Source organism: Eulemur rufifrons, unplaced genomic scaffold (genome assembly GCF_041146395.1).
Source record: "Eulemur rufifrons isolate Redbay unplaced genomic scaffold, OSU_ERuf_1 scaffold_84, whole genome shotgun sequence".
NCBI classification, from domain to species: Eukaryota; Metazoa; Chordata; class Mammalia; order Primates; family Lemuridae; genus Eulemur; species Eulemur rufifrons.
In genome coordinates this window covers 499,560-772,668 of record NW_027182866.1, presented here as the reverse complement: position 1 = coordinate 772,668, position 273,109 = coordinate 499,560, and the positions used below count along the sequence as shown (strand labels likewise).

Sequence of the window (273,109 nt, the reverse complement as noted above, 5' to 3'; positions counted from 1 at the left end):
CTCACTGCAGCCTCAGACTCCTAGGCTCAAGTGATCCTCCTGCCTCAGCCTCCCGAGTAGCTGGGACTACAGGTGCACTCACCACACCTGGCTAATGTTTTAAGGTTTTGTAGAAATGGGGTCTCACTCTTGCTCAGGCTGGTCTCAAACTCCTCGGCTCAAGCGATCCTCCCGCCTCGGCCTCACAAAATGCTGGGATTATGAGTGTGAGCCACTGCCCGGCCAATTTTCTTATATTTATTCTGCTTCAGGTTTGTTGAGTTTCTTGGATCTGTGGGTTTACAGTTTTCATCAAGTTTGAAAGATTTCCAGCCACTTTGGCAGTGGGTTTTTATCCTCCACTGAGGTTCGGCAAAAGTATCAAAAGCCTTATCTCAAGAGAACACCCCAAGTAGATAGACTCTCACCTTCTGGGTCTGGTATTTGGCCCCTGCATCGAGCCTGGTGGCTGGACACGGGCTGGTCCCTGCAGCTCCTTTGGTGTACACACCCAGCTTGTATTTGACTAGGTGGCAAAAAACAACATTTCAACAAATTTGAAGATCTAATTGGCTTTTATTAGCAATTCATAAATCAGGCAGCATCTCATGTAAAGACTTAGAAAAGGGCCGGGCGCGGTGGCTCATGCCTGTAATCCTAGCACTCTGGGAGGCCAAGGCGGGTGGATCGCTTGAGCTCAGGAGTTCGAGACCAGCCTAAGCAAGAGCGAGACCCTGTCTCTACTAAAAATAGAAAGAAAATTAGCTGGACAACTAAAAAATATATAGAAAAAATTAGCCGGGCATGGTGGCGCATGCCTGTAGTCCCAGCTACTCGGGAGGCTGAGGCAGGAGGATCGCTTGAGCCCAGGAGTTTGAGGTTGCTGTGAGCTAGGCTGACCCCACGGCACTCTAGCCCGGGCAACAGAGTGAGACTCTGTCTAAAAAAAAAAAAAAGGACTTAGAAAAGGCAGAACAGTCCGTTTTTGTAAGGCAGCCTGAGCAGGAGCAAGGAAACTGCATAATAGGAAAAGTGGATTGGTTCACATCAGGCCAGTCCAGGTCACCCTGCTTGTGAGGGTGAGAGCAGAGGGACTTCGTTACCGTGCCGACGCTCTGACTATCGTCTGTCCTTCCTGATTTCTCGGAAGGTCAGAAAAACAACTTGGTTCTGGTTTGGTGACATGGAAGCTTAGCGTGAGTGACTCCATTTTGGTGTGGTCTTTTGGGGCCCAGTGTAGGATCTCATCCCCAAACAATGGCCTCCTGTAAATTTTATGTAACACCAGGCTACGCTGCGCCTTACCCCCAGGTACCAGCCTGGCAGCCGAGAGAGGGCAGGGCTGGGGCAGGTCCTGAGGGGACCCTGCTGCTGCAGCGTGTCCCCCGCGAGGGGAGAGCTGAGCCACCTTTGCGGGCTCTGAGGCTTCAGGACAGTACAGGCAGCCATGACATCCAGGGCCACCCACCCAGGTAAGCCCATCCCAGGCGTCAGGAGCCAGTTTATCTCAGCAGGCCCCTGACCCTGGCAGAGCAGATGCCCTTGACTGAGGCTCGGTCATCTTTGACGCTCAACCTCTCTCACTATTCAGTCCTCGGTTTGGTTTCCAGCTTTTCCTTTTCTCCCACTGCAGAAGACAAGGGCCTCTTTATAAACCACCAAGCGGCTCTGGCTTTCACGCTTAGTTTCCACTGTCTGACTGTCTCGAACTTTGCAGGATCCCTCCGTGGGGTGTTATGCAACGGACTGGCAGCCAGGCCAGCACGCTGCTCTCGAGAGCACCTCCCGCACCCTCCCAGATGCACGTCTTTCCCCAGAGCCCGATGGCTGTACCGGCCGCTGTCCTCCCAATTTGTTGCTGGTGAGCGTTTTGCCAGTGGGCTCCCTACCGCCTGGCGCAGGGCATCCGCACGGTGCCCGGATGAGCTCCTCATTGCCAGCTGGCGGGAGCGATCCCCTTCCAAATCCCGTCGTACCATCTGCTTCCCCAGACCGGCCCTGGTCCCAGCTGCGTCAGTCTGTGTCCTGCAGTCAGCAGACCATGAGATGGAGGCAGGGATGCGAAACTTCCTGGGGCTCGTGCCCGTGAAGATCAGGACGGGGCCAGAAGGCCTTCAGGCCACAGGACCCCCGACATCTGCGAAGGGAAAGGGGGAGGAAGAATGGGGCAGGGGGAACCGAGCGGCCATGCGAACCTCCGGCATTTCGGCCAACCCAAGGAAGGGGAGCAGAAGGGCTCTGGAGCAGACAGCGTCCCTCGGAGCAGTCCTGTCATGGCGGATACGGCTGCGCTAGTGCCCTGCCAAGCCCGGTCCCTGGCCAGGGCCACCCGGACAGAGAGCCGACTCAGCTCAAGCGCTGGCCAGACCCTCCTCTCGGCCAGACGCAAATCCTTTCTTGAGGGGACCGCAGCGGAGCTGCGACGACAGTTCTCAGAAGAGTAACTCAGCCTCCTTCAAAGGTGTCCAGTGAGGATTTCAGTTTTTGGATGAACTCATGAATATTAACTTATTTGGGGTTTTTTTTGTTTGTTTTGTTTTTGTTTTTTTTGAGACAGAGTCTCGCTCTGTTGCCTGGGCTAGAGTGCCGTGGCATCAGTCTAGCTCACAGCAACCTCAAACTCCCGGGCTCAAGCGATCCTCCTGCCTCAGCCTCCCGAGTAGCTGAGATTACAGGCATGCGCCACCATGCCCGGCTAATTTTTTCTATATATATTTTAGTTGTCCAGCTAATTTCTTTCTATTTTTTTTAGTAGAGACGGGGTCTCGCTCTTGCTCAGGCTGGTCTCAAACTCCTGAGCTCAAATGATCCGCCAGCCTCGGCCTCCCAGAGTGCTAGGATTACAGGCGTGAGCCACCGCGCCCGGCCAACACTAACTTATTTGATGTGCTTCAATCCATTGCAGTTTACTCTTCTTTTGGATACTGAAATTGTCTTTATTTTGGCCAGTGAGAGCCCCTTCAAACTGGCTAATGAATCCTCTGACACAATTCCAGGATCTTTGACGATTTCCTGGCTTTTATTTTGCTGCATTTTGAGTATCTGACCCTTCCAAATCTCTTGTTGACATTTGATCCCCAATGTTGGGGTGGGGCCTACTGGAGGTGTTTAGGGCATGGGGAGGATCCCTCAGATCCCTGGGGAATGGCTTGTATCATCCTCACTCTATTAGTTCTCTAGAGGGCTGGTCGTTAGAGCCTGGTATCTCCCAGTTCTATCTCCCTTCCTCTCCCTCCATGTGATCTCTTCACACCTGCGCACGCAGCTCCCTTCACGGCCACCCTGAGTGGGAGCAGCCTGAGGCCCCCCCCCAGAGGCAGACGCAGGCGCTGTGCTTCCTATGCAGCCTGCAGAACCCTGAGCCAAATAAGCCTCTTTTCTTTCTTTCTTTTTTTTTTTTTTGAGACAGAGTCTCGCTTTGTTGCCCTGGCTAGAGTGAGTGCCGTGGCGTCAGCCTCGCTCACAGCAGCCTCAAACTCCTGGGCTCAAGCGATCCTCCTGCCTCAGCCTCCGGAGTAGCTGGGACCACAGGTGAGCACCACCACACCCAGCTAAGTTTGTTTTCAATTTGTTGTTGCTGTTGAGATGGGCTCTTGTTATGTTGCTCAAGCTGGTCTCAAACTCCTGGCCTCAAGTGATCCTCCCACGTCAGCCTCCCAAAGTGCTGGCATTACAGGCATGAGTCACTGTGCCTGGCTCCACTGGAACCTTTTTGAAGTGTGCAGTTCTATGGCATTAAGTGCATTTGCATTGTGCAGTCATCACCGCCATCCATCCCCAGAACTTTTTCCTCATTCCAAACTGAAACTCAGTGCCCACTATCTAACAATTCCCTATTCCTGCCTCCCCTCGGCCCCTGGCAACCACCATTCCACTTTCTGTCTATAAATTTGACGAGTCTGTGTAACTCCTATAGATGAAATCAAACAATATTTGCTCTTTTGTGTCTGGCTTATTTCACTGAGCATAGTGTCTTCAAGGTTCATTCACGTTGTAGCAGGTGTCAGAATTTTATTCCTTTTTAATACTGAATATTTCATTGTACATATTGTGAAAAGAAAAACTTTAGACAAATTAAATTTAGCTGAGCTTAGTTGAGCAAGGAACGGTTTGAGAATCTTGAGAATCAGGCAGCCCTGGGAGCCGGGACAGGTCACAGAGCCTGCCAGATGCCACTTGGTCAGAAAGCATTCATTTACAGAGAAAGGAGGGTGAGGCACAGGAAACAGAAGGGAGGGACAGAAGCAGCTGGGGCGGTGACAGCCTGGCATTTGCTTCATGTGAACACGATCAACAGGTGGCTGCCTTTGATTGACTGGTGCAAGACTAGTTACAATCGGCTTCCACAGCCCCGCTGGTTACAGCTTACTATGTAAGGAGAAACATTTAGGCCAAACTTAAAATATGTAAGGAGGAAGCTTTAGGCTAAACTTAATTTAACAGTATATATCACATTTTGTTTATCCGTTTATCTGTCACTGGACATTTCGGTTGTTTCTACCTTTCGGCTATCATGAATAATACTGCCATGAACATTAATGTACAAATATTTGTTCAGGTATTTAACTTTAATTAATTTAAGTAGCCACATGTGTCCAGTGGTAATTAACAGTTCTGGACCTTTTTCAGTGTACATAACTAAGAAATACATTTTAAAAGAAAAATTATTGTCATTCATACTTACTTCCCATTCAAACCCCCGATTACAAGGTTTTTACTTTTTTTTTAACATTTGTATCTCTTCTCTCAAGCTGAAAATATTAGTTCCTAATGTTACTGTCCTATCTATTTGTTTTATCCCACTTCATATAAGACTTTTAGAATAGCACATATCGATATTACTTTGATTACTGCAAACAACTTAAGATTTCTTCACAGTTCTTTTAGTCCTTAGGATACAGTCTACTAGGTATGGACAAATTGTTGGGTTTTAAAGTGACTTGAGGCCAGGCACGGTGGCTCACACCTGTAATCCCAGCAGTTTGGGAGGCCAAGGCAGGAGGATGGCTTGAGACCAGGAGTTCAAGACCAGCCTGGGCAACATAGCAATATCTCATCTCTACAAAAAATTTAAAAATCAGCTGGGGCTGGTGGCACTTGTCTGTAGTCCCGGACACTCAGGAGGCTGAAGTAGGAGGATCACTTGAGCCCAGGAATTTGACATTACAGTGAGCTATGATGACGCCACTGCACTCCAGCCTGGGTGACAGAGCAAGAGCCTGTCTCAGTAAACAAACAACATAATTTTTAAAAAGCCACTTGAAATTCTTTTCTGTATGGCTAAGCCTTGATATGCTGTTAGGTTCGTTTGTTTCATTCTTTTTCCAATTTTCAGATTTTTTTCTATTTTATTTTTGGTTTCATAATTAACAGTTTCATAGCCAAATATAAGCACATTTAGAGAAATCTAGTTTCTATTCCTGTTCCCTCCTGCCCCCGGGTGGTAACCATTTTTATTTTTTAATGTAAGAAAGTATGCATGTATATTCTTACTGTCTCTGCCCCTTCTTATTCAAAATACTACATAGTCTGTTGTGCATCCCGCTTTTTTTACTTCGCGATGTGTTCTGGAGGTCGCTCCGCAGAACACGGAAAGTCCTTCTCCCCCCACCCAGAGTCGGGCCGCAGCTTCCTTGGCCGGTCCCCACGGCCACAGGGGGCTCTTTTCAGTCCCTCGCTGTCCTTCCCTCTGGTCGAAAGAAAATCAGTAGCATGGGCAGGTCCAGAGAAGCAAGGCCGAGGAGAAAGCGACCCCTGGCTTGCGTGGAGCGGAGGGAGGGAACAGGGCGGGCTGCTGCAGCGACCGGCGCCACCGAGGGGACGCGCAGGGGCGGGTGGCGTCGCCGGCCTCCGCACAGATGTTCCCGCAGGTGCGATTTGGGGTTTTTTGTTTTTGAGAAGTTGAATAGTTCACTGTCGGATATGCGGGGGAAAAAGGTTTTTTTGAGACAGGGTCTTGCTCGGGCCTCCCGCCCCCGCCCGGCCCGCGTCTCCCCGCGCACACGGCCGGGCGCCGGAACCCAGGTCCTGGTCCAACCTTCCATTTCCGAAAAAGAAGTGGGAAACTCCGACTTTTACGTGGACGCTCCTAGTTTTTTAAGTTGGCGATTAACTCAAACTCAAACCCGCCTGGTTCGCACCACCGTGCACCTGCGGCGCCGCACGGTTGTCCCCCACCTGGCCGGCACCCGGGGCCGCGACCCCTCGCCCCCGCCCGGAGGGCCGCGCTCTCACACTGCGCCTGCGCGGGAGGGCCGCGCTCTCACACTGCGCCTGCGCGGGAAGTGGTGCCACGGACCGAACCATCGCGAGCGCGCGCAGGGGCGGAGCTCCCGCAGCGTCGCGGCCTCGCGTTGCCATGGAGCCGCCCGCACAGCCACGCGGTTGCTGCCGAGGGCCTGCGCGGGGCCCGGCGCGGCGGGTCTTGTGGGGGGTTCTTCGACAGCCCGGGCAGAGCCGGCCCAGGGAGGCGCCCGTGCCCGGAGTCCCGCGAGGCGGCTCCGGTGACGCGGTCCTCGCGGCTCTTCTCCGGGACCGGCCGCGGGGACGCGTCTGCGAAGGCGGAGAGCGCGCCCGGCGGTGAGGCCGCACCGTTGTCCGCGCGGACGACCCGAGAGCCGGACCCGCAACTGACTCCCGCTGGCACAGCACGCACAACCTGGAGTTTGGTGGTGTTGCTTTGCTTTCCGTAAACGAATGCCCCCTTTACCTGCAGAGATCGGTTTACTGAGCAAAACGTGTCTTGAACGTCTACTGCGAGCCGGGGACGGAGCCAGGTACGAGCCAGGTAACGAGCGAGCCCGCCCTGCCCGCACACATCTCCGCAGGCGCAGTGCGCAAACCCACGTGCCTGTAAGGACTGGTTGCAAAGCAAACGTCAGGGGCCACTTCCCGAGTCACGAAGGAGAACCTCAGCGCCCCCAGGACTCACCCCCTTCGCACTCGAGGACCCCTCCTTCTTGACCACGGGCTGAAGTTTTCTTTGGTTTTACTACCTATGAGTGAATCCCTAAACAATATAATTAAGTTTCACCTATCTTTAAACTGTAGATAAATGGAATGATACTGTATATATTGTTTTTTAAGTGTTTTGAAACAATCTCAAACTTACATAAAAGTTGCAAGTTCAGCACACAAAAAGCTTGCCCAGGTGCGTTTGAGAGTGAGCTGTCTACACGACACTCTGTCACCCGCAGATTTGTACAGTGTATTTTCTGCAAAGAACGACCCGCCGTCAGCCACACTGTGACCACTGAAGTCAGGAGAGCAACAGGGATGCGTCACTGATCCACAGCCCTGTCAGGTGTGTTTGGGAGTTGATCCCGTAAGGTCCCCAAAGTGAAAGGATCCAGTCTGGAATCACGCTTTGCACTGAGTTGTCATCGTGGCTCTTTTGTCTCCTTCAGTCCAAGACACTCCTCATCCTCACCTTGGCTTCCAGGGCCCTGAGCCTTTGAAGGTTATAGGCCAGTGACTTTGTAGAAAGTCCCCGCATTTGGTTTTGTCTGACGTTTCCTCCTGATTAGGTTCCCATCATGCATCTGGGGCAGGAAAGTCGCAGAGGTGACGCTGTGGTCTGCTCATTCCATCCTGCCCGGTGCCCGCAGTGGTCAGTTTGTCACAACACTGATGTGTCCACTTTGATCACTGGCTTAGCGTGGTGTCCGCTAGCATCTGGGAGGGCCTGTGAAGCTACGTCAATATGGTGTCCCTCCCAGGCTTGGGCTAGGCGGCTCTCAGAGTGGACGCCTACCTCCCCCTGCCTGGGCTTGGCCCCCACATGGGGCTGCCCTCTTCCCTCTCCGGCTCTGACATCTAGCTCTGGCCCCAGCACCCCCCCAGACATCCTCCTCGCCCTGCTGAGCTCTGACACCCCACTGGGGGCCCCTGCACAGCTGCTTCACCCGTCCCCGCCTGGGGGCCTGCTTTGGAAGCGAAGGAGGGGGGAGGAGGAAGAGCGAGTGCCTTCGTGTCTGGTTCTCTGCACAGTTGGTTGAGAGACTCAGCCACGCTACACATGTGGCCGTAGTTCACCCGTCTCCCTTGCCACATAGCGATCCGTCGCGTGACTCATGCAGGTCTGTGGCCCACAGCCACTGCGGCTGTTCCCCAGGTACGGCTGTATGAACACTGCCGGTCCCTACAGGCCTGTCAGGACTCCCCCAAAATTCATACATTGAAGTTCCAACTCTCAGTATCTGAGACTATGACCTGATCTGGAAATAAGGTCGTTCTGATGAGGTCTTCCTGGAACAGGAAGGGCCCCTGTGCCACAGGACGGGTATCTTCATATAAGGGGAAATTTGGACGCAGGCCTACACACGGAAAGGTCATACAAAGATTGGAGTTTTGCTCCCACAGCCAGAGAACCACCAAGAGCTGGGAGAGAGGCCGGAGCGGATTTTCCTAGCGCCTTTGCAGGCAGCGTGGTCCTGCCAGCACCGTAATTTTAGACTGGCCTCCAGAACTGTGAGGTTTCTGTCGTTTGAGCCACCCCAGTTGTGGTGCTTTTTATAGCAGCCCCAGGAAACCAGTACAGGTGTCAGCTTCTGTAGGGACAGCTCCTAGGAGAGCAATGGCTGAGTCAGAGGGCGCGGTGGGCAGAATAATGACCCCCAGGACATCTGTGTGCTAAGTCCCTGAACCTGTGACGATGTCGGGCTATGTGGCACGTCCCTTACTGTGAGGTGCCTGCTAAAGTTGCCCACTTCACTGTTCCTCTGTCATTGTTATGGATTCGCAGATGTGCCTCCTGCGGCCTTGATGGTGAATTGTTTGTGTTATATGTTGTGGTTGTCTTTTTCTACTTTGTAGCTTTTCTTTAACTCTCCTTAGAACATTACCCGAACAAAAGTTTTTGGCTTTAATGGAGGTGACTCTACCAACTTTATCTCTTGTGGCTGTTTTTAGTGTCTTGTTTAAGAAACCCTGAGGTCATGAAGCTCCATCGCCACCCCTGGAGTAGGGTTCTGCTTTTCACATGTGACTTTTGGGTGGACGCCCAGGTTCTCGGCGTGCTGAGGAGATGCCGGTCCTTGCCCACGGCTGGTGGTCTGCTTTTATACTTGGGGCCCCTTTCCCACCCCTGTGATCTGCTCCATTGATCTCACTGTCCCTGCCATGATGCCGTACTGTTTAATTTTGTAGCGTTAGATTAAATCTTGATATCTAGTGGCATACCCCTTCCCCTCTAAGACTATTCTTGTCTTTTTATTCTTCCATATAAATGTTAAAATTCACCAGACAACTTTCTCGTTCTCTTTCTCTTGTGTGTACACAGACACACTCTCTCTCTCTCATTGGGATTTTGGTAGGGGTTTTAGTTTAATGACTCTATAGAGATTTGGAAAAAGTGGTATTTTAAAAATAATTCTTATTTCAAACTATTAGGGGGTACAAGTGTTTTTGTTACGTGGATGAATGGTATAATGCTGACATCCAGGCAAACTGGCATCTTGACAACATTGAGTCTCTAGTACAGGAACATGCGTCTATTTCTTTATTTTGACTTTCTTCTTTTAAAAAAAACTTTAATTATGGAAAATTTCAGGTTCACAAAAGCAGGGAGGACGACAAGAGGAGCCACAGGAGCCATCGCCTGCCCACAGTTGTCACAGTGGTGGGTTCGTCGTTCGTCTTGCCCACCTGCCCACTTGTGGTTTGGGCTGATGCATTTTAAAGAAAATCCCAGCCGTAACATCATTTCACCTGTATAAACTTTATACTTCTAATGGATAAAAGCCTATTTTTAGCATAATCACAAAATCGTTATCAACCCCAACAAAACTAACAATAATTTCTTAATAAAATCTAATACTAGTCTGTGCTCATTTTCAGGAATTATCTCAAAATGTCTCTTACGGTTGTTTGCTTCAATCAGGATCCAAACAAGATGCCTCACGGCCGCTGTGCAAAACATCCTCCTCTCCCTTCCCCCACGACATTTATTTGTGGAAGAAACTGGGTCATTTGTTCCACTTATTTTATGTCTGTCTCCTTTGATGTTGCCCAGTGGGGTTTCGCCATTTTCCCTGTGGGGCCTTGCAGACCTTTTGTTGTCTTTATTCTGAAATACGTCATGTTTTTATGTAATCGTACCTGATAGCTTTTCCAGATCTTACTTTCTCATTATTTGTTTTGATAAATGGGAATGTGCTTGGTTTTTATGATTGAAGTTGTATCGAGCAACGTCACCAAGTTGTCGTAATAATTTTAGAAATTGTATATTTGTTCGGATTTGACACATACATAATCATCTGAAAATAATGGCTGTTTTTCCCTTCCATTTCTTTTTTTTTTTTTTTTTTTGAGACAGAGTCTCACTCTGTTGCCCAGGCTAGCGTGAGTGCCGTGGCGTTAGCCTAGCTCACAGCAACCTCAAACTCCTGGGCTCAAGCAATCCTCCTGCCTCAGCCTCTCGAGTAGCTGGGACTACAGGCATGTGCCACCATGCCCGGCTAATTTTTTCTATATATGTATTTAGCTGTCCATATAATTTCTTTCTATTGTTAGTAGAGATGGGGTCTCGCTCTTGCTCAGGCTGGTCTCGAACTCCTGAGCTCAAACGATCCGCCCACCTCGGCCTCCCAGAGTGCTAGGATTACAGGCGTGAGCCACCTCGCCCGGCCCCTTCCATTTCTTATGCCTTTTATTTCCTTTACTTCTGATTGTTCCAGTTGAGGACCTGGTATTTACTGAGAAGTGGTTTTAGCCAGCATCTTGTTTTAGTCTCAATGGCAGAGTAATCCTTTCAGTGTTTATGGTTAAGTATAATGTTTGCTGTCAGTTATTCTTCGTATATATCCTCTATTATGTTAAAGAAATTTATTTCTAATACAAGTTTGCTTAAGTTTTTAAAAAAATACAAATGGGATGTTGAATTTTTTTTTTTTTTCTTTTGAGACAGAGCCTCACTCTGTTGCCTGGGCTACAGTGCTGTAGTGTCAGCCTTGCTTACAGCAACGTCAAACTCCTGGGCTCAAGGCATCCTCCTGCCTCAGCCTCCCCAGTAGCTCGGACTATAGGCATGTGCCACCATGCCCACCTAATTTTTTCTATATATATTTTTAGTTGTCCAGATAACTTCTTCTATTTTTAGTAGAGACGGGGTCTCGCTCTTGCTCAGGCTGGTCTCGAACTCCTGACCTCGAGTGATTCTCCCGCCTCGGCCTCCCAGAATGCTGGGATGACAGGCGTGAGCCACCGCGCCCGGCCTGCATTGGACGTTGACCTGTGGCGTGGCCGTCTCTGCCGCTGCCACTGCTCTTTGCCTCAAGTACTTTGTCTGTTTCTAGACAACTCCACCAGCTGCTCAGCTACAGTTCCTCCACAGGGCATCTCCTTCTGACTCTAAAATGCAACGCTCCCGTAAGCTTGCGTTTTACTTGTTTCCTTTAAATCATAGAGATTTAGAATTTTCGTTGTTATTGGTTTTTTAATCCAATTTGATGATACACTTCCCTTTAGCTTGGTTATTTAATCTATTTATATTCTTGCCTTCACTTGGATTTTAACCTGATAATTTCCTGTTATTCTGTCATTTCTTCAAGGATTTCAGGAAAGTTAGAGTACAATTTTGTCCATCATTCTTTGGTTATTTTCAGTGTGATGGCTGGCACGCTGGCTGGGCACGTTACCAAAAGTGGAACTTCCAGCAACTTCTTAAACATGCCTTGGGGAACCTCTGGTTCTCGATCCTTTCCCCATGTAGGGACACTTGCTGCTGCCTGTTCCCGAGCCTCTCCCAGCTCGTGTGGGGCGTGTGGGGCGTGTGGGGCGTGTGCGGCGTGTGCGGCGTGTGCGGCGTGTGCGGCGTGTGCGGCGTGTGCTCGGTCTGGCTTCCTGGGGCAGTGACCACCATCCTCCCACTTCTCAGCTCCTCTTTTGCTCCTGGTATTTCTTCTCCCATTGGCCTTGTCCTGGTAGATTCGTGTGTTGACAAAACAAATCCTCCCACTCTCTTAGTGAGGATTCAGGAGGCGCCAGGGTAATGCCTGTGTGGAGCTGCCCGCGTCAGCTGGCATCCCAGGCGCGCGTGGTTGCATGGAACCGTTTTCAGTGGCACCGGGTGTGCGCGCTGTGCCACCTTTTGTAACACGCTCGTCCGTCCGGGTGTCCAGTGCAGCTGGGTCGTGAGGTCACGTGGAATTCACAGGCACAGAGCAGAACACGTTTGCCCATTTCATAAATATTTCCTGAAAGCTCTGCCAGTCAAAGACCAGTAGGTTAATCAGTTCTTTCACATGGGAAGAATATTATTGGTATTTTACAAGATACCTTAAAATTCTGCCTCTCAGGACTTAAACACACAATTGTTTCTCTGTAAGCTTTTTCAAGAATAAATTGCTGGCATTGATTTTTTAATAATTTATCCAAGAAACATTGTTAGGCGTTGCAAATATTTTTTAGTGAATTACAGGCAGTGCCTGGGCCACGGACGACCCCACTTAGCAGCATCTGTACTTAAGGCTCCCGAGGCTCCCACAAGGATAATTTGTTTATTTTTTTTTTAATTTTTATTTCAAAATATCAAGGGGGTACAAATGTTTCTGGTTACCTGGATAGCTTCTGTAATGCTTGGGCCCTGGCTGTAAGTGTGCCCGTCCCCCAAACGGTGTTCCCTGTCCCCGTTGGGTAGGCTGTCACCAATCCCCTCCTCCCCCTCCCGTAAGGATAATTTATAACTAAATAATTAGATTAATAACTCGGGAACTAGTTTCTTCCGTGCACGTAAACACACACGCATGGCGTGAGCGGTTTGTTGGCAGCGTTGGCTAGCGTGCTAGTCTCCTTGCTTACACGGTCGCCTACGTACAGCATGACTCCTGTCTTGACTTTGTTATTCGACTGTGTGAGTCTGTGTTTCCCCTGGTGACCACCGCGAGTGCAGGTGAGCCTGCAGCGCAGAGAAAGGTGATGACCGTAGAAAAGAAGGTAGAAACGGCTGAGTGTTGAGAAAGGCCAGACGTCCTTCCCCGGGAGGGCATCAGCCGCGGGTGCTCGGCTGTGGGAACAGCTGTTACCATGAGGTCGCGTGAGGACAGTGTGCGTGGGAGGGGCAGAGCTCCCGTGAAAGTGTCGGTTATTACTGCGCAGCGTCGCGGATCGATTATTGAAATGGGAAGGTTATTACTGATTTGCTGAGAAGATCAAAACAGGCGTGACATTCCTGTTAGCCTGGTGCTGATGCAATATTAAGTGACTTAATATTCTGTTTTGAAATGTCTCCTATCTCCTGCATAAACTTTTTGTATGAGTTTGTTTTTATGTTCTGTTTGAATTAAAAGAAAAAGCACAATAGTTTCTGTAACTTATCATTACAGTACAGAGTTGTTATTATTACTACTGTAATAATACTGTACTATAATATAATGTTACACTGTGGTATAGTGTTATTACCACAGATGAGCCATTGTAGTAGTATTATTATTATTACCTTATATGCGCTGTTCATCAGGGAGGGGTCCAAGTTACATACAAATCCAACCTGCAGATACTCTGAGGACATACTGGTCCATAACCCAGGGACTGCCTGCATTCTGAAGCAATTGCTAAGTTAAGCAATGGAAAACATGCTCTTCTACAACTTTAGCATCTCATACATAGTATCAACATTTATGTACATTTCATCTTGGAATTACTCACTTTAACGTGAAATAGTGTACATTCCCAATGTAAAATGTCTGTTTCTGTAATGTGTACATTGATTTATAAGCATTTAACATCAACTCTTTTGTGTATTATGGTATAAGCATTATGTGATTAATAGACATTTAAAACTAATCACATATTTAAGATATAATAGAAAATACATGGAAGTTAGACATTAAATTTAACTTTAACAAGAAAAATTAAGGTCCTAAAGAGCTTATGTCTTTAACATTGCTTCTTAAGTGAAAGTCTTTAATGTCAACATATGGATGTAGGAGATTCTACACCAAGAGTCCCACACAGGCAGCTCCAGACATTCCCAAAACCATAACCAACGTGTAAGGAATATTCTGAAATTCTTTAAGAATTGTCTTTGAACTTTGGCTGTGTCTGTGTTCTATTGGGATAAATTAACACGCAGTAAAATGTGCAGACTGTAACCGTTGGGTCAGGTGACTTTTGAATTGGGTTGGAATTGCCCCCGCCCAACGCAAGGTGCAGCGCACCCGCCCCGAGCGCTCCCCATCCCGCACCCAGAAGGCACGTCCTGCCTGTGCTGGGATTCCACGCGTGCTGGGGGTCTGGCTGCACCTGACGTGACGTGTCTGTGAGTCCCTGTGGTGTTGTGCTCCGCCCACGCTCCGTCCTCGCTCCTGAGCGTCGCCCGCTGCGTGATGTCCTGCGGTTGGTTCTCTGTCTGTGGGCGTTTGTTTTCAGTTCCGGGCGGTTATGAATGGGCCGCTGTCAACATTCCTGTGTAAGTTTTCTGTGGACGTATTTTTGTTTCTCTCGGGTGCGTACCTCAGAGTGGGGTTGCTGGCTCACATGGTAAGTGCACGGCCTGTAAGAAATTGCCCCGTGGTTCCGTGTTAGGCTCCCACCCGCAGGCGGGCCGGTCCGCCCCCTTGCCGCATGTAGCAGGATCCGGGTTTTCCATGTCAGGCGTTCCCATCTGTGTGTAGTGGTGTCTCGTGGTGGCTTTAATTTGCATTTCCCCAACGACTAATGGTGTCGCACAGTTTCACGTGCTGTGTGTGGCCACTGTCTACCTTCATTTGTCATGGCTGTTCTACACCTTCCGGCCTGTTAAAATTGGAGTGTGGACTGTGTGTGGCTGATGCTCGGGAGCCCTTTATACAGGACCTGTGTCAGATATATGTACCGCAAATATTTTTTTCCTAGTCTGTGGCTTATCTATTCGTTTTCTTAATGTCTTTTTTTTTTAAGAGAAATGGTTAATTCTTACAAAATCCAGTTTTTTAGTTTTTTTTTTAAAAATCCCTGATCTTGTTGATCTATATTTTCTAATAATTTTTTTATAGCTAATTCCGTCTGCCAGCATGGAAGAAGATACCAGCCTGTCCCCCGAGGATGAGCTTTTGGACAACGCCCCCCTTTTGGAAGATGGTACGAGAGGCACTTTCACAAGTAACCCGAGTTTAGCAGCAAGAAGACGGATGACCTGCCTCACAGTTGCCCTTTAAGCCTCTTTATCTCGAGGAGAGTGTGTCTTTTAAATTCACATTTTCTTCTCAAAGCGGGAGCTTATATTATTGTCTTTAGTTGAAAGAAAGATGAATTATGGCTGAGAATTTCGAAAGTGGCAGACCATAGTTTTCTAACTTCCCACATCACTATTGAGAAATCTGATGCCATTTTTATTCCAGTCCTTTGAATGTGACCTATTTTTGTTTTCTGTTTGTGGAAGCTTTTAGATTTAAAAAAAAGAAAACTCTGATGATCTGAAATTTTTCTGAGACGTGCCTCGATTTGGTTCCGGTGCTGGGCCGAGGCCCTTCCAATCTGCAAGCACATCCGCCACCCCGCCCGCCCGCAGCCCACGCTCCGCTCTGTGTGCCGTCGGGCCCCCTCGGGCTTCCCACCTCTGACGCCGCACGGCCGCCACTGTCTTCCCTCTGCTGTCCTCTTGGCCATGTGGATTTATGCCTCTTCAGTCATTTTAGCCGAGATCTAATGAGGAGTGAAGATAAACCTAATAGTTCACCTGGCCTTGTCTTGCTGGGAGCCTGCGGAGATCCCCTAAGACAGTGACCCTCAAGCTGGTGTGAGAACCTTCACGTTCTTAAGAGTTACTGAAGGCCGGCCCGGTGGCTCACGCCTGGAATCCCAGCACTCTGGGAGGCCGAGGCGGGAGGATCGCTTGAGCTCAGGAATTCAAGACCAGCCTGAGCAAGAGCAAGACCCCGTGTCTACTAAAAATAGAAAAACTGACCAGGCGCAGTGGTACATGCCTGTAGTCCCAGCCACTCGGGAGGCTGAGGCAGGAGGATCCCTTGAGCCCAGGAGTTTGAGGTTGCAGTGAGCTAGGCTGACGCCACGGCACTCTAGCCGGGCGAAAGGGTGAGACTCTGTCTCAAAAAAAAAAAAGTTACTAAAGACCCAAAGGGCTTTTGTTCATGTCTGTTAAGCCTTTTCAATATTTACTGTGTTAAAAATTAAAGCTGAAAAAATTTAACATGTACTTATTCATTTAAAGTAGCTTCATTTACTGAAGCTTTTAGAGGCAGCAGAGTCTGGTTTAGTAGGAGACATCCGGGTGCTCCTATCCAAACATCATTAGTCAGTTGCGATGTCACATGTTACAGCCTCTGGGAAACTGCTGTACCCCCTGAGGAGAGGGCAACGGTGTGTCAGTGTCATTGTCATTTTGACTCAGGTCCCAGGACGAGGCTCAGACCGTCTGCTCTGAGAGGCTGTTCCCGTTCCCACCGCTGCCCGTGTGAGCTCAACAAGGTTTGTCCTAAAACTTCACACTCGAATGTTTGATCTGCTTTTCTTTTTGACTCTTGCCTTGACTTCTAGAAAGAGATGAATTGGAGGATCCAGAGTTCGATGTTGAATCTCCCCCTCAGGAGGCCGAGCTCGGTGCCTGCCCCGCACCCTGCTGGTAACTCCCCTGGGTGGGCAGCGGCTCCCTCCCGCCAGACTACTGGGGGGTGGGCCCAGTGGGTCTTGCCCACAGAGCGAGTTCTGTGAGCTGTGGAGGGTGTGGGCGGCAGCGGTGTCCTTTTTATTTTAAGTTCAGTGAAACAACCAAATACTGATGCTGATAAAACAAAGAAGAAAGCAGCTGTGGAAGACAGAGCTCGGACATTTCACCTGCGAAAGAACTTAAGCTACCTCGATAAGACGCAGGAAGAGAAAGATCTTTTCATTCAGAAAACGAGGTGAGCCCTGCGGTGAAGCCCGGCTGTCTGTGCCCCGAGGAGGCAGAGGTGGTCCTGCGCTGGTGTCCCCCAGAGACCCCGCAGGGAGGGTCCTACCAGCGTCCCCGAGGGGAAAAGCTCAGCAGCGCCTGGGAGCCGGGGCCCTGGGTTCTCAGCCGCTTCCAAGAGAAAAGACGGAATCAACAGTGCAGCTGCCACCCAGACACCAGCACCCAGAGTCACCGCGTGTCACCCTGTCCTGTGATTTCTCTGCGTGTGTGCTTGTATGTTATGTCTATGGGTTTGGGGTGTTTTTTTTTGCTGAATTATTTTTTTTTTTTTTTTTTTTTTTTGAGACAGAGTCTCACTCTGTTGCCCAGGCTAGAGTGAGTGCCGTGGCGTCAGCCTAGCTCACAGCAACCTCAAACTCCTGAGCTCAAGCGATCCTCCTGTCTCAGCCTCCCGAGTAGCTGGGACTACAGGCATGCACCACCATGCCCGGCTAGTTTTTTTCTATATGTATTTTTAGCTGTCCATATAATTTCTTTCTATTTTTTTAGTAGAGATGGGGTCTCGCTCTTGCTCAGGCTGGTCTCAAACTCCTGAGCTCCAACGATCCACCCACCTCGGCCTCCCAGAGTGCTAGGATTACAGGCGTGAGCCACCGCGCCCGGCCTTTGCTGAATTATTAATACTTAAAAGCACACTGCAGACATGATGCTTCACTCCTAAATATGTCAGTGTCTCCTAAAAAACAAAAGCATTCTCGTCGTAACCTCAGCACTGTCACTTCACCTGGGAAAACTCGCGTTTCCTCTGCCTCCCGGGACACCTCACATTCCCCCCCACCCCCCACCCCACCGTGTCTCCCAGAGCCCTGCGGAGCCAGTTTCTGGGCTTTGTTCTGCTGTTCTCGTGGTGGTGACAGCCGCTAGCAGGGGCTGGCCCTGGAACCAGGGTTCCATCCAGGCCCACAGCCCGAGCGGGGGGCCCAGGCCTGTCTGACCTGTCCGGGTCACTCCTGGGGAGCAGCATCCCTCCCGCAGCCCCAGCCCTCCCACTGGGGCCCTGTACCTGCTGAGCCCCCAATTCTGTAGGTCCGTGTGTACTCCCAGCTCCTGAGAGCACATCACTGCTGGGTGAGGCCACGTGCTGGCCCCTGTGGCAGGGTTTTCAGAAAACGATGGACAAGACCCTGCTCGTGTCCCTTGATTGTGTTGGAGAGACCCCCGGGCTGGGCGAGCGGAGAGCTGGGGGGCCCGGCCCTGCCCACCCGGCCCCACTGCCCCTCCGGAGGCTGCAGTTTCAGGGAACCACTGTCCCGACTCTCGCTTCGATGTTGCAGAGAGGAGCTGCGCGCTTGTCGCCAGAGGATGGAGCTCATCCACACACAGCAGGCGAGCATGGCGGCCGCCATCGCCTCTGAGAGGGAGGCCGGCAATGCGTAGGTGGCGCCCTTGCCCTGGGGGTAGAGGGTCGGCCGCCAAGCCGGGTGGTGACCATTTGTGGTCAGGGCAGCGCACGAAACAGAGACACAAAGTGTCAGGTGGCCACACGTGCCACCAGGACCATAAAGCCAAGTGACCACAAGGCCAAGAAGGCTGGGTCGCCTGGTTGGGGGGGGAGCGCAGGACTGCTCTGCCTTGGGCATCGTGGTGAGCGGGCAGGAGGGCGTGGGCGCCACACAGGGACACAGGAGCTGCTTGGGGGGGGTGGGGGGCCCCTGCCACGGGGGCCGGGTCCCAGGGGGAGGGGAGAGGAGCCGGAGCCCACCCAGCTAGCACGCGGCAGCCAGGCAGGCTCTGCAGGCTCTGCAGGCTGTAGGCCGCCTGATTCTGTGGGACACAGCAGCCCGGGGTCTAGAGGTGACCGCCACCCCCGGCCCACTTCTGCAGCCCACACGGCCAGGGCCTGTGGCCTGTTCCTCCCCACCCCCACCCGCCAGCCACTCCGGCCCTGCCTGCCCAGCGGGACGTGGCACGTGAAAGGACTCCCCCTCGGGATCTCCCTGCTGAGAGTGGCGAGGCCACGGCAGGCGCCAGGTGGCCGTGGGGCTGCCCTCGAGAGCTGACACTGACGCCTGGCCTGTCCCTCCGCTTTGCCGCAGGGCAGCCGTGGGCCGTCTGCAGGCGGCGGCCAGACGCCTGTGCACGGAGCTGGAGAACGAGAGGGACCTGCAGGCGAAGATCACGGTCCTGCTGGCGGAGAGCGAGTGAGTCGCGGCGGGGGAGGCGGTGGGGCTGTGCCGAGTGCGAGGACTCGGCCGTCCGGCTGCTGAAACACTGAACGGTGACTTGTCAGGTGCGATAGTTGAAAGGAGCCTTCACATGTCTGAAGGTTTTCAGCTTCTCCATATTTACTGCATTCTTGGGAACTATAAAATTGGTGCTTCCATAGAACCACCAGCACCATTTTTAATAGGTGCTTCTGAGTTTTTCTAGAAGCTTCCATTGGGAAACAGCCACACTGTTCTAAATATTGTCGGAGTTTGGCGTGTACATTAGAATTGGCTCTGGCAAGTTGGGCAAGAAGGGGCTTAGTAGCTGGTGACCGGTGGCCCGAGGCACAGATCCGGCCGCCACAGCGCGGCCTGCGTAAGGAAGTGTGGGACACTGAGTCTGTGCCACGGCCAGGACGGGGTCCTCACGTCACCCTCGTGACAGCAGCTGGCGTGCACGTCTTCTCTCCCCGCTCCCCGCACCTGAGCTGGGCGGGGCCTTCGCCAGGCCGGGAAAGCCCCGGTGGTCCCGTCCTGATTGGGTTACTGTGACCGTCCATGTAGGTCTTTAAACAAACTTTTTTTAAAAAACAATTCCAGGCCGGGCGCGGTGGCTCACGCCTGTAATCCTAGCACTCTGGGAGGCCGAGGCGGGTGGATCGCTCAAGGTCAGGAGTTCGAGACCAGCCTGAGCAAGAGCGAGACCCCGTCTCTACTAAAAATAGAAAGAAATTATATGGACAACTAAATATATATATATAGAAAAAAATTAGCCGGGCATAGTGGCGCATGCCTGTAGTCCCAGCTACTTGGGAGGCTGAGGCAGGAGGATCGCTTGAGCCCAGGAGTTTGAGGTTGCTGTGAGCTAGGCTGACGCCACGGCACTCACTCTAGCCTGGGCAACAAAGTGAGACTCTGTCTCAAAAAAAAAAAAAAACAATTCCGAACTTACAGAAGAGTCGCAAAATGGCACAGGACGCCAGTCTCCCCTGGGCCCCAGCGCCCTGGTGGCGTCCCCGAAGCAAGAGGCCTGGTCGGGGTGTCTGGTTCTGCCCGCAGCCCTCGGTGACAGTCGTCGTCGGCATGGACGTGTCGTACGTGTCAGGTTGTCTCTGACACATCCTCGGGACGACCGCGTCCTTGCGGCAGCGCCGGCCCTCTGCACGCAGAGCGAGACGCTGTCTCACAAATCAGTAAGAGTCGAAACCTCGGCAGACAAACATGTGTGCACGCCCCGTGCCAAGCTGGGGTTCTGTCCCCGAGGACCCAGACAGGCTAAACACGAGGAGCCCTGAACGCAGACACCCGAAGGAGAGACGGCCACAGCAGGAGTTCGTGCTCTTGGCGAGGCACACGTGTTCCGGGAGGGCCCGGCACGGCTCCCACCGCCGCGGCCTCACGGCGGTGCAGAGAACCACGTTCATGATTTGTTAAAAGAAAACTTAGTGAGTTAGGAATTGAGGGAAGTTTTTTTAACGTGGTTGCAAGTGCTGACTGAAGACCCACCGCGAGCGTCTTGCCAACGGCGTGGCCGGCAAACTGCCGCTGGAGCTCCTCCATCCCGCCTCGTCCCTGGGTTCTGACCCTTACGCGGGCGGCCCTGGCCGGGTCTGGGCCTGCGGGCAAGTGTCAGCGTGTCTCCAGGCTGGCGCGTCACGTCGCTCCGCCTGGCATGCCGGGCGCGTAGGGCCAGGTTCTAGTGGGGCTGGCGAGCCCCCTAAGCGGGAGGCGGCCAGGGTGGACCTCTGCCTCTGGGCAGCTCTGGGCCAAGGGGGCTGTGTGGAGGAGAAGCTGCCCCCTCGGTGGTGTCCGGGGTCCGCCTGGAGTGTTTGTCCGAGCCTGGTGCCCGGACCCTGTCCAGGTCCCCAGGGTGGATGCGCAGACCCGGGTCTGCCGCCCCACGGCTGCCATGAACCAGAGGCCTCTTGTCCGCAAGGAACACCATGTGGCACGTCGAGCTGCAGCAGGGGCAGCTGGAGGACTTCCGGAAGTCTAACCGCGAGGAGGCAGAGGCCGCCGAGAGGTACCTCCAGGTGCATGCCGCCCAGCAGCTCCGCAGGGAGAAGGCGGCCGTGGAGAAGGCCGAGAGGAACCAGCGGCTGAGGATGCGGTAAGTGCCGGGGGGTCCGGTTCCTGCCAGCCCTCTGCTCCTCACCTGGCGCCCCACACCTCTGTGGCTCTTCTGCCTGCTGCCCAGGCCCCCTCACAGCGCCGCCCGCTGCCCTGCCCACAGCTCCCTCCGTGGCCATCCCCCATTCCCCTGCCTGCCCTCCCCAGCCAGGGTGTTCCCGGGCTCCACGCCCACCCGGCTGCCCCCGGCCCTGAGTGCCCAGGCCCAGGGCTCACCTGTCCCCCGGGCAGCCCCGCCGCCCACCAGACCAGCCCCACGTGTTCTGCAGGCCACGGGCCAGTTCCCCCAGCGCTGCCGTGAGCCCCTCCCCGCCTTCCCGCCCCCAGTTCCTTCCCGTGTCACCCTGCGGGTCCCTCTGTCCAGCTGCCCAGGCCAGGAACCGGGTCCTCCCGACGCCTCCCACCCCACACCCCGGCCATCCCGCCGCCAGATCTCTCCGCTGCTCCCTGAGGGATCCCGGCCACGGGTCGTGGCCGCCCCGGGCCCTGGTCCCTGCCTCCCCCCTGCCTACAACACGGCTACCGCGGCCCCTCCCCTCCCAGACCCCCCGCCAGGCTGCATCGCGCCTGGGCCTGGTGGCTCTAGTCTGACGTGTGTGGCCCGCGGTGCTCCCCACACCGGGCCCGGCGGGGCCAGCGCAGGATGAGGCCGCGGGCAGCAGCGCGTGCAGGCGCGAGGCCGCGTTTCTGCCCTCACCGCCCGTCTCACGGCAGGAAGTCCCTGCTCATCCAGCAGGGACACGGGCTCGGGCAGCGGAAGCTGGCGGAAGACGCCCAGAAGAATCACAGGACCGCGGTGAAGTTCCTCAAGGCCTCCCTGGGAAGGTAGCGCGACCCCTCCCAGGACCTTCTCGGGTCCGTGCCCTTGAGGACAAAGCTACCAATGTGGGTCATTCGCTTTCGTTTCGAAATTCCCCGACTTTATTGTCGTCACCTCGACATCAAAACCCGACAAGTCTGTGTTTTAGTCCCGCGTTGCTGTCTGATTCCAGAAGGGACTGAGACGCAGTCTAGACACAGACTCTGGACAGAGCGAAACACGGTCCCAGCAGCGTGTCCCTTGGGGTCACCTGCAGCTGCTTTTCCCTTTCACCTTTGAATCGTCATCTTCTGCCGTCCCCTTGGAAACGGCGGACGCCCAAGGCTCCTGTGATTACACCCCTCCCAGCCCCTGGTTCCCCGGTTAAAAACGCGCCTCCCCCAGGATCCGAGAGCGAGAGAAGGAGGAGGAGGCCGTGTCCCGCCAGCACACGAGGAGGCGCATGGACGCCGTGCTCGCGCTGAAGAGCAGCATCGCTGCGAACCGGGTAGGCGGGGGCGGCCTGGCCTCCCACCCTCGGCCCCACCGCAGCCGCCCCTGCGCCCCGCCCTGCCGGGGGTCTGCCGGGGCCCCTGCTCCCCGGAGCCAGCCCTGCCCTCGGCTCGTGCCCAGGACCCGCTCGCCCGCTCGGCAGCTCCCTGGAAGCTTTCCGAGTGTCTCCACGGATTTCCTGCCCACGGGCTCTGTGCCGGCCCTGTGCTCGTGAGGCCTAGTCTTGTGGGAAGAGCAGGGACAGCCCCATGAGGGGCACAGGGGTCCAGGGCACCCACCCCCCACAAGGCCGTGCGCCAGGGCCGGGCTGGTGGGCTTGGGCCGGGGAAGTGGAGGGGAAGTGGGGGGGCAGCGCGGCCAGCCCTGCAGAGACACCCGTGGGCCCCAGTGGGGGTTGACAGGGACGGGTGGGTGGACAGTCGTGTGACGCGTGCAAACTGTCCAGCGTGGGATCCACAGGCCTAGCCCTGACCTGATGACACCCATTCAAAGGAAAGGCCCGCATGTGTGTGCGTGCTCATGTGTTGTGTGCACGTGTGTGCGTGTGTGAGCGTGTGCATGTGCACGCTGTGTGCCGATGCTGTCACCTCTGTGTTTCCTATTTCCAAGGAAACGCTGCGGAAGTTCCAGGCGTGGAGCCGGGCCAAGGGGCAGCTGGCGGAGCGGAGGGCCCAGGCCGAGAAGGAGGCGATTCTGGCCCAGGGCGGAAACACCTTCAAACACCTTTTCCATCAGTGCCGGCACCAGGAGCTGGAGGCCCAGACACGGTGAGGGGCGGGCAGGTGTGGGGAGCCGGGGGACTCCCGCACCCAGCACAGCTACTCTCTCCCTGGGCCCCCTCAGGGTGGGCCAGGGGCCTCGGGACAGCCCCAAGTCCACAGCACCGGGAAGCCACGGAGGTTTGAGCGGAGCAAGTGTCCGAGTGGAACCGAGTTCCCTGGGGGCCTCGAAAATGTCACCAGGCCAGGCTGCGATTTCCTGGAGACTTTCTCCTCCTGAGAAGCCGGGGCAGGGCTGGGGCTCCCCAGAGGCCGAGGTGCCAGGGCCCGGACCCCGTTCCCGCATCCGTGCCCACCTCTCGGGGCCAGGTGTCCAACTGGCCGACATCCAGCCTCCTTTCTGGCCTTTCCCAGCCTCACATGTGATGCACCAGGAACTTTCCTATAAACTGTCCTCGGTGCCTTTGTCTGAAGAAGGGCCTGTCCCTTTCTCCCCTGACCCTCACCCTTACCCTGGCCGGTCCCTGCTTAGGGCCTGCCCCGGCGTGGGCTCCTGGTCCTTTCACTGGGGGCACCGTGCTCCTCCGGGCGTCCCAGAGCCCTGAGTGACGCCCGAGTCATAACCAGGCTTCTGCCGCCTGTTTGCGGCCCACCTTGGGAGGGGTCCTGGGGGCAGCTCCACCCACCTACACACCCCTTACTCTGGCGCGGGCCTGGCACCCAGGGCCTTCGAGGAGGAGCAGAGGCTCAGAAAGCAGGAGATTGTGGGCCGGATTTTGAAAGAGGAGGCCGAGGAGAGAAACAGGAAGAAGCGGCTGCCCCCCAGCACTGCCACGGGCCGGTGGACCCTGAGAGACAAGACCTGGAGCTACGTGTCCGCCTTTTGCGAAGGGAAGACCACAGCCCCGGCCACCTCTTACCTGCCGGTGAGCAAACACCTTCCTCTAGACGGGCTCCGCCTCCCTGAGCGCAGCCGCAGAGGGGCTCGGGGCGCAGGCGTGGCGAGCGGAGGTCCTGTGGGAGTCCCAGCGCCACAGCGCCCTGCAGGGCGGTGCCACCACGCTCTCGGCGGCCACGGGGGTCTCCACACGCAGGGCGCCATGGCTCTCGCGGTCCTGGAGCACCCCCCAGCGCCCTGTCACCTTAGTGGTGCCACCTCCAAGACTGGGGAGCCTCTGCCCACCCCCCACTTCTCGCCAGGGCCCGGCTCACCGCGGCCGCCCCCGCCTCTCTCCTCACCCCCGTCTGCTCTGCTGGGGCGCGTCCTGTAAGGTTTCCTTGGAGTGGCGGGCGCCAGAGAAAGAAAGATGAGCAGAGTTGAAAGGGATAAGTAACGAGGCTTTATTGGGGCGCTCCTGGGTGAGGGTAATGAGTCCCAAGAGAGGGACCCAAGCGAGATTTTTGGGTCCTGAGAGAGAGAGACAGAGAGACCCGAAAAGTCGCATCACCCAGAAGTCTGAGTGGGTTTATATATGTTTTTAAGGCTGGGGGTAGGGGTTTCTTTGGCAGGAAGATTTATGGTGGGGAGAGCAAGGAATTTTCCGTTGCAGTTTTAGAGCAGGTATTGAGAAATAGGAGGGGCCGGTGGCTTGTGTGACTCCAGGAACCGAGACCCTCATCAGGGTAACCATCCAGGTGTGGTCGTGCTTTAACTTAGCTGGGCCCCAGGCATCGTCCTTGGCAGGTCGTGGGCTTCCTCTTTTTCCATAGGGAGGGGCGGGGTGCCCGCCACCAGCCTTGCACGTCCCACGGGTGCAGCGAGTCACCCTCAGTCTCCGTCCAGCTTCTGCTCTGTCCCCAGACCATTTCTAGGGTCCCCCCGGGGTTAGCACGGGGGCTCTCCCGGGCAGGAAAAACGAGCACTAAGGGTCAGAGGCCAGGGCACGCATCTATAAGTTCGAATATTTACCAATAAAAGGGAATATTGTACACTCTTCTGAGCATCATATTAAAACATTTAATAACGTATATAAGTACTTATATTTTAAGTGGAGAAGTCCCACGACAGGGTGGGAACAAAGGACCCGGAGCACCATGTGGGGCTGGGACGGTTCTTCCTGCTGGTCTGCGCGCCCCGTGATCCGTGATGGACGCGTCTGAGCCGCATTCCCCGCCCCCCCCCCGCAGGAGGACGGCGTTGAGCCCCCCGAGCCCTCTGGGCTGCTGAGAGCCGTCTCCATCGAGTCCGTTCACGGGGACCTCGGGATCAACCTCGAGGAGCAAACTTTAGCGGAGCCGGAAATCTCTGGGCTCTGGAACGAAGACCACAAGCTGTACCAGGTGCCAGCTCCCGGTCCTCTCACGGGCACTGCGGGTCCCCACACCTCCCCCTGTGGGCCGGTCTCCCCCCACCCGGCGGGTGTCAGGCGCCCCTCGGTTCCTGTAACACCCGGGCACCGCTGCCATCAGGGAAAGCCACTTGGCTCCGCTGGTTCTGGGGACGCCCAACAAGACGGGCAGGGCCGAGCCGGCCACCCCCACCCTCTGGGCGCAGCGGAGAGGATGGTGGAGCTGGACAGCGGAGGGTCCCCGGGCGGCACCACCCCGGGGCGGGAGGGGGGAGCCTGCTCAGCGGCTGGCCCCAGGCAGACCCCACACAACCTCGGGAGAGACTCAGGACCCGCTCTGACGTGGCTCTGTCAGTCGGCAGCCTCGGCCAGCGCAGAGCTTGCTTTGTGCCGACGCTGCCCCTGGAGGAAACTGCTTCTGTAGGATTTCCAGGCACCTCCTCTTGCCCTCTGCCGTCCTCCCAGAACGCTGCCCAGATCCTGGCTGCTTCTGCGCTTCTTCATTTCATTCTTTACCCCTTTTTTTTTTTTTTTGAGACATAGTCTCGCTCTGTTGCCCGGGCTAGAGTGCCGTGGTGTCAGCCTAGCTCACAGCAACCTCAAACTCCTGAGCTCAAGCCATCCTCCTGCCTCAGCCTCCCTAGTAGCTGGGACTGCAGGCATGCGCCACCATGCCCGGCTGATGTTTTCTATATATATTCTTAGTTGTCCAGGTAATTTCTTTCTATTTTTAGTAGAGACGGGGTCTCGCTCTTGCTCAGGCTGGTCTCGAACTCCTGAGCTCAAGCGATCCTCCCGCCTCGGCCTCCCACAGTGCTGGGATGACAGGTGTGAGCCGCCGTGCCCGGCCCGATCCTTTCCTGTTTCTGAAGTGAGGATGCCCTGCCTTGCCCAGGGGCCAGAAGCCACGTCCAGCCGCTCTAAGTAACTCCCGGGAAGTGGCAGCGTGGGGTTTGGCCGTGTATCTGCCCAGCACGGTCACTGTCCAGCTGCTTTAGTGACCCCACAGAGCGGGACCCGCCTGCTGGGCTTGGCTTTAACAGGCCTGGGCCTCTGTCCCTGTGAACCCAGGTGCCTAAGGAGGACGTGGACAGAAAGCCCGTGGGCGGGACAAAGATGGACAAGGACATCCTGGCCCGCACCATGGAGCGGCTGCGGACTGGCCTGGTCCACAGGCAGGTGGCCTCGGGCCACGAGTTCAAAGGCCGCCCCTTCAACAGCAAGCCGGAGATGATCCACTTCAAGGTGAGCCTGCGTGGCGGCTGCACCATGGATGAGCTTCTCTCCCCTGTCCTACCCCCAGTGCCTTTTGTTTTAGCCTTAGGAAGCCCAGAGGCTTCTTCAGGAGTGGCTCCAGGTGCTGTCCTCCTGCCAGGAGCAGGCTGGTGTGACAGGGCTCCGTCTCCGCGGGGGGGTCGGACACCAGCCTGCGGGAGAGCATCCAAGATGCGGGGGGCACCTGGGGCTCCTCTCGGGGCATCCGAGACGCGGGGGGCACCTGGGGCCCCTCTGGGGGCATCCAAGATGCGGGGGGCACCTGGGGCCCCTCTCGGGGCATCCGAGACGCGGGGGGCACCTGGGGCCCCTCTGGGGGCATCCGAGACGCGGGGGGCACCTGGGGCCCCTCTGGGGGCATCCGAGACGCGGGGGGCACCTGGGGCCCCTCTGGGGGCATCCGAGACGCGGGGGGCACCTGGGGCCCCTCTGGGGGCATCCGAGATGCGGGGGGCACCTGGGGCTCCTCTGGGGGCATCCGAGACGCGGGGGGCACCTGGGGCTCCTCTGGGGGCATCCGAGACGCTGGGGGCACCTGGGGCTCCTCTCGGGGCATCCGAGACGCTGGGGGAACCTGGGGCTCCTCTCGGGGCATCCGAGACGCTGGGGGCACCTGGGGCTCCTCTCGGGGCATCCGAGACGCGGGGGGCACCTGGGGCTCCTCTCGGGGCATCTGAGACGCAGGGGGCACCTGGGGCTCCTCTGGGGGCATCCGAGACGCGGGGGGCACCTGGGGCTCCTCTGGGGGCATCCGAGACGCGGGGGGCACCTGGGGCTCCTCTCGGGGCATCTGAGACGCGGGGGGCACCTGGGGCTCCTCTGGGGGCATCCGAGACACTGGGGGCACCTGGGGCTCCTCTGGGGGCATCCGAGACGCAGGGGGCACCTGGGGCTCCTCTGGGGGCATCCGAGACGCTGGGGGCACCTGGGGCCCCTCTCGGGGCATCCGAGACGCAGGGGGCACCTGGGGCTCCTCTCAGGGCAGCAGGAGCCCCGGCCTGGGGGGGCGGGGGGCAGTTGCCAGCCACAGGCGGACAGATTCCAGCTTACCTGAGGTGACCCCTGGTGGGTCCACCCCCAACAACCTGCTGACTGACCTCAGCAGGTGCAGCGCAGGGACCACTGAGGCCAAGGGTGGCACTCGCTGGTTGCATTTGCCAGGCTGTGCAGGAGGGGCCGTCTTGGGGACACCTGTGGCTCCGCCCTCCCTCTGACCTGTCCCATGGAGCGGGGCGCCAAGCCTGGAACCCGCCCGGTCGGAGCCTTCGCTTCCCGCACCCACCCCTCTGGCCCAGCACAGCCCTCCTTCTGCCAGCAGTGGTGGAGCCTCTTACAAGGCGGGCGCCTCTGCCCCTGGGGGGCCCTTCCCAATTCAGGGGGGACCCGTTGGGAGTCTGGCCTGGGGAACTGTCACCGGGCGCTCTCGAGCCGTCGCCAGAGGAAAGATGCCCGAGTGCCCCTGCCCTGAAGCTGCTGCTTCTGACCTTCCTAGGACTTCGACGTGGGCAAAGTGTACAAGAAGAAGATCACGCTGATAAATGCCACCTACACCATTAACTACTGCAAGCTGGTGGGCGTGGAGGAGCACCTGCGCGACTTCATCCGCGCTGAGTGAGAGGCCGCGACGCGGGGCAGCCGTGCCGGGTGGGGGGTGGGGGGACATCCAGAGCCTTCGCGCTCGGATGCTGGTCCAGGTCGGTCTGGGCATGAGGCCCCAGGCCGCGTTGCCATGAGGACGGCCAAGGCTGCTCCTCTGCTCGGCCCGCTGTCCCCTCACTGGTGGCCGGGCATTCACCTGGCCGCCATCTTTCTCTCATTGTCACTGTGTTTTGCGGCTGAGCGTTCCGCCAGGGCTTCCCTGGCAACCCCAGTGCCGTCTCCTCGAGAGGATTAAAGCCGCCCGTAGTGCAGGACTCTGTCCTTCAGCCGTATGTTTAAATCTGAGCTTCGTTCCAGCGTTTCCGTTGTCTTTTTGGGTCCCCCTGGCTGCCTTCGAGTCTGTCATTGTCCTTCCCGTCCCCGCTCACGCTTCTCTTCTGTTTTCTCTTTTCCCTCATTTTTCTCATGATGAACTGTTTGGGTTTTTTCTGCAGTGTTACTCCCTTCTGCTCCTTAGCATCTTGCCTCATATTTAGAAAGTTCTGCTTTTCTCTTCCGTGTCCTTCCTGGTTTCTGCGGGTCTGCGGACAGGCCCGTGTGCCGGGATGCTCTCAGGTTCCGGGAGCGTCTGCTCCTGGGTGTCGTGAGGCTCAGTCTCCAGGGGGGCAGCTGGGCAGGACCCTGCCTCCCCCGCTGCCACCAGGGAGCTGTCGGAGGCTGCTGTCCTGGGCGTGTGCCGCTGGCAGCCCCTCCCGCAGCCGGTGCCGACCCACCGGGCTCTGCAGTGCTCAGGACGCACCGTCTCTGTGGGGAGCTGGGTGTGACTCCACCGAAAGGTCTTTTCCACCTTCTCTCTTCCCTGCAGTTTCTCCCGACCCCTGTAGCTCTCTGCAGGGGCTCTGGAGAGAGGTTCCTGGAAACTGGCGTTTATTCCCCTTTATAATTCATTCAGAGTCCGTCCGAGGCCCTGTGCAAGGCCTGCCGACAGCGCACTCGAGTTCTCGTTGGCCCGCGTGGCTTCTGCAGGATGTAAGCAGAGGCCCGGGTCAGGCGGTGGCTGGGGCCTCAGTGGCCCCGAGCTCAGCACTCGCCGCACGCTGAGACCAGGGTCTGCCGTCGGCAGTTGCTTTCTCCCGGGTGCTGAGGATGTGCCGCCTCTGTCTTCTGGCTTCTATTATTGCGGGGGCGGGGTGGGGATCAGTCCAGCTGTCATTTTTTGTGGCTTTCCGTCTGGTTGCTCTGAGACCCTCTCGTCCCCTCTCATCCCCAGCTGCACTGCAGTGTGTGTGGCCTGCGTGGCTTTTCTTAGAACTCTTTCTCAGATCTTTGAACGATTTTGGAAATTTCTCCCACTCCCGTGGCTCTGCCCTCCTGTCCCCCCACGTGAACCTTCCCACTGTGCTCCGTCCAGACCCCTGTTCCGCGTGTCCCATCCCCCCTCCCGCTCCGGAACCAGGTTCCAGGTGCCACGCGGTCCACGACTCTCTGAGGCTATATCTGATCAACCGCTGAAACTGCTGACTAGGCTTCTCATTCAGCTGCCAAATTTCTCAGTTCTAAAAATTCCGAGTCCCTTTTCAGATGAGCTGGCATTTCTTGACAGTGTCTGGTGGCGTTGTCATGTCTGTAGTTCTCTATTTATGGCTTTAGCCGTTAGAGTGGCACCTCTCTTCGTCTCCACTCAACACTGCTGTTGTCCGGAGTTCCTGGAGTCGGCCCTGCCCGGTGCCGTGTCGGCTTGTGCGTGCGGCTCTTGGATTCTGCTCGCTGTGCGGGCTCCGCACTGGGGCTTCTGTGCCTGCCGTCCAGCAGCAGATGTTTCCCCCTCAGGGAAGTTTGCACTGGCTTCTGCCTGGTGCCATGGGGACGTTGCCAGCCAGGGACAAGTTTTTGTCTTAGATCTTGACCTCACACCGTAAGCCAGGCCCGTGTAGATAAAAGCCTTGTGAAAACGGGCCGGGCCCGGGGTCTCTGGGAGGCTCCCTCCCTTACGCAGGGTCCCGGCCACGGCAGACCCACCCCCGAGAGCCTCCCGTGCAGCTGGGGCCATTTTTCTAGTTTTCCCTGAAATAGGACTGCCCAGCCCCGCTATGCAGGCTCCAGTCCCCACTCCCTTCCCGGTCCCCCCATGGCCCCAGCCCACACTGTATTAAATCCCTAGACCCTTGGCCCCAGGCCTGGCTCCCGGCCACTCCTCACCCCGCGGCACCTGCTTCCTCTGGAGCTGGCCCGGGGGCCTTCCCTTGTCCACCCCCCACTCCTTCCCTCCCATGCAAACCTTCCCCGGTGTCCCCTACCCACGGGGCACGGGGCTGGGCCGCAGGGAGCACAGCCGACCCGGGGCTTCCCAGGAGGCAGCTGGGCAGGCGCACGGTGCTGGGCAGGCAGGAGGGATCCAGATGGTCCAGCTCGCGCCCGTCCGGCCTGACCGCGCCATCCACGCGGCGCAGTGAGCCCAGCCCTTCCTGGTCCATCTGACGGCTGTGTGCTGTGGCCCCTTGTACCGCAGCTTCGACCCCCCTGGCCCCATGTCAGCCGGGATGTCCTGCGAAGTGCTCATCACCTTCAAGCCCATGGTGAGTCAGGGGCTCCTGGCACCGCAGGGCGGGGTGGCGGGCAGGGAAAGGACGCGCTTGGCCTCTCGGTGACGGGCACCCAGAGCCCCTTTTGCTGTTGGATTTGCAAGAAACACTCGACGTAGTCCGGAAGGGCTGGCAGCGTCACAGAGCAGTCTCTGGTTCACCAGCTGACGGCTGCGGCCCAGGAACTGAGCTTCTCCCACTCTTGGGTCCAAATGGAGGGCGGGAGAATGTCCTGCAAGGTCCTGCGGCGTGTGACAGGCCCGGGCCCAGGCTGCGGCTATACAAACGCAGCGTGTGCAACTGGGGACAAAAGTTAATGGTGGTTGGGTTGTTTTATTTTTTAGATAAATAAAGATCTGGAAGGAAATGTCTCATTTTTGGCTCAGACGGGCGGATTTTCTGTTCCACTGAAATGTTCAACAAAGAAATGTTCTGTAAGTTCAAAGATGTCTGAGCCAGCGTGTCTCGGGGCACCTGGTTGAGAACCCTGTGAGCCCTGGGGTGTGGGGCCTCGGTCTGCACCGCAGGGCTCTGACCTGCCCTCAGGGGGCGGCGCGGATGGGGGGCGCCCCTGAGAAGGCGGGCGCTCGGGCCAGCACCAGAGAGATCTGGGCAGACCCTGCTCTGTGCGGAGCGCAGATGAGGACCTGCGGGTCAGAGGAGGCCTGAGCAGCCCCGTCTTTTCTGTAGCTCTTGGTGTCCCCAAGGTTGTCATTTTTAATTAAGAAACATTTTAGGCCGGGCGCGGTGGCTCACGCCTGTAATCCTAGCACTCTGGGAGGCCGAGGCGGGTGGATTGTTTGAGCTCAGGAGTTCGAGAACAGCCTGAGCAAGAGCGAGACCCCGTCTCTACTAAAAATAGAAAGAAATCATCTGACCAACTAAAATATATATATATATAGAAAAAATTAGCCGGGCATGGTGGCACGTGCTTATAGTCCCAACTACTTGGGAGCTGAGGCAGGAGGATCGCTTAAGCCCAGGAGTTTGAGGTTGCTGTGAGCTGGGCTGACGCCACGGCACTCTAGTCTGGGCAACAGAGTGAGACTCTGTGTCAAAAAAAAAAAAGGAAACATTTTTAGCATAACAAAAGCAGAGAGAATAGCACAAGAACATCCACGTGCCCACGACCTGGATTCAGGGATTGCCGACGTCTGCGCGTTGGCTCCGTCTGCCTGCCGACTGCTGTAGGCCACTTGCAAGCGGGTTCTCCAATGTAACACTGAGCACCCACCCTTGGAAAGCTCCGGCGTCTCCACCAAACACGGAGCCGCCACGTCATCATCCCTCCTACCTGGACGTCGGCTCTTACCACGCAATGCTGCGTAACTGACTCCTAACCCAGCAGCTTGCAACAGCCCCGGCCCAGGGCTCTCCCTCCCCCAGTGGACGCTGCCTTCTCAGAGAGGCCCACTGTGGGGGCCACACTCCACCCGTGGAACAGCCCCTAGGAAGATCACAGCATGGTGGGCCAAGACTGGAGCCCAGGACTCAGCCAGGCAGGCCCGCGGCAGTGCACGGCCGGGCCTGGAGAGTTCCTTGGAGTCTCGAGCTGGCAGACCCCTGCCCCTGCCCTGCCGGCCTGCAGCCTGTCACCCACGTCAGCGTCCTCCAGCCGAACGCCCGGCGCACAGCCCCAGACATGCTCTGCCAGGCACCCCTGTGTGTCCTGCACCTGGCTGTTGTGCCGTCGGCGAAGCACCATGGCCCGGGCACTGGAGACCGGGCAGCTCATCGAAGCCTGAGCCGCCTCCTCTCGGGGCGGTCTGGGCTGGGGGCACAAGAGGAGAACGGGGCTGCGCGGTGCTGCGCCCCAGAGCAGGGTGCACTGCCAGGCAGGCGCGAGGTGGCCTCCCTCCTGGGCCCCAGGCTGCCCTCTGAGAACCTGGTCTGTTTGCCTCAGTGGCCCCAGAGATGGCTGGGGAGCAGGGGTTCAGAGGGGTGGGGCCCCTGAGTGGCCTGTGCCTTGGAGGACTTACTCCTGTTCCGGGAGGAACCCCCAGTCCTGCATCTGCAGCACAGATAATCGCACCCAGAGGCTGTTGTCAGTTTGCCAGTGCCCGCCCCCCCCCCGCCCCTGCGCCTCCCTCACCAACCCTCACGACTCCCCGAAACGGAAGCTGCCGGCCTGACGTGCCCAAAGCCAGACTCAGGAGCCCCAGTCGTCTGGTTTCCGGGATGGGTCGTGTGCCGGGTGTGCCGTGCACGGTTGGCACAGCAGCCCTGCCTGTCCTGCCTGGAGCCGGACTCGGGCCTCCTCCCTTAGGGCAAGCAGGGCCCAGGGCGCCCCGTGTGCCCTCAGGGCTGCAGGGTGACAGGCGGGACTGCCGTGCCCTTAGGGACCTGTGCCCCCCACGCTGGGCACCTGCCGGGCTCACTCTGGTGTCCTTTGGCAGCTGTCCCTCGACAAGGAGCTCATCGACTTCGGCAGCCACGTGGTGGGCGAGACCGCATCCCGGACCATCACGCTGACCAACGTCGGGGGCTTGGGCACGGAGTTCAGGTTCCTTCCAGCCTTGGAGACCTGCGAGACGGATGACTCCCGGTCCCTCCTGAGAATGGTCAGTGTGCTGCCCGGCCACCGTCCCCCCAACACGCCGTGTGCAGACGGGGCTGGTGCAGGAGCACATCCACAGGGGGGCCGGGAGACGGAGGGGCGTGTGGGCCGTCCTCAGATCAGCTCACAGGGACATCTGCAGTCACCTGGCCTCAGGGGCAGTGGCAGCAGGACACCGTCCCTCTCTATTGCGTGTGGTGACAGGAGCAGCCCCTGGGAGCACCGGGCCTGAGAGTCCTGGGGGACCCACACTTCCTCTGCTGCGTCACCAGTGTCCTGGCCTTGGGGTGGCCCAGCCCAACCCAGAGGGCTGGCAGGTTGACCCCACGGCCGCACCCGCACCTGCTCCAAAGTGGGAGGTGGCCTTTGTCCCTTCGCAGATGTGCCATCCAGCGTGAAGCAGCCTCAGGTTACCCAGGGGGGATCCCACGTGTGGAACAATTTCCACCATACCCAGTAGATCACGGTGGATCATTTGGGGGCTGAGGGCAGGAGGCAGAAACTTTGCCTTTTTTAACACACTTCTAAATTATATGAAAATTCCGTGCCAGAAGCATCACGCTCCTACTCTGCAGTTCTGTTGTCCACGTTAAGGGGTCTCAGCAAAGGCCCCTGACAGGGTCTCCGCCTGGGGAGGACAGGGTCACACGGGTGGCCAGCCCCTGGGCACAGCGTGAGTGGCAGAGGCTGCTGCGGCTGGGGCGAGGGGCCGGTGGTCTGGCCCGGGGAGAGGACACCGTCTCCTCCTGGCGGCACCCACCCAGCACCCTGTCTGTCCGTCCCCCACTGTGGCCCAGGGGTGCTCAGGGACTCCTGTGAGAGCCCAGAGAGGCCTGGGTGGGTGCCTGGCGGCGAGGAGAGGGTGGGTGCAGGACCCTCAGGCCGGCGGGTGTGTGGGCTGAAGCCCAGGAGAGAGCAGTGCGGGAGTGGGTGGTTGACCCCACGCAAGAGAGGACCAAGCGCCGGGGATGTCCCCGAGCTCAGGTGGAGAGGATGGCTCTGCCTCCCACCAGGCGACGAGGGAGGAAGGCCAGTCGGGACCAGGCGGCGGGGGGGGGGGGGGGGGGGTTGGCCAGGACTGGGTCGCGTGCCAGACCCACACACAGGCGGCTCCCAGGCGGGGTGTTCGTGCCTGCCAGAGACAGAGGAGGAGCCCCCCAGGCGGGGAAAGGAGGCCAGGGTTGGCCCTGAGCCCCTGGAGCAGCCTGAGGGACAATAGAGGGGGACAGCCATGGACAGCCACGGACAGCGGGCGGGGGGGCTCAGCTGGGGGAACAGCCTGGGGGCACAGCGGGGGAGGGGGGGGAACAGCTGGGGGACGGCCATGAACGGCCACAATGGCCGCGCAGGAGCCAGGTCCCCAGCCCTGGACCTGGTACCTCCTCGCGTGGGCCCCCCAGCAAGAAGGGAGTCCGGGAGGTGAGTGGGAAAGTAACTGGGCAATCGCCAAGATGTTGTGTCTCTTCCTCAGAGTAGTCTCTTCACGTACGAAGACAAAAGTTTATACGAAAAAACCCTGACTAGTTTTTCTGAGCACCAGCTCGAGGGCTATGAGTCTTCCCACGTGGACGTGCACAGCAGGAAGGAGTCAGAGAAGCTGGACAACAGGGACCCGGAGGAGGCGCAGCCTGCAGGTGAGCCGGGCCACCCCTGCTGCTCCTGCTGCCTCTGGCCCCGAGGGAGCCGCGGGCCTTGGGCCCAGGGGCTGGCGTGGGCAGGTGCGGCCCCAGGGACAGCATTGCAGGAGCTTCCTGGGCAGCTGGGGCCTGAGGGCCCCAGGGCTCAGGCCGTGCTGGGGAGGGCTGGAAGGTCCGGAATTTCCCAGGGCTTCAATTGTAAGTGAGGGCTTACAAGCAAGTATTCACATATTCAAATAAACACTGGTTATGGCCTGGATTGAAGTCTACACTCCTGCTGAAGCTAACGCAAGACTGGAAGGAAGCCCCCAGCTTTGGGCCACCAAGCCGGCCCCAGCAGCGGGACCTCGGCACCCTGAGGGTGGGTGCGCTGCGCCGTCTGGGGCCGCCGGGCTGCTCGTCTCCGCAGCTGTGTTGTGTGTTTCGCACCAGCGGGACGGAAGCGCACTGGCACCTGAGGACAGGTAGGGGAGGGCGCATGCACAGGCCACCGGTGCTGAGCTGCAGGAGGAGGCTCCCTCTCGGGTTGTCTTCGTCACTTCCTTGCTGCTGTTGATAGTTTTCCACATACACAGGGATACCCAGACATGGCCGCCTTCCCCCGTCACGGGGCTTTGCTCACATGGAGCCACCGCGCAGCTTCTGCACAGCGTCCACCCACACAGACGTGTGCCCCGGCGTTGGGCCAGACCTCTTACACACGGCACCGAAAGTGTGGTCCTTTTTTTTAAAATTATAAACTGGACTTCATCAAAATTGAGAATATCTGCTCTTCAAAAACCATAAGGAGAATAAAAAGACAAGCCACAAACTGGCAGAAAAACGTTAGCAAATGACATGTCTGATAAAGAACTTGGATCCAAAATACATAAAGAATTTTCAAAACTCAATTAGAAAACAAATAACCAGTCAAAAAAATGGGCAAAAGGCTTAAACAGACACTTCACCAAAGAAGATCTGTGGATGGCAAATAAACACACGACAAGAAGCTCAGCATCATCACACACGAAGGGGACGCGAGTTAAAGTTGCCATGGCTGCCACCACGCACACACGCATGCACTAGGATGGCGGGATTCATGACAGACATGACCCTCTCACCGGTGCTGCCGGGACTGGAAGTGGCGCAGCCCCTGGCAGGGCAGGGCAGCGGCTTCCCGCAGAGGGAAGCGAGACCGTACAGCCCACAGGCTGCTCCTAGGTATTTGCCAAGAGACATGGAAACTTCTCTTTGCACAAGAGCCTGCATGTGCGTGTTTGTGGAGGGTCTGTCTCTAATTGCCCAAAGCAAAGTGTTCTTTTGCTTCCTCATCTTAACACACAACCCCTCTTTCCGTTGGTGTAAAACGTTTTGCGCACGTGTGGGGCAGGTGCACGGAACGTGGACGGACCTAGTCAGGGTCTGTGCAGGGCTGTCTTGAGCACTCGCCACGGCTGAGAGTCGGGAGCATTTCCCGTCCTCTCTTCCAGCCAGGCGTGGGCTGCGCCAGTGGCCACGTCCCAGGCGGGTCTGGACAGAGCTGCCCCTTCCTGCCCGGCGGATCCTCACACTTGGACGCCCCTTCTCTTCCAGAACCAGAGAGATTAACCGCCATGATGCCGTCCGTGGAGGAGCCGGTGGAGATCACGCTGGGGGGGGTCAGCCGGCCCGTCCTGCCCAGACCCTGGCTGCACACGCGAGAGACAGCCCGTGTTCCACCAGCCCCAGCTGTGCCCTCCCGACCCACAGCCCCAGCACCCCCGCGTGGCCCTTCCACTTGACCAGAGCCAGGCTGGGCCCCTGGGCACCTTGCAGTCCCAGTAGCGTCGGGCCACCCCTCCCCAGGCTAGGGCTGGGCAGAGCCAGAGCGGCAGGGCCAGTTTCCTAGGCGTGGGGCCCTCGGTCCAGCTTGGAGAGGACACTGACAGTGGCCCTCAGGCCGGGTGCAGCACGGACGTGCCCACGCTGGGGGAGGGGGCCGGGAGCAGTCCAGGCCGCCTTCACCTGCCCTCGGCTGGGATCCCAGGAGGTTAAGTCCTCAGGTGGCCGCCCCAGGGACACAGGTCCAGCCACCACTCACCCTTGCAGTGACATGCTGTCATGAGGGTGAGTGGGAGGAGCCCTTTGCTGTCCCTCTTCCTGTGCAGGTGACAGAGGGGGCACTGGGCCCCTTCAGCTCCGTCAAAGTGCCCATCATCTTCGCCCCGACCATCCCGGGAGAGGTCCAGACCAGGTTCAAGGTCACGTTTAAGACTCCGCAGTGCCCGACGGTGAGTACCCCTGTTGCCACGTGATGCGCACGGCGCTGGGGCACTGGCTGCTCCTCTCCACGGCCACCTGGGGTGGCCGCCCACAGGGCTGCCCTGCCCTTGCGCGAGTGGCCAGGTGATGGCACACATGGTTGGCAGCCCAGTCACAAGCGCACACGTGCACACAGGCATCCACCTGCAGGCGTGTGCACACATGCAGGCATGCGCATATACACATGCACATGCCACAGACACAGCATGTGTACACACGTGCACACATGGACACGCACAGAGGTCTGGCTCCTAACCACTAGAAATGCCTTTCTTCGAGTAGTTAAAATTTTTATTTATGACTTTTTAATCATTTATTTTCTTATAAGTTTATCAAAGTAAATTATGATCAGAGAATATTACCTGTAAACTCTGTTTTGTAAAAACTTTGTTAAAAGTTTGTGACCAAAGGCAAGATTGATTTTACAAATCTGATAACTGCGTGTGAGAGAAGTGGATTTGTTCAAGGGCTGGAAATGAAATTATCAACTGGATTATTCACCTTCCCTGTTCCTTCCCTCATGGTTACATTTTTGACAAGTTCTCCTTAGGTTTCCAATAGGTGGCCGTTATCTACTAGGTTGGTGCAAAAGTAATTGCGTTTCGGACTGTGAATTATAAACCATAAATAGGCTCAAACACATCTTATTAATCAAAATAGGAACCATTACAATCCACACACTTTTGCCAACGAGAAATAAGTTTGTTTATTCCTGTAGCGTAAAAATCTGGGCTTCAGGGTTCGACAGACTCCTGGAAAGCGTTTTCTGCATCCTGCTGGCTGTGGAAGCGTTTTCCCTGCACAGAGCTGCCGAGATGCTGAAGATGCAGTGGTCGGTGGGCGAGAGGTCAGGTGCATGGGGCGCATGAGGCAAAACGTCGCAGCCCGATTCGTTCAACTTTCGAAGCGTTGGTTGTGTGATGTGCGGTCAGGCGTTGTCGTGGAGAATTGGGCCCTGTCTGTCGACCAGTGCCGGCTGCGGGCGTTGCAGTTTTGGGTGCGTCTCATCCATTTGCTGAACATACTTTGCAGATGTGATGCTTTTGCCGGGATCCAGAAAGCTGGAGTGGATCAGCCCGGCGGCAGACCACCCAACGGTGCCCATGACCTTTCCTTGGTGCGAGTTTGGCTTTGGGAAGTGCTTTGGAGCTTCCTCTCGCCCGGCCACTGAGCTGGTCGCAGATTATTGTATAAAATCCACTTGTCATCGCATGTCACAATCCAGTCGAGAAGTGGTTCGTTGTTGTGTACGAGAAGAGAAGACGACATTTCAAAACAGATTTTTTTTTTTGTTTTCGGTCAGCTCACGAGGCACCCACTTACCGAGCTTTTTCACCTTTCCAATTTGCTGCAAATGCTGAACGATCTGATCGTGGAATGGTCGACGTTGGGGTCTTCGGCAACTTCTCGTGTGGTTGTTAAGAGGATCACCTTCGATGATGGCTCTCAACGGGTCGTTGTCAACTTTTGAAGGCCACCACTGTGCCCCTTGTCTTCAAGGCTCTTGTCTCCTTCACATTTTTTGACCCACCACTGCGTTATGTCCGTGAGCAGGTCCTGGGCCAACCGAGTTGTTGATATAATGAGTTGTCTCCACTGCTTCACGACCCATTTTGAACTCGAATAAGAAAATCGCTCAAATTTGCTTTCTGTCTAACATTTCCATGGTCTAAAATAAATATAAAATAAACAGCAAGTAAATAAGTCATTAGCAAAAAGACCTGAAGTGAGAAATGTGCATTAAAATGGTGTATAACATAACCACACTTATTTAAGAATGTATTACAGTATCACACGGCAAATTCCAACAATGCTAAAACCACAGTTACTCTTGCACCAACCTAAGCTCTTGAGACCAAGAGCCCTGGCAGAGGCTGGCCCGGCACAGGGCGCTGTGAGGTGGGCCTGCTCCTGGGTGGAGTCCACACTGCCGGCCCCCCAGGGTGGAAGGGTCCCGCCTGCTCCCTGTCCCTCCCGGAGCCAGTGAGGCCTGTCCTGCAGTCAGGCTCGCCCTCCGGTGGCTGCGGGGTGCCACCCGCCCGCTGTCTCCTGTGAGCACAGCGTGGTGCGGGCTGCTCTGTGTGCCGGGTGCTCGGGGTGTGGACCCTGGCGGGCAGGTGTGCGTTGGGGCCTGCCCTGCTGATCACCCCCCGCCCCCCCCCCCGTCTGCTCCACGGACCCTCGGAGTGTCGCTCCCCTCCCTCTTTGCCACCTGGCCTGGCCGGACGGCTGTTTCTTCGTGCCTCACCTCTCCTGTGACACACCTGTGCCCCGCCGGGGTGGCTGAGCCAGGCTGCTCTGGCGCTGCGGACCGTTCGCAGCGGCTCTCTGTGGAAGTGAGGCTGGCCCCCCCCCCCCACCGCCCCGAGGCCCTGTCTGACCTTCCTGTCTCCATCCCGGGCGATGGGCTGTGTTTTCCACAATCCCATAGCACAGGATCTGGCAGTTCTAAGTGTCGCACCCCTGTCCCCATCCCTGCACACCCCCTGCCCACCCTGTAGGCTGGTGACCTAGCAGGGGTCACCTGCCCCAGGTGGAGGGTCCCGCCCTCCTGCAGGTGTTGAGAGCGCTAAGCTCCCCACAGCAGGGGGACGGCGCCCACGGCCCAGGCAGCACCACCCTGGGGCTCACAGACCCCCTGGGACCACGCCCAGCCTGGGAGCCTTGCTGTGTGCAAGTTCTTCCCGCAGGACACCCGCAAATCCCAAACCTTCACACACCTCTCCGGCAGCACACGGTGGGGAGGGAGCCGGTGCCCCTCTGTTCCTGGTTCCTTCCACACCTGGGCTCGCTGCCGCCTCCAGTCTGAGTTGCCAGGAAGGTTCGCACTGCCAGTATGATGGGTTATTCTATAAGAAAAAGCTTTTTAAACAAGTAAAAGTGTAGTAATCGTGAACCTAGGCGATGAGTACATGGCAATTCAGTATTCTGGTTTTTTTATGTGTGAAAATTTTGATCGTAAAAAGAACTTTTAAGGCGATAGCATGTGAAAAGTGCCACAGAACTAGAAAAGGTGGCTTGTCAAACCACTGACCCTCCACTGCGTGTAAGGGCTCCAGGATATCACCCCGTGACACCGCACCGCCTAGCTTGTGTTGGTGCTCGTGCGCGTCACCTGCTTGCCGGAGGCACCGCGTGGCGCTGAGTTTACTTTCAAACTTAGCTGTATTTCAGAGCCACGGGCGTGGCCGTCGACGTGTCTGTCTGGGTGCCGAAGCCCAGCGTGGACCTGAAGATCTGCATGTACGACCGCCTCTACCAGGCCTCCGTCCTCGTGCACACGCGGTGAGCGCCCTGGCGCCGGCCACAGCCCGGGTGTGAATGGTCACCCGGCGTGGGGGACGGGCTTGGCAGGTGCGGTTAGCTTAAGTACCTGGAGGTGGGAGGGGACCCTGGATTTGTCCCGAAGGTTCCAGGGTCACCACAGAGGTCGTCACGGGAGGCAGGAGGGCCAGAGTTGGAGGTGGAGGTGAAGATGCCATGCTGGGAGCTTGGAAGATGGGGAAGCGGCCACGGGCCACAAAACGCCGCAGCCTCCGGACTCTGGGGAGGCGCGAAAAGGATGCTCCCCTGTGGCTCCAGTGGTGGCCGTGCTGTGCTGGCTGGCGGGGCGGCGGCTGTGCACAGGTGTGGCCACGGCACACTGCAGCCTCCAGCTCCGGCTCACGCGTTCCCCGCCAGCCTCCCATGTGCGGGCGGCAGGTGCACCACCACGCCCAGCTCCCAGGGCACGCGTTCGACAACAGAAATCTGCTTAGTGATGTTTAAAATTCAGTATCAGGCATTCGATGCTTTGTTTAACGTGGCTGGAGTGTGCGCCTGGGTGTACCGGAGCTGTTGGTGCAGGAAGACGTCTTGTCCTGTGTGCCCCAGGCGGGACCACCGGCCACACAGGATGCAGCGCAGAGTGGTGTCTGCTGGGGGCGCAGCCTCCGAGCACCCCAAGTGGTCGACTTCCTACGTGGGGGCGGGGCCCCCAGCAGCTGGGGCGCAGAGGGCCTGGCAGGTGCAGTGGTGACACATGTGGGCTGTGCCTCGGGGAGGTGTCAGGAGCAGGCCGGTGGGGGACAGATGGGGCCACCGCAGCCCTGGGGGCCACTGAGTGCAGAACGAGAAAGAAGAGAGAGACTTCACTTTCGTGCCTCCTCCTGGGCCCCCTGAGGCCCTCGCGTGCCGCGTGGGGTCCATCCGCATGGCTTTGTCACCTCTGCTCCTCGGTCCCTGTGCAGAGGGAGGGACAGTCCCCACCAGCCACAGGACAGACAAGGATCATTCAATGCCATCTGCAGAGGTGCCAGAGGCTCTGGAAGGGTCTGGAACCATGGCCCGCGATTCTCAGGTGGCCAGGAAAGAGCTCCCTGGGTCTACCTTTTCAGGCTGCCTTTTGTTCCCGTAGCTGAGAGACCAGTCTCGCGGCGATGTGAGAGACCCGAGACGGGCAGGGAGGGGAGGCTCGGGGGGCCCTGGGGGCTGTCGGCCTTCGGGCCTCTTGGGCCTGGGCTGGGGGGCACGGGTGGCTTCCTCTGGCTGGTCCCGAGCTGGACAATGCGGTCACTGGCCAAGGCCCGGCCATCCCCGGGCCTCCCGAGCGCCCTGTGCTTGTGCTGCAGGGTGTGCGGACACCCAGCCCCAATTGGCCTGGACGGGAGGAGGAAGGGGCTCCCGCCCCGCGTCCCCTCCGGCCCCGCACCCTGCAGCTGCCCGGCGGGAGCTCCTCCCAGAACACACTCAGGCTTTTGAGAACTGATTAGGGCCATGCTTTAATTGCAACGTAGTTATTTTTAAGAATTTCTCATCAGATTTCATTTCAGAAAAACCAGCCCTTACAAAGCAGGGCTTGGAAGACGCTCTAACAGCCGGGCGCACACGCGTGGCCTGGGGCTCTGCGGGTGGCTTGGCCGTTGGCGATGCTTCAATAACGTGAGGGCGAAGCCCTAACAGCCAGCCTGACCGGTGCCCCGACGCCCGCAGGTCCAACGCCGCCCTGCGCCTCAAGTTCGAGGTCTGCAAGGAGCTGAGGGGACACATGGAGCTGCTGCCCGAGACGGGCTACATCCAGGCCCGCTCCTCCTACTCCGTGCAGCTCAAGTTCCTGCCCCGGTAAAGGCCCGGGCCAGGCGGGAGGTGAGGGGGTGGCCGGGGGAGGGATGGGGTGCCCCTGGCCTCCTGCTGCCTGCCGGCCTCCTCGCATCTCTGCAGCTCCCCGGGGGCCTGTGTCAGCTCCCGCTGGGGCCTGAAGCTTGTTTCTTTGCCACTGTCTCCCCTGCGGGGCGTCCCTGTCACACACCCATCACCGCTGTCTCCTCCCCTCCCCACTGTCTCCTCCCCTCCCCACTCTGAGGCTCTTCCCAGGTTTCCTTGGTGTGTCCCGTGGCTGCTGTCTTCTGCCAGGGGGACTTTGGTTTGCCTCCCTGAGCTCTCGTCGTCCTGTTCTTAATTCTGCCGCCGGTTTCCCTGGAGCTGCCCTTGGCTCCTGCCATGGGGTCACCACCCGGTGCCAGGACCAGGACAGGGACAAAGCACTGTTGGGGGAGGTGGCCCAGGGCATGGCTGGCCAGACGGGTAGGAGTGGAGCCTCTGGGCTGGGCGTCCAACCTCTCAGGGGCCCCGGGTGCAGCCGGGGCCTGGCCGGCTTCCCATCGTGGGGCAGCGGATTTTTCCTGGTTGCACCTCTGATATTTCTGTAACAACGTTAATTTCCTCTTGACATTGAGCTCAAACTATTGTTTAAAGTGATTATGCATTTTCAAAGGGGCTTTTTAGGGTTCCTTTAAGTATGATAACAGACTCCTTTTTAGTGTAAACCTGTTGGATTCACTCCCATTTATTTAAATGCAATTGCTCCACGGTCAGTCTGCGTCACGCAGTCGCAAGCTGGCACGCGCCCTGCCGGGGGGTGGAGAGATCCCCAGGCCCGCCGTGCGCACGTCCGCGCCAACCTGCGAGGACACGGGTTTGCACAGTGCGCGTCGCAGGGCTCTCCTGTTCCGTGTATTCCGTCGCTGCCGTGTGGTTTGAAAGCTCCACTTACAGGTCGGTTTTTCTGTTGTTTCACAAAATACAGAGAAGAAAAGTCCATTCAGGTGTGTCCCGCCTCTTTCAGACACTCCCTCCCGGAAGACGCGGGGAAGTACTTTGACAAGGACAGCCGGGTTCTGGAGGCCCCGATGACAATCTGGGTGGCTGACCAGGTCTGTGCTGGGCACTGCGTGCCACAGAGGGCTGCTCTGGGAGGCTGGGCTCCACACCCCGGGAGGGCCCGAAAGGACAGGGCCGGTTCCAGAGCCCACCCGCAGGTGCCTCCCAGCGGGTGTCCAGCGGCCGGAGGGGCAGAGTTGACAGCTGCCCACACAGCCCCACCTGGTTCGGGGCAGGGAAGGCGTCCGTGGGCCAGAGAGAGGCCTGTGCGGGCCGGGCGGGGTGTCTCCCAGGCACCCAAACCTGTACGTGCACCACCCTCCAGGGTGCACACACGCACACGCCCACACGTGCCACAGCCCAACTAGGACTCAGCGGCTGCCGCTGCCCGCCTGGGCTCCTCCCCTGGGCGTCCTGTGTGGCAGAGTCGTCTCGGGGAGAAGAGCCCACCGTGTCCTGAAAGTGGCCATCACTGCCACAAGGCAGCAGTGGTGTCGGTCTCCGGTGGCCGGGGCTGCACTCCTGCCTTTTGTGCTTCAGACCAAGCCGGTGGGGTTCACCGTCCACGCCGTGGTCACCACCTCGGACCTGGAGATCAGCCCCGCAGAGCTGGACTTCGGCTGCTGCACCATCTACGAGGCGGTCAGGACGGAGGTCAGCCTGCGCAACCACTCCCTGCTGCCCCAGGACTTTGGCTTCGTCAGGCTTCCCAAGGTACCTCTCGTGGCCAGGCCCTGGGGGACTTGGGGACAGGGTTGGGCAGCCCCGGCGACAGGGTCCGGTCACCGGGCCCCAGACAGCCCTGCCTACCCCGCTTGCCACCCTCAGACACCGCAGCTGGGCACGGGAACCCCCGTCAGCATGGGAACCCCGCCCACCCCGCCCTGCCCCTCCCCGACCCAGTGCACCCACAGGGCCCCAAACTCCTCTCCCCTACCTTCCTTCCAGAACCTTCCCTGCCTGGGCCTCGCAAGGCAGCCAGGACGAGGCCAGGCTTGGTCACCCCACCCTTCCCTGGGCTGCCCCACCAGCAACCCCAACATCCACACACAGGCCGGCGCACACGCGTCCTCACACCCACACACACTTGCTCACGCTCTTTCACACATGATCACGCTCAGTCGTGTGCTCACACTCACACCCCTGCTGCACTCGTGTCCACACGCTTCTCCCGTCGACTCTCCCTGCAGAGCACCGCTTTGACTGTGGTGTCGGCGTTTCCGTTTCCCAGTGTGTGGACATCCAGCCCGGCGACGGGTTTGGCACCATCCTGCCACTCGAAACTCTGCAGTTTGACGTGATCTTCCAGCCCACCAAGGCCAAGGAGTACAGCTTCGAGCTGGTCTGCAAATCCGAGATCAACCGGTGAGCCCGCGGGGTGGGGGGTTGGCCTGGCACGGCCCGCTCGGGACGGGTAGCCCTTCCCCCCACCTCGGCACCAGCGCCCTGCACCCCACCTGCCGGCTGACCCGGTGCAGACAGGCTGGGATCCAGCAGCCCTGCACTCTGGGCCGGCTCACCCTGTGAGTGGGTGTGGAGTGTTTATGTGCATGTATGTGAGCATGCGTGTGTGAGCGTGTGCATGTGCATGTGTGAGCATTGTGGGGCATGTGTATGAGTGTGTGTGTACATGTGTGTGAATGTACACGTGTATGAGTATGTGCGTGCATGTGTGTGTGCATGCGTGTGTGAGCGTGTGTGGTGTGCGGAGCGCCCCTCTGGACGCACACAGGCAGGACATGAGCCCCGAGTTCTCCGATGTTCTGGGTGTGGCCTCTGCCCTGCCCTAAGTCTGAGAACAGGACCGAGGTGGCAGGGGTGGGCGGGAAGGTGGCGGGGAGAGGGGCTGTGACGGGCCGTCCGCACCGCTGCCTTGAGAAGTCGCCTTCTGGGGCAGAGCCCAGGACCCCGACAGTCCGACGCAGGAGTGCCCCACGCCGGGTCCTCCCCCGGAGCCCCACCTGCCCCCTCCTCCCTTTCCCTCCCGTCCTATCCCTACCTGAGCCCCCCCAGTGAGGTCGGCCCGGCTCCTTCATCTCGCCCTCCTCGCCCTCCTCGCCCTCCTCGCCCTCCTCCGGGCAGGACAGCAGGCGGCCGGGATCACAGGCTCCTGCGGGGAAGGCGGGAGGAGGTGGGCAGTGTGATCTCAGGGAGCAAACGCAGAGCTGGAACCCACAGAAACCACCAGATTCTGCCCCCTCCTGCCCAGGGCGTCCCCCCGAGTGGCGGCCAGTGTGCTGGGACACATCCGTGGCTTGTTCACGTGTCTCTCGGCCTCTGGAACACAAGTCCCGTGATAAGAGGGTTTTTATCTGTTTGCTGTTGAGGCGACCCTGGTGGCAGAAGCTCCGTCAGTTTCGGTTGAATGAATGTGGGTGTGTTTCATTTTTTAAAAGACTACAAGTAAATTGAAATTACCAAAAATTAAGAGGAGAGCCACCTGGGAGAGTTACAGGACGCTCATGCCCTCAGGCCTCAGTGAGTGGCAGAGGGCACGGTGGGTGGCCTGCGCCCCAGGGGAGCCCCGCATTCCCGGGCACACCCCGCATTCCCGGGCACACCCCGCATTCCCGGGCACACCCCCCAGGCGCCGCACAGCCGCTGTCCTGTGTGTCACTGCAGCCCTCACCTTCCTGCCGCTCAGCCCCAAGTCCTCACTGCCACCCTCACATCCAGGTCAGCAAATCCTGTGGCCCCACAAATCACCTCCCCACCCCTCGCCCCGTCTCCCTGTCTGTCACACACCCCGCCCTGGCCCCCTGCCCTCCCCGGGCACAGCTCCTGCAGGCCGCGAACACCAGGCACAGCCCAGCCCCCACACAACGCTGACTCTTCACCTGCTGAAGGCGCCTGGGCCAGTTCCAGGTCGCCAACTAGGGATAGAGCTAAACATTCCCGTGCAGGGATTGGTGTGAGCGTAACTTCTCACTTCACTGGGGTGAGTGTCCAGGAATTGCTAGATGATGTGGTAAATTTGTTTTCACCTTTATAAGAAACGGCCAAACTGCTTTCACACAGCGACCCCGCCCCGTCAGGTCCCACGAATGACGTGTGAGCTTTCCTGTCGCTCCGCACCCCCACCACAATTTGCTATCCTGACTCTATTCTGTGCTGGGGTGGGAGGGGTCCTACTAGGTCTATCCTGGCCCCCCCCTCCCCCCCTGTGGCTTTAATTTGCATTACCCTAACGACTAATGATGTAGCGCATCTGTTCATGTGTGTGTGTTGTTGTTTTGGGGTTTTTTTTTTTTGGTTTTTTTTTTGAGACAGAGTCTCACTCTGTCACCCAGGCTAGAGTGCCCTGGTGTCAGCCTAGCTCACAGCAACCTCAGACTCCTGGGCTCAAGTGATCCTCCTGCCTCCGCCTCCCGAGTAGCTGGGACTACAGGCATCTGCCACTATGTCCAGCTAATTGTTCTATTTTTAGTAGAGACGGGGTCTCACTCTTGCTCAGGCTAGTCTTGAACTGCTGACCTCAAGCGATCCTCCCACCTCAGCCTCCCAGAGTGCTGGGATTACAGGCGTGAGCCACTGCACCCAGCCATTTATATATTTTTTCATTGAGTAGTAAGAGTGACCTCAATGATGTAAGAGAAAATTTTTTTCTCATTTAGAGCCTATGGCCATGGGACATAAAAGTACACATGGAAATACCCCAGCACATGAGCACGTTCTGTTGCACACGAGAGTGATGTGGTCAGTGCCATCTTTTAAAGCATAAAATATATGTAATTACAGAAAAGTCGACGGGGAACATACAGCGGAAATAGGAGTTCAAGGAAAATATGGAATGTAAAGTTCCCAGTGATTAGGCCGGGCGCGGTGGCTCATGCCTGTAATCCTAGCACTCTGGGAGGCCGAGGCGGGTGGATAGCTCAAGGTCAGGAGTTCGAGACCAGCCTGAGCAAGAGCAAGACCCCATCTCTACTAAAAATAGAAAAAAATTATATGGACAACTAAAAATATATATATAGAAAAATTAGCCGGGCATAGTGGCGCATGCCTGTAGTCCCAGCTACTCGGGAGGCTGAGGCAGGAGGATCGCTTAAGCCCAGGAGTTTGAGGTTGCTGTGAGCGAGGCTGACGCCACGGCACTCTACCCCGGGCAACGGAGTGAGGCTCTGTCTCAAAAAAAAAAAAGAAAAAAAAGTTCCCAGTGATTAAAATACCCAAATGTCTGTGCATTTTTTAAATGAGTAAGGTTGGGGGAATCACTCACTTTGGTATTAATATATAAATCCTCATCCTTAAAGAGAAATTTATCACTTTAATTTTTTAAATGTAAATAAATATTTAACAAAATAAGCCAGAAATTACGTCCTTTGCGACTGTCTAGGCGAGTGATTCCAAGTTCAGCGACCTGAGGCGCGGGGTGCGCCTGTGGTGCCGCCACTCTGGGCCGAGGCGGGAGGAGCGCCAGGGCCAGGAGCTGTGATCCTGCGATCTCGTGCCACCCCACTCCAGCTGGGGCGATACAACGAGGCCCTGTCTCTGGAAAAAAAAAAACACAACAGAAAACTGTTAGCTGCCCACCTAAAGTAGGCGCAGGATGCGGGGCAGTTTCCAAACTTAAGGGCCAGTGAGCAACTGCGGCTGCAGCAATGAGCCCTGGTCCCCGCGCCCCGTCTGCATACAGCGGCCACCGTCCCACGCTGCAGAGGGACCCAGACACCCTTCCCAGCTGAGACCACCCACGCTGGTCACTTGCAGGTGCTTCAAGCTGTCCTGCCGGGCCGTGGGTGTCCACCCGCCCCTGGAGCTCTCCCACCACCAGATCAAGTTTGCGGCCACTGCCTTGTACGACACCTCTGTGGCCACGGTGTATGTCATCAACTCCCACCTGAGCATGAACTCTCTGACCCACTCCGTGCCCCGCATCGGTTCAGAGGACGCCTCCCCAGTGGGGCCAACGTCTTTCGAGTTCCTGCTGCCCCCGGACTCACCGATCACCATCGCACCTTCAGTGGGGACCGTGTTGCCAGGAAAGGTGAGTGTGAGCCCCGTGGGTGGGCTGGGAGGCGGGGGCTCCTGGCTCTGCCACCCTTACCGCAGCCATCAACCCTCCCCCTCATCAGACCCCAGCAGGGTCAAGGAAGGCTCTGTGGCCAGCAAGCCTGGGGCCGGGGGCCACCCACAGGTCGTGGGAAGAGGCCGCAGTGCCCTGGGCCTGCCTGACCCCCGGAGGCTGGGGGCGCCCCTGCCTGCAGACCTGGCAAGCACCCAGCGGGGCCCTGGCTTTCCCTGATTCCCCAGCGGAGCAGAAAGCCCCGGGGCCTGGACGGCAGGGCGTTAGGTGACAGCCGTTCTGAGGCCGCTGGGAGGACTCAGCAGAAAGGGCACACGACGGGGGTGCCTGGCTCCCAGCAGGATTTCAGCAAATACAGTTATTTTAAATGCATTACATTAAATTGAGCACACACTGCCCAAGTAACGCTTCTCACTGCCGGTGGGTCATGTGACCGGATTGCCGTTGCTGGCTCTTTCCCCCTCGTCAGTCACCCGCACCTTGGCCTGCCGAGCTCTGTGGGCGGGGTCTGTCTCCGGGGGACCTTCCCGCGGGGGCTGGCTGCAGGCGCGTGAACAGAGGCGCTTTGGAAAGGCCGGCGTGTGCGGGAGACAAGTCAGGGTGCAGGACCTCACCCCTGAAACCCGAAGGCTGAAAAGGAAGCCTCATGTCTCGTGGGCAGTGGGCGGGGCTCTGCTCTCAGCCCCCAGCAGGACCCCACCCCGCCAGGCTGGGGCCGGCTTGTCACGCTCTGCAGCCCACCCCGCCTTCCAGGGGGAGCACGGTGCTGGGCAGGGCAGGCCCACAGGGGCTCCCAGGGGCGGGGGTGGCAGCCCAGGGCCCGTGGCCACATGCCCCGTCTCTGCTCAGAGGTGCCTGGTCCAGGTGGCCTTCCGGCCCGTGCTGCCCGAGGAGCTGATCCGGCAGGAGGCCCTTCAGACCCTGAACAAAGAGTTGGAGACCAAACCCGTATGTGGGGCCCCAGGAGGAGAGGCGTGGGCCCTGCACCCGGGAGGGGCTTGGGGAACGTGGCGGTGCCGCCCTGAGGCCCTAGGGGCCGGCGAGCCGAGCCGGGGCGGGCTCTGCCAGCACATCGCGGGCGTCGAGCTGTGTCCAAGAGGTTTAAAACTTCTCTCGCCAAGACCCCTCCCTCTTGAAAAGAGCTCTAGAAAACAGCACCAGGCGGCAGGGCCCCGGGGGTGGGCTCTGGAAGGTGGGCGTCCAGCCCCCGGCACCGGGTAGCAGGCAGCGAAGGCAGCAGCGGGTAAAGCGCAAAGTCCCCTTCTCACAGCCACGGGCGGGCACAAGGCAGTGGCCCACGAACGTGCACCTGCAGCAAGGAGGGTCCCGCCCTGGAATAGCCCCCCGTGCCCAGCCCTGGGGAGGCGCCCCGCCCCGCGCCCTACTGTGGCGGCTCCTGTGGCTTTGGCGGCTGTCACAGCGCACCCACGTGACAGCTCACCTGCGGCCTGCTGGCGGGGCGGCGAGGTGCGGGAAAGGCCCCCGGTTCTGGTGGGCTCTTCACCCGTCTTTGTGCCTCAGTTTCCCCATGGGTGAAGGCAGGTGCTGGAGTCGCTGAGCAGCCCCGAGGGGTTCTGTGCACCGGGGCCTCAGTGCCCTCTGGACACCCCTTTGTCTCCATTGTTCAACCCCTTCTGCGCCTGCCTCCAGTGCCCAGGGAGCCAGTGGGTCTTGGGGTCCCCTGTTCACCCCAAACCGGGGGCTCCCAGGGTTCCCACATTCACAGTCAGCCCAGGTCTGCTTGGCTGGGCCCAGAGAAGCCGCAGGAGGCAGCCTCGGTGCTGCTGGGCCCAGAGCAGAGCCGCGGGGGCAGCCCCACAGCTGAGCTGCCCTCACAGTTTGGAAAGGACACGGCCACCCAGAGGAGGGACCTGTGCAGACTGTCCCTTTCCACACTTCGGCTGCATAACCGGGACCAACCTCTCCAGGTCTCCACCCACCCCAGTCTGGAGCTGCAGGAGCAACAGCTGAAGGCCAGGTGGGCTGGGAAGGGCTGCCCCCCAGCTGCCCGGAGACCCCCTCCCCAGACTGCCTGGAGCTGCACTGGCCCATGCGGCTAAGTCCAGGGCTGACGGCTTCAGATACGGCCGGATCCAGACGCTGGCCTCCTGGACTCCTGCCACCCAGTTCCCCTGGGCCTGGCGTCTCCGTGAACAGCCTTGCTCCACGGGCAGGGGAAGCCGCCCTGACTCTCGCCTTCCCAGAGGGCAGGCCCTGATGGGCTTGGGTTACCTGCCAGCCCTGCCCCCAGACGTGCAGGCCCAGAAACATGGCCCTCCAGTTAGGTGCCAAAGGCTCCTGTTCCTCCCCCAGCCCCACCCCCAGGCTGCCCAGCAGGGGCCAGACAAGGGTGGGACAGCCAGCGTGTCAGACAAACCTGGGGCAGCCATCGCCTGGGACCTGGTGTGGCCCCAGCCTGCTGCCCCTTACCTCTCTGGCCTTCCCGGGAGGGGCCACTCTGTGCCCAGGGCCCTAGGGGGCAGGTGTGGCCTTGCGGACCCCTCCGTGGAGGGTGGGGGAGGTCTGATCCCACGCTGAAGAGCCCGGGGCAGGACCTCTGGGGTTGGGGGCTTGGCCGGGGGCAAGGTGGGGCAGGGCGTGAGTGCACTTCTCGGCTTCATTCCAGCTCCGACAGGTACCAGGCTGCCCAGGCCTCCCTGGCTAGAGCTTTCCGGGGGAAGTTTGACAAGTTTGTGGTCCCCTGCGTCATTGCCAGTGGTGACACCAAAGACAGGAAGGGATCGGAACCCCTGAGCTTCAGGTGCGGAGTGCTCTGGCCAGGATGGGGCGTGGCTGGCTGCAGACCCAGCGCCCCTCCTCCGCCACTGCTCAGACCTGGGGCCTGGCGGGCTCGGGCCCTCCACCCTGCCCTCACCGTGCCCTTGTACCACCCCCAGCCCCCACAACACCCTGTACCTGGAGCTGTGGTGTCCAACAGTGGCACCATCTGTCGTGGTGACATCCGGAAAAGGCAAGACCGTCTTTGACTTTGGCGATGTGGCCGTAGGTGAGTCCTGATTGGGCCCAGACACTCAGCACCCCCCAGGCACACTCAAGCCACCACCCAGCTCACTCGCCCCACCCCAGAGCTGTCCCTTGGGACCTGGGGGCTGTGACCTGACTCTCCTGCCCATTGCAGGACACAGCGACATGAAGAAGGTCTCCATCCAGAACATCTCCCCGGAGGACCTTGCTGTATCCTTGTCCGCACCCAGCTTGGGCAGCTTCCGGGTGGGGTGGGGGCAGAGCCCAGAGGGGTCGGTGTCTCCCTCCTTGACGCTGAACTCAGCTGAAGTTCTCCGTGCTGGACCCCAGTGGCCCCTTTGTCCTGCTGAACCCCTGCGGCAGGCTGCACACAGGCGAGACGAAGCTGCTGGTGCTGTCCTTCTCTCCCCGCGAGAGCGTCCCGGTGAGCCCCAGGCCCGCCCCCGCTGGCCCTGCAGCCCTGAGCTCCCCGGGCTGCGGGACCAGAGTGTGGCCAGGGCCAGAGGCTGCCGTGTGCTCAGGCCCGGAACGCGCCACGCCTGGGTCTGCCGGCAGCCCGGCCCCGGCCTGTCCCTGTCCCCGGCCCCGGCCCTCGTTCTCGCCAGCGAGTGCGCGGAGGGGACGGAGCTCCGCGCTGTCAGCTCCTGCGTGCGGGAACCAACATGCCTCTGACAGACGTCTGCTCCTCGCTAAGGGACGCGGTCTCCCTAGGCTCAGGAAATGCTGGACATCGTCACCAAGAGAGGCACGCTCACCCTCACCCTCATGGGCAGCGGCGTGGCGTCCGTGACCACGTGCTCCATCGAAGGCGACGTCCTCAACATGGGCTACGTGATTGCCAGGGAGTCCGTCTCCTCGGGCTTCAAGGTGAAGCCCACCTCCGGGCCCCGCTGCCTGCCCCAGCTTCCCAGGAGGGGCGTCCACCTGGGGAGGGGTCAGCCCGGCCCTTCAGAGCCCCCCTGGGTGGGGAGCCAGTGGAGGCACAGGCGGCCCCTCCTTCCTGCCGCCTCTGCTGCCCTCTCCAACAGGGGAACACGGGCCCTCGTTTCTGGGAAAGCTGAGATGTCCCCTGCCCTCCACCCCTCAGCCTCCTCGGTGCTCCTGTCCTTCTGCCCCAGGGCCTTTGCACAGAGCGCCCCTCCAGCAGCCCTCCTGCTTTGCTGCCTCAACCCTCCTTCAGGGCTCAACTCAGGCCCCCCAGAGGCGAGGGCTTGCAGAGCTCCCTGTCAGGGCCACTCTGCCCGTGGCTCCCATGCCTGTCCGTGAGGGTGCCTGGCTCTGGGTGCCCCTCCTCTGAGTGTCACACCCGCCTGGGCTTCGGCAGCCCACGGAAGGACACCTACCTCCTCGCCTGGTGCAGGTCGGCCCTGGAGGCAGAGCCCGAGAGGGGTGCACTGAGGAGGGGTGCTCTCAGGAGGGGAGCGAGGATGTGGGTTCAGCTAAGCCGGGCCTGAGTGGGACCTCAGAGGAGCTCTGGAGGACAGAGGGCGCCACAGAGCTGTCCCACGTGCTGGGCAGGGAGCAGGCCGCCAGGCTGGTGAGGGCTTCCTATGAGGCTGGGTGAGAGGAAGCGGCACCAACACTTCAGCAAACTGCAGGAGTGCGTGTGTCACTGTGGGAGTCACGGGCGATGGAGCTTAGAGCCAGGAGGCCACCTGGGTCCCCAGTCGGTGTGGCCAGTGGCAGGCGACCACGTCATGGGCACTGACAGCAGGAAGAGGGCAGCCGACCCTACCAGCAGGCCGGCCGGGCTAGTCCAGTGACGGCGGCTGCTCCCGCAGCTGCAGAACAACTCCTCGCTGCCCGTCAAGTTCTGCGTGCAGCTCGACAGCCTGTGCAGCCGCAGCGCGGAGGCCCAGCAGCAGCTGCCGCAGTTCCTGGCCTCCCCCGCCCAGAGGACCCAGGTGGTCGGTGAGCGGGGCTGGGGGTGGGGGCGCAGGACCGCGGGGCCAGGAGGGGCTGGAGACGGGGTGGGGCAGAGAGGGACCGCGGTGGGGGAGGTTGGACCTGCCGCCACCCACAGGCACTCAGAACTTCAGTGGCCAGAGCGTGTTCAGCGTGGCGCCCGTCCAGGGCATCATGGAGCCAGGGAAGACACAGGACTTCACTGTGACCTTCAGCCCGGACCACGAGAGCCTCTACTTCTCCGACCGGCTCCGTGTGGTGCTCTTCAAAAAGGTGCAGCTCGCAAGCCTGGCCCCGGGCCCAGCCCCCACCCGGAGACGTCCCCCCCTGTGCGGAGGAACCCTGGATCCCCCGTGCGAGGCCCTTGGAGGCCTCAAGCACCCGTCAGCGCCTCGTGCCACACTGGGGGTGCTGTGTCGGGGTCACCTGGTGGAGTGACCAGAGTCCAGGGTCCTACGGGGTCCCCACCCCCCAACTCCCAGGGCCAGCCCCAGCCCCAGAGCTGCTGCACTCGTGTCCCCAGACAGTCTCCCACCAGATCCTCCTGAAGGGGGCCGCCCGCGAGCACATGATGTTTGTGGAGGGCGGAGACCCCCTGGACGTGCCTGTGGAGTCTCTGACGGTGGTCCCGGCGTTGGACCCCGAGCACAGAGAGGGTGAGCACCCCCAGGAGGGGGCCGTTAGAGGACCTCCCAGCACCCCTGGCCTCGCACCCAGACCTGGCAGCAAAGGGCAGGCCCAGCCCAGGCCCCTGCACCCCACCCCCGTTCCTCAGCCTGACCCTGGGCCACCCCCTGCACGCCCCTGGCCACCGCCAGCTCCCAGCCAGGCCCTCCCTCTCCAGATGTGGAGGAGCTGAGGCCCATCCTCGTGACCCTGGACTACATCCAGTTTGACACAGACACGCCAGCCCCGCCCGCCACCCGGGAACTGCAGGTGGGCTGTATCCGGACCACTCAGCTGTCTCCAAAGAAGGTGACCACAGCTCTGCCCCGGTCGCACCTTGACAGCCTCCTCTGCCTCCCCTACCCTGGCAGCCTTGCCCCTCTCGGGGCTTGTCTGCGACTTCCTGCAGCAGCTGTGGGGTGGGCGGGCCGCTGGTCAGAGCTGAGAAGGGGGGTGGAAGGGGGTCCCCTCGTCCCCCGTCCCACTGCCCTGGGAGCAGCATCTGGCCCGCCAGTCCCCAGCAGCCCTGTGCCCACAGACGGTCGAGTTCAGCCTGGACAGCATCTCGTCCCTGCAGCACAAGGGCTTCTGCATAGAGCCCTCCAGGGGCTCCGTGGAGCGCGGCCAAACCAAAACCATCAGCATCTCTTGGGTGCCGCCAGCAGACTTCGATGTAGGTGCCTGCGGGCTCCAGGCCAGGGGGCCCCGGGAACGCCAATGGCTGGGTGGGCTGACACCCCTGCGCCACCCAGGGAAGGGATGGCTGTGGAGGGCCTGGGGGGTGAGGTGGGCAGAGCAGCAGGGAAGACAACAGAGCTGCCGGGGGTGCCCTGCGCTAAGCGTTCTCCCCTTCCCTCCGCAGCCAGACCACCCACTCATGGTGTCAGCCCTGCTGCAGCTCAGAGGGGACGTCAAGGAGACCTACAAGGTCATCTTTGTAGCCCAGGTGGTGACCGGTCACTGAGGCCACAGGAGCCTCTCCACAGAGCACCCTCGGCCCCTCCTGCCACCCTCAAAGCCCTCCCCAGGCTGTGGCCAGGCCAAACCACCAGGGCCCTGGGACCCAGGCATCCCCTGCCCGGCAGGTCCAAATGGGCAGCTGTCTGCATGGCCCATGGCCAATTTCTGCTGCCCTGGACCCAGAGGGCCCAGGGTCCAAGAGCACCCCTGCCTGGACCTCACACTCAGCTGGCACAAGGTCAGGCCAGTCCCCAGCCTGCCCCCCCGCCAGCCCCCAGCCCCACCCGCACCTGCACAGCCTCTGGAGGCCCCAGGAAGAGCCACCCCCACAAGCGTGTCAATAAATTCTGTGAGCAACACGGGGGCTGCAGTGTGGTGACGGCGGGTTCTCCACTGGAACAAGCAGAGTGAAAGGTGGCAGAGCCCTGGGGAAGCAGCCCTCCCTGCGTGTGCGTGCGTGAGCATACACACGCACACGCACATGCATGCATGCATGCACACGCACACACACACAACCCGTCCATCAAACGACAAACTGCCGGGCAGGGCCTTCTGGAGGGTGGGAATCTTGCTGGACATCTGTGGGGGCCACCCCGGCCCAAACACCAGGAGAGACCCCAAGCCCAGAGCACAAGGGAGAAGGGGGGAGGGAGTAGGGACTCCAAAGCCCAACAGGCCCCTTAGACCCCCAGGCTCCTCCCAGTTCCAGGACCCCTGACGACCTCAAGCAAGGATGAGCGAAGGTCAGGGTCCCAGCTCACTCACACGCTGCCCTCAGCGCAGCCAGGGTCCAGGGTGAGGCCAGCTCCTGGGATTGGTTTCCCCTTGCCCGAGGTGAGGCTGGGCTGGGCTTTCTGGGCCCTGACCCATCCTTCAAGGGAGAAGACAACTCCCAGCCCCCACCCGTCACCCACCAGCTCCTGTCCTCTGGAGTGTGTCTGCCGGACTCGTCCCCACAGAGGCCACCCAGCCTGGCCCTCCCATCACTAGGCAGCCTTCCCTTGCCTGGCGGGGTGGAGGGGGGTGGATCCGGGTGCTTTCCTGGGCACGGACCTCAGGACACTCATCTGGAACTGCCCACCCTCACCCCCCCTCAGTGCCCATCCGGCCTGGAACCTGCCAAACTCGGAGCCAGTGACACTGACCCTGGAGTGGCATTTTACAGGACTTCTGTCCAGTGGTCCTTGGAGGTGGCAGGCCCAAGTCCCTTGCTGGCCCCAGCTTGCTTCCTGCCAGATGGGAGGAGAAGGCAAAGTCACCCGGCCTCGGCCAGGCCCAGCCTCAGGATGAGGTGCTCCCTGGAGGGCGTCATCCCCTGGGAAAGCCACTCTTCCAACCCCTGGCCTGGCTGTCCTGCTGGCAGGCCCCGGTACTCAGTGGCCCAGGCCCTGCCAGGTCCTGCGTGAGGGCAGAGCCTGCACCTTCCGAGCTCCAGGGAAGGCCCAGCTGGACTTGTGTCCATCCATGGCTTCCTCTCACCCCCGCACAGCCAAGGCAGGAGCAGGGGTGGCCTGGAGCCCTCAGGGGAGGAGCAGGCGCCTGGCAGAGGAGCCAAGCAGAGGAGCCCCCTGCCTTCAGGGGGCGGGGTCACCTCCCTTCCAGGGGGACACAGCAGCGCCCACATGCCTCTAAGTGAGGGCGCAGCCCCTCCCCCGGACAAGACAGCCACTCTGCCCTTGCTACACTGACCACCGGACATCACATTGTGCTGCTGGTCTAGCGGGGACCCTGGCCAGGTGAGAGGAGGGCAAGGGTCAAAAGTCAAGGGTTCTCCCGGAAGAAGGCGCCCTGGCCTTCCGGGTCTCCAGGCTTGGGGAGGGCGCTGGGCCCCCGGCCCTGGGGGCTTTCTGAGAGTGTCGGGGGGCAGTGTCGCGGCGGCGATGCCAGCTTCGTCCCCGCGGCCATGCCCGGCGCAGCCACCGCGCTCCGGACCAGCTCCGCGGGGAGCCGAGCCGCGCAGCCCAGCAGCAGACCGCCCGCTCGGCCCGCAGCCCGCGACCTTAGGCCTGGGCGACGCGAGGGCGGGGGGTGGGAGGGGCGCGGGGACGGGGCGGGGCTTCCTCCAGACGCGCCCCCCGGCGGGCGAGGCTCTCAGTGGGCTATATCGTGGGGGCGGGGCCGGAGGGTGTGGCGGGGCCTTGTTGGGTGGGGTCAGCGGGTGTGGCGGGGCTTGGGGCAAGGGCTTGCCTTAGGGGCGGAGTCTTGGTGACCTTGGGCGGGGCTTGCTTGGAAGGGGGGCTGGTGGGTGTGGCGGGGCCTCGGTGGGCGGGAGCGTGGGGGCGGGGCCAGTGGGTGTGGCTGGGCTTGTTGTTGGGGCGGGGCTTGTTGTAGGGCGGGGCCGGCGGGGCGGGCCCATAAAGCGGCGCGCCGGGCTCTCTGCCTGGCCGCCCGCAGAGCATGGCCTGGGGGCCGCCGGCCGCCCGCGGGCTCCTGGCGCTGCTGCCGCTGCTGCCGCTGCCGCAGGTGGGTCGGGCCGCGCGGTCTGGCATCGCGGGGCGGGTCTGCGCTCAGGCCCCGCCCCCCGGCTCACCCGTGTCCCCGTAGGTGGCGCTGGGCTTCGCGGACGGCAGCTGCGACCCCTCGGACCAGTAAGTCGGGGGGAGGGAGCGGGGCCGGCGCCGCCCTGTGGGGAGGGCTGCGAGGTCTGCCGCCGGGCCCCGCCGCTCCAGGTGCCGCCGTCCCCGCAGGTGTCCGCCCCAGGCCCGCTGGAGCAGCCTGTGGCACGTGGGGTAAGTGGAGGCCGCGGCGCGGAGCCACCGGTCCGACGGTTCCTCCCGGGGAGCTACCGGGCCAGCCCGCCTGACCCCCGCCCCACCTGGCCACCTCCGCTGCCGCCTCCCCAGGCCGCTGGCGGGAAGGCGCTGGGCCCCGGTGGCCTGGAGCGGGCAGCACTTGCCCCACAGCCTGCACGCGCTTTCCCGCCCCTCCTGCCTGCCCTGCGGTCAGCACCCGCACAGGGACTGTGCAGTAGGCCGGGGACAGCCTGTCCTGGGAGTGAGCCCAAGGCCACCCCTGGCCAGCCCGGAGAGACAGCCAGGGCAAGCCCAGTGGCTGGAGGCCAGGCCAGGCCAGCTCCTCAGGCCAGGCTCTGGCCAGGGAGGTCTCCACGTGGACATTCTCTGTTTTCTTATCCTGTTTGCTGTCCTGTCTTGGGTGGTTGGGCCGTGACTGTGCCAGGGTGCAGGTGCGCAGCAGCGAGGGTCCCTCCAGCGGTAGGGCCTTGCTCCCTGCCCAGGCTGGTCCTGCTCGCTGTCCTCCTGCTGCTGCTGTGTGGGGTCACAGCCAGCTGTGTCCGGTTCTGCTGCCTCCGGAAGCAGGTGCAGGCCCAGCCACATCTGCTGCCAGCACAGGAGCCCTGTGACCTGACCGTCATCCCTGTGGACAGCGACAGCCCTGTGCACAGCACTGTGACCTGTGAGTGGCCGGTGGCCCGCCTGCCGGGGAGGGGGAGGTGAATGTCAAACCTACCTCCGCAAACCCACTCTGGTTCCCTGCAGCCTACAGCTCCGTGCAGTACCCACTGGGCATGCGGCTGCCCCTGCCTTTTGGGGAGCTGGACCCCGACTCCATGGCCCCTCCTGCCTACAGCCTGTACGGCCCTGAGCTTCCGCCCTCCTATGATGAGGCTGTCAAGATGGCCAAACCCACAGAGGAAGAGCTGGTGCCCCCCCAGAAACCCAGCCTGCCCCCTGGGGCTTCAGGCCTAGAGACCGCTCCAGGGCCCCAGGAGCCAGGCCCCCATGCCCAGCACTCCCACTGCAGCACTGGTGCCCTATGAGGGAGGCAGGGGACACTCCTGGAGCCATCGGACCAGAGCTTGGAGTATTGGTGCTTGGAGCCACGGGGCCCCCAGCCTGCCCACATCCTTCCCCCGGGAAGACCTGCCGTCCTGCACGGTGCTGCGGCCCCGGCCTCACACCATCGCACCACTGGCCACTCCCCAGGCAGGCTTTCAGCCCCAGCCCCTGCCCCAGCCCCAGCGGGCCCTGAGCCTCAAGAGCTCAAGGGCAGCTGTGACATCTGCGTCTTTCTAGAGCAAGAATAAAGTTTGTATTTAAGTGGCCTCTGCCTGTGTGGGAAGGGCTCCGGGGCTCCGGGGCTCCAGAAGGGCCCTCAGGCAGCCGAGCCCCAGTGCAAGCAGGCGGCGTGAGCACGTGGGCCTCGGCCTGTGCCCAGTCTGCCCTTCAGCCTGGTGTTTGGAGCCCAGAGCTGGGCAGTGGGTGGTGTCAGGTGTCGCAGCAGAAGTGACTAAGGCCTTGTGCCCAGGCTGGCCCGGGAAAACCCTTTCCTTTCTCCAGCGCCACGCCTTTGCCACTTCTCCCCTCCAGACTGGGGACAGTGAAGCACACATGGGTCAGGCTGGAGCGTTTATTTGATACGAGCCGGGTGGGGTGGGGCGGGCGGGCAGCGGCCTTCCCCGGCCCCAGCAGCTGCTCCTACTGGACCAGCTTGAAGGACTCTCCGGTCATCATGGCCACGAACTCTGGAGGCAGAGGGTCGGTCAGCACCTGCCCTGCTGGCGCCCGCTCCCAGGCCACGCCCACTCACCCTCGTGGTCAATGGTGCCTCCCGTTCTTGTCTGCCTCCTTCATCATCTGCTCCGCCTCTACCTCATTGAGGGGAGGCAGTTCATGAGCACGTACCTGGGTCCTGGCACTGAGCCATGGGCCTGCCCACCTTCCCAGCCCACCGCCCAGCCCGCGCCCTACTTGAGCGTGTTCCAGTCGATGTAGCCCTTGCCCTCCTTGTCGAAGACGCGGAAGGTCGCCCACAGCTCGCTCTCCTGGTTCTGCGCCTTCTCGTGGTAAATCCCCATCGGGGCCAGGAAGCCGTGGCAGTTGAAGAACCCTTTGTCTGCAAGGAGCCCAGGTGAGGCCGCTGGGCCGCCACCCCGCACACGCCAGCCCAGCCCAGGCCGCCCCACACCGCTCACTGTCTCTGTCCACGTCCTTGGCCATGGAGGCCAGCTCGCTCTTGGTGGGGTTGATGCCCAGCAGGCTCATGAGGCGCTCCAGCTCCCCCGTCTTCCCCTCCCCATTGCCCTCCTCGTCAAACATCTCGAAGACCCCCTTGTCCTCCTTGATCTGCTCTGCAAACAGGTGCTCCGTCTGCAGAGGACACTGCGCCGGCCACGCCAGGGCCCCTCTGTCCAGGGGAGGGTTGGAGGCGCCCCCCCCCATCTGCTTGGCCACCCTTCAAGGCAAGTGGTTAAAAGAGGAGGCCCAACCGGAGCAGGCTCCAGGACAAGGTGACAGCTCTCCAGGACGAGCAGGGCTCTGCCAGGTAGCTTAAAGGGGCACAGGTGAGCAAGGCGGAGCCCGGCGTGGGGGTGCAGGCCAGCCATGTGGGGAGCAGGGTGGGGAGGGGCCTGGCGCAGGCCAGGGTGAAATCTCCCAGGAATAGGCTTCCAGGCCTGTGCGTGGCCGGGCCTTTCGAGGCAGCCTGTTTGGCACCCTGGGACAGTACAGCACCTGGCCACCCCTGCCTGCCACCCCTGTGGCGGTGGGTCCACAGGCCAGCTTTCAGAGAGGGCTGCTCCACCGTGGCCCCAGAATGAGGGCAGTGTCGGCGGCCAAACGGCTCAGCCCCTTCCTGCCCAGGCTCCCTGAGCTCCCTCCTCAGGCCCCCAGAGAGGCCCTCGCACCCCTGGCGCCAGCTCGAGCATTCCCTTTGCCCAGAGGTCTTGCCCAGCTTCTCCTGCACTGGGTGCTACTCCCAGCTCCAGCTGGACCCGCCCAGCAGCCCACTGGAGGCTCCACCAGGCACGGGGAGCAGCTTTACCATGTTGTGGCAGGCTGGAGAGGGTGGGTGCTGCCGGGCTGAGGCACAGGCTGCGGCGGGCAGCGGTGGCAGCCCAGTTTTAGCTGCCCAGCTGCCCAGGGTCCCTGGGGTCCAGATTCCAAGGGCCTTTTATGGGTGGGAAATCCTGCCGGCCCTATTTTGGGACAGGCTCTCTGCCCTTCCCCACAGAGCCCCTTCCTGGCCCTCCTTGGCCTGGGTACCCCTCACCCTGAACACGGGCACCGGGGCCTCACACGCAGTTCCCCGCCATCCCCCCTTCCCTGCGCCACCCTCTGACTCTGCCCGCCTGCTGCTCTACATGGGGCCCTCGCCCCAGGGTGTCACCAAACACTGTGACATTTCTTGTTGGGGGCCCACCCTGGCCAGCTGGTGCCCCGTGACCCGAGCTAGGTACCCTCCCACCCCTGTGGGCCCAGGCCCAGCGCCAGCACTTCACAAATATGCTCTGAAGACAGGTTAAATGAACAGTTGCATTAGGGACCCTCCTGGCCACTTTGCACATAAGGCCTGAGGGTCTGCAGTTCAGGCAGGGACCACTGGCCATGGCTGGGGTGAGGGGTCAGGGCAGACAGGACCTGGGGGCCGGGCTGCCCGCTGGGAGGCCAGGAGTGGTCGGGGACTGTTCTAGAGTTTCTCAGGGAAACCTGACCTCCCTTCCACTCAGAATAGCAAGGCTGGCTCCCACGGGAGCCACATGCCCAGGCTGGTTGGTGACAAGGCACCACAACAGCACACAGACCCTTTGCGTACACGCCCCCACACACGTGCTCACTCTGCAGACACACACCGACCCCTCCCTGCCTGGGTCCGGCTACCCACAGGGCTGGTTCCCAAAGCGACAGCCCGGGCCTCCTTGCCCCTGCCAGGCAGTGGGCGTGAGGTTTGTGGTTGCAGGTCTAGGCCTTCTTGGGCTGACGGGCTCCTCTGGCTCCTCCGGCCCCTACCCAGCTCCCCACAGTCCTGGGCACGGCCCTCAGGTCATACCCACACACCCCTGTCCCCCCAGCCCCGTGACTGCCTGACGGGTCCAAGCAGGTGAGGTGGCCCGTGTCCCTTGCCAGTCCTCTAACTGCCACAGATGCTTCCCACCGAGGCCAGGCCAGCTGCTGAGGCTGCAAGATCTGTGCTGACAGGGCAGGCCTGTGTCGTGGGCACCGGGTCAGCAGGCCCAGGGCGCACTTCCGCCTGGGCATCTCCCGGCTGAGCCCAGGGCAGGGGCTGGAGGAGACGCCGGCTCTGGGTTTGGTGGGGGGAGGGTGGCCCGGCACCTCCATCCTGGCTGCTCTCTGGCCTTGGCTTCTCCCTGGGCCAGGGCAGGGGCCTAGTCATGCCCTGAACACCTTCCCCAAGGTCACAGGATGGAGGGAGTCAGCACCCAGACCTGCCCACCCTGGGGTCCTGGCCCGGGGTCTTCAGGTGGAGGCTGGCCAGGTTGCAGAAAGCAGGGCCTGTACCGGCGACCTGGCCCTGCGCAACCCGCAGGACATCGCTCACTGGCCCGTCACTCACAGCCGGTGCGGAACAGGCTCTGCCTCCTGCACCCCCAGACCCCCATCTTCTGACATTCCCATCTGTGGCCCTGAAGGTTCCGGACTCCTGGTGGCTTCACAGTTAAAGCTCACAGCGGGGATCCCTGGAGCCCAGGTTAGAGCAGAGGCAGCTGTCCCCACCCCTCCCCAGGCCCTGAGGCTCCAAAGATGAGTGGAGCAGCGTGTGGCCACAGCCACAGCGGCCCCTGTCCCTGCTCCTGCCCACTCCCAGGCCCCCAAGAAAGGCAGTTCCCCTTGGTCCTCACCGCAGCCCCCTCCTCTCGGGCTGGCCGACCTCCGCGTGGCCTCTGGACGTGCCACGTACGCCTAGGACACTCTCGGCTGCTGCAGCACTGGGCGCCTGTCCAGCCACCAGCCCCAGTCACAGCAGCCCGCCTTAAATAACTCTCCTCTCCGCGTGTTTGACAGACACGTATGTGTATGTACTGACATAGGTGCATGCACATGCACACACACGCCCCGACATGCACACACACGCCCCGACATGCACACACACACGCACACGCCCCGACATGCACACACACACGCCCCGACATGCACACACACGCCCCGACATGCACACACACGCCCCGACATGCACACACACGCCCCGACATGCACACACACACGCACACGCACGCAGCTCCAACGTGGCCTCAGCGGCACACCCACCTCCCCTGAGTCCCAGCCGCGGGCCCAGGTGGGACTCACAGGCCCCCCTGCCAGGTCCTGCTCCCCTTCCTGTCACGGGGGCCGACCCCTAGTGCGCAGCTCCTACCCCAAACTACATCCGGGTTCAGCTTCTGGGGGGCCTGAGCTGTGACTAGATGGGTGTTGATGATGGACCCCTCGCCGCCCACCTGAACGAGCACCACTGGGACAGGACACACATCCCTGCATGGTCACCTGTTGCAGCTGTCACTGGCGGTGAGTCAGGAGGGTGAGGAGGGTCAGGGTTAGGGTTAGGGTGGCTGCTGCCAGTCAGCTACAAACAGGAGGGAGGAGGAGCCAGCCAGGTGAGAACGCAGGTGGCGCTGGGGCCGCTCTGGCTTCATGCAGCTTCTCTGCTCCCGATCCACAGCCCGGGACATGAGTCAGGGTGGGACATCGGGGCTGTCGTCTCCCACAGTTTGCATCTCATTCGTCTGCAGGTTTGCTCCCCTTTCCCCATGAAGAGCTGATACTCCCACCCCCAAAGCGGGAAGACCCCCCAAGGCAACACTGGTGTCCCCCAGGACCTCCAGCTGCCTGCAGCATAACCCAGCACCCCTGGCAGGGCTGCGGCACCTGGTGGGGCAGGCCCCGGGGGCTCCCTCTGGGGCTGGGCACGAGCTCAGCAGGAGGGACTCTGACACACCTGGGGCCACCGCACTGGGGCTACCCCCAGGCAGTGGCTGAGGGTACTGAGCCCCCTGCCCTCAGCATCACCCGCTCGGTCCTTCTCTTCTCCAGCCCCCCACGGGACTTGTCTCGGGGTCTGCTCGTGGGAGCCCAGCCTGCACAAGGGGTGGGAAGTAAAACCCAAACTTAGACCACCAGACCACACACGGCAGGAGGGGCCAGGAGCTAACGGGCCGAGACCCAGCACTGTCTGGGAGATGGCTAGGGACAGTGATTTAGGCTTAAAATGTCATGTGACACTTTTAAGGTAACCATGAAAATAATTGAAACAGGTTACATAACCTCCACACCCAAAAGGAAAAAAGGAAATGTAACAAATCTCAGGGGACAGGCCGGGCGCCTCATGCCTGTAATCCTAGCACTCTGGGAGGCGAGGTGGGTGGATCGCTCGAGGTCAGGAGTTCGAGACCAGCCTGAGCAAGAGCGAGACCCCGTCTCTATTGAAAAAATAGAAAGAAGTTAGCTGGACAACTAAAAATATATAGAAAAAATTAGCCAGGCCTGGTGGCGCATGCCTGTAGTCCCAGCGACTCAGGAGTCTGAAGCAGGAGGATCGCTTGAGCCCAGGAGTTTGAGGTTGCTGTGAGCTAGGCTGAGGCCACAGCACTCTAGACCAGGCAACAGAGCAAGACTCTGTCTCAAAAAAAAAAAAAAAAAAGTAAATCCAAATATTTCAGTAATCCAGATAATGCCATATAAAGCAATCACCACCTAAAAAGCAGATTGTCAGACTGGATTAACAAACCAAATGCAAGCGCCTGGTGTTTATTAATACAAGACGCGACCTTCAAGAAGGATACAGAAAGGCAACAAGTGAACAGGCGAACCCAGGCGGATTCTGCCCGGCCCAGGGCTGGGGGAGCCGGGGCCTGGCCCGTCACCGGGACTCTTGGGGACCTTTCATAAGGGTGTCACGGGGCATCCTTTGCTGAGTCTGGGGTTGCAGCCTCAGAACAATCCTTTCCGACCACCCCCTAGGTGGGGCCTAAGACTGCCCAGCGTTTCTCTCTTTGCCAGATCTTTGCTTCTCGTGTGATGTCTACGTGGGTCAGGGGGTCGGCTCGTGCGGAAGCTGGTGCTGCAGACTGCCCCACGTCTAGGCGGCGGGCGCCTGCGTGCCTGGCCTAGGCCGTCCGGCCCCGCCCCGGCCTCCGCCCCGCCCCAAACTCGGCCCCGCCCCCCGGCCCGCCCCGGCCCCGCCCAGCCCAGCCGGAAGCGCCGCCGCCCGCGCCTGCTCCATGTCCCCACCAGGCGGCGGTCGAGGGCCGCGCAGAGCGGGCGGGTTTGGGGTCGCGCCGGGGGAGGCGGCGCCGGCGGCGCGGGCGGGGCTCGGAGCCCAGCGACCCTCTTCGCAACCCTGCGCTTCTGGTGTCACTTTCGGGCTCCCACGCGGTGGGGACGGAGGCACAAGCGTCCCTTCGCCCTGCGGAGGGGACGGCGGGCGCGGCCGCGGCGGGTGTCTCGCATGGCGGGGAGCATCCCACCCGCTGCCCGGCCTCTGCCACGGGCCGCTGCTCGCTCCACAGCAGGCCGGTTCCGGGCCCTCCCTCCCTTGTCCTTTGCCGTCTTGTTTGAAGGTGACGACAGCAGGTCATTTTGTCCAAATGTAGCAAGAGCGTCAGGCCTCTCCGTGTCTCTGTCGGGGCACCCGGCCAGGCGGAGCAGGAGCCTCTGCACCCACTGGGCTGCTGCCTGCCATGCAGACGGGCAGTGCTGGGGGAGGTGGCCCTCGCAGTGGGGCTGGCACTGCCGGCCCTTGGCGGAGCCCTGGCCTAGGCAGCACCCGCGGCTCGAGAGGCGCAGGCCTGGTGGCCAGGCAGGTGGGCCTCAGGGTGCCCAGCAGGCTCCCAGCTGGGGTTGGCTCACAGCCCCTCACTCCTGCCACCCTCTGCAGGGGCAGGGGGATTCCTCCTCATGTTCTCTTTCAGAGGTGGGGGCACTTCAGTGCCCGCCCAAGGCCTGATCCCTGTGGCCCCCAGAGGCTGCTGGAGGGGCCACAGGCGGGACAGACAGACCCTTGGAGGTCTGACTGGCAAGCTGGGCCCATCCCCAGGGAATGCCAGGTCAGGCCTGGGCACGAGTCCCAGGGGCCATGCAGCCGCACAGCCAGTCTCAGGCCAACGTCACAGCGAGAGGCTTCAGGGACCTTGGCTCCAGGCAGCCACCCCCAGCAGCTGCCCCTCGTGCCTGGCCTGGCCCACTGTTTTCCAAAACACCCAGCACTTGCAGGCCCAACCTCCCCAGGAGGGACAGCCTGGTGGCCTTTAGGGACTTCCCGCTCCACCCTGCACTCTAGCTGCTTGGGATCCTCTCCCACCTCCCTGGGCTCAAGCCCCCAGGCCTCCCCGCCACCTCCTGGCCATTCGGACCCTGCTTCAGGCCCTGGCTGGCCCCCAGGTCCCCTCCACCCGTCACTGCCCCCCTTTAGGTACACCTTGCATCATCTCCCAGGTGGCAGGTGCCTGAGCCTCAGGGACAGCATTCTAGACAAACAGCCCTCAGGCCCCTGGGGCACTCCCGGGAGAGGACTGTGCCAGGACTGAGCTCCTGGGGGTGCTGTGTGGGGCGCCTGGGCGTGGCCCTACAGAAGGGCAGGATCAGGGTGCCCAGCCTGAGTGTGAAGTGCCTGCTGGATGTGGCTTGATCGCAGCCGGGCAGCTGGTGGCAGGAGAGGGCAGTGACCCAGTGACCCTTCATTGCTGTCCCTGCCAGCCCAGCCCCCAGCTCCCTGGGTGCCCACCTCCACCTCAGAAGGTGCTGGCCTGCACTTGGGTCCTAGTCGGGGGTCTCAGGGAGATTCCATGGGCCTGATGGGCTGGGCTTGCGCAGGGGCAAGGGGACAGCTGGCGAGGGGGGCAGGCTCGGCGGGCAGGAGGGGCCAGTTGGCTGCCCCAGGCAGGGAGGGGATGGGAAGGAGCCCAGTGCCAGGGGCCAGGTCCTTCCTGCTCCAGGTCTGAAGGGGACCGGAAACCTGGCACCAGGTGTGGAATGGCAGCACGCAGGGTTGGGCATGTGGGGCCCCCAGGGAGCAACACCCTCTATTCGCCCCATCTCCCGCCCCCGCCCCTGCTGCCAGCGGCTCGCTGTGGCCCTCCTGATCCAGTGCCTGTCCTGGGCGAGGGAGGAGGGGTCTCTGCTCCACTGACAGCCGTAGCGCAGAACCAGCAACTACGTGGCAGGGGCTGGGGCTGCTGAGTGGAGGCAGGAGTGAGGGGTGGGCCCAGGCAGAGTCCCCCCGCCTTGCCTGCGGCGTCCTCAGGCCGGCATTCAGGGCCTCTGTGAGGTGGGCTCACCCCCTATTCCCCAGCCCTTCCTGCCTCCAGGCCCAGCTCTAGGACCCTGCAGCTCCCAGGCAGGGACCACCCATGCCTGGTTCCTGGTGCCCAGGCCACACCAACATACAGGGTGGCCAAGTGCCTACCTCTTTCTGGTGACACGGGGGTTCCTCCCGGGGGTCACCCTGATTGTGCTTGTGCCGGGCTCCAGGACAGGCACGTCTCTGCCCAGCCCCCCAGCCTGGAAAGCCCCTGATGTTGCACATTCTGGACTCTGCCGGCCGAGGCCTGTAATTTCCAGGACCCCAGAGCGGGCCTTCCTCTCACGCCCACCCCCAGAGCTTCACCCCTCCCAAGGGCTGGCCCAGTGTCCCCATGCCCCGCCCAGGCCAGGCTCCTTCTGCCCACCTGCCCCTGGGAGCCCCCATTCCTCTTGCAGGGACATTGGCAGCCCCAGGACAGGCCTCAGCTACACATGCTCCCACCCTGTGCCCCTGCCACCCTCCCCAGGCCCACTGGTCCGAGGCAACATCTAATAAAGTCTCGGGCTGGAAAGGTCCATAGAACAGCACATCCTCGCCCATCCCCAGCCAGAGCAGCCACCCCCAACTGCCCTTCCCTGTCCTCCCGGCTCTGCCGCCCAGCTGCTTAGACAAACACCGGAGTGTCAGCCTAAGCCCTCTGGTCCTCATCCCTGTGCCACTGCAGGTCCTGGCACTCGAGGACACCTGGCCCCGTCCTGCCTTCTCCGTCTGCCCCACCCCTCCCTGCTCTCCCCAGCCCCACGCGACGTTCTCCACTCACCAGCCAGAGGGGGTCATGCCCTGCTCAGGACCCCTGGTGACTCTCGTCACGTGCCTGGCGTGTGCCCCCTCACCGCACAGGCCTGCTGAGAGTGACCACCGCTGCCGGCCGCCTCCGCTGCGTCGGGCCGGAAGGGCTGAGACACCACCCTGCCATCCAGACACCATTCCGTGGCCTCCCGGCTGAATTTATCTTTTTTAAAGAAGTAGGTGATGAGTGCTAGTGGCCTTTTTTGCAGGAAGAGCAAAGTTGATCCTTAAATTCACGTGGAGTTGCAAGGCCCTGAATAGCAAGAATAATCTTGAAAATGAACAAGTGGAAGCACTCACATTTCCTGGTTTCAGAACTCACTACCGACCGCAGTACTCCGGACGGCGTGCGACAGGCGTAGACGCAGAGACCCACAGGTAGGACGGAGAGCCCAGAAACGTCTGATCAGCCGACGTTCCGCAAGGGTGCCAAGACCACGGATGGGGAAGAATCATCTGGGCAGCCATGCGCAGGACAGTGAAGTTGGACCCTACCCCATACAATCCACGGAAAGTAACCTAAAATGGATCAAGAGCCTAAACTGAAGAGCTAAAACATTATATAAGTCTTAGAGGAAAACACAGGGGCAAATGTCCACGGGCTTAGACTTGGCAGTGATCTGTGAGCTGCACGAGGACAGGCAACAGAAACTTTGTCAGAATAAAAATCTTTTTTTTTTTTTTTTTTTTGAGACAGAGTCTCACTCTGTTGCCCAGGCTAGAGTGAGTGCCGTGGCGTCAGCTTAGCTCACAGCAACCTCAAACTCCTGGGCTTAAGCGATCCTCCTGCCTCAGCCTCCCGAGTAGCTGGGACTACAGGCATGCGCCACCATGCCCGGCTAATTTTTTGTATATATATATTTTAGTTGTCCATATAATTTCTTTCTATTTTTGGTAGAGACGGGGTCTCACTCTTGCTCAGGCTGGTCTCGAACTCCTGACCTCGAGCGATCCTCCCGCCTCGGCCTCCCAGAGTGCTAGGATTACAGGCGTGAGCCACCGCGCCCGGCCAGAATAAAAATCTTTTGTGCGTCAAAGACACAACCAGAGCGTGAAAAAACGACCCATAAAATGGAGGAAATCTTTGCAAATCATAAATCTGATGAGAGCCTAGAATTCTGAATATACAAGGGACTCCTAGAACTCAACCAAAAACAACCTGATTCAAAAATGGGCAAAGGACTTGAACAGACATTTTCCCGAAGATGGTAGAAGGCAGCCAACAAGCACGTGGAAAAATGCTCAACGTCACCAATCTTCGGGGAAATGCAAGTCAACACCGCAGTGAGATACCACCTCACACCCACTTGGAATGGATATTATTTTTTTAAAAAGGAAAATAACACGTATTGATCAGGATGTGGAGAAACTGGAAACCTCCTACACTGCGAGGCGGGGGTGGGATGTGAGCCGGTGCCGCCGCTGCGGAGAACAGTCCGGGGGACCCGGCGATTGCGCTCCCAGGCGAACGCCCCAAAGAACTGAAAACAGACGTCCAAGCAAAAACAGGTCCAAGACTGTGCACGGCGGCATTATTCATAACAGCCAAACGGTGGAGACAACCGAGATATCCACGGAGGAGTGAGGATAAAATGTGGTCTATGCGGACAATCATTCGGCCGCAGGAGGGAACAGAGTGCTCCTGCGTGGCCTCATATGCATGCGCCTTGAGAACTGCGCCATGCCAGACACAAGCGGCCACGCGCTGTGGGATCCCGCTTACACGAGGTCCCCACCATGGTCACTCACAGAGACAGAGGCAGAGCAGGGGACTCCGGGCTGCGGGGGCGTGGGGAGTGACTGCTGCTGGGAGTGGGTTCCTCACGACATTGTGAATGTACTAAATGCCACTGACTTGTACACTCGAAAATAGTTAAAACAGTAAATTTTATGCATATTTTACCACAATTTTTTTTTTAGAGTAGCTCATAAGACAGAAGCCCATGCCGGGGAGCCAGTGAGTCGCCGGAAGTCCTCGAGGGTCTCCTCTCCTGGCGAGGAAGGGAGGAGTCCCTCGCGGAGACCTCTGTGTGTCCTGAGCTGGCCCCCAGCCACGAGGCCAAGTCCCGACCACTTCGCGGGGAGTGCTGGTGTGGCGGGTCTTCCTGTTGGACAGCTTGAGAGGAGACCGAGCGCCCGTGTGCAGTTGGGACAGTGACCAGGATGCAGCCCGGAGGAAGGGGTCCTTCCGGCGGGTGTCCGGGTGCCAGGGTGCATGACCGTGGCAGCACCTGGGTGCCTTGGCGAGGTGTGGCGCCCGATGGCTGGTGCGGCACTTTCGCCTGTAAGCGGCTGCAGGGTGGGGGGCAGCTCTGGGCTGGCGTGGCTGTGAGGACCTGCGTCCCTTCTCCTTTGTGCGCCTCTTTGTCCTGAGAGAGCCCCCACTGGGATGGTCCCCTGCTTCCAGAGAGGCTGTTCGTTAGCCGCCCGCCTGCTGGCTTCCTGGGGTGGAAGGGGGGTTCCAGGGCACACAGGTCAGGCTCTGGGTCCATCCTTGGGCTGCCCCTTACCTGGCAGGGCCCCAGGACAGTGGGCAGGGGCTCGGGAAGGCTTTGCCCTCAGCAGCCCTCCTGCCCACACTCGGCTGGGCACCCCGGGGGCCTGGCCCTCACCGAAAGGTGGCGGCTGGACTGCCCCGCCCCCAGCCTGCGGCAGCGCAGGTGTGAGCTGTTTACCTGGCAGGTGTCAGAGGAGCCAAGGAGCCCGGCCGGCCGGTGTGACATCCTCACATCCTCGGGGAGCTGAATCCCCAGAACAGCTGTCGCTCCTGTTCCCCAGGCGGGGCCGGCAGCAGGGGACGGGAACTTGGGGGGAGAGGAACGTGCGGGCTGCTCCCATTCTGGGGGGGGCGGGGGGGCGGAGGAGGGTCAGAGCGAGAAGCCTAAGTCACCCTGCACTGGCCTGTGGCCACCGAGCCAGAGTGGCCCACTTGTGGTGTGTGTGTGTCCCAACGCCCCGGCCCTAGGGACCTCCCCCCAGCACACCCAGGCAGGTAGGTGGCCCCTCAGGACAGGAGGATTGGCCGGGCTGGGCAGGAGAAAGCTGAGGATCCCAGAAGGGGTCTTGAGGGCTCAGAGCCCCAGGGTTTGCCTGCGGTGACTGCCCCGGGCCAGCCCTCCTCAGCACCCCGGACCCATCCACTGGGCTCCCTCTGAGGCCTCTCCCCCTCTCTGGGCACTGAGCCACTGTGTCCCTGTGTTCATGTTTGCTCATGTCTCTGGTGCCTGCTTTGGCAACCTCTCGCTCTCGTCTCTGTGTAGGTATCAGGGTCTGGGTGTGGGCCACTCTGACCCTCGGTCTCTCTGGGTCTTTGGGTCTCTGTACCAGCTTCCTACCCCCTCTCAGTCTGGACATTCTCAACCCAGGATGTGTCCTGGGCATTGTGCCAGCAGCACTCCCCGGCCTGAGGATGCCAGTGACCTGCAGGAGGGTGGGGGGAGAGCCCCACAGAGAACAATTGCAGCCTCCTGGCCAAGGTTGCCGCCCAGGCCAGGGCAGGAAATGGGGACAGGGGCTGGGTGGGTGGGAATGCTGACATCCCTCAGAGTCGGTGGACTTGGCGGTGGGGTGGAGCCCCACGGTGCCCTGCCCGGGAGATGCCCCCAGCATGCCTCAGGGTGGGGTGTGGGGAGACCCGGCCTGCTGTTCCCACCCCCCACCCCAGCTCTACCCTCAACATCTGCCTTCAGGCTTGAGCAGCCGCGGGCTGGGGTCTCCTGACCTCGGGAGGAGGGGTGGGCCCTGGGCTGTGTTTCTTGCCACTGGACACTTTGAGGAGCCAGGGTCTCAGAGCTGCCCTGGGGCAGGCCTCGCCCAGGTCTCGCTCTTGGCCCTGCAGTCAGGCCCAGGGCCTCCCAAACTGAGCCAGAGCGGAAGACACCAGTCAAAGGCCTTGAACCCAACAACCAACAGAGGCTTCCTTTATAAGTAGCTCAGCTGTTGCTCAGCCAGGAGGGAGGTGGCGACACCTGTGTTCTTTTTTCTGCCCAGGAGTGCCGCCCTGCAGTGCCAGCCCTTGCCTTGGTGCTGAGGCTGTGTTAGCCCAGCAGAGCTGCTAACTGCAACCCCTGTGCTCCCTGCCGCCAGGGCCACACGAAATCTGGGCGAAGCCTTTCAGAGTCTTCCTGGGCTCTTCCGAACATTGTGACTGCCGAGCTGGGGTGACAGGAAGGCAGGGCTTGCAGTGGCCATCTCCCTGCCAGGCAGAGAGAGCAGGTACCCCATGGGGAAACAGAACCATGGGCGGGCCTGGGGAGAGCCCAGCAGCCTCCCTGAGTGCCTGGATCCAGCTGTGCCTGAAGCCCACCGTCTGCTCATGGACTCCTGTTCACTGAGCCAGTCAACTGCTTCTTTTCCCATAAGGGGGTTTAAGCTTCTGCCACTTGCTGCCCTGAGTCCTGACTGATGGGACTCGAGAGTGTTGCACACACTCGCGCACCTGCGCGCGTGGCTTCTACAGGCCGGGGAGACGGCTGTTCCAGCTCATGGTCACATCTTTCTCCATTAGAGAGGTTTGCTTTAAACCAAAGACTCCCCAAAGGAGGACGACGTTGAAAAGCCCCCCGTTTAGGTGCACGTGTGGCACCCAGGGCCCCTGGGTGGAGCCAGGATTTCTTTCTGGCACTACGTGGGCGGTTCCAGGGTTTTGCAGTGAGACCCCATGGCCCCACCACAAGGCCCCAGAGAGGAAGGTGGGTTCTCCTGCTACTTGCCTCGTGGGGGGGCAGCCGCTGCCGGCCACGCAGGGTCTTCACCGGAGCTGGCGGTCTGAGCTACACCACGGGGTCGCAGCCCAGCTGGGCCCCTGAGATCTCCCTGGGATTTCTGGCCCAACTCTTGGGGGAGGGGAAACACCCCCCAAATGCATCTGCTCACCTGCGGGTGGGTGACCCACCTCTCCCTCCTGCACCCCTTACCTGGCATTCCCTGACTCCCCATGGCCCCCCCAGGTGTGGTGTCCCCGCCATGAGGGATGTCTGGCTCATGACCACAGGTGGGTGACCAGGAGGGTCAGGGGCAGGAAGTGTGGTGGGGTCTGGGACAAGGAGGAGCAACTCCCTGCACCAGTGGGGGAAGAGCTGGGTCCTTCTGAGGTCTGCTGGTGGCCAGGGGGCCGCCGCCAGCTTCCTCCCCAAGGCCCAGGAGGCGAGGCCCTTGCCTTGCTCTGCCTGCCCCACTGGCCTCCTGTGCCTCGCCAGGCACTCATCCACCAGGTGCCCACGAGGCTCGTCCCCACGTCCTGCTGGGCTCTGTGCCAGAGTCACCTCCTCATGGCCGCTCCCTGCAGGCCCCCACTAGACCCTCCAGCAGAGCTGGCGGCTCCCTGCCGAGTCGCCTGGTACCCTCGGGCCCCAGGTGTGTGCTGAGAGGAGAAGCCGTGACCCCATTCCCTCGCCAAACCCGGCCTCCGGAGCCTGCGGGAGCTAATTAGGGCTTTCTTCTTGATCACCTACATTCCGCATCCCCCGGCACCGCACGTGCTCCTCCTCCCCCTCCCTCCCTCCCTGCTGTCCGCTGAGGCTGGGAGGCAGGGCCAGCTCCCGCTCACTGGAAGGCAAGGCGGTGGCTGCGTGCAAGGACCAGACAGACGCCCTCCGGAGCCGGGAGCCGGGAGCCCAGGGCGGGACAAAGGGACTTCTGCGGGTGCCCCTCCCCTCCCCACCCTCCCACTGGAGGGAAATCCAGACAGGTCCCCAGCCGCCCTGAGACCCTTCAAAGCCTGGCTGGAGAACGTGCACCCAGGGCACCGCCAGGATAGTGCAGTGGGTCCTGGTGACATCGACAGATTGTTTGAACAATTCAGATTTAAACAGACCTACTTTCCCGTTAGGCCATTTCCTGCTAAACAGCAGGTGGGGGTGGGGCATCTGAGAGATACCTTGTTGCTCCCTGGGTTTGAAAAAAGGCCGCACATAGCCAGGCACGGGGCAGCCACCTCCACCCTGGGGCCCAGCTCGGCCTGGCAGCTGCCCACTGGCCTGGCCCTGGGCTGGGCACAGCTGACCAGGGGTGGCTGCGGACCCAGGGCTCTGGCTGATGGGAGTGTCCCTGGAAATTGCTGGCCAAGCATGGGCTGTCCCTGATTTTTGCCCCACTGTGGAGGGGGCCGAGTGGCAGGTGGGGCCCAAAAAGTACAAGAGGCCTCGGACGAAGGGCGTGGAGCGTGGAGGTGGGGCAGGGAGGGCAGGGTCCAGGGTCCTGCAGCTCTTGTGAGGTACAGAGGGGAAAGCTGCCCCTTATCTCCAGGGAGGGGCCCTGGCTGCAAGCTGGAAGCTCCTGGGGGGTTCCTAATGAGTGGCCAAGGGCCAGGGCCAGAGGCCCCTGCTGCCCAGGGACTGTGTATGTCAGAGGGGCAGGAGGCCAGGTGGGCAGCTCAAGCCCGCAGCCAGGGCTCTGGGAATAAGAGCCCAGCCCCCTGCTCCTTCCCTCCTTTCTTCCCCTCAACTTTGCCCTCACACGCATCCATAAACACATAAATGAGGATTTCTGCCCCGGCCATGGGGCAAGTTCCAGGGAGGGCCTGCCCCCACCCTGAAGACCTACAGAGTAGCTGGAGGTGCTAGGGATGCACCCCAAAACCTCAGAAGGCTGGGGCAGGCACTGACCTGCTGTCCTCATGTGTGGCCTTGCCCTGTGTCCCTGGCTGTGCCCATGGTGGCCTGTGGGGCCAGGGAGCCCTGGGGCCCGACTCTGCGACTGCCCAGTGTGGTGCCCGTCCCTCCCAAGGCTCCTCCACGGCCCCGGGCCAGGTGTGCAGGGACCCAGAGTGGCCGTCGGGGGTTCTGAGGGTGCCCCAGGCAGCCTGCCATCCCACAGCAGCATGGAGGTCTCTGCAGAGACGAGTGGCCCCTTGCCTACTTGGGCCACCCCACTGCTGCCTCCCCCTCCCCTTCACTGCCACTCCTCCAGTCCCAGGCTCAGGTGGGCACTGCAGGCTGGCATCAGGCCTGCTGGATTCTGACGACTGTCTCTGGCCCTCAGAGTCTGTGACCCGCCTGCCAACAATAGGACATCTGTCCCCCTGTCTTTCCATGGTCCCCTGCCCCTTGGTGTGCCCCACGCTCCACCCTTGCTTCCCCTGCAGGAGCCGGGTGCCCGTGTCTCTCCTGGACGTCCTGTCACTCACGTTCCTCCGGTGACTGTCCTCTTCCAGGCCGAAGTGACTGTTCTGGCCCTCCCCGATCTGCCCCTCCAGGCTCTGGTTCCTGCGCTAGGTCGAGACCCTCTTAGAACACAGAGCCTGAGGACCCCTGTGGGCCCGGCGCTATTCTCAGCAGGCGGAACGGCAGGTAAAGGTGGGCTTCACGGGGCTCCCGCTGCAGCAGAGAGAGGGGCTGGCAAGGTAGCCTGGGAAAGATCCACGCGAGAGATGCAGCCAGGCACACGGGAGGGACGGATGGGGCAGGCTGGGGAGACGCCTCCGTGGAGGTGACCGGAGCTCCATGAGGTTGTGGGGAGACCCTCCTGGGCAGGTGAAGCCACAGGGGCAAAGGCCAGCACACGGAAGGCGGCGTTGGTGTTGGGAGCACCGAGGGGCCAGTGTCTGGACAGTGAGGAGGGCAGGAGGGGCCTGGACACGGTGGGGAGGGGTGGGGAAGTGGCAGCTGTTGGTTTCAAGCAAGGAGTGACAATGGCAACAGCGCAGCCCTCGCTCAGCTGCGTGGGACAGGCGCCCTGTGGGGCAGGGGCTTGGTGGCCCAGTGGAGGTCCGAGTCCACCCGGGGTCGAGGGGACTGGCGTGGGCTGGGGCGGCAGCGATGGGGGAGACTGGTGACACTGGGAGACGACTGGAGCCGGGTTCCTCACTCCCGAGGCAGGAGGTCACGCCCCTGGAAGGAGCCCTGCAGTGCCTGCTGGGCATTGGAGAAACCGTGTAAACTCATGGTGCTCAACGCTACAAGGTATCCACCTAACTGTGTGGGCACACATGTCTGCACGTGTGCACATGTTTTCTTGGTCTGTTTGCTGAAGGGGACCAGAAGCAAGGACACCCAGTAGCAATGAGCACACCAGAGCCGGGGCCTGGCCTCTACACCCCATTCTCCACACACGGACCAGGGCGCCCAGGAGAACCGCAAGCTCAGGTGGGCGGGAAGAGTACAAGAGGAGAAGGATGGGGACCTGTCTATGCCCTCCAGGAAGGACCCAGGGAGGGAGTGAAGGTGTGGGTTCCTGGGGTGCCTGGAAGAGGAGCAGGGTGGGACTCAGGGAGGGTGGCCGACATGCTTGTGTGGAAGCCACACTGATCCGTCTGATCACACACACACACACACACACACACGCACTAGAGCGGCAGGAGTAGTTCTCCAGGTTGCAGAGGGACTTGGGGTAGGAGGTGGCCCCCTGACGGTGGTGCCCCTGGGTTTCTCTCCAGCCCCCTTCTGCCACTGAAGCAGACCTGGGGAAGGACGGCACCAGGGCAGGGGGACAAGCGGGCAGGGGGTGTCAGGAGCCTGGGCCAACAGTGCTGTTGTAACTGGGAGCCAGGCCCCGCTGGGCAGGCAGGCTTCGCTGACATTCCAGAGGTTTGTGAGGACTCTTCGGAGGACATCGGGCCTCTTGGCCTCCTTCCCCTTCCTCACTCGAGGGCTTTCAGTGCTCAGCTGTCCCAGGGGTCTACTCCTGATGGGCTCACACCTGCCCGCTGGGTGGTGGCCCTGCCCCACAGGAGTTCCTGGGTTCCACCAGAGCACCTCGTCCCCACCACGGAGACCACGCAGACCTGTGCCCCTGCCAACTGCCTGAGCTCGCAGCCAGCCACCAGCTGGGAAGCCTCCCGGACCCTCGGGGCCCCTGCTCCCGCCAGGCCCTGGGGGCCTCCCCAGGTAGAGCCCACTGGCAGCTGCCCCCACCCCCTGTACCTGCAGGGCCCACCGCTCGCTGTCCCCTACCCCTCCTCCCGGAAGGGCCCACCGCCCTCTGTCGCCCACCCCCGGTCCAGTCTTCGCAAGGCCGGGCCGCGGGCGGTCCCCGGAGCAGGGGTCCCGAGGGCTGCGGAGCTGCCCCTTTAAGCCGCTTGCGCACGCGCACGGGGCCTGCGGGGGAGACAACGAGCGCGCCCGCGTGTCCGTCGGGCCGTGCGAGCGCGCGCGGCGTGCGGCGTGCGCGGTGACGCGAGCGCGTGGGGTTTCCTGAGGCTGCGGGCAGGGGCCCGCCGCGCCCATCCCGATGGCTGGAGGCGTCTGAGGGGCGGACGGAGGCGGCGGCGGGAGCGGGCGGCGAGCAGGGCGCGGGGCCGGGAGTGGAGCAGCCGCCGCGGCGGGACCGGACCGAGCCTCGCCGGCGCGCACCTGCTCGCAGAGCGCGCAGCGCGGCCCGAGCTCGACGACCTCCCGGGCGGCGGCCGAGGCGGCGGCGGTGTGGGCGCGTCAGGCCGCGACGAGGGCGCCGAGGTGAGCGCGGCCCGCCCGACCCGACCCGACCCCGGCGCCCCAGTCCCGGGGCCGAGTCCCGGCTCCCTCCGTCCGGGCCCGGCGGGGCCCCCGCCCTGCCCCCCGCCCCGCCCCCACCGCCGCCGCCGCCCGGGCCGCGTCTTCCTGCCCCGCCTGGGTGGGGCGGGCGGCGTCCCGGGGCTGGGCCGGGGCCGGGGACCGGGGCCGGGGCCGGGGACCGGGGCCGGGGCCGGGGACCGGGGCCGGGGCCGGGACCGGGACCGGGGCGGGAGGCGCCCGTCTGCGTGGAGGGGCCGGCGGGGGCTCGGGGGACGCGGCGTGGCGCCGGCCTGCGTGGGAAGCCGGACGTGGCGCTCGGGCCGCGGCCGCGAGAACAAAGGCCGGCTGCGGGCTGCGGGCTGCAGGCGGGGCGGTGTCGGCGGCCGGGCCCCCGCGCTGCGGGCGCCCGCGGGTGACTCTGGAGGTCGGGCTGCGGGGGGCTGGCGGCGCGGGGTGGGGGACAAAGCGGCGCCCGGGGACGGCGCCGGGAGGGGACGGCGGTTCCGGCGGCCGCGGGGGCGGGCGCGCCGTGGCCTCCCTGTCCCCTGCGGGCCCGGCCGAGCCTGCGGCCCGCGCGTCGGCGGCTCCCGGGGCGGCGCGGGCCAGGCCGGCGGCCGGAGAATGAATGGGCCGGGCGGCCCCGGCCAAGATGGCGCTGCCTTTGTGGCTCCCGCCGCCGGGTCCGTCCGCGCCGCCGGCCGACGTGGGCACGGGGCGGAAGCGGCGGGAGGGCCGGAGTCTTCCTCCCGCCGCGACGGGCTTTGCGGAGGGCAGCGGGGCGGGGTGGGGACTTCTGCTGAAAATCCCGCGGGGTGCGGCAGGGCACTCGGCCTTTTCGCAGCCTTCTGTGTTTTTCCTTGTGAGTCGATAGTTGGTTCAAAAGGTATTTAAGCATTTGCCACGTCCTGTAAATTACCTGCTTGGTGTGCAGGGACAGTGCCAGCTTCATCAGTTACGGTCGGGAGATGCATGCACTGCAGGAAGACACCGATATAAGAATTTGTATTTTGGGGAGAGGAGCTGGGGGACGTTCACTGTTGAGTACAATACTGGGCCTATGGGCAAATCGTGTAGCAGTCTTGCCCTGTAGTTTGGGTTTGGAAAGCATTAGTGGTTCCTTCGTATTTTCGTTTTGCTGTCCAGTGACCGCAGCCTCATAATATTTGGTGATTGTGCAGTTGCTCGTGAAATTAAGAAAATATGTAGATTATTTTTAGTGATTAGCAAATAAATGAAAGTATTACTTTCGTGAAAAGTTCCAGTCGACTGTAGATACTAGATAAGGTCTTTAGAGGAAGGGTTGTTATTTTTTTTTTAAGGGTTGTTATTGATAAGGTTTCTGAATAAATTTTTTGATTTGAAGCTGTAGTCTTTTGGGAAGGAGGAACCCTTTATTTGAAAGTAAGGTATTTTCATGCTGTTGAGGTCGTCTGTACTGGATTCTTTCGCAAAAAGAAAGTGAACAGGCAGTTCCTTTTTTGCTTCCTCCCTGACACTGGGTGTGTGGCTGGGGATGGAGCTGGTGCCGACATGGAGCCGGGCCTGGGAGCCTCCGCGCGGCAGAACTCCGTGGTAGCTTTTGGCCTGATTTATTATGAGGCAGAACTTTGTCATGTCGGAACCGTCCAGAAGGGATGGCCACTGGAGGGTTCAGAGGCCGAGCCTGGGAATCCTGAGGTGGGATTGGGGAGGGGCTGGCCTGCAAGGATCCGACCGTGATTCCCTGGATCATGTGCTTTTGGTTTCACTGTCATTTTAAGTGCGACAAGTTTTTCTTACAGGTTGAGGGTTTGGAAAACCAAAATGAAGTTTTGTGGTTGTGCCTGTGCTCATTCCCAGTTACCCTGGCTTGGCATTGCCCGCCATGATAACCGCCGGGTCATCCTGAGTGGCCCAGGGTCAGGATTATTCTCACGGAGGAAATTGTTCCAAAGGGAAGTTGTGATGCTGAGTTGACACCTAAGTGAGTGCATCTACTGGACAAAAGCTATTCCTGTATGAGTTTATAACGGCTGTGCTTATCTCATCAGACAGGACCTAAGCAGAGTACCCTTTAGTGATACCTTAAAAAAGATTTTTTTGTTGATATTCTCAGTTATTTCTGGTTTTTTTGGGGGGGGGGGTTTGAAGTAAATTTTCTCAGATTTAATTCTAATCTCAAAAGAGATTCAAAAGGCTACAGAATAGTAGTGGGGGTGGTACAAAAAAAGCCTACAGAATAATGTCTTTTTTTTTTTTTAAAAGAGTAAAACCTCTTTAAATTTTTTTCATGTCTAGTGACTTTTTATTTCAATGCTTATGTCATCTAGGTAGGTTTATGTTGACCACTTGAGAAACGGGTGGCTGACTTTATGAGGAGTCAATTTATTTCCCAAAGGAGTTGGTGTACTATCCTGTAAAAGTACCAGAGCTTTGTTCTGTTTTTTTGTCGTTGTTTTACTTTGCTAAAAATTTCTGTCGGTTTTATTTTTTGTCTTTTGGCCCACTGGTTTTAATGGAAAAGTTGTAGCTAAAAGTAACTTTGAGAAAGGGGTAAAAATCTTGAGGGTGTCTCTGGATTTACCTATCAGTTGACTTTGTAGCTAATACTTACTTTAATGCATAACATTGATTTCATTTTAGAAGTACAGTATTGGCATTTATTATGGTTTCATCATTGGATTGTTTTTCTCTGCTAAAAAGATCTGGCTCATGTTGGTCTCTAAATTGGATTAAAACCTTGCTGTCTGTGGACTTTGGCTTTAGCATTAGTGGATTGGTAATAGATATTCTCAGGTTTTTTTTTTTTTAATCTGGGCTTGACCATATGGCATGCCATTTCATTTTGAAACCTCTATTGAGTGTAAGTCTCATGAGACACGGAACAAAAATTTTTAGAAATTTTTAAACTCTGGTTTAAGTTCTGATTTCAGATTTGCATTTGTTGAATGGTTGGAGAAATTATGAAGTAGGCAGTTCAGATGTTTGGTTTAGTGAACATAGAATAAGGAGATACAAGAACAAATTTAAATTGAAACCATCAGAAATGATTTCTAAAACTGCAATGTTTAACGTTATTAGAAGCAGTAGCCCAGATACATATGGGGAGAGTGCGTTTGTATGTGGGGAGGCTGGGAGGAGGGGGGAGACAGAGAGAGAAGTCACATTAATTGTTCTGGAAAAGGAATGGAACACCACTTCTTCTTAAAGCTATGAGCTTTGTTCCAGAACTCTCACTTAAGAAATACGGACAGTCTGTTTGAGTTGGTCTGTGGATTAGTGGAATGCTGAAAGCTTTTTAAACCTTTTAGCCCTCTTGTGGCAGTGCCTGCCGTTGGGTGCCACGGTAGTCAATGGAAATTACTGCTGGCCTCCAATGATAGAAAAACTTTCGATTTTATAGAGCAATGTTGGTTTCTCTTTTCTTTTTTAAAAGATTAAGTGAAAGTATAGCCTTATTTGTCTCCTAAAATTAGAATTCTGAGAAAGAGCCATTTTCTTTCTTTTCATTTTTTTGAGACAGGGTCTTATTCTGTTGCTGGGCTAGAGTGCGGTGGCATCATCATAGCTCACAGCAACCTCAAACTCATGGACTCAAGTGATCATCCTGGCTCAGCTTCCTGAGTAGCTGGGACTACAGGTTGCACTATCATGCCCAGTTAAGTTTTTCTATTTTTTGTAGAGATGGGGGTCACACTATTACCCAGGCTGATCTGGAACTCCTGGCCTCAAGCAATCCTCTTGCCTTGGCCTCCCAAAATGCCAGGATTATAGGCATGAGCCACTGTGCCTGGTCAAGAGCCATTTTTAAAAGCTTACTGATTAAAAAGATCAAATCAAAATTATCTAAGGTAATTCTTAGGTTGAACCTATTTTGCTATTAGTAAAAGATTATTATGATTTAATAATTAGTTGCTCCAAGCTTAGCAGTTTGTCAAAGGGAAAAAACTTTGTTTTAATTCATTAACCTGTAGAATTGGAATACTAAAGGGCATTGCTGGAATATATACTTGTTTGTAGGGTATTGTGTCTTCATGTGTATCTATGTGATTGTCTCCTGACTTGGTTCTGTGATACTTATAAAATATATTCCGTATGTGGATTACAGATACTCAACTACCTGTTCAAATGTTGAAGTTAATAAAGCTTAAAAAAATTCTAGACACTTTCTAATTAGATGAGAGCGTCAAATTTTCTATGGTTGGTTTCAGAAAATTTGTCATAGGAATTTTGAAATAATTCCTAAATTCTAGGGAGGAAGAGAAATTCACGCGTTTCCAAAAGGATTGGCACTGAGTTAGAACCCAGCTCTCTCACCTAACTAGCTGGTTTGGCAGTGTTAGGACTTCTATGTCTGTTTCCTCATCTGGGAAACAGACACCCTGGAGCCTCCTTCCTAGGTGGTGGTGAGGATTAAGTCGGTCAGCGTGTGGGGAGCACTCAGAACGGTCCTCTGTGCAAGGGTTGACCGTTTCTGTTGTGAGTGCCTTGCTTTGTAAAATTTCTTTTGCTATGGCAATAATTATAAGACAGCTTACTAAGAGATTTGTTTTGTCACCTGTTTACTGCCTCACTTCCTACTAAATCTTTTCTCATATTGTCTGTTCTTGAAAGGCTTTCTTTATAGGATAATTTTGAACCTGTACTCATTTTGAAAACTACTAAGGTTTATGTTTTTATTTTAGAGAATTCCCTTCCTCCCTTTATGATGCTGGATTTTTTTGGATTTCACCAAAATTTGTTGGTGTCCCTTGATTTGCTGACTAGTGACAGTAATAAATATTGTCATATATTCCCACAAATACTGTAACTGGAAACTTGTTTAAGAAATGTTTACTCAGCACCTTCTCTGCTGGGCACTGAGGCTCTAAGCTGTAGCAGAAGGGACTTGGTCTAGGACCTGACTGAGTGTGTACTCTAATGGGGAGCCTGACATGTGGGCACAGAGGGGAGGACCAGGTCCCAGGGACACCTGACCCACCCCTCAGAGTTTAGTGACAGTTTCTCAGAAGTTTTTTTTTTTGGTAAAGTTGAGACCTGTTGGAGTCTTTCTGGCAGGCAGGTGAGGGTAGCGGGGAGGAGAAAGTGTTGCAGACTTAGTAGGTCATGTGAGCGGTTTTCACACAGCAGCCACGTGGTCTCCGTCACTCGCCGTGTCTCCAGCACCCAGAACAGCGTCTGTGATGGGCGCTCCGTAAGCGCGTATCGAAGAGCAGGGCTCGTCCAGGGACTGAGTGGACGCCGAAAGGTCGGAGCCTTGGTACAGCACTTGAACTTCTATCTTGAGGGCTCCAGGAGGCCTTTGAGGGGTTTTCAGGAGATGGGCTCGATGAGGACCATTACTTGGGAGTTGAACTCGGGGAGGGCGGGAGGGCGGGGATATTAGCTGGGGCTTCAGTTGGGAAGCCGGCGTGGGAGGACGGGTCTGGGCCAGGCTGGTGCAGCTGGGGATTGAGGAGACTGGACGGCTGGATGTCGGGGAGAGGTGGTGAGAAAGATGTCGACGACCACACGTTTCTGTCCTGCACGTCTGGGCAGGGTGGTTTGGTGGGGGACTGTGCGTGTCGGGTTGGAGGAGTGTCTGAGCCATTCCTGTGTTCTGTGTTAGGGGGACAGCTGTCCTTACGCTTTCCCCTCCCCTCTGTGGAAGACTCTCCTCCTAGATGTGTAGCCGCTTCTGCGATCGGTTCACGGATCCCTTCCTCGTCAGTGGCCACCGGCTCACCCTGCTCTGCCCTCAGAGCCTGATGCCGATCTTCCCGCTCGCTCCAAGCTCCGTGGAGACAGGCACTTCGGTTCCCTGCAGTGTCGCCAGCCCTAAAACGGTGCACAGCAAACATTTGTTGAGTTAGGGGTTTCTGTGCCAGTGCGCGTGGAGCACTGGAGCAGAGGTCTGGACGCAGACAGGCCTTCAGGAGTTACCTGAGTTTAGGTGGCAACCAAAGTCTTGGGAGCAGCCATCACTTAGAACAGTGGTTCTCAAAGTGTGATCTGTGGACCCCTGGGGGTTCCTGAGACCATTTCAAGGATCCGTTAGTTCACAGCTATTTTCATATTAGGCCGTTATCTGACTTTTTGCTGTGTTGACGTTTCATTGATGGTACAGAGCAATGGTGGGTAAAACTGTTAGCCCCGTAAGCACAGCTGAGGGCTGTGGTACCCCAGGCATCAGAGCAGTCATCGTCACAGTCCTCACAGTGCTCTTCAACACCATGAACTCGCAGTCCAGTGTAACCTAATGTCCCTGATGAAGCAATCAAAACTGATTTTATTAAGCCACGACCCCTGAGACCCCATCGTTGTACCACTTGGCGTGGCAGAGAGGGAAGCAGGCGTAAAGCACGTTCAAGTCCAGCCCCCGTCCCCAGGACAAGTGGCTGTGCAGCCGTCTGAGTTGAAAGAGCGGGTGACAGAGCACAGTGTCTCCTTGGACGTCTGTTTCCTCAGAAATGAGCGAAGTGACCAGATACTTCAAGGAAAATAACTGACGCTGTTGTTGGCAGTAATAAAATTTGAGCTTGCTAACAAAAATTTTGGAAAACTCTATTCTGCTACCATGAGCTTGACAGCCTCCTAGGATTTAAAGACTTTTCTTCTGTGAACTTACTGTTTTCCGAGTGGTGTGTGCCTGGTGCTACGGGCTCGCAGATGGGTAAAAGATCTATTCAAAGCACAAGAGTGAAGTAAAACCAGTGCAGTGCAGTGTAACAGTATGAAAAGTTAATTGACACAGTTTCAGATTCCACATCAGAGCTGCTCTTTAAGAAACTGCCCATTGAGTTTTGGTATAGTATCATAGAAGAATACCTACATTTATTTGAAAAGGCAGTGAAATTACTGTTCTCTTCCCCAACTGCATATCTGTGTGAGGCTGAATTTTCCTCACAGCTTTCAGCTAAAACCATACATTGCAGCAGACCAGAGAAGCAGGTGTGAGAAGCCAGCTCTCTCCTGTTGAGGCGGACAATAAAGAGATACGCTAAGTGTAAAATAGGGCTTCTTACCAAATTATTTCTCTTGGAAAATACTTTTCATAAAAATGTTATCCATGGTAACATGTAATGGGCTTGTTACTTTCAGATGATTTAATAAATGTTTTAAAACGTGTGTTTTAATTTCTAACATAGCGTAATAAATATTGATAGATCTAACCCTCATAAACAAAAGCCCCGGGGTCCTCAGTAGTTCCGGATGTGAAAGGAGCCTGAAAGGAAGGTGTCTGAGCAGCACGGATTTGGAGGGTGTTGCAGGGGTGCGGCGGTTAAACCGGCTGGAGCACATCAGGGGCCTGGCCCAGGGCACCTGTGAGGACCAGAGAGGTCCTCAGCTGGGGATAGGCACCCTGTCCTGATGGCCTGTCCCTGTGCCCAAGTGCAGCATCGTAGGGTGGTGGCTTTTCCTGGGGAGAAGATTTCCTCACAGGTGAGGACTCACTGGTGTGGCCGGAGAAGAGAGGCCTTGGGGGACGGTGATAGGGAGGAGTGACCAGAGCTGGGAGCCCGCACATGGTGGGTCGGAGCCCACGGAAAGGGCCCTCGGAGAGCAGAGGGAATGGGCCGAAGTGGCTGAGAGTGAGAAGTAGATGAAGCCCTCAGTTGTGGAGGTCCCTGAGGGCGGTGAGTGCTGGTGGGGTGAGGAGAGCCTCTGGGCAGGGCTGAGGGGTGCTGAGAGGAAGGAGCCTGCAGGGGGCAAGGGCGGGGAACGCGGGCCTGGGTGGTCTTGGGCCTGGCCATGCCAAGGGGGGCTGCTGGAAGCAGCCACTAAGATGCTCACTTGCCCTGGCCACAGGAGCATCACCTGTGACATGGAGGAATGTGCTGAAAGCCGGCAGGCGGGCTGTAGGGATTGCTGGTGTTTCAGTATTAAAAAGGGCAGTCGAAACATTGGAGCGAGAGTGGGAGGAGGTGAGGGGACAAACCAGGCAGACATCTGGGAAAAGAGGGTTCCAGGCAGAAGGAGAAGCTTGAATCAAGGCTGCGCCTGGAACTGAAATGAGTCCTGGAAAATTGATGTTAGTCCCCACTTGCCATAGACTTTATGGGAAGTGTGTTAGGAGAGGTGCTTTAAGATTTCCCTGTTGAAATCATTTTCTTCAAAGCTTGGTCTTCCAGGCTTACCCAACACTCCCTTGGTAGTCGATGAACTTGCATTTTGCCCTGTTGGTGATACCAAGGCTATTCGCTCTTGCTTGTTGGGTGCCTGCCATGTGCCAGGCACCGTCAGTACTGCTGTGTGAGCCTCACATCTACTCTGTGGCAGGTACTGGTGTGTGTGGGGGGGAGGGGGTGGTAAAGGAGACGAGGTCTCACTCTTGCCCAGGCTGGAGTGCAGTCCTGTCATCGTAGCCCACCACAAGCCTCAAATTCATGGGCTCCGGTGATCCTCCTGCGTGAGCCTCCCGGGTAGCTGGGGCTACGGGTGTGAGCCAGTGTGCCCAGCAGCATTAGGTGTTTTTAATAGCTCCATTTCACAGATGACTAAACTGTTAACAGGGAGATTAGGCACGTGGCCCTGGTGTCAGTGGATCCCTGTCTGACTGGGGCCTCGGGTCACTTGCCTGTGCTCTGCTTATTGCACCGTGGACCTTCCGACGGGAGCCCTTCCCTCCTCCGCCTGGAATCCGTGTCTGCATCTGCCTCTCCCTGTGTTGCTGAAGGGAAGATTCTTCCCCTTGAGAACGTTCACCAACGATTTTATCTTGTTTGTTCAGGGGCTCCGTATACTCTACCTTCAACCTTGACTGAGTCTTATATAACTTAATGCCGGTTAGTCTTGGTATCTCTTCTAGCCACTATTCGCATTTTTTCCTTTTTTAAAATTAAACTCCCCAAACTGCAGTCTGTTTCCACTGCCTCAGTTTCTCCACCATCTATCCTGTTCTCATTCCCTGGAGATCTTGTTCCTGTTGTCTTAGTTTTTATTTTTTACTTTTGCATTTTGATAATAAAAATGTTTATTGTAGAAAATTAGGAACATGCAAATGAGGGGAAATCCATAATTTTCCTATCAGGAAATAAAATAACCATATAAGATTATTACATTTCATGGGCCGGGCAATAGGCCGGGCGAGGTGGCTCACGCCTGTAATCCTAGCACTCTGGGAGGCTGAGGCGGGTGGATTGTTTGAGCTCAGGAGTTCGAGACCAGCCTGAGCAAGAGTGAGACCCCGTCTCTACTAAAAAAATAGAAAGAAATTAGCTGGACAACTAAAAATATAGATAGAAAAAAGTAGCCAGGCATGGTGGCGCATGCCTGTAGTCCCCGATACTCGGGAGGCTGAGGCAGAAGGATCCCTTGAACCCAGGAGTCTGAGGTTGCTGTGAGCTAGGCTCACACCTCGGCACTCTAGCCTGGGCAACAGTGAGACTCTTTCTCAAAAGGGGGGAAACAAAAAAAAGGATTATTACATTTCTTTTTAGTCTTTTGTATTACTCGCACGTGTGTGTGTGTGTGTGTGTGTGTGTATAGAGATTCCTTCCATATATACAGATTTTTTAAAAAATTCTGTTTTTTGTTTGTTTGTTTGTTTTTATTTTTTGAGACAGTCTTGCTCTATCTCCCAGGGTTGAGTGTGGTGGTGTTATCACAGCTCACAGCAGCCTCAAACTCCTGGGCTCAAGTGAGCCTTCTGCCTAAGCCTCCCGAGTAGCTGGGATTACAGGCGCCACCACGCCCGGCTAATTTTTCTATTTTTACTAGAAATGTGGTCTCGCTCTTGCTCAGGCTGGTCTTGAACTCCTCAGCTCAAGTGATCCTCCCACCTTGGCCTCCCAGAGTGCTAGGATTACAGGCATGAACCACCATGCCCAGCACAAAATTCTGATTTTTCTACTTTTCAATATGTATATTTCTGGATGTCATTCATCTTTGAAAACATGATTAGTTTCTTGATAATTATCAATTGTATCTTTTCCCTGTAGTTCAGCCATATCCATGTGCTGGGTATTCTGGTTCTGCCAGTTCTTAGATTTGAGGTTTTGAGTGAGTTATTTAACTCCCCTACCTTAGTTTTCTTGTCTCTTAGGATGGTGAGGATTAAATGAGATGGTGCAAATAAAATTCTTAGCATCCAGCCTAGCAAGACCTCGGAATGTTAGCTCCAGTGCCCGTGTGCCGTCCTCCACAGCCCCATCGCTATATTCTTGTCCTTGAGGTTGGCCTCGGAGTTAAGGTCCTCGGGTTCTGCGAGGCTCTGAAATGTTACAGTAGTAGTTTCCTGTGGCTGTTGTAACAGATTATCCACAAACATTACTTCTTCTAGCTTCTGGCGGTTGCCAGCGATCATTATTGTTCCTTGCCTTGTAGCCCTGTCACCGCAGTTTCTACCTGTCGTCATGTGGCCTTTTCTCAGTGTGTCTGTCCCTGCTCTCCTCAGGACACCAGTCATTGGATTGGGGTCCACCCTAATCCAGCATGACCTCATTTTGACTTAACTAATCACACCTGCAAAGACCTTTCCAAATAAGGTCACATCCACAGGTTCCAGGTGGATACGCGTTTTGAGGGGGACACTGTTGGATCTGCTCTGGTCACCTAGAAGCTTCCCCTTTGGCCGCCTTCTCCTTGTGTTCTAGCTCTCCGTCTCCCATGTCATTAACCCTCCCTCCATGGCCAAGCTTGGAAAGAGAAGTCTCAGTTGCAGGCTGGGGAAACTAATAAAAGAGAATTTAAATAGGAAAAGGTAAATGTCCGAGAAGGATTCTGGACGTTTCACAGAACCAAAGTTCAGGAACGGAATTAGGCTTTTCAGGTGAAGCACGAAGTCGGGGGATGGGAGAACCACTTGCAGGAGCCTCTGTCCGTCTTCTGTTCTTTCCATTCTCTGTAAGAACATTCTCTGAAATGGTTGTTTTTTTCTGTTTTGAACATATGGTGACTCGGTTTTGAACTGTCTGTGCCACTGCCACCTTGAAACCCTCTTCTCTTAAGAGTCTGTGACATCACAGGTTCCTGGTTTTCCTTCTGCCTTTGTGTCCTCAGTTTCCTTGCAGGACTCCTCTTGCCTGCCCTGCACGTCTTTGTCTGGAGTTCAGCCCTGAGTGTAAGGGTCTTCCTTTCCTTGAGCTCTCCTCATTCAGTCACATCTGTTCTTGTCTGTTGGAAATGCTCTTGACTGGTGCGTTTGATGGCTCCCAGAGTCCTGTCTCTGGCCTGACATCCGGACTCATCACCCCCCCCCCCCCCCCCCGTCCACCTAACATCTCCAGTCCTCATGCTGTTCTCACTGCTGGGTCCTGACCTTTAGGTCTCCGCGTGAGTGTCACCTCAAAGAGGCTTTTCCTGGTCATCCTTGTTATGTGACCTGATCAGTTTTTTTGCCTTCGTGGCACCTACCACAAGTTGTGATTACACAGGTGTGACCGGAGCTGGCTGGGGGCTGAGGGCACACCAGTCAGGCTGTTGACGTGGGCTGGGTTCGTTCTTGAACCTGACGGCGTTCCCTGAAAACGTCTGTCTGTAAGCCCAGGACTCGGGGATTTTGGGGGACGTGCCCCAAGTGAATCTGCAGAGTCACGTTCGGGGGCAGGGGCCTGTGCAACACGTAGTGAGGACCAAGGAGACTTAAGGGTGGTCTTCTGAGGACAGATGGAAGGGTTACTGGGAAGGCCTCAACGACTGCGGGGCGTGGGGCAGCCGCCCCGGAGATGAGAAGGGAAAGGGGTGAGCTTTTGCGGGGAGAGTCTCCGGGCCGCACGCGGATTCAAACACGTACAGCATTTACAGTGTGCTTTTTGTCTCGATAAGTGACCAGCATGCTCTCTTTACATTTTTTAAAAATATGGAACTGGCCAATACACATTTTCTTTAAGTTAAAGTTGACATATTCAAGAAGATGCTAAGTAGTATGCTGTAAGTTTAAGAATTTTCCTTCAACTATGAAGGAAGAGCTTTAAAATAGCAGCTCTTGGCCGGGCGCGGTGGCTCACGCCTGTCATCCCAGCACTGTGGGAGGCCGAGGCAGGAGGATTGCTTGATGTCAGGAGTTCAAGACCAGCCTGAGCAAGAGTGAGACCCCGTCTCTACAAAATACAGAAAAACTAGCTGGACATGGTGGCACGTACCTGTAGTCCCAGCTACTCGGGAGGCTGAGGCAGGAGGATCGCCTGAGCCCAGGAGTTTGAGGCTGCTGTGAGCTAGGCTAATGCTGGGGCACTCTGGCCCAGGTGACAGAGTGAGACTCCACCTCAAAAAAAAAAAAAAAAAAAAGCAGCTCTTCTAGTTTAAGTATTCACAGATTTATATACTGCTAAGCTTAAAAAAAAACTTGTTAAATTGTTGAGATTAATGTTATAAGTCAGTGGGAACACATTAGGAATGCATCTTCTATTCCTTGTTGATTTGAAAACCTAACGTGTAATTACAGTTACACTTAAAATTCTACGTTTTGGCTCTATGTTAGTATTCATCAGAGTCCAATGCTGAGTGCCTGGTGGGTATTGAAGAGAGAAAACTCCACTCTTAGAAGCGGTAACTTTCCGCATCTCAAGCAGAAAGCTTTCACTCTGCTTTTAGTGTCTGTGTTTTATACGCTGCCCAATAGAAATGTTTTCAGTGGTGGAAAGGTCCTCTCATCTGTGCTGCCCGTATGTCTGCCACTGGCCTTTGTGTGTGTTGAGCACTTGAAATGTGAATGACTAGCGTGGCTGAGAAACCGACTTTCTGGTTTTATTTAATTTTAATAGAATTTAGTTTACAAAGTGCTGTGTGCTGGTAGCAGCCATAACAGACAGTCCTCGATGGAGCACCGGAGTCGTCACTAGCGGGAATCTGGACGGTGTGGGGAAGCGTTCCGATCAGGACATGAGTTTCGAAAGTTAAAGTCTGTTTCAACTGTGGTAATCTTCACACGGATAGGTGGGGGCTCCTGCCAGTGTCTGTTACACGAACTGTCCTTTGGGGTCCGAGGACCGAGATGAGAAGTCAGTGAGCAGAAGGCACAGAGTGGCCCAGCTTTCCTTGTGACAGCACCGAGCCCCCAAGGCAGGTGTGTGTGGGTGTCACACCTTGGGGTGTGCCACAGGGGTGCTGCTCAACAGCAAAGGGTTGTGCGGCCCAAGGTTGCAGCAGTGCCAAAGTCGAGACGTGCGTCCCGCAGTTCAAAGGAAGTTGCTGTGGCCTCACGTCAGCTGTCCATTGCTGCATAACACGACCCCAAAACTTAGTGACGTAGAGCAGTAACTGTCCGTCATTCTGTGTGGTGTCGATGTGGGCGGGGCTCCGCTGCCTAAGCGCCGCAGGTGGGCTGGGGGCTGTGCCTCCCGACCGGCCTCTCCCAGGTGGGCTGTTAGCAGGTGCCGCTGTTCCCCTCTGCCTGACCTCTCCTGCAGTCCAGCTCGGGCCTCCTCCCGTGGTGGCCGAGTCCCAGCAGGGCAGGAGCGGCGGTTGACGGCTGCTCCAGGCTGTGCTTGGAAGTCGCAGTGTCGTCCGTGCTGCCTTCTCTGGGTCAGTGCACGTTACCAGGCCCAGCCTAGACTCTGGGAGGGGGGAGGCGGCCTCTGGTTCCTGACCGTAGGAACTGCAGAGACGGTGGCCGTTGCTTGTCCATTATAGTCTTCTCTCTCTGGTGACCTTTGAGCTGCCTGCCTTAGGATGTCCGGTTGACACTAATGTCGTGATATCTGTGGAATGGGTTCCAAAAATGAACTCCTTAAAGGCATCCATTTACTTCAGTTTATTTAATATTGATCAAGTACTTATGTTAAGGAAGACACTGTGCTTGGTGATGATTAAGTACTGGGAAGTTGCTTCTCATCTTTCATTTTCTGGAGGGAGATACCAACTAGTGAAGAAGCAAAGTTCAGGCCTTGTGCTAGGTGCTGTGGGCATCTGGGCAGAGAGAAGGCACTTGGTTTAGAGTAATTGGGGAAGGCCTTTCTGAGCAGGTGACAGACACCTGAAGAATGAGACAGGTAGGTAAGGGGTCTCAGTGCTAAAGGCCAGAGGTGAGGGTGCCGGTGCAGCTGAGGCTTGGAGCCCAAGGAGCAGAGCTGTGGGAGGGCAGGTGGGAGAGGAAGCCGGGCCTGGATCGCACGGCCTCGTGAGCCGGAGGCTTGGGCCCAGCTTGCCCAGGATGGGCTCAGCTGTCAAAGTGCCCTGGTGTGGACCTTGCGTTATATATGGTTACCACACTGTGGGAAAGAGTTTGGATTTTTTCCTCTTGATGTAGTAGAAAGCCATTGAAAGCTTTTAAGCGGGGAGTGACAAAATGAATTTTAAAAGATTGTTCAGATTGCTCAATGAAGAATGAATTTTGGGGGGCAAGAGAAGAGAGGTGATTCGAAGGAGACTCTCGGTGAGAAGTGAGGCGGCTTGGCTGAGGAGACGGGAAGAGATGGTGGAGGTAGTCAGCCACTGCTGACGGGTGGGCGCTGGGACCAGGGGAAAGGACGGTGGCTCTGGGAACTTAGAGGGTGACGGTGCTGGGCACTGAGCTGAGGCAGGTCTGTTGGCTCCAGTGGGGACCCGGAGCCACTCTTTGAACCTCTGAAGCTCCAAATGGACATAGGACAGCCAAGTGCAAGTGTTGGCTAATGAGTTTGTTGGCCCTGGAGTGAGTCCAGTGTGGGAGTCACAGTGTTCAAATCCCCGAGTGGTTGCCATCACCACCACGTGCGCAGCCAGTAGAGGTTAGGTAGAGGGAGAGGTGGGGAGGGGCAGCTCTTCAGGAAGGACAGAGGGGTGGGGTTGACCGTGAGTTGTGCAGGTGAGGGTTCAGGTGGAAAGGGAGCGGGGGAAAAGGGTCCTTAGATTTAAGGACTGCAGCAGGTGACATGGTGGGGATGAAAGCCAGATCGGGTTGAGCTGCAACATGGGTGGTCTGGGGGAGACCCCCTGTTTAGACACTATTTCAGGGTTCGCTCTAGTGGGCAGCGAAAGGGCCCAGGAGCTGGAGGGTGATGTGAGAAACAATGGAGAGTTCTGTTTTTTAAGTAGGGAGATTCTAAGCCTCCTGTTTGTTTGGGTGTGTCTCAAAGCTTGAGTGTGCCCACGAGTGCCCTGGGGTCTTGTTAGTGCAGATCCTGACTCCCTCAGTGGGGGGGGGGGGGCCGGCTTTTCTAACAAGCTCCCTGGTGCCGCGGGTGTGGCTGGTCCCTGGACCCCGGGGTGAGAAGCAAGCACAGGTGATGTCGGCAGAAACAAGCTGCAGTAGACAGGTGGTAACAGAAGGCTGAACGCCTTTCGAAGGCTGGAGGGTTTCTAATCTGTCTTTGTGCCCACGGGCCTGGCTCATCATTGGTGCCAGGTCTTGGGATTGAGTTAATGGTCACATGACATTTTACGGCAGCTGTTTCACAGCTTCAGAATTTGTCCTAATCAGTATGCAGCTCTCTCCAGTTAGCAATTTAGCTGTGACACGAGACACGTTACAGCAGTTTGAATTTAGTATACAATTTTGTTTTATAGCTGAGAGGTGGGTTGAACTGGTTGGCTCTCAGCAGACAATAATATCTTACTGCAATTCCAGCAACTCTTGTGTGCATGGCAGTCTGCATAAATTGCCTGCTAAGCTCAGAATATTAGGTTTTGGAAGAGACAAAGTGTGATTAAGAAAGCTGGGTTTATTCTGACTCGGGGGGATGGGGGTGTAACTACATGATGAGTGTGATGCACACTGTCTGGGGAATGGACACGCTTGAAGCTCTGACGGGGGGGGATGGGCGGGACATGGGCAATTTATATAACCTGAACTTTTGTACCCCCATAATAAGCTGAAATAAAAAAAAAAAAAAAAGAAAGCTGGGTTTGGTTGAGAGAGAAAGGGATTTGATTTTTTGAAAAACAAAAGATTGTCTTTGTGAATCTAAAGACACAACAAAGCAGTGTTACAAGTCACGTTATACAAGCGTGTTCACATAGGTATTCCTTGATAAACTGAAGATAAACAGCTCTGAAGTTTTGCACATACTGACCTATTACAAAATCAGAGACATTCTGGGGGGCGGTGAGCAGGAGTGGGGGGTAATCGGGTCATCTGGAAGAGGAGGCAGCAAGGAGTAACTAGCCGCACGGTGAATAACTGTTAAGACAAATAGTTTCCTCATTCTTTCTCCGTGCCGTCTATGTGGCTGAGATGAAGGCGAGTAAGTCGCTGAGGAGGAAGCAGGGCCTCCGTGCACCTGTGCTGCTGCTCCGCCCTTTCCTGCTACCTGGCCCCGCTGTAGGGAAGCCCACGTGGGGGCCCAGAGCCCTGCCTGTAATTAGCTCTCCGGCTTGAATGTTTGAAGTAAACTTTCTATCACCTTGTAGTGAAATTTTGTTTTCAGTGTTACTGTGGAAGTCACTACTTTGAATCAAATACATGAGAGAACGAATGGTCAGATAAGGTAAAGGAGCAGTGGGCTTGACAGAGCCTCTGGTCTTTAGAAGCTTTTTTGTGAATAACATTCTTTTTTTTTTTTTTTTTTTGAGACAGAGTCTCTCTCTGTTGCCCAGGCTAGAGTGAGTGCCGTGGCATCAGCCTAGCTCACAGCAACCTCAAACTCCTGAGCTCAAGGGATCCTCCTGTCTCAGCCTCCCGAGTAGCTGGGACTACAGGCATGCACCACCATGCCCAGCTAATTTTTTCTATATATATTTTTAGCTGTCCATATAATTTCTTTCTATTTTTAGTAGAGATGGGGTCTCGCTCTTGCTCAGGCTGGTCTCGAACTCCTGAGCTCAAACGATCCGCCCACCTCGGCCTCCCAGAGTGCTAGGATTACAGGCGTGAGCCACCGCGCCCGGCCTGTGAATAACATTCTTTATCAGTGTTAACTGTTTTTGAATTCTTAGGGAAATAGACTCATGCTATTTGTTTCATGGTTGTGAGCCTAAAATTTCCCCCTTTAATAAAGGGGGAAAAACGTGTGTAAGTCAGTTATAAGACCCGTAGGAAGGAAACTCAGATGTATCATTGAAGAGAAGAAAGGGAACTTGAATAAATGGACGTGAATACAGAACTTGAGTACAGTGTTCCTGGGTGCACAGGCTTGAATGTTTTAAAGATGTCACTTAATCTGGGAGCGTCAGTATTTGAGGGAAGTCAGTTCTAAAAAAAGAAAGATAAGGAAAGTATCTATTGGGTATTTTTTTTTAAGTACCATGGGTAAGTGGAGCAAAGTAGTCTAAGTACTGACTTGTAAATTAATAGGAATTTAGTTTGATTAGTGTGGTATTTTAAAATCAGTTGGGAGTGAATGATTTGTAGTGTAAAAAGGTCTTGGATTAACTGGCATTCCAATTGGAAAAAATAAAGTTGAAAACTACATCTCACAGCACACATGGGTTCTGGGTAGATTAAAGATTTAAAGTAAAAATTAAAACATGGAAGTCTTAGAAAAAAATTGAGAAAAGTATTTTATAAGCTTGAGGTAGGATGTGTAGGGAAAGGGTTTCTTAGCATGACAGTAAGGCTATAAGCCGTGAAAAGATTATCTGTTTAAATATTCAGAATATATCTACAGCAAAAGATGCCTGTTTGGGGACCTCTGAACTATAGTGTTGGGAATGTATGAGATAAAGAGGGTTAATATCCCTCGTATAAAAGTAGCATTTCCAAAATAAATTGTTCCAGCAAATCTATTTTTAGGAATTTATCCAAAGGGAAAAAATGAGAATACTTATCACAACATTAGTTATAAAAGCAAAAGATTAAAAACAGTCTCTGCTTGTAACTCCTAGCTAGAATTTTTGGTATAAAAGCAAAAAATTGTTACTAAACTATAAACTCCTTGAGGGTCGAGAGCTGTGTCCGCCTCATTCCCTGATGCATCCTCTAAAAGTGTCCATAGTAGGTCTTAATAAATGCTTGTGGTATGAGTGTGTCCGTAGTAGGTGTGAATGCCTGGACCAAATGCCCAGGAGCAAGGCCTGGTTAGAGTAAGCTAGGCTTGCAGAATGGGATATGGTGCGGTTGTTAAAGAAAAAAAAATTAAGGTGACCCTTGTTTATTGGCTTGAAGAGATGACCACAGTGCAGAAAGTAGGGGTGGGGCATTTGAAAAATATGTATGGTTTGGGGAAGAGGGTACTGTTTGATTCATTCGTGAAAAGTTATGCATTTATGTATTTTGACACATAAAGTCTGGAAGCAATATACAAGGTCTTTCTGGAAAGCATCCAGCCATGTAATATGAAAAATAGAGACATTTATTGAAGAAGATACAAGAAACATTGTACTTAGGACAGTGACACCTTAGTCCCCTTCAAAGCGGGCACCTTGGACCTCACACAGTTCTCCCTGCGTCTCTTAACCTTACGCGTTGAGCGTTCCCAGGTGTTCTGCCTGCTGCAGGCCTTACAGAGCGTGCATCACTTCCAACAGATTCTCGACCATCTTTGAACCGTCTGTGCCACACTTCTACTTGTGCGGCACTCATGGCATCGTCCCCAGAAGCCTTGTGAATCATCTGAATGGTTTCCCTGGAGGAACGTTCAAGCTTAATGCAAAATGTGATGCTGATGCAGATTGGTTGCTCTACTCGCTCAGTCATTTAGAATGCAAAGGCCGCACAGCACACGTGCTCACTCAGCAGCGTCTAGCACCCGCCGACTGGTACCGCGAAGCCATCGTTGTTCACGCGTGTGCATCCCAGTGCACTCGCCTCGGCTGCTGGGTTACATCAGTGTGGTGCAAACCCTTCTCGTTGTAGTGACAATGGCTGGATACTTCCTGGACAGCCTGCTTCCGCCTTTGGGAAACATGTTTTCTCATGGGGGTGGATGGCGGCAAGGAACTGTATGAAGATACCATTTTCTCTGTATTTTTTGGAAAATTTACCAAGATCATGATAATTAGAAGAAAGGAGATTTTTTTCATTTTGGAAGAAATATAAAAGCAAATTGTTTATATTTGGAAGTTTTGTTTTTATTTTTTTAGCTCTAGGCCTGAATCCGATATATTTGGAAATTTTGGAAGCTTTCTCAAAGTTAGCATGATTGAAATGAGCATATTACAGAAATTTCATAGTTTTAGTTTACATTTGCCTTTCAAGTATAAGATTTTTACTGCTGCTGTATAGTTTGCTCTGTCATAGTACCTTATTGCCGTGTTTTTATTCTGCATCTTCTTCCTGGTTTTTGTATAAGAATGGATGCTGTTATTACTGATACAATGTAACTGCAATCTAGTGGGTTTTAGTGACAGTACTGTAATGTTAAATAGTAACACTCTTTAAAAATATTTTTCTGGCCGGGCGCGGTGGCTCACGCCTGTAATCCTAGCACTCTGGGAGGCCGAGGTGGGCGGATCGTTTGAGCTCAGGAGTTCGAGACCAGCCTGAGCAAGAGCGAGACCCCATCTCTACTAAAAATAGAAAGAAATTATATGGACAGCTAAAAATATATATATAGAAAAAATTAGCCGGGCATGCTGGTGCTCACCTGTAGTCCCAGCTACTCGGGAGGCTGAGACAGGAGGATCCCTTGAGCTCAGGAGTTTGAGGTTGCTGTGAGCTAGGCTGATGCCACGGCACTCACTCTAGCCTGGGCAACAGAGTGAGACTCTGTCTCAAAAAAAAAAAAAAAAAAAATTTTCTTTTCTTTGTTTCTTTTTTTTTTTTTTTGAGATGGGATCTCACTTTGTTGCCCAGGCTGGAGTGTAGTGGTGCACAGCTCACTGAAGCCTCGAACTCCTGGGCTCAAGTGATCTCCTGCCTCAGCTTCCAGAGTGGCTGGGTGCACTACCACGCCTGGCTAATTTTTCCTTTTTTATTTTTGGAGACAGAGCCTGGCTAGAGTGCAGTGGCATCATCGTAGCTCACTGCAACCTCAAACTCCTGGGCTCAAGCAATCCTCCTGCCTCAGCCCCACGAGAAGCTGGGACTACAGGTGAGCACCAGCATGCCCGGCTAATTTTTTCTATTTTTTTTTTTTTTTTTGAGACAGAGTCTCACTCTGTTGCCCAGGCTAGAGTGAGTGCCGTGGCGTCAGCCTAGCTCACAGCAACCTCAAACTCCTGAGCTCAAGGGATCCTCCTGTCTCAGCCTCCCGAGTAGCTGGGACTACAGGCATGCGCCACCATGCCCGGCTAATTTTTTCTATATATATTTTTAGTTGTCCATATAATTTCTTTCTATTTTTAGTAGAGGTGGGGTCTCGCTCTTGCTCAGGCTGGTCTCGAACTCCTGAGCTCAAACGATCCGCCCACCTCGGCCTCCCAGAGTGCTAGGATTACAGGCGTGAGCCACCGCGCCCGGCCTCTTTTTTCTATTTTTTATAGAGTTGGGAGTCTCGGTCTTGGTCAGGCTGGTCTCGAAGTCCTGAGTTCAAGCAATCCTCCCTCCTTGGCTTCCCAGAATGCTAGGATTATGGGCATGAGCCACCGTGCCCAGCCATAATTTTTCTATCTTTTCTAGAGATGGAGTCTCACTATGTTGCTCAGGCTGGTCTCAAACTCCTGACCTCAAGCCATCCTCCCACCTCAGCTTCCCAAAGTGCTGAGCCACAGGGCCCAGCCAGTAACACCCTTCAGTAAGTGCACAAGAAAAAAAAAAAAAGTAAAATAAAGTAAGTGCACAACCAAAGGCCAAGTGAAATTTAGCTGGTTAAGCTAATTGTAGCTGATAAAACTTTAAATCACATCAAAGAGGGGAAACAAACAGCAGTAGGTGAACACTCTTAAAATGTAGGGAGCAAACGATGTTGGGAGATTTTCAACTAAAGTATAATCTCTTGGTTAATACATAAATGACAAGAGGTAGAATTCTACTTAAAGTATACATTTGTGGAAAAATCTTTCGTACACTAGATTTTTCAGAATTCGTTGGCGAGATTGTGTACTTTAAGGACTCGAAAGTTAATTTCCTGAGGTTCGGGCGTGTCGGGTTCTTGAGGCGCAGACGTGTGCTGTCTGCTCTGTGCAGTGAACCAGCGTGCAGCGTGGTGATGGGCGGAACTGGTGGGCAGGGGTGTAGCTTGCGGTGATACGGGGCGGGGTGGGGGCTGCTGGTGGGTTCTGGGACTGAGATTCCCAGCATGGATTTGCAGAGTGACTGTGGCCACAGGGGAAAATCACTCCCCTGCTATGAGCTGGCGTCCTTTGACCTGTCACCAGCAGAGGAGGCAGGCTTGGGTGCTTAAGCAGCTGACATCACAGGACTAATACCCAGACTCGCCTTTCTGGTGACCCCAAGCCTTCTGTTTCTAATCACTGTGCAACACCACCTCCCACAGGAAAATAGCTTTGTCTTTTTTTTTTTTCTATTTCTCTTATCAATTATGTGTTAACGTACTAAGCTAATGGTTAGGTATTCTGTGCTTAAAAATTATAGATAGGTTTTCAGAATTTTTCCAATTTAAACGTCTGTTTTAGTCTTACCGTGATATCTGAAATTTGGGTGTTCACTTGCTGGGGTTCCCGGGGAGTTCCGCCGTGGGACGTGTGCTGAAGAGGGCCTGGAAATGAGCTCTTCGAGGAGGACGAGGGGTCAGTCCGTCTTGTAGTTCTCTTAAGCTCATAGGATAGCAAGGTGTGGAAGCTGTGGGACTTAGTCACTGGGGATTTATCCATCAAAAGGGCACTGAGGTCTCGTAGGTAGGTGTTTCAGGGAAGGTCTTTGTGAAATCTAGAAAATGTCTGTGGTGTATGTTTGTCCCAGGTTGCCAGCGTGTCCCCCATCCCCGTCCCCTCCAGTGCGGCAGCCACGCGGGTGGCGGTGGCGTCGCTTTTCTGAACTGGCCAGGTGCTTTCCCTAGGGGCGAGGCTCTGAAAGTAGTCAGGTCACCTTGAATATTACCTGTGTTGGCCATAAGTTATTGCACAACTTACGTGGTAGGGTATTTGTCACTAATTGTCTTTGTCTCTCTGCAGCCCTCACTGCTTCCGTTTCTAGCCAGCGCCTCCCCACAGCCTGCCCGTCTGAACTGGTGTCACTCATTTGGTTGGTTGGAAAACTGACAGCCCATTCACGGACTCTGATGGCTGAAGAGAGGAACAGTGACTGGGTTCTCGGGGACATTTGGCAGTGTCTGGAGACATGTGTGGTTGTCATAACTTGGCAGGTGCTACTGGCGTCTGATAGGTGGATGCCAAAGGATGCAGTTCAACACCCTGCATGCACAGGGCACCCCCACTGTCTGCAGTGTGGGCAAGACCCCTGCGCTGTGCCGGGGGCCTAGCATGGTGCTCCTGGGCAGAGGGAAGTGGCCTGCCTGAGGGTGAGTGAGGTCCGGTTCTCCCTTCCCTGTGTGGCAGTTATGTGTGCTGGGATTCTGCCGCCTGCCCATGCCAGGGTGTTTCTGGGGGGTCTCCAGAGGGTGCTTCCTACATACTTCTGAGCTCTCCGTGGGTGCCCTACCTTTCTGCTGGGCTTTTGGCTTCTACTTTCATGAAAAGGAAGTGCTTTGCACCTTTGGGCAGTAAACTTAGGAACCTGATGGTGGCTCACACCGTGTGAGAAGGTAACCGGTGAAGCGCTTCTCACTCTGAGGCTGTCTGAGTCTCCTCGTTGACCTCTGGAAGCTCTTGCAGGGGCCTCCCCTTGTGACCAAAGCTCCAAGCTTCTGGCTGAAGGGGCTGCTCTGGGGGTGCTGATGCTCTGTGGTGGGGGGGAGAAGGCGTCCCAGCAGTCCCTGAGTGCCTCTCCATCCTTGGTTAGTCATACGTGGGGCTGCCAGGTTGTTCTAACACACACATGAGTTTCATTTTAAAACAAACACGAATATGTTATGAAATAGAATGAAAAGTTCATATTAATTTTTCTCCTGTAACACTAGACTTCAGTGTGTATTTTTTTGAGAACATGGACATGTTTTGCATAACCATAGTTCAGTTGTCGACATCACTGAATTTCACTGACATTGAGCTGCTTTCTGATGCACATGACGTTAATCGTACAGCGGTTCTTCCTTCCAGGGTCCAGGCACCCAGGAACACGGGTTGCATTTGCAGGTCATGTCTGCTCTCCTGTCGTCTGGAACAGCTTTTCTGTCTTTCTTACCCTTGACATTTTAAAGAGTATGGACCAGTTATCCTGAAAAACAGTCTTCATTTTGGGTCTGTCGGGGGCTTCCTCATGGTTTGATGTAGGTTTTGCATTTTGGGCCGAATACCAGAGACGTGTCCTGGGGCTTCTCTGGCGAGTCATCCCGGTGCAGTTGGTGCTACGTGGAGGGTCCAGTTTGAACCCCTGCTTGGGCCTTGGCACCAGCTCTCTGCTTTGGCCACCTGGACTGCCGGGTTCACGCTTCCTCACGGTTGCTGCCAGCTCTTCCCTGTGCCCTGTCCTTGCCCCACCTGCTAAGTGTCTGTAGTGTCTGAGATGCACCTGTCCTCAGGGCTGCACTGCAGATCCTGCTTCCTCTGTGAGGTCCCTTTCTCTTTTTCTTTTTCTGAGATAGAGTCTTGTTCGGTCCCCTGGGTAGGGTGCAGTGGTGTCATTGTAGCTCACTGCAACCTCAAACTCCTGGGCTCAAGCGATCCTCCTGCCTCGGCCTCCTGAGTAGCTGGGACTACAGGCATGCGCCATCGTGCCCGGCTACTTTTTCTATTTACAGGAGAGACGGAGTCTCGCTCTTATTCCGGCTGGTCTCCTGAGCTCAAGCGATCCTCCTGCCTCGGCCTCCCAGAGTGCTGGGATTGCAGGCTGAGCCACCGCGCTGGCCAATGGCAGACATGCCTTTCAACAAGCAGTTACTAAGTTCCTGTTGGGTTTTGTTCTGGGACACACAGATGGGGAAGTCTGTTCTCACTCTTGGTGGATGTATGTTGTCCAGTTTTACAGCCCACAACCAGGAGGGCCAGAGCAATCGGCGAGACTTTTAGGGGGGATTTGGAGCCGGGCTGAGAGGATGCAGTGGTCAAGGTGGTCTTGTGGGGGCTCCGCCTCCCTCTCCCTTCTTTCCCCTCTAACCTCCTCCCACCCCCTCCCTCCTTTCCCCTCCGTCAGTCTGCCTGCTTCCCTCTTTCTCTCCATTTTCCTCCTCCCCAGCCCCTGCCGCTCAGTCCCTGTTGGGTCCCTGTTGGGTCCGTCATCTTTCTGAGGCCCAGATTGGAGTCTGAACGCAAAAGCTCCCAAATTCGGGGCACTTTCAATGTCTCGGGATTTTCACAGTGCCCTCAGGCCAAAATAAATATCTGAATTCCCTTTATTGAGTCTAAACAACTTAAGTGTGTCCCAGGATGTTAGTAACCATTTGAAAATAATACCCATAAATCGAAGGAATCCATTTTTGAGTTCATTCTTAAATAACCAGAGTTACTAACTGATGGGTGGGGTAGCTTCTCAGACTGCAGCGTCAGGCCGGACTCCCCTCGTTTCCTGCTGCGGGTTGGTTTCCACGCAGAGCTCAGCGCTCGCTTTGCATCCAGGCAGCTTTGCATCCAGGCAGCCACAAACCTGGCTCTAGGGGGCTGAGGTCACCGGGAAGGGTGTGGCGCCACCTGCTGTTGGACCGTCGACCTCCTCAAGCTGGGCCCCGTGCTGCTGGGCGGCTGCTACCGCGCCACGCGCTTCCCTCGGCTGCGAAGTGCCTTTCCCTGTCCTGTGAGTTCCTGCAGCGTCTGTGGCGTCTTGTGGGAGCTGAGGCTTTAGTGGCTCACGGCCTCTGCCTGAGCCCGTCCCTGTGGCCTGCCAGGTGGGGTGGTGTGTTCCCGTGACAAGGGGCCACCCCTGCAAGTACTTGGACAAGGATGGAAGGACGGCTGGCTCTCACTCCCCCCCCCCACCCCGGGCATGAGAGTTAAGTCTCTGACCAGGGGGGTGGGGACGGCAGAGGGGCCTCGCCAGCATTCACAGCGGCTTCTGTGGTGGAGGTGGAGCTCAGCCTCTAGGAAATGTTAAAGCAGACTTTTAGAAGATGCCCTGTAGTTTTTCCTGACAGATGGGACAGGTGAACTGGAAACAGATGTTCTCTCAAGTTAGCAAGTGGCTGCCTTTATGTTAGGCATTCCCTAGTTCTGGCCACGAGCCTTTCTCCTATTTCTGAGAGATAAGCGGGTAATACAGTGATGATACTCTTGAATTCTTATAAAGAAAAAAATATTAAAGATGTTTTACAGTTGCCTTTTTTTGGGTTTGTTTTCTTTAAAGAGACAGGGTCTTGCATTGTTGCCCAGGCTGGAGTGCAGTGTTGTGATCACAGCTCGCTGCAGCCTGGAACTCAGACTCAAGCGATCCTCCTGCCTCAGCCTCCTGAGTAACTGGGACTACAGGTGTGCGCCACCACACCCGGCTAATTTCTGTATTTTTAGTAGAGATGGGGCTGGTCTCAAACTCCTGGCCTCAAGTGATCCTCCGGCGTTGGTCTCCCAAAGTGCTGGGATTACAGCATCAGCCTCCACTCCCAGCCTGTCTTTTTTATTTTTTAAGGCTACCTGTGTCTATTGACCATTCATATGTTTCGGGGAACTGAATTATTGCTGGATGTGTATGTTTTTGGATCCGGGTATGCTGCTTTGTGACTCGCACTCTTCAGCTGGCGAAGAGACACAGCAGCCCCTTACCTGTGGTTTTGCCTTCGGCATTTTCAGTTACCTCGGCACCTTCACATGACTCTTATTACCGTGTATTTTATTATCAGTTATTGTTACTCTCTTACTGTGCCTAATTTATACATTAAACTTTATCGCAGATATGTTTGTATAGGAAAAAATATAGTTTATGTTGGGTTTGGTACTATCCATAGTTTCGGGCATTCCCCGGGGGTCTCGGAGCGTATCCTCCGAGGGTGGGGGGGGGGACTGCCATGACTGCCAGTGAGCTTCACTGAGAGACGCTTGTTTCTGTGGTGGAGATCCCAGCCTTTGCCTGGCCTCCCCATGCTCCCTTCTCAGGCATCCCACTCACTGTCCATGTGGCCGGGCCAGCTGCCCGTAGGACTCACTGCATCTTCTCTGGTGCCGCCTGGCCCAGAGGACTCTTTCTAGAAACGGAGACACGCTGGTGTTGGCAGTCGTTGTGATGTAGGATTGCAGACGGTGTGGGAGTGTGGGCAGGACAACAGTGGCTGGTAAGAGAAAGGGCGGCAGAGGGGTAGAGAAAGTACACCCAGAAAAACAGAAAGCTCCCCAAGGAGCCAGCCTAGGCTGGGTTTGGTTCCTGTTTCTACTTTCTCATTTTCAGTTTCTTTCTGTTTTTTTTTTAGACAGGGTCTCCCTTTATTGCCCAGGGTGGAGAGCAGTGGCGTCATCACAGCTCACTGCAGCCTGGAACTCCTGGGCTCACGGGATCCTCCTGCCTCAGCCTCCCGAGTAGCTGGGACCATAGGTGCACCCAGCACGCCTGGCTAAGTTTTCTATTTTCTGTAGAGATGGGATCTTTCTCTTGCTTGGGCTGGTCTCGAACTCCTGACCTCAAGTGATTTTCCCGCCTCAGCCTCCCAGAGTGCTGGGATTATAAGCATGAGTTACCACGCCCAGCCAGTAAGCTTCTTGGAGAATTTCTATAACTAATGGTACTTTGATCAAAGAATTTTATCTTACTTAGATATTTGCTTGCTTAAAGCTTAACTCGGAAGGAACATCTGGAACTAACAGGAAATCCTCCTTAGAACAGATTTTTGTAGGACTCTTTTCTGTTTCTACCTTTTTTTTTTTTTTTTGGAGACAGGGTCTTGCTCTGTTGCCCCGGCTAGAGGCCAGTAACATCATCATAGCTCACAGCAGCCTCAGACTACTGGGCTCAAGCCATCCTCCTGCCTCAGCCTCCTGTCCACTTCTTTACTGTGGTCTTCTTACTCTCCTCCCCTTTTTTTTTTTTTTTTTTAATAACTGAGCTTTTTTGTACCAACATAGTTTAAGAGAGGGTTAGCAGTTGGACTAAACATTCCAGGAATGGAGACAATAAGGTTAATTTGCCTCTCACACCCAGAGAGTTTGCCGGTGTTTCATGTGAGCAGGGAATAAACTCGACCCTTCCCTCTCCTTGGAACTCTGTAGATGTCAAAGCATCAGAGTGGCCTTCTCTGGCCACCTTTTTATGAACGACCCCTGTCCCACCTATCTTACCCAGTTTCATTTTTCCTTCGCAGTGAACGGCCCCTGTCATATCGAAATTAAAGACTGACATTATTTACGTAGTGTGACACAGCTGGAAAGTGAGCTCCGTGAGAGCAGAAGCCGTGTCGTTTCCTGCGGGTCCCTGCGTGCCGCTGCCTGGCCCGTGATGGTAGCTTGGTCCGTGGTCGTAGGTGTCAGGTGAACGAGTGAAGGGCGGCTCACAGACATAACCCGGGCATCGGGGCCAGTTTATTGATAGATGATTTGTCAATAATTTAAAGCTTTCATCGTTTTTAGTACCGTTACATACAGTGTGGCTGCACATGTGCTCGGACCCCAGCAAACGTCTGTGCGTGTCTCGTTCCGGCCTGCAGGGGTGCCCGGCACAGTGACGGGCTCGCAGATGCCTTTCTCCCAGCGACCCCGGGACCCAGACGCCAGCCCAGCCTCGCAGAGCACCGTGTGGTCTGCACAGCCTGAGGCGTGGTTTCTGTTGTTTTGTTTCTTTCCAGTCTCCATTCCAAATCACAGATTATTTAGAACGTGGATTATAAAAACACTTTTGACTCAGAATACCTTCCGTGTTTTGCAGGTTTTATAGGAAATTAAGGTGCTCATGTCTTTAGCTACTAAGTCCTTTTTCTTGACTGTTGGGGGGAATATTTTACTTTTTAAAATTGTCTCTAATTCTTTAAGGCAAAAATTATTCGTGTTTCTAGGATTTCTGTTGAAGCAGCTAGTGGTTAAGGTCTCGGTCCGAATCCGGCAGAGAGCACCGGAGTCGCCGGGGGTGTGTGTGTACATCTGTTTGACCTCCCTGGGCTTACTGAATCAGACTGCTTGGGAGGAATACCTGGGAATACAGTTGGTGCGGGTTTAAAATTAGGCTAGGCTAAAAAGTTCGATTTTTCTTCCGTAGGAGGAGTATCTGAAGACTTTTGAGCGGAGGAGTCATATGTCAGAGCTGTCCTTCAGAAAGATAAATCAGGCAGTGATGTGTAAGATGGATTGAAGAAGAAGAGAGGTGGGGTGAGGAAGAAAGTAACAGGCAAAGATGGTGAGCCGGAGGAGGCCGAGGCACGGGGGTAGAGCGCAGGGTGCGGGGGGCACTGGCTGGAACGCGGTGGCAGTGTGGTCTGCGGGTGTCGGGGTCTGTGCGGGGCCATCAGTGGGTCTGGAAAGGAAAGGCACCCTGAGTCCCTCATCCTTTCACACTGGTGGCATCTGACAGGCCCGTCAGCGTGATAGGGGATGGCTAGAGTTTCTAGGAATTGGGGGGCGTCAGGCAGGGAAGTAACAGGGAGTGGATGGCTGACACGGGAGAACCAGTTAGCAGGGCTCGAGGAGGACGTGAGTGGGGGTGGCAGATGCTGCCGAGACCGGCCACGCGGAAGGAGGCTGAGGGTCTGTTGTTGCTGGCTTTGCAGTCGTAGGGTGGGCAATTGGAGGCCACAGATTCGAGCTTGGAAGGGATGACAGAGGTGGGGATTTGGGAGTTCTCATGGAGACCAGCGATGAAGCCATAAAGTGAAGAGATCACATATCTGTTCACAAGCACCTGGGTTACTTGGTGCTGGTGTAGGTTTGGATATACAGAACGTTCTATTAGTGTTACTGATTGCAAGAAACAAACCAATGGAAGCTCTAGATCAAGCAAAAGTAATAACATTAATGGGATTAATTGTAAGGAGTGGAATGGAGAGGGGCCTAGGAATGGACAGGAAGAAGGAGGGTGATCTGGAGGGTAGCCAGCCGCAGCTGTGCGTTCCTGTTACACGTCCGGGTGTGGGGTCCCGCCCGACTTAAGGGCTCAGTGTCCGTGCTGTTGGGGGATAGAGTTTGTTTGGCCTGGCTTGAGTTGGAGGTCCCACCCCCGGTCTGGGCAGAGTGGTGGGCAGACAGGGCTGTGAGGTCAGTGTGAACGAGCTGCTGCCCGTGGCCCATCCCAAGACCGTGGCGTTTGGAGGAGGAGCAGTGGTGGCAGCTCTTAGAAAAGGTAGCGTGAAGGCTGAACAGGTCCCTCCCCAAGAAAGCGTTCAGAGCAGTGACCAGGGCAAGGCACTGTCCTTGCCTACAGCTGGTAGAATAGAAAAATAGCAATGAACTGAGTGGACGGAAGGCAGATTGCTTAAGTAGGGGAAGGGTGGAAGGTTCTTGAAGAGGCATCTTTGAGCTCTGTCTTTAAGGTTAAATGGCATTTCCTGGCTTGGGGAGAGGGCAAAGAACGTTTTGAGCAAAGGGGTAAATCTTAATTCTTGTATCTAACTTTCTCTTTTAGATGTACACAGACTCCTTGTTTTAAAATGAGAGTAAATACAGTGTCCCTGTCAGCCACTAGGCTCAGGAGTCAGATTGCTGAGTGTAATCCTAGCTCTGCCCCTTACTTTTTGTACAGCTGCTTTTCTGTGGTCTTGCAGAGTTGAAGTCACAGGCGTGATGATGATGGCGATCAGGACAGGGATTGAGTCAGGTGGTGCCTGTGAAGTATTTAGCATCGTAGCCTCTGGCACACCACAAGTCCTTGATACTTTTTATCGTTTAAAAATAATTTGAACTGTATCTTCTTTTTTAGCTATACTTTTAAAATCTAGTTTGGTGGCTTGGACTATATCTGTTTAGCTATTCTCAACATTTCAAATGTGTATATTCATGACGCTTACTAATTAAATTGTTGTAAGACTTAAATGGATAATAGGAAGAGTGCTTAGAGCAGTGCCTGATGCAGAGCTGAGTGCCGTGTGGGCGGCGTGTTGGCGTGAGCACCGCGTCGCTGCTGATCACGGAGTCGGAGGGCACCCGTGCACGGACTGGGACGCTGGGGCCTCAGTGGGATGTCTTCCTCATTTTTCCCCCTTTGGGGAAAACATCCTCTAGTAGCTTCCTGGATTTTGTGTGTCTTTATTCTGACCTTGGCGTGTTAGTTTTGTTGAGTATAGAATTCTTGGTTGGAGTTAGTTCAAGATATTCCTCTGTTTTCTTTGAGCTTCCAATGTTGCAGTTGGGAAATCTGGTGCCCTTTGATTCTTGACCCCTTATATGGCACCAGTTTTACCATCTGGACACTTTGAGGGTCTGCGTCTTGTCTCTGGTTTTTTGAAATGTGATATGCTTTGGTATTAGTCTCTTTTCGTTCATTGTGCTGGGCATCTTTTTAGTCTGGAAATTAGTGCATCTGTTTAGTCTGGAAACTTATTTAGATCTAGAAGGAATTTATCAGAGCTTTATAGGGGCATTGTGTTAGTCTGCCTCCTCATTTCTCTATTGAATTTAAAGTGCTCTGAGCATTTTGCTGTTTTTATACACTTTTCCATATTGACGTATTTCCCTGGCCATGTTTCCCTGGTTCTTCCTCCAAAAACATATCAAATGTTTAATAGTCATTACTGTTCTTAATGGCAAAGTTACTTTTTTTCTTGCTAAATTTGAGGTACTCACCTAGGTGAAATCAAAATTGGGAGAAAGTTGAAGAGATTTTTTTTGGCCATATTGCATAGTGACCGTCCTTCTGGAAAAAATGAAAAACTTTCCAACATAACTTTTTCCCTAAAGATTTACTGTGTCCCCTATAGAAACCACAGTGAAGTGGTTGCTAAGAAAAAAGGGTGCGAGTGGGGTTCAGTGAACACAGGAAAATACAAGGCATTTTAGAAGATTTAGTGAAAAAGATACCCAACATGTATCATACATAAAACTGTGAGGAATTTTAGGAGATGGAGACTGTGAAAAAGAGTTAAATGGAAATGTTAGAGGTAAAAAAAAAATCGAACATGAATAATTTCTTCTGAAAAATTATCCTGTTGAGCTTATCAGCAGATTGACTTAGCTGAAGAAGGAATCAGGGAAACTGAAGATGGGGTCAGTAGAAATCCAAAGAATAAACTGACAAAAACAGTCTCCAGAGTTGTGGGGCGGGACAGACGGCTGACATGCGTGTAATTGCCGCTCTGGAGAGAAAGTGGGGCAGAGGAAACGCTTGAAGAGCTCATGGTTAAGAATATTTCACTTAATAAAAGACAGCAAACCAGAGACCTGTGAAGTTCAGAGAACTCTAAGCACCTTCAGTACAAACCAACCCACCACCTGGGCGTCACAGTCAAACTGCTGAAAATCAAAAATAAAGAGAAAAATTTGAATGTAGCCAGAGAAAAAAGATACATTTCATCCAAAGGAACAAAGAACTACAATAGACTTTTTGTTAAAAACTATGCAAGTGAGAAGAGAGTGGAGTAACATCTTTTTTTTTTCTTGTTTTACTTAAAGAGACATCTTGCTCTGTGGCTCGGGCTGAAGCACGGTGGTGTGATTGTAGCTCCCTGCATCCTCCAACTCCTGCGCTCAAGCGACCTGCCTCAGCCTCCTAAGCAGTGGGGACCACAGCGTGTGCCATCGAGCCTGTGAGTACATCTTGAAAGGCCTGAAGGGACAAAAGTGTCAGAAGTCCACATCCAGTGAAAATACTTTTCAGAATGAAGGCGAAGTAAAGACTTTCTCATGCAAAAGCTGCAGAGTTCATTGCCAGTAGATCTGCCCTACAAGAGCAGGAAGTGCGTCAGGCAGAAGTGCAGCCGCTGCGGCAGGCACCCTGCGGCCATCTGTGCCAGCTGTCCGGTCGGGCACAGTCCCCAGCGTGGCCGCTCTCCCTGGAGATGCCTGCTGCGTGGTTGGAGCCCCAGGCTGCTTGTGCTCTGACCAGTGGCTGCAAGTTTGGGGCGTTCCCACGATCTCCTTGTGATATTATTAATGTATAACATATGTAAAGATATGTTTTCATCTGTGGTTCCTGACTCATAACTCCCATAGCGCTTGTCACAGTCTTTTGTGACAATGTTGGGTGCTTAGGACTCAGAAGCAGCCTCAGGAAACAGAATTTCAGGACTCCAATCTGATTGTGAATCACAAGACCCTCATTCCATAGAGGGTCCTGCCCCGTACCCGGGAGGAGGGGATGCTGCCCAGGGAGGTCAGGAAGACTCTGAGCAGACAGGCCTTGCTGGGCTTAGATCAGATGTTCTTTGTCCAGTGACGTCTCTGTACAGTTGTCAGTGATGCCTGTCCAACGAAGGTCTCCATAAAAGCCCCAAGAGGACGGGGCTCAGGGAGCTTCCAGAGAGCTGAACACATGGAGGTCCCAGCGCGGGGGTGGTGCACCTGCGGAGGGGTGGAAGCTCCTGGCCCTTCCCTCGCACCTCGCCCCGTGCATCTCTTTGTCTGTCTCCTTCATAATGTCCTTTATAACAAATGAGGAAACGTGTTTCCTGAGTTCTGTGAGCTGCTCCAGCAAATTAAATGAAACCGAAGAAGCAGCTGTGGGAACCCCGACTTGAAGCCAGTTGGTCAGACGTTCTGGAGGCCTGGACTTGTGGCTGGCGTCTAAGAGGGGGCTGAGCTCTCAACCTGTGGGATTGGACGCTGTCTCCACGTGGACAGTGTCAGGGTTGAGTTGGAGGGCAGCCCGCTGGTGTCCCCTCCTGGTGGTGGGGAGAACCCTGCCAACACGCACACGCACACGCACGCACACGCACACACAGGTCACAAAACTTTTCTGTGTTGATCGTTATTGTGTTGGTGTAAGAGCAAAGGAAAAATGTGGTTTGAGTTTTTTTTAAATATTCCTCAAGTTTGGTAATTTGCTAGAACAACTCACAGAGCTCAGGAGAGCATTATATTTAACACTATGATAATTTTATAAGGGATACAAATCAGACCGACCAAGTGAAGGGACACACAGGGCAAGGTCTGGGAGGGTCTCACAGAGCCCCTGTGCCATCTCCCCGTGGAATCACAGGCTCACACGGAGCTGCCTTCCCCACACAGGAGCTGCCCCGAGCCTTGGGGTCCACAGGGTGGGTTTTTTTTTTTGGTGGTCACAGTTTTTATTGGGGTTTCATTACATAGGCACAATTGATTAATTCATTGACTACGAGATTGAACTCAGTTTCCACACCTCGGACCCCCAGGTCAGAATGGCTTAAAACCCCAACACAGGGCCAAGCATGGTGGCTGATGCTTGTAATCCTAGTACTCTGAGAGGCCAAGGCGGAAGGATCCCTTGAGGTCAGGAGTTCGAGACCACATCTCTACCAAAAATAGAAAAAATTAGCCGGGCATGGTGGCGCATGCCTGTAGTCCCAGCTACTTGGGAGGCTGAGGCAGGAGGATCGCTTGGGCCCAGGAGTTTGAGGTTGCTGTGAGCTATGATGATGCCACCACACTCTAGCCAGGGAGACAGAGTGAGACTCTGTCTCAGAAAACCAAAAAACCCCCAACTCTTTAATCACCTGAGTCATCTTATCTCTTAGCATAAACTCAGGGGCTCATGTGTAACAAAGACACGCCTTATCACTCCAGAAATTCCAAGAGTTTTTGAAGTTCCCTATCAGAAAGACCAGACTAAAATGCTAGACAATTGTGATACAAAGAGTGGGAAGGAAAAAATAGGGTTCGTTGAAAATTCGAGTATAATTCTGACTCCTTGTCAACTATTGATAGTCTGCTGTTGATGGAAATCCTTATTGATAACATAAACAGTTGATTAACACATATTTTGTATGCTACCTGTATTATAGACTGTTTTTTTACAATAAAGTAAGCTAGGGAAAAGAAGGGAAAATATATTTACTATTCATTAATTGGAATTGGCTCATCATAAAGGTCTTTATTCTCATCTTCAGGTTGAGTGGTCTGAGGAGGAAGAGGAGGGTTTAGACTGGTCTTGCGGCTGTCAGAGGCAGAAGAGGTGGAGGAGCACACTCACTCGGTGGGACTTTAGGGAAACAGGTCATCATTTCTGTCTGAATTTTTTACTTTTTCAGTTCTCTAAAGATGCTCCTATGCCAATTGAGTTTCCGTTCCTGTATCATAGAAGGGTCTGCATTTAAAAGAAGTCAAAAGCAGTCCTGAGAGATCGGAACCCTTCTGCCCGGTGGTCTAGTGCTAATCGTTTTCTGTCACTGCAGCTTCTGTGTCCTCGTCCTCGGTGTCTGGCACTGGTGTGGAAGCGCTGCTCCCCGTCACGTCACCCTCTGTGTGGGGCGTGTTGGCTCCTGGGTTTCTACCAAATCCATATCTTAAAGCCCTCCGTCCACCAACTGTTTTGCCATATTCCGTTTCTATCATGGTTCCTGGATTGGCTCTGCTGTAAATCCTGTGAAGTCATGCAGAACATCTGGACACAGTTTTCTCCAGCAGGAAGTTATGATTTTTGGCTTTTTCTGAAACAATGATGGCATCTTCAGTGGTGTAATCCTTCCGTACTTTCATGATGTTTTCTCTATGGGGGTTCTTTTCCATAGCATTGACAAGCCTTTCCGTAGAGTACTGTGTGCGATGACTCTTAAAGGTCCTTATGACAGCCGGGTGCGGTGGCTCACACCTGTAACCCCAGCAGTCTGGGAGTCTGAGGCAGGTGGATCGCTTGAGCCCAGGAGTTTGAGGTTGCAGTGAGCTATGACGACATCATTACACTCTAGCCCAGGCAATAGAGCGAGACTCTGTCTCCAAAAAAAAAAAAAGAAAGAAAATGGTCCTTATGTCTCCGGATCTAGAGGCTAAGTTAAGAACTTTGTATTTGGGGACAAGTAGACCACTTAACACCTTCGGTGTTGAACTCATAGGTTTCTGGGTGGCCAGGCGCATTGCCCAATATCAAAAGAACTTTAAAAAGCCGTCCCTTATTGGCAAGGTACCTTCTGACATCAGGGACAGAGCATCCATGGGGCCAGTCCAGGAAAGGGGTTTTCACTGTCCCTGCCTGGTACAACCAAGAGACTGACAGCTGGGGTTATCTTTTCCCTTCAAGGCCCGTAGCCTCATGGATGAGTGTGATCCTGACCCAAACCCGACTGCACGTGCACGGAGCCGTAGAGGCAGCCTGTCCGCTCCTGCCTCAAATGCCCCCAAATACTGGTGCCCACTGCTCTTCCTTGCTAGTGCATGTCCTTTGTGGCATTTTTTTCCCCCAGAATAGGTAACTTTCATCTGTATTAAAAAGTGGTGCGGGCAGATTTTCTTCTTCCCCAATGATTTTCTCAGTGGTATCTGGAGCTCTGCTGCCTCTTGGTTGGCAGAAGCTGCTTCTGTCATTTTGACAGTTTTAAAGCCCAGTCTCTTTCTGAATTATCAAACCATCCTTTGCTGGCATTTAAGTCTCCAGCTTTTAGATCCTTCATCTTCCTTTTGCTTTAGGTTGTCATCAAATGACGACTTCTCAAATCACATTGGAGTCTATAGGTATATCTTTCTTACAGCAATCTTGCACCCACATAAAAGCTGCATTTTCTCTTCTCTCCTCTCTGAGGGTCTCTCTCTTGCCCCGGGTAGGCTGCCGTGGCTCGTCACAGCTCAGCGCAATCTCAAACTCAGGGCTTCGAGCAATCTTCCCGCTTGGCCTCCCAAAGTGCTAGAATTACAGGTGTGAGCCGCCACTCCTGGCAAAAGCTGCATTTGCAGTAGGAGTTAAAAAAGTATTTCACACAAAGTGCAGGGTTTTCGTGCCTGCTGGCGTAGCTGCAGCGATGGCTTCACGATTTCCTTTTCTTCTGTTTTTTACAATGGTCCTTACGCTGAATTAATTTATCTGGAAATGGCGCAGCCACAGCTGCAGATCCCATTCTGTGGAACATAGCAGGCAGTTCGACCTTTTCTTGTCATGTGGTGACTTTCCTCTGTTTCTTGGGAGCACTTGCAGCATGAGTAGTGGCATTTCGTATGTGTCCTGTGGTTTTTATTCAAGGTTTCCTGTATTGTGCTAAAAGCGATGAAAAATACGGGAGAACCTTGCGAGGTCGTGTGTCACGCTGTATGCAGTTTACCTGCGAGACGGCTCACGTGGAGATGGTCAGGTCTCAGGGTGTTTTAAGTCAATACTCGCAATACTTGAGCTCACCACAGTTAATTTTACGCAATTGTGAGTTAATACAGCATCTTTATGTTTGTTTACATTTCCCTTGATTGCTAATAGTGCCCTGTGTGTGTGTAAGTTGAAATTTTAGCTTTTTGTAATAGATCTGTGTATATTTTATGCTAGTAAATAAAATAGACTAGTCTCTACTTATGCTTTATGCATTCATAACATACCTAACTTTCTCTTAATTTTTTCAACATTTCTAGGCTACACAGTTAATCTTGGGTTTTTTTCAAATTGCTCCAAATCTCCAAAAAATTTTCCAATTTTTACTGAAAAAAATCTGCATATAAGTGGAGCCAGGTAGTTCAAGCGCTTTTTGTTCAGGTGTCAGCTGTATTTTGTTTTAAGATTCTCCCCAGCCCCACCCCGTCAGTAAAGTGCCGCCATGGTGACAGAGTGTGAGGGAGGAAGTCTCGCCTGTGTGCGTGAGCAGCCCAGTCGCTGTGTGGACTGCAGAAGGATCTAGGGAAACTCATGTGCAAAGTGCTAGGATGTTACTTGATGGTCAGCTGTGTTACGTGAAAGACTTAAAGACTGTATTAAGTCTGTATTGTCAACCCTGGAGCAACCGCTAGGAAATTCTTATAAAGAGATGTTGCTAATAAGCTAGTAGTGGAGATAAAATAGAACCATAGAAAGTACTCAGTCTAAAAGAAGGCAGGAAAAAGGGAGCGAGAAGCAACAGATGGGCAGTTAGAACACAGCTCTCGATGATAGTTTCAGATACAGCCTTGTCAGTGATTTCATCGACGGCCGAAACCTCCCGTTTAAGAGATTGTCAGATTGTATTTAAAAAAGGAAGAGTCAGCCATATGATGTACAAGATCATTTACTTCAAATGTAAAGATACAGCTTAAAAATAAAAAGATGGAAATGGGTGTATCATGCAACTACTAATCAAAGATTAGTACTCGAAGCTTAGTATTGGCTGCAGTGGCAGTTAAAATATTAGACAAAGGGGCCGGGCGCGGTGGCTCACGCCTGTAATCCTAGCCTCTGGGAGGCCGAGGCGGGAGGATGGCTCAAGGTCAGGAGTTCAAGACCAGCCTGAGCAAGAGTGAGACCCCATCTCTACTAAAAATAGGAAGAAATTAGCTGGACAACTAAAAATACATATAGAAAAAATTAGCCGGGTGCGGTGGCGCATACCTGTAGTCCCAGCTACTCGGGAGGCTGAGGCAGGAGGATCGCTTGAGCCCAGGAGGTTGAGGTTGCTGTGAGCGAGACTGTCTCAAAAAAAAAAAAAAAAAAAAAATTAGACAAAGTAGGCTTCAGGAAAAGGACTGTTACCAGGGATTAAAAGTTACGTTACCACATGATGTAAGAAGTCAGCTCATCAAGAAGACATCATAAGCCTAAATGGGCAAGTACCCAACAATAGAGCTTCAAAATACTTAAGATAAACACTGATTGAATTGCAAGAGGAGATAAATAAATCTGCACTATCAACCAGTGTGTCCTAGTTGGCACGTGTGGAGCTACCCAATACGTTCTTTTCACGTTGAACTTTCAGCAAAAGAGACCACAGTCTGAGTTGCAAAACAAATCTCAACAAATTTAAAGAATAAAAAGCATACAAAATGTGTTCTCTGACAATGGAATTAAACTAAAAGTCAGTAACAGTGCTATCTGGGAAGTCCTCAAATATTTAGAAATTTAAAACATCAAAGGAGGCATCATAAAGGAAGTTAGAAAATATTTTAATTTGAATGAAAATGAAACATGTCAGCATTTGTGAGGCATAGCTCTAAAGCATTGTTAACAGGGAAGTTTATAGCATTAAGTGCTAAATACAGAAAACAAAAAAGCTCTAATCAATCTAATTTTAAAATCTGGAAGAGGAAATTAGAGCAAGCAGAATGAAGAAAACAAAGTAGGAGCAGAAGTTCATGAAATTGAAAATAAAAACTGTAGAGAAAGTTAATGAAATTAAAAATTGGTTTTTTGAAAAGATCAAACAAATTGATAAACTTCTAGCCAGAGAGGAAAAAAATTACATTAAACACTGTTAAAATGAACAAGCCCAGGAGTGCGAGGCTGCAGTGAGCTCTGATCACACCACTGCACTCCAGCCCCGGGCGACACAGACCCTGTCTCTTACGGGAAAAAAATTTAAAAGTGAACAAAACCGAATTCATCTTTTTTTATTTTTTATTTTTTTGAGACATAGTCTCACTCTGTTGCCCGGGCTAGAGTGCCGTGGCGTCAGTCTAGCTCATAGCAACCTCAAACTCCTGGGCTCAAGCAATCCTTCTGCCTCAGCCTCCCAAGTAGCTGGGACTACAGGCATGTGCCACCACACCCGGCTAATTTTTTCTATATATTTTTAGTTGTACATCTAATTTCTTTCTATTTTTTTAGTAGAGATGGGGTCTCGCTCTTGCCCAGACTGGTCTCAAACTCCTGAGCTCAAATGATCTGCCTGCCTTGGCCTCCCAGAGTGCTGGGATTACAGGTGTCAGCTACTGCTCCCGGCCTGAATTCATCTGTTTTTAAAAGTACACATTTTTTTGGGTAGAGATGGGAGCTCATTATGTTATCCAAGCTGGTCTCAAACTCCTGGGCGCAGGTGATCCTCACACCTTGGCCTCCCAAAACTCTGGGATTGCTCTTGTGAGCCACCACATCTGTCCAGTCATAGATAGTTGAAGATGATGACACAGAGGTGTCATCATTAATTCCAGTATTATCATTTCACATTCTTCTTGTTCAGTATGTCTTTGTATTAGAGAATTATCAGAAGTGAGTTTACTTTGTCTCTTACAACCTCCCAGTTCTTTATGCAAAACTCTTGGGGCTGGATGTGTTTGGAATTCACACTTCCTTAGGCGTAGAAAGATAAAGTGGTGTGTATGCACAGTACTTACAGCAAAGCTTATAATCAGTACCCTAACGCCTGTGATGAACATAAGACTGTTCACACTGAATGCAAAAAAGGACTAACTGATGCCCATGTGTCTTTTCTGCTCTGGTTTTGGGATCTCAGAATTGTAATACGTTTGTTTTGTTTATTGAGTCTTGCTCTGTTGCAAGGCTGGAGTGCGGTGGCGTCATCACAGCTCACTGCAACTTCAAACTCGTGGGCTCAAGTGATCCTCCAAGTAGCTGGGTCCATGTCACCACGTCTGGCTAATTTTTAAATTTTTTGTAGAGATGAGGTCCTGCTATGTTGCTCAGGCTGATAGGAGCACCTGGCTTCAAGAGATCCTCTACCTTGGCTTCCCAAAGTGCTGGGATTGCAGGCCTGAGCCTCTGCATCTGGCCTCAGAATGGTAGATAAATAATGGACCTGTGTGTTTTCTCTCATCTTGGGGTTATGTTGATACAGAAGAAATCATACCCAACAAATGTACCTCTGCTTGATTTGAAATCCTCAAGAGGATTCAGTTTCCAGATTTTGAAAAATATGAAATAACAATACCACACTCATCCAAATAATAGTATTTGATACTTGAACCCTCAACATGTACTAGATTATTTATGTACAAAGAGTTTAATCACATTAATATTCAATATTGGTAAATTAACTCAGTAGAGTCAGAACATATTCTCAGTTGATTTTATCAAGAGCCTTGAGGCTGGGCACAGTGGCTCACGCCTGTAATCTTAGCACTCTGGGAGGTCAAGGCAGGAGGATCCCTTGAGCTCAGGAGTTCGAGACCAGCCTGAGCAAGAGCGAGACCCATCTCTACAAAAAACAGAAAAGAAAAAACAGCTGGGCAACTAAAAATAGTGGCAAAAACCTCTAGTCCTAGCTACTCGGGAGGCTGAGGCAGGAGGATCCCTTGAGCCCAGGAGTTTGAGGTTGCTGTGAGCTAGGCTGACGCCACAGCACTCGAGCCTGGGCAACAAAGCAACAGAGTGAGCTTTGTCTCCAAAAAAAAAAAAAAAAAAAGAGCGAGAGAAAGAGCCTTGAAAAGGTACCTAATCTTTCACACAGTAATTCCATCTTTGGAAATCCCCTAGGGATTTTAACCGAATACAGCCATGAAACAGCCACAACTATGAAAATAGACTACCCTGCTGCTGGGCACTTGGCCGAGAGCCGTGAAGCCCACGGTCCCGGAGAACGACTTGGGCTGACTGCAGCTCCTCTGCTCTGGGCCGCCGCCCCCTTCCCCGCAGTCCCTGGGGAGCATAGTCCGAGAGTGTCCAGCCTGCATTTTCTGCTTCAGCTGTTCCTTCTTGAGCCTCAGAGTCCTGTCCTGGCCCTGTTTATGTGTTTACAGGCTTTTACCCAAATCACATGGGCTCACATGAGACTACCCCACCCCCTTGCCTTTTTTTTGTGTTGAGATAGTCTCGCTCTGTTGCTCAGGCTAGAGTGCCGTGGCATCAGCCTAGCCCACAGCAACCTCCAACTCCTGGGCTCAAGCGATCCTCCTGCCTCAGCCTCCCGAGCAGCTGGGACTACAGGCATGTGCCACTGTGCCCGGCTAATTTTCTCTATTTTTAGTAGAGACAGGGTCTCGCTCTTGCTCAGGCTGGTCTTGAATGCCTGGGCTCAAGCGATCCTCCCACCTTGGCCTCCCACAGTGCTAAGATTACAGGCGTGAGCCACCACGCCCGGCCCAGCCTTTCTTGATTTTAGTTGAATTTGTATTGGTAGTGTCCCTCTCTCCGCTGTGCTTTCTGACTGGACTATAAGGCTCATGTGGGTGGCTAGCCATGGCTGTTTTTGTTGACTTGTGTCTTTAATGTCTACCATACTATTAATAACTTAACATTTATAGGCACTCAGAAGTATTTGTTGAATGAATGAGGTGGTCAGGGAATTTGACCCATAGGTGGCTTTGAAGTAAAGCTAAGGCATTAGGTAGTCCTCAAAGGCCAGCGTTTGAGCTGTAGCCAGAGGCAGCGCAGAGCGATGCCAGTGCTGGGAAGGAGGGCGTGGTGTGCGGCACCAGTCCCTCCTCGTGCAGAGCCTGGTCTGGAAGCTTTGCGCTGTGCCCGTGCGCGCAGGCTGACCTGGGCAGAGTTCAGGGCGCAGCAGGGCTTGTGCTTTCAGCAGGCCACCGCATGGCCAGAGCCCCGGGGCCTGAGAGCTGTGCTGTTGGGTGGGTTTGTTTGGAGTCTTTGAAGAGTTTTGTGTACAACTTGGTTGGCTCATAAAATTGATGACAAATTTGTACTTACTCCTGTAAATCTGTGATTTGAATTTTATTTTAAATATAAATTTTGGGCTAAAAATGGGTCTGCAAATTGTTTAATCTTTTTCTTGAAATTTATGTCTGTATCTTCCCTTAATTCCTCCAGTTTCCCTGATGGCTTGCTCTCTACAGAGGTGTAGCAGAAAGATTGAGCAGGTGCTCCTGCCACCCCTGGTTTCGGGATCTGTAGCAGGACCCGTTGAGGCCGGGCCTCGCTCAGGGTGGTCTTTCCTCCAGACGGCCTGGTGGGGCGCTCTTGCCGCCAGCCCCATGCGGGTCCCCGGGTGCCCCTGTCTGCCTGGCTCCAGCACTCTGATACTGTCAGCCCCGGGAGTCTTAAGATGCACCTCTCCCTCCCACTGGAACTTTGCCTGTCGTAGGTATGGCAGCGTTGTAAAATGTGGAACGGAGGCTTTGGTTTTATTAAATTCTCAGTTTCCTGATTTTCTTTAAGGGCGGTGCTGCTGGTTTAGGTCACATTATTGTGGGACCAGTAGTCTTGTCCTTAGTGCTGGGTAGTCAGAACGAGAGTCCACGGTTGGGTCTTGTTTTTAGCCAGAAATGAGTCCAGACGACTAGGCAGGTGGATCCAGGTGAGGCAGGTGCACGGCGCGTCCGGCATCCTTGCTTTGCCGACCGTGGCCGTGTGGGGCAGGATTTGAGCCGCAGGGTGCGCTCATCGTTGGAAGTAGAGCAAGCTGTGATGCATTTTTTCTGACTAGTTTTGACATGGAAAATGCTGGGGAAGATTTCTATAGAGAGGTGGGACAATTGTGACCATCATTTTTAACAAAAGAGTTCTCAGCTGGGGCCGAACCTGCCCCTCAGGGGACATCTGGTGATTGTTACGGGGAAGGCCCCCAGCACCCAGAGGGCAGAGGCCAGGGCGCTGGGGACAGAAAGCCCCACATGGAGAACGAGACCCATGCTTTGGAACTTGATGCAGTGGGTGGCACCTTGGGCCTGCTCAGGGGACCTTCCCTGGAGCACGGGTTTATGAAGGTCGTGTAGTTTTCATCCACCCATCAACTCCTAGGTTCCCTGACTTCACACTTTTTTTTTTTTTAGGTGAAATTCACATAACGTAAAATTAAACCATTTTACAGTGAACAATTCGGTGGCAGTTAGTGTATTCACAGCTTTGTGCAGCTTCCACTGCCGCCCGATTTCACAGCATCTTTGTCACCCCACAAGGAAACCCTGTGCCCATTAAATAGTTGCTCATTGTAGACACAGATACACTCACGCTCACACCCGTGCTCAGCCGCCGGCAGCCACTGCGTCCTGTCTCTGTGGACTCGCCTGTTCTGGTGTTTCACACACGTGGGATCATACAGCGTGCATGTGGCCTTTTGTCCGGCGTCTTTCACCGAGCGTGAGGTTGGTGAGGTTCCTCCCCGCGGCAGCGCATGTCAGTTTCTTTGTGGCTGAATAATGCTCCACTGTGCACGGACCCCGTCTTGTCACCCAGTCGTGCACCGGCGGCCGTTTGGGCCGTTCCCCCTGGCTGCTGAGTCTGCCCCTGTGAGCACAGTGTGCGCAGGCACTGAGGCCTGGTGTCCGTTCTTTGGGGTGTGCACCCGGGAGAGGACGCGCTGGCTCGCACAGTGTTTCTGCGGCTAACTTTTTGAAGAACTGTCCGTTTTCCGTCCACACCCACATGTACTGCCGAAAATGTGTGTGCTTGCTTGTGCATAAGCAGCCTTACTCCAGAATTATTTAATGAACCACTTTGTTAAGTAAATGGCTTAGAATTCACAGTTGAGATGGGAGATGGTTCAGCTTCTCAGCACCTCTCCTGGCCCGAGGCCAGATGTATGCCCAGAGTTTGTAGACTCACAGATGCTGAATTAACAGGCAGGTGGTAACCATGAAACTTCCAAGTGGTCTTTTTACACAGTTTAATTTGGGGGGGGGGGGAGTTTACAGAAGCATCTTGAAATGTTTTGAAATTTAATTTCCGGGAAGGTACAAGCAGATATTTCAGGAGAAATCAGGAATTTAACATACCTTGTTCCAGCTGAGGTGTGTCAGGAGCCGGGAGCCTGCCCTGAGATCTCTGTCAGCATTCCAGACTGTTCCCTGGAGCCCGGGGCAGGCCCTGGAAGGGCCGGGGCAGCGGGGCGGGGCGGGGCGGGGTGGGGCGGGGCGGGGGCGGGGGGTGGGGGGGGCCGTGATTGGAAATGTTCCCGTGAGACTCACCGGGACTCGGGAAGCAGTTGGCCAGCGGCTGCTTTGGGATGCGGGTGGAGTCCTCTCCATTCACCTGCCGGATGGGGAAGGTGTGGGTTCGATCAATCCTGAGAAGTTATTGAATTGCAGTGGTTTTTTATTGTTACTGTAATTTTTCTGGTAATAGGATTCTGATCCTACCCCCTATGCTTTTCAGTTTAATTCAAAAGTATTTTCCCTGGAGCATTTCTAAGGATTCCTAAAAAAGAAATTGAGATTGTATTTGTTTTTTTTTCATGCTGAAAAACAAAATACAAAAGTACTAATAAGTAAAGCAATTTTGGTGAAGAAATAGTAATAGAGAAGGGATAGATTCATATGTGCTTTTGCTTAAAATGTTAACTGCTAGCAAAATGGGATATTTTCTTCACAACCTGAACGCAATGCAAATAGAGACTTTTCTGTGTGTTTCAGACACATTTACATGTATTGGACACCAGACCAGAAGCACTTCTGAATTAAGGTAATTTTGATGTAATTGATCCTTATCAGTTTTTAAAATACAACATATGAATTTCTTCAATTTGTTTTTTTAATAGCCTGGTTTTTGTTACAGTTTTACTGTCTCTTTTAAGCCCGAAGTTGGTTTTCAGAACAAATTAATCCTGAGAAGGGTGCTTTCTTATAAAGCTTCCATTTAAATGTTCAGCAAGAAGCTTAAAGTCCCAAGTGATTATCATTTTCTTCTTTCTTTCTTTTTTTTTTTGAGACAGAGTCTCACTCTGTTGCCCAGGCTAGAGTGCCATGGTGTCAGCCTCGCTCACAGCAACCTCAAACTCCTGGGCTCAAGCGATCCTCCTGCCTCAGCCTCCCGAGTAGCCGGGACTACAGGCATGTGCCACCATACCCGGCTAATTTTTTCTATATATTTTTAGTTGTCCAGATAATTTCCTTCTATTTTTTTTTTTTTTTTTTTTTTTTTTAGTAAAGACGGGGTCTCACTCTTGCTGAGGCTGCTTTTGAACTCCTGAGCTCAAACAATCCACGTGCCTCGGCCTTCCACAGTGCTAGGATTACAGGCGTGAGCCACCGCGCCCGGCCTGTATGTCACATCTTAAGAAAGTTGTTGAAGAAACTGCACAAGCAGACTGCAAAAGGGCCCACCCCACTGACTCTGGGTGGAGAGCCTGGCAGGGTGGAGGAGGGAGATTGTTTTCTACCCATTACTTAAATTTTTTCAGGTTAAAAATTTCATAACTGCTTTTATAACAGGCGGTATTTAGTGAGTGTCTACTGTGTGTTGGTCATGGTTCTGTGGATGGAATCCTCGTAGCGCTAGCGGGGGTACGGCCCTGCCCCCACTTTCTACCTGGCGATAAGAAAGCATCGGGATTTGAACCTTGGTCTTGTGACTGTCAACCACAAAATATCACCCTGCCTCCAGCCTGCAGGGTTATCGATACCACTGGTCCTGCTTAGGTGGGCTGGACGTGAAGATGCTGATAGAAACACTATTTTGGGGGGAAAGTGTTCACCACAGTTCACAGGGAGCAGTGTGAAAGCAAAGGTTATGTCTACGTATTGGAGTGCACGTGGCACGGCAGGCGGCAGAGTCTCCCCAAACTAGAGGGTTTACGGGGTCCCCTATAAAAAAGGAGCTTGGGCTGGGCACAGTGGCTCACGCCTGTAATCCCAGCACTTCGGAAGGCCCAGACAGGGCTCGCTTGGGCCCAGGAGTTTGAGCTGTGATGACGCCACTGCACTCTATCCCAGGCAGCAGAGTGAGACCCTGTCTCATCGACAAAAAGGGAGGGGGGAACAAGGTGTTTTGAGTGTAGCCTCCTGTTGCGTGTGCTGTGTGATTTCAGCTTTTCCACCACCTTTCCCGGTTAGATCTTCCTTCTGGACGGGTGCTGTTCATTTCGTAAGACTCCATCAATTATGTATAAAGTTTGGCTCTGAAACAACTAGAGTAGGACTTCCTGTTTGGACTCGACGTGTTTGAAAGTGGTGTATTTATTAAGCAATGTTTGATTGCCTAGTGCATGCTAGGTTTTGTGCTCCACCCTGAAAGCAGGATGAGTCCACAGGCAGGGAGTGTAGACGAGGGAGAGCGGCTGCAAGCACAGCTGACTTTTCATGGTGCAGGAGACCCAAGGCCTCGGGAGAAGGGGTCGGCAGCCGTTTGCTGTGATGGCAGCGTCGAGCGGAGGGCGGCCAGGGCCAGGCCGGCTCACGCCACTCCCTGCGTGGTCCCTTTCCAGGTGCATCCTGCCCTCATGCTGTGGTTCCTGTGGTCCCCCCTTGGGCAACGTCGGGTGGCTGGGCGAGTTGACTTGTGACTGATGTGAAGGAAGTGGTACTGGGGGTCTTAACCCCCTTAATCCACAGATTCCCCCTCCATCTCTTCCTCTCTTTTTGCCCTTGAAGTTCGTTTGTTGAAGACAGACCAGCCGACCAGCCTTGGTTGCTTGTCCTGGGGTTTCTCGGGCCGGCCGGCAGGGTGCCGGTGCCTCGTCGCGGAGCTGGGCGAGCTGCCCTGCTCTGTGGCTCTGCAGGTTGGTCAGGTTCGCTTTTTCGAGAGGTTGCTTGGTCGGCACTGGCGAGCGTGAAGGTATGATTTCGGCACTTGCTGCCGCCGTCGTAGAGAATAGCATCTCAGGCCCGGGCACAGGGCGCTCTTTCCACCCACCCGCCCTCTGCTCCACCGGCAGCCCCTTCGTGAGGGGTGTCTGACAGCCGTGCAAGGCAGCACCCGCCCTGCCCTCTCTGGCACGCTTCACCTCGCAAACTCCCATGTGGTTTACCTGTTGGCATCTGTCTCCCTCAAGCTCAAATCTCGCCTGTGTGGCCTTGCTCCCCGCTGCCGAGGCCCGGACGGTGCCCGGCGTGGGGAAGGCTCTGGGCGCGCCGTGTGGGTGGCGTGTCTGCGGAGCCCTCGCTGTGGCACTGGTGTCCTTTCCTGTTGGGGTGTTTCTGTCCTGCCCGCTGCTGCCTAGGGGCCTGGGAAGAGCGAGCTGGAAGGAAGAGGCCTGAGTGCTTTGCTGCCCTTGGATTTGCACTGTCTTAACTTTGGAGATTAACCTGGACTTGGGAATGAAAGAAAAATCGAAAAGCTGATGAAATTGGTTAAATTCCTCCTGCAGACTCTTTTCTCTCAAAATGCCTTTTAATCTCGGAGGTGACCTGTGACGCTGTGGGCTGATCCAGATTCCTGACCTGGTGTAAGACGCTGGGGCTCAGGGGGCCGGTTTTCACTTGGGGCGTTTCGGAGACGCTACCACTGTCCCGTGCAGTGCCGCACAGGAGCCCACGGCTGTGCCGGCCGGCGGCTGACCAGCTGCCTCGGGACTGCCCAGCTGCTCGGTGGGGACACCACAGGTGTGTGTTCTGGGGACCGCGATGCCCATCGTCCTCGAGGTTGCTTGTTGAAAGGGACATTTCATAGTTTAATCACTGCAAGGCTGACAGAGCACTTTCAGATTGGTTTTCTCATTAATTTCCATTTTAACTCTGTGATGTCGAGAACGCCAGTTCTGTTTCGTAATAAGCAGACCAGGCTGGAAAGGGAACTGGTGAAAGTCACATCCTCCCTGTGTTGCAGAACCAGAACTTGACGTTATTCTTCCACGCCTGCATCCCACTGTTCCCTGAGCAGGATTGCAGCCTGAGTGTCGTCGTTGGTGACTGTGAGCAGCTGTGGGGCTTCAGGGGCACCACTGGAGGACCTTCCAGACGTCACGGGGTCTGGGTGCGGGGACAGGGTGGTGCTGCCTTTGTCACGAGCCCTAGGAAGACATCTCGCTGCCGGCGTGAAATATTCCAATTGAAAAATTATGTCGACGCTTGACTCACAGAGGTGTTCCATCTAAAGTAGGGGCGGATCACTTAACATGCTTGCTTTTAAGTTACTTAAATTTCTGTAAGAAGTATTTTCAAAACAGAGGCTCCAAATAAAAGCCCATGGCAGATGTGGGTCATGAGGGACAGACCTGAGACCTCAGCAGGTCCCGTCTTAGTGGATTAGGCCGGAAGTGCCGGAGTCAGCAGCGCCCTAGCTTAGCCGTGACATTGGCCCTGAGAAGAGAAGTGGCCAGGCCGGGCAAACCTGATGGTGGGGTTTTCTAGAAGGTTTTGGGGGACTAAGGATAGTGAAGAGCAAAGCAAAAGCAATTAAATGTAAGTAAGACTTTTAAAATACACATTCATCTTTTAATTTATAAAGGAAACTTTATTACCAGTGTTTGGGAATTGAGTAGAAAAACATGGCAAATAATTCTAGTAAAAATGCTAGTCTTTTTAAATGTCTTTTTTTAAGTGTATTTTTGTTCTTCTAAAACAGCTAAAATTAGTACATGTAAATTTGTTTTTCATTTAGTATATAATATTTTTTCCAAATTATTACAGCGTCTCCAGTATTGTTCTTGGTGATATAGTTTATCCAGTAACTTTAAAATGTAACATTGACTTTTTTTTTTTTAACCAAAAAATACAGAGAAAAAAATTTCAAATGCTCCTTGGTTCTAGAGCCCAGATAAGCTCTGCTAACTTTTGGGGGGCAGGGGTGGCAGGAGAGCCGTGTGGGAAGGGTGATGGGGAGAATGAAAGCCGCCGCCCACCCCCGTCTCTCTCCAGAAACAGCCACCGTGAAGACCTTGCGTCTCTAGAGAAAGGATCGGTCTGTCCTCCTCGTGTGCAGAAGCGTCACGCTTTGTGCACTGTCCTGTCCCTGTTTGTCTCACTCGCTGTCTCCACAGGGGAGGTGCGCTGAAGAGCAGCCAGGGAGGACGTCGGTTTCTGGGGCTCAGGCGTGTGCCTCCCTGTGCCTGCGCCTGCACCCCGCTGTGCCGAGGGCCTGCTGGGGCGGGTGGTCCGTCCCTCCCGCCGCCCGTCAGGCCCGTTCACTGTCCCGCAGCGCGGGGCGCCTGGCGCGTGTTCTCGGGTGTGTGCCCACAGTACAGAAAGATGCTTCTGGTCGGTAAAAGTCCCATCTATAACAAACTGTCTAGATTTGATTTTAGAAAATACACTTGAACATGGAGACTACAGAATGTAATTTAAAAAAATTTTTAAATGCCTGGCAATAGATTTCTCTTATCACTAGTGTATGTATAGATTAAAGAGTGTCTTACAGGAGACTTATTGCTAATAGAAATAGAAATGTACCCGTCCCCCAGTCCCCTTTTAAAATTAGGGACAGGGTCTCTTACTGTGTTGTTCCGGTTGGGCTCAAACTCCTGGGCTCAAGGGATCTTCCTGCCTCAGCCTTGCAAGTAGCTGGGACTGCAGCATGAGCCGCTGCACCTGGCACAGTCCTTAGAATTTGTACGTGAAAACTAGGGAAAGAATTAACCAGTCTTACCCCATTAGAATAAACTGTCCTCAAAATGTGACTTTGTCTGCATCTAACTTGGTGATGTTCCATTTGTGCAGGGCGGCCTGAGGTGTTCTCCCTTAGTGAAGCTGTCCCCATGATTTAAAACATCCACTTCAAATAGTACCTTTAGAAACAAGTGTGTGGTCAGAAATTTTTCTAAAACTGTTGCCGCACACTCTGCCTTGCCAGAGAGCGGTGAGCGCAGGCCCTGCCCTCTGCCGTCTCCTGGTCCTGATGCCAGGCCCCTACTCGCCTGAGCCTCGGCTGCACGGCAGTGCCGGCCTTTCTTGGGGTCGTGTGGACTTCGTCTAAGGTCAACGCACACGAGTTTGAGATTCCTCTTGTCTTTCCCAGGAGTTTCCCAGTTGACTGGTCACGTAGCCTGAGGACAAGCTCAGTGGAGCAGCCCACGGCATTTCATTAGCTGTCACATGTGGTGTAGACGCTGGTGGGCGCAGTGAGGGCCAGGACCCAGCTGGGGGGATCTCCCACCACCCGTACCGGGAACTCACACACTTCTAAATATGCTTTTCATGGGGAGAGATTCTTTTGTTGTCATCAATAAATATATATCTATAATTAGGTCATGTCATAATGATTTTTGAATGCTTTTGTGCAGAACAGGAAGTGTAGGAATTTCACCAACTAAGCTTTTTGGGCCATCCAGATAATTCCCCTAGATGGGTTTCATTCTTAAGAAAATACACAACTGTCAATTGAATTTCGATGCATATTAACCCTATGACTTTTACGCAGAGTTATGATAGTAAAAGTGATTAAAATTGTCAGTAATTGGCCGGGCGTGGTGGCTCACGCCTGTAATCCTAGCACTCTGGGAGGCCGAGGCGGGTGGATCGCTCAAGGTCAGGAGTTCGAGACCAGCCTGAGCAAGAGCGAGACCCCGTCTCTAAAAATAGAAAGAAATTATATGGACAACTAAAATATATATAGAAAAAATTAGCCGGGCATGGTGGTGCATGCCTGTAGTCCCAGCTACTCGGGAGGCTGAGGCAGTAGGATCGCTTGAGCCCAGGAGTCTGAGGTTGCTGTGAGCTAAGCTGACGCCATGGCACTCTAGCCCGGGCAACAGAGTGAGACTCTGTCTCAAAAAAAAAAAAAAAAAAATATTGTCAGTAATTGTATCGTCGGCTTCGTGGTGCTTCAGTCACATTACGGCTAACAGCCAAGACCTTGGTCAGAAATGCAAACTCCATTTATGACACTATCTTTGGGAAGTCTCGTGTTCAACAGGGTGATTTCACTGACTCTGACGTCGGGAATCCTGCCCGCCGTGCCCGGGTGGGTGTGCGGGAGGCTGGCACTGAGCCTAGGTTAGCCCATCCCTGTAGGGATCAAGGTGTTGTTTCTGAGCCTGCTGGGATCCCAGGGAGAGCAGGCTGTAGGCGAACCCAGCCGCCGGACACCACCCCGTGGGCGTTCAGGGTTGCGGTGTGATGGTTGTGACATCTCTGGACCAGTCCTGGGTCACAGTCACTATGGGTTGCCCCGTTGCCCCCGTCTCCGTTTCCTGAAGTAACTGCCTCTGCGTTTTTGTGTGGTTGCTACTCTAAAGTCAGTCTGTTCTTCTTGGGTTTTTGGGGAAACCCAGATTCTTTCATGGAAAATGCTGCTTAACAGATTTTTCTTTCTTTCTTTCTCCACCCCCCCTTTTCTTTTTTTTGGTAGAGTCGGGATCTTGCTATGTTGGCCAGGCTGGGCTCTAATTTTGTACTCAAGTAATCCTTCCACCTTGGCCTTCCAAAATGGTGGGAATACAGGCATGAGCCACCTCACCTGTCCAGATTTTTCTTTTCTTTTTTTCAGAGAACAGGGTTTTTCTCTGTTGCCCAGGCTAGAGCACAGTGGCATCCTCATAGCTCACTGCAACCTCAAACTCCTGGGCTCAAGCGATCCTCCTGCCTCAGCTGGTACTATAGGCATGCACCACCACATCCAGCTGATTTTTCTATTTTTTTGTAGAAACAGGGTCTAGCTCTGTTGCTCAGGCTAGTCTCAAACTCCTAGCCTCAAGCGACCCTTCCACTCCGGCTTCCCAAAGTGCTAGGGCTACAGGTGTGAGCCACAGCACCTGGCCAGATTTTTCTTTTTTTAATCCACCACATTTTCAGTAGTATATTAGACACTGTCATATGATACAAAGCCAGTAAATGATTGTGATTATATTTTATGAACCTGGCCCTAGGTAGGCATTTTATATGTTGTAACGAATGCTTAAAGAAAAGTGTTGATTTCTAATGAAACCATAGCTCTCAAATTTTCAATTTACTTTTCTCACCCACTTCATTAAATGACTCAACAATTTACTAATTTTTTGTGCCTATGTTTTTTTTTTTTTCAGATCTCAGTTCTTGGAGGTGGAGTTGAAGAGCACTAAGATCAGAAGATGAGTGAACTTGACCAATTACGGCAGGAGGCCGAACAACTTAAAAACCAAATTAGAGTATGTAGCTGTATATGTGCTTCGTTTTTTTTTTTTTTTTATTTTTTGTAGAGACACGGTCTCCCTGCGTTTCCCAGGCTGGTCCTGACCTGGCCGCGAGTGGTCCTTGGCTTCCCGGAGCGCTGGGTTTGCAGGCGTGAGCCGCTGCCCCTGCCCATTTTTTTCTTTTCTTTTCTGTTTTGTTTTATTGATCATTTGAGTTTCAGGTCCGATGTTGTCTGATTTAGGAAAGACAGAGTACAGAATGACTTACTCGGTGTTTTAGATTGAAATTAAATCCTACTTGACCCAGTATGTACTAATTGCAGATTCAGACACTTGGCCTGGTACATTGTTTTCAGGATTTTGTTTTCCATATATTATAATTTGTTATTTGAGTGTACATAAAGTGTCTCCATAGAATTCATAGATGTCTTTTTTTTTTTTTTTTTTTTTTTTTGAGACAGAGTCTCACTCTGTTGCCCGGGCTAGAGTGAGTGCCGTGGCGTCAGCCTAGCTCACAGCAACCTCAAACTCCTGGGCTCAAGCGATCCTCCTGCCTCAGCCTCCCGAGTAGCTGGGACTACAGGCATGCGCCACCATGCCTGGCTAATTTTTCTATATATATATATATTTTTAGTTGTCCATATAATTTCTTTCTATTTTTGGTAGAGACGGGGTCTCGCTCTTGCTCAGGCTGGTCTCGAACTCCTGACCTTGAGCGATCCACCCGCCTCGGCCTCCCAGAGTGCTAGGATTACAGGCGTGAGCCACCGCGCCCGGCCCATAGATGTCTTTTTTAACTCTTTATCTTAACTTTGGGAATTAGCTTTGTGATACTCTTGGCCACTGTATCAGACTGTGGTATCTGCTTCCCTCCCCTGAATATTGGGACTATTAAGTTGAGGGCAGAAAACTTATTTCAAAATTAGAATATTAACAATAATAGGGCCAGGCGCAGGGGCTCACATCTATAATCCTAGCACTCTGGGAGGCCCAGGTGGGAGGATAGCTTGAGGTCAGGAGTTCGAGACCAGCCTCAGCAAGAGCGAGACCCTGTCTCTATTAAAATGAGAGAAATTAGCTGGGCAACTAAAAATAAAAAAAAAAAAATTAGCCGAGTGTGGTGGTGTGTGCCTGTAGTCCCAGGGAGGCTGGGAGGTTGAAGGAGGATCGGTTGAGCCCAGGAGTTGGAGGCTGCAGTGAGCTATGATGATACCACTGCACTCTACCTGGGGCAACAGAGCAAAACTATGTATGTCTCAAAAAAAAAAAAAAAAAAAAAAAAAGAAGAAGAAACAAATAATAGTAAAGAATTTTTTGTGTGCCTGATGTATTTTTTCTTAATTTTGAAAGGGTTATTCCTTAGGGATGATGACTAGAATCTACTCCTTTTAGTAGACTACTAGAGAGAGCAGATGTATCTGATTGAAGATACAAACAACTGTGTGCAATTAACTGCACTGTACAAAGAATACCTTTCACAGAATTCTAAAACATTTCAGTTCTAATTTACAGCTGATACGCAGTGTTAAATTGCAGAGTCCATGAGCTTTTTAAGAAGGGGGGAGTAATAGGTCTACAAGGAATTAATTCTGTTCCCCTAACTTTCATGAAGACAGTGCTTTTAGTAAATGCCTTATAGATAAACTTTTAGTACATGTTTCTGTTCTTAAACTGGTGATTTCATATGGAGAGTGAGAAAGGGGTGGACTCACCAGAAAAAGCCCAGAGTCTTCTGTGTGTACAGGTTTAGCCCATTTGATGAACGAGCTTTCTCTGGTACTTGTTTTCACCTGTCACTCTTGAGCTGCTCTTCAGAGCATCACAGGAAGCCGACGGTATTGCAAAGACTGCTGATTGAAACGTGGCCTTAAAATACACAGACCAGCTGGTGGATTAAGAAAAACTCCACAGAGTGACAAAATGTGCAGGTGTAGTTTTGTTGTTGTTTTTAAAGAGGGTGGTCTCACTCTGTCACCCAGGCTGGAGTGCAGTGGCGTGACCGTAGCTCATTGCAATCTTGAACTCCTGGGCTTAAGCGATCCTCCTGCCTCAGCCTCCCGAGTGGCTGGGACTACAGGCTCATGCCACTATACCTGGCTAATTTTTAAAAGTGTTTTTTGAAGACGAGATCTCGCTATGTTGCCCAGGCTGGTTTTGAACTCCTGGCCTCAAGCGATCCACCTGCCCTGACCTCCCAAAGTGTTGAGATTATTGGCATGAGCCAACTGTGGCTGGCCCAAACTTCTTTTTAAAGTGGGGTGCCAGCCTGTGAAGGTGAGCTTGATTCATTTGTGTGACAGGCCAGCTGCCCCAGTCACCTGGTGTGAAACATTGTTTAGCAACTTGGAGCTGAGCAGGGCCTAAGCTTTAACTTAGGGTGAAGTTGCTTGCGCGTTGCTGTGTTGACAGACATCCACCAGGAAGAGAAACTGAGTAATGATTTGGACATGTCCACCTCTGCTCAGTGTGGACCGTTAGACATGTCTGCAGGACTCCCTGGCAATTAATCTGAAAGATGTTAACGGTTTTGTCTTTGTTAAGCAGCTACAGAGCTTGTTTCCATCAGAAAACTTCTTCCTGCACTCTCAAAAGTTGAAGGTGGGCCGGGCGTGGTGGCTCACGCCTGTAATCCTAGCATTCTGGGAGGCCGAGGCAGGTGGATCGCTCGAGGTCAGGAGTTCGAGACCAGCCTGAGCAAGAGTGAGACTCCGTCTCTACTAAAAATAGAAAGAAATTATATGGACAACTAAAATATATATATACAAAAAATTAGCCGGGCATGGTGGCGCATGCCTGTAGTCCCAGCTACTCGGGAGGCTGAGGCAGTAGGATCGCTTAAGCCCAGGAGTTTGAGGTTGCTGTGAGCTAGGCTGACGCCACGGCACTCACTCTAGCCCGGGCAACAGAGTGAGACTCTGTCTCAAAAAAAAAAAAAAAAGTTGAAGGTGTCTGTTCTGAGAAGTGCTGCATTCGTTTATAACAAGCAGTTATTGACTGAGATGAAGACAATCGAAGTTATCTGTGCTTATTTTTTTACAATAATTTTGCCTTCTATTTAACAGTAATGTCGCTACACAGTGTGTTATGCAGTACATTTGGAAACCCATTTTAGTCTTTGGACACTAACCAGGATGAAGTTGCTTAAATCCCATGTTTTATTTTCTCCAGTTTGTAAATTTATGTTATTTTTTAATATCCAAAGCTATATGTAATGTCAAAAAGAATAGTATTTGGAAATATTAAAGTCAGTACTTGACAAAAACACTTGCTACTCTGAATCATCCCCCCCTTTACTCCTGATTTTATTGCTGGTGTAGAAATGCTTATATAATTATAAGCAAAATGATAATAGCTTAATTGAAGATGAATTTAGAATCTAGAGATTTGGTATATTTATAATAATCCCAATGTATTTTCATACTATCAATTTATAAATATTCCCACCTCCGGCCTTATAAAATAGTTATCTTTTTTTTTTGGAAACAGAGTCTTGCTCTGTCACCCGGGCTAGAGTGCCGTGTTTTGATCATAGCTCACAGCAACCTCAAATTCCTCGGCTCAAGTGATCCTCCTGCCTCAGCCTCCTGAGTAGCTGGGACTATAGGTGTGCCCCACCAGGCCCGGCTAATTTTTTTCTATGTTTTGGTAGATAAGGGGTCTCGCTCGTTCTCAGGCTGGTCCTGAACTCCTGGCCTCAAGTGATCCTCCTCCTCCGGCCTCCCAAAGTGCTGGGATTCCAGGCGTGAGCCACCGCGCCTGGCCAACACTCTACTTTTGCTTCTCACAATTTATGGAGGCTCTCTGGAACTTTGGCGGGTACAGATCTAAGATTGAATGTGTCTAAAACGTTACTAATTTGCCTTTGTCGTTACTTCCTAGGATGCCAGAAAAGCGTGTGCAGATGCAACCCTGTCCCAGGTAAGGGCCAGTCCGACACGGAGCAGGGGCTGGTGCGTGTGGTGCCTCCACGCTCTGCCCGTTCTCTCGCCCTCTAAGCAGTGAGGGTGTCCACTGCCGGGGGCGTTTTCATTCAGAAGTCATTCTGACGAGAGGCATGAGAAGGGGAGCGGGGTTGTTAAGATGAAAACAACATCTTAAGCCATAAATATTCGCTTCTGCTATGGAGGTAGTAGTTGTAAAATATTGCCGATGTCTGAAAGTAAGTACTTTGAACGTCCTCTCCTTAGCAGATCTGCCTCAGAACTGTGACGTGTGTGTCCAGTCTGGCAGTTCCTCAGAAAGGTAGAACTCAGGACTGTGTGGCCCCGCAGTTCCGCCGAGACTCGGTCCCTGCCCAGAGAACCGAACACTGATTTTCAAACAAACACCTGTGCGCAAACGTCCGTGGCAGCACCGTTCGCAGTAGCCAGAAGGCAGAAACAACCAAAGTGTCTGTAAATGGACGAGTGGGCGAATGGCGCGTGGCCGTGTGTGCGGCGGCGGGCAGCCCTGACCCAGGCTGCCACGTGGCTGAACCGCCCGCTGCGGCAAGTGGGAGAAGCCACAGTGGCCGTGTGCTGTGTGACGACTGTGTGTGTGTGAAGCGGCTGGAATAGCAGCATCCACAGAGAGAGAAGCCATGTCGTGCTCGCTGGCGGTTGGGGGAGGGGCGTAGGCAGTGACCGCTTATGGGCGGGGGTTTCCTTTTGGGGCGAGGAAGGTGTTTTGGAACTAGAGGGTGGTGCTGCACAGCACTCTGAATGTGCTACATGCACTGGGATGATACTTTAAATGGTTGATTTTATGTCGTGTGAAGTTTACCTGATTAAAAAAGTAAAGTCCAAAGAATTGGACAGAAATGTGAAGGAAAAATTACATTCATACTTCCACTAAGGATGATTAAATTTTTGCATTGTCCAAATGCTTTAGTTGGTGCACTTTAATTGAGGTTAAACAGTACATCAAAGAAGAAAATTACACTAGACAGAACTACCTAAATTTCAGTGCTTAGGTGGCCTTTGGAGTGCCCACGTTTTGAAAGCCCCCTGTCACGGTGCACTTGCTCCATTCGCCACCTGACACCGTCAGTGTGGGCGTGTGCAGGGCGGGGTCAGCAGGTGTGTGTCCCACAGGCCGTGGCTCCGCAGAGCAGGTGCTGACTCTTGCCCAGGCCCACACGTAATGTGATGCCGCAAGCATTTATTTTGCCGAGACGTGGGACATTTGTGTGGTGGCTTGGAAGAAGAGTGGCCCCGTAAGGACTGAGGCCCAGGAGGAGCTGGTCCTGGGTGGACAGTGAGAGCGAGGAGGAGGAAGGGGAGAGCTAGCGCATCGGGGCTGGCAGTGTGCGCACACACAGGTTGGCGGGAGCGGAAACCGTGTCCCGAAGACCAGCCAAAGCATGAGACTCGCTAAGGATCATGGAAGGGGTTGGCTGCCGGGCGCCACAATGAAAGCCACTGAGGAACGGAGCCCGGGGTCGGTGGGGGAGGAGGGGAAGTCCATCACAGAGGTTAATTCGCAGTCACGCTTTTGTTTTCAAGATCACAAACAACATCGACCCCGTGGGAAGAATCCAGATGCGCACCAGGAGAACGCTGAGGGGGCACCTGGCCAAGATCTACGCCATGCACTGGGGCACGGATTCCAGGTATGGAGTCAGGGGCTGCTCTGCTTTTCTCGGGGGAAATAACCTGAACTCATTTGCTGTGTTTCGTAAAGAAAAATTTGGGATTCACAGATGCACATTCTCTGCCCAATTTCCACTCCCCTGGGCTGATCGCACGTTGTTACTTCTTCACTACCCAGGTCTTGCTACCTTGGTTTTTCTTCCTCCCCCCTCAGCTTTCTTTCAGTTTCTAGACCTTTGTTCTCCAGCCCACAGCGTACTTCCGCCACCTAGCCTCCCTGCCCTGGTTCCTGGTTCCTTGACCGCTCAGCCTGTTTCTTACGGCTCCTTGGCCCACACCCTGTCGGGAGCTCAGTGCCCGCTCGGAGGGTCACAAAACCTGCCCCATGAGGGCACTGGAGGGTCGAGCCTGTTGCGCCTTTGAGCGGAGCCCAGTGCCCGTGCTCGCGTGTGCCGAGCTCGCGTGTGCCGTGCTCGCGTGTGCCGAGCTCGCGTGTGCCGTGCTCGCGTGTGCCGAGCTCGCGTGTGCCGAGCTCGCGTGTGCCGTGCTCGCGTGTGCCCTGCTCGCGTGTGCCGAGCTCGCGTGTGCCGAGCTCGCGTGTGCCCTGCTCGCGTGTGCCGAGCTCGCGTGTGCCCTGCTCGCGTGTGCCCTGCTCGCGTGTGCCCTGCTCGCGTGTGCCGTCGGCCTCCGCAGACACGGACATGCACCTGTGAGCGGGTCTCACAGGCAGTTCCCTTCGTGGCTTCCATTTTTTGTACCTTAAATTCTCCCCCTTGGTCCTCCCCTGGCCTTCTCACCCCGTCAGCCCACAGCCTCTGCCCTTCCCTCACCCACGCCCTGGGGAGGCCGCCTTGCCCTCCAGCCACTGCTGGAGTGAAATCTCCCTCTTCTCTTTTAGATGCTGCTAAAGGGTCTGTCTTCTGCCTTTTCCATCTAGGTAATTCAACAGAGTGCTATTCGATTAGTGTAGCTGTGACACGCCCTTTTAGGAACCGGACATGTGATTCTTAACACGCCTTTCTTTGAGTAGTAGTGTTCTTCATATTCAATTGTCAGAGTGGAATTTTCTGCTTGGCTTTCCTTTTGTTCGTGAAATTATCTGCTTTAGAGCATAAACAGCTAGAGAACAAAAGATTCTATCTTTAGTTTGTTCTGTATGGTATCCCATACAATTCCTTATGCAAATGAGAGTGGGCAGGATCATTTTAATGGTGGCCGCAGTCAGAATGGAGCAGGGGGGGAGGGCGGGGGGAAGACGTTGTGCTGAGGGTGTGGAGCTTCAGTTAGGCCGGAAGAGTGAGTTCTAGAAATCTGCACAGCAGGGGCACTACAGTTAACAATAAAGTATGTCTCAAAATCCTTAGAGTAGATTTTAAATGTTCCCGCCACAACAGATAAATAACTATGTGGAGTGATGGATATGTTAATTAGCTTGATTTTATCATTTCCACAGTGTAAATATGTAGCAAAACATCACGTTTTACCCCATAAATATGTAATTATTTTAAAATCACAAATAAATAATGTGAGCAAATATTTTGTGAATTCAGAATTATCTCTTTAAAAATTATAAAATAAAAAACAAAGAAAAGCAGAAAATGTTCTTACTAATCAATATAAAAAGCAGACGGTAGACAAACAGCGTGCTATCCTGGGGCCTGTGCTCCGTGTGTGGAATCTGGACGTCCTGCACGGGCGGGATGTGTGATTGGACGGTGCTGGGCAGGCTCTCCGTCCAGCCTCAGGCGCGAATCCTGCTTGGAAGCCCAGGATCAGAAGGGAGCAAAGCAAGAGCTGAAGAAGCGGGACCAAGTGCAGGCGCGGCCTCCCTGGGAGTGAAGGGGGGAGGGGTCGCCCTCTGGGAGGCTGGTGGGTGTCGCTGGTCTGCACTCATTCCTGGGGTGCCCGGTGCCTGTCGTTTCTCTTGCAGTTGCAAGAGAAAACCAGCAAATGATACTGAGTGGGACCTGTGCTATCCAGAACCCTTTAGGGGCTTTTCGGTTCTGGATAGCTGTGTTTTCTGGACAGGCCACTGGTTGCCTCTTTAAAGCCCAAAATAGTTTTTTTTTTTAAGATTTTCCCTAATCACCTTCTTATTTCCTGGCTTCATAAACAAAGGTTATTGCACAAGATTTGTTTTTCACGACTCAGAGCTGTGATGTATGATCCCATTTGTTTTACTGAGCCTGTTTGATTCACGGACACTCAGACTGCTGGCAGTGACTAGCAGGTTTGTCTTTCAGAAGTACAGGAGAGCCCTCAGTGAGTGGCTTGTCTATGTGCAGGCGTTAATGGATGAGACGTGTACATCTGTAGTGTGTTTATCGACATATTTATTTACACTGAAGTTTGACCTTTAGTAACATTTGAGATTCTCTTTCAGTCACATGGATTAATGTTAAATTTTCTCTTCCCTTATTAGGATTGGGAGTGAAGCACAACTAAAGCACCAGGCTTGAGAGCCCTCCCTCCTCTGAGTGAAAGGAAGGGCGTTAGGTGTTTGGCCTTTGCTGCTTTGAGCGTTCCGGAGCCCTTGGGCTGCTTCCCGGCTCCCGCCTCTGTGTCCTGGGTGGCAGCACCTCAGGCCGCTGGTCTGCGGATGGGGAAGCCTCGGGGAGGCCAGGGAACCGGGTCCTCCAGCAGCTACCTGGCCTGGGATTAGGAGGCCTGTCTTCTCTCACCTTCCAGAGGATCAGTGGGCAGCTTACTGTTTCCCTCACCCCTCAGCCAGTCAGCAGTTATTAAGCTGTCTGACCGGGAGACCTCCCTGAAGGTGACCCTGCTGACCTGGGAGGGTAAGCTGCTTTAGATCAGCTCGGATGCTCTGCTCAGTTTCAGAGGGGCCCGGCGGAACTAGGGCAGCAGAGGGAACCTTACACCGTTACGCAGAAATAGTTTTAACTGCCTGACATGTTGGTGGCTGAACCTGGGTGGAGGAATTTGCTGTAAGAATTGCGTCCTGCACTTAGTTCAGCTGTGTGATAAATTTTGTAACGGGGTGCTGCTGAAAAGGTTTTATTCCTTCCAAACTTGCACCTTTAAAGGAAGTTTGATTGGCTTTCAGAAGCGAAATATGCATGCAGCTGAAATGGTTAAAACTTGTGTTTGATAAAAATCCTTAAAATTAAAAATCTTTGTCATTGTTTACCATATTGACCGAAATCTCCACATGGAATTGTGAGTGGAAGCTCCGTGCACGCTGGGGAACAGCACGCTCTGTGGGACGGCTCTGCGGAGCATCCTGTCGCTGTGCTTTCCGGGATTTGCTCTGGCCCGGCTTACTGTCTAAATAATGTAAAGTCCCTTTGCCCCTTGTTCGTAACACTTTCCTTTGTAATATCCTGCCGTAATTCTGCAAGTGTGGACAGAGCTCATTTTCTTTTTTTTGAGACAGAGTCTCGCTCTGTTGCCCAGGCTGGAGTGCCGTGGCGCCAGCCTAGCTCACAGCAACCTCAAACTCTTAGGCTTAAGCGATCCTCCTGCCTCAGCCTCCCGAGTAGCTGGGACTACAGGCATGCGCCACCACGCCCAGCTGATTTCTTCTATATATTTTTAGTTGTCCAGATAATTTCCTTCTATTTTTTTTTTTTTTTAGTAAAGACGGGGTCTCGCTCTTGCTCAGGCTGGTTTCGAACTCCTGAGCTCAAACGATCCGCCCGCCTCGGCCTCCCAGAGTGCTAGGATTACAGGCGTGAGCCACCGCGCCCGGCCTACAGAGCTGATTTTCAACACAGAGATCCCAAACTCAGCACAGTTGCCAGAGCAAGGAAATAGTCGTGGAACAATTCCTGGCAGTTCTGGTCCCTGCTGCTGTGGCCCATTTGTAGCCCAGTCTGGGAAATTTCCTGGGGGTTTTTGGGTGAGAAATGTTTCACGAATTTGGAATGTCAAGAAGCTTATTTATTCCTTTATATCCAGGCTTTCTCTGGGTCAGAATGGAACAAAAAATTGTATACTAATTATTTTTTACCACCGTTGGCTCTTGAAAGATCTGTACGTCTCCGATTCGATTTGCAATAAAAGGAAACCAAACGGAAGCGATTGCGAGAGGACGTTGGCCTGTCCTGGCTGACGGGGAGCAGCCGTGGGGGTCTGGGCTGCGCCAGGAGCCGCACACTTTCCGCTCTGAGCTGTCGTTATGCTTTCAGAACGGGTCTAACATTTGGAACTTTTTAAAATTTTTACTTATTAATAAGTGTGCTTTATCTCAAGCAGACGTATGCTGAAGCACACGTTAGAAGTCACCAGAGTCTCAGTTTTCGTTTGTTGCCTTTGTAGGGTAGAACTAACGGGTTTGATTTTGTGCTTTCCCTCCAGGCTTCTTGTCAGTGCCTCGCAGGATGGTAAACTTATCATCTGGGACAGCTACACCACAAACAAGGTAGGGCCCGGAAAATCCCTTTCCCCGGCAAGCCAGCCCAGGAAACAGTGCGATTTTTAGCTCTGGGTTCATTTTTGTTAGATCAGGTAGTACGGGACGGGGAGGCAGCCAGAGCAGTGTTGTGGGTAAGGCCGTGCGGGTGAGGCAGAAGCCGAGTTGTGTGCTGGTCTCTGCTGCTGAGCCTGCACACTGGGGCCACGGGGTCCTCTGCCTGCCGGCCGTGTGGGAGGCCGGTGCCTCCTTACATTCTAGGAGACCTGGGTTCCAGTTTGTGCTCAGACTGGGAAGTTTCTTATTTTTTTTTATATAATAAAGAAATAGAGCTTTTCACTTAGTAGTTTTCACAAGAGATAATGTGGAAGGCATTATACTTTAAAAATTAAATTAAATTCTTTTTTGGCCAGGCGCGGTGGCTCACACCTATAGTCCCAGCACTCTGGGAGGCTGAGGCGGGTGGATCGTTTGAGCTCAGGAGTTCGAGATCAGCCTGAGCAAGATCGAGACCCCGTCTCTACTAAAAAAAATAGAAAGAAATTAGCCAAACAACTAAAAATACGTAGAAAAAGTCAGCCGGGCATGGTGGCGCATGCCTGTAGTCCCAGCTACTTGGGAGGCTGAGGCAAGAGGATCACTCAATTGAGCCCAGGAGTCTGAGGTTGCTGTGAGCTAGGCTGATGCCACGGCACTCTAGCCAGGGCAATAGAGTGAGACTCTGTCTCAAAAAAAAAAAAAAAAACTTTTTAAAATTTAATCCAAAATTGTATTGAATAAAAAAGCACTGTGATAGATTTTACTAAAGAATGCTAAACGTATGAAAGATTGCACTGATTATAACAAACCTGAAGCACTGGGGGGGTGTGGCAGGATTAGTCATAGTGTCCAGTGTGGTTGTTCAGTAAAACTATTTTGTTTTTGTTTCAAATAAATTTTTGGCCATTTGTCAGGCTAATGAAGTATTTCCTTTTAATACGTGGTGTTGAGCAGGGGGCAGCAGTGCTGTTTCTTAAGTGCCCGCCGCACTGCATGCTGGGACTTGGCAACACTGCGTGCTGAGTCGGTGCCCCCGGTGCAGCACTGGGTCCCTAATACAGATCGGCCACACGTGCGAATTACTTCCTGGCTCTTTTGCTCTGTCACCTTCCATGCAATGAAAGTTGAAGACTAAAATCCTAGTGTCGGTGTTAACGTTTCTGAACTCACAAGTGTCCGCGTTGTCTGTTCTGGCCTTCAGGTCCACGCCATCCCTCTGCGCTCCTCCTGGGTCATGACCTGTGCGTACGCCCCTTCTGGGAACTACGTGGCCTGCGGTGGGCTGGATAACATTTGCTCCATTTATAATCTGAAAACTCGTGAAGGGAACGTCCGAGTGAGTCGTGAGCTGGCGGGACATACAGGTATGTGTTGTCATTAACCTTCGAGTGATGCGGGCTGTTTATCTTCACCAGTGAGAAACCTGTGGGTTTAAGTTAGTGTAACCTCCCGTTTTCAAGGACTCCAGCTACTCTGGTCACTCCCTTGATGGTTGGCAGCCACTGTCTTTTTCACCCTAACGTGACCTAGTTCGACCTGTTACCCTGTTTTAAACCACCTTCCATCGTGAGCACCCCTTTCTGCAAGTTTCCTGATCCAGACGCACGTGTGTCCGTGTGCACATGTGTGCGTACAGACATGAGTTTTCCCACCAGCACGCCTGTTTCCAAGGAGGCAGAAGACAGTTCTGTGGTGATTTAAGTGCTTTTGAGTGTGGCAAGCTTTAAACGGGTAGAGTATTATTTTGCCAAGATTTCATTTACTTATGACACTATTTCTAACTAAAGGCACAACGTTTCTGAAGGACAAGGTCCTACCCTCGTATTTTACCTCTGGCAGCATCTCTGTCCTCGAAGGTTCTACCCTGAGTATTTTGGCCACACTCCGCTGGGCTCAGCTGCTTCCTGTGCAGCCAGAGAAAACTGTTCTGATTAATGGGGGACATGGTACCACTTCTGACACCCCCGAGTGGTCTGTTAAATAGGTTAACTTCGGCCAGAGAAGAGTATATCCCTTTGTCCTTTGAAAAACATGCAACCTGTTTTCATTGGTTTCTATTCTACCTTATTTCCTGCCTTTCGCTTACTTTGGGGTTGTTTTCTTAAGGTAAAACCTGTGGCCACTGTTTTTAGACCTACCGTTTTTTTTCAATTATAACACTTTTAAAATTTTAAATTTCCCTCAATGGATGGCTTTAGCTGCATCTCACAAATTTTGATAAATTATATTTTAATTATCATTCGATATGAAAAATTTTAATACCTTTGTGATTACTTGTTTGATTTATGGCTTATTTAGAAATATGCTGTATTATTAATTTTCAAATATCTTTAGTTCTCTTAGTTAACTTACTGTCGATTTCTGATTAAATGCCATTGTATTTAGAGAACGCAGGCTACATCATTTTGTTTCTGTGTTTGAGGCTTCCCTTTAATGGAGTCAGTGGTCTGTCGTGGTGGCCGCACCACGTGCCCGTGGAGAGAACGTGTGCTCTGTTGTCCTTGGGCACGGTGTCCTGTATGTGTTACTCAGCAAGACTTCGGACATGTTCAAATCTTTTCTGTCTTCGTGTGAACTGCGAGGAAGGGCTGTTAATGTATTATTTCTCCCTTTAATTGTGTCAACATTTGCTTCATGTGTTTGCGCTCTTTCGTCAGTGTGCACATTGACCATGGTCATGCTTTCTTGACGGATTGACCCCTCCCCCGTGACACTCTGTGTTGTAAAGTCTACTTTGATGCTGGTGCATCTAAGTCAGCCTTCCTATGCTTCCTCTTTGCACGGGATGTTTGTTCCCCGTCCGTTCACTTTCAGCGAACTCTGTCTTCGCAAGGAGCGCCTGTGGGCAGCAAGTGGTCGAGTCCCGGTTCTGTCTGCTCTGCGGGGCTCTGCCTTTCCAGTGCCGCGCGGCTCGTGTGGTTGTGGTTGTGCTGCTGGGCTTGGCTGTGACTTTGTCCTGCGTGTTCCTCCTCTCCTGCCTTCTTGCGGGTGACTTGATTATGTTAGGCGTCTGTTTTAGTTTACCTGTTGGCTTTTCAGGCGCACCATCGTGTTGTGTTTCAGTGGTGTGCTTAGGGTGTGTGTTCGTGCTTCAGGGTCCACTCGGCTAGTGTTGCTCCAGCTCACACCAAATGTGAAACTCTCCCAGCCGCAGAGGCCTGTTGACATGGTTTCCATGGGTGTTGCCCCTGGCCCTGAGGATGCATCATTGCCTTGAACATTCTTAAGAAATCAGATAGTCCATGAGACTGCAAACTAGTCCAGCCTCTCTGGAAAGCAATATGGAGATACCTCAAGGAGCTACAAGTAGAACTACCCTTTGTTCCAGGAATCCCATTACTGGGCATCTACCCAAAGGAACAAAAGACATTCTATAAAAAAGACATCATACGAGAATGTTTATAGCAGCACAATTCACAATTGCAAAGATGTGGAAACAACCCAATGCCCATCAATCCATGAGTGCATTAATAAAATGTGGTATATGTGTACCATGGAGTTCTACTCAGCCACAACAAACAATGGTGATCTGGCACCTCTTGTATCATCCTGGATAGAGCTGGAGCCCATCCTACTAAGTGAAGTGTCCCAAGAATGGAAACCCAAGCACCACGTGTACTCACCATCAAATTGGTATTAATTGACAACACTTAAGTGCACATGTGGAAGTAACATTCATCAGGCGTTGGGAAGGTGGGAGTGGGGAGGAGGGGATGGGTGTATTCACACCTAATGGGTGCGGTGCGCACTCTGGGGGATGGACACGCTTGAAGCTCTGACTTGGGCGGGGCAAAGGCAATATACGTAACCTAAACATTTGTTACCCCCATAATATTGCTGAAATTAAAAAAAATAAAGTAAACATATATGCAAAATTTAAAAAAAAAGAAATTAATCCAGAGATTTGAATGGACTAAGTCATTTTGACACCTGCTCCGGTACTGGCCGTGCCCAGTGCTCCTCATTCCTCCTGCGGATGTGTGTTCTCTTTGGTTTCCCGTCGCCTGAGGGACTCCTGCAGGCAGCGCAGGGCTGCTGGCAAGGAGCTCTCTTGGTTTTCACGGACCTCACGTTGTCTGTTCTGCGTTTATTCTCGAAGGATAGTTCCCATGCATATAGAGTAGTGTGTTGACTGTTGTTTTTCCGGTTAGCATCTGTGAAGGTTTCTCTTTGGCTCTTGGCAGTTTGGCTGTGATGTGCTGAGGTACGATTTCCGTTGTATTTATTGTGCTTTGGCATCTTGATTCTGTAAGTTTTGTCTTTCACCAAATTTGGGGACTTCTAGGTCATGTGTCCAAGCACAGTCTGTGCCCCGTGGTGCCCTGTCACGGGCTCCAGGACACACGTGGCCAGGCTGCATTCCTCTCACACTTAATTAAGGTGTGTTCATTTTTATTTTCATTCAGTCTCTGAGTGTTCAGATTTTTTTATGCCACATACTCTTTTTTGCAGTTTTAGAATTTCTATTTGCTTTTATTTAAAAATGGTTTTCATTTTCCTGCTGAGATTTCCTTTGTAGTCTGTGAGCAGAGTTATAATAGCTATCTTTTAAATTCGTGTCTGCTGTCCAGCATCTAATCTTCTCGAAGTTGGTCCTTGTGGATCTTTTCTCTTGAATCTGGGTGATACTTTGTTATTTCTTAGTACGTGCAGTAATTTCAGATTGTGTCCTGGATGTTACGAACGTCACGTTGCAGAGACTTGCGCTCTGCCGCACTCTGCGGAGGTGCCGGCGTTGGTTTTCCCGGCCATCCTGTGGGCGCAGCAGAACCTCGCTCTGCACTTGCAGCGTGGCCAGGCTGCGTGGGGTCTGTCCTCTGCCTGTGACCTCGAGTGTCCACTGTGGGCAGTGTGTGCGTCATTTAGGCTCCCCTTCTGTGGCTTCCTTCTTTCTAGGGTTTATCCTCTCACTTTCTGGCTGTGGTTGCCCAGAACTCTGTCCACTGGCTCCGGGAGACTGTTGGTTCCAGTCTTCCGTCTGGGGTTTGGCCCACGGGAGTCACGGATGAGCCCGCACTCGGGAAGAGCACGGTACAGACTCGCCCAAGCCTCTTCTCTTCCCAGTGTAGACTCCCGTCCCCCGTCTGCGTGTTTCCAGCGCCTTTAGATGTTGGCTGTTGTGCTTTGCCAGCACTCCTGGCTCTTCTCCGTGGAAAGGCTGCTCTGTGCCCGGGAGCAGGCTGGGCTGCCGCGCGGGCCCTGGGAGCCGCCGGCGCTGTTGGGTGCGGCAGGCTTGGTGTGTGTATCGCACTTTAGTAGGAATTGTGCTTCGTGCTGGCAGCCTCTGCTGATGCCAGTCAGACTTAGTGTATGTATTTCAGTTTTTATATAAAGGTTGTTGGATTTGTTAATACAGACTGTGTGTGTTGAAACAAACAAGAACAAGCCAAAAGTAAAGCCCACAAGAAAACAAAAACCTGATATTAGGAGGAATATTTTTAAAAGTTTTGTTTCCTTCATATTTCATGACATTTTACTTCTAAAGAGTGTTATTTTTGTAAACATTTGGCCTCTTAAGAGTATTTGTGACTTTCTTCAGGCATGGGTTTTATTTTTCAGCTTCACATCAATAGAGGTTAAAATTTGATACACCTCAGATAGTATCTCACTGCAGTAAGGGACAAAGGTGTGACCAGTCAGCGGGGGACACATTTGAGGATTTGCCTGTCTCTGCCTTGTCACACACCTTTCAAGGACCCCTTGATTAGTGTCTTTCGCTTGTGCCATCTTCTCTCCGGCTTGCATGTTTGGCCTCGAAGTTCAGAATTGTGTGTGAAGCTGTGGGTGCAGAGCCTTAGAAACTCAGGTGCACAGAAAACACTTTTTAGTGATTTTCCCGGCAAGTTTACCAAACCCTCACTAGTCGTCGAGGGGTGTGATGGCAGGAATCATTTGCAGTCAGCTGCGGGAACGAGGCTCTTGGTCACCAGTTGTGTTGTGATTGTTTTCCTGAAACGTGAGGCCCATCTGATGGGGCGCAGAACCTCCTACTCTAGAGTCTGCTGGCCAGGCTTCGGAGACTGCGCCTGTCAGAGAAACATCAGACGGGCTTTCTGTCTTGTTGTTTTGCCGAAGGTTCTGTCTTAACAAAATAAAAGATGCCGTCTGGAAATAGTGAACTGAATAAATTTGCAGTGATTGGGATGGAATGTTCATTATCATTATTATTTAAAAATTGCAGATAGACTAAACTTTCCAAGTTCTGTTTTGGTGAAAATTTGAAAAATTATTAATTCTTTAAAACCTCATTTCTGGCTATCTGTCCCTGTCTCACCGCTTATTCTCAAAGCAGATCCCTGGAGGTTGACACTGTTTTTAGAAGCTTGTTCTTTCCAAAAACTGTCCGGACAAGCGCAGACACGTTTGCCCTGGCTGATGGCCTTCTGGTCGAGATGGCCATGACACGTGAGCGTTTTGACCGGAAGTTTCGCCAGAGGTCTTCCTGGTACCGCGTGGCATGGTCGTCAGTGACAGCTCTTCGCTCTGTGAAAGCCACCGTGGAGACTAAAACTTGGTTTTTTAGGCATAGTTTCTTCATACAGCAGCACATTTTGTATATTCATGAAAGCACAGTGGAGTTTCTTCTGGCAGGCTCTAGGGACCGCGGGTGTAGAGGGAAGATGTTGTCTCCCCGCAAAACCCACTGCGGGATTCACAACCGGGCAGTTAGTGAAATGTGACTTGCTTTGGGCTTTTTGTTGTCCGTCCTGGCATCTCAGCTTCCGCTGGTTCGCTTCACAGTCGCGGACTGCTGTGCGGGGCAGGGCTGCCTGCCCAGCCGTGGAGCCTCCTGCACACTCCTGGTGTCCCCTGTGTCACCCTCGGAGCCTCCTTTGTCCTGCCGGCTTAGCAGCCCCAGCAGTGAAGGAGTCTCCCTGGCCAGAGTGGCTCCCACTCCCGCCTGGGACCCTGAGATTCTGATGGAGCCCAGGCGTTTTGCAGGGCTGAGGAGCTCTGAGCGCCCAGAGCCCAAGCCTGGTCATCTCTGATTTCTTCGCACCGTTGACCGGTTTCCACAGTGTCCGTGCTGCTCCCTGGGGCAGAGTCTCCTCCTTCCCCCACCCGGGCCCAACCTGCCAAGATGGGTGTTCTGCAGGGTGCAGGCGGGAGGACTGAAACTGTCCATGTGTGTTCGTTGTAGACATTTTGGAAACAAACTTTGAATTATCTTCTTTTATGTTTTTAACCAGTAATCCCACCCAGAGCTACAATGTTATCTTTAAGAACTGTGGAAAATTCTATTGAGTGCTACACTCATTTTCCCTGTTGTTGGACAATTAGGCAGTTTCCAGTTTTTCGCTATTTATTATAAACATCGCTGCAGTGAACCCCATACTTGTAGGTAAATGGTTTTTCAAGCCCAGAATTATGTTCTTGGGATGAGTTGCTTTAGCGGGTGGCACTTGGTCACACTTTTCTGTACGTTGTTCCTGGCTTCGCTCTCGTGGGGCCAGCGGCCGCACTTGGTGAGGAAGGGCGTGTGCCTGTTTCCTAGACACCCCTCGCTGTGTCCTCGAGGCACCTAGGCTGGCACCACAAGCCGCCGCCTCTGTGCTGGACGCTGCAGCTTTGTGGCTGCTGCGGTGGTCTCAGTGAGACCTGCGCTCGCCGCGTGGGGCCAGGCCACTGCGCAGGCCCCAGGCCGAGCTCCAGCCTGTCCCCGGGGCACACGTTGACGCCATCGTGCCCGTGAACCTCCACACTTGGTGCCACTTCTCTTCAGGGTGTTTCTCCGCCCCTCACAGGCCCCCCCAGCAGGGGAGGAGAGAGCGTGTTCTCACCTCAAGTATCCCCCCGCCCACACACACCCCGCGGAATTTGTTCAGTCTTCGGTAACAGCAGAAATAGTAGCTGCCTCCATTTACTGAGAACAGTAACGTGCACAGACAGCTCTGCTCCTCCCGGCAGCTGTCGGAACTGATCCCCGCTCCGCTCGGGAGACGGGAGCTCTGGAAGAACCGCAGGAGCTTTCCCTGCCAGCCATGCGGAGCACAGCGGTTTCTGCTTCGACTCTTTGATCTCTGCCACTCTCGGCAGAGGCCCCGGGAGGCTTTCCCGGCAGAAGGCGGCGAGCCTGGTCTGAGCCTGGTCTCTGCACACCTGGCGTCCTCGCCGCCTCCCTCCCTGAGCACAGGCCCTGCCCAGCAGCGCGGCTGTCCCCGCCCGCCGTGCCGGCTCAGGCACTCAGACCCCTGCAGCTGGGCGAAACCGTCCAACACGAGGCCTGTTTCGTACCTACGTGTGGAACATCTTGTGTCGTTTATTGAATCCTGTCCTGAAAGTGGAAAACGGTGGTTGTGTGGTCCTCAGTAGGGTTTCTACTAAATGCCTCTCATTTTCAGACCATCGAAAAGCAAGAGGCCGTCAGCTGGGAGCACGTGCGGTCTGTAAACGTGGTGCTTTCCCTGTCCCGCGCAGTCCCGCCAGCGCCACTTGTCCAGTGCTGCGTCAGTGCTCAGGCGCTGCGGTGTTAGAGTTCAGCCTCTGGTCCTTGGGGTACGGAGCTTACGGACTATGGGGGCTCCACTGTGGCCTGCACAAGGTGACACGGTCATCTTTGAAGTTGTGTGTCTTTCATGCAGCAAACCTGAGAGTATCCTCCTTCCTGCCGCCTGTGCTGTGTCAGATGGGACAAGCGCGGTGGGGCTGGGTGCGTGGTCACCACACAGGGCAGCGGAGCCCAGGGGTGACTTCCAGAGGTGCCAGGCTGGCCTGAAGCAGGGGTGACAAGTGCAGGGACCCGGACCCTCTGAGGAGCAGGGGGGCCGCCTGGGGTGCTGAGCGCTCCTCCGCGCGGGGCTTTGGGTCACCCGTGGTGACTGGCATCCCTGTGGGTGTGGCCTCCAGGAGGAATCTGGCTGCGTGTCCTTTTCTAGGTACATAGTTAGTGTTCTGGAATCCATCGTCTCTACGTGTTTTTCTTTGGGAGCCAGTTTCATGAAGCTTGTTAGGCCAGTGCTTTGATCCCTGTGCTCTCACACCTCCATATCACAGCCCTCAGTGTCGCACGGCCCCTGGGCGTGCTGGGAGGAGGCGTTTCGGTGAGCACTGCTCTAAACACTTCCTCCTCGAGGCCTGCCAGGGCCGGTCTGGCACCTGCCCTGGGCAGACGCGGGTTTGCTGACCCTGTACTTTAGTCCTCACGGTAAGTTCCAGAGCCGTGGTCAGCGCACAGAAGTGCAAAATAACGGTAAACAGGTTATGAACATGAAATCTTAGGAGTGGGTACTGCAGAACCTTTTGCTTTTGCCGTTCCTCATTCCACGATGTTTAGGGTGGGGCGTCTTGGTGTGTCCCTGCCGTGTCCCCAGCCCTGCAACCCCACTGTCTGGCTTCCGCCAGGGCCCTCCCTGTGGGAGCAGGTGGGGTGCTCAGGGACTCAGCCCTGCTCCCACACAGATTTGCATGTCACGGACCCCCTGCTGTCCCTGAGCAACAGACCCCCCACACGTGCTCGTCACTGCCCCACCCCCACCGGACATCCACGGGACCCCTGCGGTGCAGCTGGACTCGTCCTCCAGCCCGTCACCCTCGTCAGCCCTTCCGTGACCTGCGCGTCCTTGTCACCCTCCTGAGACCCCCGCGTCCCGTGGTCTCGGGAGGCCCCTTGCCTTGCCTGTCCCTTTCCTTCCCTCGCACTCGCTTTCCTCCTGAAGTGATCTTCCTTCTCTGCCCACGGGAGCGTGAGGTTGGCAGAGCAGGAAGCGCCCCTCTGCCCACGGGTGTGTCCTAGTCCCCAGAGTGCCGCCCGCCAGGCCCTGGGACCAGGTCCTGCCGAGTGTGCGAGTGAGCCGCCAGCGCGGAGCGGGAGGGGCCCCAGGCGTCCGTGTGTTGACAGAGAAGCACACGCGAGTGGCGTGTGTCTGTCTCATGGGCAGTGCTGTCCCGACCTGCCTTTCCTCGTCCTGGTGTCACTCCTGCCAGCAGGGCGCGTGGCCTGCTGCTGCGTTTATTCCCCGCCGTGCACGGACCCCCGGCCCCCGTGCTGCCGGCGCTCTGCAGTCACAGGGCTGGGGGACCGGCCCGCTGGGTGTGAATCGTCTCTGCGTCTGCTCTCTGCCAGGTTACTTGTCCTGCTGCCGATTCCTGGATGACAATCAGATCGTCACCAGCTCTGGAGACACCACATGGTGAGTACCTGAGCCAGGGCAGGCGGTGGCTTCTGTCACTCCCATTACATCTAGACATACTGGAAGTAAGATTCTTTTTTTGAGACAGAGTCTCGCTTTGTTGCCCGGGCTAGAGTGAGTGCCATGGCGTCAGCCTCTCTCACAGCAACCTCAACCTCCTGGGCTTAAGCGATCCTCCTGCCTCAGCCTCCAGAGTAGCTGGGATTACAGGCATGTGCCACTATGCCCGGCTAATTTTTTCTATATATATTTTAGTTGGCCAGATAATTTCTTTCTATTTTTAGTAGAGACGGGGTCTCGCTCTTGCTCAGGCTGGTCGCGAACTCCTGACCTTGAGCGATCCTCCCGCCTCGGCCTCCCAGAGTGCTAGGATTACAGGCGTGAGCCACCGCGCCCGGCCGGAAGTAAGATTCTTTTTTTTTTTTTTTTTTTTTTTTTTGAGACAGAGTCTCGCTTTGTTGCCCAGGCTAGAGTGAGTGCCGTGGCGTCAGCCTAGCTCACAGCAACCTCAAACTCCTGGACTTAAGCGATCCTACTGCCTCAGCCTCCCGAGTAGCTGGGACTACAGGCAAGCGCCACCATGCCCGGCTAATTTTTTGTATATATATATATTTTAGTTGTCCATATAATTTCTTTCTATTTTTAGTAGAGACGGGGTCTCACTCTTGCTCAGGCTGGTCTTGAACTCCTGACCTTGAGCGATCCACCCGCCTCGGCCTCCCAGAGTGCTAGGATTACAGGCGTGAGCCACCACGCCCGGCCGGAAGTAAGATTCTTGACATGAATTGGGCTGTCTTAAATTTGAAATGGCCTTAAGATTTAAAACACGTGCCTATAAAAGACTTAGTGTGGGGGGGAAAAAAGACTTAAAACACAAAGTGGGGATGAGTGACTGGGTTATACTGTTTGTGGATGTACAGAGTTTAGTTTTGAGCAGCTGAGTGAAACACAGGTAATTAAGCTGCAGTTGTGCGTGAGGTACCTGCTCTGCTCTGCTCTGCTCTTTGCTTTTCTCCGTATATTTTTACCTGCTTAGGTGATGTTTTGTAGTCCTTTGGGGGACTTGGGTGGGCTTTAGCTGTCCCTTTGTGATAGTGCCGTCTCGTATGAATGGTAAGTGCAGCTTAAAAACAGCAGATGTCACAGTTCAAGTGACTCCTTAATAAAGTTCTTGTCTTACTGGTAGGTGGAAGCCTACTTCAATAAGCTCTAAAATTTCTTCATTTGTGGTGTCAAAGCACATAAATTAAATGACTAGATAGTTACTTAACAAGAGTCATTTTAGACTTAAACTGTCCTTGTGGGCTTTTCTAGTCGCCTTAGGCATGATTTAGTGCCAGGGTCGGCCCGGCTGCCCAGCTGTGACAGACGCCAGCCGCGTGGTCATCAGGGGTTCACTGAAATGTGGCCCGTCCCCAGCTGGTGAGCAGGGGGTGCATGATACTGTAAGATGTTTATAGAAGATTTATAGTCTAGGCTGTCAATCTTGGGAAGACAGCCTAGAAATTTTTTATTAGAAGATATTTTTAAAGCACTTTCATTCATTAATCGTTTTTCTCAGACTTTTTTACGTCCTCTCTGCGTCCCTCAGGCCCTAGAGAGGAGACACCCTGTGCAGCTTATGTTAAAATCAGCTGACTGGGTTTGCGCCTCCCGCCCAGCCCGGCTCCCCGCTGAGGCTTACAGGAGCGGCGGTTTCCAGTTCTGGGGGGTGAAGCGCAGGAACCACAGCTGGGCCGGTGGCTTCAGAGCCTGCCTCACACAGCCAGGCTGCGGGCAGGGCGCTGTCCAGGTCTCTGCTTCGCACAGCCCGTTACGCAGAAACGCGATGGAGTACCACGCGTGGCAGTTAAGAACTTATCTGGTCTCCTATTTGTGACCCCAAGAAAGGGCATTAGGACCTCAGGTTTGCTCTGAGCCATTTGTTCACCTGGCATTGCTGTCTGATGCCTTTGCTCAGACCCCTGGGAGGGGGGAGGGGGAGGGGGCTGGCACCGTGAGACCCCACAGGGCATGGAGTCTGCCCCACTGGCCAGGGCCTTCCAGGAGCTCCTTGCTGCCCCTCCCAAAGCCCCTCTGTGACCCCAGGTGTGCAGCGCAGCCTCCAGTGTCTCTGCTGTGACAGTCACACCAGGCCCCTGTGCTGCCGTCAGTGGCCATGGGGTCCCAGTCACTCTGGAGCCGGCCCGTGTGTCATCTGTGTGGTTTTTGTTTGCCTTGTTTCGCTTCCAGTGAAAGTCACATTACAAAATTTAAATTTGTTTGTTAAAAAATTAAATTTCTTAAGTCAGAGTGCAGAGGTTTACTGTGGTCCTAGGTGGTTTGGGGGACAGTTTGTCTCGGGACCAGTGGGAGAGCGTGAGGCTGACGCCCGTTGTCCTTTGCTCCAGTGCCCTGTGGGACATCGAGACCGGCCAGCAGACGACCACGTTCACGGGACACACTGGAGACGTCATGAGCCTTTCTCTCGCTCCCGACGCCAGGCTGTTTGTCTCTGGTGCTTGCGATGCTTCAGCCAAACTCTGGGACGTGCGAGAAGGGATGTGCCGGCAGACCTTCACCGGCCACGAGTCTGACATCAACGCCATCTGTGTGAGCTGGGGGAAGGCGCGGGGCGGGGCTCCACCGGCGCTGCGAGTGGTTTACATTGCTAAGTGTCACACTGGTTTCCGGATTAGATGTCCTCCCTCTTCTCTGCGTGCAAATACAATCTGATTTACAGACGGGTACACAGAAAACCGCACTGGGATCTGCTGTGACCTTCAGCAGCCAGCTGGCTCTGTGCTGCCCCCTGGTCTCACAGATGCCCATGAGGTGTCCGTGTGTGCCCGGCCCTGTCCCACCCCTCGGGGTGACCAGTCATTGGAGCTTACCTCTAGCTGGAGACAGTAAACTCACACAGGCCACCACGCCAGGTCAGGGTGCAGCCGGCCCAAGATGCCTCCCTCGGCTCTCGCACCCGGAGGGCAGGCGGTGTTCAGCCCCCGCCTCGCGATGGAAGGGGCGCGTGTCTGGCCATGGGGGCAGAGCGCTGCTGCGCTGCTGACCGGTGGTCAACTCTCCTCACCATGAGACTAGCCCTGCCCGCCGGCAGCCAGAGACACACGCTGGTCAGTGACGGCACGTCCCCACTGTCCTGTTGGAATAAAATCTCTTCACTGGAGATGTCGACCGCAGGGTCAGGCCACAGTGTCGTGAGCGTCCCCAGCGCAAGGCCCGTCCGGTCCCGGGTGGGTCCCTGCTCTCGCTGATCTGTGCCGGCCGTTGGGCAGCCCTGCCGTTGGGCAGCCCGTCTGCAGTGTTTCTTCTCGAGCAGTCACATGCCTCTCTCTTTCCAGTTCTTTCCAAATGGTAACGCGTTTGCCACCGGCTCGGATGATGCCACCTGCAGGCTGTTCGACCTTCGTGCAGACCAGGAGCTCATGACTTACTCCCATGACAACATCATCTGCGGGATCACCTCCGTCTCCTTCTCCAAGAGCGGGCGCCTCCTCCTCGCTGGGTACGACGACTTCAACTGCAACGTCTGGGACGCGCTCAAAGCTGACAGGGCAGGTAGGTGGCTGGGGGGCCTTTCCGTGTCTCCTGGGTGCTCAGGTAGCATCGTAGGGTGGGCCTGACGTGCGCCAGCTGCCGTGTCGTAGCTTCTGGCGGGCAGGCTGTGGTGTGGCGCGGCAGAAGTGAGGGTCACCGGCCGGCTGTCCCAGCTCTGGCCCTTCAGGCGAGTGGACTCCGTGGGGCCCCGGCAGCTCTGCCCACGCGCTGTGAGGGGGACGTGGGAGGCACCGTGGGCAGGAGACGACCCAGCCGCTCAGTCCTCCGAGGCCAAGGGGCAAAGTGAGGGAGCCCGTTGAGCACAGGTGGGACAGGGGTGTCCCAGGGACCGTTCAGTTCAGTTTATAGCCGGAATTTTGTGTATCAAGAGCTAGTGTGTTATTATCAAGTATATGAAAGCACAAATTATAGAAAAGGTGAGAACTTTCCTATTAAAAGTGGACATTTGGGCATTTGAATTGGAAAATGGTGACACTTTTGGAATCTTTCAACTTTGTCCATCTCAGCGCGTCGGGGTGGAGGAAGGGAGCGGGGCTCCGGGCCTCGCGGCCTCACCGTGGCTTCCTGCTTCTGGGTGGGTGCTGCTCCCACCTCTTGGGCAAACGTCTCCCTTTTTCTCCCCGGCCTGAGTGGGCCCAGTCGGAGCTGTTTCTGAGCAAGTCCCTCAGTCCCTGTGCCGCTGAGGGCCGGGCAGCCAGCCCAGCCTTCGCAGAGGACACCCGGGGCCTGTGCCCCGCTGTGCCCCGGTGCTGTGCAGGTGGCAGAGCTCGTCTGACACGAGCCTGTGGATCCCTGTGGGAGCAAGTGGCTCGTTCTGGCCCTGGGAGCCGTCCCCACCAGGACCGTGCAGCGTCCACAGGAGGCTCCGCTCGGTGCCGGGGTGCCTGGGTGCCGGCCCCGGTGGTCGCTCAGCTGCTGAGCCTTCTCCGGCAGGCGCTGGTGGTCACGGGCCACGGGAGGCAGCCCACACCCACACATTCTCATGGTGTATTGTTGCTTTGAGATTGGGGTGGTTCTGATACTTTTTGATGGTGGTTTTTGCTTCATTTTTTAAGCTTCTTAAGTGAGTGCTGAGAAGTCAGCGCAAGAGGCTCTCAGTGTTACGTGTGTGTGTGTGCCTTTGAATGAGGGATTCTTCATGTCATCCTACTGCCTTTTTTTTCTCTTTTCAAATCAACTTACCTTTAAGCCGACCTAAGAACAGGCTCCTGAGCGTCTGTGCGCTTCCCGTGCTGTGGGCCGCCTCCAGGGAAGCAGCGTGTGGGTCTCTGCCCCTTGGCAGGGTCAGCCGTGCGCTTCCGCCCAGCGTCCACGCGCCAGCCAGCACGCCGCCTCCCCTTCCTGCCCGGGAGGGTCCCGGGTCTCGTCCCTTCAGAGAGGAGCCACCCTGCCCTGTCTCGGGGTCACGGAGGGGTGAGGCCCCTCTGGGCTGCAGAGTGACTGTGCTGTGATTGTGCCCAGGTGTCTTGGCTGGACACGACAACCGCGTCAGCTGCCTGGGAGTGACTGACGACGGCATGGCTGTGGCGACAGGGTCCTGGGACAGCTTCCTGAAGATCTGGAACTAACACCAGGAGGTAAGGACCCCACGTGCCCCCGAGTGGAGCTGTGTGTTTCCCACGGCAGCATGGAGTCGGGGTTCGTGGTGGTGGCACTAGGGGGGCTGACGCGGTAAAGGCCGACAGTCACGGAGTCGGAAGCCAGGTGCCCTCAGCTGCAGAGGCTGGTGCGGCAGTGACAAGAGCAGTGACAGCAACTGTCCATCCGCATTTAGATGTTGTTTCTTCTTGCATTTATCTAAACCTGTCTGCAGCAGCATGTGGACGCTGCGGAGACTGGAAGACCATTCCACCCTTGACGTTGCCGTGAGAGCGCACCCATCCAGCCGCACTAACGTGGACCCTGCACCCCCTCCGAACTTCAAAAGGGCAAGATCTTTTCCTTCACTTATTGCTGAAACCAAGAGCACAATTCCCGTTAAGAGAAGGATCTCTGTGCTGTAAACTAAAACAAATTGTGCATTCCTTCCGGGGCCATCGTCTTCGTTTTCTTTTTTGTCTTGAAAGAATTTTAAGAGGAAATACTATAATAAACATGTTAACCAGAAGGTAACCTCTCCGCTAGCTTATCTGAAGTTTAGACCAGTGATCCTGTGGGTGACATTCACGCAAAACAAGTCGAGGACTTTATCTTGTAATAGTCCCTAAATTTCAAGTCGTTTGTGATGGGATTTTGGAAGCATTCGTATTTCCTTTTTTAAATATATTCCTTTATGTTCGTAGTGAAACAGAACCAGAGTCTAGGGCAGCCTCTCTGACATTGTCACTCATGTAAATTCAGTCCCTGGGTTTTTTTTTGTTTTTTTTCATTTTCTGTCTATGTCGCGATGATTGTCACACACACAAACATGGCACAGCAAAGAACGTGTTGAGAAGGGACGTGACCAAGCACATGCTGTGTGATCAGAGAGCCCTCACCTGTTCTGAACAGCGAACTCAGACCCGCACCCACTTCCCTCCCGCCCAGCCTCTCTGCCTTCTCAGTTAGTTTTCATCTCACCTGGGGTTTCCTCGTGCAGTTGGAGGGAAGTTCATGACAGCCTGACACTACCCGCCCTGCCCCCAACTATCAGGAACCTGTTTTAAGAGAGATGCCTGTCCTGTGCTCGGATAGTCAGTCGGTTATTTGTGTATGAAACAATGTACAAATCAATGTTTTGAAAATAATGATCTCAGACTTTCTAAGTTAAATTTTAAAAAAATTTGATTGTTTGCCATATTGGGTGGGTTTACTCTTAGATTCGCATGCTGTAGAAATGCTCAAAAGTGCATATAGGACTCAGTCCTTAGATGTTCTTTTTCTTTTAAGAAATAACCTCTTAAAGTGTAACCATTGCAGCTCTATCCACTTCTTGTTGCTGCTCTGCACACATATCGGAAGCAGTACAGTAAGCAGCTCTACACGCTTGAGTAGCGGGATAAGTCACTGTTTTCTTTATTTCTTTAAAAAAAAAAAACCAGTCCTGTTGCAAACGGTTGCTGTTGGATTCTGAGGGTGGGGAGGGAGCAGGGCCGAGGGCCGCCCTCCCCCCACCAGTCCCCTGGCCTCTCCCCACAGAACGAGCCTCGGATCTGAGGCAGGTCGTTTTGCCACGTGCAGATTGTCCTGGTTCCACTTCCCGTCCAGCGTCCAGCAGCAGCGTGTGGACAGCAGCGTTCTGTGGACCCCCCCCCCCGCCCTCATAGCAGCAGTAGTGGCTTCTCCATCCTGTTCTGCGACACTATACAAAACTGTGCTGTGACCGTGCGGTAGGCCTGGATCTGGCAAAGAGAATAAAAACGAAACCCTTTCTCCTTCCACCAACACCTCTGTAGAGCTCTCTGCACCCTTACCCTTTTCACCTTTTGTATTTAATTTTAAAGTCAGTGTACTGCAAGGAAGCTGGATGCAAGATAGATACTATATTAAACTGTACTGTTATTTAAGATGTAATAAAGCAGTTTGACATGAGGGACTGTGCTGTGATTACTTGCAGGTCCATTTCCGTCTGCGCCCCGCCCCCGTGCCCTGCTGCTCTGAGGTCCCACTGTCACCCACGCAGTGCTTGGGCCCACCCCCACATCACAGAATCCACGGAAGGGCCGTCGGCTCCCCTCGTAGGTCTGCAGAGCACTGAGGTCCACCTGCCACCCCCAGACCTTCCCGAGCAGGCGGCTGCTTCCCCACCCCGGGAGCTTTGCGCAAGGCGCCCGGAGAGTCTGCTGGCATCTGCCCTGCCCTCCTCCTCCTCTCAGCCTCCACCAAGCCGCTGCCCTGACTTCCTGTTTCTCCTCCCCTAAAACATCTGCGGACACGTTACTCCACACACGCTTTCCTTTGGACTAAACGGTTTTCATCTTAGTCTGGTTTTTTGTTTGTTTGTTTGTTGTGAGACAGAGTCTCACTCTGTTGCCCTGGCTAGAGTGCCGTGGTGTCAGCCTAGCTCACAGCAACCTCAAACTCCTGGGCTCAAGCAATCCTCCTGCCTCAGCCTCCCGAGTAGCTGGGACTGCAGGCATGCGCCACCATGCCCAGCTAATTTTTTCTATATATATATATATATTTAGCTGTCCAGATAATTTCTTTCTAATTTTAGTACAGAGGGGGGTCTCGCTCTTGCTCAGGCTGGTCTCGAACTCCTGAGCTCAAACAATCCACCCGCCTCAGCCTCCCAGAGTGCTAGGATTACAGGCGTGAGCCACCGTACCCGGCCTCATCTTAGTCTGAATGAAAGAACTGCATCTGGTAAAAAATGAGCATCTGCCACCAAAGTGTGGAAAAAACCTTGGACTGCATGTATTCCTAGTCTTCATGATCTAAGCTTTGCAAGATTAAAAAAGGTAGTTTTGTGCCAGGTGCAGTGGCTCACGCCTGTAATCCTAGTGCTTTGGGAGGTTGAGGTGGGAGGATGACTTGAGGCCAGGAGTTTGAGACCAGCCTGGGTAACATCGAGACCCTGTCTTCTCAAAAAATAGAAAAATTTAGCTGGGAATGGTGGCGCGAGCCTCTAGTCCCAGCTACTTGGAAGGCTGAGCTCAGGAGTTTGAGGCTGCTGTGAGCTATGATGACGCCTCTGCTCCAGCCTAGGTGACAGAGCAAGACCCTATCTCAAAAAAAAAAAAAGGAACTTTATAACTTTCATGGCCCAAATGCTGGTGCTTCTTGACAAGTAAGTGAAGAAAAGAGTGCCCTCCGTGGACAGTGTTCCGGCCTGGGAGCCCCCTTTCCTAATTGCCAGGAAAGACCAGAGCAGCGGGGAGGGTGGCACTTGGGGCTGGGTGCCCCCTTCACTGCTCCAGGTGGGGTGCTGGGGACCCCAGTTAGCCGCAGGTCTTTCCTGTCCTGGCTTTTGGGTGCGTGTCTGATGGGACCAACAGTGCCCGCCTGCCACCTCTTCCAGGGACCTTCCAGGGACCTGCTCCTGCGGGTGTCCCGGGCTGCCTCGGGCTGCCAGGTGAGAGTGATTGGCAGGCTGAGCGGGTGGGTGTGCCTTGCTCCATCCTCCTCTCCCACTTCTCCCTGAAATAAATCTGTTCTTAATAGACACGCAAGTTCTTTGCAAGCTTTAACCCTGCCAGCTGTCTTGCGAAACCCCTATAAAATGCCAGAGAGCACCTGAGGTCCCTCCATGCTGGCAGCCCCCAGGCCCTGGGAGGGGATCCCGAGTCTAGAGGCAGGGCCTCGGCCTGCAGTGGCCCACTCTGCACCCTCACTGCAGCCTGGCGTGTGGCACTTGGGGCGCTGCCCCACCCTTGGCTTCCCCTCAGCCTGGGCCCCTCCCTGGGCATCCCGGCGGCCGCTGTCCCCTTAGCAAAACAGGCACTCACAGTGGGTGCCAAATAGGTGCATTTGGAGCACACGGGCTAGGGCAGTGTGGAAAAGATAGCTGCACACAGGCGGAATTCCCAAAGCAACACAAAACTCAAGTTTCCGCAGACTGCATTAACCCGAGATGGCGGCAGGAGCCATCACCCTGGCACCTGCACAGCACGGGGGCCCTGGGAAGCACAGTCCCAGCTCCTTCCTCGCGTCCAAGTCACCATGCCTGCCCCGCCTATGGAGGCACACCTGTCGCAGGTGCCCACAGGTCGTGGACTGCCACCCGCCCCGCTGCAGGCGGCTCCCCTCCATTGGCCTCCAGCGCGTGACCTGCACGTCCACGGTGCAGCCCCTGTGCTGTGTCCCCCGAACAGCCAGGTCCTCCTCGGGCGTCCCACGCAGCGCACGCGAAACCGGGACGCGGCCACGCCCCCGCAGAGTCCAGCCGGCCTGGGTGGGCGGGGCGATGGGGGCCGAGGGGCCCCACTGTTCCTTACCTCTCACCCGGCTACCTCTGCCCTGCCTCAGACCTCCCCGGCCCCTCCCCGCCCCACTCGCCAACCCCCCCCCCCCACCGCCTTTTCTTTTTCTTGAGACAGAGTCTCACTCTGTTGCCTGGGCTAGAGTGCCATGGCATCAGCCTAGCTCGCATCAGCCTAGCTCACAGCAACCTCAACTCCTGGGCTCAAGCGATCCTTCTGCCTCAGGCTCCCGAGTAGCTGGGACTTACTGGCACGCGCCACCATGCCTGGCTAATTTTTTCTATATATATTTTTAGTTGTCCAGATAATTTCTATTTTTTTAGTAGAGACGGGGTCTCGCTCTTGCTCTGGCTGGTCTCGAACTCCTGACCTCGAGCTATCCTCCCCCCTCGGCCTCCCAGAGTGCTAGGATTATAGGTGTGACCACCGCACCCGGCCTCGGTCCCACTTCTTGCTTGCTGGGCGACCTTGGGCAAGTTACTAGGCAAGGATCTTGTGAGAATGCAGTGAGTCCCCACGTGTGCCAGGTGACTACTCCAGTGAGCCCATTTTGCCATCAATGACCTCTACCCCCACCCCCTCCCTAGCCTCAGGGCCCCACACCTGCTGCTCCCTCTGCCGGAGGGAGGGATGCTTGTCACCCCTGTTCAAAGCTGTACCCCAACTCCTCTGCTCTGTCTGCCCCACCAAAAGGTGAGCACCTGACAGGCTTCAGTACCCTTCTTTGCTGAATCCTCAGTTGCCTGGCATGTGGTGGGCAGAGAGAAGGGCTGTCCCGCCAAACCAGGCCCAACGGGAGACTATGGAGTGGGCAATTCCAACACTGGCCCCTGCGGGGGGGGGGGGCCCTGTTCTGTCTCTCCGGCCAGAGGCTGGGAAGCTGGGTGGTGCCTGTGCCCAGTACCGGCCCTGGAGGCTGAACAAGATGACCTCAGGATGGCTGGTGACACTCAACTCCTCCACTGGGAGCCTCAGCCTCTCCCAGCCACCCGTGGCCCAGGGGCCTGGCTGCTTCCCCTTTTGGGTGCTGGGCAACCTCCATCCACCCCGTTCACCCCAGCCAGGCCAGCTGATGCCAACTTCTCACCCCCTGGAGCTGGTAGCAGGACTCCCAAGACTTGCAATGTGCACCCCTCTGGCCGCTCTGCCCCTTGCCCCTGAAAGCCACCCCCATCATGACTGAGTCCAACTCTGGGGGCCACGGCCCCAGCTCCTCCTCCTCCCTCCGTCCCACCGTCCCACCGTGTCCCTGCTGGCACCCATTATTCTACCCTCAGGAGGCGGGGTCCAGGTTTTGGGAGGTCTGAAGTGTGAACAATAAGAGAAAATACAAAACAACCCCAAACACCAAATAACGAAGTCCACAGTGGCCTTGAGCACTGGCAGCTCTGGGGCTGGGAAAGGTCAGGGTGGGGCTGTGTCACCCACTGCAGCCCCCCAACCCTGGGCCCAGCCCAGGAGTTCGGGAGCCTTCCTTGACCCCCAGTCCCTCTGAGGCAGAACCTCCTCCTCTGTGCAGGATCTCTGGCCCATCCCCACCCCCAAGGCAGCCTTTGACCCTGCTGTTCCTGATCTAGGACTGGCCTCCCCTTTGGACCCAGCCTAGCGAAACTGCCTCTGGGAAGCTTCGGGGTGTCCAAAGGCGTCCTCCCAGCCTGGGCCTTAGTTATTGCTGCTCAGCGCTGGGGTGGGTGGCAGGTGTGAGAGCTCTTGGCCCCTGAGCCCCAGAGTCTGGGCTGGGTCTGCTCTGAGAAGTTGCACAATCGAGGTCAGCTGAAGGCAGCCACAGCCCTGCTTTCTCATCTCAGAAATGGGGAAGCGCTCTTGCTGGCGGAGGTAAGCCTGGTGGAACGGGGGGCAGGGGGCAGGCAGGGCAGGGGTTGGCTCTTCGGCCTACACGTGGTGGCCCGCCGTGCACTTTGCACACAGCAGGTGAGTGGAGACGTGGAGACAGAGCCCAGGGGTCGTCCTCCTCAGGGTGACACCCCCCTCCCCCACGCTCCTGGGCAGAAAAAGGGTTTCCATGGTTACAGAAGTTCCCGTTAGAGGGAGAACACAGGAAGGGCACTTGCTAGGTGACCTTGGGCAGATGACCGGGGGCTGGGTGCCTCTGTAGAAGCCAGTGACTACCCCGACTGTAGAAGGTTTTCTGGGGGCCTGGCCCAGTCCCAGACCCTTAGTACTGGTGTGCGCTCCGTGGCTAGTAAGTATTATTGTTATGCTAATGATCATGTCCAAAAATGCAGCTCAAGGGTTCTGTGGGTGTGGCTGGAGATCACTTTGGGGAAGTGGTTGGGTTTACAAAATAACCCATGGGGAAGTTACAGTTTAAGAAATATCCCCAAATTCCTGCCATCCTCACCCCCCTTCCCAGTCACCCTGGGTCCCCCAGCACCACCACCAAGGTTCCATACAGCCTCTCTGTGCTTTCCAGAAGACTGCCAAGCCATGTTCCCAGTCTCTGGACACAGGCCCCAGAAGTCCTGGCCCTAGAGCATCCTGACCACAGCAGGTATGCGAATGTGGGCAAAGCCTGCAGAGCAGTCCACACAAGGCTGGAGCCAGGCTATCCATGTTGGGGAGTGTAGACAAAGAATGAACCTTAGAAAACAATGGCTGGGGCCGGGTGGTGGCTCACGTCTGGAATCCCAGAACGCTGGGAGGCCAAGGTGGGAGGACCACTTGAGGTCAGGAGTTCCAGCCAGCCTGGGCAATAGCGAGGCCCTGTCTCTATTAAAAATAGAAAAAATTGGCCGGGAGTGGTGTCCAGCAGCCTGTAGTCCCAGCTACTCAGGAGGCTGAGGTAAGAGGATCACTTGAGCCCGGGAGTTTGAGGTTGCCGTGAGCTAGGCTGACGCCACTGCACTCCACCCAGGTGACAGAGCGAGATCCTTTCTCAAAGAAAAAAAAAGAAAGAAAACAATGGCTGGAAGAGTCTTGGGGAGCCAGCAGGTGACAGAGCACCTGGCGGAACACCGCCCATTTAATCCACAGCGGCCCAGCAGTAGAGGTTGGAGCCTGGCCCGTGGCGGGACACGGACGCCCGGACGCCCTCGCGGTGGGCAGCCCTGGCGCAGCGAGTGCCCGGGCTGCGCGGAGTCCGCTCGGGGCCCTGGCCCTTCCCCCCACCGTCCTGCGGCCCGCGGCGCACAACGGCGCTCCACGCCCGCCAGCCGCAGCCGCCGCGCCCTCTGCTGCGGGCTCGGAGCCAGGCCCAGGCGCCGGGGCAGGCCGGGCGGGCTTGAGTCCCCGGTAGCCGCGGGGCGGGGAAGTCTCAGCCAAATCCGGTCTGGTCGCGCCGGGTCACACCTGGTAATTAAGGAGTCTGCCGCGGGCGGGGCCGCGCCTCGGGCACCTGCGCTCCCAGAGCCGCACACCTGGCGGAGCGCGGGGCAGGGTTGCGCCGGCGGCCCACACATGGCGCAGACGGGACGCGCTACCGCCGCCAGGTGAGTGGAGACGCAGCCCGTGCCGCCCAGCTCTGCGCGCGCCGTCCCCGCCGCCCCCGCGCGGGGGGTCCCGGAGCCCGGGCCCGGCGCGCCCCACGTGCCCGGCACGGCGCATGCGTGGCGGCCGCGCCTGCGCACTGGCGGCCGCGGCGCGTCGCTCGGCGGCGCCGGCGCCGGTCCGAGCGGCCATGGCGCGGCGGGCGGCCGCGGCGTGGGGGGCCGGGCAGCTACGGCCGGCGGCGGGGCGGGCTCGGCCCGGCATGTAGACGCCCCCGCAGGCGCCCGCGGCAGCGAACGGTGAGTGCGCGGCCCAAGCCCGCCGCCCGCTCGGGACCGCCAGCCCCAGGCTCGGGGTCGCCGGGCCGGCCTGACGGGCCGCGGTGGAGGCGCCGGCCCGACCCGCTCCCGTCCGGGGCGCGGCTCCGGCTCCGGCTCCGTCCCGGGGCGCGGCCTCGCGGACCGGCCTGCGGGAGGCGGCGCCCTGGTCTCGGCGTCGCGGCTGCCGCGGGTCTTTCAGGGGCCCTTGGCGTGGGAGAGACGAGAGGGACCCAGACCCGGCGGGAAAGTGGTGAATTAAGGATTCTGCAAGGCGGCGCTGGCGTGGAATTCTCTGAAAACACGTTTCTTAACTTGTTGCCCAACGCTTGCCCGAAAATTCCAAAGTCCTCTCCAAACCCTGCGGGCGCTGTCACCCGCAGCCCACGTGTCAGCACCGCAGCCCGCTGGCCCTGGGCTCCGGGCCGTTTTCTTCCTACTTGTGGGCTCAGCTGCCCGGCGGGGGCTGGGGAGGCGGGTGGGGTTTCCCTTCCCAGGCCGGACCGCCCCGTTCCGGGTCCTCCCCAGCCGCGGGATCCCTTTTGGCTTTGACGCTGAATCACAAGTTATTTTTCCTTTCTTGTTTTAGAACACACTCTGTTTTACATTCAAAACGTATTCATTCTTACTGGCTCTTGACAGGGGTATGTTTCAAAAGTATTCATTCGTTCCATGTGTCTCGCTGTCCGCCGATAAGTAAGTCATTTGAATGCCTTGTTGGACGATGCCCTTCAAGTACTCATTCCCTGAACAGGGTCCTCTCAAGCCTTGGAAACCTTCTGCCCCCTCGGAACTTCTGTGCGTGGTCTGTTTGTTCTCGGAAGTGGCTTCTGCACTGGGACTTGGTGGCCACATTGTGGTGTGACCACGCTGATTCCAAGCTGCAGGGACTACAGGTGTGTGCCACCACAACCAGCTGTTGTAGAGAGAAGGTCTCGCTCCTGCTCAGGGTGGTCTCCAACTCTTGGCTTTAAGCAGTCTTCCTGCCTCAGCCTCCCAAAGTGCTGAGATTACAGGCTTGAGCCACCACGCCCTGTACAATGTTCTGTTTTTTTCTTCTTTGAAATCGAGTGTGGGTTTGTCTTGCTAAAGTCAGTTGGCAGTCAGCTGTTGGGTTCTTAAGTAGCATTTTCCCCTGGAAGCAATTGCTGTGAGTAGTCAGGTTTCCAGGCTAGCACAAAACCCTGTTTAATTCATAAAAGATCATAGTGAGGTCTCTCAGACGGCTGGCAGAGTCAAGCAGCAATTCTTGGTGGAGTGGAAGTAGTTAACAAATAGGAGAAAAGTGGTGCTTGGGATTAAGTAAAACAGAAACAATACAGTTGATTTTATTGAGTTTAGCACTTCCGAAAATGCAGGTCTCACTTGGAGAGTGAAGAGGCAGGTGGGCGTTTTGTGAGAGTTTATGGCCGTATGTCTTTATGATGTGGAATCTGTAGGCTTGTACAACAGCAGGAGGGAGCTGAGCACGAGGACCCAGCACCTGGGCCAAAGACGGTGCAGTGGCCGGGAGCGCACTTTCCGCCTCAAGGCCGCCTGCAGCGGCTCCACGTTTTAGTCCTTACACTGTCAGCAGTCACCACCTGGCTTCAGGCGTTCTGGACAAGTGGGTGACCTCAGGATTCCATTTCTATTGTTTGTGCTGGTGGCTTGTCATTTGCAGTATCTCCCAACCCACAATAACACATGGTAACAGGTATGTTAATAAAAATAAGTGTTTAGGTTCTTTGGAGCGATGGTGAGAGTGTTCAGAGAGGAGCAGTGAAGGTGGCCTGGAGTGTGTGAGGGCGCCACGCGCACTTCGCACCTGGGCAGGTGGGCGATGCCCGGCTTCAGCATTCGAAACTGCGCAGGGCCTTGCTTTCCTCCTCTGCCGTTAGGGAGGTGGAGCCGCGTCTAAAGGGCCCTTCACATCTGTAATCCTGTCACGTGGGTCACGGGGTTGGCTCTGTAGTCACATTGCCACAGAACTTTCCAGAAGGTCTTTCTCAGTTTATGTGCTGCCAGTGTCAGTGCCACTTTTGTCATCTCCCTGCCAGCGCCCGCACTATTTACTGGAGGGAGATGAGATATTTAATAGGCACTGAGTTTTGTTACAACTGAGTGTTGACTAGTGAGGTTAAACATTTCCCCATTTCTGTTACTAAATAAATATAACTTGTTCATTCAGTGTTTTAACAAATATTTGTTGTGGCCGGGCGCGGTGGCTCACGCCTGTAATCCTAGCACTCTGGGAGGCCGAGGCGGGTGGATCGCTCGAGGTCAGGAGTTCGAGACCAGCCTGAGCAAGAGCGAGACCCCCGTCTCTACTAAAAATAGAAAGAAATTATCTGGCCAACTAAAATATATATATAGAAAAAATTAGCCGGGCATGGTGGCGCATGCCTGCAGTCCCAGCTACTCGGGAGGCTGAGGCAGGAGGATCGCTTGAGCCCAGGAGTGTGAGGTTGCTGTGAGCTAGGCTGACCCCACGGCACTCACTCTAGCCCAGGCAACAAAGCAACACTCTGTCTCAAAAAAAAGAAACACACAAATATTTGTTGAGAGCCCATACTGGACCTCATACCTATTATGTTTGTATTTGTGTGACTTCTGTTCATGTCCTTTGTACATTTATTTTTTGGCATCTTAATGTTTTTCCTTACCACTTTGTATGAGTTTTTTATGAATGTTACTGTGCCCCAATACGTTTTTGTAATAAAAATTCATAATGCAGAAGTTGTTTTTTAAAATTAAATTTGTGCTGTAGGGCCAGGCATTGTGGCTCACGCCTGTAATCCTAGCACTCTGGGAGGCCAAGGTGGGAGGATAGCTTGTGGTCAAGAGTTCGAGACTAGCCTGAGCAAGAGCACGACCCTGTCTCTACTGAAAATAGAAAAATTAGCCAGGCGTGGTGGTGCCTGTAGTCCCAGCTACTGGGGAGGCTGAGGCAGGAGGATTGCTTGAACCCAGAAGTTTGAGGTTGCAGTGAGCTGTGTTGACATCACTGCACTCTAGTCTGGGCAACAGAGTAAGACTCTGACTCAAAAAAAAAAAAAAAAAAAAAAACTTGTGCTGCGAGCAATTTGAATACACTTGGATGGAGTTAGAATTGTGTCCTTTTAAAACAGTTAACATACCAAACAAATGAATTAAATCTGAGTTGTAAATGACTATTGTAAAAAAAAAAAAAAAAAAGACACTGTAGGTATGGTATTAGAGATGTCCATTAAAAAAATATGTATACTGTGATATCTTAAATTTTAAAGCTGGTTTTAATATTTAATGTAATTATTTTATAGGGCCGGGCGCGGTGGCTCACGCCTGTAATCCTAGCACTCTGGGAGGCCGAGGTGGGCGGATCGCTTGAGCTCAGGAGTTCGAGACCAGCCTGAGCAAGAGCGAGACCCCATCTCTACTAAAAATAGAAAGAAATTATATGGACAGCTAAAAATATATATAGAAAAAATTAGCCGGGCATGGTGGCGCATGCCTGTAGTCCCAGCTACTCGGGAGGCTGAGACAGGAGGATCGCTTGAGCTCAGGAGTTTGAGGTTGCTGTGAGCTAGGCTGACGCCACGGCACTCACTCTAGCCTGGGCAACAGAGTGAGACTCTGTCTCAAAAAAAAAAAAAACATTTAATGTAATTATTTTATAACTTAGTTTACTGCCTAGTCATCAAGTTAGCCTTTATAAGTAAATATTAACAGAGGTTGTAGGTAACATATCAGTAATAATATGTGGGTTTTATGTTTTGTTTTTTGGGGGGTTTTTTTTTTTTTTTTGAGACAGGATCTTGCTCTGTCACCCAGGTTGGGATGCAGTGGTGTCATCATAGCTCACAGCAACCTCAAACTCCTGGGCTCAAGTGATCCTCCTGCCTCAGCCTCCCAGGTAGCTCGGACTACAGGTTCATGTCAACATGCTCTGCTAATTTTTTAAATTATTTTTTGTAGAGATGGGATCTCACTGTGTTGCCCAGGCTGGTCTTGAACTTCTGGGCTAGTAATCCCCTGGCCTCAGCCTCCCAGAGTGCTGGAATTACAGGCATGAGCCACTGTGCTCAGCCTAAAAATACATGTTTTTTTAACATTTGCCTTTTGTGATTTTGATTGGTTTATCCTTTTTTATTGACTGTTAATTTTGAAATAATTAAAAACTCACAGGAAGTTGTAGAAATAGTAGAGAGACCCCTGTAGGCTTCCTCAGCCTCCCCAGTGGTAACATCTTACGCCTCGAGAGTGCAGCAGTAAAACCAAGGAGTTGACATTAACTAAAACCAGGAGCGAATACCGTTAACTCCAGACCTGACTCAGATGTGGCCAGTCTTACCTGTGTGTGGTTGGGGGGGCGTTCTGTGCGGTTTCATGTCACGCCTAGATTGGTGTGACCACCGCCACCAAGACACAGAACTGTTCTCGTGCCAGGGAAGCCCCTCGCGCTGCCCACCCCCCTCGTAGCCCCGCAGCCCCTCACCGGTTGTGCGTCTCCATGATTCTGTCTGTTCAGGAATGTTACAGGAATGGATCACACAGTACGTCACCATGTGGGATTACCCTTTTCCAGCAAAATTTCCCCGTCCCGACCGCTGTGTGAATCAGTAGTCCGTCCCCTTTCTTGCTGAGCGGTGTCTTGCTGTGTGCATGTGCCGCAGTTGACCACTCACTGATGGATTTTCCCTGTTGACGTGCTGGATTTCACTGATTGAGCCAATGCTGCATTCTTGCAGGCGGCCCACGTGGCGGTTGGCTTATTCTTTTATTTTTAATTTAATTAATTAATTAGTTTTTCTGAGACAGTCTCACTCCGTTGCCCAGGCTAGAATGCAATGGTGTCATCACAGCTTGCTGCAACCTCAAACTCCTGGGCTCAAGCGATCCTCCTGCCTCAACCTCCCGAGTAGCTGGGATAACAGGAATGTGCCACGACTCCCAGCTAATTTTTCTATTTTTAGTAGAGACATGGTCTCCCTCTTGCCCAAGCTGGTTTCAGACTCCTGACCTCAAGTGATCCTCCTGCCTCGGCCTCCCAGAGTGCTGGGATTACAGGCGTGAGCCACCACCCCAGCCTTGGCCAGAGTTTGAAATTCATTACTTGTAATCGTCTGTTGATTGTATGTACTACTAAACATTTAGCTATGCCCCAGTAGAACCTTATTTTAATTTAGAAGGAAAGAAGTCGGGCCCTCTTTCTGGAAGACGAGGTGGAGTCCACATGGCTGTTTCTCCTCCCGGGACCTTTGGCTCCTGCCCCGTGCTGGGCCTCCTGGTGACAGAGCTGAAAACTATTTTTTAAATGCTATATCCTTTTAAAATCATGAGTTCCAATTTCACTCTGATGTTAATTAGATTCCTTGTTATTTTGTTTCGATACATACACTTTAAGGCCGGGCGCGGTGGCTCACGCCTGTAATCCTAGCACTCTGGGAGGCCGAGGTGGGCGGATCGTTTGAGCTCAGGAGTTCGAGACCAGCCTGAGCAGGAGCGAGACCCCATCTCTACTAAAAATAGAAAGAAATTATATGGACAGCTAAAAATATATATAGAAAAAATTAGCCGGGCATAGTGGTGCATGCCTGTAATCCCAGCTACTTGGGAGGCAGAGCCAGGAGGATCGCTTGAGCCCGGGAGTTTGAGGTTGCTGTGAGCTAGGCTGACGCCACGGCACTCACTCTAGCCTGGGCAGCAGAGTGAGACTCTGTCTCAAAAAAAAAAAAAAAAAAAAAAAAAGATACATACACTTTAAATTCTTTTTTATTTTTTTAAGAGTACAGCTACTGAAATTGTCTTTTGTTTTTTTTTGTTTTTTTTTTTTTTTGAGACAGAGTCTCACTCTGTTGCCCGGGCTAGAGTGAGTGCCGTGGCGTCAGCCCAGCTCACAGCAACCTCAAACTCCCGGGCTTAAGCGATCCTACTGCCTCAGCCTCCCGAGTAGCTGGGACTACAGGCATGCACCACCATGCCCGGCTAATTTTTTGTATATATATTTTAGTTGTCCATATAATTTCTTTCTATTTTTAGTAGAGACGGGGTCTCACTCTTGCTCAGGCTGGTCTCGAACTCCTGACCTCAAGCGATCCACCCGCCTCGGCCTCCCAGAGTGCTAGGATTACAGGCGTGAGCCACCGCGCCCGGCCTGAAATTGTCTTTTGGTAGCTTTTTTTTTTTTTAAATAATCTTGGTGGCTCTCTAAGCACATTTAAGGTCCCTTTAAAGACACTCTGTGGACAGTCTAACAACTTGTGGCACCCCTGACTACATGGACTTACAGAGTAAGGAGAGTTGATAAGCTAGCTAGGTTTTCTCACTCATGAAATGTGGAGAAGCTGCGGCAACAGGCCGCACCGGGGCGACGCCCCCAGGGACGCGGGAGGAAACAATGGGACGGGAAAAGGCCACACAGGGAAACCTGAGTTAGTGTCGGCGCTTGTGCCCGCTGGGGGTGTGGCACGATTGGAAATAAGAGTTGACAAGGAAGGCGGCCTTGTCCGGGTCTGCGATGAACTCAGGGCCTGATTTAAGGGCCAGGGTCTGTGCCCGTGGAGGCCGACGAGACCAACGCAGGGAACGCGGCGCTGCGGGGCCTGTGCCGCGGGCTGGGGCCTGTGCCGCGGGCTGGGGCCTGTGCCGTGGGCTGGGGCCTGTGCCGAGGGCTGGGGCCTGTGCCGTGGGCTGGGGCCTGTGCCGAGGGCTGGGGCCTGTGCCGCGGGCTGGGGCCTGTGCCGCGGGCTGGGGCCTGTGCCGCGGGCTGGGGCCTGTGCCGAGGGCTGGGGCCTGTGCCGCGGGCTGGGGCCTGTGCCGCGGGCTGGGGCCTGTGCCGTCGGTTCCCGGGAGGACGCAGTGAACTGACACAGGCAGAGCGGTGAGGACGGCACCTGCGCAGGGAGGTGCTCCGTGTAGCCAGCTCTTGGCGTTTTTTCCTCTGGACAGTTCTTATTGGAATAAGGAGTTAACGTAGCTATCCAGTTCTTTTTTTAAACTGAGCCAGAATCTGCCTTCTTGTATCTCTCACCAGTTCTGGTGCCCTTTGGGGACCATGTGGACTTTGTGCTCTCTGCCATCGGGTACTTGAGGTCACGCCGGCCTCTCCCGTCGTGGCCTCAGCCAGCTGGCCCTCCACCCTGCCGCCCCTGCGCTCTCGACTTCCCGCTCTGTTTCACCCGGAAACCCTTCCCACCCCTTCCTTCGAGTCCTGAATGGGCACGGACCCCTGGCTCGGCTGGGCCTAGTCCCGAGGTTGCAGGTGCTGAGGGAGCCTGGTTCTGCATGTCTCCCTCCCTGTCGGTACCTGGGGGATGACCAGCGGGCAGCTGGGTGTTGGAGGGAGGACCTCAGGAGACAGACTCCCAGGGAGGAGGCAACAAAGGACAGGGAGTGACTAAGTGCCAGGAAGGGAAGGGAGTGGGGGGGGGGGACATGTGTCCTTGAGGAGGTGTCCGTAGGGCAAAGGTCTGGATGAAGGTAGTTTCCCGTTTCTTCCTCCAGGGAAGCGTTATGTGTTTCCCTTGGATAGACACCTAGTAGTGGAGTGGCTGGATCCTCCGGCAGCCCTGCTGGCATGTAAGAAACTGTCCACCCTTCCTGACTGCCCGCGCCACCTCGCATGCCAGCCCTGGGTGCGGTTGGTTCTCTTCCGTTCTAGCCACTCGAGTGGAGCGTAAGTGGCATCTCATGGTGGTGTGAACTTGCATTTCCCTAATGACTAGTGACGTTGAGTAACTTTTCATGTGTCTATATGCGTTTGACACATCTTCTGTGGGAAAGCATCTGTTCAGATCCCTTGCCCACCCCCCCTTTTATTGCAGACAGGATCTCACTCTCACCCAGGCTGGAGTGCGGTGGTGCAGTCATAGCTCACAGCAACCTCAAACTCCTGGGCTCAAGTGCTCCTCCTGCCTCAGCCTCCTGAGTAGCTGGGACTACAGGCATGCGCCACCACGCCCAGCTAATTTTTCTATTTTTAGTAGAGACGGGGTCTTGCTCTTGCTCAGGCTGGTCTAGAACTCCTGACCTTGAGCGATCCACCCGCCTCGGCCTCTCAGAGTGCTGGGGTTACAGGCGGAACCCCTGCTCCTGGCCAAAAATAAAAGATTTTAAAGACCACTAAGATTTCTTCTAATGCTTTCTTCTAAGTCTGAAAGTTCTACAGTCTGGGTATGTAGGTCTATAATCCATTTTGAGTTAATCTTTGTACATGGTGTGAGGAAACAGTTGGGCTTCTTTTCTTTTCTTTTTTTTTTTTTTGAGACAGAGTCTCACTCTGTTGCCCAGGCTAGAGTGCTGTGGCGTCAGCGCAGCTCACAGTAACCTCAAACTCCTGGGCTCAAGCATCCTCCTGTCTCAGCCTCCCAAGTAGTTGGGACTACAGGCATGTGCCACCATGCCCAGCTAATTTTTTTTTTTTTTTTTTTAGAAATGGGGTCTTGCTATGTTGCTCAGGCTGGTCTAATTTTTTATATGTGTATATTTTTAGTTGTCCAGCTAATTTCTTTCTATTTTTAGTAGAGACAGGGTCGCTCTTGCTGAGTCTGGTCTCGAACTCCTGACTTCGAGCGATCCTCCCACCTTGGCCTCCCAGAGTGTTAACGATTACAGGCATGAGCCACCGCGCCCGGCTGGGCTTCTTTTATTTTAATTTTTTTTTTTTTTTTTTTTTTAAGTAACAAAGCTGAGAGAAAAGGCCTCCTTCTTTTAGACGTGGCTCTCCACTTTTCCAGAACTGCTTAGTGAGAAGGTCATCCTCTCCCTGCCGAATGGCCTCAGCATCTCTGTGCAGGGCTCTGGGGTCTACTTCTGTGCACCTGCCCTGTGGCCTTGACCTGCGTGTCTGTCCGGGGGCCGCCACGCCGTCCGCTTCCTGCGGCTGTGCAGCAAGCTGTGCGGTCAGGCCGTGTTGGCCCTCCAGGTTTGTTTTCAAGTTTTTTAGCTGGTGCCTTTACATTTCCCTGTGAATTTTGTTCCCAGCTTGTCATTTCCTGTAGAGAAGGCTGCCTGATTTCGTGTGCAGGGTTTGGGCGGACTCAGGAGACTGGTCTGGGGAGAACTGGGGTCTTGATCTCGAATCCTCCGGGCTGGGACTTGGTGTCTCCGCTGCGTGGTTTCGTTTTGGTGTGTCAGCGATGCTCTGTCGCGCTCTGCGTGCGGGTTTCACTCTGTCAGGTGTCTGCCTGCGTATTTCCTCTGTTAAGGCCATTGCAAGTTATATTTTTAAATCTCAATTTCGTATGCATTGCTCGTATGTAGAAATACAGTGGATTGTTGTATGTTGAATTTGCCTCCTGCAACTTTGCTAATAAACTTACTTATTAGAGATAGCCACTCTTCTATAGACTGTGATTTCCTACGCAGAAGTCGGGTCATCTGCTAGTCCAGGTTCACTTGCTCTTTTCTGTCATTCGTTTCCTGCCTGTCGGGCCGGCCGTGGCCAGGACAGTGTTGAATAGCAGTGGTTAAACCAGACATGTTTTTGTAGATTCTGGTTTTCATTGAATTTTTCATATATTTGGATAAAATGTCAGTGTCTCAAGCCAGGAGGGTGCTGATGCACTGGGATGGTGCTGTCCATCCTCAGCAAACGTCAGGAGCACCTGAGAGCTCGTCAGAGGACCAGTTCCTGGGCTGGACCCTCAGGTTCTGAATGTTTATTTGGTCTGGGTGGGACATAGGAATTGGTATTTTTCTGAAGCTCCTTGGGTGATTGTAAAGTGCAGCCAGCGTGAGAACCCCCCTTCTGGGTTTCAGAGAACCCCTTGCCTTTGGCCTTAACGTGGGGTCCATAGGCTGGTCCGTAGTTCCTGAACTTTCCTTCTGCTTTTCTGATACCCTCCCACATCTGAGTTGTTTGTGTTCCCAGAACACGCACCCCAGGCTGCGGAGGCGTAAACAGTAGAAATCTGTGTTGTCACAGTCCTGGAGGCTGGCAGTCCAGCACCAGGTCCCAGCTCCTTCGCTTCCTGGTGAGGACTCTGCTGTGACAGCCACCTTCGCAGTGTCCTTGTGGCCCTGAGTCCGGGCTCGTGGGGGTGGGGAGGGAGCTGTCTGGTGTCTCCTGATAAGGACACTAATTCTGCCTGATCAGGGCCCCACCTTTATGACCTCATTTAACCTTAATTATGTCCATTGCGGCCCCATCTCCAAATCAGCCACAGTGTGTGTGTGGGGGCGTGTTAGGGGCTCAACATACACTTGAGGGGGACATAGGCATTTAGTCCATAATTCCACGTTTGTCCTTTCTGATGCGAGCATCTGCCTCACCCTCGATTCATTAAGTTGTTCTCCTTTAATGAGAAAGAACGTTTGTCTTTGTTCTGTGTGTCGCAGCCTCTCCAGAGGTGGTCCTGATGTGTCCTTTGCTTACTAATGAGGGCATGGCAGGAAGCCCCCCTGGCCACAGCGCCTGCGTCCGCCGTGGTGGCGTTCTGCTTCGCCCGCTAGGCGGGTGCTGGCTTCCTTCGGAGGACACACGTCCCTGGCCGCCGCCCTCCCCTCCGTTCTCCCCAGGAAATTACCGTGGTCTGTGTTTCCCAGGTCACCCGGTTCTTTGGATCCTCCAACCTGAGCTGCGGCTGTTCCCGCGGCTTTTCCTGCCCTGCTGTTCTGCTCTGTGACGCCACCGGTCCCTGGTCCCTGGCTCGGTCCCTGGCTCGCCGGCTCCTCGCCCGTTCTGTTCTGTTTCCGGCTGTACTGAGTTAGACGCTGGCTTCATCGCTTTCCACCCGCAGGCACCTCGCACAGCTGCAGGCGGGACCGGCTTTGTGTTTCCTTCCAGGGGTTCCACCTGGTGGTTCTGACATTCATTTGATCCCTAAGTTGGTGAAGAGAAAGTTCTGGAACTCCCAAGTGGTTGGAGGGTTTTTCTGTTTTTCTACTTTTGTTCTTTCCTGGTTTTATTGTGTTGTGGTCAGAAGATGTGGTTCTCCACCACCATTGCTCTTTGGAGTTTGAAGTTTGCTTTGAGGCTTAATATGGGTCAGTTTGGTGAATGTCTCAGAGAAGCTGAGCTTAAAACATAGACTCTGTGCGGGGCGTGGAGTTTGTGTGTATGTGTCTGCTGGTTTGGTCTTTTTTTTTTTTTTTTGAGACAGAGTCTCACTCTGTTGCCCGGGCTAGAGTGAGTGCTGTGGCGTCAGTCTAGCTCACAGCAACCTCAAACTCCTGGGCTCAAGCGATCCTCCTGCCTCAGTCTCCAGAGTAGCTGGGACTACAGGCATGTGCCACCATGCCCGGCTAATTTTTTCTACTTTTAGTAGAGATGGGGGTCTCACTCTTTCTCAGGCTGGTCTCGAACTCCTGACTCAAGCGATCCTTTCATCTGGGCCTCCCAGAGTGCTGAGATTATAGGCATGAGCCACCGCGCCCCACCTAACTAGTCTTTTTTTTTTTTTTTTTTTTGAGACAGAGTCTCGCTTTGTTGCCCGGGCTAGAGTGAGTGCCATGGCATCAGCCTAGCTCACAGCAACCTCCAACTCCTGGGCTCAAGCGATCCTCCTGCCTCAGCCTCCCGAGTAGCTGGGACTACAGGCATGCGCCACCATGCCCGGCCAATTTTTTCTACATATTTTTAGTTGTCCAGCTAATTTCTTTCTATTTTTAGTAGAGATGGGGTCTTGCTCTTGCTCAGGCTGGTCTTGGACTCCTGATCCGCCCGCCTCGGCCTCCCAGAGTGCTAGGATTGCAGGAGTGAGCCACCGCGCCCAGCCTGGTTTGGTCTTATTGGTTATATTTATTCAGCTTTTCTGGACTAGAAGGCATTTGAAATCGTATGCTGTGTTTTCTCTCTGATTGACGTGCGGCCTTGTCCACAGCCGACTTCTGGGCTGGCGGCTGTTTCCCGAGGGTGTCTCCCCACAGGGTGGCCCCCTTTCCTGGTTTGGGCTGGAAATGCCACAGATCTGGCTTGGATGTTTTTTCTTTTTTCCTCCCTCCCTCCCTCCCTCCCTTCCTTTCTTCTCTTTCTTTCTTTCTTGGTGAATTTTATTTTTGTTTTGTTGAGACAGGGTCTCTGTTGCCCAGGCTGGAGTGCAGTGGCGCCATCACGGCTCACTGCAGCCTTCGACTCCTGGGCTCCAGCGACCCAGAGTGCTGGGACCACAGGCTCGCGCCACCGTGCCGGCTGTGACATTGTTTTTATTAGGGTGTGGGACGTGGTGTGGGAAATGTCACTTTGGGTTTGTGTGCGCCTCCTGCCAGGAGCCGCCGCTCTGACCCGCCTGGGGCTTTGTGGAACTTTTCTTCTTCTTGCTGCGGCTGCCTCTCTGGGCCGCGGCCGCCTCCTCCTCCTCCGAGGAGAATTTCCAGAATTTCCGCTCTGTCCTGGAGACACTCCTGCCGCCGCCGCTTTGGGATCACTGGTGTCTCCTCCTGGGTGAAGATTTCTTCCTCTCGACAAGCCTTACGCTGCCGCAGCCTCTCCAGGCACACTGGCTGCCTCTTCCTCGGAAAAAGATTTTTCTTTTTCTTGGGTTTGGAGAAAGAGATCCCAGGGTCTCCGTTCCATTCTCCTGAGGAGTCTCCTGGGGCGTGGCCTGTTGTGCTCTGGGGTGTTCGCCCCTCTGCCCGCACGCCCCGCGGGCCCTGCTGCCCTCTGCAGGCGAGGCGGGAGCCGCCAGTCCTCGCTCCTGTTCCTCCTGCTCTCTGGTGGCCGGAGCCGGTCCCACCCCCGACTCCTCTGTGCAGTCTCTGCTGTCACCGGGGACGGCCGTTCTCACAGCTTCTCTCCAGACACCCTGCAGGCCCCCAGAGGCGACTGGTTCATGGGACACGGCTTTGTGTGCAGGTGGGGACGTGTGGCCTTTGTTCTCGGCAGCTGCTGCGCGTGAGGGCGGAGTGGAAACGAGCCCGCAGTTTGGTGTCACCCCTTGTCTTCGTGGCTGCGGAAACCCCGTCCCTCTGGGGCTGGACTCACTCAGACACAGGACTGGCCGTGGCCTTGCTTGTCCTTTGACCTTTAGCTCTTCTGCATGAACTAAAATCCGTGGGTAGATTCCTGAGCTCTTAAATGTCTTCAAGATGGAAACAGCCTAGTTTCAAAGTACTTTAGTAACTGGGCTTCAGCCATTTCTTTCCCCTTGATGAAATGGACGCATGTACATGTGTATATGTTATTGCTATTTTGTACACGTATATTTACTTTATCGCTGTATTTATCTTATTAAATTAAGGCATCGGTGTTCTTCTGACCGAAGTCCTCATTTATCGACTATGGAAATGGAACAAGAGAAGATGCACGTGAGCAAGGAGCTGTGTGCGGAGTCGGCTGCCTACTGCTGCTCCGCCTGCCATGGGGACGAGACCTGGAGCTACGGCCACCCCATCCGGGGCCGGGCCAAGTCCCGCAGCCTGTCCGCCTCGCCCGCGCCGGGGAGCACCAAGGAGTTCAGGTACCAGCAGGAAGGGCCCTGCTTGTCCTCCTCCCCTGTGGTTCCACGATGGGATTTATTAAACTGTCGGGGAGTTTTGCAAGGGCTGCTGATGCGTGTGGGCGCTGATTGGTGCCGTGGGCTCTGTCCAGAGGGCGGGGCGGGCGGTTGCGCAAGCGAAGCTGTGTCCTGAGGGGAGGGGGCAGCGCGGCCTTTGGACACCTGCAGGGGTCGCGTTCCCGGAAGGCAGGTGCCAGCGCAGGGCCACGTCACACCTTTCTTCATCTGCTGCGGTGGCACAGAACCTCCTGGGCACAGCCCACGCTGACTTTGGGCACTAGGTGAAAGTGAACGTGGTGAGGAAACACGTGTGCTCTGTGGAAGTCACCAGCACACGGAGGGCTGTCACCTCTGGGTCCTGCTCACTTTGGGAGCCAGGGCTTGTGGCCGCAGAGGCGGGCCCGGCGCTGTGGGGCCGGGCGGGCTGTCCCCGTGGTCTCGGCCTTTACCAGCACGCCCGCCGGCCGGCCTTTGCACAACGTGGCTTGAGCAACCGCGCTCAGAGCTCCGCGTGGAGGCAGGCTGACAGCACAGGGCTGCACGCACCCGGGGATTTTGCTCTCGTTTCTGGTGACAATCAATGTGGTGAGTTTTAGGTGGAAGTTTGCCAGAGGCTGGTGGTGCCTCTAATGCAAGGGTTTTTGTGTGTGTGTGAAAAGTAGTTTTAAAAAGCAAATGGTCTTGTCAAGTGTGATGGAAAAACCCACAGAGCCTCTCACTCAGTGGGCAGCTGGAGAGGTGCCACTGCTGGCTGTGCGCAGCGTCACGGCACACGCCGGGGCCGGGTGGGGACCCCTGCCCTGTGTGCTCGGCCACGGCCCGGCGTCTGCTCCCGAGCGTGTTGCCGTGCCCAGGCGTCCTGTGCCTCCAGCCACTGCCGTGCCGGGACAGGACGGCTTTGGTTTCTTGTTTCTGTGGGTTTTGGCAGAACGCACCATTTCTGTTGCATTCAGGTCCCGGACTAAAGTTCTCGTTTTGTTATGTGCTTTATAATTTTTAGAAGACCGAGGCAAACGAGCCTCCCCTGCAGGTTGCCCAGCCCTTGTCAGATCGTGGAAGATGTCTTAGCCGTGTCGGGATGTGAGGAGTTGGTTGAGCCGTGAGACAGGCAGCGGGAGACGGAAGCGTCCAGCCTCGCTGGGCGGCTGTGGGACAGTGTTTTGGAGGCACAAAAAGAGTGCGAGGCTCAGAGGGTGGCCCAGGCCTGGGCTGACGTCCTGTGTTGCAGCGGACGTCCCAGCACACGGAATGGGACAGTCACGCTGCCTCAGCCCGCTGCTGAGGGGGAGCCCCGGCCTGTGCGTCTCCCAGTGTGTGCTGGCTGCCGCGGCCCCTGGTGGGCGAGTCACCTGTGGCTGCGTGGCTCGTCAGTTACTGGAGAAGCAGGCTGTGCAACAGTGTCTTTTTCATTGACACATACAGTTCCGAGTGAACATTTTTGTTAGAATTTTAATCTAGATTATTTAGAGAGGGTTTCCAAGGTCTCGATTCCCGCACACAGACCAGGAGGCTGGTCTGGGAGACTTGGAAAGAGACCCGCAGGGATTGGGATTCTCAGGCCCCCGAGGCTGCGTTTCCGTCGTCCTCATGGGCTTGGACCGCGGTCTCAGGCATGTGTCCAGCAGGGTGCGTCGGTGCCTGGGCGCCCTCGAGAGATGCCTGGGCAGCGTGTGGCGCTCCAGCATGGCGGCACAGACCAGGGCGTCTTCTGGGACTGTCATGTGGCTGCTGGGCAGATGATGGCGGCGTCATTTGAGTTGCTTGCATCTCTTGGAGGCTGACATAATCTATGTCTGTCACCACGTATATGTTTTTCGACCCTGACGGCTCTGTGTGCCTTCTCCCCACAGGAGGACACGCTCTCTACACGGACCCTGCCCGGTGACCACCTTTGGACCAAAGGCCTGCGTGCTGCAGAACCCCCAGACCATCATGTGAGTGCCAGGGCCCGGGTGGGCGAGGCCCGGGGACAGGGCCTGGCAGGGTTGAGCTGCTGGGCCAGGCTCTGGCACTCAGGGGGAGGAGTATGTGTTCTAAGGCATTTCGACAGAAAGCCACATGGGGCCAGGCACAGTGGCTCACGCCTGTAATCCCAGCACTCTGGAAGGCTGGGGGGAGGATCACTTGAGGTCAGAAGTTTGAGACCAGGGGCAGAGGCAAGGGCAATATACGTAACTTTCGTACCCCCATAATGTGCTGAAATAAAAAAAAAGTTCGAGATCAGCCTGAGCAAGAGCAAGACCCCGTCTCTACTAAAAACAGAAAAATTAGCTAGGCGTCATGGCATGTGCCTGTAGTCCCAGCTGCCCAGGAGGCTGACGCAAGGGGATCGCTCCAGGGGCATAAGGCTGTGGTGAGCTGTGATGATGGCATGGCACTCTAGCCCAGGTGACAGAGCGAAACTCTTGTCTCAAAAAAAAAAACAAAACATATGGGTGTCTTCACTGGACCTGGCTCAGTGGGGCCTCTGCTTGGGGACCGTCCAGCTCAGGCTTCTCCAGGGCCTTGGAGTAAGTGGATGGCAGACAAGCTGGGGGTGTGGCCAGCGGACGCCAGGTGGCCTGGGGACCCTGTCACAGCCATGGGCCCAGGTTTGTGCCCCAGGCGTGGCAGTGTCGGATGCCCATGGACATGAAATTCTGAGAGTTACTGTTGCGACAGTGACAGCTCTGGGGGAAACTGTGCCGTCCCCATGCACTTGGTGGATCAAATGTGTTTCTCCTTTAATTATTTCAAAGACAGAAACATGAATCGGCTTTTTTAAATCTGATTTTCCTTGTTTGCAAGATACTCGTCCTTGTGGCGCTGCCATCTCGGTGCTAAAACTGTCTGGAGCTTGACAGCTGGTGTCACTTGACTGTGCTCTTGATCCCTAATTACTCTCCATCAGTCCAAGTTCCTTTTAGCATCTGATGGTTCCGAAAGGGTAAGCGCTTTGTTAACATGTGTTCTATGGGGGAAAACACTGCAGTGACCTAACATTGGTGCTTTGGGTTTCAAAACTCAGAATTCGCCTCAGTTCTGAGAGTTTTATTCTGCATCTTGTGAGTGTTGTCATCGCCCTGTTGCAGAGGAATCTCTGCTCTTTGTGGGTCTGGGACGGGTGCGTCACCCCGCAGGCCTCTGTGCAGAGCACCCCACCCCGGGACCTCCTCCAGGGTCCTGGACGTTCCGCATTCCGAGGAGGATCCATGCCAGTGCCGCGCGCTTGGGCGTGGCTCTTCAAGGAGCGCTGGTGACCAGGAGGGATGTTGTTGTGGTTGTCAGGTGAAGAGAATGGAAAAGGCCGCTTTGCTGCTCTTCCTTTGCCGGGCAGGACTGAATGTGGTGGGCGGGGACTCCACCTCCTGCCGGTGGCAGCGGGCCCTGTTCTGCCACCTGGGGTTGTCTGAGGACCTGCTCTGCGGTGCCCCGGGGCAGCATGAGTCCCAGTAACGAGGCTGTTGCGCCCTGCTTCCCTCAGACGGGAGGGCAGCCCGTTGGGACTCTGGCATCGTGTTTCTGAGGCAGAACCTGCCCCGTGCCTGCTGGGTCCAGGAGCTGTCGGATCTGTCTAGTTACAGCTGCCAAATGGCGGGACCCAGCCAGTCCATCCACAGATGCCATCATTTTGACCCCAAAACATCCACCCAAGCAGTTATTCTGTGACCAGGCTGCCCCTCCCTTGAGCAGACTCCCGACCACCCCCGTGGGCTCTGCCTCTCCCGGCCCGCCTGGGGCCAGCTCCTGCCCGTCCCCGTGTCCACAGCCCCCGCCCTCCTATGTCTGCACCGCTCGCCCCACCTGGGCCTTCCCCAGCAGCCTGGGGCGCCCGCTACTTCCTGGTCTTGGCAGAGCTGCTCCCTCCACACTCACATCTCGCCTAAGTGCCACCTTGAGTGGCCTCTCTGGCCGCCCAGCCTTCATTGGCCGTCAGTTCCTGGGGGCCAGACCCGGGACCATGTCCGGGGGATGTGTGTGCTCTGCTGCCCTCCTCGGGCTGGGCCACAGGCTGCCTTGGCGCTGCTCCCCCAGGTCCGACAGCGGCCGCAGGAGTACGGTGAGGCTGGGGCTGGCACTGAGGGAGGGCGGCCTTCCCAGCCCCCACTCCAGGGAGCCCTAGCCTGCGGGGGACATAGCCTGGGGGGCAAGACTCCCATCCACTCCAGTGTGCGCCCCTCCCCAGTGCCTCCCACGGTTGGGGCAGGGGCTTCCTGTGCAGTTAACCTGCGCTTTTCCTGATACTCTTAAGTCGGATACTCTAGAGGGGCTGATCACAAGGAACTTTTACTGCCTGCTCTACTGTCTGGGATTTATTTTACTGTGAACACGCAGTTTTTGTTAGTTGAGATGTGGAGCAATTGCCACTCTGAGGGTCCACGTGGGGCGACCTGCTCAGCCGCCAGGCATCCCTGGCCCGGCCCATGGGGTCCCCCTCCGAGCTGTCCCAGGTGGGCCGGGCATCTGGTACCCACAGCATCCTGCTTGCCAGGTGACCTAACAGGAAGTTGAGGAATGGGTTTGTGGTCCCTCAGGCTGGCGCAGGACGGCACCCTGGCGGCTCTGGCTGGGCACAGCTGAGCCTGGGGTCATCAGCAGGGACTCTGGGGAGCCCGGGTGAGCGTGTGCAGGGCAGCGGCTTTGCTGTGTGACCCGGCCGGAGGGCTGCAGCCAGGCAGAGTGGCGAGGGAGGGGACACCCCTCCACCTGACCACGGCCCGAACGCACCTCCCACGGGGCCAGGCCGGTTCCGCAGGCCAGAGCAGCGGCTGGCAGAGGCTGTCCGCCGGCCGGGGCCCACCGAGCCCAGTGAAGAGCAGGAGTTGAGGTCGGCTTCTTTGATGTTGAAAGTGGTCCTGACAACTTTCAGCAGCAGGAAGGCTGTTTTGTTGCGTTAGATCTTTACAATTTTAGGAAGCTCGTTTGACCTAGTTGCTTTCGTAACACGGTTAACAAGTCACTCTACAATTGTGTTTTGCTTTCAGTTTTGAGGATGCAAAAATTAGGTTTATAGCGTAAGTGCGCAGTGGGAAGGCGCCGGTGGGGCAGGCCGCCTCGCACCCTGTCACTGGCGGGGCATGTCCACGGCCTGGGCACACCAGCTGTCTCCAGGAGGTGCAGGCCGCCTCGCAGGGGCACGTGTGACCGGAGCAGGCGGGCTCACGGGGTGTCATGGGTGACCCGTCGCCTCCCAGACACGCCTGGAGAGGGTGAGTGCTGGGACCAGCATCCGTGGTGGTCGGTGCCGGTGAGGCTGGAGGCGCCACCGCAGGCGTCAGCGTTTGCGCCATAGCTCGAAAGCTGCCAGTGGCCTGTCGGGCTCTGGGCTCCCGGGGAGATGCCCTGGCAAGGCCCGGCCGGCAGCAGGTTTCTCAACTGGGAACTTGCACCGGCCCTTGCGCTGCAGCTTTAAGACTCGCCCAGTGGGGCTGAGGGAAGGCTGAGTGAGAGGAGCGGCCGCACCCACCCTCCTGCAGGCTGCCCAGAGCCTGTTCCGGGTTGTTCCGGGCCGGCTGGGCTGTTTTTCGTGACTTACAGAGAAATAGGAATCACAGCTGGGCGGGCTGCCTTTGGAGAAACACCCCGACCCCGGGCACAGTGCCGGCGGCACAACAGAGGGGTCTGAGCCTGCCTAGCGCGGTGCCCGCCTCAGGGGCCCTTGCAGCTTGCAGGGTGGCTGCTGGTGGCAGCACTGCCACTGACTTTTAAGCCATAGTTTTTATTGTAAAAATCAACGGTGAACGATGCTGACACAGGGATCCCGTGGTGCGAGCCGCACTTGCCCCGTGTGCAAGGCAGGAAGTGCTTGTCCTGAGGGGTCCTGGCTCTCGTGGGACCAGAAGCCATCGGGAGTGGGTCGTGGGGGCAGAGTCCCTGAGTCGGCTGGCGTGGGTTTTTGTGTGGAGTGCGGCGTGGGGAGGGCACCAAGCCGAGAGCCCGGCCTTGGGCTTCTTGGGGCAGCCTTGTGAGCTCTCGGTGCCAAGGAGCCATCAGTGGGCACCGCTGCAGCCTCAGTGAGGGGTCCTGAGCAGCTGGGAGACAGGTCGTCACCGTGGAGCCCACTGGCCCGTGGCCAGGGCTTGTCGCGGCCCGGGGGCCCTGGTGCCAGCTGGCAGGGGCTGCTGGTTCCACCTCAGCCCACATTGTGACCACTGTTGAGTGTGTTTGTCCAGGGGTCAGACACATTTTTAGGATTTTATTTTTCTTTTCTAAGTCATACACCTTTTTTAAGGGAAAGGTCCCTGATGGTGTGAACTTCTCTCTCCCTGACAGGCACATTCAGGACCCCGCGAGCCAGCGGCTGACGTGGAACAAGTCTCCCAAGAGCGTTCTGGTTGTCAAGAAGGTCCGCGACGCCGGCCTGCTGCAGCCGTTCAAGGAGCTCTGCACGTACCTCATGGAGGCAAGGGCGGGCCTGGGCGGGCGGAGGGCCGAGACCTCTGCCACGCTGCGGCCGGAGCGGGACAGAGCCCGCGTCTGCCCGGTGTCCTGGTCCGTTTGTGTTGCTGGAACCACAGACTGGTGACTTGCCGGGAAGTCCAGGGCCACAGGGCCACATCCAGTGGGAGAGCGGAGAGGGTGCCGTCTGGGGGGAGCCCCAGCCTCATCCTCCTCTGAGAGGCCCAGCTCTTACCCTGCCACACTGGTGATCCCCCTTCCCTGGAGCGTTGGGAGGGAGGAGCCTTAGACCGGGTCTGACTCGGGAGCCGGAGCCCAAGTCGGCGCCCACAGCAGGGAGACCACCGCCCCGGCAGCCCGGCTCACGGAGCCTCCGGCAAGGCGGGCACCGCAGTGAAGTGAGCAGGTTGGACGTGATTTCCTGGCCAGGAAAATGTGGTCATTTTTCACCCTTTCCCCAAACCCAAAGGCCTAAAAGGAGCTTTTTGAAAGACCAGTGGGATCTGGACTGGGAGTTGGCGGGGCCGGCTTGGCTCCCCACAGCTCACAGGCGCGCCTGATTTCAGGAGAACAACATGGTCGTGTATGTGGAAAAGAAGGTGCTAGAAGACCCTGCCATCGTAAGTGACGAAAACTTTGGGGCAGTGAAGAAGAAATTCTGCACTTTCCGAGAAGGTGAGTTATCTTTGACTCTGTCGGTTTATTAGGCGTAGCTCCCTGTCCCTGGTGGAAACTTCTAGCGTTCCTGTCCTTGCCGTCTGTGCACGGCAGTGTGGAGGGGCTGCGTGTGACGGCTTTTCCTTGGTTTTGTTTTTATGTTTTGCAGATTACGACGACATTTCCAATCAGATAGACTTCATCATTTGCCTGGGGGGGGACGGGACCCTGCTGTACGCTTCCTCGCTGTTCCAGGTGAGACGCGTTTGGGGCCGGGTGGCGTTCCTCCTCGGCAGGCGGAGCTTTGTCCCGGAGTGGTGAGTTGCTCCGCGTCTCGTTTGGACTCAGGCTGATTTTTTTTAGCTCAGTTTTTTGGTGGCAGAGTAAGTTTGCCCGTGGAGCCAAGTGCAGCTGTGACAGGCTGGGTGGCTGTGGGCCCAGGCGTGGCTGCAGGTCCACAGACAGATGACGTCCTCGAGCGCTGGTGCCGTGGCTGAGTTGGGGGCACTGAGGGAGCCCCGCCCTGGACCCCGGGCGGCCATTCGAGCTGCCAGGCGGCCCCGCACAGCCACGGTGGAGCCCAGGGTGGAGGCCCCAGACGGCTGCGGGTGGGGGCACTGGGCAGCGTCCCCCGGGGCCACCAGCAGCCTGCTCGGCGGGGAGCGAGGGGTGCAGGTGGCAGGTCCCAGAGGGGAGCAGCCCCCACACACCGGCCCAGCCCCCTGCGCCTCCCTCCAGGCTCTTCTTCCTCCCTGCTCAGCAGAGCCGCCCTGCCTGGGGCCCGACTCTGCTCCCTGCCCACTGCAAGCAGGTGCTTCCAGAACTGCCTGGCCACCCGCCCTTGCCCTCTACCGCTGGGCGGGGGGCTCTGGCCAGGGAGCTCGCCCCCAGCCTGCTCCCCTGCTCTTTCCTGTCCCCGGAGACCAGCCAGTCAGCCCACTGCTTCTGTTTCTCCTCACCTCTCCCCTGGCCTTGCCCGGCCCACCCTCCACGTGGGGTCCTCCACCTCTGGGGGGGCTACGACGGCCCCGCCTGACACTGACCCTGTGCTCGCTGGCCGGTGCGGCCCCCGGCGGGAGCTGGGTCCCCCACAGAGCTGAGTCCTCGGGGGCAGGCCCCTCCCAGGGGTCTGGTGCTGCTGACAGCTTGGGCGGAGTTGAGGGGACAGAGTGGTGCTGAGTGACCTCCGTCGGCCCGCAGGGCAGCGTGCCTCCAGTCATGGCTTTCCACCTGGGCTCCCTGGGCTTCCTGACACCATTCAACTTTGAGAACTTTCAGTCCCAAGTCACCCAGGTGATAGAGGGTGAGTTGGAATGTTCTGGAACCCACAAGTAGCTCTGAACATGGGATTGCCCTTTTATTTAATGGTGCATAAAGCAACATTTAAAAGTCTCAAGATTCAGAGATTTGTGAATTTTGAGTGGTTCAAACATTTTTTCACTGACGTTAGTTGAAGCTGCCATTTGTGTTGGGGGAGTGGACTGATTTGCATAAAAGGCACAGAAGTGTCACTTCCAGCTTGGGAGGAAAGAGGGCTCCTGACCCCACTGACCTCCCTGAGATGTGCCCTCTGACCCCCGCGGCCCCAGGGAACGCAGCTGTTGTCCTTCGGAGCCGGCTGAAGGTCCGGGTGGTGAAGGAGCCTCGAGGGAGGAAGGGGCCTGTGCCCAACGGGCTCAGTGAGAACGGTGCGCCGGCCCCCGGCCAGGCGGACGGCGGGAAGCAGGCCATGCAGTACCAGGTGGGTGGACACGCAGGGCTCCCCGGGGCCCAGGGCAGGCACCTGGGGCTGGACCCCGCGCGGGAGCCCCGGCCGCAACCTCAGGATGAGGCCCTTGCAGAGAGCCAGGGCAGGTGCAGGCGCTGGGCGCCCGTGACAGTCCAAGGCCCGGCCACCCCTTCCAGGTGCTGAACGAGGTGGTGATCGACAGAGGGCCCTCCTCATACCTGTCCAACGTGGACGTCTACCTGGACGGACACCTCATCACCACGGTGCAAGGCGACGGTAAGGCCCGAGACCTGCCCTGGGGCCCTGAGCGCCCCTCTCAGCGGGAGTGACGCCTGCGCCCTGTCCCCGCCAGGAGTGATCGTGTCCACCCCGACGGGCAGCACTGCGTACGCAGCCGCGGCCGGGGCCTCCATGATCCACCCCAACGTGCCGGCCATCATGATCACGCCCATCTGCCCCCACTCGCTGTCCTTCCGGCCCATCGTGGTCCCCGCAGGGGTGGAGCTGAAGGTCAGAGCCAACACCTCCCCACCCCTTCTGATTTGCGAGTGTCGGACCCCTCGCCAGGGAAAGGCTGGGACCTGGGCACGGCCCCGTGCCACTGGCCCGCTGGCTCCAGCCTCAGACGCGGCCTTGTTCCTGGACCGTCTCCCTGCACCCCGGGACCCGGCCCCGCCTCGCCGGTGCCTGAGATCTGCCAGCTGGGGGCCCGGACCCGGGTCAGAAAGGGCTGCCCGCCCTCGCCTGGTTTCTGCCGGCACCGTGAGCTGGGCGGGGTCGGAGCCACTGGCGCTGGGACCTCCGGTGAGCACCCACGGTTCCCTGAGGAGCACCCTCCCCAGCCCACACCTGTCCCTGCTTGAACCCTCAGATCATGCTGTCACCAGAAGCAAGGAACACTGCGTGGGTGTCCTTTGACGGTCGGAAGAGACAGGAGATCCGCCACGGAGACAGGTGGGGGTTGCGGCCGGGCTGGGCCCTCCTGCCTCGACCCAGGGCCAGGTGGTGAAGTGTGGTCCCCTGTAGCGCCAGAGGCCTGAGCGGGGGGAGGGCGGCTCAGTCAGGGGACCCAGGCCCAGGGGCATCAGCCCTGCACACAGCCGTGGCGGCTGCCCGTGACGCACTGTCCCTGGCAGTGGCAGATCTCTGCGGCGCACAGAGCCCTGGGCAGAGTTTGTCTGTTTCCTGGACTGGCCCTCCAGCACCGGGCGGGCTGATGAGAGTGGGGTCGTGGCTGCCCCAGCACCCACTGGGGACCCCTCGTCCTGCCTGGGGGAGCATCACCTGGCCCCTTGGGGCTCAGAGACCCGGGGCTGGGCCCTGGGGCACCGTGGCCTGGGCGGGGCGGGTCGGCGCTGGGCGTGCCGTGGGCTCACCGGGCACGTGGCTCCCTGTCTGGCTGCAGCATCAGCATCACTACCTCTCGCTACCCGCTGCCCTCCATCTGCGTGCGAGACCCCGTGAGCGACTGGTTTGAGAGCCTGGCCCAGTGTCTGCACTGGAACGTGAGGAAGAAGCAGGCCCACTTCCCAGAGGAAGAGGAGGGCGAGGGCTAGCCGCGCTCCTGTCCAGACCCGGCCATGGTCCCGCGGCCTTCCAGGCTCTTCGTTTTCCTTTCCTGCCCTCCCGCTCGCCCTCTGGGGACAGACCAATGTGTGTGAGTGTGTGCGCGTGAGAGAGAGGGGACACGTCACGTCTGTTCGTCTGTCATAAACGGTCACGAGCCGCTGCCTGTTTGGGGAAGAGCCTGGGTCTGCCTTTCGTCGACCAGATCAGCTGTTTTTTAACATTTTAAATCTGACTTCTATTTTGCATTTCTAATGGGGCACAGTGGGAGGTGGGCTGAGGCTCCTGTCCCACGACCCCCACTTGGTCCTGGAGCCGGCTGCCTGCCCCCCGGCTCTGAATTAATAATTCCATGCCAGGAAATTCCACAAATCAGTCTACTGAGATTCAGAGGGTCAGAATGACTTGATCTGTCCTTTAATGTTGAAAATAAATGTCTCGGCCACAAATCTTCCTTTAGCCGCGATGCTTCTGCCTTCGGGCACCTTTCCCCGAAACTGCCCTGGGGGGGTTCCTAGGCCCACTGGACGGGTCTTGCAGTGATGGGCGCGGCAGGTCGGCTGTGCCGCGGCTCCAGAGAGGGCTGGGCGCATCCCGCCTCCCCGCGCGGGTCAGCATCGAGCGTGGGCTGCGGCCTCTGGTCCCCCCAGGGCCGGCTGGGCAGGGGCAGGTGACTCAGGCCACACACATTCCTCACGTAGCTTCAGCTCCCAGGAAGGTATTTTAATCCTGTGTATACTTTTCAGAGATTCTTTTAAACTTTCTGAAGTGCTGATGTACATATTTTCTTGTACACACTTTTGCGAAAATTGAAAGGGGAAGAGGATCGTCCTGCTGCTGCTGTTTGTTCTGCGCGACTGTCCTCGGGGACCATTCTGTGCCGAGTGCAGCCTGGCGGTCTGGGAGAGACTCGGGCGCGGTGAGAAGGTGCAGACAGACGGCCAGGGGGAGCGCGAGTGGGTGTGCACAGGGCTCCGCGTCTGCCACCTGGGAGCCGCACCTGGTCATCGTCCAGCGGGCGTCTGCTTTTGAGGAACTGCCCTCTGGGTTTTGCTCAAGTCGCCCTTTCGTCATTCAGTGGGTAAGGACGGGCAGGGACGAGAGCTGCCCCGTCCTGGGCCCACGTCTGTCCTTTGCCTGCTCGGTGCTTCCCGGAGCCGCTGGTGCAATTTCCTCGACTTGGGTGTTTATGACGTGCAGCTCACGCCGTCTGGCCACCAACACGAGCATCTGGGCCACAGGCCTGGCTGCCAGGCCACCATCTGGAGCCACGGAGGGGCCCAGTGTGTGTCCTGTGTCCTGACACAGGCTGAGGGAGGTGGCGCCAGTGTCTGCAGCCTCTGGCCAGAAGACAGTGGCACTTGGGATTCCAGTCACTCATCCGAACAGAAAAGCAAATGTTAAATTAAGTCCTAAAGCAGCATGAGATTGGAATGATCTGGAAAATTTTGAATTTTTGAAGTAAATCTTAATGTTTCATATTGTTAATATCTTAAAAATTTGTTAAATGTTGAAGGCCTTATTACTATTTTCAGACCCTTTATCAATAAACAGACTTGTACAAAAAGCCGGGTCGGTAATGGCTGCTTCTGGCTCTCGGTCCCTGGCCCGGAGTCCCTGGGACTGGGGGTCTCCAGGGGCCACCAGCAAGGCCACCTGCCTTCTGACACCGTCTGCCTTACATCCTGTCCCCAAAGGCTCCATCAGGGGTCGGGGGGGGAGGTTGGCCAGGTGTCCTCACTGGAGGGACAGTGCTTGGTGTCTGGGCGGGGGGCACAGCTGCCTCGGCTGCAGGGAGGGAGACTGCCCAGAGCCCGGACAGAAGGGACGTGGACACCGAGGGCCGTGCCATGGATGTGGGCTGTGTCGCCCTGGGAGGAGCACTGAAGCCAGGGGGCGTCACGGGTGCCCAGCCACGCGCCAGGCAGGCTGGGAGGGCGCGTGCCGGCGCAGGCACCTGGCCCCACACCCTGTTGGATCCAGGCAGCCGCAGGGTGGGGCCTGGGCGCTGTGGGCCTTGGCGCTTGGGCCTCTTTGTTCCTCTTCACCCTAGAAAGGGGAACAAGCCCTCAGGGCACCTGCTTCTCCCCGTCTGCCCTCAGCTAGCCCTGAGCGTCCCGAGCCTCCCTGCCTCCCTGGCCTGGGCAAAGCTGTTGACCTCTGAGCCGCAACCTTCCTGGCCTCAGGGAGCACTGCCCTGAGGGTGATGGGGCCAGAGACCCCACCCCAGTGGGGCGTCGTGTGTGGACCTGGGCCTGGGCCGCGTGGTCCTTGCTGTCTTCCCAGCCTCCATCAGTCTGGGGAAACCTGTGTGAAGTGGCAACACCCAGTGTCGGAGGGTGCCGGCACCAGACTGCAGCCCGAGAGCCCCTGTGCGGGCCGCCCTCCAGCACAGCTGGGTGTCCGGTGGCCTGTCCTGCCCGGAGGCCCTGCTGCCTGCAGTTGGAAGTCTGCGAGTCTGGCTGGGGGCACGAAAGGGTGGCAGGCCCAGGAATTCGGCCACTTCCAGCACATTCTGCCCCAGAAAGATCCAGGCCAGATCCTGGGCCGCCTTCAGCATGTGCAGACACTGAGGATCTGAGGGCAGAGTCAGGCAGGGGGAAGCTGCAGCCACCGCAGGGAGGACACCTCAGCTGGGCACTGTCCTCCCGAGCCTCCCCGACGGGGCCGCCACAGGGTCCTCTCTAGAGGGCCCGGGACAGACGGGCTGCCTGCACCTTCTGGGGCAAGAGGAGGCTGCCTCCGGTGCGAGTCTGCTGCAGGACACAGGCGCCAGGGCTGCCCTGTCCTCAGGCCCCCATTTCCTGCGGAGAAGGCCCAAGATGCAGGCTCCAGCGCCAGCCGTCTCCTAAGACCAGCCCCACACGACACAGACGCAGACCTGCACCACACTCAAGGCACACACACGTGCTGCAGCAGCGCTGGGGAGAGGCAGTGCCGGGCGCTGGGGCCGTGCAGGCCAGCGCTGGTCCCCGTAAGGCCAGACTGGCCTCCACGTCCTGGGCGGCTGCCTCTTGGCCCAGGTCTGAAGTTCTGCCCGCTCAGGACGGGAATTCATCTGCCTTGTCCCTTCACACCCCCACCCACAGAGCCCAGCGCAGCCCTGACTCCTGAGGCTCTGAGCACTGTGGCCCTCTTCTTGAGCCCGAAGCCGGGCCTCCCTCCCACCTCCGCCCCGATCGCCTTGACCGCCTGCCTGCCTCCCAGATTGAGCTATCCTGGCACGGTCCAGGGGCATCAGGCAGGGCCCCTCCAGGCCTCCTCCCCACCCCTAGACCACGACCCAGACCCCATTCTCTGGGGCCCTGTCCACACCTCCCTGCTGTCCTCCATGTCCCCCAGGGAACTTCAGCCCCTCTGGGCCTGCAGGCCTCACCTTCCCCACCCAGCTGGAGGCCAGACTTGGACTGCGCCTGGTGAGGGACAGTGGGGAGCCCCTGGGTCTGGAGACGGAGCCAGGCTGCAGGGCAGAGCCAGCGGGGACACTGTCCTTCCATCCAGACCCTGTAGAAGAGAGACAAGGACCCACCCAGGGCCCTCCCATGGCCCTTCCCCGAGAGCCTGCCCTCCTGGTCCGCAGACACCAGTGGTGGGAAGGAGGTGGGGCTGGGGGGGTGGGGCTCTGCCCCAGGCTGTGCTGGCCGGGTTGGGATGGGTTGGGACAGAGCCCGGACGCCTGCCTGGGGGTGTCCTTGACAAGGACTGCTTCCTGGCTGAGTCCTTTCTCAGCATATACAGACGTGCTCATTTACATAGATCATACACAAAACTAAAAGATTAAGTGCAAAATAGGAAAATATTTGCAGTGATACAACAGGTTGGTGTTCCTAATATAGACAAAAACAAAAATGCCAATAGAAAAATTGCCAAAGGGCAGAAACTGATGATTCCAGGAAGAATACAAATAGCTAACACGTAAATGATAAATGATCAAACCTGCATGTAATCAAAGACATTCAAAATAAAAAACATTAACACATGCCCCTCTTGGTCCAATTAGCAAAGAGGCTTAAAGTCAGGCACTCAAACATGGAAAGCTGAGGAGAGAGTGTGGACGATTCCGGCCAGGCAATGCTCTTGGAATCCCGCCAAAGGAAGTTCTGACTCCAGCCGATTCAGGTAAATGTACCTGGCTCTCTCCTAGCAGCCCGCAGGGCCGTGACAAGCAGATCTGGCCCAAGGGCGACTTAACTCTGGCACCTTATCTGCAGCCACTGAAATCAGCGTTTTGTAGACCAGCAGACGCGAGCGTCGGGGACCTGAGCTCGGGGCCGAGGCCCTGGCGCTGCCGCCTCTGGGCTGCCTGGCGACGTCCGGGACAGAGGCGACCCCGGCGGGGCGGTGTACCAGGCAGAGGCGACCCCAGTGGGGCCTGGCCGGGGCGGGGAGGTGCTAGCGAAACGCGCGATCCCGCTTGAAATGTAAGACTCTACTATAAACATTTCAAGAGAATTTTTATAAATTTGCTTTTAAAATTACTCGGTTACAACCGACGTGCAGAGCACCACGGGCCAGGCCTGCCGGGCCGCGGCCGCAGGGGCAGCTCGGTTAGTTTGAAGCAAGAAGCGGCGCCCACGCGGCCGCGAGGTCGCCGGTGGTCCCGGAGCTGCGCCCTCCCTGCAAATCGCGCGGCTCGAGGCGGCCCCGTCCCCGGGCGGAGCGCTCCGCGGTCCGGCCAATCGGCGCGGGGGCGTGGCCTCGGTCGCGCAGAGGCTCCGCCCCCGCAGCCCCGGCCTGGGCGCGCCGGACGCTGCCCCGAAGGCGGGTGCGCTGCGGCCGGGCGGCCGGTGGCTCCGCGTCCGCTAGGCTCGGCCCACCTGGCGGATTTCCTGTTCCTGGAACGCAGCAGTCGGACGGCAGAGCCGTGGGGTCCTAGAGCCCGGCGCCTCCGCAGGGTGCTCGGACCGTCTTGTTCCCCGCCCGGCCGCGGTGGACCCGCCCGGGAGGTACCAACGCCGGCCGCGGGGGGCGCTGCGGTTCCGCACCACCGTGTTCCCCCCCGCCCGGCCGCGGTGGACCGGCCCGGGAGGTACCAACGCCGGCCGCGGGGGCTCCGAGTCCTTTACCGGCCACGGTGGACCCGTCCGGAGGATGCCAGGCGCCGTGTCCAGGCCGCGGTGGAACAACCCGGGAGGTACCAACGCCGGCCGCGGGGGGCGCCGGCTCTGCAGCGCGTCCGGCCCAGGCGCCGCGGGCACTTTGGAGCGGGCGCCCGCGGGGTGGCGAGGAGCTCGGGCGCGTCACCTCCGACCCCGCGGGCGCCCCGCGCTGCCGACGGGGGTCCGGCCCGCGGAAGGTGGACCGTCTGCGCCCGCTCCCGCGCCTGAGCTCCTGTGCTACCCTCCGCGGCCCCGCGGCCCCCTGCCCGGCCCCGCAGCCTGGGGCCGCCGAGCGCCGGTGTCGACCCCACGGGCCTCGGAGGGGCGTCTCGGGGCGCGGCCCAGGTAGGCGGCGGGGCCGGGTGTACCTGCCCGCGACCCCTCTCTGAGCGCGTTCCTCATCCAGACCCTTTTTAGAAGTTTGTTTTTTTGAAAGAGCGCTACATGCTGTACCAAAACACTTAAATTTGTCAGTAGACCAGCGTTAGAAAGGACGTTAGGAGAGGAAACGGGGAGGCTTGACGCTGAAGTCGCCGGTCCTCGGTGGGGACAAGGTAGACACGGATAAGCAGCCGCTGGCTCCAAGCGTCCCCTCCCAGCTGCCACCGCTGAGCTGGGCTCCAGCGCCAGGCCTGGAACAAGCGTCCCCTGGCACCGTGTCCCTGGCCGAGGTGGCAGGCCCAACGCGTGGCCCCTCGTGTCGTCCCGGTTCTCACTGTCAGAAGTGAAGCTGCTCGAATGTCCTTTTGTGCACCCACGGGCACGGCCTTGGGGGGTTCTGAGGATGAACCCCCAGAGGTGCAGTTCTGAGCTGCAGGCGGCGCTTTCGGCCCTTGCGACACACGACACTCCTTGTCTGAATTGCTCGGCCAGCCTGGCGGGGCTCACACCTGAAATCCCAGCACTGTGGGAGGCCGAGGCGGGAGGATCATTGGAGGCCAGGAGTTGAACACCAACCAGGGCGACTCTACAAAAAAATAACATCTTTTTTTTTTTTTTTTTTTTGAGACAGAGTCTCGCTCTGTTGCCCAGGCTGGAGTGCCGTGGTGTCAGCCTAGCTCACAGCAACCTCAAACTCCTGGGCTTAAGCGATCCTCCTGCCTCAGCCTCCCGAGTAGCTAGGACTACTGGCATGTGCCACCATGCCCGGCTAATTTTTTTCTATATATATAATTTTAGCTGTCCAGATCATTTCTTTCTATTTTTTGTAGAGATGGGGTCTCGCTCTTGCTCAGGCTGGTTTTCGAACTCCTGAGCTCAAACGATCCTCCCACCTCGGCCTCCCAGGGTGCTAAGATTACAGGCGTGAGCCACCGCGCCCGGCCATAACATCTTTTAAAAACTAAAATAAAATGCCCTTCTGACCAGTTGAACCAAGCTAGACTTTCTGCCGAGGTGTGTGAGCACGTCCTGAGATGTCCCTTGTAGAGCAGGGATTTGAACCTCGGGCCCATGGCCTGGAATTCAGGGGTCTGCGAAACAGGACAGGGTAAAAATGCAGCTTTGTCAGCCACCTCACACCCAAACCTCCTTGGGTGGCTTTCGCCACTCCTGTTAACTCCAGCCTCTGCCCGCTGGTCTTGAGTGCCCGGCTCCGCGCCCACGCGGTGTCCTTCTGAGCAGCCCCTCCGGGGAGCAGAGGGCTGGAGCAGCTGCTGACCCCGTGCTGGAAGGGACAGTCACGGTTCAGCTTGCCCCAAGTTCCCCTGGATCCTTGCTTTATAGCCCGAGAGGGACAGGGTGACTCGGGCTCTGTCACCAGGGACCTGGGTGCAGGTGGCTGATGCTCCTCACACCTGAGCTCAGCCCCTTCTGTCCCCTTCTCATGGGCGGTTTATCGCTGCCAGAGCAGGACACTGACCTCGAGTCTTCTGCAGGACACGAACTGCTTCTCTCTGAAGGCAGCTTGAGTCACGTGGGCGGAGAAAGCAGCAGCTGTGGGAACACAGGAGCCACGTCCGGGACGGCAGCGGGGACTCCAGCCGGGCCCTGGTGAGTGGACCTCAGCGCCGGCGGGCCCCTCCCGTCCTGCTGGACACCAGGCCTCCCTCGCCCCTCGCGGGGCGGTTCTGCGTGAGGGTCGCCCTCCAGCTGGTTGCGGGTGGGAGACGCAGCTTTCCTTTGAGCGCCGTTCCGCTGCTTGCGGGCTGCTGGGTGTTCGGCTTCCGTTTGAAAACTCCACGATGCAGGTTTCCGTTCTCCCACTGATGGGGCGTTTTCCACTGTGTCTGCTCAGTTGCCGCAAAGAGCGGTTCTGCCCTAAACATCCTGTGCACCCACGGGCCTCTAGGTCGGGCTTGCTGACTTCTGGGTGTGTCCACGTTTACCTTTCCAGGTGATGCCAAACTGTTTTCCAAAGAGCTTGTGCCAGTCCGCCAGCGATACTTGAGCACCTCTTCCCGCCTCCTCACCCTCCCGGTGGGGCCAGGGCGGGGGTGTCCGACGCTCGCGCACTGCGGTTTCACTGCGGCTTCCCCGACTGCCAGCGAGGCGCGGCCTGTGGCGGGGCAGCCCCTGAGACGACCCCGAGAGCCCGTGGGCTCCTCCTGGGGACCCACATCTAGGTGGCAGAAGTGAAGGGCGTCACTTCTCAGATGAGGCTGCCGGAAGGCTCGCGCCTCGGTCTCGGTGTTCTCTCTCGCTCCCTGGGTAGCTGGCTTTGGCGAGTGCCGGCGCCAGGCTGTGAGGCGCCCCGTGGACAGGCCCCGTGGCAGTAAGCAGAGGTGGCCGTCCAGCCACAGCCACCAGTGAGCTTAGCAGTGGACCCTGCAGCTCCGGTGACAGCGAGGCCCTGGCCGGCAGCCTGACTGCAGCTCTGTGGGAGACCTGGGGCCAGCGGTCCCCAGCTACGCTTCTCCCAGATTCCCGACCCACGGAAGCCGAGGTCGTGCTTGTTATTTACGGTGGAGAGTTTGGAGTGACGTGTCTGTGGCAGGAGGTGGTGAAACTGTCCCCTTCCTCGTGTGTATGGGACACCTCGTGTGAAACATGCTTTCCTTGTATTCCTAATTGATTTGTAGGGACTCTGTATTCACATACTCTGGACGTTACCTTTTCCCAGGTGAGGCTTGTCATTTCACCTTGTGGCATGCTTTGATGGAAGAAAATTTCTTCATTTAGCCGATTTAGTCCATTTCTTCCTTTTTTTGTTTGTTTGTTTGTTTCAAATAGGTCATGCTTTGGGGTTTGGTTGAAGATACTCTTTTCCTACTCCAGGGTCAGGAAGACATTCTCTTGCACTTTTTCCTGAACATATAGTTTTGCACATTTAAGTTTCACACAAGTGCAGACTTTGGAGCTGGGCGGCCTGGGTCCAAATCCTTACCCTGCCTCTGTGAAGCCATTTCTTCACTCTGTCTCCTGTGGGTGACGGTAGTGCCTTTCTCAGGGGGCTGTTTTGAGGGTTAATTCAGCTAATACACTAGAGTCTTGCTCTGTCACCCGGCTGGAGTGCAGTGGTGTCATCACAGCTCACAGCAACCTCCAACTCCTGGGCTCAAGGGATCCTCCTGCCTCAGCCTCCCCAGTAGCGAGTAGCGGGGACTACAGGCGCCACCATACCCAGCTAATTTTCCTATTTTTTTTTTTTTGTTTGTTTTTCTATTTTTAGTAGAGACGGGTCTGGCTGTTGCTCAGACTGGTCTTGACCTTGAATGATTCTCCTGCGTCAGCCTCCCAGAGTGCTGGAATTACAGGCATGAGCCACGGCCTGAGTGTTACTAATTATTATTTGTCTACTGATGGGAGATCAGGATCCACTTCTTTTTCTAATCCTTCGCTATCATTATTTATTTAGTCAACAAAAATCCTCCTAAAAGAAATTTGGAGGAAACGGACTTAGTTTGCAAACCAGGGAGACACAGCTCCTTTGGTCCTAGGAACAGAGACAAGCTCAGTTTTTATAGCAAAAGTTTCCACCCAGGTTCCCAAACAGGTCCGTCTATGCAAATGAAGGATGCCAACTTGCTTAGATCCGGTTGGTTGATGCAGCTGGGTTCTGATTGGCTGATACAGCTGAGCTCTGATTGGTTGGCTCAGTGAGCTCTGAAAGTGCCGAAGTTAAACAGAAAGACTAAAAGTGTGACCCTTAGTCAGCTTGGCTCTCTGAATTCAGGCTCAGCCACCGGGATGCATCTGGAAGGCTGGGCCCTCAGACCGCCGCCGGTTAGGCCTGGGGCCCTGCGTCCCTCTGAGCTGCGCCTTCGTCCTGGGCGCTGTCCCCGCGGCCGTGCAGGGCTGCGTCTACCCCGCTGGCTGTGCCGCCGGGTGGCTCTGCCTCTGGGTGTCCGCGGGCAGCGCCGGGGCGGCCGTGGGAACAGCCTCCTCGCCCGCCTCCGTCCGCCCGGGGAGGTGCACGGTCCGTGCCGGCACCTCCGAGCCCGGCGGCACGCGCGTGTCCGTGTGTCTGCCTCCCGTGGCCTGCGCGTGTGCGCCCGGTTGCTCGGTCCGGAATCCCCAACCCACGACTGCGCCAGGGTTCTTCCTGCTTTAACCTGAGCACACGCTTTCCCACTGGTCGCTCAGAAGTTCCGGTCCCTCTCCCCTCAGCGTGATCCTGTGAGTCACTTGATTTATGTGTGGTCCGTTTTTTTCTGGATTCCATTTTAGAGATCTTTTCCCTGCCCGTATTGATTTAATTATCTGAGTTTCGTAAGTGAGGGAGATGTTTATGTGGTTCCAGAAGTCAGAGCTGCGGCCTGGCCACGGCCTGCCCCGGCCCTGCCTGTCCTGTGACCTGGCCGGGAGCCCACATTGCGTTGGGCTGTCGTGTCCCCTTGGCCTCTTCCCACCCTTGTCTTTTGTCACCTGCACAGCTTTGGGCTTGTCTGACATATTCTCGTGATTAGATTCGCAGCTCTGCACTTGGGGCGAGAAGACCGCGCGGTGACGTGGCTTTGTGGAGTTGCTGTGTCTCACGTCTGGTCATCCTGACTTTGGCCACGTGGGGAGGGCCGCGCCTGCCGGTTCTCCAGGGTAGAGCCAGCTTGTCCCGTCGTCGCTGGTCAGCATCCTGTGGGGAAACCGTTTGAGACCCTGCGAACCCCTCGAGTTCTGTTGCCAGTTTTATGTTCATCTCCAGATGTCCCGCTGGGGCTCTCTGTCCCCCGCGGGCCGTGTCCCGTCGGCCTCAGAGCCTTACTGTCTGGTCCTTGGGCCTCTAAATCTGTCCTGGGGCTGGTGGCCTTCCCGGAGCTTCCAGGCAGCTGTTCCTGCCCCCCAACCAGCTCTTGGTGACCTTTGCTCTCTGACTGTGGCTGGTCACCACCCGTGAATGTCCTCGGGCCCAACTCCTCCGTCTGCCCCCGGCTGGGCCTGCAGTCTCCTCCGGGCAGGACCCCGGCTCGGCCTGGCCGCCCCAGCCCCGTCTCCTGCTCCTCTTGCTTCGTGTGGGGCGTGGCAGGTCCCTGGCGCCTCCCTAGGTCTCCTGAGAGCCGGGGCCCCTCGCGGCTGCGTCCCGTCCAGGGTCCAGGTGTTTGGGATGGAGCTTCGGGGCGGCTCAGCTGCCCGCAGATGGCAGGCGGCGCTGGTACCTGGCCTGGCCTGTTCTTACTTGCCAAGGGCCCTTTTTGCCCTACAGACGGTCCCCAAATTACCGTGGCCCAACTTACAATTTTTCGACTGTGCAGTGTCGGTAAAGCAACACGTGTCCCGGAGAAACCGTATTCCATGTACCCACACGGCCACTTTCCGCACAGTCTGCGATAAGTTACTCGAGGCATTCAGCACGCGATTACACAGCACGCCTCCTGTTAGATGGTTTCACCCAGCTGCGTGTGGCTCTGGGAGTCCGAGCTCACGTCAGGAGCGTGAGGCTGAGCCGTGGCATCCAGCAGGCCCCACTCAGCCGCGCATGCCGTCACGGCTCACTGCAGCCCCGGGCTCCTGGGACGATGGGCGCCACCAGGCCCAGACGTAGATGCATTTCGACCTGGGATGTTTTCAGCGTAAGCTGGGTTTGTGCGGGCGTCACCAACCGCACTGTCAGTCCAGGCGCGTCTAGACCTTCCGAAGGACATGGGCCCCGCTGGTGGCTCAGCCCTCGAGTCCAGTCAAAGGCCCCTTCGCTGGGTCCTGGGGTCCTGGGCTCAGACTGCACTTCCTCCTCCCGCTCCTTCCCTCTCCGTCCCCCACCCCGGTGTTCGCCTGGTGTTCGCCTGTCTCCGCCCAGGCTGGGCGCTGGCGGGAAGTTTGGAGGCTGCTCTGCTGTGTCTCTGCCGGGGCTCTTCCTGCCCCGTGTCTGGTACCTGAGGTCCATCCTTGGGGCTGTTGAGCTCCCCAGAGAAGGTTTTGGTCTCCTGGCCACACGGCTGGCCCAGCTCCCCTGCCCCTGCGCCACGTGGGGTGAGGGTCTCCAGCCATCTCGCCTCTGTCCCCCGTGCCTGGGTGTCCGCAGCGAGCGGTTCTCATCCTCCAGGCCTTGGCCCTGCGGTCCCTCTGCACTGTCACCAGCGTTGGCACCTGTTCCCGCCCTGCCTCTCCCCAACAAAACAGACAAGCAAATGGAAACCTGGGTGTGATTTAGTGTGTCGCGTGGCGCTGGGAAAGGGCGAGACAGGACCAGCATCTTTGTTCCGCCCGCCGTCTGCACCTGGACGTCCTCCTTTAAGCTTTAGCACCTTCCAACACTCCGACTCCAGCGGCATTTGGACGGGAAACGGAAACCACGCAGGCACGGAAGCCCCTCTCGGTGAGGCTGCCGCCCCCGCACCCAGCCCCTGTCCTCCCGGCGTCCCGAGGAGCCGCGACTGGCGGGACTGTCTGGGGAGGTGGCGGTGGCCGTGCAAGACTGTGCCGGGGCCAGGCCCTGGGCCTGCTCTGACCGCGGGGAACTCAGCGTTGGTCTGTCGCCGGGGCCCTCACGCTCGCTGCGTCCTACAACAGCGCCACGCGACACGGCTCATCTCCCGCCTCTCTGCTGTGGCCCCACCCAACAAGGGACGCCCCAGAGGCACCAGATCAGCCCCCGTGACACGTGGCTGACAGTCAGGGAAGCAGCCCAGTCACCCGGGGAAGCGTCTCACGGTGCCGTGCGGCAGCCGTCTGCAGTCAGGCCTTGAGGGACCCCACACAGCACCTGCCGGGCACTGCGCAGGTGGGCGCGTCGTCCCCTTCGCCAGGACGCAGGTGCACCCTGGTGACCTCTGGGCTTGGACGGTCCCCCTGGGCACCTCCTGCTGGGACGGGGACCTGCCTGTCCCAGGTGCTGGTCCTGGTGACGGGCACCTCGGAGCTGCCGCAGAGCAGGTGTCCAGGCACAGCCGGAAGTGGCTCCGCAGGGGGGTTGCGGACACCACACGTGGGCTTTGCAGGAGGACAAAGGTCGGCTGATAAGAGACGGGCAGACGGCCTTGGAGCTGGTCCCAGCCTGGCGGCCGCTCGTCCACAGACAGTGAGCAAGGGGTCCCGGCACAGCCCCACGGCCCCACGGTGTCCGCAGGGTCTCGGGAAGGGCAGGCGCCCCGTCGAGGCCCCGCACCCGGTCCTGGCAGGACACTCGGAGGCAGAGTGTGCCGCTGTGGCCCTGCACGGTCTGTCCCCACGGCTGGAGCTCGCGGAGGCAGGTGCTGCAGAAGCCGCTCTGCGCTCCCGCCCGCCCGTCCTCCCGCCCTCCTGAAGGGGGGTAATCGCAGCTGGAGATCTGAGACGGTGATAAAAGGAAGGTTTGAAGACAGCTCAGTGGACTCTGGTCTACGCTGGCACCTGTGTTGGTGACGCTGGGGCCACAGCTCCGCAGAGGACAGGGAGAGGCTGCGTTTCTGCCAGCGCGGATTTAGCTCTCACGGTGCGTGAAGCATATTTGGTCTGTGTCCCTGGTTCCCTGGGACTCTCTGTCACCCGTCGTTGTGCTCCCTCCTGCGTCCGGCTGACGGGGTGGCTTGGGGGCCGGCGCCCAGGGGGGTCGGAGGGTCGGAGGGTCGGGACTCTGCCCCACCCTGGGGCCGCGGCCGGCTGCAGAGAAAGGCCATAAAGCTCTTGGGCGAGGCGATTGGACGATCCGCGTGGCGCTCACGCGGCTGCCGGGGCCCCACCGCACGTGCGTCTCTGTCAACGCCCCTACACCTGCCTGGTAACGTGCGTGTTTCCCGGGTCTGGTAAACTGTCCCAGTGAGTTCACCAGGCCCAGGGAGGGGTTGTGGGGACCGCGGTTCACAGCTGGCTGGTTACCAGCGGAGGGGGGACCTGACCCAGGACACAGCGGACTCCAGCAGGGAGCGGCAGTGACCGGGGTTGGAGGACGCCAGCCGCGGGTTCCGCGTGCAGAAAAGCCGCACTCTGGCGTCGAGCGTGAGAGCAGGGGGCGACTTCTCCCAGCGCTCGGACGGAGCCTCTTCCTGCGCGAGGACTCAGAGCAGCTCAGAGCAGAGCACGGGGCCCGAATGAGAACCCTGAGACTGGATTTCTCGGTTTTGTTCTCAAGAACGTTTTGTCATTTATTTGTTTTTGTTTGTTTGTTTTGTTTTTTGAGACAGAGTCTCACTCTGTTGCCCAGGCTAGAGTGCTGTGGCGTCAGCCTCGCTCACAGCAACCTCCAACTCCTGGGCTCAAGCAATCCTCCTGCCTTAGCCTCCCGAGTAGCTGGGACTACAGGCATGCGCCACCATGCCTGGCTAATTTTTTCTGTACTTTTCTATATTTTTAGCTGTCCATATAATTTCTTTCTATTTTATAGTAGAGACGGGGTCTCGCTCTTGCCCAAGCTGGTATTGAATTCCTGAGCTCAAACGATCCTCCCGCCTCGGCCTCCCAGAGTGCTGGGATGACAGGCGTGAGCCACCGCGCCCGGCCTTGTTGTTTATTTCTGAGCAGCACACGGTGCTTTGGGACCTGACACCTCTCTGTGGAGCCGCGTTGTGCATCTTCTCCTGCGCTGCTGTGACCCTGCCGGGTCTGTCCTGTTCACGGCGTCTCTGCCCCGAGGAGCTGCCGTCACTCGTTTCTGCTGTTCTGCTTAAACACACACTTAGGTCGTGTTTCGTTTGGGGGCTTTGTTTTGTTTTGCTGTTGTCCTAACAGGAGACGCTGCGTCAGACACCCACCTTCAGGCAGACCTCCGCGGGAACGTCTCGCGGCCCACATGTGTCCCCCACCCCCGTGACCAACACCAGCCTCAGTGACGTGCTTTGTTAATTTTCCTTTTTCGGTTCCCTGTCACCCGCGTCATTCTTGAAAAGTCACATCCAGACAGTTTCAGTCCGGAATCTGTTTCCCACCTGGGACAGTGACGTGGACCATCGTGTGGTGGCCCCAGCAGGGGTGGCCCCTGGTGGCAGCTCTCCAGCTGGCTGCCCTTGTACCGGCCAAGGAGCTAAAAAGTGATTCTGAAACGTGAATTTCTTCTGAGCTTCTCGGACTTGGCTGGTCTGGGCCGGAGCTGGCGCTGTCTGCCTGTGTGAGCACCAGGCTGCGGAGGGGCCGCTGCCCGTTCCGGCAGTGACAGGCGCCAGCGTGCGAGGAGGGTCAGGGACTGCTTGGCCTTGTGGCTGCAGGGCGCAGACGTGGTGGCGAGCGCGGTCCCGGTGTCACTGTCCTGTGGGGGCAGGGAGAGGAGTGGAGGCGGCAGGAGCTTGTGGGCAGGACGGCGGGGACGGGACGGTGCTTCTGCGAGACAAGCATGAGCGGAGTCGTGGGAGTAAAGTCAGCACAGAATCTTCTGATGTTGACCGTGCGCGTCCTGTGACCGGACAGTTCCTCCTGGGCAGGGACCCAAGAGAAATGCGTGAAGAGGCGTATGCAGGAGGTCCGCAGCAGCGCGGCCCAAATGCTTGTTGGCAGCACAGGTAGATCCGAAGTGGCGCATTTGCACAGGGTGTTGCACGGCAGGGGACGAAGGACGTCACCAGCAAGACCGGTCTGTGTTTAAAGTCAGCCTCTTGTTCAAGTCCTTGTACGAGGAGAACGTCGCGTCGGCCGACGGCGATTTCTGACTCCTCGAGTCCCTGGCCGTTAATCCCAAGCAGACGTTGGTGTGTGCCCTGGGCTCTCTCTTCCCGTCCCCCGACCGTGGGCGCCCGCGGAGGAGCACGAGGGGCAGCAGTTTTGCCTGGGGTGTTGTGAGCTCCTCGGTGAAAACCAGGAGACGTCCTGGCGGAAGGGAGCCGCCTGGCCAGGTGTGGGCTGGGACGTGTGTGTCTGGGGTTCGAGCTTACTTTGTGGTGTCTCCTGCGACGTGTTGGCGGCTCATCCAGCCCCACCCAGAGCTGGGCGCCCTGCGCACGTGGCGTCTGTCCGTCCTGCCCGTGCCTCTCAAGCGTCCACTCCTCGCCTCGAACTCAGGTTTGGTTTCGGAAGCTCAGAGGCTGTAGCGTGTGAGGGACAAGTGCCGTGGCGGAGTCCCTGCTGCTGCTGCAGCCGTGACGGGGGGACCTGGGAGGGGCAGGGAGAGCGTGAGGCAGCGAGGCCGCCGTGAGCTGGGGGGTGGGGCTGGCGCGAGTGTCCCGCTGCGGGATCCAGGGCCACGTGCCGGCGTCTGTGGATGGGATCGTTCGTGTCTTGCGACTCCAGAGCCCCCGAACCCAGTGAGGAGCGTGGGGCAGCCAGGTGAGGGGTACACTGTGAGCTGGTCTCAGTCACCCTGAGTCTCGGGGGCCTGGGGGACTCGCAGGCAGATGAGCAGGGAATTCAGAAGGGCCAGGAGAGGTCCCCGCCAGGGGGTAGCAGTGTGAGCCCCTCAGTATAAATACATGACATATAATACATGTCATATAAATACAATATATAAAATTAGAAATACGTGGCCCCCGACCTGCAGGTGGGGACTGAGGAGTGAGGGCCGGACGCCGCCCCGCAGCCTGGACAGAAGGGGCGACACAGAACAGGCGTCCATTTACGTGCATGACTGAGCTCTCCAAAAAGAAAAGGAAACCCCCAGATGTCAGAAACAGGAAGCGAGAAATCCAAGCAGGCTGCCATCTGGAGCACCCAGCTGCGGGGCAGGGGCTGGGGCTTTGCTGTCGCCGGGCGGGAGGTGGGACCTGGGCCCGCCGAGGGGAGGCCGCCTCTGTGGCCACGACTGGGAAGAGGTGCCGGCCGCGGAGGGAAGCAGGGAGCCTTCCTGCTGTGCTGTGACCTGGGGGGGGGGCAGGGGGCAGGGGGTCCCCCCCCGGAGAAGTCGCACGCGCCACAGGTCTGAGCGGCAGGCGGGCGGCGTAAAATTGGTCCTGGGCCAGCGACAGCCCTGGAGCAGGTGGCAGAGGCGACCCCACACCTGCTCAGAAGGCTGCCCACAGCCGGGGGTGCAGGACGCAAAGCGCACCGGGAAACAACCCCTCGCAAGACGTGGCCCCACACACACAGGAAGCTGGGATCAGGTGGCTACAATCTTTGGATGACAAACGAGCAGAGGGCGTGAAATGAAAGATGTAGAGGAGAAACCGAAAAGCTAAGGGAAAGAACAGGATATGAGAAAAACAGGCCAATTCGAAAAGGAGCCAAATCCTGGCTCTCTGGGAGGTTGAGGCAGGTGGATGGTTTGAGCTCAGGAGTTCGAGACCAGCCTGAGCAAGAGTGAGACCCCGTCTCTACTAAAAAAAAAATAGGAAGAAATTAGCTGGACACTAAAAATATATATATATAAAAAAAAATTAGCCATGTGTGGTGGTGGTGCATGCCTGTAGTCCCAGCTACTCGGGAGGCTGAGGCAGGAGGATCGCTTGAGCCCAGGAGTTGGAGGTTGCTGTGAGCTAGGCTGATGCCATGGCACTCTAGCCCAGGCAACAGAGTGAGATCTGTCTCAAAAAAAAAAAAAAAAGAAAGAAAGAAAAGGAACCAAATAGCTTTTGCATAACTAAAAAAATACAATGATTGAAATAAGAAACTCAGTGGACAGAGTAGCAACTCAGCGTCTCCCACAGTGGCAGACCAGTCCTCCCACTGGGAACAACCGGAATTGCTGGGCAAAATACAGTCTTAGCCGGGCGCAGTGGCGCACACCTGTGGTCCCGGCTACTCGGGAGCCTGAGGCAGGAGGATCACTGGAGCCCAGGAGTTTGAGTCAAGCCTGGGCAACACAGCCAGACCTTGTCTCTTAAAAAGAAAAATAATAATAATACAGAAAGTATCTGTTGGGGGCATTTGTGGGAGAGCCAGCAGACAGGGACAGTCACAGGACGAGGCCTGTGGGAGGCAGGAGCATCTTTTCTCGGAGGGGCTTTTGCTGGTCCCGGGAGAAGCAGTTGGGAAGGTACAGGAGTGCGAGTGACGGTCGCAGAGACCGGGGGGCAAAGGCCGGCGTCCAGCCCGGGCTGAGCTGCACCAGCCAGGGAAGGGGCAGAGGGACCCCGGGGCTCCCAGGGTCTGTGGTGCCAGGTGGTCTTAGAGCTCTGGATGCCCCCACCCTCGCTGCGAGGGAAGACGGGCTGAGAGGGTGGGCGTGGAGGCCGCGCCGCTGCAGCCTGGGAGGGCCACCGCCTGGGCAGGGGCGGAGGAGAAAGAGCCCCGGGTGGATTTGTTACGTTTTTAGCAGTTCTGGCAGGATTCGCCAGAGGGCCAGGGGGAGGAGAGGGTTAAAGTTTTTGGTCTGACCAATTCCGGGTGAGGGAGATCTGGACTTGGCAGTCTTTCTACTTTTTCAGGGAAGTGGACTAAGACATACATCTAAAGATAAGGCCGAATTCCATATTTGCATTTTTAAAGTAATTCTACATTGGTGATTAAAAATTTTAGGAACATTAAACGTTCCAGATAAGTAACATGTTTCTTTTTGTTAGCGTTTTAGCCTCTGTTTCCACGCTTTGCTGGGGAAGAGGCCCTCACGGGTTCCCGGCCTCCCGCCGTCCATCCTCGTCCTCCCGGCCGGGCCGCGGGCGATCCATGGTGTCCGGCCTCGGGGCAGAGCGGCTCTGCAGGCGGCATCGGCATGCCGTCCCTGGCAAAGGCCCGCGGGCTGGAGGAGCTCGCCCCCGGCTCCGAGGAGACGCCGAGAGGAAAGCCCCTGCTCACCTGGGGCTCTCTGTTTGGTCACCGGAGTGAGAAGATCGTGTTTGCCAAGAGCGAGGGTGGCCCCGGCGAGAACGTGCTGACGGTCACCATCACCGAGACCACGGTCATCGAGTCGGACCGCGGCGTGTGGAGCTCTCGGGCGCTCCTGTACCTGGCGCTGTGGTTCTTCTTCAGCTTCTCCACGCTCTTCCTCAACAAGCACATCCTGTCCCTGCTGGAGGGCGAGCCCAGCACGCTCGGTAACCCACCTGGCCACGGGGCGGGAGCCGGGTGCTGCGCTCACCCGCGACAAGCCCAGAGAACGGCCAGAGGAGACCCGTGGGGGCAGGACGGGTGGGGGCTTGGCCCTCCCGGGGTGTGGGAGGAGGGTCCCAACTCCCCATGCGTAGCAGGGGCATCGTCCTCTGTTCACTGTGGCTTCTCCATCTGCCCCCGCAGGAGCCGTGCAAATGCTGTCGACCACGCTCATCGGATGCGTTAAAATATTTGTTCCTTGCTGTTTACATCAGCACAAAACCCGGCTCTCTTACCCGCCCAATTTCATCATGACGATGCTATTTGTGGGTCTAATGAGGTAAAGAATCTCATGTTCTTGGTTGAGTGTCTAATTTTTTAATATAAAGAGCCTTTCCCATCACTGAGAGTGGGGACTCTGCCGACTGGGTCACGTCGGGAGCTTGTGGGTGTGTTCAGTGTCTGGGTTGTGGGGTGTCGAGCGGACTTGGCTTTGCGGCTCCGACTGCCCCGGGTATTTCATCAGATTCTTGCTGGAGCAGCCGTGAAAACTGACGTCACGGTGGTTGGAGGATGACGTTTCTCCTGCCGTGCAGGGGCGCCGTCCTGGGGCGTGACCTGCAGGTCGCAGAAGTGGGCCAGGCCCTCGTGTGGTGCGGAGGGGCCGGGCCGGCTGGCCCCTGGGGAGACCGTCCTATAGGTGCAAACGGACGATTCGTTCTAAGGACGCTTTTCCCGTTTCTAGGTTTGCAACGGTGGTTTTGGGCTTGGTGAGCCTGAAAAACGTGGCGGTTTCGTTTGCCGAGACGGTGAAGAGCTCCGCACCCATCTTCACCGTGATCATGTCTCGGATGATTCTGGGGGAACACACAGGTGAGGGGCCTCCCCCCCCCCCCGGGCCGGGGCTGTCACCCTCCCCCGCCCACTGTGCCTGCGCCGGCCAGGCCCGCCGTGCGGGAGGCTGCTCCTGGCAGCGGCCCGGGGCCTCGGTTTCTCTCCCGAGACGTCTTCTCATGGGCACAGTTGCCTCACTTGGTGGTGTGGGCGAGTAGTTCTCGGGGCCTGCCCCATGCGGGGGGCCCAGTGTGGGCTCGCGGTGGTCAGACCAGGAGGGTCCCGCCCCTTGGTTCCCGCTAGGTGGGGAGGCCGGCAGGAACGGGGCAGACACCAGCCCATGCTGGTCACCACCCCAAGGAGGGGGGACGTCTGTGGTGGGCGCCCCACGAGGCGGCAGTGGCAGCCCGTCCTTGGGCTCGCCTGTCCCCGCGTCCCTGCCTGCCTCTGGGTCCCTTCCCTGCACTGCTCTTCCGGCTCCTGCTTCTCCGGCCTCCCCGAGGCTCAGCAAATCGAATTTACTGACAAAACTCCAGCCCTTTAATGATGTGCAGGTTATGTCCAGTTCTGTGTCGGACTCGTGACCCCGGTTTTCTTACCAGCCTTTTCCAAACAGCATGTCCGATGTTCCGACAGGGAGACAGCGAGGTGCAGAGTGATGCGCAAAATGCACGATCTCTTGTCTGGGAGACGTACTCACAGACACACCGTTTTTGGTCTTTGCTTCTCCTAAAAAAAAAAAAAAAATGCAACAAGGTCTTAAGACTAAGTTGGAGAGCGCAGGGGGCGGGGCTCCACCCGACTCCTCCCACATGTGCCTTGGGAACCACGCCAATGTTTTAGGTGATTACAAAACAAAAGCAAATCTAAATCTAAAGAGCAGTTCCTAAAAACCATAAGCAAAATAAAACAAGTGAACCTGATTGTGTGTCAACCTGGTGGCTTAGCCACACGGAAAGGAATTATGTCAAGTGACTTTAAAACCTCGCAGTGGACAGGCTAGAAGAAACCAGCTCTCTCGCTGAGAACAGTTAGGAATCTTGATAAAAGTTAGCAAAGGAAACCTGCTGGGGAGGCATCGGAGAGTGACGAGGGACCAAGCGCTCAGTTTGCTGATTGCCAACGGGAGTCTGAGCAGCCTTGGCCGCCCCGACTGTCAGCTGGACGAGGCCCCACCCCCGCTGCACAGCCGGAGCAGAGCGAGTCCTGTCTGGAGGAGGAGGTGGCGTTTGGGCTCCAGTTCTCCGCAGTTTCGTACACGTTGTCCAATATGTAACAATTCCCAGCCGGACCAGAGGACGGGACCAAGTGAGGGAAGACCTGGAGGACGCTCACGCGGTCAGATGCTCCCTGGGGAGACCCGGGGCCCTTCCGAAGCTCCGGTCCTCAGCCCTGCGGCGCTGGGGTTGCTGCGTTGGCTGGACTCACAGAGACTCGTCGGTTTGTTGGCGGCTCCCTGAGTTCAAGGTGCTGCTCCAGACAGCGGCATCCTGTGACGGGACGATCGCCATCTTCCCGGGGGGCCAACACGAGCTCGTCTGCTGCCTGTGACTGTGGTTCTTTTCTGCTAAACATGAAAGCTTCATCCCCTCATTCACTTTGAATTTCAAAATAAATTCATATCTAAGCTCAAATAGGCACAAAATGGGGCTGCTACTCTACTTCCAAAATAAAAGTGAGGGCAGTAAGTGTGGTTTCACAGCACTGAGCGGGTTTCTTAAAAACTGTTCACGTAAAGGTTTTTTGTTATATCGCGGAAGGAAACCGAAAGGAGCAAATCCAATGTGGGCACGTGCCAACCAGCCCCCACCCCACGCTCCTGCTGGCCCCCCGGCTGCCCCTCTGCACACAGGTGCCCGGAGACCACCTCGTCCCCACCCCGCTTTGCACGTGACACACGGACTGGGAAGGAGGGACCTGGGGCCGAGGCTCTTCCGTGGTGTCCTGGGGGCCTGACTGACAGGCGTCCCGTGGGGACGTAGCCAAGGTGGCCTCAAGAGGCACCTGCCTTTGGCAAGGGCGAGGGGACTTCCTTGCAGATGTATTTTATTTGCTTCATTTTCCCTCCAACGTAAAGAAGCTGACAGGCATTTGTTTTTTAATTAAAAGTCCATACCTTTCCTAAGGGAGGGGATGGACACGCCTGGGCTTTCGGCAGGGGCTGGCCGGCTCGTGGTGACAGCAGGTCCCCCGTGTGCCACTCTTGCCAGGGCTGCTGGTCAACCTCTCCCTGGTCCCGGTCATGGGGGGGCTGGCGCTGTGCACGGCCACCGAGATGAGCTTCAACGTCCTGGGCTTTTCCGCTGCGCTGTCCACCAACATCATGGACTGGTGAGTCGGGGAGGCCGTGGGCGCGTGTGGGTGGCACCTCCGTCCCTCTGGGCTTGGCGTGTGGGCCCAGAGTCACTCAGAGCTGTTTCCTGTGATCAAAGCCAGGTGCCTCTGATGTTGCCTTCTCCCAAATAGGGAAACAGTAGGCACCACAGTGAGGCAACTTTTCTCAAACGCGATCCAAGCTTTGAGGCTACTCGGCCTTGACACTTAGAATCCACCCGCAGAGACACAGTCGCCCTGCAGAGCGTTAGCGCCACACCACCCAGCCATGCAAACTGAGCAAAACCAAAGGGGTTGCCTTACGGCTGCAGCAGGGGCAGCCCCTGGACCGGTGGGGTTGCAGCCCCTCAGTGGCTGCGCTGCCAGGTCGCCCTGGCGGCTCCGCTCCTGCTCGAGGGGCCGTCTGTGTCCTGGTGTCACCGCAGGACCGAGAGAGGACGGCGAGAAAGCGACTCCCCTGGTGAGGACGGCCCGTGGCGGGGTCCCAGGGGAAGAGTGCCAGGAACAGGGTCACCTGACAATTGCTGTTTATTTCTTTTTTCTTTCTTCTTTTTTTTTATGAGACAGGGTCTTGCTCTTGCTCAGGCTGGTCTCGAACTGCTGAGCTCAAGAGATCCTCCTGCCTCGGCCTCCCAGAGTGCTGGGATGACAGGCGTGAGCCACCGTGCCCGGCCTCAACAATTGCTGTTTAGATCATTCCAGAATTGGTCACCTCGCATCCCTGCTGTGTGGTTAAGTCCACACTTCAGCTTTGGTGGCAAAACCTGTTCTTTCAGAATTACTAATGGCTTCTAGGTTTCACCTCCCCCCCGCCCCCCAGGCAGAGTCTCCCTCTGTCGCCCAGGCTGGAGTGCAGTGGCGTCATCTTAGCTCACTGCAGGCTCCAACCCCTGGGCTCAAGCATCCTCTGGGTGGCCGGCCCGGAGCTCAGCGGCTGCGTGGCCCCCACTCGGGGAAGGCAGACGTCTGTCCACCGGCCATCCTGTTACTGACGGCCAGAGTCCATGCGCAACCTCTTCCTTTCTTTATTCTAGTTTGCAAAACGTTTTTTCCAAGAAGCTCCTCAGCGGTGACAAGTACAGGTTCTCGTGAGTATCACAAGTCCCTGGACCCCCCACGAGCCCCACGAGGCCTGCGGGCTGCTGCCCCTGTGAAGATTCATGATACCCCGTAGACCCGGCCCAGGCGCCTCTAAACATGCCTTGTTCAGAGTTGGGGGAACCTGCCTGTTCCAGGTGCCCCGTGGAGCAGCCGTAACCGCCAGCCTGGGTTTCGGTTGCCTCTTAAATTCCGGGGTAGCCACGGAGGTCCGTCTTGGCCATCAGAAGAAACTTAGCTTCCGGTTTGCTTGGGGGCTTCGGGCTGTGCTGCGGGGCCACACCTGGGTTGAGCGCTGCCCCCGGGCGGGGTGTCGAGCGTGTGCTGTTGCCCCCGCAGGGCCCCAGAGCTGCAGTTCTACACCAGCGCCGCGGCCATGGCCATGCTGGTCCCCGCCTGGATCTTCTTCATGGTGGGTCTCGGAACCAGGACGCGGGTGGCGGGTGGCGGGTGTGGCGGTGTTGCCGTGGCCCCCCGGGGGGAGGCAGGGAAGCGAACCGCGGCTCGAGGCTGCTGTGGCTGCTCAGCGGCCGGAGCCACTCGGAGGTGTGACAGTTCCCTGAGACCTTTCTGTGAAGATTGTTAGATTTGCTTGACTTCCTTTTCTGTTAGAAAAATAGCAGAACGGGGAGCCTGTGTCCAGCCCTCCCAGCCTGGCCTGCGCATAGGGACGTGCTTTGTCCGCGCCGGCGGTGCGAGCCGGTGGGTTCACGGAGCGCGAGCGCGTGTCTGTGCAGACCTGCTCTCCCTCCGCACGGGGACCTGGGCGCCCTGTGTCCCCGTCACGCTCTGGACCATGGCTCCGGCCCTGACGCATCCCTTCCCCCATGACGTTGGTCACCTCACTGTGACGCAGGGGACAGGAGCTTCTGCGTCCGTACCCTGTGCAGATGAGGGTGTTTCTCTGGGTTACATTTTGGGATTGAGTTGGTTGATTGGGAGAATATGCATGTTTAAATGGTTTTTAATTGTGGTAAAATATACATAACATAAAATTTACCATCTTGACCATTTTTAAGTGTACGATTAGGTGGTTGAGGCACAGTCACGCCGCGCGCAGCCGTCACCAGCCTCATCCCGTCACTCCATCCATCCCGCACAGTGAGACTCTGTCCCTGTGAGCACCAGCGCCCCGCCCCCACCGTCCTCTCTGTGTCCGTGGGTTTGACGACTCTGGGGGCCCCTTGTGAGGGTCACGCGGCGTTTGTCTGCTGTGTGTGGCTTATTCCACTGGGCGTCACGTCCTCTAGGCTCACCCGTGTCGTAGCATGCGTCAGAATTTCCACTCTCTTCCTTTTTAAGCTGCATCATGTCCCACTGTGTGGCTGAGCTGCGGTAGCTTGTCCATCCGCCAGCGGGCGACCCGGCGCCGGTCTGCGTTTTCGCTGCTGCGGGTCGTGCGCCTGTGAGCAGGGAGCACAGACGCGTCTCCGGGTCCCGCTTTAGTCCTCCCGGGTGGCCCCGGCAGCGGAAGGGCTGGGGTACGTGGCGACTCCAGGTTTGGTTTCGGAGCAGCTGCCGCACTGACTGGCACCGCAGCTGCCGCGTGACATCCCGCGGCAGGGCACGGGCCGCTTTCTTCACACCTTGCCGACTGTTGTTTTCTGCTTGTGTTTTGTTTGTTTGCTTGTTTGGTTTTGGCAGTAGCCATCCTAGTGGATGTGAGGTGGAATCCTGTGCGTTTTATTTGCATTTTCCTAATGATTAGTGATGTTGAGCACCTGTTCAGGTCCTCACTGGCCGTTTGTATACGCAGCTGAAATGGGTAAATGGGGTTAGGTCGTCACCCTAGAAGGCTGTTCTCAGCACTCTCCCCAGCATCACCCGCTGGGCAGGAGTGACACTGGGTCTTTCTGGTGGGCGTTGGTGAAAGGAAAACGCGGTAGAATGTCCTTCTGTTCTGGCACGTAGGATGCGCCGGTGATGGGGAGGAGCGGAAAGAGCTTCAGCTACAACCAGGACATCGTGCTGCTGCTTCTGACAGACGGTGTCCTGTTCCACCTTCAGAGCGTCACGGCCTACGCCCTCATGGGGAAGATCTCCCCTGTGACTTTCAGGTGAGCAGAGGAGCTCCCGGGAGACGTGGTGTGTCCACTGTATTTGCAGAGCAGACTAGCAATCTAGGTGTTTTTATAGAAGATACGTGTGTTGTCTTCTGTAGCGAGGACTGTGGCTGCGCCACAACCAGACCGTCTTGTGCCGGTGCTGCTTGGAACGCAGACGGCAAAGCGTGTGATCGGTTTTTAGGGGAGTCTCCCCCAGACGTCTCCACATTAGAAGCTTCTTGGAATTGTCTGAATGTTTCTCTGCACTGTCAGTAGACTGTCTGCACCGGGCGTGCAGGTTCACACCTGCAGTCCCAGCACTTTGGGAGGCTGAGGTGGGAGGATCGCTTGAGGCCAGGAGTTTGAGACCAGCCTGAGCAACACAGCGAGACCCCACTCTGTAAAGGAACACGCGCTTGCCCGCAGAGATGGCATGTGGCATTTCTGTGCTGCCCGGGACGGGCCACTGGCCACACACGGCCACTGGGCACCTGAATGTGGGCAATACAGTGAAGAACTCAATTCTTCACTTCATTTAATTTTGATCAGTTTAAATTTGAGCAGACACAGGCGGCCAGTGGCTCCGTGGGGCCAGGGCAGCTCTGCAGGCTCGGAGGTGAGCGGAAGGTGCCATGAGCTCCTTCTCTCGTCTCTTACTGGACAGATTTAGTGAAAGTGCCCATTAAAGACAGGAGGGTTTCGGCAGCAAATAAAAGGGAGTGAGCGCACGTTACATGGGGACGCAGAAGCCCACGCAGCTGGTGTCAGCGGCTGCCCACGTCACTGTCATGTGATCAGGGGCCGCTTCTCTCTAACTTCTGACCCTCTTTGGAGGAGGTGGAATTGTCCCCAATGTGAAGGAAAAATGGACTTGGTTGAACGGTGCCACCATCGTCCGGCCTCCTGGGGCAGCAGCCCCGCTGCCTGTGGGGACGCGCAGGGCCCCTCGGGCGTGGCTGTCCCTCCTCGCCGCTTCCTGTCTGGCGCGAGTCAGGCTGTCAGTGCGCGAGTGCCCGTCAGAGTGTGGTGGCGTGTGCTGTGCCGGGCAGCGCTCTGCAGAAAGGTCAGGGACCAAAGCTTCCCTCCGCCAGCGGGCCCTGCAGGCTGTGCCATCCCCGCTGCCCACGGCTGCCGTCCCCCCCGGCGACCGTCCCCCCTGGCGTGCCCTGTCCTGACTGCAGACGTCTGCAGACGCGTCGCAAACTGTCTTGCTTTCTAAGCGTTTGTGAAGCTCACGGCAGCCTTTTCTGCTTGTCGCTGTGTCTGCCTCTCCAGCAGTTTATTTTTGGAGCCAGGAATTATTTTGTTTGTTTGTTTGTCTGACACAGAGTCTCACTCTGTTGCCCAGGCTAGAGTGAGTACCGTGGCGTCAGCCTAGCTCACAGCAACCTCAAACTCCTGGGCTCAAGCGATCCTCCTGCCTCAGCCTCCCGAGTAGCTGGGACTGTAGGCATCCGCCACCATGCCTGGCCAGTTTTTTCTATATATATATTTTTTTAGTTGTCCATATAATTTCTTTCTATTTTTAGTAGAGACGGGATCTTGCTCTTGCTCAGGCTGGTCTCGAACTCCTGACCTCGAGCAATCCTCCCACCTCGGCCTCCCAGAGTGCTGGGATTACAGGCATGAGCCACCGCGCCCGGCCTGGAGCCAGAATTATTAACACATGTTCCTGAAACTTAGAGTTTTAGTGATTGTTAGTGATCATTAGTGATGGTTCAAAAAAAGACAACAGAAAACTCATTATTGTTTTAACAGTATTTTCCATTTTATTCATATTATAAGAGTGATAAGTAGGTACTTATTACAGAAAGTTTGGAAAAGGCAGAAAAGTATCAAAAAATAAAGTTTTAATTATCCATAATCCCAACCAAAGAGAAACCACTGTTAGTGTTTAGTGCGTTTCTCGTGGACTGTATTTGAGTGTGACACTGTGTTCACACGGTGCGGTTTCCCTGGGGCGGCTCCTCGTGGGCCTGCGCGCTCGGGTGCCGCAGGGATGCGGGAGGCCAGGCTGCAGTGGCCGCAGGGCTTGGGGCAGGCTGTCACGATGGCTGCAGTTCACGCAGAGACAGATCAGTGCAGACAGAGGGTGAGGCAGATAAGGCAAATGTTGATTGTGAAGTGCAGGTCACGGGGTCGGCTGTTGTGCCTCTCGACTTCTCTGCCTGACGCTTTTCGTAATGAAAAGTGCCCTTGGCACAGAAGCAGCGAGGGCCCGGCCGGCCCTGGAGCTGCGGGTGGTGAGCTCACCGCCGCGCCCGCACGCGGCCCCAGGTCAGCGCGTCAGGCGTCCCGCCCCTGTGCTCCCACCACAGCGTCGCCAGCACGGTGAAGCACGCCCTGTCCATCTGGCTCAGCATCATAGTTTTTGGCAACAAAATCACCAGCCTGTCGGCCGTCGGCACTGTCCTGGTGACAGTCGGCGTCCTGCTCTACAACAAGGCCAAGCAGCACCAGCAGGAGGCCATGCAGAGCCTGGCCACGGCCGCCACCCAAGCCCCAGAGGACGCCAAGGAGCCGCTGGTTCCCAAGGAGCCCAGACAGCAGCACTGAGCTCAGGCGGCCGCTGCGTGCCCAGGACCCGCCAGCCGCCGCCGTCCCCACCGACGCTGCAGCCCCTGAGGACCAGGCCGCAGCGGGGGCGCAGCAGAGGGGCTGTGTGTGGGGGAGTGGGCGTTTCCTGCTCCTTTCTTGGTTTTCCAGTTAAAACCAGTGGACACTCGCATTAGAGATTCCAGGCGTCAGCTTCCTGGCGTGGACCAGAGCCCAGCTCAGCTGAGCCCCTCCCTGTGTAAGTGAAAACGGCCTCGCAGCCCCTGTCCCCGGTGGGTGACGGAGCCAGCAGAGAGAACTCTGCATCCCCACACCAGCCACGAAAGGCCACTGAAGCCCTGGGCCGTCTGACGATGGGCTGGGGCTGCTGTGCTGGGACGGAGTGCGAAGCGTCCCTGGCCCGGCCGCGGCGGTGACAGTGCCATGGGAGCCCAGCTCCTCACAGCAGGGCCGACGCTGGGGCACACGGGCGCAGGGAAACGAGGGTGTCCCCTATGCCAAGGACGGGTCCCCACCTGGCCCAGAGCGTCCTCCCAAACCACTCTGCCCTCAAAGCCACAGTGTCATGTGACACTCAAGGGAGAGACTGTTCATGGCGGGTCCTCTGGGGGGAAGGGGCACCCCCGTCCCGGAGCCCGCGCTGTGCCGAGCCGCCACCCTCCTGAGTTGCGCAGCCGGGCGCCCTGTGTGCTGACTGCAGCCCCGGAAGTTGGGGACAAGCCTCTCCCATGTTGAACGAGTGACGGGCGACGCTGACATTCCTTTACTTCTCTGGACGTTTGTGAGTGTCAGGGGCTGTTCTGAGGTCCCTGGACTCGCTGCTCCTGGTCTCGCCTTTGACCGCCCCGTTCAGCTCCCCACGTGCAGGGTGAGCACTGGCGGAACGTCTGGGGTGTTGACCGTTTGGGTTGTACGGCACCTAAAGTGACACTTTTTACTGAGGGAAACACACGTGCAGGTTTCTGGAGTGCATCGCGTGCAGGTAAACCACGCCCTGCAGACGGCCCTGCTCTGCCTGGCTCTCCTGGGGGACAGTGACACTGCAGCCCTGGGGCCACCAGGTGAGCCGAGCTTGTCCTTCACTGACATCACTGGCCCCCGGGGCGTGGAAGCCTGAGGAGTGCACGGAGGGCCAGGCCGGGAGTTTGGACCGCGGGCAGGCTGAGACTTCGCGTCCTGTCGGGTTTCTCATTCGTGGCTCCGTGCGTTGCCAGCGAGGCTGGGGACGCTGCACCACCCAGGCCGCTGGGGCTTGGCGGGTGCGGCCACCTGGCACCCACCGTTCCCTGAGCCTCACTGCCCCTCCTTGCTGTTCAGGTCTTTGGTGGCCCTGTCAGTTCACTGGTTTTCCAGTTGGCTTCTCACCTGGAAAATATGAGAACGGTCCCTCCTGAAGACAAAAATCTCTCAGAAACAAAGAGCAATAATTACGTGTCATTAGGTTCTACCTACTTGGAAAAGTCTGCCGTGACCATGGGCCAACGCCAGGCCTTGTAACCCACAAGCCACCTTTCAAGCAGTTGACCTGAGCCTGGAGGACGGCCAGGTGTGTGCTCACCTGCACAACAAGCCCCTCCCTGCAAAGATGGTTCTCATGTGACTTTCCCCGGGTTTCTGTTTCCCATACGCTTTTTCTGCTTTCTTTCCCCCACAACAAAAGGAAAGAGGATTCACTGGCGGTGGCCAGGTGGGGGGGGATGCCGCACTGACCTGTGAAGACCGGGTTGAAAGCCCCTCCCTGGGCACCGTCCACCCACCCTGGAGGCTGTGCAGGTGCCGGCAGTGGGATGTGAGCAGGGCGGGGCGTCTCCGTGGGGGCGGGGGCGGGGGGGTGCGGCTGCAGGACTCCACGCTGGCCTTTCGCACAGGCTGTGGTCTGAGGGTCACTAGACGCACAGGCGCCGGGTTTCCAAGTGCTGTCTGGAACTCTGGTCCCACATGCCACGTGGAATTGAAGCTTCCCCTCGTACGTGTCCCTTCACTCTCACAGGCAGCTTTCGGCCTGTTTTGATTTTCTAAACTTGTGGACCAGAAACAAAACACATATTTTCCTAAATTATTAGCAAATAAAGCAGTTTACTATAGAGCTGCTTTTGAGACCTTTCCTCACCCCAGGTAGAAGGATCACAGAGCCTGGCCGTGGCTGGCACTGTGCTCTGGCTCGGGGACACATTCTTGCCCCTTTGTCCTGTCTCCATGCTCGTGTCAGTTTCCAGCCGGCACTTCTCATGGCAATTCCAGGATAGGCCTGCACCCAGGGTCAAAGCCCAAGGCCTGGCTTGAGCATCTAATGATTTGTACAGACACAGTATTTTTTTAATTAACTTTGTCTAGGACTTTTATAGAATAGTATGTTCTTGTTGAACTGTCACAAACGTGCTTATAGAAACATTGACACTAAGTGTCATTACTTCCATTGGGTTAATTCCTCCCGTCTGTGGTCACTGTCTGTGTCCTTGAACCGGACCTTTGTGCTGGGTCATCGGCTTGCTTACGCGGTACTCAGAGACATATAGATCTCTGACTTTCAAGGAACTGCCCCTACTGAATGCCATGAAAAGATTCCTACTAAAACTTCTGTTAGTCATAATTTCCTGTAGAACGGCATTAAAATAATCTGCCTGCCTGGAAAGTTGAGAATACTCTTGCACAATCCAAAATGTGTCTTTAATTTGAGAAAAATAAACATGATAAATCAGAAACAGTAAAAAAAAAAAAAAGGCTGTACAAAAAATGTCAGCCAAATAAGGCTCCACTTTGTAGCGGCCTTTCAAGTATTTATCACAAAAACCAGCGAGTTTTACTTCCGCTGTGACACTGCTCTGGATGGTCACTTGGGCAGGTCTTTGGTCATGACAAACATGACAGCTTTTTACACCTGCCCACGTGACGCGCTTTCCAAGGCCTGGCAGTGTCTTCACTGCTTCCTTGGGTTGGGTGTCATTACAGACGGAATCCCACTTCTCTGCTTTCACCTTTGACCAGCGTCGTACTAAGGGCTTTATTCTTCCCCCAAATACATGTGCGCCCTAGGTGGGGCCTCTTCGGTCTCTTAGTTCATAAGTAAGATCATCCCGGCTTCCCTGATGCATCTGCCTAGTTCTCTCTGTCCTGGCTGAGGGCCCCCGAGTCAGTCCTTGAGGTCATGCCGACCTAGGTCTGCACTCACTGCAGCTCAGAGCATGGAAATCTTCCTAAGCCTAAGCTTGCTATCGCTACAGTATTTCTTCCAGTTTTCCTGGGGGCTGTGACTCTGAGTTTAATGGCTGCTGGATCCTCGTTCAGACATCCAAATTCAGTTGGAAACTATTCCAACTGGCAATGTCCTTTTTTGTCTGTTTTTTGTTTTCGGTTTTCATTTGCGGAACACTGGCATTCAGCTGATTAGCTATTCCTAGATTGTTCATAGAGGGACGTGTGAGTCTGAACGTGCCCAAGGGGTGTTACAGGTTCCACCTTGAAGAGGGCCACAGTCAGGGCAACTTTCCCACATTGAAAAACTTGAACATTGTGTCAATAATCATCTTCTTCAGAGCCAAATTACATTTGCTTTATACCAAACAAACTGTGGAGGACTAAAAGTATATTGTACAAAATGTGTATGGTGTTTTGTATGTCACCTGTTTCAGTATTTATGTGACTAAATTAGTGCTTCCTAATGGTTCTGTTAAATAATTTAGTGAGTCACTGTTAATTCCGCGGTGGCAATAAGTTGATACTGTGTAATTAATCCTGTGGAAGCCTTCTGGTTATTTTTGTCTAAACAGCCATGGTAAGCAGCTGTCTATGACTCTTACTCTGCAAAAGTAAAATAAATGTTAAATATGTCTCTCTTTCTTTTTTTCTTTGTGTAACTGTCGTATTTATGCTACTGAAAGGATCAAAGTTGGTTTCTTATTGCATTCACCCATTTCCAGCATGGAGATGTCAACCTAAATCGAGCAATGTGGAGACCAACTTTCAGAAACAAGGGTTTATGGAGGAACAGTAGGGGACTGCAATCTGGTGTACACATGTGATGGTGGACCACAGGGTCATCCAAAGGGTTTGGGGTAAGAGGAAGCTTTTACAGGCAGAAAGAAGTCCACATAAGCTGTTTTGAAACAAAGACCAACGGCTCTAGGGGCTTATTGCAGGCAGTGACATTTGTTCATTGGTGGCACTGGCTGCCTCTAGGAGAGGGTCTTTACAGAAGAGGCTTAACCAGAAAGTTCCAATTGGGAAAGTCCTCCGTGGCTGTTCCTGTCGCCAGCACAGGAGCCAGCAAGAGGGCCCTTCCTTCATGGCCTCTGTTCTCCATTTTTGTACTGACAACTTTCACAAAAGGAGGGGGGGAAATGAAGGTTTTCCCAGTTACCAAGAACTCAGAAAGCAAAATAAGAGATTAGATACACAAAGTAAGCAGCATGTTCTGGGATGAAAAAAAAAAAAATCCAATATCCCTTCCCTTTTTTATGCCCTGGTCAATGTCTTGTCACATTCTTAGGCATTTTCCCATTTCAAACCCGGTAAATGTGGATGGCTGTTATCTTTCATGGCCTCTTCCCTAAGATTCAGAATGTTTATTTTTCTGCGACTGTTTTTTGTAAGTCCACAGGATAACGTGACATATGGAAGGGGAATTATTCGTTTTTCAGTCTCTCCCGGGAGGTTCTGACTTCACAGGTTCGAAGTGAGGTCTCCGGGGTTGGATCCTTAAAAACCTTACCCAGTGGGTCTGCTTACTCAACCGCTGCCATAGCATCAGCTTAAATGTCACCGTAGAGCTCCACCTGCCCTGGCGAGACTTTGCTCTCGTCTGAAATGTCCGAGTTCGGCGGGGCCGGGCGCCGGGCCGGTGCTCTACGGGGCGCTGAGCGCGCAGCCCCGCGCGAGCCCCCCGGGCGTAGCGAGCGGGACGGTGGGCGGAGGCCGGGACGGGCCGGAGTCGCGCTCCAGGGCGGGCCTGTCCGCCGCGGGCGGGGGCCTGGCGCTGCGGCGAAGGGGCCGGCGGGCGTCAGGCCACCGGCGACGGGCCCGACAGCCTGAGACGTCAGTCCGGCCTCCGGGGTCGGGCTGGATCTCCCACGGCAGAAGTCGCTCCGCCCCGGCGCTCCGGCTCTTGCGTCAGCAGCCAGCGCCGAAGCCGGAAGTGCCTGCGGACTCCGTTTCTCGTTGAGTCCGGGACTCGAGGCCGCGCTGTCCTCGCGTCATCGGCCCGCGCCGACGCAGGAAGGCAAAGGGAGCGCGTTGGTCGCTGTCTCTTCTCGAGTCCTGAACTAGAGACCACCCTTCCTCTTTCGTCATCATCCCGCGCCAACGTAGGAAGTGACGACACTCCTGGCGCGCGCCGGGCGCTGTTTCTTCTCTGGCTCCGGGACCGGCGGCAGCGGCGGCGGCGGCGGCGCAGGGGTGAGTAGCGGCTGGGCGGCCCGGCGTGGGAGCGCGGCGGGCCCTGCTCACCCGAGGCCTCACATCCGGCCAGGCCTCCGGGCGGGGGCGGGCGTGGGGCCGGGGGCGAACGACCTCCTCGGTGCCCGGTCCGGTGTCGTCCCGGGAGGAACTTCGGGTGGAGCAGGAGGCGGGCACAGGCGCTCCATGGAGCCAGCCCCTGCCGGGCTGAGCCTCACGTTTGCCTGACTGAACCCAAGAAAGTAGGAGCCGAGCACCTGGGCCGGGGGGTCTTGTTAGCAAGCGCACCTTCTCGCGGCATCTCTCACCCCCAGGCTTCCCCTGTACCCTGTGACGGAAGTTGTAGCTGTCCACTGTCCCGGTGACTTCATTTGGCTCAAGTTGTCTCTCTAATAGAGTCCCTTGACAGCAGAAGGTTTGCTTGATCACTGCTAGGCACTAAGCTAAGAGCCTCTATGTGGATGACTTCCCTTAATCCTCGAACAATACTGTCACGTAGGTGGTGGTATTTCCATTTTGCAGGAAAGTAAACTGAGGTGAAGTGAGTTACCCAAGACCATACAGGAATGACAGAAGAGAGATTTGCTGCCAAGCAGTCATTTTTCAGAACACATCACTCTGTTCTTTTTTTTGTTTGTTTGTTTTTAAGAGCCGGGGTGTCGCTGTGTTGCCCAGGCTGGAGTGCAGTGGCTATTCCCAGACGCCATGGTAGCGCACTACAGCCTGGAACTCCTGTACTCAAGTGCTCCTCCCACCTGAGCCTCCCGAGTAGCCGGGACTGCAGAAGTGCACCACCTCTCCTGGCTTAGAACTCTTCATTCTTCACTCCTGAGAACTTACTCTGAAGCACTCAGAAGTGACTAGGCTTAAGTGTCCACAGACAACAGAGCGCTAAACCTTAGCTTGTTGTGTCTGATGTAGCTTGAATTATTTTTCTTTTTGCAGTGTTTTAACTCAAATGGGTGATGAAAAGGACTCTTGGAAAGTGAAAACTTTAGATGAAATTCTTCAGGAAAAGAAACGAAGGAAGGAACAAGAGGAGAAAGCAGAGATTAAACGCTTAAAAAATGTAAGCCATGTTTTTTAAGTAAGTGGTTTTCTTAAAGGAGATTTAATTTCTTTGCCCTCGTTTTTCCATTAGAACAACGCTTCTTCGGTGAAGTTCTTTTGTACTTCCAAATGTCACAGGTGAGCCCAAAATCTATTCTAAAAATTAACCAAAAAATCCAAATACTCAGTTGACATTGCAGGCAGATTGTTAACACACTAAAGCTGTATCTAGATGAACGTCTACGTGAAGAGTAAAATATTCTGAACCTAAAGTCATTAGTACAATTGGACTAATTTTTCTCATTTCATTATTAGTATATTCATAATACCATTTCCAAGTATTTTTAATATAGTGGGAACTTGCTTTGAAATTAATACACATGTTTTATATCTTTTTTGGTTTGTATAATAACACACTCGGAAAAACTTTTTGGTAATTTGTAAGAGGCATTGGCAAAAGTACCTCTTCTGCTGAGGTTCGTAACAGATGGTTTGAAGTGCAGGCATACCTCGCTGTATTGCGCTTCCCAGATGTTGTGTTTCTCAAAGTTGAAGGTCAATGGCAACCCTGTGCCGACAAGTCTGTCAGCACCATTTTTCTGACAGCATGGGCTCATTTTGCTAGCATTTTTAGCAACAAAGTGTTTTTTAATTAAGGTACGTACGCTGTTTTTTTAGACATAAAGCTGTTACACACGTAATAGACTATAGTATCCTGTAAACATGTGCACTGGGAAACCAAATTTTTGTGACTCCCTTTATCACAGTATTTGCTTTCTCGTGGTGGTCTGGAACCAAACCCGCAATATCTGCAAGGTTTGCCTGTACTATATGAGGTATCACAGAGAATTTGGTGTCTAAAATATGCCTTAAGGCTCATTTATGGCTCATATAAGCAACTAACATATCGGCATAAGAGTTTAATGTTTTTTTGTCATATATGCTAGTTTTAAACTTTACATCTAGGTTTTGGGTTTCAGAGAGTTACAATTTTTAATGTCAAGGGATTTGAATGGAAATTTTTTTATATTTTATAGCATTGGTCCATTCAGAGTGTATATGAAGATTTGTTTTTGGATGTTGGCAAGGTTTGATTATCTTTAAAAACACTTTTATTTATAAGAAAATTGATTAACTTTCTCTTTGCTTCTTAGTCTGATGACCGGGATTCCAAGAGGGATTCCCTTGAAGAGGGGGAGCTGAGAGATCACCGCATGGAGATCACTATAAGGAACTCGCCATACAGAAGAGAGGACTCCATGGAAGACAGGTGGGAGATCAAGCCTGAGAGGACAGCCGGGGTGCTCCACACAGTGGGGGTCCCAGCTGCTCTTTCTCAGTGTCACCTTCACAAATGTATAGTCGTGACTTTAGGGTTACTGCACAGTTGTGATTGACTCTCACGTGGTGTCAGTTGTCACCTTGTCCCCTTCACCCCTCTTCTTATGAAAAGACTGAGTGACCATGTATTCTTTTCTTTGTGACGGTTCAGTCAGGCTAGCACCATTTATGTAAATTTGCCATATGTTACAATGATTAATAAAATTATTCGCTAAGATTTTGCAGAGATAAACCAAAGTAGAATGCAGAAAGATGCCAGAGAGGGGCTGCTTATCAGAAACGTTCATGCTGAGACCTGTGTGTTCTTTCTTCCTGTGCCGTGAATTTCTTCTCATATCCATTGTTGGATAGTTAAAGGAAACACAACCAGAAATTAAGGTAGAATGTTTGTCCTGAGAAGCTCAGGGTGTGACTTTTCCAGGATTTTCATGATACAGAAATAAGTTGAAGATATTGCTAAATGATGTTTTGAGATCATAAGGTTGATAAAATTACAGGATCTTTTTTAATAGCTTTATTAAAGTATAAATGATAAAATGAGCTATGTCTGTATTTATAGTGTGCAGTTTGACACATTTTTACAAGTCTGTGAAACTGTCACCACAATCACAAAATGAACGTGCTAAAGGTCCTCAGAAAGGCATTTTTTTCCACATACCACATGGGTTTTTTTATCTAAATCTTAAGATGGCTTAAGTTTCAGAATTAACATAATTTTTGTTTCAGTCTTTTTTTTTTTTTCTTTTTTTGAGACAGAGTCTCGCTCTGTTGCCCGGGCTAGAGTGAGTGCCGTGGTGTCAGCCTAGCTCACAGCAACCTCAAACTCCTGGGCTCAAGCAATCCTCCTGCCTCAGCCTCCCGAGTAGCTGGGACTACAGGAATGTGCCACTGTGTCTGGCTAATTTTTTTCTGCATATTTTTAGTTGTCCAGCTAATTTCTTTCTATTTTTAGTAGAGACAGGGTCTTGCAGTTGCTCAGACTGATCTCAAACTCCTGACCTCGAGCGATCCTCCTGCCTCGGCCTCCCAGAGTGCTAGGATTACAGGTGTGAGCCACTGTGCCTGGCCAGAATTAACATAATTTTTGAAATGATGGTTCTGTTCAGGTTCAGCTTTATTCCAGTTCTGAATTCTGCACTTCTCTGTGTTGGAGAAAACTTCATAATACCCCGGTGCTCCTTCCCTCTTGCTCAAGTGTGACTGGGGCTCTTGTCTTATTTCAGAGGAGAGGAAGATGATTCCTTGGCTATCAAACCACCACAGCAAATGTCTCGGAAAGAAAAAGCTCATCACAGAAAAGATGAAAAGAGAAAAGAGAAACGTAGGCATCGTAGCCATTCAGCAGAAGGAGGTACAGAAGTATTTGTTTTCTTTGATACCATATTTAAGTGTGGTTTGTTTCCTATTTCAGAATCTACTACGTTGCCCAGAGCACAGTTGAAAAAGAAGAGGAAGAAAATTTTAGCTAAAAGCATAAGTTTATTGTGTTAGGTTATTAAGAATGAAATGTCTGATTTCCTTAAGCACTCAATTTGACAGTCGATATCTCTGACATTTCACTTTGACACTTCTTGTTTTATGTTAACTGTGAAGGAACATCATCCTCAATGTTTCTTTCTTTTTTTTTTTTTGTTTGAGACAGAGTCTCGCTCTGTTGCCCGGGCTAGAGTGCTGTGGTGTCAGCCTAGCTCACAGCAACCTCAAACTCCTGGGCTCAAGCGATCCTCCTGCCTCAGCCTCCCGAGTAGCTGGGACTACAGGCGTGCACCACCATGCCCGGCTAATTTTTTCTGTATATATTTTTAATTGTCCATATAATTTCTTTCTAATTTAGTAGAGACGAAGTCTCGCTCTTGCTCAGGCTGGTCTCGAACTCCTGACTTCGAGTGATTCTCCCGCCTCGGCCTCCCAGAGTGCTAGGATTACAGGCGTGAGCCACCATGCCCGGCCCATCCTCAGTCTTTCAAACGAATATTTTAGTTTGTGATTATCTTTCATTTTTTTAGAGCAATTTTTGTGAAACCATGGATAAGTCAAAAATTCATGTTATTTTCAAATACAAGTTCTGTTGTGGAACCAGTGCAACGCAGACAGCTCAAAATATCAACGAAGTGTTTGGGAAGGATGTGGCTAGTGAACTCACAGTACGTTGATGGTTTGAGAAGTTCTGTTGTGATTTTAGTCTTGAAAATGAGCCACGTGGGCGACCTGAGACCAAGGTGGATAATGATGAGCTGAAAAGCTGTAGCGGAAGCGAATCCATCTCAACCTACACGTGAATTAGCAGCAGGGTCTGACGTTACTATTGCAACAATATTGGACCATTGAAACAAATGGGCAAGGTAAAGAAGCTGGATAGATGGGTTCTGCATGAATTAAATGAGCATCAGAAGAGAAATTGTCACTTCACTGTCACGACATAAAGATGAACCATTTCTATACTGTATTGTTACATGTGATGAAAAAAATGGATTCTTTTTGACAATTGAAGCATTTGGTACAATGATTGGATGAAGATGAAGTGCCAGAGCGTGGTCCAAAACCTAATACTCATCAAAAAATCTAATGCTGTGTATTTGGTGGTCCAGCGCTGGTGTTGTCCACCACAGCTTTGCGAAACCTGCTCAGTCAATCATAGTGGGTATCTCCCGCTACCAACTGGACAAAATGATGAGGATGTTTGTGATTAAGCAGCTGCGATCGGTCAACAGACAGGCCAATCCTCTTATAAGATAATGCTCGACCACATGTGGCACAAACGACGTTGCTCAAATTACAGAGGCTGGACTGGGAAGCTCTTGTCATCCACCACACTCACCAGACCTTGCACCAACTGACTCCCACTTCTTCCAGGCTTTGGACCACTTCTTGCAAGGAAAAATACTCAAGTCACAACAAGCTGTGGAAAACACCTTTCGAGATTTCACTGCCACTTGCTCTCCAGGCTTCTTGGCTACTGGCATGAACAAGCTACTGTTAAGATAGGAAAACTGTGTCAACAGTTTAGGCGCAGACTTTTAATAACTGTACTGCATCTTGTTCGAGATGTACTAAACTACACTTTTTATCTGAAATCAGACGTTTCATATTTAATGACTTAATCATTGAGAATAGCTATTTGATTTTTCTTCTGATGTTTTTTCTCCCATGTTATGTTATTTTAGAGTAGTTTGTGTACATATAAAATTACCTTAATTCAACAAGTATGGGGAAAAACACCAAAAGACAGGAATTTGTTGAAGTTCAAATACTGGGTTTGGCTTAGCTGGTGGTTTGATAACATACCGATATCAAGAGGTTCTTAGGGTACTGGGAGAACCAGCCCTGGGGCCCGATTTAGATCTCATCGTTACCTGACGACACAGGTCAGTTAACGTGGTTTCAGAACATGGTGTACAAGCCCACTAATAGCAAGGCTTTGTTCTGTGTTCTTTATGAATAGTGATTTTTGTTTAATTATGAAACTAATATATTCTGATCGTAGTTTATTCAGTCCACAAAATTTTAAAAAAAGATGAAAATCACAGTTCTGCTATTCAGTGATAGCCATATTTCTTTTGTTTTTCATAATTGGGAGCTCACTGCATAGAGCTTTATATTTTGGGGTTCTTTTATTTAACATAAAATCACGATTGTTCAAGTCGTTACTTAAATATTTCTTCTCTTCTTGACTTGATCTGATTTTCAAGTTGCATTTTGGGGAGTTAAGCTTCCCTGCGTGGCCCTGTCTCTGGCTAGGGAAGCACGCGAGAGTGAAGGAGAAGGAGCGCGAGCACGAGCGTCGGAAGCGACACCGCGAGGAGCAGGACAAGGCCCGCCGGGAGTGGGAGCGGCAGAAGCGGAGGGAGCTGGCCAGGGAGCACTCGCGGAGGGAGAGGTGAGGGCCCGACGGGGAGCTGGGGTGCGGTGTCGGGGGCTCCGACGGGGAGCTGGGGTGCGGTGTCGGGGGCTCCGACGGGGAGCTGGGGTGCGGTGCCGGGGGCTCCGACGGGGAGCTGGGGTGCGGTGTCGGGGGCTCCGACGGGGAGCTGGGGTGCAGGGTGCCGTGGAGGCAGGAGGAGGGCAGCAGGCCTGTGGCAGGGTCATCAGAACATCCTTCCGCAACCGCTGGGAGGTGTTAACCAAGAGAATTGTCCTGAAGGAAGTAAGTTTTTACTGTATCTGGGAGTCAGAAATGTGTGTGGATTGGTTGAGAGGGGATAATGGCGGGATTAGAAGTCTGTGTGGGGAGGCTAGTCGGGGAGAGGTGATGGATGGAGACTGGTGGAGGGGGGAGGAGGAGGAGGATGGAGGCTGGTGGGAGGAGGAGGATGGAGGCTGGAGGGGGGAGGAGGAGGATGGAGGCTGGGGGGGAGGAGGAGGAGGCTGGAGGCTGGTGGGGAGGAAGAGGAGGACGGAGGCTGGTGGGGAGGAGGAGGAGGACGGAGGCTGGTGGGGGGGAAGAGGAGGATGGAGGCTGGTGGGGAGGAGGAGCACGGAGGCTAGTGGGGAAGAAGAGGAGGATGGAGGCTGGTGGGGAGGAGGAGCACGGAGGCTGGTGGGGAGGCCGTCAGCAGCCAGACTGAGCTGGGACCTAACTCGTGCCACAGACAGCGTCAGCGTGAGAGGGGTCGGCAGGGAGGGGCGTTGCCGATGGGAGTTCAGGGTGAGGAAACGGAGGCCGAGGCAGACACGGAACAGGGGAGACGGAAAGAGCTCTGTGGAGAGAAACAATCCTGAGACCTGTGAGCTGGTCGCAGGGAGGAGGAGAGGGGATGCCCTGGGCGTCAGGGTGGCGGGGGAGGGGCCTCCTCTGGGGCCTGGTGAGGTCGTCACAGGTTCAGTGTGTGTTGTGTTCGGGCTGTAGCCAAGAGTGGAGTCATCTCGGAGAAAGTCAGCCAAGTCCAGGTGCATAAATTCTGACCCAGTGCACAAGTGACGTCTGTGGTGCGGGTGAGCCGTCACCTGTCCGGGGCTGGTCACTGAGCATCTCTGTGTCAGACTGTTGTGGCTGTCTAGGCCAGGAAGACTGAGGAAACAGACTGCTGAGGGTTCCCTGCGTCACATCAGAAGTAGACTCTGGGCCTTTCAGATAACAAAAAAGGACAAGAAAGGAGCCCCAAAGACCTTGAGGCAGTCTGGAAACTGGGACGCTGGACTCCTAGGCGTTGGTGCCCTAGGGCCGCTTTGTGAGTTCTGACTTCCAGGAGGGAGCCTCTGTTAGCCCCGGTCTGTTCTCTGTCGCCCAGGAAAGGGGACACAGGCTGGATGTGAGTGCTCTGCATGGAGGCCGTGCCCGGAGAAGGCCTGGAGCTGGCCCGCCGCCGGGAAGGGAGGAGCCTGAGCCAGGACGGGGCATTGACCCTTCCCGGCGGCCAGGGCTGAGCACGGAGCGTGTGAGGAAGTGGGAGAGGAGCGTTGGTTCTTTCTGCTGCTGAGGGTGTGGGCGGCGTTGAGGCCATGGGGAGGTGAGGGAAGCGTTGCGTGTCCACCTTCCTGTTAGGCTGCGAAACGCCGTGTTTGCCAGGCACTGCATGTGCCTGCTCCCGTGAGAGGGAGGGCTTGTGTACAAGTGGAGGTTGGCAGGTGAAATTTGGGCTTCTATACAGTTTTCCCAAAGGTGAAAGCAGGGAAGGGAGGAGCAAAAGGTACATGTTGGGCATACTGGCTGAGGCTGGGCGCGTGGCATTTATCTGTGGTTCCAGCTACTCGGGAAGCTGAGGTGGGAGCATCCCTTGAGCCCAGGTGTTCAAGGCCCGCCTAGGCGGCATAGGGAGACTCTGTCTCTTAAAAGAAAAAAAATAAACATCAGCCCGTCCTCTCCCCCGAAAAGCAGCCGGACACCATGGATAAGAACAGTCATGGCTGCTATGGTGGCTCATGACTTTATAATCTGGGAGGCCAAGGTGGGAGGATCATTTGAGGCCAGAAGTTTGAAATGAGCCTGGGCAACATAGTGAGACCCTGTCTATACAAAAAGTTTTAAAATTACCCAGCTGTGGTAGTGCACGCCTATCGTCCCAGCTACTTGGGAGGCTCAGGTAGGAGGATCGTTTGAGCCTGGGAGTTGGAGGCTGCAGTGAGCTGTAATGACACCACTGCACTCCAGCCTGGGCGACAGCAAGACCCTATCTCAAAAAGAAAAAAGAAAGAATTGAAAGAAAGAGATAATTCATCAGTTACAGTTGGAAATGTCAGTACTGTGTTCATAGAATAACTAGGGGTAATCAGCAATGACATGGAAAATTTGTAAAATGTTATCAACCAACTCCATCTGACTGACATAAATACAGCCTTTCAGACCAATGTGGTGGTGGCGCCTGTAGTCCCAGCTGCTCGGGAGGCTGGCGCAGGAGGATGCTCGTGCCCAGGAGTTCGAGAGCAGCCTGGGCAACGTAACAAGACCCTGTATCTTAAAAACAGTATACAACGCGCCACCGTAACTGCAGGGGACACACCCGTTACGGCCACACTGCAGCTCAGGCGTCTCCCAAGGCGGCTCGCGAGTCAGGCCACGCAGCGAATCTCAAGCTGGAAAAGGTGGAGTCACACAGAGCCTGCCCTTTCACCACGGGAAACTTGGCGGCCCGTTTCCGAGTAACCCATGGCTTAAAGAATAATTATAAGGAAAAGTAGGAAATATTTTGAACTAAATGAAAACGAAAACGATGTCTCAACATTTAGGGATGCAGCTAAATCCGTACTTACATCAGAAAAGGAAGTTGTCATGTTAGTGACCTGGCTTTCACTCGAAGAAACTAGAAAGAGGAACACGAACCCGACCCAGGGCCAGCCGAAGAAAGGCCCGGAAGATGCAAGCACATGACAGGTGGCCTGCGGGGGAGCCAAGCAGGCTGCAGATGAGCACGTGGGAGATGTTCTAAACCAGCTCCTGGCTGCGTAAAGTTACTAGAAATCGTTGAGTTCAGTGGTTAAATTTTATATGTCAGTTGTGCTGCACCTTTTATTTTGAAGTAGTTTTGGACTCACGGGAACTTGCGAAATAGCCCCTAGAACCCCAGAGCCCCTCGCAGCCGCCCCCAGCGGCAGCGCCCGACAGGCTAGCACTGGTGCGGTGCCGTCGCTTAGACCTCTCGCGTCTGTCCGTTCCCCGCGTGTGTGAGCATGCCTGTTGAAAGCGTGTATTTTCCAGGCGGTGTGCGACTTTACAGGAAGTGAGGAGTTGGTTAAGTCTAACAGATCACTTTTAGCTATTCGGCCACTTGACGTTGCCGTGACACGTGCTCCGGTGACTGGCGTTTGCTGCGTCACATTCTTGCCACGTGGTGGAGGTGGCTTGGGGCCCATTCAGGAGGGTCAGCCCTGGGGCCGCAGGGCCACCTCCGCAGCAGGCTCCCCTGCCCCCTGCTGTAGCCTGCCCACGTTTTTCTCGCTGTCAGTTTGGATTTAAAATGGGTTCTCACACGGACTTAGGTAAATTCCGGAGGTGTTCTAGTGTGGCTACTTCACAGACGTGGGCTAGAACCAGTAGGTGTTTTTGTTTCTAACAGGTGATTCTCTCCTGTAGCCAGTACTTGATTTTATTCTGTTGGGCTCTTTAGGAGAAGTGCTTGAGAGGCATGTATGTATCTTCTATTTTTAAAGCCATTTTGGGGCCAGGTCCGGTGGTTCACGCCTGTGATCCCAGCGCTTTGGGAGGCTGAGGTGGGAGGATCACTTGAGGCCAGGAATTCAAGACCAGCCTGGGTAACATAGCAAGACCTCATCTCTACAAAAAATTTGAAAATTGGCTGGGTGTGGTGGCACTTGTCTGTAGTCCCAGTGACTCAGGAGGCTGAGGCAGGAGGATCACTTGAGCCCAGGGGTTGGAGGCTGCAGTGAGCTGTGGTGACGCCCCCGCACTCCAGCCTGGGCAACAGAGCGAGACTCTGTTTGTTTATTAAAAAACAGAAGACAAAACACCAAATAACAGCAGAGCTGCTCCCTGGAGCTGGGCAATTAAGGAAGAAAAAAAAAGCCGTTTATGGTTTGAACATAGTTTATAAATTTGAGCAAAAACCATGGGGTGAAAAGAAAGCTTTCTGTCTGGGGTGGCCTCTGCTTCTTCCAGGGATCGCCTGGAGCAGCTGGAAAGGAAGCGAGAGCGGGAGCGCAAGCTGCGCGAGCAGCAGAAAGAGCAGCGGGAGCAGAAGGAGCGCGAGCGGCGGGCCGAGGAGCGGCGCAAGGAGCGCGAGGCCCGCAGGGAAGGTGAGTGGGGGCCTCTGCCCGCGCTGCTCCCCTGTGGGTGACGCGATTCCAGGGCTGACACGGGGAATCGCGCCAGACAGATGCGCCAGCCCTGCCTGAGCGCAGCGGGACGCCGGGAGGCAGCGTGAGGGCGCGGGCCTGGGGCACGTGTCCCGGAGCAGGGACCGGGGCTGCAGCCTGGCCAGGTGCTGGGCAGGTGCGGGTTTAAGAGGTAGATTCTTGGCTTCTGTACTTTTCCTTGCCCTTTGTGTTTTTCTAGTTCCAATTTTAAAAACTGTAATAAAAGAAATATAAAATTTACCATCTTAACTTTTTTTTTTTTAATTTTTTTTTTTGAGACAGAGTCTCGCTTTGTTGCCCAGGCTAGAGTAAGTGCCGTGGCGTCAGCCTAGCTCACAGCAACCTCCAACTCCTGGGCTCAAGCGATCCTCCTGCCTCAGCCTCCCGAGTAGCTGGGACTACAGGCGTGTGCCACCATGCCCGGCTAACATCTTAACTATTTTTAAGTGTACAGTTCGGTGCCGCGAGGCGCCTTCACGGTGTTGTGCCATCACCACCACCCCCCTCTCGCCAGACTGAAACTGCCCCGCAAAACAAAACTCCCCACCCCCTTCCCTAAACCCCGGCAGCCCCCACCCTGCTCTCTGTCTCTGTGGGAGCCAAGGCTTCCTCCAGCGTTTCTTGCAGGGTACGTCTAGTGGTAACGAACCCCCTCCATGTTTGTTTATCTGAGAATGTCTTAATTTCTCTGTCACTTTTATTTGTTTGTTTGTTTGTTTTGAGACAGTCTCACTCTGTTGCCTGGGCTAGAGTGAGTGCCGTGGCGTCAGCCTCGCTCACAGCAACCTCAAACTCCTGGGCTCAAGCGATCCTCCTGCCTCAGCCTCCCGAGTAGCTGCGACTACAGGCATGTGCCACCATGCCCGGCTAATTTTTTGCTTCTAGTTTTAGTTGCCCAGCTAATTTTTTTCTATTTTTAGTGGAGACAGGGTCTCGCTCTTGCTCAGGCTGGTCTCAAACTCCTGACCTCAAACGATCCTCTCGCCCCAGTCTCCCAGAGTGCTGGGATTCCAGGCATGAGCCACCGCGCCTGGCCTCTCTCTCACTTTTAAAGGACAGTTTGTTGCGATGTAGGATTCAGGGTTGACAGGATTTTTTTGTGTGTGTTTGTATTTTTTTTAAATTTTAGCACTTTGGACATATCTCAGGCCTCCAGTGTTTTTACTAAGAAATGTGCTGATAATCTTGCTGAGGTTCCCTCCTGTGTGACAAGTCACTTCTCTTGCTGTTTTCCAGATTGTTTGTCTCTCGCTTTTGCAGTTCGATTGTATTATGCCACGGGTGGGTCTTGGAGTTCATTGAGCTTCGTGGTTATGTTCGTGTCTGTCTTCGAATTTGGGAAGTTTACTTCTTCAGATATTCTCTTTGCCCCTTTTCCTTTTCCTTCTTCCTGGACGCACTCGATGCCTAGGTCTGGTCCATTTGATGGTGTCCCAGAGACCCCTGAAGCTCTGCGCACTTTTCTTCAATCTTCTTTCTGTTCCTCAGACTCAATTATTTCCATTGGCCTATTTTCAAGTTCACTGATTCTTTCTTCTATCTGCTCAAATCTGCCTTTGAATCCCCTCTAATGAATTTTTTATTTCGGATTTATTTTTGGTTTTCTTTTTTTCTTTTTCTTTTTTTTTTTTTTTTGAGACAGGGTCTTGCCCTGTCTCCCAGGCTGTAGTGCAGGGGTGTCATCACAGCTCACCGCAGCCTCCAACTCCGGGGCTCAAGGAATCCTGCCCCAGCCTCCCGAGTACCTGGAACTACAGGTGCACGGCTGCGCCCCACCTCTCTTTGGTTTCTTTTTAGATTTTGTCTGTTTATTGATATTTCCATTTTGTTATACATTATTTACTTTTTCCACATCTTACTTTAGTTCTCTGAGCACCTTTAAGACAATTATTTTAAAGTCATTTTTTAGGCATAGGCGATCTGCCCTCAGATCTTTTTTCCGGGACAGTTTATGGCGTTTTTTTCCCCCCTTTGTTTTTTTTTTTTTTTTTTTTTTTTTTTTTTTTTTTTTTGAGACAGAGTCTCACTCTGTTGCCCGGGCTAGAGTGAGTGCCGTGGCATCAGTCTAGCTCACAGCAACCTCAAACTCCTGGGCTTCAGCGATCCTACTGCCTCAGCCTCCCGAGTAGCTGGGACTACAGGCATGTGCCACCATGCCCGGCTAATTTTTTGTATATGTATATTTTAGTTGTCCATATAATTTCTTTCTATTTTTTAGTAGAGACGGGGTCTCACTCTTGCTCAGGCTGGTCTCGAACTCCTGACCTCGAGCGATCCACCCGCCTCGGCCTCCCAGAGTGCTAGGATTACAGGCGTGAGCCACCACGCCCGGCCCGTTTTTTCCCCCCTTTGAATGGGACATACTTTCCTGTTTCTTTGTATGTCTCGTGATTTTTTGTCAAAACCTAGACATTTGGTTCTCACAGTGCGATTCCCTCTGAGCCGCAGGGTTTGCTACTTCGTTGCTGCGGTTATTGTTTGAGTGTCGGTGGCTGTCCTGGTGTCCTGGGCGGGTGAGCAACTGAGGTGTACACTGAAAATCTTCGCGGGTTTTTCTCAGCCTGCACCTGTCCCTGGGCATGTGCAGTCTCCTTCTGATTTGCTCATATGTCCTGCTGTTTTTTAACATCCTTGTCCCTAACTGTCCGGCTCCCAAAAGGGGAAAGGGAAAAACGAAGGAGGGAAGGGTGCGGCCGCCAGATGCCAGGAAGGTCATGTAGCGGGAGGGGGGAGGCAGGGCGCTGCCTCTGCGCCTCTGGATGGGCAGCGGCGGTCAGAGCTCAGGTGCCCGCGTTCACGGGGCAGGGTCCCCTGTGCCGCCCGGCTCCAGCGAGCTCTGTGCGAGCCGCTCCAGAACCGTGTGCACAGCTGCCAGCCACAGGGCCGGGGGTGCGTGCCGTGTAGCTGCCACTGCGCTAAGAGGCGACGTTGCCCAGAATTAACCACGGTTTACTCCTCAGGCCTTGCCTTGGAAGCTGCAAACCTGCGGTAGACCGCAGAGTCCCAAACAGTCACCTCAGACTGACTCTGCCACTGCACTTGCTGTGTGGCTAGGGGACCGGTTCCTACCGCTTCCTGCTCCATCTGTCCACGTTCCTCCCCCACCTCTTCCTTTCTGACCGGCGAAGATCGGTCTAGAAGGTCCGCCTTGGTCTTCAGGGCCAGCTCACAGCCTCCAAGTGGGGGCTTTTTCTCCGCGGGCTCCTGGGGCTCTGACCCCGTGCCCTCCTGACCCCGTGCTGTGGCGCCGTGTTGGTGCTGTGGCTGTGGCAGCTGCCCCCGGCTGGGGCTTTGGGAACGACAGTGCCGCTGGCGCCGTCTCCCACGCTGTCCTGTGTGCGCCAGGTTCGGCACATCACCGCGCCCTGCGGGAGGACTACGGCGACAAGGGCAAGGCCAGCCACTGGAGCCGCAGCCCCCTCCGGCCGCCCAGGGAGCGCTTCGAGCTGGGAGACAGCCGGAAGCCCGGTGAGTGTTTGCCGGGTGTTCTGAGCATAAGCACTTCCTTCAGCGATTTGTAAAATGATTCGAAGGGAAGCCTAAATAGTTTCGTTTGCACAACAAAACGGATGTGCTGGCGAAGGGCTCGTGTGACCAGAGAGCCTGACCTTTGTGGGCAGTCAGGTCCCGGATCCGCCAGCGGAAACCTGGGGTCCTTCTCAGGGGTGCTCTTCCGGGTAACCGGAGGTGGATGAGCTATTTTCATACAAAGTGAGGTTAATCGTCATGTGAAATACACCATCTAATTTGGGGGTGGTGGTATCTTGTTTATTTTAAAACATTTCCCCAGATTCACCTTTGATGTTTTTTCCATAAGTAAAAGAAGAGAAAATGGAAGAAAGAGACCTGCTGTCCGACCTGCAGGACGTCAGCGACAGCGAGAGGAAGACCAGCTCGGCGGAGTCCTCCTCAGGTACCGGAGTCTTCCTCACGTCCCGGTTCTCCCAGCCCGGGCCTCGCCTGCAGCCCCGCGGCCCGCCAAGGTTTACCTTCCGGCTCTGCCTTCTCCCAACAGCGGAATCGGGCTCAGGTTCTGAGGAGGAAGAGGAGGAGGAAGAGGAGGAGGAGGAGGGGAGCACCAGTGAAGAATCGGAGGAGGAGGAGGAGGAAGAGGAAGAAGAGGAGGAAGAAACTGGGAGCAACTCCGAGGAGGCGTCGGAACAGTCGGCAGGTGAGGGATGTGTGGGGCCATGATTGTTCTGATTTGATCGTGAACACGTTACGTATTTACCGTAGAGTGGTTAGAAACTGTGGAAAAGTGATTTGAGTCTAAGAATATTTCCAGGGCTGAGCACGGTGGCTCACGCCTGTAATCCCAACACTCCGGGAGGCCGAGGCAGGAGGATCACTTGAGCCCAGGAGTCTGAGGTTGCTGTGAGCGAGGCTGATGCCACGGCACTCTAGCCCGGGCAACAGAGCGAGACTCTGTCTCCAAAAAAAAAGAATATTTCCAAGTTGTCCAAGTTGAAAATCCCTCACCATCTGGGACTCGCACAGAACCCCAAAGTGACGGTTTAGAGCTCATCTTGCTGGCGCTGACCTCCCCAGTCTGCTTGTGCCGGGGTCCAGCGGTCCCTAGACTAGCAGCGCAGTGCTGGGCTGAGCACGCCTGTTCCTTTTGCAGAGGAAGTGAGTGAGGAAGAAGTGAGTGAGGACGAGGAGCGAGAGAGCGAGAACCATCTCTTGGTCGGTAAGCGGTCTCCCGTAGCGGTTCCTCTTCCTCGTGCTGGGGTGGGGATGTGCCGCGGTGTCTCTCCTTGTCTAGAGAGACCACCAGGCAGGTGGCACACCGCGAGCCCCCGGGCCTCCCCAGAAGCCACAGTGAGTTCTTGTCCTGGTCCTGTCCAAGGACCAATGTTACATAGCAAGGAACAGTTTAAACTGCAGGTCCTCCTCTGAGCATGTGCCAGACTGGGACACTGAGGCAGCTGCGAAATGCCACTTCAGCTCTGGTCCTTGGAGCAGAAGCCGGGTCTGGTGGCACGGCCTGTCCCTGGGAGGGCAGGCCTGGCATGGCCTCCGTCGGGCATCCAGGCTTTGTCCTTGGCCTGAGGGACGTGCATCCCAAGCACACCGTCTGCATGGCACTGTGCACAGTTTCAGAGCTCGGCCACCCTGTCAGTGGCCGTCTCGGCCGAGCCTGCCGGGACCCCTGACCGCCGAGCCCTGCGTGCAGGAGTCAGGAGCCCAGCACGGCGCCCTGAGCTGAAGAGGTGTCCTGCAGGCCACGTGGCCGTCCTGTGTGTGGGCGCTCTGTGCCCCCGAGCAGGACGAGGGTTGGTGACGCCTGCCCAGTCCTGGCTCCGTACTCAGCTTAACTTTTAAAGTTCCAGAGTCACGATTTGACCGAGACTCCGGGGAGAGCGAAGAAGGGGAGGAGGACATGGGTGAGGGCAGCCCGCAGAGCAGTGCGCTGACGGAGGGAGACTACGTGCCCGACTCCCCGGCCCTGTCGCCCATTGAGCTCAAGCAGGAGCTGCCCAAGTACCTGCCGGCCCTGCAGGTCAGGCCCCCACCCCTCGCCCCCCCTCGCCCCCAGGGCCTGCTGCTGGCTTGGTGACGAGTCGGGGCAGGTGGCTAAGAGCAGAAGCCTGGACTCCAGGCCTGGGTCTCGCCTGAGGGGCTGCTGGGCCCCTGTGCAGTGCAGGAGGCGACTGCAGCCAGCAGCCCCCAGGGCGGGAGTGGTGTGGGGCGGGGGGTCTGCGGCTGTTTCTGCGGAGGCCTGTGCTCAGCCGCCCTCCCAGGCCCTCCGCGTGGCCCTGCACGGGTGGGTGGGTCAGGTGGGCACCAAGGCCCCCTCATCACTGCCGCCGCACAGGGCTGGAGGGCAGCGCTGGGAATGGGCGCGGCACCCAGGGCTGGAAGGTTCTCTCCGGGAGACCCGGCAGGCTCCAGCCGAGTGGCCTGTGCTGGGTCAGCCCCTCCCGGATGGCGCTTTAGAGCCGCGCAGCCCAGTGGGCGACTCCTGCCCTGTGCGCCAGCTTCAGGGCCCACGGGGGGCCGGGGGGAGGGCACCGCGGGTGCGGGGGTGCCAGGCTGCTCCGTAGAGGGCGGGGCCTGTCCTCAGTGCCAGCAGGGGCCACGCCCACTCTAGGGAGGTGCTTCCGCGCTGAGATGCCGCAGAGCTCGCCCCTCCCACCTGCCCTCGCCCTGTGCCCTCCGAGGGCGTCAGGAGGTCGTGCTGTGCACCTGCTGCGTGCAGAGGGCAATGTCCCTCGGGTGGCCGAGCCCTCACGCTGGGCCTCCCCCCAGGGCTGCCGGAGCGTGGAGGAGTTCCAGTGCCTCAACAGGATCGAGGAAGGCACCTACGGGGTGGTGTACAGAGCAAAAGACAAGAAGACAGGTGGGCGGAGCCCCGGCGCAGTCCCACGGGCAGGGAGACGGGCGGCTGGGACCGGGTGGCCCAGAGAGCCCAGCCTGGTCAGCGGGCCGGCTCTGGCCTGTCCTCGGACGGGAAGGCTCCTGAGACGCCGTGGTCAGAGGGGTGCAAGTGCAGCCCTAGTGGGCGAGTCCCACTCGAAGCCCCTTGTGGGAGGTTCCCTGGCTGACCGGCCAGCCCCTGGCAGGGACAGGGAGCCACAGGCTGGGATCCGGCTGCAGCCGGTTGGTGCCTGCAGCCCACACACCTCCGGCACGAGGTTGCTGAACGTGGATTCGCATCCGCGCAGCTCCCTTGGATTTTGAGTCCCCCCCACCCTTCCTGGGCCTCAGGCCGCCCCATACTTGCCCGGCACCAGGTCATGCCTCACCTGAGCAGCTATTTGGAGTTTGGACCCCTCAGCACCTGCAGAGGCCAGAGGTCAGCCAGGCCCTGGAGCTGTGCTACTCACTCTGACGGTGGCAGTGCCCCCCACGGGGGAGATGGGCCAGGAGGGGGAGGTGTCCTGCGGGAGGGGCCGGTGTGAAGGTCGTGGCTGGCACTGCGCCCGGTGCGTGTCCCTGCCCAGCGGTGTCGGGCGATGCTCCCGAGCGGTGTGTGGGCTGGATGCCCCGGCACTGAGGTGTCCCTGTGGGGAAGTCAGCGGCACGGAGACCTGCGGTCCCCATAGTCACGGCAGGCGTGTAGGTGAATGCGGAGATGGGCCTCGAGCTGCTGGGGCCATGTTCTTGTGCTCACGTGAGGCAGGATCTCTGCCAGACGACAGGAGCTTTGGCAAGCTCTGCACGAGTTTGCGCAGGAAGGTTTTCTCCGTGTCTGTCTTCAACCTGTGTCTCCGCAGATGAGATCGTGGCCCTGAAGCGGCTGAAGATGGAGAAGGAGAAGGAGGGCTTCCCCATCACGTCGCTGCGGGAGATCAACACCATCCTCAAGGCCCAGCACCCCAACATCGTCACCGTCAGGGTGAGCCGCGCGGCCTGTGCTGCGGTCGTCCGCGGGTCCTCCCGTCCCCTGGGGCCCCGGCGGGGGTGGGCGGGGGACTGGAGGCCGTGCCCGGCACCCAGGCCTGCGTCCTGCGCAGGAGATCGTGGTGGGCAGCAACATGGACAAGATCTACATCGTGATGAACTACGTGGAGCACGACCTCAAGAGCCTCATGGAGACCATGAAGCAGCCCTTCCTGCCAGGTACGGACGCCGCGGCCCGGGGCTGCGAGCAAGGGTGGGGGCAGCGTCCCTGTAGCAATGCCGGTGACACTTGCGCTGGCGTGTGTGAGGGCCACGCTGGGCTGAAGCCTCCTGGGATAAATGTCCTTAGAAGCCTCCGGCAGACGGCTCTTGGGACCCGGGCCCCGTGCGGGCTCTGAGGGCATTCTGGAGGCTGGGGCACGCCTGTGACCCACCGCTGTCCCAGGGGAGGTAAAGACCCTGATGATCCAGCTGTTGCGTGGGGTGAAGCACCTGCATGACAACTGGATCCTGCACCGCGACCTCAAGACGTCCAACCTGCTGCTGAGCCACGCCGGCATCCTCAAGGTGAGCCACAGGGCCGGGGGGAGGCGGTGGCACCCACAGGCCCACGAGCCAGTGGGGCATCACGGGGCCAGCCCACCTGCGCCCGGGCTCTGCCCACAGCCCGGCCCTCTGTCCTCACAGGTGGGAGACTTCGGGCTGGCGCGGGAGTACGGGTCCCCTCTGAAGGCCTACACCCCCGTCGTGGTGACCCTGTGGTACCGCGCCCCCGAGCTACTGCTCGGTGCCAAGGTGAGTCGGGGTCCGGGCACCTCCCTCCCTGCTCGGGCCACACACCGGCAGCCTGACGCCGGGGGGCGGCATGGCCGGCCCCCCTGAGCTGTGTCTCCTGCGCTCAGGAGTACTCCACCGCCGTGGACATGTGGTCTGTGGGCTGCATCTTCGGGGAGCTGCTGACCCAGAAGCCGCTGTTCCCTGGGAAGTCGGAGATCGACCAGATCAACAAGGTGTTCAAGGTGAGCTGGGGCCGGGCCGTCCCTCTGTGGACGCTGGGCCCCTCCCAGCGCCCTGCCGGGTCGCGCTGGCTGCTCAGGGAACGGGGCCAGGGCTGAGGTGTGACCCTGGCTTGTCTCCTTGACCGTGATACAGCTGTTGGCACCTGTGCCATGTGTTGCGTCCGGAGGAGGCGTGGCTGCTTCAGACGTCCTTGTCTTTCAGGACTTGGGGACCCCCAGTGAGAAAATCTGGCCCGGCTACAACGACCTGCCGGCAGTCAAGAAGATGACCTTCAGCGAGTACCCCTACAACAACCTGCGCAAGCGCTTCGGGGCTCTGCTCTCCGACCAGGGCTTCGACCTCATGAACAAGTGAGTCTCTGCGCTGCCTGGCGGGGCAGGCCGGGGTGTCAGGGTCTCTGCAACCACCAGAGCCCCAGCCCCGTGCTGGCCTCCCGGCTCCCCTCGCCCCCTGCTTAGGGAACCGTAGAGGCTGGGCGGGGGCAGGCCTGGCTGCAGCCGGGCACCAGATGCCGTGTTCCCCCAGGTTCCTGACCTACTTCCCTGGGAGGAGGATCAACGCCGAGGACGGCCTCAAGCACGAGTATTTCCGAGAGACCCCCCTCCCCATCGAGCCCTCCATGTTCCCCACGTGGCCCGCCAAGAGCGAGCAGCAGCGGGTGAAGCGGGGCACCAGCCCGCGGCCCCCGGAAGGAGGCCTGGGCTACAGCCAGCTGGTGAGGCCCGGGCAGGCGGGGGTCGCCGGGGCGGGGCTGGCTGGGCAGGGTCCTCACGGTGCCCAACCCCCTTCCAGGGTGACGATGACCTGAAGGAGACAGGCTTCCACCTCACCACCACCAACCAGGGCGCCTCGGCCGCCGGCCCCGGCTTCAGCCTCAAGTTCTGAAGGGCAGAGCTGGCCGGCGGTGCCCTGGCCGCAGCGGGGATCGGCCCAGCCCGGCCCAGCGTGGACACAGGGACACCCAAGTTTTCAAACTCCTTGCATTGTTTGTTTTCCACATTTTGTTTTTATATTATGTTGGTTTGTAAATTTGTAGAATTAAATCACATTTTCTTTGTGGAAGGAGCAGCTGTGTGTTTCACAGATAGGTGACTCGCCAGAAGGAATGTACAGGGCGGCTGGGCCGAGGCGTGGAACAGAACCGGGTTGGGTGTGTTTTTTAATCCTCATGGCCGGAGACCAGTTTCTGCAGGGGACAAGCAGCCTCCCGCCCTCCCCCAGCCTCAGGCCTGGTGTGCGGCAGCCGCGGCCATGGGAGTTTTTATACATGAGGTTGTTAGAAGTTTTAAAATGTAGTAAAATATTCTTGGAGGAAAGCTCTGATGTGTGCTTAGGTGGGCTGGCCCCAGGCTGGGTCACAGAGGCAGGCCGTGGAGGGAGCCACAGGCCACCCATGTTCTGGGGGACGAGGATGGGTGGGTGACAGGGCTCAGCCCTGGGGCTCTTACCCCCACCCCTCGCCTGGCTGAGCGGGACGTCGGTCTCAGGCAGCAGCAGGACTGCTTAGCACCCACCTGGGGGCCTCCACCACTGCCCACGCTGGTACCCCGGCCCTGTTCACACGCCCTCACAGACGGCCCTGGAGGCACAGCTGCCCCCCTCTTCCAGGCCGGCCCAGCTGCCTCCAGGAAGCCCTCCTTGCCTCACCCCTCTCTGAGCAGAACCTGGGCTGGCCCAGTGATGCCCCACTGGCTCGAGGGCCTGTGGGTGCCACCGCCTCTCAGACACCACCTTGGCAAAGCCCCTCTCACCTGTCGGCTGCATCCTCACCCCCAGGGACTGGGGAAGAGGGATGTCCCGGCCCTGAGGCTCCTCACATCCAGGGGGACAGCCTGGGTGGGGGCCACCTCCCCACCTGCTGCCCGCCACCCTCCCAAGAAAGGGCGCAGAGACATCAGAGAGAAAGTGCTTTATCAGCCGGGCCTGCCGCCCAGCGGGGCTCCGAGAGCTCAGCTCCTCACACGGACACGCCAGGAGTAGGTCGTGAGCACACGCTGGTGCCGGCGCACCACACACGTGTAGGTGCCCTCGTTGACGGCGTTGGCGATGATGCTCAGGTGTGCCTCGCCCAGTGCCAGGTAGCCTGGGTAGGAGAACTCCAGGGGCTCCTGGTCCTTGTACCAGCTGTGGGGGAGGGGCTCCTGCAGGCACTGCCCCGCCCCCAGGCCCCGGCCCCCCCAGCCCGAGGAGAACCCCCCCTCCCGCCACCCCGGCCACTCACTACACTTTGCCTTTCTTGTGGAGGATCTTCTGGCCACAGCGGAAGGTGACGTTCCTGCCCTCAGGCACCAGCTTGGTTTTGGTCCTGGGGGGCGGTGGGGTGGCGGCCACCGTGGGGAAGGGGAATTCTGCTTGGGGAGGGGGGGGTGCCAGGTCAGCGTCCCCCCAACCCAGACCCTGCCCAAGTAGCCCCTGCCCTGGCCCCGCCCCGGGCCGCACCGTAGCAGAAGTCGCAGCTGCTGGGGCAGAGCCTCTTCATGAGCCGCTGGCGGGCGTCACAGAGGCCCCTCCGTGCCCAGGACTCGCACACGAGCAGCCGGTCCAGGCAGCCTGCAGGGAGGGGGCCAGGCTCAGGGCCGCACGGGCACCCCCACCCCTGCCCCCTCGGCCCCCCGCCTGACAGAGGGCCTCACCGTAGAGCCGGTGCAGCCCCCACAGCTCGTCCTGCGACAGCGCCTTCCAGCCGCGCAGCGTGGCGTTGAGGTGCATGAGTGCCCGGCCGTGCTGTGAGTGCATCAGGCCCAGCGCGTGGCCGATCTCGTGGGCCGCCACGTGCACCAGGTCTGTGAGCCACACGCCTGCGGGCCCCGCGGGTCAGCGTCTCAGAGCCCCCGGCCCAGCCCCTCCGCTCCCCCTGCTCCCCGAGGCGGCACATCTGCTGGAGTTCAGCAGCGGAGCCGCCCTGGCCGCAGCCCGGGAAGATAAGAATGTTCAGGGCCCGGGCGGTGAGCTCGGCCCCCAGGAATGCGGCTCCATCCAGCTCCCTCTCCGCGGCGGCGGCGTGGGGGGCAGGGAGGGGGGTTCTGGGCTGCCGGGACCCAGGCCTGTGGGCTCCACACGCACCCCTTGCCCGCTCGACCCATAGCGGCCACCACCCCGCCAGTCCCTCCCGCTGCAGCCCACCGTGGCGCAGAGAACGAGAGCCCCCCGGACAGCCAGGCCGGCGGGTCACCTTTCTTCCAGCTGTAGCGCGTGGGGCCCAGAACCCAGTACTCGCTGTTGTCGAAGTGGATGCCGCCGTGCGGGGGGAAGAAGGCGTGGGCCAGCTCCCCCGTGGGGCCATCGAAGCAGTGGTGCAGTGCGGAGACCAGGCAGTCCGTGTGGTTGACCGGGTAGAAGCCTGCGGGAGCACAGGCTGAGCGCGCGGCCCGCACGGCCGGGCGGGGGCGGGGGCGGGGGCCCACCTATGCGCAGGTCGCTGGGCTGCTCAGGGGCCACTTCGCGGAAGCTGAAGGGGGACACGTCGCTCCACATGCGGAAGGCGGCTGCCAGGCCCCGCCGGGTCTCACGGGGGCTCAGCAGGTTCCGCGGGAAAGAAAGGATCCTGGGGCAAAGGGCAAGGGGCAAGGTCAGGGCGGTGGCCAGGCGGTGGCCACGCCCCCTCGCCCAAGGCCAGGCCGCACCTGTAGGTGAGGTTGAAGTGGTCCCAGCGCAGCCTGGCCGGGGTCAGCGTGTAGCGGCGTCTGCGGGGGACCAGTGGGGCTGGGACCTGGGTGGCGGGGACTGCTCCGGGGCCCCGTGCAGTGACGTCTCCCTTCAAGGCAGGGAGGTAAGTGTGGGGAGGCAGGAGGGGCAGTCCCCAAGCCCAGAAAATGGTGTCAACTCGCGCTGGAAGGAAAGGGGGGTGCCCAGGGGCGGGGGAGGGTGTTGGCGTTCCCTCTTTTTGTCTGTGTGTCTTCTGGTTTTCTATCCCGAGTTGCTTTTTTACCTGAGAAAAAAGTTACTGAAAACAAGGCAAGTTCAAGGAGCTGGACTGAGATGCGCTGGCTCCCACCTCTCCCAACCCCTGGACACAGACGCTTGGACCCTCCGCTCTGGGGACTCGCATGCAGACCCACAGACACCCCGCCCCACGGGCACGGACACGCCCATGGGGGCCGCAGACCACAGACCGCACCTGGCCTCCCCACCCGCTGCTCACCTGCGCCGCGCTCCAGGCCCGCACCGCCGGGGCGCCCAGCCGGGCCAGCAGCACCAGGGCGGGCAGGAGGCACAGGGCGCCCAGCGTGGCTCCCAGCCAGCGGCCCTGGACGCCACCCCTCGTGGGGACACAGGTCCCGCGGCCCATAGTGGACTCGCTGCGGGGCTCAGGGCCGCATGGGGCAGCGCGGCTGGGGGACTCGGCCGAGGAGCCGCCGCCGCGGTCGCTGCCGCCAAGGAGCGGGAGGGGAGGCAGCGGCGGGCGGCTCGGGTTACAGCGGGAGGGGGGCGGGGGGGCCGCCCCTGAAGGGAACCAGCTGGCCCGACCGACCGCGCGGGGAGCAGCCCGCCGCCTCCGGCCGGGGCGCGGGGTCGCAGGGCCGGGGTCGGTGGCAGGGGCCTGGGCGTAGCCGGCTGGGCGGGGTCGCCTGAGCGGCGGACGGAGAGGGCCCCAGGCCGCGGGGAGGGGCGGGCGCCAGGGGCGCGGGCCACGGAAGGGTAGTCAGGTGGGCTCCCAAGCTCGGCGGGGGCTGAACAACCCGGTGGCTTTTTTTCCCAAACGGAATCCCCCCAACTAGCTGAGCTTCTGTCTCCCCGGGTGCACTGGCCTGATTGTCCCAGCGAGAGGGGAGGGACGCGGCGGGAAGGGGACGTGGCAGTGAGTATGCGGCGGCTGAAGGGGAGCAGGGAAGGGGCACGTGTGGCGGGGAAGGGTCGCAGAGGCGCTAGGTTGGGTGCAGGAGGGAGGGCACCTGCAGGGGTCCCGCGGAGAGCGGGGAAGTGGCGGGGCTTGGCTCTGCTGGGACCCCGCAGGGGGCAGCGCGGGAAGGGGGGGTGTTGGGGGTGTGTAGGGACCCGGAATCCCCGAGTTGACGACAGACAGGGGAGAGGTCCTGGGAGTGGGGACCGGCGAGGGCTGGGACTGTGCTGGCTGGGGCGGGGGCGGGCCGGGGGCGCCGACGCTGGAAGGCCTGACGGGGCGGCCGCCCAGGCGCAGCGTTGGCGAGGGCGCCTCTGGCCCGCGGAACCAGGGGCCGGCGGCCCGTGGGGTCGCGGACTGCGAGGCGGGGGCCAGGGGGTTCTGAGCCAGACCAGGCCCATGTCCTGTCCCTCGCGTTCTCCATGCCGGCCGTGGGCCCAGAGTGACAGCGGCGCCGCCGGCGGGGTCAGCGCCAAGCAGCTGGCGCGGCCGCGGGCCAGCGGAGGGGGGTGGGGGGGCAGGGCGTGTGGTTCTTGGAAAGCGCCCGGCTCCAGCGGCTCAGCCGACGGCAGCGCTCCCGCTTCCCGGCTAAACATTTACTCCCACAGCCCGGCCCCTCTTCCCCTCCTGCGTGCGCCTGCCCCTTCCTCGGGTCCACGTCCCCTCGGCCCACACTCCATGGCCCGACCCTGCCAGGGTCCCCACCCACTCCCTGCCGGGCCAGGCCCCTGCAGACCGCCCCCAGGACGGAGAGAGGAGGGAAGGGACACGGAAGGCCCCGCGGGGCGACTTTCGAAGTGGGCAGGGGCCGCCTGCGGGCTGCTGTAGCGGAGGACAGCACAGTCCGGGTCCCCTGCCTTGTTGGACCGGGGCCAAGGTCGCGGGGAGTGGCCGGTGCCCGCGCCTGGAGGATATTTCTGGCCGCGAGGCCTGTCTCGGCAGGAGCCTGGACCTGTGAGCCCAGCACGGCAGGAGGGGCGCGGCGAGGGCAGGGCCGAGGACCCCAAGGTCCCAACCCCAGGCAGGCAGCAGGCGGCAATGTCCATGAATCTTTTTATAAAATACAGGGTGGGGGTTTGCGAAGGCAGTTCCCGGACGTGGCTCCGAGGCGCGTCGGGGGCGGGGATGTCGCGGGCTCACACGAAGATCTGGATGCGGTCGCGGATGGGCTGGCGGCAGATGGGGCAGGCGCTGAGCGCGGCGCCGCAGGGCGCGCACGCGCCGTGGCCGCACTGGAACACGAGGCGGATGTGGCTGTCGATGCAGATGGGGCAGGTGATGCGCTCCTCCATCTGCCGGTACCGGCTCTGCAGCTCCTCCACCAGCTGCCGCGGTGGGCCCGGCGGGGGAGCGGCGCTCGCCACCTCCGAGCCGTCTGCGGGGAGGGGGAGGGGCTGGGTGTGATCCGGACCAGGTGTGAGCCAGGCCGGGTGTGATGAAGACAAGGTGTGATCCGCGATCACGTGTCAGCTGGGATCGGGGCGTGAGTAGCGAGGGCGGGGCCGGGCACAAACCGGGGACGGGGCTAGGGACAAGGACCGAGCCGGGGTCTGGGCGTGAGCAGCGGGCCGGTCCGGCAGCGGGTCGGGGGCCCCAGCCCACTCACCTGGGCGCAACTTCTTGCTGATGACCACCTGGCACCTGATGCACTTCTTCATCCTGCGCGCGCACTCTGCGGGGTGGGAGCGCTTGGTTGGTCAGGGCCGCGTCGCCCGCCCCGCGCCGCCTGGGCCCCCACTCACCCTCGCACACCGTGCGGTGCTGGCATGGCGCGAAGAGCACCAGCAGCGCCAGCTCGGAACACACCAGGCACTCGGCGGCCTCGAGCCCCGCGGCGGCCACGTGCAGGTTCGTCACGGTGTTCGGGGTGCCGGGCACGTGCGTGGGGCCCGGGGCCGCGCCGCCGCCCGCCTGCCTCTCCCTGCGGTTGGAGGCGGCGGCTTGAAAGGGCCCGGCGGCCGCGGAGCCCGCGCCCCAGCCCCGCGCGCGAGCTCACCGGAAGCGCTGGGCACAGCCCTGCAGGGCCTTGAGCAGGCGGCCCTCGGCCACCAGGTCCAGCGGGCTCCGGCCACGGTGGTTGGCGTAGCTCACGTCGGCGCCCTCCAGCGCCAGGAAGCACGCGACGGCCGCGCCCGCCGTCAGCTCCGCGCCGCCCGGGAGGCCCGAGGCCTGTAGCTGGGCGGCAGGACGCGGAGGGTGAGGGCGGGCGCGGGGCCGGCGCAGGGCGCCCCTCCGAGGCCCAGATTCCGGGAAGCAGAATTGGGGAAGCGCGCGGGGCGCCGAGCTCTGAACCCCTACTCCTCACTCCCTTTCCCAGGCAGGCCAGGGATACAGAATCGCAGGTGCAGGAGGTCACGTGGGGGGCTCCCGAAAACCAGCCTCCCAGCCCCCCCCCACCCCAAAGCATGGCTCCCTGGGCCGGCACCGCAGGCGCGAGGTCCTGCGGCCAGGCGCCAGGGTACCCTCTCCACACCCGGCTCCGCTTCCTCACCCTGGACAGCAGTTGCAAGGGCCCTGGGTCCCCCCCGGCCCCGTCAGCCACCAGGGGCAGCATCTGATGACGCCGCAGAGCCACATGCAGGGCTGTGTCCCCCTCCTCATCCTCTGCGTTGACACTGCACCCAGCGTCCACCAGCAGCGGCACCAGCCCCACGTGGGCCTGCTGCACGGCCAGGTGCAGCGGGGACTGGAGCTTCCTGTTGCGCACGTTCAGGTCACAGCGGCCCTGCGGAGGGTGGGCACAGGCTCTGCCTGGGGACCCCAGCAGGCCCCCAGCTCCCCCGTCTCTGGGCAGGCCCAGGACCCTGCCCGCACCTCCCTGATGAGGATCTGGGCCACCTCACGGTGGTTGTTGAGGGCAGCCAGGTGCAAGGCCGTGAAGCCATCCTCCTTCTTGGCGTCCACCAGCTGTCGTGCTCGTGCCAGAATCTTCCTGACGGCTCTGTGGGAGCAGGGAGATCCGTCCAGGGCCTGGGGCCGTCCCAGGGTGTCCCGGCCAATGGCAGGAGCCGCTGCCCACACTCACAGTGCATGGCCCTTGAGGGACGCGTAGTGCAGCAGTGTGAAGCCCTGGCTGTTGGTGGCAGTGACGTCGACGCCAGGCACCTCGGTGAGGACCTCGACGATGCTGCTGGCGCCGGCACCCGCTGAGATGGCAGAGTGCAGGGGCGTGTCGGCATGGGCGTCCTGTCGGTGGGGAGCCAGTGGTCACTTGGTGGTGACTTCCTCTGGGGTCAAGCTGCCTCCCTGACCCCAGGTTAGGGTCAGGGCACCCAGGGACCAGCACTCACAGGCAGGTTGACATCACAGCCGCGTTCACACAGGACCCTCACCACCTCCAGGAAGCCCCTCTGCACGGCCACATGCAGCGCTGTGCTCCGGGTGCTGTTGAGGGCGTCTGCCCCGCACCCTGCGCTCAAGAGCACCCGGGCAGCCTCAGGCTGGTTCCTGCGGGAAGACAGTGGGGGGAGGAGGCACAATGCCCACGGGCTGCACCCCGGGGCTCAGCCGCTCCCGGTCCTCCCAGTCCTCACCCAAGGGCCGCGTAGTGCAGCGCCGTGTTGCCCTCGTCGTCCGGCAGGTCCACCCCTGCCCTTGCCTGCAGCAGCAGCCGCACCAGCTCCACCTGGCCCAGGTAGGCAGCCACCTGCAGGGCTGTCCTGCCCTGGTTCTTGGTGTCCACCTGCCAGGACAGGCAGCAGGTGAGTCCCCGCTCTCTCCCCACCTTGTGGGGAGGAAGGCCGGGAAGGGCGCGTACCTGTTCCGGGTGCCGCTGCAGCAGGTCCAGAGCCCGGGCCATGTTGCCCAGGACGACCTCCACCACCAGCCTCCCTGCGTGTTCTGGGTCACCCTTCTGGGCCCGCAGCTTGTCCAGGGCCACGCTCAGAGAGCCTGGGGGCAGGGCTGAGGTCAGTGTTGGCCAGGGGCAGCCCCGCCTCCCACTGGCCACCCGGGCTAGTGCCCACTTTTGTTCTCCCTGGCGCGCTCAGCCACGTCCAGGTTGGCGTCCTCCTCGGGCCGGTAGGCTACCAGGCAGGAGGGGCTGAAGGTCCAGCGCTGACCACCAACGGCCACTCGCAGGTTCCCGTCTCCAAACACTTTCACCACTTTCCCAACTCGGCCCAGGGCCTGAGGAGGAGAGGTGGGGTCACAGCAGGCCACAGCTGGGGGGCGGGCGGGGGCAAGGCACTCACGGGGGCCATGGCGTCCGTCCACTCGCCGTGCCCGGCCTGCAGTCGCTTCGCCGCTTCCAGGTCGTCAATGACCCGCACCACGTCGCCCACCCAGAAGGAGTCGTGCTGAACAACAGAAAGGCACGTGAGGGGGTCCCCCCGGCCCCATGTGGCTGCCCAGGGTCACGGGCACTCGGGAGTGACCCACCAAGCTCCACAGGCTGGCCAGTCCCAGCCCACCCCCGGCACAACCGGGAGGTCTGGCTGGACAAGGGCTGCCGGTGACAAGGCAGCTCTGGGTGGCCCAGCCCAGAGCCATGGGGGTGACAGCCAGGAGGCCGTGTCCAGACACAAGCCAGCTCTGGGGCGGGGCGCAAGGCCGAGGTGCCCACCCCTGGGGAGCCTGAACCCGGAGGGGCAGGAGGCAGCAAGGCCGGGCGTGTGGGGGTGGGGCTGCTCCCCCTACTCTGTGCGCCCACACCTGCACCCTCGTCTGCAGAGAATCCGCTGTCCAAGCCCATCCTGTGACTCCCCACACCCCGTCCTTGAAGGCCGGGGTGTCTTGGACCAGAAGAGCAGAGCTGACAATTCCACCCCACTAGTCCTACCCGCTTCCCCCCTCCCCACCACCACGTCTCCCAGACAACTCAGGCCCCGCCTCCCCGAGCCCTGTCCTCACAGCTGCTCGCACCCGCCCCCCACGCTGCCTACTTCCGCCACAGTGCTGTCCTGGCCCCTTCAGTCCTCAGCATGGGAGGCTCGGCCTGCCCACTGCAGCCCCACCAGCTCCCAATCCCTCTCCTGGACCCCACCTCCACCCACCAGGCCTCCCCTTCCTTCAGGGCTGGGGGCTCATGGGTGGGGGCTGGCACCCCAGTCCTGCCTGACCACCCCCAATGCCAGGTGGGTACGTGGAGGGGTTGCAGAAGTGAATGGATGGGGCTCAGCCCGGCCCCCCATGCACCTTGGTGAGAGCCCCGGGGTGGAAGGTCCAGCGGGTCTCATGGTTGAACTGCACACGCACGTCCCCACGGTCTGTGATGCGGTGCACGGTGCCCGTCTGTCCGATAAACTGTGGCGGGTCACGGAGGCTATGGCTGGGTTAGGCTGGACTCCAGGGAAGGAGGAGGGCTGGGGTGTGGAGGACTCAGGAGGGGAGGGCACAGGGGCTCGGCAGGCGGGGCGCCTCACCTCCGCCATCCTGGGGTTCCAGCCACCGTGGCCCTCCTGCATCTCCCTCAGGACATCTGTGTCCAGCAGACACTTGACCTTGTCCCCATGCTGGAAGGGCTGGCCGTCAGCACTCACCCTGCGCTGCAGCTCTGCCGGCTTACCTGGGGGAGGCAGGCAGGCCTCAGGCGGCAGCCCCCTCCTCCAGGACTGCACAGGCAGCCCCTGCCCAGCCAGGGAGGGAGGGCAGCTGGTGTCAGCAGGATGGCCCGTACCGAGCCTCGGGAGGTGCTCCTTGTAGTAGAAGCCGCCTGCCGCCTCACCCACACACTTGAGGTCCACCTTGCCCTTGTGGCCCACACGGTACACGTTGGTGGTACCATCGGCCCACGTCACACTGGCCACACTCCGGCCTGTCTCCACATCCCAGCCACGGATGTCCACCACTCGGCCTGGCTTCCCTTCCCCTCCTGGGGAGAGAGTCCCCGCCAGCAGGCTAAGGCTGTGCCTCGAGGCTGAGCCGTAGCCAGCCACAGCCCAGCCCCACCTCCCTGTCCCCTCTGCCCCCACTCACCATCCTGGGAGCCCCACTCCCAGTCGGGCCCTCGCACCACCTTTGCCCCCTGGAAGATGCCCCTCAGTGGGATCCTCGGGAGGCCCTGGCGGGGACTCAGTGTGACACTGCAAGAGAGTGGGTCCTGAGCCACTGAGGAGAGGCACAGCGGTACAGGCCCATCCTGCAGCTCCAGCAGGTGTGAGTGGGAGCTGGGGATGGAGCAGCTTCAGGACAGGGGTCCCAGCAGGGCGGTGCCCGCCACACTGGGGGAGGCTCCAGGGGAGCCATCGGTACCCCTGGCCAGGAGCCTGGAGTGAGCCTGCTGGGCATGTCCCTCAGGGGACTTCCCTGACACCAGGCTCCCACCCTCACAGCAGGGCCTCTGGGGGCAGCCACTTCATGCCTGCTGCCTCCCAGCGAGCCAGGGCGCAGCCTGCCCCAGAGAGGGCGGAGGACGCGGGGAGAGGAGTGAGGAGAGCAGGCGTGGCCAGCGGCACCCGGACAGCTGCCCCGCTCCCCCACTTCCTGCAGATAGCTGGGATCTGGAACACACACTTCCCTCCCCATGCAGGCAGGGACAGGGAGACAAGGGTGACAGCACAGGGGACAAGGGATGGCATCTGTGGGTGCCTGGCCCAGCCCAGCAGAGACTCCCTGGCCCAATTCCCTCTGCCCATAGCGAAGCAGCCTCCCAGCCAGGCCAGGGGCACCTGCCCAGCTGTGCCAAGGGGCTGGCCCCAAGCACGGGCTGTGCTGCCAGAGGCCTCGCTGCCAGGCCTGGCGCCTCCACGGGGGATGCTGGCTGCAGCCACACACAGGCCCCCTCAGTGCCCCAGCCTAGAGCTGTACCAGGAGCCACGCCCGGCTCTAGGTGTGGTGCTAGGACAGAAGAGACCCTGTCACCCAGCTCTGCAGACCTCCCTGGTAGACACTGCTGCCTTCCTGAGGGTGGGAGCTGGTGTCCGTGCCCCAGAGTGACCGAGGCCCTGGCCATCCTTCACGGAGACGGCTCGGGAGAGGGAGAAGGCGGCTCCAGTCCTCAGAGGCCAAGGCCTGGGTAGGTGTCCGGGCACCGGCCACCAAGCCTGGACGTCAGCCGGGGAGGCCTGTGCGGCCAAGCCCCCGGCACGCTGCTGCGGGCAGCAGGGAACTCACGGGCGCGAGTGGGCCGTCTCGTAGCGCTCGAAGGCGTGGGCGAGGTCGTGCTTGTTGTGCATGTAGCACTGCGTGCACAGGTCGTAGTCGAAGCAGACGCGGCACTTCCAGCGCATGCCCCGCAGCCCGTGTTTCTTGCAGCAGTCACAGATGATGTTGGGGTGGCGGACGCCTGCAGGCGGCCCAAGTCAGGGGAGGGGCCGGCCCGCCCCCAGGGCCCCACCCCCCTCGCCAGCCCCCAAGGCTGCGCACCGATCTGGGCGTTGTCGTAGAGCAGAAGGTCATGCGCGCCTTGGTAGCCGGCGCGGTAGTTGGTGCGGGTGCCCTGGTCCCACTGCACGACAACCGTGCGGTCGGGGGTTGACGGGCTGCCGTGGCGGCCGAGCTCCACCACCGTGCCCACGCCGCCCTCGCCGCCGTCCTGCTGGCCCCACTTCCAGTCCACGCCGCGCACCACACGCATGCCCACCTGCACGCCGGCCTGGGGGTCTGGGTCCATGGCTGGCGGGGCTGCTCAGGGACCTGCAGGTAGAGGGCACCCTCAGCTGTGTCTGGAGGCCACAGGGCCAAACTGCCCCAGGACAGCGCTCACCTGCCCAGAGAAGGCCACCTGGGAGAGGCAGAGGGGCTGGAGGGCATGCGTAAATGCCCTGGGGCCGGGGAGACCCGAGGCCAGCAGGGAAGGCGGGGCCGAGGCTGGGGCACCACCGCAGTCTGGCCCGCTCGTGCTAGTGGACGCCATCCGAGGTGGGCAGTGCCGTGAGCCATCGATACGTATTTGTTTAAAAATTAACTCATTTCAATCGTAGGTCTCAGCATGAAAGGTAACATAATAAAGCTCCCAGAATAAACAGACTATTTCTTCGTGCGGACAACTGATATGCTGCACCTCATTAAACCAAGCACCGCTGTTCAGCAAGACGTCCTTGGGCAACTGAACAGGTGGCAGCAGGTGAGAGATGTTTGCAACACACAGTGCCCGCGGAGGACCTGCACCCGGAACGTGTAAAGAACCCGACAGATCCGTGTGGAGAATCAACCACCCAACAGAAAAGCGCAACCGCCAGAACAGGCACCCACCACTAACATGCGAGGTGTCTGGTCACCAGGACGCTGCTCTGGGTGGGACGCTGGGGCAGTGCAGCGAGGTCACACGGCACTGCGGGGGCCTTCTCTGGAGCAGTGTGGCCCGGCCACTCCAGGTATGACCCCCAGAGGTGGCACACGGGTCACAGAAGCACCGCCTCATGTCCAGGGTGAACTGGGCCCTGAAGGGGCTCGGTCCCCAGTGGGGTCGGACCCACCCCAGCACCCGCGGCAGCAGGGCGGAGCTCACGACAGACATGAGGGGAAGGAGCCACGAGCTACAGAGCACGTGCCGGGGTCCCATTCATAGAAAGATGGCAAAAGGGACAAGCAAATCCAGGGCGTCCGAGGCAGACAGGACCGAGGGCCCCAGGACCCAGGACGTGCTGAGCCCACCAGGGCGTCCCCTGCACACGTGGGCCTGCCGTGCCGCTGCTCTGCACCACGCTGTCGACAGCCTTGCTGACGACGCGAGTGGACGTGGAAGACACTAGAGCGGGGCAGGGCTCAGGGAGTCCCAGATGGAGGGAGCCACCTCCACGCCAGTTCTCACGTGACTGGGCCCCGTGGCCGGGGAGGGAGGCCGCCCGGGGAGACCTCGCGAGGCAGGGCAGGGGACCCGAGGTCTAGGTCCAGAACTCACTCTCAGCCTTCGAAGGAGGCCAGAAGACACCCTCAGGCTGGCTGGGCACAGCTGAGGCTGGGAGGCGACTGCCAGCCAGCCAAGGTCTTGCCAGCCCCAGGGAGGGTCTCATGGCCCTGTTCAGCCACAGGACACGGAGGCCAGGGCACCACACGCCCCACCTGGGCCCCACCCGGGCCCCGCCCCACCCCACCCCTGCCCAAACTCCGCATCCAGGGCCAGTTCCAGAGACACCCCGGCCAGGTAAGGCTGCAGGTAGGTGCTGAGGACAGGTGCTGTCTGGCTGTGGCCCCCACTCCTGCTCTGGCTCCGGGACTGGGTGTCCACAGCCAACCAAGCTCCACAGGTTGTCCCTGGACCGAGGCCCCACTCGGAAGCCTGTGCCCCGCACGGGGGCCCTGCCTGCGGGGCTGCACTCCTGATCCGCACCTGAGGGTCTGAACCTCGACTCCCTCAGACTCTCAGGCTCACCAACCTCCAGGCCAGCCTGGCCAGGGCCACACAGGAAGAGGACGTTTTACGAGCACAGGCCTTCCCTGCCCGGTGGCTGTTCAGGAGCCCCCACAGCAGGCTCTGCTGCTTCAGAGAAGCCCGTCAGTCCAGAGGGCTGCACTGCCAGACCAGCTGCCCCTCACCTGTGGCCGGCAGAGACCCAGCTAGGACGCGGCTGGACGCCTGAGGCCAGGGCTGCGTCCTCCTCCACAGGACAGCCGTGCGAGAACACCCCGGGGAGGGCAGCGGGAAGCCGCCCAGTACCGCCCAAGACTCTTTGGTGCCAGCAAGCCCCAGACAAGGGCAGGGGCCCCGTGAGCAGCACCAGGGTGGCCAGGGACGACGGCCTGCCCTGCATTCCCTGCAGTCCTGCAGCCCTGTGGCCAGGCCGTCTGCGTGGCCTCCCGCCACATCACCAGCTGCCACAGGTGGCGGCCAAAGCAGCCCCTCCCTGCCCCTTGGGCCGCACGGAGCCAGGAGTGACCCATGCCCCCTCCCCACGCCCCGCACACAATCAACACAGCAGGAGCCCAGGAGGTCGGGGCCTCAAAGGGCACCCCCAGCTCTGTTCCCTGCCTCATCCCACGTCCAGCCTCCGCCAGCTTCGACGTTTACTGAACGGCTGAGAGCGAGTGGAGCGTGAAGCAGACAGAACTTGTACTCGGCTCCCGTGACGGCCGGCAGACCCCGGTCCCAAGGGCCTGGCCCAGGCCACTCCCACCCATCCAAACACCGACCGCGGGCTCCTGAAGGCCAGGCACCGGCGCGGCACCCTGAGCGCACGCGGCTGCACCTGGCACGTCCGAGTGGACACCGTTCCTCTGGCCACCCAGCCCCACGGCCCCTCCCTGGTCGTGGCCCTGGACTCTCCCCTGGACACCCTGCCGTGCCCACTGGGGCTGTCTGGGAGGCAGTCATCCCTCCTTCCCTGGGCTGGGTGAGCAGCCTGATGTCCTGCTGAGCCACCACTGGGGGGCAGGCTGTGCAGCCCGCCTGCTCCTTGCACCCCTGCAGCGGCTGCAGCTTCCGCCGCCCCTGGAGCTCCTCAGAAGGCGCCGGCACAGCCGGGGCTGAGCCTCCCCACTCCCAGCCGCCTCTGCACAGGGACCTTCCCTGCAGAGGTGGCAGAGGTGGGGGAGGCTGACACAGTGGCCTCCTTGCAGAGTGGTGGCACTGCTCCTTAGGGGCACAGACCCCACCCCTGCCAGGCTGCCAACCTCTGCCAGATCCACACACCCCCTTCTCCCTGCCAGGAGCCCACCAGAATTGGTCACAACCAGGAGAACAGGCTGAGCCGGGGCCTCTTCCCCACCAGACACTCCTGTCTGGCAAGAGCAGAGCTTGTTACGGCAGCCACAGACCCAAACACACGTGAGCAGACAGACCCAACCGGAGGTCTCTGCTGGCCGGGCACCCCATCTGCCAAGCCCCGAAACTGGCCCAGCACTGAGATGAAGGACTTTGGGCAGGAAAATACCCAGGCAGCATGAGCTGGCGCCGTCGTCATTCTGCAGCCAGGGTGGCGTCCCCCCGTGCCCGAGCCCAGCCTCCCAGCTGGAGCCGGCTCTGCCCAGGCCAGCCACCAACCTGCCCAACCTGGTGGCCTATGGCCCACTGTACACCTGCTGCTGGACCTTTTCCAACAAGACATGGTCGGGGCACCACGCACGAGAGCAGGCAGGACCTGTGCCCCGCCCAGCCCTCAGGAGGAGGGGCAGGGACTGAAGAGGCCAGGGTGGAGGGCCCCGCAGGGTCTTCGGGAAGTCAGGACCAAGCCTTAGCGGGCAACCACTGCACAGGGCGGCAGGGTGGCCAGCCTGTGACAGAGGAGCCTGCGCTGCTGACCAACTCCCGTCCGCAGTCACGCCTGGCATTTTTAGCACGGCCAGACAGTGCCTGAGCCCCGCTCCCAGGGGCTCCCCAGAGTCGGGGCAGAGCCAGGCAGGCTGCAGGGAGGGCTCCCTCCCCCACCTCACCTCTCCCGCTGCCCAGGCTGCCCCAACAAGAGGGAAGCACCCAAAGGAGCCCAGGCGGGCAGCTCAGGGCACCCGCCCGTTCCACAGTTATCTCCACAGAGCAGAGGTGCAGCCTGGCGGGGCCCGGTCCAAAGCCTCGTTGTTGCCTCCCCTCCAGGACCCCCTCCCCGGGGGTCTCAGGGTCTGTCCTCTGCTCCACCACGCCCTCTGCCCTCCCTGCCTGGCCTCTGTCACTGTCCCCCCAGGACCCAGCACCTGCGCTCTGGCTCCTGGCGCCCCAGCCTCAGGGCCCCTACCTTGGCCCCCCAGGGACAGGAGGCAGCAATGAGACCTGGGCAGCTGGGCACCCCCAGCCGGACTCAGCACTCGTTCCCTCCATCGGGGCGGGCTCCCTCACGGGGAGACGGGGACAGAGTGTGACTGCTGAGGGGGCCTGAGGATCAGACTGGGCCTGCCCGTCCCACTGCTCACAAGAGGCCTAGGGGCTGTGGGGTCTCACAGGCAGCCTGGCTGTCCCAGAGCGAAGCCTGCAGGCAGGAGAGTTCGTCCCTGGGCTCCCCCGACCATCGGGTCCTCCTCAGGCCACGGGACAGGCACTTCCACACCCAGGGTGGGGTACAGGAAAACTGGCCCCCTGACGGCAGTGCCCGCAGGCCCGAGGATAGCAGGCCCCGGGGCCTACTGGGCCCCGTCCTCTGAGCAAGTCCAGGAGTGGCCTGGAAGCCGGGGCTACACTCTGCACCCATGCTGGCCACGCTGCAGACCTCAGGTGAGTACAGCGCCAGGGGCACTGAGTGAGGCATACCCGATGAGGGGGCTGTCCTGGACCAGCCAGGCTCCCAGGGACAGATGCTGCCCCACCGGCTCTCACTGCCGCCTCCTCCCAGGACCTGCCGAGCCTCCTGACTGCCCTGCACCGTCCCTTCCGCCCCCAAGCCACCCGCTCCTACCTTCCTGTCCTCACCCCACAAGGCTCCAGGCACAGAGGAGGGTACCTGTGAGCCCTGAGCGCCCTGCAGAATGGGCTCCCCCCACCTGCCCACAGCTGGCTAGCTCTAGGCCGGAGGCAGCAGTGGAAAGTGCAAATGTCATGGCCGGCCCAGACCCAAGCGTCCCAGAAACACTGACGCCAGAGACAGCCACGCGGGAGCCGGGAGCTGGTGTGCATGGAAGGCTCCAGAGAGAGCTGCAGCCACCACAGCCCCAGCTGTGCACGCGGCCCTACTTTCAAACCCACAGACACAGGTGCCAATCTGTTCCCTGCTTTCCCTCTGGTAGACATGCAGCCAAGGCGTCACCCTTAGATGCTGCACGCTGCCACGACACACCTGCTCGCTCACGCACGCCGCCGTCTCAGAAGGAAATTCACCCAGTTACCTACCTCTATTTCCTTACCAGAGAGGCTGGACTCTGCCGTCTGCCCCAGAGCTTACCGGCCGTGCCACTGGCCGGCAACGGAACCCCCTTGGAGGCTATTGCTGGCCACATTTAAAACGACGGTGAGGCAATCAGAGCATGAAGACTTGGCTGACAAATGTGCTGTAGCAAAAGCAGAACTTACCTCACAGCACACACCAGCCTGGAGCCGGCATCCAGGGATTCAGTTGCTATTCCTGGGTCACAAATTCACTCAGCCACCAGACTTTCCTGTTGGACACTAGAAGCCATTGCCGGCACACAGCACAGCAGACAGAACAGGCAGCCCGTGAGCCAGTCTGGGGAAAGACGGTTTTAAAAGGCGGTTTTACACATTAGCGTTGACCATCCTAACCACCCCAGTAGCCACTGGATCTGTTCTCTTGCTGACTAGCTTCTCTTTTCATAAAAAATGTGAGCTCTCAGGGAGCAGGATTTCCAAACCATAAATCCAAATAGTGTAGGAGGAAGGTATTCCCCTATTTATGGGTACTTTATTGGAAAAGCTTTAAAAAGCCACAGAAACCAAACCATATTTAGCTAAGAAGTTAGTAAATGGCCTTTATTCAGAAGAAGAAGGTTACAGACACTGAGGTGGCACAAGACGCAAGGCTCCCTTCTCCTTGCACTTCTGGCTGTGCCCAGTGACTCTGCGGAAGTGACACTGTGTGTGGCACAATCAACTGGCAAAAACAGGTGATCACAGGCCCCTTCCATGTGGCAGCTCCGGCTAAGATGCAAGTGGACGTTCTGGGTGCCCAGGGAGGTCAGGTCCACTGGGGAGTGAGGTGCAGCCCTGAGACAGAGGCCAGGACCCCCAACTTGCCCGGCATGGAGACACCTGCTGGGGGAAAAGCCCCCACGGGGAACACGGCTGTCATCACCTCACATCTTGGCCATCCAGGCACAGACCCTCAGGCATCCAGCAGACTGCCCGGTCACTCCCCAACCCACTGCCCTGAGCTGACCTTGAGCAGGAGAGCGACAAGACATTCAGATACTTGTCGCATCAGGAGCAACAGGCCTGGGTGGAATGGGGAGAGAGGGGACCTCCCAGGAAGGGCAGACTTGCCAGGACTCCTGCGCTGGGGCCGTCCTGTCCCCAGGCCCGCGTGCCCATCAGGAGCCTGTCTGGCACCTTTGCTTTTCCTAGATTGGCTCTGAACTCAGAGGGGTGAGGCAGTTTTATTTATCGCTCCTCCTGCCCACACACATGCAGGCTCCGACGAAAACGGAAGCCCTCTGACCCCGCGTCAGAATGAACCCACAGGGTGAGGCACCAAATGCAAAGCAGCAGGCAGCAAACCGGTCAGAGCTCACCTGTCCGGCTGTCCGGTCGCCCGCCCGCCCGCCCTAGGCCCTCCGGGACCCGCCGCGGCCGCGCTGCGCTTCGTGGCACAAGCCCTGCGCGCTGCAGCCGTGGCGGCGGGGAGACGCCGGGACGCACGGTTAGCCCCGGGCCCGCGCTCCGCACCCCGTGGCCGCGATCGCACACGTCAGGGCCGCAGCCCCGGGCGAGGCTCCGGGGCGCGCGCGGGCACGAGCGGCCGGCCCCCGGGCGAGGGTCGGGGCGCCCGAGCCTGCGCCGCGCCCGCCCCGCTCACTGGGCCTCGGGCTGCGGGAAGCCACGGGCCCCGCAGACCCTCCACGTGCCGGCAAGTTTCGGTCCCGCCTGCTCGGCCCGGGGGCGGGGCCCGAGGAGAGCCGAGGCCCGAGGCCGGTCCGTCCGTCGGCTGTCCCGGAGCGCGCGCCCGCGCCGCGCAGGGCCTGCCGGGAGTTGTGGTCCGCGGCCGCGGGGGCGCGCAGAGCGGGCTTCCGGGAGGCCCCGTGGCGCGGGGACTCGGGACGCGCTCGCGCTCAGAAGGGGGAGCACGTTTCGGGGACAGCACGGAGGGCCCGGGAGCAGGCTCCGCGCCCGCACGCACCGTCGGCCGAGAAGCCGGCTCGCACTGCGCCAGAGGTCGGGAAGGAGCCCAGGCCCGGCCCGCTCAGGCTCGGACGCCACGGCCACGCCCCCGGACGGGGCGGGGCCATAACCGGAAGTGCGTCACGGGCGGGCGCCCGCACGCTGCCCGACGTGGCGCAGCTGGTTTCGAGACCCCTGCGTGTCCGAGGGCGCATCCCGTCGCCGTGGAGACTGTGGATCCGCCAGTGACGTCAGGCTCCGGGAAGCTTTCGGGGCTTCCTGGGACGCAGAGCCCTGGCCTCGTCGCAGGCGACTCGCGACTCGATTCGTGGGGCAGAGCCGTGGTTCTGAGTCACGCGGCGCTGGTGGCACGGGGACGAGCAGCAGCCTCGGCCCGCTCTCCGCGCCCCGCCTCCGGCCCCAGAGGCAAATGCTCGCTTCTGGCAGTTTCCTCCGATTGACGCCTCCGTGTTTCTGAACAATAGACGGCTAATTTTTTATTTCTTATTTTTAGATGTTTCCGTGGATTTCCCGCCCCACCCCTCAAAGGGTGACCCCTGTTACCTCCCCAGTGTGTCAACCTCAAAAGAAACTCAGAGGCGGGCGCGGTGGCTCACACCTGTAATCCCAGCACTCTGGGAAGCCGAGGCGGAGGATCGCTTGAGGCCGGGAATTCGAGACCAGTCTGGGCAATAGCGAGACCCCGTCTCTACAAAATAAAAAATTGCCTGGGCGTGGGGGTGCGTCCCTGTTGTCCCCGCTGCTCTGGAGGCTGAGGCAGGAGGATCGCTCCAGCCCGGGAGTTGGAGGCTGCAGCGAGCTATGATCATGCCACTGCACTCCAGCCGGGGTGACACAGCAGAGACCATGTCTCAAAAGAAAAAAAAACTCAGAGACGTGCTCTCCAGGACAAATAAATGAGCTCACTTGGGAAAGCAGGGACTCTCCAACCTGTGACAGATGACAGGCATATCTGAGGGATGGGGCTGAGGGGAGGTTTTAAAGACGAAGGGCTTCACGTAAGCTGCTTTGTAACAAAAATCACTGGTTATAGGGGCTTGCTGCAGGAGTTGGCGCCAGCTCACTGGCCAAGACAGTTGTTACTGCACAGGTGTCCCCGGCAAGCTGCTTATCTGGAATACTGCAGTCTTAGGAATTTCCGTGCCACGCTTCCTGTTAAGGGCGATGTGGTATTGCAGGAATGTCTTGTAATAGGGCCTCCTACAAGTATTCCCATGAGAGCTCCCCCTCCATGGCCTCCACTCCATTTTCTTAGGGTTTGAAATAAGTGGACCCTTTCTGGTGTTGGCAACTTTCACAACCGTTGTGGGTAAATGGACAGTCCAGGTTTATGTTTTCATGACTAAGTACCTGCTGGTCGCTGCTACTATGTAAATCCATGCTGACATTCTTGGGCAATCTTTTGTTGTTTCTCTTGAGTTAATATTAATAGTTACTTAGCATTTCCTTATGCCTAGCTTTTTACTAACCCATGGCTAACTGTTCCAAGTGCTCCAACATCTTTACCGCATGCCTGAAAATAACATTTTCCAAAGGCTCAAACACACCAGTTCTATTTAATTCCCGGAGACCTTGCCCAGAGAACCCTCTCTCCTGTTCCAGCCTAGACTGGTTGCTTTCTCAACCTCCTGCACAACAATCAGCTTGAGCTTTTCTTTGTTTTCATCCTTGAGACTCTCTCATTTCATAGATTCCCTGTTTCCTGGAATCTGTGCCATTTCTTTCTAGCTTTACTCTCTCATTTTTCTTAAGTAAGTCCTCTGATAACTTCCTGGAAAGGGTACATGTCTGAACATGTGTTCATTCTCCTGTAGGGACTCCCTGCTTGCTTTCTGTCCTGATGGAGAAACAAGTGTGTTGGCTGCTCTGTGACCTGGCCCACTAAAAGTTTTTTCCTACAGGCTTGAGCCCAAGACAGGGCCTTGAACATTCCCAGGCACTAATAAACTTGTTTAGGTTGTTGCCTGAAACCCTGAAAGAGCAAACATGTTGCTAAACACATACAAACCAACTCCCAATCCTAATTCAAATTTCTTAATTCCTTGGCCGAGACCCTGTGTCCTTAAAAAAAATAAAAAACAACAACAAAAATGTCTTCATTCCTCCTATAAAACTCTACAACTCACCACCCTCACTGCAGAGATAACAGCTACATTCAGAAGCTGGAGCAGTGGGGATTTCGCATCCTGCAAAGCAACCTGTTGTGTGTGGGTGGAGCAAGAGCCTGAGAGCCCATGGCAAACAACAGTTGATTTCCAGGGACTAAGTATGGTCATCCGCCACCCTGAATGCACCTCCAACACTGGAAGGCCTGGCCCTTGCTTAGGCGCACGGCACCCTGTCCTGGACGTCGCAGATGCTTTCTGCCACAAACCTTCAGACCCAGAGGCCCAGGACATGTTTGCCTTCCCCTAGGAGGGCTGACCCTGGGGTACTTACACAGCCCTACTACCTGCCACAGTTTAGTGGCCGGAAACCTGTCCATGTTAAGTGATGTGCCTGGCATTGATGGGAATAGTGTGTGGATAATCTTCTCCTAACCTCCGTGGATGTCGGTCTTCTGCAGGAGACCGCCCAGAGTCCTAGAGTATCTGCAATCCGGAGGATGGGCTGGCAGCCCACAGAAAGTCCAGGGGCCAGGGAGCCTCATAAAACTCAGGGGCACGGTCCGGGCAGGTGAGACTGGGGTTTGCCAGCAGCTGTGACTGACAAGATATAGGCATATCCGTGGCCCCAAAGGGTTAAAGAAGTATAAACCTTTGTGGGTCTGCAATATTTGCAGTGTGTGGTACCCCAAGAAACACTATGCATTTCCCAGGCTCCCTAATCCAAGATGGGGCAGAGAAGGAGGGCATTACGTGGCAGATTCATCTGCCCTACAGCCCACAGGGAGCAAGACAGAGAGAAGTAAATGTAGTCTCTCAAATAAACAAATTAGGCTCTTTTTTTTTTTCTTTTTGAGACAGAGTCTCACTTTGTTGTCCCAGCTAGAGCGCCATGGCATCAGCCTAGCTTACAGCAATCACAAACTCCTGGGTTCAAGCGATCCTTCTGCCTCTGCCTCCCAAGTAGCTGGGACTACAGGTGTGCACCACCATGCCCAGCTAATTTTTTCTATATATTTTTAGTTGTCCAGATAATTTCTTTCTATTTTTTAGTAGAGACAGGGGTCTCGCTCTTGCTCAGGCTGGTCTCAAACTCGTGACCCCGAGGGATGCTCCAGCCTCAGCCTCCCAGAGTGCTAGGATTACAGGCGTGAGCCACCACACCCGGCCAGAAACTGCACTTTTACCCACTTCTGTTAAACATTATACTGGAAATTCTAGCCAAAGCAGTTAGGCAAGAAAAAGGAATAACAGGAATCCACATTGGAAAGAAAAAATGAAAGTATTCCTATTCATAGATGACATGATCTTATACATAAAAACCCCTAACAAAAAAAAATCCACAAAAAAACTACTACAGCTAATGAACAAATTCAGCAAAATGGCAGGATACAAGATCAACACCCAAAAATCAGTTGTATCTCTAGATGCTGGCCACGAAAAATATGAAAGAGAAATTAAGAAAACAATTCCATTTTACGATCAGATCCAGAAGAATAAAACAGCTGGGAACAGATTTAACCAAGGTGGTGAGAGACTTGTGCACAGGAAACTGCAAAGTGTTGCTAAAGGAAACCGAAGGGTTTCCTAAGCAGCTGCCAAGTCATCCATCTCTGCTCATGGACTGGAAAACTTAATATTGTTAAGGTATATTCTGTCTGGGCAAACCCACAGCTGGAGTTGTCCCCAAAGCAGTGGCAGGAGAGTTCCCGCAAGGGGCAGCCTCAAATTCTCTCAAGATGAGGCCAGCAGGGATTCCACAGAGAGAAGCACTAGACTTCCAGTGATGCTCTGTCCAGGCTGATAAATAAAGCATTTATTAGGGGAACCTACGTATAGAGCCCTGCCGGAGTGCTCTCAAGGCAGTGAGGAAAGAGATATCCTGTCTAGGTATGTCCCCACAAGGGGGTTGAGCATGGGGTTAAATGAGGGTTTAAGGAATTTGGTTCAGGGCCAAGGCTTGTTTCTGTGTGTTTAGCAGCAGGGTTAATCTCTCAGGGTTTTTGAGCAACCACCTAAACAGCTTTATCAGTACCTAGGAATGTTCAAGGGCCCAGCTTGGGTTCAAGGCTGCAGGGAAAACATGGAGCCGGGTCCCAGAGCTGTCAAGGTGCTCTGTGTTTCTTGGGCAGGACTCGAAAAAAAGCTGGGGTACCTGGGGGGACCCTACAAAGTGGCAATGCTACCCAAAGCCTTCTATGGGCTCAACGCTGGGCGGTGGCTCACGCCTGTAATCCCAGCACTCTGGGAGGCCGAGGAGGGAGGATCGCTTGAGGTCAGGAGTTCGGGACCAGCCTGAGCAAGAGCGAGACCCCCGTCTCAAATAAATAAATAAAAAGAAAAGGGGAGAAAATGGGCAAAGACACACCAGAAAGGGCATAAAAAGAAAAGGTTAAAAAAAAGTTAAAATTCATACTTTTTTGAAGCAAGCACAGCTGGAACACTTCCGCGCGGGAACGGGCTGCCCGCGGAGCGCGCCGCGTGTCCGGCAGGGGGCGCCGTCGTGCCCGACCCGCGACCCCGCCGTCCCCGGGCCCGACCCGCGACCCCCCGGTTCCCAGGCCCGAACCCCGACCCCGCCGTCCCGGGCCCCGACCCCCGACCCCGCGGCGGACCTGCGCTGGGGGTTGGCACGGACGGGCCTGCGTTTCGGCGTGATTTTGCCGCAAAAGATTGAACCCAAGTCCCACCATCGCCGGGGTCTTCCTCGGCTGCGCGGAGAGCGCGGGGGGCGCGCTCGGACGCGGTGGCCCGTGCGCCCCGAGAGGGGCTCGTGCGGCCTCGTCGCGCTGCCTCCGCCCGCCGGGCTTTGCTCTGCCAGGAACCGAGCGACGCGGCCAATCAGCGTCCGGACGCGGAGGCCCGTTTTCAGCAACACGGCGGACCAGACACCGGGAAAGACTTTCTCGGTGAAACCATGAAAAGTCTGCAGAAAACATGGAAGGCTTCCTTTCTTTTTTTGAGTGACCCGGGCTAGAGTGACGTGTCCTGGTCACAGCTCACTGCAACCTCAAACTCCTGGGCTCAGGCGACCCTCCTGTCTCAGCCTCCCGAGTAGCTGGGACAACAGGCGCTGCCACCACACCCTGCTAATTTTTCTATTTTTAGTAGAGACGGGGTCTCGCTCTTGCTCAGGCTGGTCTCGAACTCGTGACCTCCAGCGATCCACCCGCCTTGGCCTCCCAGAGTGCTAGGATTACAGACGTGAGCCACCGCGCTGCCGAGAAGGCATCATTTTGAATTCAGGGCTGAGCCGACACACAGCAAAGAGGAAAGAGCAAGCCCCGAATGCAGAAAACCTGGACGCGACAGGGGAGGGCCCAGGCGGAGAACTGCCCGCCCCCGCGCCGGGCTGTGGTCTCCCTATTCTCTCCTGTCTCTCCCTGTCTGGCCGTTTTCAGACAACTGAAGGACAAGCGAGCAGATTCTGCATATGTATCCGTTGGACAGGCACGTATGGAAGGCCGCTGTGGCCCGCAGCCTGGCTGAGGACACCGGGTGAACGGGAGAGACAGCTGTCTGCCGCCAGGCAGCCAGAGTCTAGAAATGTCTCGGGAGTGACGCCAAGGATAACGTACGCGTGCAAGAAAACCCAGACAGCATTAGTGTGAAAGGACACAGAGACTGGACTTGTTTAAGTGAGGAGATCAACAACATTGTGAGATTTAGCATCACTTTTCTTCGCACAAAAGAGGGAAATTCCAGAGCTTGCTTCTGGCTTCGGAAGGAATTCACAGAAGTGCCTTTCTGCAGAGAATGATGTCATACAAGAAGGCATTTTCGGGGCAAGACGTCCCCAACGCCAGCCCCACGCAGAATGCTGGATCTAGGGGTGACGGGTCCCCCCTAGGAAAGCCCCTCTGCACAAAGAGCGCGTCCCACGGTAGTTTCATGACATCAGAAAAGAGAAGGGGAGAGGTTTCTCCCTATCCTCCCTCCGACTGCGCGTGTTCTCAGCCCCCCGCCTACCAAGGGTGCAGAGAGTGGGGGCCTCCCCCGGCCCCCCAGCCCTGTCAGCAAGAGCCTTCCCGCTAACCATTAGAAAGATGGGCCTGCAGAGCTCAAGCGGGCCAAAGGTTAGGAGAGGCGGAGCAGAACTTGGCTGCACAGCAGGTGTGGTGCCTGCCAGGTTCCTTCCACGTTAGGATAGAGAAGGGGACGTGGCCACAGGAGCCCACGACAAGAGCACTGGGGACGTTTCTATTCTGTACATTTGAACACTCACACAAAACTGAAATTTTCCCAGGAAACACGAGTAGACGTAAGGCACTGAAGTGTCCCGAGATGAGCTGGGCAGGGCTGCCGATTCCCCGACCCCGGGCGGGCAGTCAGCCCTGTGCCGACCGGCGGGGCCCGGCCTGGCCCTGCCTCCCTGCCAGGCCTTGGCTGCCACTGGCTCCATGGGGGTCTCCGAGGAGGGGCAGAAATGCGCCAGACAGAACCCGGTGGCTTCCCACACGTGCCTCCTGGCTGGTCCCTGGAAGCAACTCAGGCAGTTTCTACCCTGTTCACAACTCTTTTTGCTCAATTTGTTGCATTTTAGGCAACAGCTGCCATCTTGCCAGCCTCGTCCTAATGGACGCTGGGGGAACGGGAGGTGCAGGGCCGCAAGGAGGACTGGGGCCCGCAGGTGCCTCCACCTCCGGGTTTGCTCCACGGGGTCTTAGGGCAACAGAAGCCCCTGCGTGGGGCCTGGCTCTACTTTTTAGCCTCGTGGACCTTCTGAGCCTCAGTTTCCTTCCCCGCCACACCCGGTGGCATCAGCCTGCCGGCAGAGCCAATGCTCAAACAGCCCTTTGGGCCCAACTGCTGCCAGCTCCGAGCTTGTCTGCAGAGGGAGGTGGGGGTGGGGTGTCCCGACAACCTGGAGGCCCAGGCTGCTTTCCTGAAGGGAAGTGTCCACAGAGCACCGCGCTCCAGCCCAGCCGGGGCTGATGGAGCCACTAGAGACCCGGGGAAGCCACCTACACCCCAGTGTCCAGAGCTGGTGGCCGGGCTTCTCGAGGAGACCCTGGCAGCTGGGGCATCTCTGTCCCTGCTCTGCAGGTGAGAAAACAGCGGCGCAGGTGTCGGGCAGCAGCTTCCAGGCTGGTGCTAAGCTGCCCTGGAAGCAGGCTGCGGAGCACTGCGGCACGCCTCTGCTCGGGAGCCAGGGAACGCAGCAGAGCCGGTGTGCTGCTGCCCGGCCTCACCGGTACGGCAGAACGACGGCCGCCCGCTCTGCACCAGCAAAGCCAAAGGCTGGCGGGCAAGGCGGGCGAAGGCTCCGGCCGGCACAACCGCAGCAGCGTCGCAGAGCTCGGGGGCTGCTTGTCACTGTCGTTGTAACAGGCAGCTGGCCTGGCATCGCGGGATCCAGGCGGTGGGCAACTCAGTGTCCTTCCTCCTCTCCCTGACGGTCCCTCCTCTTGCAGCCACCGTGCCCTGGGTCCATGCACTGTGCCCCCCAGCTCCACCCTGGCACCCAGCCATGCCTGCTGTGCCTGCCCGTTGGGGTAGCAGGGTCCAGAGGCCACAAAGATGCCCAGGTCACAGTGCCATCTGGTTCAGTGGCTGGGCTGAGGCACCGCACCCACGCCTGGCAGGTGCTGAGGGAAACCCAGGACAGCCCTTGAGAAAGACCACCCCGAAGGGAGGCTCCCGGGCTTCCTCTCAACTTCAGTCAGGTAAATGCTGTGCGTGGCGCTCGGAGCCCAAGATCTCGTGCGAAGGGAGGGCACCCACCAAAGGCCGCTGTCTTCCCCCCACATCGGGCGTCAGGGCCCCACCAACGTGGGGCCGACCCCACCTCTGCCAGGGGCTCTGTCCCCTCCCTGGTCCTTTGGGGGCATGACCAGAGGTTGGCAGGGGGTTCTAGGGGGCCACACGTTCCCAGAAGGGAAAGAAATTGCCGCAGCTGGAGAAATGGAGACTCAAAGTGGGGGAGGCTGGGCAGGGCAGCTCCACGGGGGTGGAGGGGCTGGCGGCCGTGGGCGCCCCAGGAGGAGGGAGCCCTCTGGTTCTTTTCACGCGACCTAAGCTTCAGGGCCGTTCCCCACGGCCCACGGCCCAGTGCCAGCCACAGGCTCCCGCAAGGCCCTGGCCAGGTGGACCACCTCGTTCCGCGGCCCCCGAAGCCCCCACTATTGCACCGGAGCAGACTGGTGCGGCCTTCCCCTGCAGGGCAGAGTGTTTCCAACCCACCCTGGAGCTGGGCAGGTGACAAGGAGGAGGTCCCCAGAGGGCCGCCTGCCTAGAGGGCTGGCAGCGTCCCCGCAACAGTGAGGGACGAGCCCCGTGGCCCGGCCGTCCGCGTGGTGAGAAGCCAGGAGTGACCCGAGAGATGTCTCCTGCCGCCAGGAGTGGGGACAGGAGAGGGGGCGGCGTTTCCCTGCGGGCGGGGACTCTGGGGGCAGCCAGGCTGGGGTGCGGAGGAGATGAAGGCCAAGGAAGCTTCTAGGGACACCCCTTCGGAGTCAGTCTCTCCAAGCAGGACGGGAAGCCAAGAACGTCTGACATTTATTTTTCTGGCACCTACTCATGGCAAGTGATACTGAGTTTTATGCATGGTCAAGATAGGAAGTCTCCTTTTTAAAAACATTCAAGGGAGAAAGCGAAGCAATTTAAAGAAAACAGTGTCAGCATGCTGGCACATGTGGGATGACCACACAAGACCGCGCTTCAGGCGGGGAAGAGTGGGCATGTGAAGGCCACCCGGGCGGAGCTCAGGGTGCTAGCAGTCCCTCCCCCTTCCTCAGGGCCAGCGCCAGCTGGACCTCCCAACAGCAAGTCCCGGCGGCTCAATAGGAGACCCCGGGAATCAACGTTTTCCTCTGACGGAATCTGTGTGCTCTGCTCTGCTGCGGACCAACATCTCCACCTTCCCTTTGGCCCCTCATCCCTCACCACTGGCTCTCACGGGAGGCTAACTCCATGTCCACAGTCCACAGCTGGAGGCCCAGCAAGAGGTCGACAGGACAAGCATGTGTAGGGCCTGCAGCCAGACACCACTGGGACTTGCACAGGCCACCCTATCCTCAGACACCCTGTGTCCCAGCGTTTGCACAGGAGGGGCCTAACTGGCTCCCATGACAATGAAGTCCAGTGTTGAGCCTGCCTCAGGTGAGGCTGGATCCAGACGCCTGAAGCAAGGAGGCAGGCCAGGCTTCTTGCCTTCCCCAGGACTGGCCTCATTCTCAGACTGGCTCTTCCCATGAGATGTCTTTAGGGCTGCCACCCGGACAATCGCCTCCTTCTCGTGAGCTTCAGCAAAGGTCTGGAGCTGCCAACCTCTGGGTTCACTCCACCCACAGATGAAGAAAGAGCTGCCCAGAGGGATGCAGGGCTGCTGCCAGCAGAGGCCGGAATGGCCATGGGGCAGCCAGGTGCCGCCCTGGCCTGCGACTTTGGATTTCAGCTGCAGTTCATGTGCTGGTCCTGCTCCATCTGGCTGTCCCCCTGCCCAGGTCGGTTCTCGGTGCACCCGTCCAGCAGTGCCCTAGCATCCTGGACCCCTTCCCTCTGGTTCCCAATGGGACCGCCCAGGAAGCTGGCGCCAGCCCACCTCCCAGGGGCCTGTGTTCTCCGCATACAGGAGGGGCGTCTATGCTGATGGTGGGCGGTGCCTCAAAGGTGGCCATCTGGGCAGGGCCTTGGGGAGAGACGTGTCACAGAGCTCCTGAAGCAGCCAGAGCACAGACACTGTCACTTTGCTCAGGGTCTGCAGTGGGAGCAGTGGGGGTTCCAGCCCCTCGGCAGAGCCACGTCCTGGGACTGGGCCTCCACAGGACTCAAGAGGGCATCCCAGGGGACCCTGGACCCCACTGGTTGCTGGAAGGGGCAGCTGCAAAGGTGGCATTCGTGACAGTGGCGCCACCCCGGGATGGGGGGTCTCCTCAAGATCTCTGGGGACAGCACCACTTCCCTTCCTCTGCTGCACTGGCCCAGAAACTTTGGGGGAAAGTAGGGTTTCCTGACCCCCAATCCTGCTGCAGCTTGAAAGTCCTTGCATAGGGACACCAGGGGCACAGCCCTCCCATCACCCTGATCCTCTTTGCCTAAAAGCGGCACAATACCACGGATGGAGGAAGAGCCCAGGGAGGGGACAGCAGAGCCCTCAGGCCCATGGCTGCCCTCAACCCAAAGGTGCCGACCAGGAAAATCTCAGCCCCGGTGAGCCCCCAGCCCCAGAACTTCCTCAGGGCACAAAGACAGACCTGGGGAGGCCTCTGGCTGGGTCTAGCTGGACTTCCGCCCGACGGCCCGTGCAGAGCCGAGAACAGTCCCTCCTGTTTACATCTGGCTCTTGTGCCTGGAGTGGCTGCCAGATGGCCAGCCAGCTGTCCCCAGGCCAAGATGCCATGGTAGTGGAGGGTCTCCCCGACCCCACCACCATCACCCAGGCCCCTGTTCCACCCCTGTCTGTACGCCCGTGCTGAGGGCAGGGGGGCTGCAGGTGCCCCAAGCTTTCGCCGGAGGAGCAGGCCAGCTGGAACCCTGGTGAGTTCTGGCCAAGGACACGGGGGTCCCCCTGGCACCACCACTTTCTGCTTCCCTGGGGGAGCTCCCGAGTCCCCTCATGACAGGGGGGCAGGAGTCAGAGCTTAGCGTTTGCTCTGCCCAAGCGGAGGGTGGAAGCTGGGGGTGGGGGCGGAGGGTGCCCTCCCAAGGTCTCTGCCCCCAACCCTTCCCCACTGGGGCCCGGCAGACCCTGCCCAGGGTCCCAACAAGCTGGAGGGGCCTGGTGTTGGTACCAGGGCCTCCAAGGCAGGTGAAGAGGTACACTGTGGCTGGGAGGGGGGCGTGGCTCCTGACCCTCAGCCTCAGGTAGAGCCCCTGAGATCTCGTGGTGACCTCAGGGTGACCAGGAGTTCATGAGGCTGGGAGGGTGCCCAGTGGGGGTGTGGGGACCAAGGACTCTCAGTCTGTCCTCTTTCCCCCAGGTGAGATGAGCCCCTGGAACTCAGGGTCCACAGGACAGTTGCCAGAGACCCCTGCTCACCGCCCTGCCAGGGCCCCAAGCCGCCCTCTGCCACAGCTGCGCCCCCGGACCAAGGAGCGCCTGCCTCCTTCCCCCAGGGCGGGCAGGCCTGGTAGCCGCCTCTGGCCTGGAAGGGCGCCCAGAGTCCCGGAGATCTGTGCAGGGGTGGGGTTGAGGGGCGGGGTCTTGCAGTGCGCACCTACCTCTTTCCCTCCCAGGGCCCCGCGTGGGCTTTCGGGGAGCTGTTCCCTTTGCCCAGCCTGACCCGAAGGCAGGAGGCGGCGGCAGAGCGCTGGCCGCCCCGCAGCGGCTCCTTTTGTGTGCGAGTGGACAAAGTTTCCACCACCCGCTGCCCAGTCTCCGAAGCTTTCCTCCCCGGCGGGCGCTTCTGTCCCTGGAAGAGCAGAAGCCACGGGGGCGAGTTTCCATCCTCGCCCCCGCCCCATCTGTCTGGGCAGGCACCCTTGCTTCGCCGGCCCCCACCGCGGGCCCAGGACCGGCAGCGCGGGGAGCGTGACCCCGGGCCCTGCGCGATCCGGGCCGCCGCCCCGCTGTCCCCGGAGGCTCGAGTCCCCGGCGCGGCCAAGGGCGGTGGCGCAGCTGCACGACTCGGGACCGCAGCCCGCCACAGTCAACAGAAAGCCTCGGAAAAGCCCGCGGGGCGAGAAACGGCGGGGAGCGGCGCGCGGCCCCGCCCGCACCCCCAGCGCCCCTCGGCGCGAGATCCGCCCGCAGGCCGCGGCCCGGCGAGGGTTAAGCGGGGCGGGGCGTGGGGCGGCCCCGCCTCCGCCGCCGCGCAGGGTCCGAGCGCGCACCGGGCGCGGGGGCGGGTCGGAGCGGGCGGCGGCGGCGGCTGAGGGCGCGGCGTGACGGGCGAACGCGGGGAGCGGCGGCGGCGCGGCCCGCGTGACCCACCGCCGCGCCCCGTGCGCCCGCGAGCCCGCGCCCCGCCGCGCCCGGCCCAGCCGCAGGATGCGCGCCCCGCCGCTGCTGCTGCTGCTGGCCGCCTGCGCGCCGCCGCCCTGCGCCGCGGCCGCTCCGACGCCGCCGGGCTGGGAGCCGGCCCTCGACGCGCCCTGGTGCCCCTACAAGGTGCTGCCCGAGGGCCCCGAGGCGGGCGGCGGGCGCCTGTGTTTCCGCAGTCCCGCGCGCGGCTTCCGCTGCCAGGCGCCCGGCTGCATACTGCACGCCTCGGCCCGCAACTCTCTGCGCGCCAGCGTCCTGCGCAACCACAGCGTGCTGCTGCAGTGGCGCCTGGCGCCGGCCGAGGCGCGCCGCGTGCGCGCCTTCGCGCTCAACTGTTCGTGGCGCGGCACCTACACGCGCTTCCCGTGCGAGCGCGTGCTGCTCGGGGCTTCCTGCCGCGACTACCTGGTGCCCGACGTGCACGACGGTGTGCGCTACCGCCTGTGCCTGCAGCCGCTGCCGCTGCGTGCCGAGGCCGCCGCCGCGTCGGAGCCCGCCGACCCCGGGGAGTGCGTGGAGTTCCTCGCCGAGCCGCCCCGCATGCGGGAGATTGTGGTGGCCATGACGGCGGTGGGCGGCTCCATCTGCGTCATGCTCGTGGTCATCTGCCTGCTGGTGGCCTACATCACCGAGAACCTCATGCACCCCGTCATCGGGCGCCCCGGGTTGCGCAGGCATCGCTGAAGCGCCCAAGGGGCGCAGCCTGCCCCAGGGCGACTGAGACTCCAGGCCCTCCGCCCGCCCTCCTCTCATTCCTAGTCCCTCGAGATCCTCACAGAGAGCCTGCCGGAGACGATTAGGATGAAACGGCTGCCTGCGCCCGGACCTTGGCATTGTGACACGCCCTTCCCAGCTGGGCGTCCTCCTCCCAGACTCTGGCTCCGGACTGGCCTGTGGGCCTGGGCTGCAGTGCCAGCTGCATCCAGGGCTCTCCCCGCTCTCCAGAGGCCTTTATAGGGACGGCCAGGACATATGGCCCCTTCCAGCAAGAGCCATTGGCACGCTGGATCGTCACCCTGCACCTGCATCCTGTGCCAAGTTGTCAAAGACAGGCTATCGTCATTGCTTGGTCACTGTGTGCTTTGGAGTGGGGGGCGACCCTTGGAGCCTGTCTTCCGTCCGCCCCCTCTCCCTGCACCACCCCAGCGGGCTTAGGTTAGCTTCGTGCCTTAGTTATCTCCAGCCCACTGCAACAACCAACCCCCGGGGCCCCTGCTGTCCAAGAGGGTCTGTGCCCTGAGACTGGCCAGCATGGTCGTGTGTCTGGCCAGTGTCCCCAGCACTGCAGGGGCGCGTGCCGAGGGTGAGCAGCATCCCGGCCTCTTTCCTGGTGGGGATCTGCACAGGCCGCGCTGCAGCTCAGCAGGCCTGGCCCCACTTCCAGCTGCTGCGTCCGGGGTTGAGTGTCCTCCGACTTGGAGAGGCTCGTGGTTCTCCATGGCCGGACCCTTCTTTCCTTTTGTGTGTGTTGCCTCTGACTAGGACTTTCTGTGGGGAGTGGGAGCAGGTGGTGGGTGGACAGCATCACGTCCTGAGGGCAAAAGGCTGGACGCCGGCATCACCCAGGGGACCTTCCTTGGAGGCCTGGATCCCACGCCACAGCCAACCCAGGAGACCTCGATGACCAAGGGATGACCGACAGCACCACCCGAGCCTTTTCACACTCAAGGGTCGGGAGCCCAGGATCTGGCCCCGTGAAGCTGCCCACCCACCGTGGACTCGAGGCTGGCTGTGTCCACCTCCAGCAGACCTGGGCCCCTGGCCGAGGCCACGCTCTGTGACAACCCCCTGGTGATGTTGGGCACCGACTGGAATTGACCCTGGCACCTCCTGGTCACTGTGGATACACCCCCGACCCTCACCCCAGGACCACCAGCGACCCCAGGCCCTGGCTGGGCCCCCGCAGCACCCAAACCCAACCTCTCTGAGTCTTCGCTCCTCCTGCCCCTCCCTGCGTGGCGCTGGCCAAGTGCGATCCTGGCGCCGTGTCTAAATGTCCATCATTCTCAGACCAAAGATGCCGTCTTGTGTGTTTATTGGGAAGGTGGAGGGAAGGGTGTGGGGGTGAGGGGAGGGACAGGTGGACCCTTCTCCCCAGTTCCCACAGGCTTCTGGAGCGTGGCCCAGGGGCTGGCCCCGAGCCCTTTCCCAGCCTGGGTGGGGTTGGCCCAGGCAGGTGCACGGCGCGCTGCCCTTGCCGTTTCCAGCTGGAGGGCGGGCAGGGTGCCCACTGCTTACCCATCCGCCCTCAGACCTTGGGAAGTCATCGTTCCCCGGGCCAGCCGTGCGGGCGGGGGTGGGGGAGGCAGCACCTGCTGCAGTTAGAAATAGCCCAGTCTCATGGGTGACCCACTTGAGCTGTGACAAGCAGCAATTAGGTGGCTCTGGGAGGGGGCTCCCCTCCCCAGCCTGGTGCCTCGCTGTGCAGGGCTGGGGCTGGGGCTGGGGGCAGTGGACAAAGTCCAGCCTGCTCCCGGGGGTGCCCTGTGCGGGCTGCTGCCCTCCCACTCTCCCAGGCTGTCCCTGGGGCACCCGCAGCCGGCTGTGACCCTGAGGAAGCAAAAACAGCCGGGGGCGGCGGGAGGGGGAGCCAGGCTCCGAGGAGTGACTCATCTGGGGGGGGGGAGCAGTGATGTGTCTAGACAGCGGGCAGGAATGGGAGGGATTCGGGTCCAGCCACCTCCCATCCTGGCTCCCTGGGGGGCCCAGCCCGCCTGCGAAGGGCATTCAGTGCCCTCCACCAGCAGAGGCAGGAGTGGGAGCCTGGCAGCGCCCCAGCGTCCTCACACAGGCTGGTTCCAGAGCCGAGGACGAGTGGCACCTTCTGGGTTACCCGTGGGGTTCCGGGAGGCCTCCCTGGTCTGCGCCCTGACTCAGGCCTCTGTCATGGGCCTGGGCTCGCACTGGGCAAAGTCAAGGCCTGTCAGCCAACTCTGAGGGGCTTCTCAGAGGCCTGGAGACCAGCTTGGGGTTCGCAGAGAGGGTCCCAAGGACAATGCCCAGCCGAGGAGATGACCTGCAGCTGCCATGCAGGCCAAGGTGTCTGCTTCCAAGCTCAGGTCATTCCCACCGACTGGGCTGGCTCCTCCACCCTCCCAGGGACACAGGGACACCCGGGCCCCTGCCCCCACCCCGCTTGGTCCACCTGAAAGCTTGGTAGGGAACCTTCAGTTCTCATCCAGAACGTTCCCTCCTGCAGCCCCAGCACCTCCTGGAGCAGCCTCCCTGTCCCTGTCCTCTTCTCTCCTCTCGCTCCCTCTCTCTCTTGCTCTCTGTCCTGCTCTCTTTCCTCTCTCCCTTCCTCTTGTGGATGCTGGCTCTCTGCCTGTGTGGCCCGGCTGGGGCCTGCTCTCCAGGTGGCTTCCCTCTGCCCTGCAGGGAAGCCCAGAGGGCTCACTGGCAGCTGAAGATACCTAAGCCCGTATTTTCCAACATGGAGAAGGTATCTGCTTTGATTCCAAAACACCGTAGGCTGCCCGGGCTGGCACCCGGGCTCTGCCTGCTAAGAGCTGGCAGGTGCTCAGCCTCAGTTTCTGCATCTGTAAAGTGGAAACAGGAGTGGGAGCCGACACCCGCCAAGTCGGGTAGAGGTGGCTGAACCACCACCCACACTGCAGCTCCAACTCCCTCCGGGGCAGCACCTTGGAGCTGCAGCCCCGGCCTGACCCTGCTGCAGACTCTGGGCCTTTCTTTTTCTTTTCTTTTTTTTTTTTTAAGTCCTTGACATTCCACCCTTAAGTGACAATTGGGACAACTGGGAGAGAGGAAGAGTCGGAGCAGGGTGGAGAGCGAGGAGGGGCTCGAGGGCTGGAAGTCTAGTCCACACAGTTTTTGTCCGGGAGGGCTCATCACCAGTGTCATTGAGAGGACATGTGGCAATGAGGCCTTCTGTCACTGCACCAGAAAGGGGTCGCAGTTGGCGGAGGGATGACGGTCTTCAAAGTAACCCTTCCTTTCTTGGCCGACGGTCGGGGACTGTGGGTGTGGCTCTTCTGCTGGCTGCACCGGCAGAAAGTTGAGGCTGGAGGTTCCGTGGAATCCAGTGAGGCGCCAGGTGCCGCCCGGGCCCCCCTGGGGTCGTAGGTGCAAACGTGGTACCGGTGGGCTTGCCTGGTCTCCCGACGGCCTCCTCAGCGTGGTGCAGACCACGCTCCTCCCACCAGGCCTTGGTGCTGGCTCCAGCGTGGTGGCTCCCAGGAATGGGCTCCAGTCACTGTCACTGCAGAGTCGTCACCCGCACAACACGAGCTGAAACGAGCGCCCAGAGCTGCTCTCCCACTCGGATTCCTTCACAGGGTCCCCTGGGCAGGCACGACCTCAGCGTCAGTCCCTGGACCCACGGGACAAACAGGCCCAGGGTGGCCCCCACGATGCCCCTGCCATGGGCTTCGTCTGCTCCCACAATGTGGTGACACGGACCCCGGGCCCAGGGAAGCCGTTGGAAGGCGGACTGAAGGGGTGTCCGCCTGTGCCCGGGATGGTGCGTTCCTGCCTTCCAACCCAGGGCGCCGGCCACTCACCGCGCCCATCACCTGTTCACAGGTGAGCCTCTCGTTGGTCTCCGCCGGCTTTTGATTGTACTTGCGAATGTCACAGAACACCAGCTTGTTGGGGTCCTTGCAGAAGGGGTCCCAAAACATGGCAGCAGGCATGAGATACCTGCCACTGTTGGAGCCTTCGGGCAGTAAAGTACTAGAGCCACCAACACTCCACGTGGGCACCTCCTGCAGGCACTTGGGCTCACAGCCCAGGCTGTGGGTCTTGCAGCGAAGCCGTTCTCAGCCCCGTCAACCTAGACATGCGTGGCTGGGGACACAGGCACCTG

At 56.8% G+C, this 273,109-nt stretch overlaps 9 protein-coding genes across 27 annotated transcripts; 7 read left to right on the top strand and 2 right to left on the bottom strand.

Annotated features, from left to right (window-relative positions):
- Positions 1 to 6,331: 6,331 nt before the first annotated feature.
- CFAP74 (cilia and flagella associated protein 74) lies at positions 6,332 to 55,132 on the top strand. Its single transcript, XM_069464672.1, has 39 exons — positions 6,332 to 6,766; positions 14,952 to 15,036; positions 16,453 to 16,537; positions 16,671 to 16,817; positions 18,142 to 18,240; positions 18,904 to 19,008; positions 20,951 to 21,124; positions 21,859 to 21,969; positions 22,349 to 22,451; positions 23,066 to 23,223; positions 23,900 to 24,101; positions 25,303 to 25,455; positions 26,535 to 26,708; positions 28,231 to 28,349; positions 30,847 to 30,913; positions 31,264 to 31,353; positions 33,316 to 33,480; positions 34,948 to 35,110; positions 36,686 to 36,750; positions 37,240 to 37,362; positions 40,557 to 40,678; positions 42,365 to 42,493; positions 43,497 to 43,584; positions 44,072 to 44,245; positions 44,763 to 44,896; positions 48,242 to 48,518; positions 49,407 to 49,505; positions 50,396 to 50,535; positions 51,184 to 51,318; positions 51,455 to 51,564; positions 51,697 to 51,752; positions 51,847 to 51,966; positions 52,254 to 52,409; positions 53,324 to 53,453; positions 53,566 to 53,720; positions 53,971 to 54,107; positions 54,266 to 54,422; positions 54,652 to 54,786; positions 54,976 to 55,132. Exons 2-39 carry the CDS (start codon positions 14,970 to 14,972, stop codon positions 55,075 to 55,077), a joined length of 4,926 nt encoding a protein of 1,641 aa, XP_069320773.1. The 5' UTR covers positions 6,332 to 6,766; positions 14,952 to 14,969; the 3' UTR covers positions 55,078 to 55,132.
- A 2,336-nt stretch (positions 55,133 to 57,468) lies between these two features.
- On the top strand, positions 57,469 to 59,129 carry TMEM52 (transmembrane protein 52). 2 transcript variants are annotated; one of them, XM_069464742.1, is made up of 5 exons: positions 57,469 to 57,536; positions 57,618 to 57,661; positions 57,761 to 57,802; positions 58,309 to 58,487; positions 58,571 to 59,129. In XM_069464742.1, the coding sequence occupies exons 1-5, from the start codon at positions 57,471 to 57,473 to the stop codon at positions 58,849 to 58,851; spliced, it is 612 nt and encodes a 203-aa protein (XP_069320843.1). In that variant the 5' UTR covers positions 57,469 to 57,470; the 3' UTR covers positions 58,852 to 59,129. The 2 variants fall into 2 exon arrangements, with proteins under 2 accessions (XP_069320843.1, XP_069320844.1); XM_069464743.1 differs by lacking the exon at positions 57,761 to 57,802.
- A 17,978-nt stretch (positions 59,130 to 77,107) lies between these two features.
- GNB1 (G protein subunit beta 1) lies at positions 77,108 to 154,663 on the top strand. Of its 5 annotated transcripts, XM_069464723.1 has the most exons (13): positions 77,108 to 77,305; positions 108,500 to 108,633; positions 120,941 to 120,989; positions 128,203 to 128,304; positions 132,169 to 132,207; positions 133,773 to 133,879; positions 138,177 to 138,240; positions 139,472 to 139,634; positions 148,334 to 148,400; positions 150,791 to 150,992; positions 151,739 to 151,955; positions 153,417 to 153,532; positions 153,772 to 154,663. In XM_069464723.1, the coding sequence occupies exons 4-12, from the start codon at positions 128,248 to 128,250 to the stop codon at positions 153,521 to 153,523; spliced, it is 1,023 nt and encodes a 340-aa protein (XP_069320824.1). In that variant the 5' UTR covers positions 77,108 to 77,305; positions 108,500 to 108,633; positions 120,941 to 120,989; positions 128,203 to 128,247; the 3' UTR covers positions 153,524 to 153,532; positions 153,772 to 154,663. The 5 variants fall into 5 exon arrangements, with proteins under 5 accessions (XP_069320824.1, XP_069320826.1, XP_069320828.1 ...); XM_069464725.1 differs by lacking the exon at positions 120,941 to 120,989; XM_069464726.1 differs by lacking the exon at positions 108,500 to 108,633 and having other exon boundaries at positions 77,287 to 77,305.
- A 6,720-nt stretch (positions 154,664 to 161,383) lies between these two features.
- NADK (NAD kinase) lies at positions 161,384 to 186,846 on the top strand. Of its 2 annotated transcripts, XM_069464705.1 has the most exons (12): positions 161,384 to 161,541; positions 174,699 to 174,917; positions 176,807 to 176,890; positions 181,209 to 181,338; positions 181,901 to 182,009; positions 182,161 to 182,246; positions 183,192 to 183,294; positions 183,581 to 183,732; positions 183,897 to 183,996; positions 184,073 to 184,230; positions 184,592 to 184,674; positions 185,126 to 186,846. In XM_069464705.1, exons 2-12 carry the CDS (start codon positions 174,739 to 174,741, stop codon positions 185,274 to 185,276), a joined length of 1,335 nt encoding a protein of 444 aa, XP_069320806.1. In that variant the 5' UTR covers positions 161,384 to 161,541; positions 174,699 to 174,738; the 3' UTR covers positions 185,277 to 186,846. The 2 variants fall into 2 exon arrangements, with proteins under 2 accessions (XP_069320806.1, XP_069320805.1); XM_069464704.1 differs by lacking the exon at positions 161,384 to 161,541 and having other exon boundaries at positions 181,904 to 182,009.
- Positions 186,847 to 190,076: 3,230 nt separating this feature from the next.
- On the top strand, positions 190,077 to 212,486 carry SLC35E2B (solute carrier family 35 member E2B). 7 transcript variants are annotated; one of them, XM_069464715.1, is made up of 10 exons: positions 190,077 to 190,420; positions 192,263 to 192,377; positions 203,093 to 203,563; positions 203,763 to 203,898; positions 204,304 to 204,431; positions 206,603 to 206,723; positions 207,761 to 207,814; positions 208,164 to 208,236; positions 209,736 to 209,881; positions 212,188 to 212,486. In XM_069464715.1, the coding sequence occupies exons 3-10, from the start codon at positions 203,242 to 203,244 to the stop codon at positions 212,423 to 212,425; spliced, it is 1,218 nt and encodes a 405-aa protein (XP_069320816.1). In that variant the 5' UTR covers positions 190,077 to 190,420; positions 192,263 to 192,377; positions 203,093 to 203,241; the 3' UTR covers positions 212,426 to 212,486. The 7 variants fall into 7 exon arrangements, with proteins under 7 accessions (XP_069320816.1, XP_069320819.1, XP_069320820.1 ...); XM_069464719.1 differs by lacking the exon at positions 190,077 to 190,420 and adding an exon at positions 190,444 to 190,730 and having other exon boundaries at positions 212,147 to 212,270; XM_069464713.1 differs by lacking the exon at positions 190,077 to 190,420 and adding an exon at positions 190,445 to 190,730.
- Positions 212,487 to 217,802: 5,316 nt separating this feature from the next.
- LOC138379590 (cyclin-dependent kinase 11B) lies at positions 217,803 to 237,874 on the top strand. 3 transcript variants are annotated; one of them, XM_069464690.1, is made up of 20 exons: positions 217,803 to 217,816; positions 218,762 to 218,885; positions 220,021 to 220,136; positions 221,431 to 221,528; positions 223,946 to 224,084; positions 228,258 to 228,394; positions 231,800 to 231,922; positions 232,272 to 232,367; positions 232,470 to 232,625; positions 233,079 to 233,144; positions 233,782 to 233,957; positions 234,707 to 234,797; positions 235,675 to 235,796; positions 235,915 to 236,020; positions 236,247 to 236,368; positions 236,489 to 236,596; positions 236,704 to 236,820; positions 237,023 to 237,171; positions 237,347 to 237,536; positions 237,614 to 237,874. In XM_069464690.1, exons 2-20 carry the CDS (start codon positions 218,775 to 218,777, stop codon positions 237,704 to 237,706), a joined length of 2,316 nt encoding a protein of 771 aa, XP_069320791.1. In that variant the 5' UTR covers positions 217,803 to 217,816; positions 218,762 to 218,774; the 3' UTR covers positions 237,707 to 237,874. The 3 variants fall into 3 exon arrangements, with proteins under 3 accessions (XP_069320791.1, XP_069320790.1, XP_069320792.1); XM_069464689.1 differs by having other exon boundaries at positions 221,431 to 221,558; positions 237,614 to 237,873; XM_069464691.1 differs by lacking the exon at positions 217,803 to 217,816 and adding an exon at positions 218,958 to 219,004 and having other exon boundaries at positions 218,869 to 218,885; positions 221,431 to 221,558; positions 237,614 to 237,872.
- An 889-nt stretch (positions 237,875 to 238,763) lies between these two features.
- MMP23B (matrix metallopeptidase 23B) lies at positions 238,764 to 241,170 on the bottom strand. The gene is made up of 8 exons (XM_069464722.1): positions 240,963 to 241,170; positions 240,445 to 240,575; positions 240,226 to 240,365; positions 239,994 to 240,161; positions 239,455 to 239,619; positions 239,261 to 239,371; positions 239,043 to 239,169; positions 238,764 to 238,945 (listed from the first exon to the last, which is right to left on the bottom strand). Exons 1-8 carry the CDS (start codon positions 241,107 to 241,109, stop codon positions 238,771 to 238,773), a joined length of 1,164 nt encoding a protein of 387 aa, XP_069320823.1. The 5' UTR covers positions 241,110 to 241,170; the 3' UTR covers positions 238,764 to 238,770.
- Positions 241,171 to 242,702: 1,532 nt separating this feature from the next.
- Positions 242,703 to 256,325, bottom strand: MIB2 (MIB E3 ubiquitin protein ligase 2). 5 transcript variants are annotated; one of them, XM_069464678.1, is made up of 21 exons: positions 256,253 to 256,325; positions 254,473 to 254,626; positions 249,184 to 249,236; positions 248,967 to 249,048; positions 248,715 to 248,886; positions 247,578 to 247,684; positions 247,279 to 247,473; positions 247,025 to 247,167; positions 246,798 to 246,905; positions 245,855 to 245,959; positions 245,627 to 245,789; positions 245,419 to 245,552; positions 245,195 to 245,343; positions 244,952 to 245,108; positions 244,687 to 244,847; positions 244,476 to 244,602; positions 244,153 to 244,386; positions 243,658 to 243,836; positions 243,404 to 243,582; positions 243,268 to 243,333; positions 242,742 to 243,036 (listed from the first exon to the last, which is right to left on the bottom strand). In XM_069464678.1, the coding sequence occupies exons 3-21, from the start codon at positions 249,211 to 249,213 to the stop codon at positions 242,798 to 242,800; spliced, it is 2,730 nt and encodes a 909-aa protein (XP_069320779.1). In that variant the 5' UTR covers positions 249,214 to 249,236; positions 254,473 to 254,626; positions 256,253 to 256,325; the 3' UTR covers positions 242,742 to 242,797. The 5 variants fall into 5 exon arrangements, with proteins under 5 accessions (XP_069320776.1, XP_069320779.1, XP_069320775.1 ...); XM_069464674.1 differs by having other exon boundaries at positions 248,967 to 249,236; XM_069464676.1 differs by having other exon boundaries at positions 246,798 to 246,893; positions 248,967 to 249,236.
- An 11,965-nt stretch (positions 256,326 to 268,290) lies between these two features.
- On the top strand, positions 268,291 to 270,272 carry FNDC10 (fibronectin type III domain containing 10). Its single transcript, XM_069464737.1, has one exon. The coding sequence runs from the start codon at positions 268,291 to 268,293 to the stop codon at positions 268,966 to 268,968; it is 678 nt and encodes a 225-aa protein (XP_069320838.1). The 3' UTR covers positions 268,969 to 270,272.
- The last annotated feature ends 2,837 nt before the right edge of the window (positions 270,273 to 273,109 follow it).

Excerpts from the sequence above, each read along its gene's own strand:
- CFAP74 (XM_069464672.1), top strand. The coding sequence starts at position 14,970 with ATGGAAGAAGATACCAGCCTGTCCCCCGAGGATGAGCTTTTGGACAAC. Across the intron at positions 16,818-18,141 it reads CTTTTCATTCAGAAAACGAG|AGAGGAGCTGCGCGCTTGTC; the intron begins GTGAGCCCTGCG and ends TCGATGTTGCAG. Across the intron at positions 51,753-51,846 it reads TCTCCCCGGAGGACCTTGCT|CTGAAGTTCTCCGTGCTGGA; the intron begins GTATCCTTGTCC and ends CGCTGAACTCAG.
- TMEM52 (XM_069464742.1), top strand. The coding sequence starts at position 57,471 with ATGGCCTGGGGGCCGCCGGCCGCCCGCGGGCTCCTGGCGCTGCTGCCG. Across the intron at positions 57,537-57,617 it reads CGCTGCTGCCGCTGCCGCAG|GTGGCGCTGGGCTTCGCGGA; the intron begins GTGGGTCGGGCC and ends GTGTCCCCGTAG. Across the intron at positions 57,662-57,760 it reads AGCTGCGACCCCTCGGACCA|GTGTCCGCCCCAGGCCCGCT; the intron begins GTAAGTCGGGGG and ends CCGTCCCCGCAG.
- GNB1 (XM_069464727.1), top strand. The coding sequence starts at position 128,248 with ATGAGTGAACTTGACCAATTACGGCAGGAGGCCGAACAACTTAAAAAC. Across the intron at positions 132,208-133,772 it reads CAGATGCAACCCTGTCCCAG|ATCACAAACAACATCGACCC; the intron begins GTAAGGGCCAGT and ends TTTGTTTTCAAG. Across the intron at positions 138,241-139,471 it reads ACAGCTACACCACAAACAAG|GTCCACGCCATCCCTCTGCG; the intron begins GTAGGGCCCGGA and ends TCTGGCCTTCAG.
- NADK (XM_069464705.1), top strand. The coding sequence starts at position 174,739 with ATGGAAATGGAACAAGAGAAGATGCACGTGAGCAAGGAGCTGTGTGCG. Across the intron at positions 183,997-184,072 it reads CACCACGGTGCAAGGCGACG|GAGTGATCGTGTCCACCCCG; the intron begins GTAAGGCCCGAG and ends TGTCCCCGCCAG. Across the intron at positions 184,675-185,125 it reads GAGATCCGCCACGGAGACAG|CATCAGCATCACTACCTCTC; the intron begins GTGGGGGTTGCG and ends GTCTGGCTGCAG.
- SLC35E2B (XM_069464715.1), top strand. The coding sequence starts at position 203,242 with ATGCCGTCCCTGGCAAAGGCCCGCGGGCTGGAGGAGCTCGCCCCCGGC. Across the intron at positions 204,432-206,602 it reads GATTCTGGGGGAACACACAG|GGCTGCTGGTCAACCTCTCC; the intron begins GTGAGGGGCCTC and ends CACTCTTGCCAG. Across the intron at positions 207,815-208,163 it reads GGTGACAAGTACAGGTTCTC|GGCCCCAGAGCTGCAGTTCT; the intron begins GTGAGTATCACA and ends TTGCCCCCGCAG.
- LOC138379590 (XM_069464689.1), top strand. The coding sequence starts at position 218,775 with ATGGGTGATGAAAAGGACTCTTGGAAAGTGAAAACTTTAGATGAAATT. Across the intron at positions 228,395-231,799 it reads GCGCGAGGCCCGCAGGGAAG|GTTCGGCACATCACCGCGCC; the intron begins GTGAGTGGGGGC and ends TGTGTGCGCCAG. Across the intron at positions 234,798-235,674 it reads AGCAAAAGACAAGAAGACAG|ATGAGATCGTGGCCCTGAAG; the intron begins GTGGGCGGAGCC and ends GTGTCTCCGCAG.
- MMP23B (XM_069464722.1), bottom strand. The coding sequence starts at position 241,109 with ATGGGCCGCGGGACCTGTGTCCCCACGAGGGGTGGCGTCCAGGGCCGC. Across the intron at positions 240,162-240,225 it reads GCCCAGCGACCTGCGCATAG|GCTTCTACCCGGTCAACCAC; the intron begins GTGGGCCCCCGC and ends GTGCTCCCGCAG. Across the intron at positions 239,372-239,454 it reads GGGGCTGCACCGGCTCTACG|GCTGCCTGGACCGGCTGCTC; the intron begins GTGAGGCCCTCT and ends CCCTCCCTGCAG.
- MIB2 (XM_069464674.1), bottom strand. The coding sequence starts at position 249,213 with ATGGACCCAGACCCCCAGGCCGGCGTGCAGGTGGGCATGCGTGTGGTG. Across the intron at positions 247,474-247,577 it reads GGAGTGGGGCTCCCAGGATG|GAGGGGAAGGGAAGCCAGGC; the intron begins GTGAGTGGGGGC and ends CTCTCTCCCCAG. Across the intron at positions 243,837-244,152 it reads CCTTGCAACTGCTGTCCAGG|CTACAGGCCTCGGGCCTCCC; the intron begins GTGAGGAAGCGG and ends CCTGCCGCCCAG.
- FNDC10 (XM_069464737.1), top strand. The coding sequence starts at position 268,291 with ATGCGCGCCCCGCCGCTGCTGCTGCTGCTGGCCGCCTGCGCGCCGCCG.